At 45.7% G+C, this 288,358-nt stretch overlaps 2 protein-coding genes across 3 annotated transcripts; both read left to right on the plus strand.

The window, feature by feature from the left end:
- The first annotated feature begins 65,856 nt into the window (after positions 1-65,856).
- Positions 65,857-194,876, plus strand: LOC115127045 (cAMP and cAMP-inhibited cGMP 3',5'-cyclic phosphodiesterase 10A-like). The gene is made up of 22 exons (XM_065002334.1): positions 65,857-66,594; positions 68,154-68,280; positions 96,232-96,269; positions 114,161-114,272; positions 119,561-119,610; positions 122,563-122,703; positions 123,569-123,730; positions 124,785-124,835; positions 126,821-126,879; positions 137,416-137,467; positions 147,599-147,741; positions 149,174-149,266; positions 155,959-156,145; positions 172,757-172,899; positions 174,737-174,820; positions 179,804-179,954; positions 183,164-183,319; positions 189,077-189,249; positions 191,341-191,452; positions 192,844-192,924; positions 193,181-193,269; positions 193,566-194,876. The coding sequence occupies exons 1-22, from the start codon at positions 65,857-65,859 to the stop codon at positions 193,954-193,956; spliced, it is 3,333 nt and encodes a 1,110-aa protein (XP_064858406.1). The 3' UTR covers positions 193,957-194,876.
- A 39,935-nt stretch (positions 194,877-234,811) lies between these two features.
- LOC115124316 (uncharacterized) lies at positions 234,812-259,400 on the plus strand. Of its 2 annotated transcripts, none has more exons than XM_065002698.1 (4): positions 234,812-236,787; positions 244,179-244,267; positions 244,661-244,826; positions 256,203-259,400. In XM_065002698.1, the coding sequence occupies exons 1-4, from the start codon at positions 234,849-234,851 to the stop codon at positions 256,319-256,321; spliced, it is 2,313 nt and encodes a 770-aa protein (XP_064858770.1). In that variant the 5' UTR covers positions 234,812-234,848; the 3' UTR covers positions 256,322-259,400. The 2 variants fall into 2 exon arrangements, with proteins under 2 accessions (XP_064858770.1, XP_064858771.1); XM_065002699.1 differs by having other exon boundaries at positions 244,179-244,255.
- The last annotated feature ends 28,958 nt before the right edge of the window (positions 259,401-288,358 follow it).

Genomic DNA, 288,358 nt, shown 5'->3' on the forward strand with positions numbered 1-288,358 from the left:
TACACTATCACCTGTTAGTTAGAGACAGGGTTGTTTGTCTCTACATATCACCTGTTAGTTAGAGACAGGGTTGTTTGTCTCTACATATCACCTGTTAGTTAGAGACAGGGTTGTTTGTCTCTTCATATCACCTGTTAGTTAGAGACAGGGTTGTTTGTCTCTTCATATCACCTGTTAGTTAGAGACAGGGTTGTTTGTCTCTACATATCACCTGTTAGTTAGAGACAGGGTTGTTTGTCTCTACACTAGTCACCTGTTAGTTAGAGACAGGGTTGTTTGTCTCTACACTAGTCACCTGTTAGTTAGAGACAGGGTTGTTTGTCTCTTCATATCACCTGTTAGTTAGAGACAGGGTTGTTTGTCTCTACATATCACCTGTTAGTTAGAGACAGGGTTGTTTGTCTCTACACTAGTCACCTGTTAGTTAGAGACAGGGTTGTTTGTCTCTACACTAGTCACCTGTTAGTTAGAGACAGGGTTGTTTGTCTCTACACTAGTCACCTGTTAGTTAGAGACAGGGTTGTTTGTCTCTACACTAGTCACCTGTTAGTTAGAGACAGGGTTGTTTGTCTCTACACTAGTCACCTGTTAGTTAGAGACAGGGTTGTTTGTCTCTGTCACCTGTTAGTTAGAGACAGGGTTGTTTGTCTCTACATATCACCTGTTAGTTAGAGACAGGGTTGTTTGTCTCTACATATCACCTGTTAGTTAGAGACAGGGTTGTTTGTCTCTACACTAGTCACCTGTTAGTTAGAGACAGGGTTGTTTGTCTCTACATATCACCTGTTAGTTAGAGACAGGGTTGTTTGTCTCTACACTAGTCACCTGTTAGTTAGAGACAGGGTTGTTTGTCTCTTCATATCACCTGTTAGTTAGAGACAGGGTTGTTTGTCTCTACACTAGTCACCTGTTAGTTAGAGACAGGGTTGTTTGTCTCTACACTAGTCACCTGTTAGTTAGAGACAGGGTTGTTTGTCTCTACATATCACCTGTTAGTTAGAGACAGGGTTGTTTGTCTCTACACTAGTCACCTGTTAGTTAGAGACAGGGTTGTTTGTCTCTTCATATCACCTGTTAGTTAGAGACAGGGTTGTTTGTCTCTGCACTAGTCACCTGTTAGTTAGAGACAGGGTTGTTTGTCTCTACATATCACCTGTTAGTTAGAGACAGGGTTGTTTGTCTCTTCATATCACCTGTTAGTTAGAGACAGGGTTGTTTGTCTCTACACTAGTCACCTGTTAGTTAGAGACAGGGTTGTTTGTCTCTACACTAGTCACCTGTTAGTTAGAGACAGGGTTGTTTGTCTCTACACTAGTCACCTGTTAGTTAGAGACAGGGTTGTTTGTCTCTTCACTATCACCTGTTAGTTAGAGACAGGGTTGTTTGTCTCTACATATCACCTGTTAGTTAGAGACAGGGTTGTTTGTCTCTACATATCACCTGTTAGTTAGAGACAGGGTTGTTTGTCTCTTCATATCACCTGTTAGTTAGAGACAGGGTTGTTTGTCTCTACATATCACCTGTTAGTTAGAGACAGGGTTGTTTGTCTCTACATATCACCTGTTAGTTAGAGACAGGGTTGTTTGTCTCTACACTAGTCACCTGTTAGTTAGAGACAGGGTTGTTTGTCTCTTCATATCACCTGTTAGTTAGAGACAGGGTTGTTTGTCTCTACATATCACCTGTTAGTTAGAGACAGGGTTGTTTGTCTCTACACTAGTCACCTGTTAGTTAGAGACAGGGTTGTTTGTCTCTTCATATCACCTGTTAGTTAGAGACAGGGTTGTTTGTCTCTACACTAGTCACCTGTTAGTTAGAGACAGGGTTGTTTGTCTCTACATATCACCTGTTAGTTAGAGACAGGGTTGTTTGTCTCTACATATCACCTGTTAGTTAGAGACAGGGTTGTTTGTCTCTTCATATCACCTGTTAGTTAGAGACAGGGTTGTTTGTCTCTACACTAGTCACCTGTTAGTTAGAGACAGGGTTGTTTGTCTCTACACTAGTCACCTGTTAGTTAGAGACAGGGTTGTTTGTCTCTACACTAGTCACCTGTTAGTTAGAGACAGGGTTGTTTGTCTCTTCATATCACCTGTTAGTTAGAGACAGGGTTGTTTGTCTCTACACTAGTCACCTGTTAGTTAGAGACAGGGTTGTTTGTCTCTACATATCACCTGTTAGTTAGAGACAGGGTTGTTTGTCTCTTCATATCACCTGTTAGTTAGAGACAGGGTTGTTTGTCTCTACACTAGTCACCTGTTAGTTAGAGACAGGGTTGTTTGTCTCTACATAGTTAGAGACCTCTACATATCACCTGTTAGTTAGAGACAGGGTTGTTTGTCTCTACATATCACCTGTTAGTTAGAGACAGGGTTGTTTGTCTCTACATATCACCTGTTAGTTAGAGACAGGGTTGTTTGTCTCTACATATCACCTGTTAGTTAGAGACAGGGTTGTTTGTCTCTACACTAGTCACCTGTTAGTTAGAGACAGGGTTGTTTGTCTCTACACTAGTCACCTGTTAGTTAGAGACAGGGTTGTTTGTCTCTACACTAGTCACCTGTTAGTTAGAGACAGGGTTGTTTGTCTCTTCATATCACCTGTTAGTTAGAGACAGGGTTGTTTGTCTCTACACTAGTCACCTGTTAGTTAGAGACAGGGTTGTTTGTCTCTACACTAGTCACCTGTTAGTTAGAGACAGGGTTGTTTGTCTCTACACTAGTCACCTGTTAGTTAGAGACAGGGTTGTTTGTCTCTTCATATCACCTGTTAGTTAGAGACAGGGTTGTTTGTCTCTACACTAGTCACCTGTTAGTTAGAGACAGGGTTGTTTGTCTCTACACTAGTCACCTGTTAGTTAGAGACAGGGTTGTTTGTCTCTACACTAGTCACCTGTTAGTTAGAGACAGGGTTGTTTGTCTCTACATATCACCTGTTAGTTAGAGACAGGGTTGTTTGTCTCTACACTAGTCACCTGTTAGTTAGAGACAGGGTTGTTTGTCTCTTCACTAGTCACCTGTTAGTTAGAGACAGGGTTGTTTGTCTCTACATATCACCTGTTAGTTAGAGACAGGGTTGTTTGTCTCTTCATATCACCTGTTAGTTAGAGACAGGGTTGTTTGTCTCTACACTAGTCACCTGTTAGTTAGAGACAGGGTTGTTTGTCTCTACACTAGTCACCTGTTAGTTAGAGACAGGGTTGTTTGTCTCTTCATATCACCTGTTAGTTAGAGACAGGGTTGTTTGTCTCTGCACTAGTCACCTGTTAGTTAGAGACAGGGTTGTTTGTCTCTACATATCACCTGTTAGTTAGAGACAGGGTTGTTTGTCTCTACACTAGTCACCTGTTAGTTAGAGACAGGGTTGTTTGTCTCTACATATCACCTGTTAGTTAGAGACAGGGTTGTTTGTCTCTACACTAGTCACCTGTTAGTTAGAGACAGGGTTGTTTGTCTCTACACTAGTCACCTGTTAGTTAGAGACAGGGTTGTTTGTCTCTTCATATCACCTGTTAGTTAGAGACAGGGTTGTTTGTCTCTACACTAGTCACCTGTTAGTTAGAGACAGGGTTGTTTGTCTCTACACTAGTCACCTGTTAGTTAGAGACAGGGTTGTTTGTCTCTACATATCACCTGTTAGTTAGAGACAGGGTTGTTTGTCTCTTCATATCACCTGTTAGTTAGAGACAGGGTTGTTTGTCTCTACACTAGTCACCTGTTAGTTAGAGACAGGGTTGTTTGTCTCTACACTAGTCACCTGTTAGTTAGAGACAGGGTTGTTTGTCTCTACACTAGTCACCTGTTAGTTAGAGACAGGGTTGTTTGTCTCTACATATCACCTGTTAGTTAGAGACAGGGTTGTTTGTCTCTACATATCACCTGTTAGTTAGAGACAGGGTTGTTTGTCTCTACATATCACCTGTTAGTTAGAGACAGGGTTGTTTGTCTCTTCATATCACCTGTTAGTTAGAGACAGGGTTGTTTGTCTCTACACTAGTCACCTGTTAGTTAGAGACAGGGTTGTTTGTCTCTACACTAGTCACCTGTTAGTTAGAGACAGGGTTGTTTGTCTCTACACTAGTCACCTGTTAGTTAGAGACAGGGTTGTTTGTCTCTTCATATCACCTGTTAGTTAGAGACAGGGTTGTTTGTCTCTACACTAGTCACCTGTTAGTTAGAGACAGGGTTGTTTGTCTCTACACTAGTCACCTGTTAGTTAGAGACAGGGTTGTTTGTCTCTTCATATCACCTGTTAGTTAGAGACAGGGTTGTTTGTCTCTACACTAGTCACCTGTTAGTTAGAGACAGGGTTGTTTGTCTCTACATATCACCTGTTAGTTAGAGACAGGGTTGTTTGTCTCTACACTAGTCACCTGTTAGTTAGAGACAGGGTTGTTTGTCTCTACATATCACCTGTTAGTTAGAGACAGGGTTGTTTGTCTCTACACTAGTCACCTGTTAGTTAGAGACAGGGTTGTTTGTCTCTACACTAGTCACCTCTTCATATCACCTGTTAGTTAGAGACAGGGTTGTTTGTCTCTACACTAGTCACCTGTTAGTTAGAGACAGGGTTGTTTGTCTCTACACTAGTCACCTGTTAGTTAGAGACAGGGTTGTTTGTCTCTACACTATCACCTGTTAGTTAGAGACAGGGTTGTTTGTCTCTTCATATCACCTGTTAGTTAGAGACAGGGTTGTTTGTCTCTACACTAGTCACCTGTTAGTTAGAGACAGGGTTGTTTGTCTCTTCATATCACCTGTTAGTTAGAGACAGGGTTGTTTGTCTCTACACTAGTCACCTGTTAGTTAGAGACAGGGTTGTTTGTCTCTACACTATCACCTGTTAGTTAGAGACAGGGTTGTTTGTCTCTACACTAGTCACCTGTTAGTTAGAGACAGGGTTGTTTGTCTCTACATATCACCTGTTAGTTAGAGACAGGGTTGTTTGTCTCTACATATCACCTGTTAGTTAGAGACAGGGTTGTTTGTCTCTACACTAGTCACCTGTTAGTTAGAGACAGGGTTGTTTGTCTCTTCATATCACCTGTTAGTTAGAGACAGGGTTGTTTGTCTCTACACTATCACCTGTTAGTTAGAGACAGGGTTGTTTGTCTCTACACTAGTCACCTGTTAGTTAGAGACAGGGTTGTTTGTCTCTACACTAGTCACCTGTTAGTTAGAGACAGGGTTGTTTGTCTCTAGTCACCTGTTAGTTAGAGACAGGGTTGTTTGTCTCTTCATATCACCTGTTAGTTAGAGACAGGGTTGTTTGTCTCTACACTAGTCACCTGTTAGTTAGAGACAGGGTTGTTTGTCTCTACACTAGTCACCTGTTAGTTAGAGACAGGGTTGTTTGTCTCTACATATCACCTGTTAGTTAGAGACAGGGTTGTTTGTCTCTTCACTAGTCACCTGTTAGTTAGAGACAGGGTTGTTTGTCTCTACACTAGTCACCTGTTAGTTAGAGACAGGGTTGTTTGTCTCTACATATCACCTGTTAGTTAGAGACAGGGTTGTTTGTCTCTACATATCACCTGTTAGTTAGAGACAGGGTTGTTTGTCTCTACACTAGTCACCTGTTAGTTAGAGACAGGGTTGTTTGTCTCTACACTAGTCACCTGTTAGTTAGAGACAGGGTTGTTTGTCTCTACACTAATCACCTGTTAGTTAGAGACAGGGTTGTTTGTCTCTGCACTAGTCACCTGTTAGTTAGAGACAGGGTTGTTTGTCTCTACATATCACCTGTTAGTTAGAGACAGGGTTGTTTGTCTCTGCACTAGTCACCTGTTAGTTAGAGACAGGGTTGTTTGTCTCTACATATCACCTGTTAGTTAGAGACAGGGTTGTTTGTCTCTACATATCACCTGTTAGTTAGAGACAGGGTTGTTTGTCTCTACATATCACCTGTTAGTTAGAGACAGGGTTGTTTGTCTCTACACTAGTCACCTGTTAGTTAGAGACAGGGTTGTTTGTCTCTACACTAGTCACCTGTTAGTTAGAGACAGGGTTGTTTGTCTCTTCATATCACCTGTTAGTTAGAGACAGGGTTGTTTGTCTCTACACTAGTCACCTGTTAGTTAGAGACAGGGTTGTTTGTCTCTACACTAGTCACCTGTTAGTTAGAGACAGGGTTGTTTGTCTCTACATATCACCTGTTAGTTAGAGACAGGGTTGTTTGTCTCTTCACACCTGTTAGTTTTGTTTGTCTCTACACTAGTCACCTGTTAGTTAGAGACAGGGTTGTTTGTCTCTACACTAGTCACCTGTTAGTTAGAGACAGGGTTGTTTGTCTCTACATATCACCTGTTAGTTAGAGACAGGGTTGTTTGTCTCTAGTTAGTTAGAGACAGGGTTGTTTGTCTCTACATATCACCTGTTAGTTAGAGACAGGGTTGTTTGTCTCTACACTATCACCTGTTAGTTAGAGACAGGGTTGTTTGTCTCTACACTAGTCACCTGTTAGTTAGAGACAGGGTTGTTTGTCTCTACACTAGTCACCTGTTAGTTAGAGACAGGGTTGTTTGTCTCTTCATATCACCTGTTAGTTAGAGACAGGGTTGTTTGTCTCTACACTAGTCACCTGTTAGTTAGAGACAGGGTTATTTGTCTCTACACTAGTCACCTGTTAGTTAGAGACAGGGTTGTTTGTCTCTACACTAGTCACCTGTTAGTTAGAGACAGGGTTGTTTGTCTCTTCACTAGTCACCTGTTAGTTAGAGACAGGGTTGTTTGTCTCTTCATATCACCTGTTAGTTAGAGACAGGGTTGTTTGTCTCTACACTAGTCACCTGTTAGTTAGAGACAGGGTTGTTTGTCTCTACACTATCACCTGTTAGTTAGAGACAGGGTTGTTTGTCTCTACACTAGTCACCTGTTAGTTAGAGACAGGGTTGTTTGTCTCTACATAGTCACCTGTTAGTTAGAGACAGGGTTGTTTGTCTCTTCACACCTGTTAGTTAGAGACAGGGTTGTTTGTCTCTTCATATCACCTGTTAGTTAGAGACAGGGTTGTTTGTCTCTACACTAGTCACCTGTTAGTTAGAGACAGGGTTGTTTGTCTCTACACTAGTCACCTGTTAGTTAGAGACAGGGTTGTTTGTCTCTACACTAGTCACCTGTTAGTTAGAGACAGGGTTGTTTGTCTCTACACTAGTCACCTGTTAGTTAGAGACAGGGTTGTTTGTCTCTTCATATCACCTGTTAGTTAGAGACAGGGTTGTTTGTCTCTACATATCACCTGTTAGTTAGAGACAGGGTTGTTTGTCTCTACATATCACCTGTTAGTTAGAGACAGGGTTGTTTGTCTCTACACTAGTCACCTGTTAGTTAGAGACAGGGTTGTTTGTCTCTTCATATCACCTGTTAGTTAGAGACAGGGTTGTTTGTCTCTACACTAGTCACCTGTTAGTTAGAGACAGGGTTGTTTGTCTCTACATATCACCTGTTAGTTAGAGACAGGGTTGTTTGTCTCTACACTAGTCACCTGTTAGTTAGAGACAGGGTTGTTTGTCTCTACACTATCACCTGTTAGTTAGAGACAGGGTTGTTTGTCTCTACACTAGTCACCTGTTAGTTAGAGACAGGGTTGTTTGTCTCTACATATCACCTGTTAGTTAGAGACAGGGTTGTTTGTCTCTACACTAGTCACCTGTTAGTTAGAGACAGGGTTGTTTGTCTCTACACTAGTCACCTGTTAGTTAGAGACAGGGTTGTTTGTCTCTTCATATCACCTGTTAGTTAGAGACAGGGTTGTTTGTCTCTACACTAGTCACCTGTTAGTTAGAGACAGGGTTGTTTGTCTCTACACTAGTCACCTGTTAGTTAGAGACAGGGTTGTTTGTCTCTACATATCACCTGTTAGTTAGAGACAGGGTTGTTTGTCTCTACACTAGTCACCTGTTAGTTAGAGACAGGGTTGTTTGTCTCTACACTAGTCACCTGTTAGTTAGAGACAGGGTTGTTTGTCTCTACACTAGTCACCTGTTAGTTAGAGACAGGGTTGTTTGTCTCTACACTAGTCACCTGTTAGTTAGAGACAGGGTTGTTTGTCTCTACACTAGTCACCTGTTAGTTAGAGACAGGGTTGTTTGTCTCTACATATCACCTGTTAGTTAGAGACAGGGTTGTTTGTCTCTACATATCACCTGTTAGTTAGAGACAGGGTTGTTTGTCTCTACATATCACCTGTTAGTTAGAGACAGGGTTGTTTGTCTCTACACTAGTCACCTGTTAGTTAGAGACAGGGTTGTTTGTCTCTACATATCACCTGTTAGTTAGAGACAGGGTTGTTTGTCTCTACACTAGTCACCTGTTAGTTAGAGACAGGGTTGTTTGTCTCTACACTATCACCTGTTAGTTAGAGACAGGGTTGTTTGTCTCTACACTAGTCACCTGTTAGTTAGAGACAGGGTTGTTTGTCTCTTCATATCACCTGTTAGTTAGAGACAGGGTTGTTTGTCTCTACACTAGTCACCTGTTAGTTAGAGACAGGGTTGTTTGTCTCTACACTAGTCACCTGTTAGTTAGAGACAGGGTTGTTTGTCTCTACACTAGTCACCTGTTAGTTAGAGACAGGGTTGTTTGTCTCTACACTAGTCACCTGTTAGTTAGAGACAGGGTTGTTTGTCTCTACACTAGTCACCTGTTAGTTAGAGACAGGGTTGTTTGTCTCTTCATATCACCTGTTAGTTAGAGACAGGGTTGTTTGTCTCTACATATCACCTGTTAGTTAGAGACAGGGTTGTTTGTCTCTACACTAGTCACCTGTTAGTTAGAGACAGGGTTGTTTGTCTCTACACTAGTCACCTGTTAGTTAGAGACAGGGTTGTTTGTCTCTTCATATCACCTGTTAGTTAGAGACAGGGTTGTTTGTCTCTGTAGTCACCTGTTAGTTAGAGACAGGGTTGTTTGTCTCTACACTAGTCACCTGTTAGTTAGAGACAGGGTTGTTTGTCTCTACACTAGTCACCTGTTAGTTAGAGACAGGGTTGTTTGTCTCTACACTATCACCTGTTAGTTAGAGACAGGGTTGTTTGTCTCTTCATATCACCTGTTAGTTAGAGACAGGGTTGTTTGTCTCTACACTAGTCACCTGTTAGTTAGAGACAGGGTTGTTTGTCTCTTCATATCACCTGTTAGTTAGAGACAGGGTTGTTTGTCTCTACACTAGTCACCTGTTAGTTAGAGACAGGGTTGTTTGTCTCTACACTAGTCACCTGTTAGTTAGAGACAGGGTTGTTTGTCTCTACACTAGTCACCTGTTAGTTAGAGACAGGGTTGTTTGTCTCTACACTAGTCACCTGTTAGTTAGAGACAGGGTTGTTTGTCTCTTCATATCACCTGTTAGTTAGAGACAGGGTTGTTTGTCTCTACACTAGTCACCTGTTAGTTAGAGACAGGGTTGTTTGTCTCTTCATATCACCTGTTAGTTAGAGACAGGGTTGTTTGTCTCTACACTAGTCACCTGTTAGTTAGAGACAGGGTTGTTTGTCTCTTCATAGTCACCTGTTAGTTAGAGACAGGGTTGTTTGTCTCTACATATCACCTGTTAGTTAGAGACAGGGTTGTTTGTCTCTACATATCACCTGTTAGTTAGAGACACCTTCATATCACCTGTTAGTTAGAGACAGGGTTGTTTGTCTCTACATATCACCTGTTAGTTAGAGACAGGGTTGTTTGTCTCTACATATCACCTGTTAGTTAGAGACAGGGTTGTTTGTCTCTACACTAGTCACCTGTTAGTTAGAGACAGGGTTGTTTGTCTCTACACTAGTCACCTGTTAGTTAGAGACAGGGTTGTTTGTCTCTACACTAGTCACCTGTTAGTTAGAGACAGGGTTGTTTGTCTCTACATATCACCTGTTAGTTAGAGACAGGGTTGTTTGTCTCTACATATCACCTGTTAGTTAGAGACAGGGTTGTTTGTCTCTACACTAATCACCTGTTAGTTAGAGACAGGGTTGTTTGTCTCTTCATATCACCTGTTAGTTAGAGACAGGGTTGTTTGTCTCTACACTAGTCACCTGTTAGTTAGAGACAGGGTTGTTTGTCTCTACATATCACCTGTTAGTTAGAGACAGGGTTGTTTGTCTCTACACTAGTCACCTGTTAGTTAGAGACAGGGTTGTTTGTCTCTACATATCACCTGTTAGTTAGAGACAGGGTTGTTTGTCTCTACACTAGTCACCTGTTAGTTAGAGACAGGGTTGTTTGTCTCTACACTAGTCACCTGTTAGTTAGAGACAGGGTTGTTTGTCTCTTCACTATCACCTGTTAGTTAGAGACAGGGTTGTTTGTCTCTACACTAGTCACCTGTTAGTTAGAGACAGGGTTGTTTGTCTCTACACTAGTCACCTGTTAGTTAGAGACAGGGTTGTTTGTCTCTACATATCACCTGTTAGTTAGAGACAGGGTTGTTTGTCTCTTCATATCACCTGTTAGTTAGAGACAGGGTTGTTTGTCTCTACACTAGTCACCTGTTAGTTAGAGACAGGGTTGTTTGTCTCTACACTAGTCACCTGTTAGTTAGAGACAGGGTTGTTTGTCTCTACATATCACCTGTTAGTTAGAGACAGGGTTGTTTGTCTCTACATATCACCTGTTAGTTAGAGACAGGGTTGTTTGTCTCTACATATCACCTGTTAGTTAGAGACAGGGTTGTTTGTCTCTACACTAATCACCTGTTAGTTAGAGACAGGGTTGTTTGTCTCTACACTAGTCACCTGTTAGTTAGAGACAGGGTTGTTTGTCTCTTCATATCACCTGTTAGTTAGAGACAGGGTTGTTTGTCTCTACACTAGTCACCTGTTAGTTAGAGACAGGGTTGTTTGTCTCTACACTAGTCACCTGTTAGTTAGAGACAGGGTTGTTTGTCTCTACATATCACCTGTTAGTTAGAGACAGGGTTGTTTGTCTCTACATATCACCTGTTAGTTAGAGACAGGGTTGTTTGTCTCTACATATCACCTGTTAGTTAGAGACAGGGTTGTTTGTCTCTACACTAGTCACCTGTTAGTTAGAGACAGGGTTGTTTGTCTCTTCATATCACCTGTTAGTTAGAGACAGGGTTGTTTGTCTCTACACTAGTCACCTGTTAGTTAGAGACAGGGTTGTTTGTCTCTACACTAGTCACCTGTTAGTTAGAGACAGGGTTGTTTGTCTCTACACTAGTCACCTGTTAGTTAGAGACAGGGTTGTTTGTCTCTACACTAGTCACCTGTTAGTTAGAGACAGGGTTGTTTGTCTCTACACTAGTCACCTGTTAGTTAGAGACAGGGTTGTTTGTCTCTTCATATCACCTGTTAGTTAGAGACAGGGTTGTTTGTCTCTTCATATCACCTGTTAGTTAGAGACAGGGTTGTTTGTCTCTACACTAGTCACCTGTTAGTTAGAGACAGGGTTGTTTGTCTCTACACTAGTCACCTGTTAGTTAGAGACAGGGTTGTTTGTCTCTACACTAGTCACCTGTTAGTTAGAGACAGGGTTGTTTGTCTCTTCACACTATCACCTGTTAGTTAGAGACAGGGTTGTTTGTCTCTACACTAGTCACCTGTTAGTTAGAGACAGGGTTGTTTGTCTCTACATATCACCTGTTAGTTAGAGACAGGGTTGTTTGTCTCTACACTAGTCACCTGTTAGTTAGAGACAGGGTTGTTTGTCTCTTCATATCACCTGTTAGTTAGAGACAGGGTTGTTTGTCTCTACACTAGTCACCTGTTAGTTAGAGACAGGGTTGTTTGTCTCTACATATCACCTGTTAGTTAGAGACAGGGTTGTTTGTCTCTTCATATCACCTGTTAGTTAGAGACAGGGTTGTTTGTCTCTACATATCACCTGTTAGTTAGAGACAGGGTTGTTTGTCTCTACATATCACCTGTTAGTTAGAGACAGGGTTGTTTGTCTCTACACTAGTCACCTGTTAGTTAGAGACAGGGTTGTTTGTCTCTACACTATCACCTGTTAGTTAGAGACAGGGTTGTTTGTCTCTACACTATCACCTGTTAGTTAGAGACAGGGTTGTTTGTCTCTACATATCACCTGTTAGTTAGAGACAGGGTTGTTTGTCTCTTCATATCACCTGTTAGTTAGAGACAGGGTTGTTTGTCTCTACACTAGTCACCTGTTAGTTAGAGACAGGGTTGTTTGTCTCTTCATATCACCTGTTAGTTAGAGACAGGGTTGTTTGTCTCTACACTAGTCACCTGTTAGTTAGAGACAGGGTTGTTTGTCTCTACATATCACCTGTTAGTTAGAGACAGGGTTGTTTGTCTCTTCATATCACCTGTTAGTTAGAGACAGGGTTGTTTGTCTCTACACTATCACCTGTTAGTTAGAGACAGGGTTGTTTGTTTGTCTCTTGTTTGTCTCTACACTAGTCACCTGTTAGTTAGAGACAGGGTTGTTTGTCTCTACATATCACCTGTTAGTTAGAGACAGGGTTGTTTGTCTCTACACTAGTCACCTGTTAGTTAGAGACAGGGTTGTTTGTCTCTACATATCACCTGTTAGTTAGAGACAGGGTTGTTTGTCTCTACACTAGTCACCTGTTAGTTAGAGACAGGGTTGTTTGTCTCTACACTAGTCACCTGTTAGTTAGAGACAGGGTTGTTTGTCTCTTCATATCACCTGTTAGTTAGAGACAGGGTTGTTTGTCTCTACACTCACCTGTTAGTTAGAGACAGGGTTGTTTGTCTCTACACTAGTCACCTGTTAGTTAGAGACAGGGTTGTTTGTCTCTACATATCACCTGTTAGTTAGAGACAGGGTTGTTTGTCTCTTCATATCACCTGTTAGTTAGAGACAGGGTTGTTTGTCTCTACACTAGTCACCTGTTAGTTAGAGACAGGGTTGTTTGTCTCTACACTAGTCACCTGTTAGTTAGAGACAGGGTTGTTTGTCTCTACATATCACCTGTTAGTTAGAGACAGGGTTGTTTGTCTCTACATATCACCTGTTAGTTAGAGACAGGGTTGTTTGTCTCTACATATCACCTGTTAGTTAGAGACAGGGTTGTTTGTCTCTACATATCACCTGTTAGTTAGAGACAGGGTTGTTTGTCTCTTCATATCACCTGTTAGTTAGAGACAGGGTTGTTTGTCTCTTCATATCACCTGTTAGTTAGAGACAGGGTTGTTTGTCTCTACACTAGTCACCTGTTAGTTAGAGACAGGGTTGTTTGTCTCTACACTAGTCACCTGTTAGTTAGAGACAGGGTTGTTTGTCTCTTCATATCACCTGTTAGTTAGAGACAGGGTTGTTTGTCTCTACACTAGTCACCTGTTAGTTAGAGACAGGGTTGTTTGTCTCTACACTAGTCACCTGTTAGTTAGAGACAGGGTTGTTTGTCTCTACACTAGTCACCTGTTAGTTAGAGACAGGGTTGTTTGTCTCTTCATATCACCTGTTAGTTAGAGACAGGGTTGTTTGTCTCTACACTAGTCACCTGTTAGTTAGAGACAGGGTTGTTTGTCTCTACACTAGTCACCTGTTAGTTAGAGACAGGGTTGTTTGTCTCTACATATCACCTGTTAGTTAGAGACAGGGTTGTTTGTCTCTTCATATCACCTGTTAGTTAGAGACAGGGTTGTTTGTCTCTGCACTAGTCACCTGTTAGTTAGAGACAGGGTTGTTTGTCTCTACACTAGTCACCTGTTAGTTAGAGACAGGGTTGTTTGTCTCTTCATATCACCTGTTAGTTAGAGACAGGGTTGTTTGTCTCTACACTAGTCACCTGTTAGTTAGAGACAGGGTTGTTTGTCTCTTCATATCACCTGTTAGTTAGAGACAGGGTTGTTTGTCTCTACACTAGTCACCTGTTAGTTAGAGACAGGGTTGTTTGTCTCTTCATATCACCTGTTAGTTAGAGACAGGGTTGTTTGTCTCTACATATCACCTGTTAGTTAGAGACAGGGTTGTTTGTCTCTACATATCACCTGTTAGTTAGAGACAGGGTTGTTTGTCTCTTCATATCACCTGTTAGTTAGAGACAGGGTTGTTTGTCTCTACACTAGTCACCTGTTAGTTAGAGACAGGGTTGTTTGTCTCTACATATCACCTGTTAGTTAGAGACAGGGTTGTTTGTCTCTACACTAGTCACCTGTTAGTTAGAGACAGGGTTGTTTGTCTCTACACTAGTCACCTGTTAGTTAGAGACAGGGTTGTTTGTCTCTACACTAGTCACCTGTTAGTTAGAGACAGGGTTGTTTGTCTCTTCATATCACCTGTTAGTTAGAGACAGGGTTGTTTGTCTCTTCACTAGTCACCTGTTAGTTAGAGACAGGGTTGTTTGTCTCTACACTAGTCACCTGTTAGTTAGAGACAGGGTTGTTTGTCTCTTCATATCACCTGTTAGTTAGAGACAGGGTTGTTTGTCTCTACACTAGTCACCTGTTAGTTAGAGACAGGGTTGTTTGTCTCTACATATCACCTGTTAGTTAGAGACAGGGTTGTTTGTCTCTTCATATCACCTGTTAGTTAGAGACAGGGTTGTTTGTCTCTACACTAATCACCTGTTAGTTAGAGACAGGGTTGTTTGTCTCTTCATATCACCTGTTAGTTAGAGACAGGGTTGTTTGTCTCTGCACTAGTCACCTGTTAGTTAGAGACAGGGTTGTTTGTCTCTACATATCACCTGTTAGTTAGAGACAGGGTTGTTTGTCTCTACACTAGTCACCTGTTAGTTAGAGACAGGGTTGTTTGTCTCTACATATCACCTGTTAGTTAGAGACAGGGTTGTTTGTCTCTACACTAGTCACCTGTTAGTTAGAGACAGGGTTGTTTGTCTCTACACTAGTCACCTGTTAGTTAGAGACAGGGTTGTTTGTCTCTTCATATCACCTGTTAGTTAGAGACAGGGTTGTTTGTCTCTACACTAGTCACCTGTTAGTTAGAGACAGGGTTGTTTGTCTCTACACTAGTCACCTGTTAGTTAGAGACAGGGTTGTTTGTCTCTACATATCACCTGTTAGTTAGAGACAGGGTTGTTTGTCTCTTCATATCACCTGTTAGTTAGAGACAGGGTTGTTTGTCTCTACACTAGTCACCTGTTAGTTAGAGACAGGGTTGTTTGTCTCTACACTAGTCACCTGTTAGTTAGAGACAGGGTTGTTTGTCTCTACATATCACCTGTTAGTTAGAGACAGGGTTGTTTGTCTCTACATATCACCTGTTAGTTAGAGACAGGGTTGTTTGTCTCTACATATCACCTGTTAGTTAGAGACAGGGTTGTTTGTCTCTACATATCACCTGTTAGTTAGAGACAGGGTTGTTTGTCTCTACATATCACCTGTTAGTTAGAGACAGGGTTGTTTGTCTCTTCATATCACCTGTTAGTTAGAGACAGGGTTGTTTGTCTCTACACTAGTCACCTGTTAGTTAGAGACAGGGTTGTTTGTCTCTACACTAGTCACCTGTTAGTTAGAGACAGGGTTGTTTGTCTCTACACTAGTCACCTGTTAGTTAGAGAGACAGGGTTGTTTGTCTCTTCATATCACCTGTTAGTTAGAGACAGGGTTGTTTGTCTCTACATATCACCTGTTAGTTAGAGACAGGGTTGTTTGTCTCTACATATCACCTGTTAGTTAGAGACAGGGTTGTTTGTCTCTACATATCACCTGTTAGTTAGAGACAGGGTTGTTTGTCTCTTCATATCACCTGTTAGTTAGAGACAGGGTTGTTTGTCTCTACACTATCACCTGTTAGTTAGAGACAGGGTTGTTTGTCTCTACACTATCACCTGTTAGTTAGAGACAGGGTTGTTTGTCTCTACACTAGTCACCTGTTAGTTAGAGACAGGGTTGTTTGTCTCTTCATATCACCTGTTAGTTAGAGACAGGGTTGTTTGTCTCTTCATATCACCTGTTAGTTAGAGACAGGGTTGTTTGTCTCTGCACTAGTCACCTGTTAGTTAGAGACAGGGTTGTTTGTCTCTTCATATCACCTGTTAGTTAGAGACAGGGTTGTTTGTCTCTTCATATCACCTGTTAGTTAGAGACAGGGTTGTTTGTCTCTACACTAGTCACCTGTTAGTTAGAGACAGGGTTGTTTGTCTCTTCATATCACCTGTTAGTTAGAGACAGGGTTGTTTGTCTCTACACTAGTCACCTGTTAGTTAGAGACAGGGTTGTTTGTCTCTACACTAGTCACCTGTTAGTTAGAGACAGGGTTGTTTGTCTCTACATATCACCTGTTAGTTAGAGACAGGGTTGTTTGTCTCTACACTAGTCACCTGTTAGTTAGAGACAGGGTTGTTTGTCTCTACACTAGTCACCTGTTAGTTAGAGACAGGGTTGTTTGTCTCTACACTAGTCACCTGTTAGTTAGAGACAGGGTTGTTTGTCTCTTCATATCACCTGTTAGTTAGAGACAGGGTTGTTTGTCTCTACACTAGTCACCTGTTAGTTAGAGACAGGGTTGTTTGTCTCTACACTAGTCACCTGTTAGTTAGAGACAGGGTTGTTTGTCTCTACACTAGTCACCTGTTAGTTAGAGACAGGGTTGTTTGTCTCTACACTAGTCACCTGTTAGTTAGAGACAGGGTTGTTTGTCTCCACTAGTCACCTGTTAGTTAGAGACAGGGTTGTTTGTCTCTTCATATCACCTGTTAGTTAGAGACAGGGTTGTTTGTCTCTTCATATCACCTGTTAGTTAGAGACAGGGTTGTTTGTCTCTACACTAGTCACCTGTTAGTTAGAGACAGGGTTGTTTGTCTCTACACTAGTCACCTGTTAGTTAGAGACAGGGTTGTTTGTCTCTACACTAGTCACCTGTTAGTTAGAGACAGGGTTGTTTGTCTCTTCATATCACCTGTTAGTTAGAGACAGGGTTGTTTGTCTCTACACTAGTCACCTGTTAGTTAGAGACAGGGTTGTTTGTCTCTACATATCACCTGTTAGTTAGAGACAGGGTTGTTTGTCTCTACACTAGTCACCTGTTAGTTAGAGACAGGGTTGTTTGTCTCTTCATATCACCTGTTAGTTAGAGACAGGGTTGTTTGTCTCTACATATCACCTGTTAGTTAGAGACAGGGTTGTTTGTCTCTACACTAGTCACCTGTTAGTTAGAGACAGGGTTGTTTGTCTCTTCATATCACCTGTTAGTTAGAGACAGGGTTGTTTGTCTCTTCATATCACCTGTTAGTTAGAGACAGGGTTGTTTGTCTCTACATATCACCTGTTAGTTAGAGACAGGGTTGTTTGTCTCTACACTAGTCACCTGTTAGTTAGAGACAGGGTTGTTTGTCTCTACACTAGTCACCTGTTAGTTAGAGACAGGGTTGTTTGTCTCTACACTAGTCACCTGTTAGTTAGAGACAGGGTTGTTTGTCTCTTCATATCACCTGTTAGTTAGAGACAGGGTTGTTTGTCTCTTCATATCACCTGTTAGTTAGAGACAGGGTTGTTTGTCTCTACACTAGTCACCTGTTAGTTAGAGACAGGGTTGTTTGTCTCTTCATATCACCTGTTAGTTAGAGACAGGGTTGTTTGTCTCTACACTAGTCACCTGTTAGTTAGAGACAGGGTTGTTTGTCTCTACATATCACCTGTTAGTTAGAGACAGGGTTGTTTGTCTCTTCATATCACCTGTTAGTTAGAGACAGGGTTGTTTGTCTCTGCACTAGTCACCTGTTAGTTAGAGACAGGGTTGTTTGTCTCTACATATCACCTGTTAGTTAGAGACAGGGTTGTTTGTCTCTGCACTAGTCACCTGTTAGTTAGAGACAGTGTTGTTTGTCTCTACATATCACCTGTTAGTTAGAGACAGGGTTGTTTGTCTCTACACTAGTCACCTGTTAGTTAGAGACAGGGTTGTTTGTCTCTACACTAGTCACCTGTTAGTTAGAGACAGGGTTGTTTGTCTCTTCATATCACCTGTTAGTTAGAGACAGGGTTGTTTGTCTCTACACTAGTCACCTGTTAGTTAGAGACAGGGTTGTTTGTCTCTACACTAGTCACCTGTTAGTTAGAGACAGGGTTGTTTGTCTCTACATATCACCTGTTAGTTAGAGACAGGGCTGTTTGTCTCTTCATATCACCTGTTAGTTAGAGACAGGGTTGTTTGTCTCTACACTAGTCACCTGTTAGTTAGAGACAGGGTTGTTTGTCTCTACACTAGTCACCTGTTAGTTAGAGACAGGGTTGTTTGTCTCTACATATCACCTGTTAGTTAGAGACAGGGTTGTTTGTCTCTACATATCACCTGTTAGTTAGAGACAGGGTTGTTTGTCTCTACATATCACCTGTTAGTTAGAGACAGGGTTGTTTGTCTCTACATATCACCTGTTAGTTAGAGACAGGGTTGTTTGTCTCTACATATCACCTGTTAGTTAGAGACAGGGTTGTTTGTCTCTTCATATCACCTGTTAGTTAGAGACAGGGTTGTTTGTCTCTACACTAGTCACCTGTTAGTTAGAGACAGGGTTGTTTGTCTCTACACTAGTCACCTGTTAGTTAGAGACAGGGTTGTTTGTCTCTACACTAGTCACCTGTTAGTTAGAGACAGGGTTGTTTGTCTCTTCATATCACCTGTTAGTTAGAGACAGGGTTGTTTGTCTCTACATATCACCTGTTAGTTAGAGACAGGGTTGTTTGTCTCTACATATCACCTGTTAGTTAGAGACAGGGTTGTTTGTCTCTAGTTAGTTAGAGACAGGGTTGTTTGTCTCTTCATATCACCTGTTAGTTAGAGACAGGGTTGTTTGTCTCTACACTAGTCACCTGTTAGTTAGAGACAGGGTTGTTTGTCTCTACACTAATCACCTGTTAGTTAGAGACAGGGTTGTTTGTCTCTACACTAGTCACCTGTTAGTTAGAGACAGGGTTGTTTGTCTCTTCATATCACCTGTTAGTTAGAGACAGGGTTGTTTGTCTCTTCATATCACCTGTTAGTTAGAGACAGGGTTGTTTGTCTCTACATATCACCTGTTAGTTAGAGACAGGGTTGTTTGTCTCTACACTAGTCACCTGTTAGTTAGAGACAGGGTTGTTTGTCTCTACACTAGTCACCTGTTAGTTAGAGACAGGGTTGTTTGTCTCTACATATCACCTGTTAGTTAGAGACAGGGTTGTTTGTCTCTACATATCACCTGTTAGTTAGAGACAGGGTTGTTTGTCTCTTCATATCACCTGTTAGTTAGAGACAGGGTTGTTTGTCTCTTCATATCACCTGTTAGTTAGAGACAGGGTTGTTTGTCTCTGCACTAGTCACCTGTTAGTTAGAGACAGGGTTGTTTGTCTCTACACTAGTCACCTGTTAGTTAGAGACAGGGTTGTTTGTCTCTACACTAGTCACCTGTTAGTTAGAGACAGGGTTGTTTGTCTCTTCATATCACCTGTTAGTTAGAGACAGGGTTGTTTGTCTCTACACTAGTCACCTGTTAGTTAGAGACAGGGTTGTTTGTCTCTTCATATCACCTGTTAGTTAGAGACAGGGTTGTTTGTCTCTACACTAGTCACCTGTTAGTTAGAGACAGGGTTGTTTGTCTCTTCATATCACCTGTTAGTTAGAGACAGGGTTGTTTGTCTCTACATATCACCTGTTAGTTAGAGACAGGGTTGTTTGTCTCTACATATCACCTGTTAGTTAGAGACAGGGTTGTTTGTCTCTTCATATCACCTGTTAGTTAGAGACAGGGTTGTTTGTCTCTTCATATCACCTGTTAGTTAGAGACAGGGTTGTTTGTCTCTACATATCACCTGTTAGTTAGAGACAGGGTTGTTTGTCTCTACACTAGTCACCTGTTAGTTAGAGACAGGGTTGTTTGTCTCTACACTAGTCACCTGTTAGTTAGAGACAGGGTTGTTTGTCTCTACACTAATCACCTGTTAGTTAGAGACAGGGTTGTTTGTCTCTTCATATCACCTGTTAGTTAGAGACAGGGTTGTTTGTCTCTTCATATCACCTGTTAGTTAGAGACAGGGTTGTTTGTCTCTACACTAGTCACCTGTTAGTTAGAGACAGGGTTGTTTGTCTCTTCATATCACCTGTTAGTTAGAGACAGGGTTGTTTGTCTCTGCACTAGTCACCTGTTAGTTAGAGACAGGGTTGTTTGTCTCTACATATCACCTGTTAGTTAGAGACAGGGTTGTTTGTCTCTTCATATCACCTGTTAGTTAGAGACAGGGTTGTTTGTCTCTACACTAATCACCTGTTAGTTAGAGACAGGGTTGTTTGTCTCTACATATCACCTGTTAGTTAGAGACAGGGTTGTTTGTCTCTACATATCACCTGTTAGTTAGAGACAGGGTTGTTTGTCTCTACATATCACCTGTTAGTTAGAGACAGGGTTGTTTGTCTCTACATATCACCTGTTAGTTAGAGACAGGGTTGTTTGTCTCTACATATCACCTGTTAGTTAGAGACAGGGTTGTTTGTCTCTTCATATCACCTGTTAGTTAGAGACAGGGTTGTTTGTCTCTGCACTAGTCACCTGTTAGTTAGAGACAGGGTTGTTTGTCTCTACACTAGTCACCTGTTAGTTAGAGACAGGGTTGTTTGTCTCTACACTAGTCACCTGTTAGTTAGAGACAGGGTTGTTTGTCTCTTCATATCACCTGTTAGTTAGAGACAGGGTTGTTTGTCTCTACATATCACCTGTTAGTTAGAGACAGGGTTGTTTGTCTCTACATATCACCTGTTAGTTAGAGACAGGGTTGTTTGTCTCTACATATCACCTGTTAGTTAGAGACAGGGTTGTTTGTCTCTTCATATCACCTGTTAGTTAGAGACAGGGTTGTTTGTCTCTACATATCACCTGTTAGTTAGAGACAGGGTTGTTTGTCTCTACACTAGTCACCTGTTAGTTAGAGACAGGGTTGTTTGTCTCTACACTAGTCACCTGTTAGTTAGAGACAGGGTTGTTTGTCTCTTCATATCACCTGTTAGTTAGAGACAGGGTTGTTTGTCTCTTCATATCACCTGTTAGTTAGAGACAGGGTTGTTTGTCTCTGCACTAGTCACCTGTTAGTTAGAGACAGGGTTGTTTGTCTCTACACTAGTCACCTGTTAGTTAGAGACAGGGTTGTTTGTCTCTACACTAGTCACCTGTTAGTTAGAGACAGGGTTGTTTGTCTCTACATATCACCTGTTAGTTAGAGACAGGGTTGTTTGTCTCTACATATCACCTGTTAGTTAGAGACAGGGTTGTTTGTCTCTACACTAATCACCTGTTAGTTAGAGACAGGGTTGTTTGTCTCTTCATATCACCTGTTAGTTAGAGACAGGGTTGTTTGTCTCTACACTAGTCACCTGTTAGTTAGAGACAGGGTTGTTTGTCTCTACATATCACCTGTTAGTTAGAGACAGGGTTGTTTGTCTCTGCACTAGTCACCTGTTAGTTAGAGACAGTGTTGTTTGTCTCTACATATCACCTGTTAGTTAGAGACAGGGTTGTTTGTCTCTACACTAGTCACCTGTTAGTTAGAGACAGGGTTGTTTGTCTCTACACTAGTCACCTGTTAGTTAGAGACAGGGTTGTTTGTCTCTTCATATCACCTGTTAGTTAGAGACAGGGTTGTTTGTCTCTACACTAGTCACCTGTTAGTTAGAGACAGGGTTGTTTGTCTCTACATATCACCTGTTAGTTAGAGACAGGGTTGTTTGTCTCTTCATATCACCTGTTAGTTAGAGACAGGGTTGTTTGTCTCTACACTAGTCACCTGTTAGTTAGAGACAGGGTTGTTTGTCTCTACATATCACCTGTTAGTTAGAGACAGGGTTGTTTGTCTCTACATATCACCTGTTAGTTAGAGACAGGGTTGTTTGTCTCTACATATCACCTGTTAGTTAGAGACAGGGTTGTTTGTCTCTACATATCACCTGTTAGTTAGAGACAGGGTTGTTTGTCTCTACATATCACCTGTTAGTTAGAGACAGGGTTGTTTGTCTCTTCATATCACCTGTTAGTTAGAGACAGGGTTGTTTGTCTCTACACTAGTCACCTGTTAGTTAGAGACAGGGTTGTTTGTCTCTTCATATCACCTGTTAGTTAGAGACAGGGTTGTTTGTCTCTACACTAGTCACCTGTTAGTTAGAGACAGGGTTGTTTGTCTCTACACTAATCACCTGTTAGTTAGAGACAGGGTTGTTTGTCTCTACACTAGTCACCTGTTAGTTAGAGACAGGGTTGTTTGTCTCTTCATATCACCTGTTAGTTAGAGACAGGGTTGTTTGTCTCTACACTAGTCACCTGTTAGTTAGAGACAGGGTTGTTTGTCTCTACACTAGTCACCTGTTAGTTAGAGACAGGGTTGTTTGTCTCTACATATCACCTGTTAGTTAGAGACAGGGTTGTTTGTCTCTACACTAGTCACCTGTTAGTTAGAGACAGGGTTGTTTGTCTCTACATATCACCTGTTAGTTAGAGACAGGGTTGTTTGTCTCTACACTAGTCACCTGTTAGTTAGAGACAGGGTTGTTTGTCTCTACATAGTCACCTGTTAGTTAGAGACAGGGTTGTTTGTCTCTACACTAGTCACCTGTTAGTTAGAGACAGGGTTGTTTGTCTCCTGTTACACTAGTCACCTGTTAGTTAGAGACAGGGTTGTTTGTCTCTACATATCACCTGTTAGTTAGAGACAGGGTTGTTTGTCTCTACACTAGTCACCTGTTAGTTAGAGACAGGGTTGTTTGTCTCTACACTAGTCACCTGTTAGTTAGAGACAGGGTTGTTTGTCTCTTCATATCACCTGTTAGTTAGAGACAGGGTTGTTTGTCTCTACACTAGTCACCTGTTAGTTAGAGACAGGGTTGTTTGTCTCTACACTAGTCACCTGTTAGTTAGAGACAGGGTTGTTTGTCTCTACACCTAGTTAGAGACAGGGTTGTTTGTCTCTGTTACCTGTTAGAGACAGGGTTGTTTGTCTCTACACTAGTCACCTGTTAGTTAGAGACAGGGTTGTTTGTCTCTTTTGTCATATCACCTGTTAGTTAGAGACAGGGTTGTTTGTCTCTACACTAGTCACCTGTTAGTTAGAGACAGGGTTGTTTGTCTCTTCACTAGTCACCTGTTAGTTAGAGACAGGGTTGTTTGTCTCTGCACTAGTCACCTGTTAGTTAGATACAGGGTTGTTTGTCTCTGTATTCACATCCTACAGTAACAGGGTAATAAAATACAGTAACAGGGTAATAAAATACAGTAACAGGGTAATAAAATACAGTAACAGGGTAATAAAATACAGTAACAGGGTAATAAAATACAGTAACAGGGTAATAAAATACAGTAACAGGGTAATAATAAAAATCACATATTTTAATATAAATGGTTTTGTTTAATGCTTTGTTTGGCTTTTGTAGGTAGATTTATCCAATCAAAGTGTATTTGTGCTGTATGTACAGGTACAATGAAATACTCTGCTTATTGTCAAAAGGTATCCTTTTACTGATTCCATGAGTGTGGTGTGATGTTGATCAGGGATGAAGGACTCCACCCAAACCATCTAGGAGCCTGAACCCTCTCGTTATATTTACATGCTGCCAAGCCCCGGGAATACCTCCCATCCTTCTCGAAGCGTTGTCGTCGTACTATTGTCTATAGAGAGCTGCTCGTGGTAATCTTGTACCCGTTCGATTGAATAGATCTGCGCTTGTTAGCTCAAAAAGAGAAGCCCACTGTGGTCTGCTTCACCCTGAACTATTAGTGGAAATGTGAATTCCATATTCTTTAATAGCTTTTGGGCTGTTGCACTATACCAACCACAGCCCATGTTAGTCAGTTTATAACATTCCATCATTAGTTACTCTGAGAGTTCCTCATACTGGACATTGGCTGCAGCCTCAGGCCCTAATGGTGTTAACCTTGGAAAAGTCATTCACATTTCTACTCCTTCCTCTGTTACAAATAAGTATAGACCAAATGGGACAGTTCTATGCAATTTTTTAAATATTTATTTTACCTTTATTTAAGTAGGCAAGTCAGTTAAGAACAAATTCTTATTTTCAATGACGGCCTAGGAACAGTGGGTTAACTGCCTGTTCAGGGGCAGAACGACAGATTTGTTCCTTGTCAGCTCAGGGATTTGAACTTGCAACCTTTCTGTTACTAGTCCAACACTCTAACCACTAGGCTACCCTGCCGATAGCCATACCAACTATATCAAATATCAACCATGAGACAGGGCCTGCAAGCGCCGCCTATTGAACATAGCTTGTTTGATGTTGGAGACTCCGCGTGTGACTTACAATTCGTAAAGGACTTTGGGTTTTGATGCATCCGAACATTAGGAGGGTACTTCCTGAACTGGATCAAGATCTGGTATTGACTGAAACGTGGATCTCTGGGGACTCTGATATTAATATTGAAGGTTATAACGTGTTCAGAGTTGACAGACAGGGCAGAGGTGATGGAGGGGTCATTCTTATAAAAAAAGAAAATAATGTATCTTTACTGGAATCCATTTCCCTTGCTAACATTTTAAGCTACTATCTTTAACCTTTTGTCTGGGGAAATATGTCTCCATAACTTATAGGGGGGTCGTTACCGTCCTCCTTCGGCTAATCTTTGTGCATTTAGGAGTTAACTAGTTTGTTGTCCTCTTTTGTTAAATCAGAAGTTATTATCTTGGGTGACTTCAATTATGATTGGAGAAACGCAGGCTTCAGACAATCTAAAAGATGTGTAATGATCTAAACCCAACCCAGATGGTGACTAAAACCTAAACGGCCCAACCCTATAGATCCTTCAAAGTCCAACTCTGACTGATCTCATTCTAACGAATACACCAGAGAAATATGTTCCTACTGGGGTCTTCTCCTAAGATATTAGTGACCGTTACCCAGTTGTTTGTGTTAGAGATATGAAAATACAAAAACAAATCTAAGCCTTGTGTCATCACAACGAGGAACTTTAAAAACTTCAGTTTACACAATCTATATTTTTAGTGATCTTGATTGTATTTCAGCGTTCCTTGTACTTGATTCAGCTTTGAGCCTCTTTGTAGATGTCTTCAATATTATTGTAGATAGTCATGCTCCCTTTATATAGAATGGAGGGTTAAATGTAGATTGAATGCCTGGTACACGCCGCAATTATCAGAAGTCATTCATAAAAGAGATTATGCTTGGGTCAAGGCCAGGATGTAACGGTTTTCTAGGTGTGAAGGAGAGTCGGACCAAAATGCAGCGTGTAGATTGCGATCCATGTTTAATAAACAAACGTAAAACACGAATCAATTATAAACACTACAAAACAAAGAACGTAATGAACGTAACGAAAACCGAAACAGCCTAAACTTGTGTAAACTAACACAGAGACAGGAACAAGGACACTAAGGACAATCACTCACAAAACCCAACACAAAACAGGCTACCTAAATATGGTTCCCAATCAGAGACAATGACTAACACCTGCCTCTGATTGAGAACCAGATCAGGCCAAAGATAGAAATAAACAAACCAGACACACAACATAGAATGCCCACCCAGCTCACGTCCTGACCAACACTAAAACAGGGAAAATACATATGAACGATGGTCAGACCGTGACAGAACCCCCCCAAGGTGCGGACTCCGAACGCACAACCTAAACCTATAGGGGAGGGTCTGGGTGGGCATCTGTCCGCGGTGGCGGCTCTGGCGTTGGACGTGGACCCCACTCCATAATTGTCTTAGTCCACCTCCTTAGCGTCCCTTGAGTGGCGACCCTCGCCGCTATCCTTGGCCTAGGAAACCTAACAACGGGCCCCACTGGACTGAGGGGCAGCTCCGGACTGAGGTAGCTCGGGACTGAGGGGTAGCTCGGGACTGAGGGGAAGCTCGGGACTGAGGGGAAGCTCGGGACTGAGAGGAAGCTCGGGACTGAGAGGAAGCTCAGGAGTGAGAGGAAGCTCAGGAGTGAGAGGAAGCTCCGGCAGGTTGATTGATCTAGCAGATCCTGGCTGGCTGGTGGTTCTGGCAGATCCTGGCAGACTGGTGGATCCCGGCAGACTGGCGGATCCTGGCTGACTGGCAGTTCTGGCAGATCCTGGCTGACTGGCGGATCCTGGCAGACTGGTGGATCCTGGTAGACTGGCGGATCCTGGCTGACTGGCGGATCTAACTGATCCTGGCAGACTGGCGGCACTTGCGGCGCTGGGCAGACTGGCGGCGCTGGGCAGACTGGCGGCACTGGCGGCGCTGGGCAGACTGACGGCACTGGCGGCGCTGGGCAGACTGACGGCACTGGCGGCGCTGGGCAGACTGGCGGCACTGGCGGCGCTGGGCAGACTGGCGGCACTGGCGGCGCTGGGCAGACTGACGGCACTGGCGGCGCTGGGCAGACTGACGGCACTGGAAGAGTCTGGTTGACTGGCAGATCTGGAAGAGTCTGGTTGACTGGCAGATCTGGAAGAGTCTGGTTGACTGGCAGATCTGGAAGAGTCTGGCTGACTGGCAGATCTGGAAGAGTCTGGTTGACTGGCAGATCTGGAAGAGTCTGGCTGACTGGCAGATCTGGAAGAGTCTGGCTGACTGGCGGATCCTGGCAGACTGACGGATCTGGCTGCTCCATGCTGACTGGCGGCTCTGGCTGCTCCACGCTGACTGGCGGCTCTGGCTGCTCCACGCTGACTGGCGGCTCTGGCTGCTCCATATAGGCTGACAGCTCTGGCGGCTTCTTACAGACTGGCAGCTCTGGCGGCTCCGTGCAGACTGGCAGGTCCTTGCAGACTGGCAGCTCCTTACAGACTGACAGCTCCTTGCAGACTGACAGCTCCGTCCAGACTGGCAGCTCCGTGCAGACTGGCAGCTCCGTGCAGACTGGCAGTTCCTTGCAGACTTGCAGCTCCATGCAGACTGGAAGCTTCATGCAGACTGGCAGCTCTGGCTGCTTCATGCAGACTGACAGCTCTGGCTGCTCCATGCAGGCTGGCAGCTCTGGCTGCTACGTGCAGACTGGCAGCTCCTTGCAGACTGGCAGCTCCTTGCAGACTTGCAGCTCCTTGCAGACTGGCAGCTCCTTGCAGACTGACAGCTCTGGCTGCTTCATGCAGACTGACAGCTCTGGCTGCTCCATGCAGACTGGCAGCTTCATGCTGACTGGCAGCTCTGGCTGCTTCATGCAGACTGACAGCTGTGGCTGCTCCATGCAGGCTGGCAGCTCTGGCTGCTTCATGCAGACTGGCAGCTCTGGCTGCTTCATGCAGACTGGCAGCTCTGGCTGCTTCATGCAGACTGGCAGCTCTGGCTGCTTCATGCAGACTGACAGCTCTGGCTGCTCCATGCAGACTGACAGCTCTGGCTGCGCTGAACAGGCAGGAGACTCCAGCAGCGCTGTAGATGAGGAAAGCTCTGACAGCGCTAGATAGGCGGGAGACTCCGGCTGCGCTGGAGATGAGGAAAGCTCTGACAGTGCTAGATAGGTGGGAGACTCCGGCTGCGCTGGAGATGAGGAAAGCTCTGACAGCGCTAGATAGGCGGGAGACTCCGGCTGCGCTGGAGATGAGGAAAGCTCTGACAGCGCTAGATAGGCGGGAGACTCCGGCAACGCTGGAGAGGCGAGGCGCACTGTAGGCCTGATGCGTGGTGCTGGCACTGGTGGTACTGGACCGAGAACACGCACAGGAAGCCTGGTGCGGGGAGCTGCCACCGGAGGGCTGGTGCGTGAAGGTGGTACTGGATAGACCGGACCGTGCAGGCGCACTGGAGCTCTTGAGCACCGAGCCTGCCCAACCTTACCTGGCTCGATGCCCACTCTAGCCCGGCCGATACGAGGAGCTGGAATATACCGCACCGGGCTATGCACCCGCACTGGGGACACCGTGCGCACCACTGCATAACACGGTGCCTGCCCGGTCTCTCCAGCCCCCCGGTAAGCACAGGGAGTTTGCGCAGGTCTCCTACCTGGCGTAGCCCTACTCCCTGTGATCCCCCACCCCAATAAATTTTTGGAGCTGACTCTCGGGCTTCCTTGCCAACCGTGTTCCCTCATATCGCCGGCTCCTCTCTCCGGCTGCCTCTGCTCTCCTCGCTGCCTCCACCTGTTCCCATGGAAGGCGATCCCTTCCCGCCAGGATCTCCTCCCATGTGTAGCAACCCTTGCCATCCAATATATCGTCCCATGTCCAATCCTCATTGCGCCGCTGTTGCTGCCTTTGTTCCTTCTCCTGTGGCTCCTGCCTGTTGACACGCTGCTTGGTCCTGTTGTGGTGGGTGATTCTGTAACGGTTTTCTAGGTGTGAAGGAGAGTCGGACCAAAATGCAGCGTGTAGATTGCGATCCATGTTTAATAAACAAACGTAAAACACGAATCAATTATAAACACTACAAAACAAAGAACGTAATGAACGTAACGAAAACCGAAACAGCCTAAACTTGTGTAAACTAACACAGAGACAGGAACAAGGACACTAAGGACAATCACCCACAAAACCCAACACAAAACAGGCTACCTAAATATGGTTCCCAATCAGAGACAATGACTAACACCTGCCTCTGATTGAGAACCATATCAGGCCAAACATAGAAATAGACAAACCAGACACACAACATAGAATGCCCACCCAGCTCACGTCCTGACCAACACTAAAACAGGGAAAATACATACGAACGATGGTCAGACGGTGACACAGGAACACAGGCTTAAGCCTGGACTGGCAAGTTTTTTATTAAGCAATTTAGGAATCAAAATAAAATAAATAATCTAAATCTAATTGTTATGTTACTGCTCTTTCCGGATTGTAATGAAAACACTGTTAAATTTATGGAAATCTGTCAAATCCCTGAATGGTTCTACTTCCTCTTCTCTGCCACAACAAATGAATTCAGACACTGGCCTCATTACAGGAGAAAATGCATTGATATATATATATAGATAGATATAATATCATTGATGCATTTAATCACCATTTTATTTCAGCAGGCTCTCTCTTTGAAAACCTTTAAGCCTATTCATAATGATACTGGGCTGGATGCTGATAGGGGGAAAACCTTTAAGCCTATTCATAATGATACTGGGCTGGATGCTGATAGGGGGGGAAAACCTTTAAGCCTATTCATAATGATACTGGGCTGGATGCTGATAGGAGGGGGAAAACCTTTAAGCCTATTCATAATGATACTGGGCTGGATGCTGATAGGGGGAAAACCTTTAAGCCTATTCATAATGATACTGGGCTGGATGATAGGGGGAACCTTTAAGCCTATTCATAATGATACTGGGCTGGATGCTGATAGGGGGAAAACCTTAAGCCTATTCATAATGATACTGGGCTGGATGCTGATAGGGGGAAACCTTTAAGCCTATTCATAATGATACTGGGCTGGATGCTGATAGGGGGAAAACCTTTAAGCCTATTCAAATGATACCTGGATGCTGATAGGGGGAAACCTATTTCATAATGATACTGGGCTGGGCTGATAGGGGGAAAACCTGCCTATTCATAATGATACTGGGCTGGATGCTGAAGGGGGAAAAACCTTTAAGCCTATTCATAATGATACTGGGCTGGATGCTGATAGGGGGGGAAAACCTTTAAGCCTATTCATAATGATACTGGGCTGGATGCTGATAGGGGGGGAAAACCTTTAAGCCTATTCATAATGATACTGGGCTGGATGCTGATAGGGGGGGAAAACCTTTAAGCCTATTCATAATGATACTGGGCTGGATGCTGATAGGGGGGGGGGGGGGGTTACTGAATGATCAGAGGAAGGATAGTCAAAGCTTTCCTTTTAGGCTATTTAGAGAAAAATAAGTCCTGGATGCTTTGCTAGCAGTATACAACAGGAAATCCATAGGGACGACCAATTGGATCCCGGTCTGCTTATGCAGCACCCATCATTGTTGTCTCAATAACCACCATTTTACAGTCAGATTATATAGCTATATAACCACCATTTTACAGTCAGATTATATAGCTATATAACCACCATTTTACAGTCAGATTATATAGCTATATAACCACCATTTTACAGTCAGATTATATAGCTATATAACCACCATTTTACAGTCAGATTATATAGCTATATAACCACCATTTTACAGTCAGATTATATAGCTATATAACCACCATTTTACAGTCATATTATATAGCTATATAACCACCATTTTACAGTCAGATTATATAGCTATATAACCACCATTTTACAGTCAGATTATATAGCTATATAACCACCATTTTACAGTCAGATTATATAGCTATGCAGGAAGAGGACTGGCCAGCCCTCATAGCCTGTATTTATATAGCCCTTCGTACATCAGCTGATATCTCAAAGTGCTGTACAGAAACCCAGCCTAAAACCCCCAAACAGCAAGCAATGCAGGTGTTGAAGCACGTTGGCTAGGAAAAAACTCCATAGAAAGGCCAGAACCTAGGAAGAAACCTAGAGAGGAACCAGGCTATGTGGGGTGGCCAGTCCTCTTCTGGCTGTGCCGGGTGGAGATTATAACAGAACATGGCCAAGATGTTCAAATGTTCATAAATGACCAGCATGGTCAAATAATAATAATCACAGTAGTTGCCGAGGGTGCAGCAAGTCAGCACCTCAGGAGTAAATGTCAGTTGGCTTTTCATAGCCGATCATTAAGAGTATCTCTACCACTCCTGCTGTCTCTAGAGTATTGAAAACAGCAGGTCTGGGACAGGTAGCACGTCCGGTGAACAGGTCAGGATTCCATAGCCACAGGCAGAACAGTTGAAACTGGAGCAGCAGCATGGCCAGGTGGACTGGGGACAGCAAGGAGTCATCATGCCAGGTAGTCCTGAGGCATGGTCCTAGGGCTCAGGTCCTCCAGGAGAGAGAAAGAAAGAGAGAACGAGAGAATTAGAGAGAGCATACTTAAATTCACACAGGACACTGGATAGGACAGGAGAAGTACTCCAAATATAACAAACTGACCCTAGCCTCCCGACACATAAACTATTGCAGCATAAATACTGGAGGCTGAGACAGGAGGGGTCAGGAGACACTGTGGCCCCATCCGATGATACCCCCAGACAGGGCCAAACTGGAAGGCTGTAACCCAACCCACTTTGCCAAAGCACAGCCCCCACACCACTAGACGGATATCTTCAACCACCAACTTACCATCCTGAGACAAGGCCGAGCCCACAAAGATCTCCGCCACGGCACAACCCAAAGGGGGGACGCCAACCCAGACAGGAAGATCACATCAGTGACTCAACCCACTCAAGTGACGCACCCCTCCTAGGGACGGCATGAAAGAGCACCTGTAAGCCAGTGACTCAGCCCCTGTAATAGGGTTAGAGGCAGAGAATCCCAGTGGAGAGAGGGGAACCGACCAGGCAGAGACAGCAAGGGCGGTTCGTTGCTCCAGGGCCTTTCCGTTCACCTTCACACTCCTGGTTCAGACTACACTCAATCATATGACCCACTGAAGAGATGAGTCTTCAGAAAAGACTTAAAGGTTGAGACAGAGTCTGCGTCTCTCACATGGATAGGCAGACCATTCCATAAAAATGGAGCTCTATAGGAGAAAGCCCTGCCTCCAGCTGTTTGCATAGAAATTCTAGGGACAATTAGGAGGCCTGTGTCTTGTGACCGTAGCGTACATGTAGGTATGTATGGCAGGACCAAATCAGAGAGATAGGTAGGAGCAAGCCCATGTAATGCTTTGTAGGTTAGCAGTAAAACCTTGAAATCAGCCCTTGCCTTAACAGGAAGCCAGTGTAGGGAGGCTAGCACTGGAGTAATATGATCAAATTATTTTGTTCTAGTCAGGATTCTAGCAGCCGTATTTAGCACTAACTGAATTTTATTTTGTGATTTATCCAGGTAGCCGGAAAGTAGAGCATTGCAGTAGTCTAACCTAGAAGTAACAAAAGCATGGATTCTTTTTTCTGCATAATTTTTGGACAGAAAGTTTCTGATTTTTGCAATGTTACGTAGATGGAAAAAAGCTGTCCTTGAAACAGTCTTGATATTTTCGTTAAAAGAGAGATCAGGTTCCAGAGTAACGCCGAGGTCCTTCACAGTTTTATTTGAGACGACTGTACAACCATTAAGATTAGTTGTCAGATTCAACAGAAGATCTCTTTGTTTCTTGGGACCTAGAACAAGCATATTTGTTTTGTCCGAGTTTAAAAGTAGGACGTTTGCAGCCATCCACTTCCTTATGTCTGAAACACAGGCTTCTAGCGAGGGCAATTTTGGGGCTTCACCATGTTTCATTGAATTGTACAGCTGTGTGTCATCCGCATAGCAGTGAAAGTTAACATTACGTTTTCGAATGACATCACCAAGCGGTAAAATATATAGTGAAAACAATAGTGGTCCTAAAACGGAACCTTGAGGAACACCGAAATGTACAGTTGATTTTGTCAGGATTTGGCCAGGGTTGTTCCGGTTTTTGGTCACTAGATGCCCCCATTGTGCCTTTTGACCATTATTATTTGCACCTGTGCCTCGTTTCCCCTGATTGTATTTAAACCCTTTGTTTTCCTCAGTCCTTTGCTCTGTGTTTGTATGTTAGCACCCAGCCCTAGTACTCTGTGTACTCTTGTTGATCCCGGTGGACTCTCTTGTGGAATTCTGTTTTTTGTTCTTGTTTGTTTGTTTTTGAGTATTTTTTTAGGCTTTTTGTGCTATACCTTCCACCTTGTGGATTTACCTTTTTGTCTTGGAGGATTACCTTTGTTCTTGTGGAATTCCTTTTGAGGTTGTGGAGTTACATGTTTTCCTGAAGAACTTCATTTTTTACTTCATTAAATACATCGTCTCAAGTACTGCTGTGTCTGCCTCATCTTCTGGGTTCTGCCAACTATTCGTGGCTCAGTTGGTTAAGTGACTGTTTCTCACTCCGGAGACCCGGGTTCGTAACCGGGTCCTGACAGAAACACAGAGCCAAAAAATGAACCCAGAGGCAGCCAGTTCCCAGGACCTTGTTGCCAGGCTGTTCCACCACCAGGAGACTGTCCAACGCCACGAAGCTGCCCTGGTTCAGCAAGAGGCCTTAATGGCTAGACATTCTCATCTTCTGTCGGAGATGCTGACTTCCATAAAGCAGATATCTGATCGACTTACCTCGGCAACAGTTCCCGTCCCAGTACCTCAGATTCACATACCCATGGCAGTTAACCCTCTGGCTGAACCTCGTCTTCCACCTCCCCAACGGTTCTCAGGTGATCCAAGTGCTTGTAAAGGGTTTCTCACCCAATATTCTCTCTCCTTCGAGCTGCAACCCTCGTCGTTCCCCACCGACCGGTCTAAGATCGCATATATCATCACCCTGCTGTCGGAAAAAGCCCTGGCCTGGGCTACTGCTGTGTGGGATGCCCATAGTTCCTGCTGTGCCAGCTACTCTGCCTTTGCTGAGGAATTCAAACGAGTGTTTCAAGGCCCAAGCAGTGGTCCTGACTCAGCCAAACAGCTCCTGACTCTCCACCAAGGTCAGCGCAGCGTGACGGACTATGCCATCCAGTTCCGCACGGTGGCAGCAGCGAGTGGCTGGAACAACGAGGCGCTCACTGTGTGCTTTCTGAAAGGCCTTTCCGACACTATCCAAGATGAACTGGCCACTCGGGAACCACCGGACAATCTCGAGTCCCTGATCAAGTTGGCCTCACGCATTGACCAGCGTCTGAGAGAGAGAGAACTCAACCGTAGACCTCTAGCCCCTATCAGTCCCAGCTCCGAGTCCCCACCTTTATCCTCGCTGGCTCCACCGGAACCCATGCAGATTGGACGCATCTCCCAGGCTGAGAGAGACCGCCGGATGAGGGAGCGACGCTGTCTATATTGCGGCAAACCGGGCCATTTCCGTTCCACGTGTCCCGGGCTCCAGGGAAACGCTCTGTCCCGTACAGACCGGGGGAACTGTAACGGGAAACATAACCTCCTCCCATCCGTCCAACTCCCGTCTGCTCATTCCAGTCACCCTTTCCTGGGACAACCACAAGCTTCACCTTCAAGCCTTGGTAGACTCTGGAGCCGCAGGTAACTTCATGGATGGTGTCTGGGCGAAGGAGAATGGCGTTCCCTCTGAACCTCTAAGTGACCCCATGAGGGTTACTACATTGGATGGAAGCCCTTTGGGATCTGGACTTGTCACTCATGTCACTACCTCCTTGCGACTTTCAGTTTCACAACACAAGGAATTGATGAACTTTCATTTGATCTCCTGTTCCGAGTTCCCTCTCGTCCTTGGATACCCCTGGCTTCACAGCCATAACCCTCACATCGACTGGTCTGTGGGCACTATCAAGCAGTGGGGTCCTACGTGCCAAGCTACATGTATTTTCCCGAATTCCCGAGTTCTACTCCCGAGTCTTTAGAATCCATCGACCTGACCCGAGTTCCCGAGTGTTACCATGACCTCAAACTGGTATTTAGCAAACAGAGGGCCACCATGCTACCACCCCATAGACCTTATGATTGCCCCATCGAACTGTTTCCGGGCACTTGCCCCCAGGGGTCGGATCTTTTCCCTATCTCCACCCGAACGAGCTGCTATGGATACCTACATCAAGGACGCTCTGGAAGCAGGCCTCATGCGTCCATCCACCTCCCCGGCGGGAGCAGGGTTTTTCTTTGTGGCCAAGAAAGACGGTGGATTACGTCCTTGCATCGACTACCGGGGACTCAATGCCATAACCGTCCGTAACCGTTACCCGCTACCCCTTATGGCCACAGCCTTCGAGCTGCTCCAGGAAGCAGTTGTTTTCACTAAGCTTGACCTGCAGAACGCATACCATCTTGTGCGGATCAGACCTGGTGACGAGTGGAAGACCGCGTTCAACACGCCTACTGGTCACTATGAATACTTGGTGATGCCCTTCGGCCTGACCAACGCCCCAGCGGTGTTCCAAGCGCTCATAAACGATGTGCTTAGGGATATGCTTAACATATTTGTGTTTGTTTACTTGGATGACATCCTCATCTTTTCGAGCTCTCTTCAAGAACACACAAAGCATGTCAGACAAGTACTCAAACGCCTCCTAGACAGCCATCTGTACGTTAAGCCGGAAAAATGTGAATTCCATTCATCCCGAGTACAATTCCTGGGATTTGTAGTGGAACCCGGTCGAGTCCAAATGGACCCCAGGAAGGTAGGGGCGGTAGCGGATTGGCCCACCCCAAATCCGTTAAGGAAGTTCAGCGTTTCCTGGGCTTCACAAACTTTTACCGCAAGTTCATCAAGAACTTCAGCTTGGTGGCAGCCCCTCTCTCAGCTTTAACCAAGGGTGGCAATGCAAGGTTTTTGTGGGGAAGAGAAGCTGAGACGGCCTTCCAAGGACTCAAGCAGCGCGTCCTCTCTGCTCCCATCCTGATACTACCGACTACGGATGAACCGTTTGTGGTGGAGGTAGACGCCTCAGAGGTTGGTGTTGGAGCTGTCCTGTCTCAGAGGGGTGAAGACAAGAAGCTTCATCCGTGCGCTTTCTTCTCACACCGGCTTACCCCGGCTGAGAGGAACTACGATGTGGGGATCGTGAACTCCTAGCGGTTAAGATGGCATTGAAGGAATGGAGACACTGGCTCGAGGGGGCTTCTCACCCGTTTCAAGTGCTTACGGACCACAAAAATCTGGAGTATATCCAGCAGGCGAAGCGGTTGAACTCTAGACAAGCTAGATGGTCTCTTTTCTTCAATCGATTCCAGTTTATCCTCACCTATCGGCCCGGGTCGAAGAATCTCAAACCGGATGCCCTGTCCCGAGTCTACGCTCCTGCCATTCGAGATGACACGGACATGCCTGTCCTTCCTGCTGCTAAGATCGTGGCTCCGATTTCGTGGCAAGTTGAGGATACCGTGAGACGAGCTCAAGCTATCGAACCGGACCCGAAAGGGGGTCCTGCCAATCGGTTGTTTGTCCCCAAGGCAGTGAGGACTCAGGTCCTTCTGTGGGGGCACTCCTCTCGCCTCACCTGTCACCCGGGCGTAGGTCGCACCTTGGAGTTCATCCAGCGTAAGTTCTGGTGGCCTACCATAAGAGAAGACGTTGCCTCTTTCGTCAATGCCTGCCCCGTGTGCTGCCAGGGCAAATCTTCTCACCTCCGCCCTCAAGGACTCCTTCACCCTTTACCTATTCCCCACAGACCCTGGTCCCATATCTCGTTGGACTTTATTACTGGCCTTCCTCCATCCCATGGCAATACTACTATCCTAGTCATAATCGACAGGTTTTCAAAGGCGGCCAGGTTCGTCCCTCTGACTAAGTTACCTTCTGCCAAGGAGACGGCTGAGTTGGTAATTAATCATGTGTTCCGAGTCTTCGGCATTCCTCAAGATATGGTTTCTGACAGAGGTCCCCAGTTCGCCTCAAGGTTTTGGAAGGCCTTCTGCCAACTCATGGGTGCTTCTGCCAGTCTATCTTCAGGGTACCATCCGGAGTCCAACGGCCAAACAGAGAGGATGAATCAAGAGCTGGAAGCCACCCTCCGATGTATGACTCGTAACAACCCGTCCACATGGTCGTCCTTCATTGTTTGGGCCGAATACGCGCACAACACCTTGCGCTCCTCCTCCACTGGTATGTCCCCGCACGAGTGTCAGTTTGGCTATGCCCCTCCATTGTTCCCGGACCAGGAGGCAGAAGTCAGAGTGCCTTCAGCCTTGAAGTTCGTCAGACGCTGTCGGCTTATGTGGAGGAAGACCCGTCTTAATCTTATGCGTTCCTCACAGAGGTACCAACAACAAGCCAACAGACGTCGCCGTCCCGGGCCTACCCTGCGCCCGGCCAGAGAGTCTGGCTCTCCACAAGAGACTTACCACTACGGGTGGAGTCTCGCAAGCTGTCCCAAAAATACATCGGTCCCTTTAAGGTTGCCAGGAGAGTTAACCCAGTTTCTTATCGCCTACACTTACCCAGATCCCTTAAGATTAATCCCACATTTCACATTTCCTTATTAAAACCTGTTGTTTTTTCCCCTTGTCCCGGCAGACAGACCTCCCCCTCCGCCTCGTGTCATTGGAGGCCAGCCGGCTTATACCGTCCATCGGATACTGGATTCCCGCCGGGTGCAGCGGTCCTGGCAGTATCTGGTGGACTGGGAAGGCTACGGTCCCGAGGAGCGCTCCTGGGTTCCTGCCAAAGACATACTGGACCCTGACCTCATTCGTCAGTTCAGGGCTCTCCACCCTGAGAGAGCTGGTAGGAACGTCAGGAGCCGTTCCTAGGGGGGGGATTCTGTCAGGATTTGGCCAGGGTTGTTCCGGTTTTTGGTCACTAGATGCCCCCATTGTGCCTTTTGACCTTTTGTTTTCCCTTGATCCCCATTATTATTTGCACCTGTGCCTCGTTTCCCCTGATTGTATTTAAACCCTTTGTTTTCCTCAGTCCTTTGCTCTGTGTTTGTATGTTAGCACCCAGCCCTAGTACTCTGTGTACTCTTGTTGATCCCGGTGGACTCTCTTGTGGAATTCTGTTTTTTGTTCTTGTTTGTTTGTTTTTGAGTATTTTTTGAGGCTTTTTGTGCTATACCTTCCACCTTGTGGATTTACCTTTTTGTCTTGGAGGATTACCTTTGTTCTTGTGGAATTCCTTTTGAAGTTGTGGAGTTACATGTTTTCCTGAAGAACTTCATTTTTACTTCATTAAATACATCGTCTCAAGTACTGCTGTGTCTGCCTCATCTTCTGGGTTCTGCCAACTATTCGTGGCTCAGTTGGTTAAGTGACTGTTTCTCACCCGGAGACCCGGGTTCGTAACCGGGTCCTGACAGAAACACAGAGCCAAAAATGAACCCAGAGGCAGCCAGTTCCCAGGACCTTGTTGCCAGGCTGTTCCACCACCAGGAGACTGTCCAACGCCACGAAGCTGCCCTGGTTCAGCAAGAGGCCTTAATGGCTAGACATTCTCATCTTCTGTCGGAGATGCTGACTTCCATAAAGCAGATATCTGATCGACTTACCTCGGCAACAGTTCCCGTCCCAGTACCTCAGATTCACGTACCCATGGCAGTTAACCCTCTGGCTGAACCTCGTCTTCCACCTCCCCAACGGTTCTCAGGTGATCCAAGTGCTTGTAAAGGGTTTCTCACCCAATGTTCTCTCTCCTTCGAGCTGCAACCCTCGTCGTTCCCCACCGACCGGTCTAAGATCGCATATATCATCACCCTGCTGTCGGAAAAAGCCCTGGCCTGGGCTACTGCTGTGTGGGATGCCCATAGTTCCTGCTGTGCCAGCTACTCTGCCTTTGCTGAGGAATTCAAACGAGTGTTTCAAGGCCCAAGCAGTGGTCCTGACTCAGCCAAACAGCTCCTGACTCTCCACCAAGGTCGGCGCAGCGTGACGGACTATGCCATCCAGTTCCGCACGGTGGCAGCAGCGAGTGGCTGGAACAACGAGGCGCTCACTGTGTGCTTTCTGAAAGGCCTTTCCGACACTATCCAAGATGAACTGGCCACTCGGGAACCACCGGACAATCTCGAGTCCCTGATCAAGTTGGCCTCACGCATTGACCAGCGTCTGAGAGAGAGAGAACTCAACCGTAGACCTCTAGCCCCTATCAGTCCCAGCTCCGAGTCCCCACCTTTATCCTCGCTGGCTCCACCGGAACCCATGCAGATTGGACGCATCTCCCAGGCTGAGAGAGACCGCCGGATGAGGGAGCGACGCTGTCTATATTGTGGCAAACCGGGCCATTTCCGTTCCACGTGTCCCGGGCTCCAGGGAAACGCTCTGTCCCGTACAGACCGGGGGGAACTGTAACGGGAAACATAACCTCCTCCCATCCGTCCAACTCCCGTCTGCTCATTCCAGTCACCCTTTCCTGGGACAACCACAAGCTTCACCTTCAAGCCTTGGTAGACTCTGGAGCCGCAGGTAACTTCATGGATGGTGTCTGGGCGAAGGAGAATGGCGTTCCCTCTGAACCTCTAAGTAACCCCATGAGGGTTACTACATTGGATGGAAGCCCTTTGGGATCTGGACTTGTCACTCATGTCACTACCTCCTTGCGACTTTCAGTTTCACAACACAAGGAATTGATGAACTTTCATTTGATCTCCTGTTCCGAGTTCCCTCTCGTCCTTGGATACCCCTGGCTTCACAGCCATAACCCTCACATCGACTGGTCTGTGGGCACTATCAAGCAGTGGGGTCCTACGTGCCAAGCTACATGTATTTTCCCGAATTCCCGAGTTCTACTCCCGAGTCTTTAGAATCCATCGACCTGACCCGAGTTCCCGAGTGTTACCATGACCTCAAACTGGTATTTAGCAAACAGAGGGCCACCATGCTACCACCCCATAGACCTTATGATTGCCCCATCGAACTGTTTCCGGGCACTTGCCCCCAGGGGTCGGATCTTTTCCCTATCTCCACCCGAACGAGCTGCTATGGATACCTACATCAAGGACGCTCTGGAAGCAGGCCTCATGCGTCCATCCACCTCCCGGCGGGGGAGCAGGGTTTTTCTTTGTGGCCAAGAAAGACGGTGGATTACGTCCTTGCATCGACTACCGGGGACTCAATGCCATAACCGTCCGTAACCGTTACCCGCTACCCCTTATGGCCACAGCCTTCGAGCTGCTCCAGGAAGCAGTTGTTTTCACTAAGCTTGACCTGCGGAACGCATACCATCTTGTGCGGATCAGACCTGGTGACGAGTGGAAGACCGCGTTCAACACGCCTACTGGTCACTATGAATACTTGGTGATGCCCTTCGGCCTGACCAACGCCCCAGCGGTGTTCCAAGCGCTCATAAACGATGTGCTTAGGGATATGCTTAACATATTTGTGTTTGTTTACTTGGATGACATCCTCATCTTTTCGAGCTCTCTTCAAGAACACACAAAGCATGTCAGACAAGTACTCAAACGCCTCCTAGACAGCCATCTGTACGTTAAGCCGGAAAAATGTGAATTCCATTCATCCCGAGTACAATTCCTGGGATTTGTAGTGGAACCCGGTCGAGTCCAAATGGACCCCAGGAAGGTAGGGGCGGTAGCGGATTGGCCCACCCCAAATCCGTTAAGGAAGTTCAGCGTTTCCTGGGCTTCACAAACTTTTACCGCAAGTTCATCAAGAACTTCAGCTTGGTGGCAGCCCCTCTCTCAGCTTTAACCAAGGGTGGCAATGCAAGGTTTTTGTGGGGAAGAGAAGCTGAGACGGCCTTCCAAGGACTCAAGCAGCGCGTCCTCTCTGCTCCCATCCTGATACTACCGACTACGGATGAACCGTTTGTGGTGGAGGTAGACGCCTCAGAGGTTGGTGTTGGAGCTGTCCTGTCTCAGAGGGGTGAAGACAAGAAGCTTCATCCGTGCGCTTTCTTCTCACACCGGCTTACCCCGGCTGAGAGGAACTACGATGTGGGGATCGTGAACTCCTAGCGGTTAAGATGGCATTGAAGGAATGGAGACACTGGCTCGAGGGGGCTTCTCACCCGTTTCAAGTGCTTACGGACCACAAAAATCTGGAGTATATCCAGCAGGCGAAGCGGTTGAACTCTAGACAAGCTAGATGGTCTCTTTTCTTCAATCGATTCCAGTTTATCCTCACCTATCGGCCCGGGTCGAAGAATCTCAAACCGGATGCCCTGTCCCGAGTCTACGCTCCTGCCATTCGAGATGACACGGACATGCCTGTCCTTCCTGCTGCTAAGATCGTGGCTCCGATTTCGTGGCAAGTTGAGGATACCGTGAGACGAGCTCAAGCTATCGAACCGGACCCGAAAGGGGGTCCTGCCAATCGGTTGTTTGTCCCCAAGGCAGTGAGGACTCAGGTCCTTCTGTGGGGGCACTCCTCTCGCCTCACCTGTCACCCGGGCGTAGGTCGCACCTTGGAGTTCATCCAGCGTAAGTTCTGGTGGCCTACCATAAGAGAAGACGTTGCCTCTTTCGTCAATGCCTGCCCCGTGTGCTGCCAGGGCAAATCTTCTCACCTCCGCCCTCAAGGACTCCTTCACCCTTTACCTATTCCCCACAGACCCTGGTCCCATATCTCGTTGGACTTTATTACTGGCCTTCCTCCATCCCATGGCAATACTACTATCCTAGTCATAATCGACAGGTTTTCAAAGGCGGCCAGGTTCGTCCCTCTGACTAAGTTACCTTCTGCCAAGGAGACGGCTGAGTTGGTAATTAATCATGTGTTCCGAGTCTTCGGCATTCCTCAAGATATGGTTTCTGACAGAGGTCCCCAGTTCGCCTCAAGGTTTTGGAAGGCCTTCTGCCAACTCATGGGTGCTTCTGCCAGTCTATCTTCAGGGTACCATCCGGAGTCCAACGGCCAAACAGAGAGGATGAATCAAGAGCTGGAAGCCACCCTCCGATGTATGACTCGTAACAACCCGTCCACATGGTCGTCCTTCATTGTTTGGGCCGAATACGCGCACAACACCTTGCGCTCCTCCTCCACTGGTATGTCCCCGCACGAGTGTCAGTTTGGCTATGCCCCTCCATTGTTCCCGGACCAGGAGGCAGAAGTCAGAGTGCCTTCAGCCTTGAAGTTCGTCAGACGCTGTCGGCTTATGTGGAGGAAGACCCGTCTTAATCTTATGCGTTCCTCACAGAGGTACCAACAACAAGCCAACAGACGTCGCCGTCCCGGGCCTACCCTGCGCCCGGCCAGAGAGTCTGGCTCTCCACAAGAGACTTACCACTACGGGTGGAGTCTCGCAAGCTGTCCCAAAAATACATCGGTCCCTTTAAGGTTGCCAGGAGAGTTAACCCAGTTTCTTATCGCCTACACTTACCCAGATCCCTTAAGATTAATCCCACATTTCACATTTCCTTATTAAAACCTGTTGTTTTTCTCCCCTTGTCCCGGCAGACAGACCTCCCCCTCCGCCTCGTGTCATTGGAGGCCAGCCGGCTTATACCGTCCATCGGATACTGGATTCCCGCCGGGTGCAGCGGTCCTGGCAGTATCTGGTGGACTGGGAAGGCTACGGTCCCGAGGAGCGCTCCTGGGTTCCTGCCAAAGACATACTGGACCCTGACCTCATTCGTCAGTTCAGGGCTCTCCACCCTGAGAGAGCTGGTAGGAACGTCAGGAGCCGTTCCTAGGGGGGGGATTCTGTCAGGATTTGGCCAGGGTTGTTCCGGTTTTTGGTCACTAGATGCCCCCATTGTGCCTTTTGACCTTTTGTTTTCCCTTGATCCCCATTATTATTTGCACCTGTGCCTCGTTTCCCCTGATTGTATTTAAACCCTTTGTTTTCCTCAGTCCTTTGCTCTGTGTTTGTATGTTAGCACCCAGCCCTAGTACTCTGTGTACTCTTGTTGATCCCGGTGGACTCTCTTGTGGAATTCTGTTTTTTGTTCTTGTTTGTTTGTTTTTGAGTATTTTTTTAGGCTTTTTGTGCTATACCTTCCACCTTGTGGATTTACCTTTTTGTCTTGGAGGATTACCTTTGTTCTTGTGGAATTCCTTTTGAAGTTGTGGAGTTACATGTTTTCCTGAAGAACTTCATTTTTTACTTCATTAAATACATCGTCTCAAGTACTGCTGTGTCTGCCTCATCTTCTGGGTTCTGCCAACTATTCGTGGCTCAGTTGGTTAAGTGACTGTTTCTCACTCCGGAGACCCGGGTTCGTAACCGGGTCCTGACAGATTTGTCAGAGGATAAACCATTCACAGAGACAAACTGATATATTTCCGGCAGATAAGATCTAAACCAGGCCAGAACTTGTCCATGTAGACAGACCAATTTGGGTTTCCAATCTCTCCAAAAGAATGTGGTGATCGATGGTATCAAAAGCAGCACTAAGGTCTAGGAGCACGAGGACAGATGCAGTCTGACACCATTAAAAGGTCATTTACCACCTTCACAAGTGCAGTCTCAGTACTATGATGGGGTCTAAAACCAGACTGAAGCACTTCGTATACATTGTTTTTCTTCAGGAAGGCAGTGAGTTGCTGTGCAACAGCTTTTTCTAGAGGCCGATAGTTTTTAAAATATTTTCTGGGTAACGGTTTGGCTTTTTCAAGAGAGGCTTTATTACTGCCACTTTTAGTGATTTTGGTACACATCTGGTGGATAGAGAGCCGTTTATTATGTTCAACATAGGAGGGCCAAGAACAGGAAGCAGCTCTTTCAGTAGTTTAGTTGGAATAGGGTCCAGTATGCAGCTTGAAGGTTTAGAGGCCATGATTATTTTCATCATTGTGTCAAGAGATATTGTACTAAAACACTTGAGTGTCTCTCTTGATCCTAGGTCCTGGCAGAGTTGTGCAGACTCAGGACAACTGAGCTTTGAAGGAATACGCAGATTTAAAGAGGAGTCCGTAATTTGCTTTCTAATAATCATGATCTTTTCCTCAAAGAAGTTTAGTTCAGGCTTGGTCCTGTTTGTGGGTGAGTCCCAGAAAGAGGGCCAATTATCTACAAATTATATATTTTGGGAGGGGCAAAAAACAGTTTTCAACCAGTGATTGAGTTGTGAGACTCTGCTGTAGAGCTCATCACTCCCCCTAACTGGGCCAGAGACAATTACTCGATGCCGACACATCATTCTAGCTGATTTACACGCTGAAGCTATGTTGCACTTGGTGACCTCTGACTGTTTCATCGTAACATCGTTGGTGCCGACGTGGATAACAGTATCTCTATACTCTCTACACTCACCAGTTTTAGCTTTAGCCAGCACCATCTTCAGATTAGCCTTAACGTCGGTAGCCCTGCCCCCTGGTAAACAGTGTATGATCGCTAGATGATTCGTTTTAAGTCTAAGACTGCGGGTAATGGAGTCGCCAATGACTAGGGTTTCAATTGGTCAGAGCTAATGGTGGGAAGCTGTCACGTTCTGACCCTAGTTATTGTGTTAATTGTTTGTTTTAGTTGGTCAGGACGTGAGTTGGGTGGGCATTCTATGTTTTGTGTTTCTAGGTTGGTTTTCTGTGTTCGGCCTAGTATGGTTCTCAATCAGAGGCAGGTGTCGTTAGTTGTCTCTGATTGAGAATCATACTTAGGTAGCCTGTTTGTTTGTGGGTGATTGTTTCCGTGTCTGTCTTACACCACACGGTACTGTTTTCGGTTTTCGTTATTCACGGTACGTTTGTTGTTTTGTATAGAGTGTTCAGTTTATGTGTTTAATAAACAACCATGGACACTTACCACGCTGCATATTGGTCCTCCGGTCCTTCTCGCCTCTCCTCTTCAGACGAAGAGGAGGAAAACCATTACAGAAGCTTCAGCGTCTCAGACCCCGTAACGGTTGGAGGAGAGACCAGAGAAGACTCGGCCTCTGACTCCAACTTGCTGCTTAATGGGGAGAACCGGTTGAAAGTTTCTGTCGGCTGAATGAGCGACACCGGTTGAGCATTCCTACAGCATTTCCCTCCAGAAGCCATGAGAAAGTTGTCCGGCTGCAGGGACCGTGCCAGGGGATTTATACTACTATCTGTACTTACTGGTGGCACAGACGCTGTTTCATCCTTTCCTACACTGAAATTACCCTTGCCTAACGATTGCGTCCGAAGCTGGGCTTGCAGCACAGCTATCTTCACCGTAAGGAGATCGTTCTCCTGTACAGTGAGTGCAATTAGAAGGCATCATGTTAATGTTTCTACTTAGCTTCGGCTGGTGGAGGTCCTGACGAACCATGTCCAGAAAAAGCGTCCGGAGTGAAGAAGTTGAATGAAAAAAAAGTTGAGTGAGGGAAAAACTATAAATATAAACGGTAATTAAAAAGTAAAAACCGTAAAGTTGTCAGGTAGCAAAGTAACATGTAAACAAGTCTAATGGAAATGGCGTCTGAAAAAAGAGGAGAGGATGAGAGGAAAGGGAGAAATTCATTCCTCACTAAATATCATCATTAGATTGCTGATCAGATGCTATTTAAAGATTGAAGAGTGAAGGCCACAAATCCAATCACAATTATTTGTATTTATTTTATTTTAACTAGGCAAGTCATTTAAGAACAAATGATTATTTACAACGACGTCCTACCCCGGCCAAACCATAACGGCACTGGACCAAATATGCGCCTCCCAATCACGGCCGCTTGTGATACAGCCTGGAATCAAACCAGGGTCTGTAGTGACGCCACTAGCACTGAGATGCAGTGCCTTAGACCGCTGCGCCACTCGGGAGCCCCTATTTAAATGTACACCTCAATACACTTTACATAAACAATTATAATTGGAGTGCTGATCTAGGATCAGTCCATACGATCTCATTCATTATGATCTAGGATCTGTCCATATAGTCTCATTCATTATGATCTAGGATCTGTCCATATTATCTCATTCATTATGATCTAGGATCTGTCCATATAGTCTCATTCATTATGATCTAGGATCTGTCCATATTATCTCATTCATTATGATCTAGGATCTGTCCATATAGTCTCATTCATTATGATCTAGGATCTGTCCATATTATCTCATTCATTATGATCTAGGATCTGTCCATATAGTCTCATTCATTATGATCTAGGATCTGTCCATATAGTCTTATTCATTATGATCTAGGATCTGTCCATATAGTCTCATTCATTATGATCTAGGATCTGTCCATACGATCTCATTCATTATGATCTAGGATCTGTCCATATAGTCTCATTCATTATGATCTAGGATCTGTCCATATTATCTCATTCATTATGATCTAGGATCTGTCCATATAGTCTCATTCATTATGATCTAGGATCAGTCCATACGATCTCATTCATTATGATCTAGGATCTGTCCATATAGTCTCATTCATTATGATCTAGGATCTGTCCATATTATCTCATTCATTATGATCTAGGATCTGTCCATATTATCTCATTCATTATGATCTAGGATCTGTCCATATTATCTCATTCATTATGATCTAGGATCTGTCCATATAGTCTCATTCATTATGATCTAAAAGGCGAATCTGATCCTGGATCAGCATTGCATTTTTTGTATTAGATTTGTTCTACTCTGAGACTATGAGTATGGGTTTGATTACCTCCAGCTGTTCTCCATTGAGAGAATGTTGGTGACGTCAGCAAGTCTGTAATCCAGGCCAATACACACACACACACACACACACACACACACACACACACACACACACACACACACACACACACACACACACACACACTCCCCGGGAAAACAAGTAGGTCATTGTGTCCTCCTCCTTGTTGTGGTGCATTCTGGGAAGTGTAGTCAGGTAGAACAGGGAGTTGATCAGAGGATGCAGGGTCAGGGCTGGTTATTATGCTTGTCGGAGTGATGATGTAGTTCTGTCTCTCTCTCTGTCCCTGTCTGTTTCTCTCTGTCTGTTTCTCTCTGTCTCTCTCTCTCTGTCCCTCTCTGTCTCTCTCTGTCTGTTTCTCTCTGTCTCTCTCTCTCTGTCCCTCTCTGTCTCTCTCTGTCTGTTTCTCTCTGTCTCTCTCTGTCTGTCTGAGTGATGCTGTAGTTCTGTCTCTCTCTCTGTCCCTCTCTGTTTATAGCTGGGGTCTTTAGGGCCACAGAGCTGGCTGCCTGGAATATGAATCACACTCTTTGTGTGTGTGTTTGTGTGCAGGGCTCTAAAATAACATTTTTCATTGGTAGTACTGGTAGTCCCCAATTTTTTTTTAAATTTAGGAGCACCACATTACATTTAGGAGCACCACATTAAATTTAGGAGCACCACATTAAACTTAGGAGCACCACATTACATTTAGGAGCACCACATTAAACTTAGGAGCACCACATTAAATTTAGGAGCACCACATTAAAATTAGGAGCACCACATTAAAATTAGGAGCACCACATTAAACTTAGGAGCACCACATTAAAATTAGGAGCACCACATTAAACTTAGGAGCACCACATCAAACTTAGGAGCACCACATTAAACTTAGGAGCACCGCATTAAACTTAGGAGCACCACATTAAACTTAGGAGCACCACATTAAACTTAGGAGCACCACATCAAACTTAGGAGCACCACATTAAACTTAGGAGCACCACATTAAACTTAGAGGGAGGAGAGGTTTTCCCTATTTGCACAGTGCTCCTAAAATAAAACTCATGGTCTCACAGCTAAATATTTTGCTGCATATGTCTGTTAGACTGGTACCCACTAGGTAGACTGGTAGACTGGTACCCACTAGGTAGACTGGTAGACTGGTAGACTGGTAGACTGGTACCCACTAGGTAGACTGGTAGACTGGTAGACTGGTAGACTGGTAGACTGGTACCCACTAGGTAGACTGGTAGACTGGTAGACTAGTACCCACTAGGTAGACTGGTAGACTGGTAGACTGGTAGACTGGTACCCACTAGGTAGACTGGTAGACTGGTAGACTGGTAGACTGGTACCCACTAGGTAGACTGGTAGACTGGTAGACTGGTACCCACTAGGTAGACTGGTAGACTGGTACCCACTAGGTAGACGGGTAGACTGGTAGACTGGTAGACTGGTAGACTAGTACCCACTAGGTAGACTGGTAGACTGGTAGACTGGTAGACTGGTACCCACTAGGTAGACTGATAGACTGGTAGACTGGTACCCACTAGGTAGAATGGTAGACTGGTAGACTGGTAGACTGGTACCCACTAGGTAGACTGGTAGACTGGTAGATTGGTAGACTGGTAGACTGGTAGACTGGTAGACGTAGACTGGTAGACTAGTACCCACTAGGTAGACTGGTAGACTGGTAGACTGGTAGACTAGTACCCACTAGGTAGACTGGTAGACTGGTAGACTGGTACCCACTAGGTAGACTGGTAGACTGGTAGACTGGTACCCACTAGGTAGACTGGTAGACTGGTAGACTGGTACCCACTAGGTAGACTGGTAGACTGGTAGATTGGTAGACTGGTAGACTGGTAGACTGGTAGACTGGTAGACTAGTACCCACTAGGTAGACTGGTAGACTGGTAGACTGGTAGACTGGTACCCACTAGGTAGACTGGTAGACTGGTAGACTGGTACCCACTAGGTAGACTGGTAGACTGGTAGACTGGTAGACTGGTACCCACTAGGTAGACTGGTAGACTGGTAGACTGGTAGACTAGTACCCACTAGGTAGACTGGTAGACTGGTAGACTGGTAGACTGGTAGATTGGTAGACTGGTAGACTGGTAGACTGGTAGACTAGTACCCACTAGGTAGACTGGTAGACTGGTAGACTGGTAGACTGGTAGACTAGTACCCACTAGGTAGACTGGTAGACTGGTAGACTGGTAGACTGGTAGACTGGTAGACTAGTACCCACTAGGTAGACTGGTAGACTGGTAGACTGGTAGACTGGTACCCACTAGGTAGACTGGTAGACTGGTAGACTGGTAGACTGGTACCCACTAGGTAGACTGGTAGACTGGTAGACTGGTAGACTGGTACCCACTAGGTAGACTGGTAGACTGGTAGACTGGTAGACTGGTACCCACTAGGTAGACTGGTAGACTGGTAGACTGGTAGACTGGTACCCACTAGGTAGACTGGTAGACTGGTAGACTGGTAGACTGGTACCCACTAGGTAGACTGGTAGACTGGTACCCACTAGGTAGACGGGTAGACTGGTACCCACTAGGTAGACTGGTAGACTGGTAGACTGGTAGACTGGTACCCACTAGGTAGACTGGTAGACTGGTAGACTGGTAGACTAGTACCCACTAGGTAGACTGGTAGACTGGTAGACTGGTACCCACTAGGTAGACTGGTAGACTGGTAGACTGGTACCCACTAGGTAGACTGGTAGACTGGTAGACTGGTACCCACTAGGTAGACTGGTAGACTGGTAGACTGGTAGACTGGTACCCACTTGGTAGACTGGTAGACTGGTAGACTGGTGGACTAGTACCCACTAGGTAGACTGGTAGACTGGTAGACTGGTAGACTGGTACCCACTAGGTAGACTGGTAGACTGGTAGACTGGTACCCACTAGGTAGACTGGTAGACTGGTAGACTGGTAGACTGGTACCCACTAGGTAGACTGGTAGACTGGTAGACTGGTAGACTAGTACCCACTAGGTAGACTGGTAGACTGGTAGACTGGTAGATTGGTAGACTCGTAGACTGGTAGACTGGTAGACTAGTACCCACTAGGTAGACTGGTAGACTGGTAGACTGGTAGATTGGTAGACTGGTAGACTGGTAGACTGGTAGACTAGTACCCACTAGGTAGACTGGTAGACTGGTAGACTGGTAGACTAGTAGACTGGTACCCACTAGGTAGACTGGTAGACTGGTACCCACTAGGTAGACTGGTAGACTGGTAGACTGGTAGACTGGTACCCACTAGGTAGACTGGTAGACTGGTAGACTAGTACCCACTAGGTAGACTGGTAGACTGGTAGACTGGTAGACTGGTACCCACTAGGTAGACTGGTAGACTGGTAGACTGGTACCCACTAGGTAGACTGGTAGACTGGTAGACTGGTAGACTGGTACCCACTAGGTAGACTGGTAGACTGGTAGACTGGTACCCACTAGGTAGACTGGTAGACTGGTAGACTGGTAGACTGGTACCCACTAGGTAGACTGGTAGACTGGTAGACTGGTACCCACTAGGTAGACTGGTAGACTGGTACCCACTAGGTATACTGGTAGACTGGTAGACTGGTAGACTGGTACCCACTAGGTTGACTGGTAGACTGGTACCCACTAGGTAGACTGGTAGACTGGTACCCACTAGGTAGACTGGTACCCACTAGGTAGACTGGTAGACTGGTACCCACTAGGTAGACTGGTACCCACTAGGTAGACTGGTAGACTGGTAACCACTAGGTAGACTGGTAGACTGGTAGACTGGTACCCACTAGGTAGACTGGTAGACTGGTAGACTGGTAGATTGGTAGACTGGTACCCACTAGGTAGACTGGTAGACTGGTAGACTGGTAGACTGGTACCCACTAGGTAGACTGGTACCCACTAGGTAGACTGGTACCCACTAGGTAGACTGGTAGACTGGTACCCACTAGGTAGACTGGTACCCACTAGGTAGACTGGTAGACTGGTACCCACTAGGTAGACTGGTAGACTGGTAGACTGGTACCCACTAGGTAGACTGGTAGACTGGTAGACTGGTAGACTGGTACCCACTAGGTAGACTGGTAGACTGGTAACCACTAGGTAGACTGGTAGACTGGTAGACTGGTACCCACTAGGTAGACTGGTAGACTGGTAGACTGGTAGATTGGTAGACTGGTACCCACTAGGTAGACTGGTAGACTGGTAGACTGGTAGACTGGTACCCACTAGGTAGACTGGTACCCACTAGGTAGACTGGTACCCACTAGGTAGACTGGTAGACTGGTACCCACTAGGTAGACTGGTAGACTGGTACCCACTAGGTAGACTGGTAGACTGGTAGACTGGTACCCACTAGGTAGACTGGTAGACTGGTAGACTGGTACCCACTAGGTAGACTGGTAGACTGGTAGACTGGTACCCACTAGGTAGACTGGTAGACTGGTACCCACTATGTAGACTGGTAGATTGGTAGACTGGTTGACTGGTAGACTGGTACCCACTAGGTAGACTGGTAGACTGGTTGACTGGTAGACTGGTAGATTGGTAGACTGGTAGACTGGTAGACTGGTTGACTGGTAGACTTGTAGACTGGTAGACTTGTAGACTGATAGATTGGTAGGCTGGTAGACTGGTAGACGTAGACTGGTAGACTAGTACCCACTAGGTAGACTGGTAGACTGGTAGACTAGTACCCACTAGGTAGACTGGTAGACTGGTAGACTGGTACCCACTAGGTAGACTGGTAGACTGGTAGACTGGTACCCACTAGGTAGACTGGTAGACTGGTAGACTGGTAGACTGGTAGACTGGTACCCACTAGGTAGACTGGTAGATTGGTAGACTGGTAGACTGGTAGACTGGTAGACTGGTAGACTAGTACCCACTAGGTAGACTGGTAGACTGGTAGACTGGTAGACTGGTACCCACTAGGTAGACTGGTAGACTGGTAGACTGGTACCCACTAGGTAGACTGGTAGACTGGTAGACTGGTAGACTGGTACCCACTAGGTAGACTGGTAGACTGGTAGACTAGTACCCACTAGGTAGACTGGTAGACTGGTAGACTGGTAGATTGGTAGACTGGTAGACTGGTAGACTAGTACCCACTAGGTAGACTGGTAGACTGGTAGATTGGTAGACTGGTAGACTGGTAGACTGGTAGACTAGTACCCACTAGGTAGACTGGTAGACTGGTAGACTGGTACCCACTAGGTAGACTGGTAGACTGTTAGACTGGTACCCACTAGGTAGACTGGTAGACTGGTAGACTGGTACCCACTAGGTAGACTGGTAGACTGGTAGACTAGTACCCACTAGGTAGACTGGTAGACTGGTAGACTGGTACCCACTAGGTAGACTGGTAGACTGGTAGACTGGTAGACTGGTACCCACTAGGTAGACTGGTAGACTGGTAGACTGGTAGACTGGTACCCACTAGGTAGACTGGTAGACTGGTAGACTGGTACCCACTAGGTAGACTGGTAGACTGGTAGACTGGTAGACTGGTACCCACTAGGTAGACTGGTAGACTGGTAGACTGGTAGACTGGTACCCACTAGGTAGACTGGTAGACTGGTACCCACTAGGTAGACGGGTAGACTGGTAGACTGGTAGACTGGTAGACTAGTACCCACTAGGTAGACTGGTAGACTGGTAGACTGGTAGACTAGTACCCACTAGGTAGACTGGTAGACTGGTAGACTGGTACCCACTAGGTAGACTGGTAGACTGGTAGACTGGTACCCACTAGGTAGACTGGTAGACTGGTAGACTGGTACCCACTAGGTAGACTGGTAGACTGGTAGATTGGTAGACTGGTAGACTGGTAGACTGGTAGACGTAGACTGGTAGACTAGTACCCACTAGGTAGATTGGTAGACTGGTAGACTGGTAGACTAGTACCCACTAGGTAGACTGGTAGACTGGTAGACTGGTACCCACTAGGTAGACTGGTAGACTGGTAGACTGGTACCCACTAGGTAGACTGGTAGACTGGTAGACTGGTAGACTGGTAGACTGGTACCCACTAGGTAGACTGGTAGACTGCTAGACTGGTAGACTGGTAGATTGGTAGACTAGTACCCACTAGGTAGACTGGTAGACTGGTAGACTGGTAGACTGGTACCCACTAGGTAGACTGGTAGACTGGTAGACTGGTACCCACTAGGTAGACTGGTAGACTGGTAGACTGGTAGACTGGTACCCACTAGGTAGACTGGTAGACTGGTAGACTGGTAGACTAGTACCCACTAGGTAGACTGGTAGACTGGTAGACTGGTAGATTGGTAGACTGGTAGACTGGTAGACTGGTAGACTAGTACCCACTAGGTAGACTGGTAGACTGGTAGACTGGTAGACTGGTAGACTGGTAGACTAGCTAGTACCACTAGGTAGACTGGTAGACTGGTAGACTGGTACCCACTAGGTAGACTGGTAGACTGGTAGACTGGTACCCACTAGGTAGACTGGTAGACTGGTAGACTGGTAGACTGGTAGACTGGTACCCACTAGGTAGACTGGTAGACTGGTAGACTGGTAGACTAGTACCCACTAGGTAGACTGGTAGACTGGTAGACTGGTAGACTGGTACCCACTAGGTAGACTGGTAGACTGGTAGACTGGTAGACTGGTACCCACTAGGTAGACTGGTAGACTGGTAGACTGGTAGACTGGTACCCACTAGGTAGACTGGTAGACTGGTAGACTGGTAGACTGGTACCCACTAGGTAGACTGGTAGACTGGTAGACTGGTACCCACTAGGTAGACTGGTAGACTGGTACCCACTAGGTAGACTGGTAGACTGGTACCCACTAGGTAGACTGGTAGACTGGTAGACTGGTAGACTGGTACCCACTAGGTAGACTGGTAGACTGGTACCCACTAGGTAGACTGGTAGACTGGTACCCACTAGGTAGACTGGTACCCACTAGGTAGACTGGTAGACTGGTACCCACTAGGTAGACTGGTAGACTGGTAGACTGGTACCCACTAGGTAGACTGGTAGACTGGTAGACTGGTAGACTGGTAGACTAGTACCCACTAGGTAGACTGGTAGACTGGTAGACTGGTACCCACTAGGTAGACTGGTAGACTGGTAGACTGGTACCCACTAGGTAGACTGGTAGACTGGTAGACTGGTACCCACTAGGTAGACTGGTAGACTGGTAGACTGGTAGACTGGTACCCACTTGGTAGACTGGTAGACTGGTAGACTGGTGGACTAGTACCCACTAGGTAGACTGGTAGACTGGTAGACTGGTACCCACTAGGTAGACTGGTAGACTGGTAGACTGGTACCCACTAGGTAGACTGGTAGACTGGTAGACTGGTAGACTGGTACCCACTAGGTAGACTGGTAGACTGGTAGACTGGTAGACTAGTACCCACTAGGTAGACTGGTAGACTGGTAGACTGGTAGACTGGTAGATTGGTAGACTGTAGATTGGTAGACTGGTAGACTGGTAGACTGGTAGACTAGTACCCACTAGGTAGACTGGTAGACTGGTAGACTGGTAGATTGGTAGACTGGTAGACTGGTAGACTGGTAGACTAGTACCCACTAGGTAGACTGGTAGATTGGTAGACTGGTAGACTAGTAGACTGGTACCCACTAGGTAGACTGGTAGACTGGTAGACTGGGTACCCACTAGGTAGACTGGTAGACTGGTAGACTGGTAGACTGGTACCCACTAGGTAGACTGGTAGACTGGTAGACTAGTACCCACTAGGTAGACTGGTAGACTGGTAGACTGGTACCCACTAGGTAGACTGGTAGACTGGTAGACTGGTACCCACTAGGTAGACTGGTAGACTGGTAGACTGGTAGACTGGTACCCACTAGGTAGACTGGTAGACTGGTAGACTGGTAGACTGGTACCCACTAGGTAGACTGGTAGACTGGTAGACTGGTAGACTGGTACCCACTAGGTAGACTGGTAGACTGGTACCCACTAGGTATACTGGTAGACTGGTAGACTGGTAGACTGGTACCCACTAGGTTGACTGGTAGACTGGTACCCACTAGGTAGACTGGTAGACTGGTACCCACTAGGTAGACTGGTAGACTGGTAGACTGGTAGACTGGTAGACTGGTACCCACTAGGTAGACTGGTAGACTGGTAGACTGGTAGACTGGTAGACTGGTACCCACTAGGTAGACTGGTAGACTGCTAGACTGGTAGACTGGTAGATTGGTAGACTAGTACCCACTAGGTAGACTGGTAGACTGGTAGACTGGTAGACTGGTACCCACTAGGTAGACTGGTAGACTGGTAGACTGGTACCCACTAGGTAGACTGGTAGACTGGTAGACTGGTAGACTGGTACCCACTAGGTAGACTGGTAGACTGGTAGACTGGTAGACTAGTACCCACTAGGTAGACTGGTAGACTGGTAGACTGGTAGATTGGTAGACTGGTAGACTGGTAGACTGGTAGACTAGTACCCACTAGGTAGACTGGTAGACTGGTAGACTGGTAGACTGGTAGACTGGTAGACTAGTACCCACTAGGTAGACTGGTAGACTGGTAGACTGGTACCCACTAGGTAGACTGGTAGACTGGTAGACTGGTACCCACTAGGTAGACTGGTAGACTGGTAGACTGGTAGACTGGTAGACTGGTACCCACTAGGTAGACTGGTAGACTGGTAGACTGGTAGACTAGTACCCACTAGGTAGACTGGTAGACTGGTAGACTGGTAGACTGGTACCCACTAGGTAGACTGGTAGACTGGTAGACTGGTAGACTGGTACCCACTAGGTAGACTGGTAGACTGGTAGACTGGTAGACTGGTACCCACTAGGTAGACTGGTAGACTGGTAGACTGGTAGACTGGTACCCACTAGGTAGACTGGTAGACTGGTAGACTGGTACCCACTAGGTAGACTGGTAGACTGGTACCCACTAGGTAGACTGGTAGACTGGTACCCACTAGGTAGACTGGTAGACTGGTAGACTGGTACCCACTAGGTAGACTGGTAGACTGGTACCCACTAGGTAGACTGGTAGACTGGTACCCACTAGGTAGACTGGTACCCACTAGGTAGACTGGTAGACTGGTACCCACTAGGTAGACTGGTAGACTGGTAGACTGGTACCCACTAGGTAGACTGGTAGACTGGTAGACTGGTAGACTGGTAGACTAGTACCCACTAGGTAGACTGGTAGACTGGTAGACTGGTACCCACTAGGTAGACTGGTAGACTGGTAGACTGGTACCCACTAGGTAGACTGGTAGACTGGTAGACTGGTACCCACTAGGTAGACTGGTAGACTGGTAGACTGGTAGACTGGTACCCACTTGGTAGACTGGTAGACTGGTAGACTGGTGGACTAGTACCCACTAGGTAGACTGGTAGACTGGTAGACTGGTACCCACTAGGTAGACTGGTAGACTGGTAGACTGGTACCCACTAGGTAGACTGGTAGACTGGTAGACTGGTAGACTGGTACCCACTAGGTAGACTGGTAGACTGGTAGACTGGTAGACTAGTACCCACTAGGTAGACTGGTAGACTGGTAGACTGGTAGACTGGTAGATTGGTAGACTCGTAGATTGGTAGACTCGTAGACTGGTAGACTGGTAGACTAGTACCCACTAGGTAGACTGGTAGACTGGTAGACTGGTAGATTGGTAGACTGGTAGACTGGTAGACTGGTAGACTAGTACCCACTAGGTAGACTGGTAGATTGGTAGACTGGTAGACTAGTAGACTGGTACCCACTAGGTAGACTGGTAGACTGGTAGACTGGTACCCACTAGGTAGACTGGTAGACTGGTAGACTGGTAGACTGGTACCCACTAGGTAGACTGGTAGACTGGTAGACTAGTACCCACTAGGTAGACTGGTAGACTGGTAGACTGGTACCCACTAGGTAGACTGGTAGACTGGTAGACTGGTACCCACTAGGTAGACTGGTAGACTGGTAGACTGGTAGACTGGTACCCACTAGGTAGACTGGTAGACTGGTAGACTGGTAGACTGGTACCCACTAGGTAGACTGGTAGACTGGTAGACTGGTAGACTGGTACCCACTAGGTAGACTGGTAGACTGGTACCCACTAGGTATACTGGTAGACTGGTAGACTGGTAGACTGGTACCCACTAGGTTGACTGGTAGACTGGTACCCACTAGGTAGACTGGTAGACTGGTACCCACTAGGTAGACTGGTACCCACTAGGTAGACTGGTAGACTGGTACCCACTAGGTAGACTGGTACCCACTAGGTAGACTGGTAGACTGGTAACCACTAGGTAGACTGGTAGACTGGTAGACTGGTACCCACTAGGTAGACTGGTAGACTGGTAGACTGGTAGACCCACTGGTAGACTGGTGGTACTGGTACCACTAGGTAGACTGGTAGACTGGTAGACTGGTAGACTGGTACCCACTAGGTAGACTGGTACCCACTAGGTAGACTGGTAGACTGGTACCCACTAGGTAGACTGGTAGACTGGTAGACTGGTACCCACTGGTAGACTAGGTAGACTGGTAGACTGGTAGACTGGTACCCACTAGGTAGACTGGTAGACTGGTAGGTAGACTGGTAGACTGGTACCCACTAGGTAGACTGGTAGACTGGTAACCACTGGTAGACTGGTAGACTGGTACCCACTAGGTAGACTGGTAGACTGGTAGACTGGTAGACTAGGTAGACTGGTACCCACTAGGTAGACTGGTAGACTGGTAGACTGGTAGACTGGTACCCACTAGGTAGACTGGTACCCACTAGGTAGACTGGTAGACTGGTACCCACTAGGTAGACTGGTAGACTGGTAGACTGGTACCCACTAGGTAGACTGGTAGACTGGTAGACTGGTACCCACTAGGTAGACTGGTAGACTGGTACCCACTAGGTAGACTGGTAGACTGGTAGACTGGTACCCACTAGGTAGACTGGTAGACTGGTACCCACTGGTAGACTGGTAGATTGGTAGACTGGTTGACTGGTAGACTGGTACCCAGACTAGGTAGACTGGTAGACTGGTACCCACTGGGTAGACTGGTAGACTTGGTAGACTGGTAGACTGGTAGACTGGTAGACTGAGGGTAGACTGGTAGACTGGTAGACTGGTAGACTGGTAGACTGGTAGACTGGTAGACTGGTAGACTGGTACCACTAGGTAGACTGGTAGACTGGTAACCACTAGGTAGACTGGTAGACTGGTAGACTGGTACCCACTGGTAGACTGGTAGACTGGTAGACTGGTAGACTGGTAGACTGGTACCCACTAGGTAGACTGGTAGACTGGTAGACTGGTACCCACTAGGTAGACTGGGTAGACTGGTAGACTGGTAGACTGGTACCACTAGGTAGAGACTGGTAGACTGGTAGACTGGTACTAGGTAGACTGGTACCCACTAGGTAGACTGGTAGACTGGTACCCACTAGGTAGACTGGTAGACTGGTAGACTGGTACCCACTAGGTAGACTGGTAGACTGGTAGACTGGTAGACTGGTACCCTGGGTAGACTGGTAGACTGGTAGACTGGTACCCACTAGGTAGACTGGTAGACTGGTACCCACTAGGTAGACTGGTAGACTGGTACCCACTAGGTAGACTGTAGACTGGTAGACTGGTAGACTGGTAGATTGGTAGACTGGTAGACTGGTACCCACTAGGTAGACTGGTAGACTGGTAGACTGGTACCCACTAGGTAGACTGGTAGACTGGTAGACTGGTAGACTGGTAGACTGGTAGACTGGTACCCACTAGGTAGACTGGTAGACTGGTACCCACTAGGTAGACTGGTAGACTGGTACCCACTAGGTAGACTGGTAGACTGGTACCCACTAGGTAGACTGGTAGACTGGTAGACTGTTAGACTGGTACCCACTAGGTAGACTGGTAGACTGGTAGACTGTTAGACTGGTAGACTAGGTAGACTGGTAGACTGGTAGACTGGTACCCACTAGGTAGACTGGTAGACTGGTAGACTGGTACCCACTAGGTAGACTGGTAGACTGGTAGACTGGTACCCACTAGGTAGACTGGTAGACTGGTAGACTGGTACCCACTAGGTAGACTGGTAGACTGGTACCCACTAGGTAGACTGGTAGACTGGTAGACTGGTAGACTGGTACCCACTAGGTAGACTGGTAGACTGGTACCCACTAGGTAGACTGGTAGACTGGTAGACTGGTACCCACTAGGTAGACTGGTAGACTGGTAGACTGGTAGACTGGTACCCACTAGGTAGACTGGTAGACTGGTAGACTAGGTAGACTGGTAGACTGGTAGACTGGTACCCACTAGGTAGACTGGTAGACTGGTAGACTGGTACCCACTAGGTAGACTGGTAGACTGGTAGACTGGTACCCACTAGGTAGACTGGTAGACTGGTAGACTATGTAGACTGGTAGACTGGTAGACTGGTTGACTGGTAGACTGGTACCCACTAGGTAGACTGGTAGACTGGTTGACTGGTAGACTGGTAGATTGGTAGACTGGTAGACTGGTAGACTGGTTGACTGGTAGACTGATAGATTGGTAGGCTGGTAAACTGGTAGACTGGTAGACTGATACCCACTAGGTAGACTGGTAGATTGGTAATTGGTAGACTTGTGGATTGGTAGACTGGTAGACTGGTAAACTAGTAGACTGGTAGACTGGTAGACTGGTAGGCAGTTAGATTGGTAGACTGGTAGATTGGTAGACTTGTAGACTGGTAGACTGGTACCCACTAGGTAGACTGGTAGACTGGTACCCACTAGGTAGACTGGTAGACTGGTACCCACTAGGTAGACTGGTAGACTTGTAGACTGGTAGACTGGTAGGCTGGTAAACTGGTAGGCTGGTAGACTGGTAAACTGGTAGGCTGGTAGATTGGTAGACTGGTTGACTGGTAGACTGGTAGACTGGTATGCTGGTAGACTGGTAAACTTGTAGACTGGTAGACTGGTAGACTGGTATGCTGGTAGACTGGTAACTGGTAGGCTGGTAGACTGGTAGACTGGTAGGCAGTTAGATTGGTAGACTGGTAGACTGGTAGACTGGTACCCACTAGGTAGACTGGTAGACTGGTAGACTGGTATGCTGGTAGACTGGTACCCACTAGGTAGACTGGTAGACTGGTAGACTGGTAAACTTGTAGACTGGTAGACTGGTAGGCTGGTAGACTGGTAGACTGGTAGATTGGTAGGCTGGTAGACTGGTAGACAGGCAGACTGGTAAACTTGTAGACTGGTAGATTGGTAGGCTGGTAAACTGGTAGGCTGATAGACTTGTAGACTGGTAGTTTGGTAGACTTGTAGACTGGTACCCACTAGGTAGACTGGTAGACTAGTACCCACTAGGTAGACTGGTAGACCGGTAGACTGGTACCCACTAGGTAGACTGGTAGACTGGTACCCACTAGGTAGACTGGTAGACTGGTAGACTGGTACCCACTAGGCAGACTGGTAGACTGGTACCCACTAGGTAGACTGGTAGACTGGCAGACTGGTAGACTGGTACCCACTAGGTAGACTGGTAGACTAGTACCCACTAGGTAGACTGGTAGACCGGTAGACTGGTACCCACTAGGTAGACTGGTAGACTGGTACCCACTAGGTAGACTGGTAGACTGGTAGACTGGTACCCACTAGGCAGACTGGTAGACTGGTACCCACTAGGTAGACTGGTAGACTGGCAGACTGGTAGACTGGTAGACTGGTACCCACTAGGTAGACTGGCAGACTGGTAGACTGGTAGACTGGTACCCACTAGGTAGACTGGTAGACTGGCAGACTGGTAGACTGGTAGACTGGTACCCACTAGGCAGACTGGTAGACTGGTACCCACTAGGTAGACTGGTAGACTGGTAGACTGGCAGACTGGTAGACTGGTACCCACTAGGTAGGCTGGTAGACTGGTAGACTGGTAGACTGGCAGACTGGTAGACTGGTAGACTGGTACCCACTAGGTAGACTGGTAGACTGGTAGACTGGCAGACTGGTAGACTGGTACCCACTAGGTAGACTGGTAGACTGGCAGACTGGTAGACTGGTACCCACTAGGTAGACTGGTAGACTGGTAGACTGGCAGACTGGTAGACTGGTAGACTGGTAGACTGGTAGACTGGTACCCACTAGGTAGACTGGTAGACTGGTAGACTGGTAGACTGGTACCCACTAGGTAGACTGGTAGACTGGTAGACTGGTAGACTGGTACCCACTAGGTAGACTGGTAGACTGGTAGACTGGTAGACTGGTACCCACTAGGCAGCTGATGTTGTTGTTTATCATCTCTATGTGGATGCCGGCAGCACGCACAGACAGACAGACAGACAATGATGTGCTTGTGAAGCAGAACAGAATCCCCTACTGTCATAAGGGCCCTGTATTATCTACTGCAGGGCCTCCATCAGAAAGGATTCAGGAGTCAGGCTGACCACAGCCACGTGGGTCGGCACAAACACACTCAGAGACACATACACACTCAGAGACACAAACACACTCAGAGACACATACACACTCAGAGACACACTCAGAGACACAAACACACTCAGAGACACTTACACACTCAGAGACACAAACACACTCAGAGACACATACACACTCAGAGACACACTCAGAGACACAAACACACTCAGAGACACTTACACACTCAGAGACACAAACACACTCAGAGACACAAACACACTCAGAGACACATACACACTCAGAGACACAAACACACTCAGAGACACAAACACACTCAGAGACACAAACACACTCAGAGACACATACACACTCAGAGACACATACACACTCAGAGACACATACACACTCAGAGACACTTAACCATCCTGTGTGTGTGTGTGTGTGTGTGTGTGTGTGTGTGTGTGTGTGTGTGTGTGTGTGTGTGTGTGCGGAGTCAGCGTTGCACCTCTTTTCCAACCGCCTTATGAAAAAAATAAACCCTCTGAGCTCACAGAAAAGAAAAAACAATGCCTCTCCAAATTGTTGTGACTACCGGGACCTACCATTTAACCAACACCCATCTATTGTTGTGACTACCGGGACCTACCATTTAACCAACACCCATCTATTATTGTGACTACCGGGACCTACCATTTAACCAACACCCATCTATTGTTGTGACTACCGGGACCTACCATTTAACCAACACCCATCTATTATTGTGATTACCGGGACCTACCATTTAACCAACACCCATCTATTATTGTGACTACCGGGACCTACCATTTAACCAACACCCATCTATTGTTGTGACTACCGGGACCTACCATTTAACCAACACCCATCTATTATTGTGATTACCGGGACCTACCATTTAACCAACACCCATCTATTATTGTGACTACCGGGACCTACCATTTAACCAACACCCATCTATTGTTGTGACTACCGGGACCTACCATTTAACCAACACCCATCTATTATTGTGACTACCGGGACCTACCATTTAACCAACACCCATCTATTGTTGTGACTACCGGGACCTACCATTTAACCAACACCCATCTATTGTTGTGACTACCGGGACCTACCATTTAACCAACACCCATCTATTATTGTGACTACCGGGACCTACCATTTAACCAACACCCATCTATTGTTGTGACTACCGGGACCTACCATTTAACCAACACCCATCTATTGTTGTGACTACCGGGACCTACCATTTAACCAACACCCATCTATTATTGTGACTACCGGGACCTACCATTTAACCAACACCCATCTATTATTGTGATTACCGGGACCTACCATTTAACCAACACCCATCTATTGTTGTGACTACCGGGACCTACCATTTAACCAACACCCATCTATTGTTGTGACTACCGGGACCTACCATTTAACCAACACCCATCTATTGTTGTGACTACCGGGACCTACCATTTAACCAACACCCATCTATTGTTGTGACTACCGGGACCTACCATTTAACCAACACCCATCTATTATTGTGACTACCGGGACCTACCATTTAACCAACACCCATCTATTGTTGTGACTACCGGGACCTACCATTTAACCAACACCCATCTATTATTGTGACTACCGGGACCTACCATTTAACCAACACCCATCTATTGTTGTGACTACCGGGACCTACCATTTAACCAACACCCATCTATTGTTGTGACTACCGGGACCTACCATTTAACCAACACCCATCTATTGTTGTGACTACCGGGACCTACCATTTAACCAACACCCATCTATTGTTGTGACTACCGGGACCTACCATTTAACCAACACCCATCTATTATTGTGACTACCGGGACCTACCATTTAACCAACACCCATCTATTATTGTGACTACCGGGACCTACCATTTAACCAACACCCATCTATTGTTGTGACTACCGGGACCTACCATTTAACCAACACCCATCTATTATTGTGACTACCGGGACCTACCATTTAACCAACACCCATCTATTGTTGTGACTACCGGGACCTACCATTTAACCAACACCCATCTATTATTGTGACTACCGGGACCTACCATTTAACCAACACCCATCTATTGTTGTGACTACCGGGACCTACCATTTAACCAACACCCATCTATTGTTGTGACTACCGGGACCTACCATTTAACCAACACCCATCTATTGTTGTGACTACCGGGACCTACCATTTAACCAACACCCATCTATTGTTGTGACTACCGGGACCTACCATTTAACCAACACCCATCTATTGTTGTGACTACCGGGACCTACCATTTAACCAACACCCATCTATTGTTGTGACTACCGGGACCTACCATTTAACCAACACCCATCTATTGTTGTGACTACCGGGACCTACCATTTAACCAACACCCATCTATTGTTGTGACTACCGGGACCTACCATTTAACCAACACCCATCTATTGTTGTGACTACCGGGACCTACCATTTAACCAACACCCATCTATTATTGTGATTACCGGGACCTACCATTTAACCAACACCCATCTATTATTGTGACTACCGGGACCTACCATTTAACCAACACCCATCTATTATTGTGACTACCGGGACCTACCATTTAACCAACACCCATCTATTGTTGTGACTACCGGGACCTACCATTTAACCAACACCCATCTATTGTTGTGACTACCGGGACCTACCATTTAACCAACACCCATCTATTATTGTGACTACGGGACCTACCATTTAACCAACACCCATCTATTGTTGTGACTACCGGGACCTACCATTTAACCAACACCCATCTATTGTTGTGACTACCGGGACCTACCATTTAACCAACACCCATCTATTGTTGTGACTACCGGGACCTACCATTTAACCAACACCCATCTATTGTTGTGACTACCGGGACCTACCATTTAACCAACACCCATCTATTGTTGTGACTACCGGGACCTACCATTTAACCAACACCCATCTATTGTTGTGACTACCGGGACCTACCATTTAACCAACACCCATCTATTATTGTGACTACCGGGACCTACCATTTAACCAACACCCATCTATTGTTGTGACTACCGGGACCTACCATTTAACCAACACCCATCTATTGTTGTGACTACCGGGACCTACCATTTAACCAACACCCATCTATTATTGTGATTACCGGGACCTACCATTTAACCAACACCCATCTATTGTTGTGACTACCGGGACCTACCATTTAACCAACACCCATCTATTATTGTGACTACCGGAACCTACCATTTAACCAACACCCATCTATTATTGTGACTACCGGGACCTACCATTTAACCAACACCCATCTATTGTTGTGACTACCGGGACCTACCATTTAACCAACACCCATCTATTATTGTGACTACCGGGACCTACCATTTAACCAACACCCATCTATTATTGTGACTACCGGGACCTACCATTTAACCAACACCCATCTATTATTGTGACACTCTAAATATGTCAGGAGTCAGACAGGGAGCCTAAGAAGAAACAAACATTAATTATTTAGGCTATTTAAATGATTTGAAGGCGTATAGCCTACAAATACATTTTTATAATAATAAATAGATAAACATTTGTGAAGCATTTGCGAGTCAGACACACTAGGCTGGCAGGGACATTAAGCGCTCAGCATTTGCGAGTCAGACACACTAGGCTGGCAGGGACATTAAGCGCTCAGCATTTGCGAGTCAGACACACTAGGCTGGCAGGGACATTAAGCGCTCAGCATTTGCGAGTCAGACACACTAGGCTGGCAGGGACATTAAGCGCTCAGCATTTTAACAACATTTAGTTGTATTACATTATTATAATCTATAAATTGCACATATAGGCTTTGACTTACATAAAAGGAATTAAAAATGAAAGGAAAAAAGCCTTATTATGCTCAGTCTACGGTGCCTTTGAATTCATGTTCAGAAACACGAGTTTTGTCAGAGACTGTAGACTCATGTGATGGGGCCTGGGGAGCAGGCTCTGTCTCTTCAGACTCATGTGATGGGGCCTGGGGAGCAGGCTCTGTGTCTTCAGACTCATGTGATGGGGCCTGTCTCTTCAGACTCATGTGATGGGGCCTGGAGAGCAGGCTCTGTGTCTTCAGACTCATGTGATGGGGCCTGGAGAACAGGCTCTGTGTCTTCAGACTCATGTGATGGGGCCTGGGGAGCAGGCTCTGTGTCTTCAGACTCATGTGATGGGGCCTGTCTCTTCAGACTCATGTGATGGGGCCTGGGGAGCAGGCTCTGTGTCTTCAGACTCATGTGATGGGGCCTGTGGAGCAGGTTCTGTGATGGGGCCTGGGGAGCAGGCTCTGTCTCTTCAGACTCATGTGATGGGGCCTGGGGAGCAGGCGCTGTCTCTTCAGACTCATGTGATGGGGCCTGGAGAACAGGCTCTGTCTCTTCAGACTCATGTGATGGGGCCTGGGGAGCAGGCTCTGTCTCTTCAGACTCATGTGATGGGGCCTGGAGAACAGGCTCTGTCTCTTCAGACTCATGTGATGGGGCCTGTCTCTTCAGACTCATGTGATGGGGTCTGTCTCTTCAGACTCATGTGATGGGGCCTGGGGAGCAGGCTCTGTCTCTTCAGACTCATGTGATGGGGCCTGGGGAGCAGGCTCTGTGTCTTCAGACTCATGTGATGGGGCCTGTGGAGCAGGTTCTGTGATGGGGCCTGGGGAGCAGGCTCTGTGTCTTCAGACTCATGTGATGGGGCCTGGGGAGCAGGCTCTGTCTCTTCAGACTCATGTGATGGGGCCTGGGGAGCAGGCTCTGTCTCTTCAGACTCATGTGATGGGGCCTGGAGAACAGGCTCTGTCTCTTCAGACTCATGTGATGGGGCCTGTCTCTTCAGACTCATGTGATGGGGCCTGGGGAGCAGGCTCTGTGTCTTCAGACTCATGTGATGGGGCCTGTGGAGCAGGTTCTGTGATGGGGCCTGGGGAGCAGGCTCTGTGTCTTCAGTCTCATGTGATGGGGCCTGTGGAGCAGGCTCTGTCTCTTCAGACTCATGTGATGGGGCCTGGGGAGCAGGCTCTGTCTCTTCAGACTCATGTGATGGGGCCTGGGGAGCAGGCTCTGTGTCTTCAGACTCATGTGATGGGGCCTGGAGAGCAGGCTCTGTCTCTTCGGACTCATGTGATGGGGCCTGGGGAGCAGGCTAGCAGTGGAGAATGACTGGGGATGCTAAACACCCTTTGGGCCACTATTGTCAGGCTGGGCAGGATGCAAGATGTGAGGTAAAATAACCTTACCAAAACGGAAAGCTCATTGAAAGGCCTATTGGGCCAAAATCAATTTTTGGCCTATTGTATAGATAATAGAACTAAAATGAACAAAACTTTTAAGAGATCTGATTTTTAGTTTATAAATACTTTGCTACAATGACACACTTAAAACTAGCTACTACCTCATTCATTTGTGTTAGCATGTGCGCATAGTAAGTATCCCATCATGCTTTCAGGATACGCGTCTATTCAGACGATGATTCTTTAGTTGTGGACACTACGTCACTCCCTCTTTTGCTCTTGGTCCTCCTCATATTTTTTTTGTAATTCACCTTGATTTAGCACCTATGTGTTTCATCAGTTTCTTTATGAAAATATTTAGCACACTTTGACGACAGTAGCTAAAGCCAGGAGCTAAAGCCAAGAGCTAAAGCCAGGAGCTAAAGCCAGGAGCTAAAACAGCACAGAAGTAGACTATAAATGCAAGCTGAGCCGGGCGGATGGAGTCAGTGCTGCCGGAGCGAAATTGGAGCTGGCGAGAAGGCCGAGGCTCCAGGGAAACTCGCTCCACAGTCCAGTCAAATTGGAGCTGGCGAGAAGGCCGAGGCTCCAGGGAAACTCGCTCCACAGTCCAGTCAAATTGGAGCTGGCGAGAAGGCCGAGGCTCCAGGGAAACTCGCTCCACAGTCCAGTCAAATTGGAGCTGGCGAGAAGGCCGAGGCTCCAGGGAAACTCGCTCCACAGTCCAGTCAAATTGGAGCTGGCGAGAAGGCCGAGGCTCCAGGGAAACTCGCTCCACAGTCCAGTCAAATTGGAGCTGGCGAGAAGGCCGAGGCCCCAGGGAAACTCGCTCCACAGTCCAGTCAAATGGAGCTGGCGAGAAGGCCGAGGCCCCAGGGAAACTCGCTCCACAGTCCAGTCAAATTGGAGCTGGCGAGAAGGCCGAGGCTCCAGGGAAACTCGCTCCACAGTCCAGTCAAATTGGAGCTGGCGAGAAGGCCGAGGCTCCAGGGAAACTCGCTCCACAGTCCAGTCAAATTGGAGCTGGCGAGAAGGCCGAGGCCCCAGGGAAACTCGCTCCACAGTCCAGTCAAATTGGAGCTGGCGAGAAGGCCGAGGCTCCAGGGAAACTCGCTCCACAGTCCAGTCAAATTGGAGCTGGCGAGAAGGCCGAGGCTCCAGGGAAACTCGCTCCACAGTCCAGTCAAATTGGAGCTGGCGAGAAGGCCGAGGCTCCAGGGAAACTCGCTCCACAGTCCAGTCAAATTGGAGCTGGCGAGAAGGCCGAGGCTCCAGGGAAACTCGCTCCACAGTCCAGTCAAATTGGGCTCGCTCTGCTCACATAATCTGGTGTGTGGGTAGGGCGGTATACAGATGTTCATACCGTTTCTATACCATACCGGGGTACATGGTATTACCAGAAATGCACACAAGGGGCACTATTTACAAAACGTTATATATATATATATACAGTTGAAGTCTGAAGTTTACATACACTTAGGTTGGAGTCATTAAAACTTGTTTTTCAACCACTCCACAAATTTCTTGATTACAAACTATAGTTTTGGCAAGTCAGTTAGGACATCTACTTTGTGCATGACACAAGTCATTTTTCCGACAATTGTTTACAGACAGATTATTTCACCTATAATTCACTGTATCACAATTCCAGTGGGTCAGAAGTTTACATACACTACATTGACTGTGCCTTTAAAAAGCTTGGAAAATTCCAGAATATTATGTCATGGCTTTAGAAGCTTCTGATAGGCTAATTGACATCATTTGAGTCAATTGGAGGTGTACCTGTGGATGTATTTCAAGGACTACCTTCAAACTCAGTGCCTCTTTGCTTGACATCATGAGGAAATCAAAAGAAATCAGCCAAGACCTCAGAAAAATAATTGTAGACCTCCACAAATCTGGTTTATCCGTGGCAGCAATTTCCAAACGCCTGAAGGTACCGCGTTCGTCTGTACCAACAATAGTACCAACAATAGTACGCAAGTATAAACACCATGGGACCACACAAAATGGCTTAAGGACAACAAAATCAAGGTATTGGAGTGGCCATCACAAAGCTCTGACCTCAAATCCTATAGAAAACTTGTGGGCAGAACTGAAAAAGCGTGTGCGAGCAAGGAGGCCTACAAACCTGACTCAGGTACACCAGCTCTGTCAGGAGGAATGGGCCAAAATTCTCCCAAAGTATTGTGGGAAGTTTGTGGAAGGCTACCCAAAACGTTTGACCCAAGTTAAACAATTTAAAGGCAATGCTACCAAATACTAATTGAGTGTATGTAAACTTCTGACCCAAATAAAAGCTTAAATAAATCATTCTCTCTACTAATTATTCTGACATTTCACATTCTTAAAATAAAGTGGTGATCCTAACTGACCTAAAACAGGGAATTTTTACTAGGATTAAATGTCAGGAATTGTGAAAGACCTGAGTTTAAATGTATTTGGCTGAGGTGTATGTAAACATCCGACTTACAAAAGTATTCATCCCCCTTAGCGGTTTTCCTGTTTTGTTGCATTACAACAATTTAAATATATTTTTATTTTTATTTTATGTAATAAATATAATAACTTATTATATATTATTTATAATAATAACTTGTTTAGAAAAAAATAAAATAAATGGAAAAGTGTATATATTCACCCCCTTCGCTATGAAGCTCGTAAATAATATCTGGTGCAACCAATTACCTTCAGAAGTCACATAATAAGTTAAATAAAGTCCACCTGTGTGCAATCTAAGTGTCACATGATCTCAGTATGTATACACCTGTTCTGAAATGCCCCAGAGTCTGCACCACCACCAAGCAAACGGCACCATGAAGACCAAGGAGCTCTCCAAACAGGTCATGGACCAAGTTGTGGAGAAGTACAGATCAGGGTTGGGTTATAAAAAAATAAATATCTGAAACAAACATTAAATCCATTCTTAAAACATGGAAGGAATATAGCACCACAACAAACCTGCCAAGAGAGAGCCGCCCACCAAAACTCACGGACCAGTCACGGAGGGCATTAATCAGAGAGGCAACAAAGAGGCCAAAGATAACCCTGAAGGAGCTGCAAAGCTCCACAGTGGAGATGGTAGTATCTGTCCATAGGACCACTTTAACCTCTTACCTCTACCTGGGACGCTTGCGTCCCAACTAGAGCTCTGGAAATGCAAATGCGCTACGCTAAATGCTAATAGTATTAGTTAAAACTCAAAAGTTCATTAAAATACACATGCAGGGTATCAAATTAAAGCTACACTCGTTGTGAATCCAGGCAACAAGTCAGATTTTTAAAATGCTTTTCGGCGACAGCATGAGAAGCTATTATCTGATAGCATGCACCAATACACTACAACAGAAAAGCACAGCAGGGGACGTAAACAAAATAATTAGCATTTCGGCGTTACACAAACCGCACAATAAAATAGAAAACAGTCATTACCTTTCACCATCTTCTTTGTTGGCACTCCTAGATGTCCCATAAACACTATTGGGTCTTTATTTCGATTAAATTGGGCCATATAAAGCCAAGATATCGTTATATGTAGACTGTGTGATAAACAAAAAAAACAGCGATTTCACAACGTAACGTCATTTTTTAAAATTCAAAAAGTAGACGATAAACTTTCACAAAACACTTCGAAATACGTTTGTAATGCTACTTTAGGTATTAGTAAACGTTAATAAGCGATAAAAATCATCCGTAGGCGAGGTACATTCATTAGCTGTCGTCTTGGAAAAAATTTCAGGAGAGAGCTCTTCCGGAATGATCTGGGCGGAGACCGGAGGTACGTCGTGCCCCTCTTTCGGTTCAACCAAGAATCAAAGAGGAAATTCACAAGATACTCGACTGCATGGGGATGCTGTGGGAGTTGAATGCTCGGTCTTATCTAATTCGGCTCACTGTTAACTATTGCTGGAAGTGGCGCAAGGATATTTATTTCCATTTTCTGTGATCAGGTTTTCCTGCGCTTTCCGATGTAACGCACGTTATGTAATAGCCACAGTCGTGATTTAACCAGTTTTAAAAACGTCCGAGGGTTTCCTATACACACATTTTAACCATATGAACGTACTATATTCCTGGCATGAGTAGCAGGGCGCTGAAATGTTGCGCGATTTTTAACAAAATGTTCAAAAAAGTAGAGGGTAGGAGCAACTAGTTAAACCGTACACTCCACATTGCTGGGCTTTACAGAAGAGGGGCCAGAAAAAAGCCAATCCTTCAAGAAAAAATAAGCAAACACATTTGGTGTTCGCCAAATAGCATGTGGGAGACTCCCCAAACATATGGAAGAAGGTGGGGGGGCGCCAACCTGGACAGGAAGATCACGTCAGTGACTCAACCCACTCAAGTGACGCACCCCTCCTAGGGACGGCATGGAAGAGCACCAGTAAGCCAGTGACTCAGCCCCTGTAATAGGGTTAGAGGCAGAGAATCCCAGTGGAGAGAGGGGAACCGGCCAGGCAGAGACTACACTCAATCATATGACAAACTGAAGAGATGATTCTTCAATACAGACTTAAATGTTGAGACCGAGTCTGCGTCTCTCACATGGATAGGCAGACCATTCCATAAAAATTAAGCTCTATAGGAGAAAGCCCTGCTTCCTGCTGTTTGCTTAGAAATTCTAGGGTCAGTAAGGAGGCCTGCGTCTTGTGACCATAGCGTACATGTAGGTATGTATGGCAGGACCAAATCGGAAAGATAGGTAGGAGCAAGCCCATGTAATCAGCCCTTACCTTAACAGGAAGCCAGTGTAGGGAGGCTGGCACTGGAGTAATATGATCAAATTTTTTGGTTCTAGTCAGGATTCTAGCAGCCGTGTTTAACCTGTTGCGACGAGCAATCCCGGATCCGGGATCGTAATTATAGCCTCAAGCTCATTACCATAACTATTCATGAAAATCGCAAATGAAATGAAATAAATATATTGGCTCTCAAGCTTAGCCTTTTGTTAACAACACTGTCATCTCAGATTTTCAAAATATGCTTTTCAACCATAGCAAAACAAGCATTTGTGTAAGAGTATTGATAGCTAGCATAGCATTAAGCCTAGCATTCAGCAGGCAAAAGTTTCACAAAAACAAGAAAAGCATTCAAATAAAATAATTTACCTTTGAAGAACTTCGGATGTTTTCAATGAGGAGACTCTCAGTTAGATAGCAAATGTTCAGTTTTTCCAAAAAGATTATTTGTGTAGGAGAAATCGCTCCGTTTTGTTCATCACGTTTGGCTGAGAAAACCCCCCGAAAATTCAGCCATTAAAACGCGAACTTTTTTCCAAATTAACTCCATAATATCGACAGAAACATGGCAAACGTTGTTTAGAATCAATCCTCAAGGTGTTTTTCACATATCTATTCGATGATAAGTCATTCGTGGCAGTTTGGTTTCTCCTCTGAATCACATGGAAAAATACATGCAGCTGGAGATTACGCACCAATTTCGACGGAGGACACCAGGTCGGACACCTGGTAAATGTAGTCTCTTATGGTCAATCTTCCAATGATATGCCTACAAATACGTCACAATGCTGCAGACACCTTGGGGAAACGACAGAAAGTGTAGGCTCGTTCCTGACGCATTCACAGCCATATAAGGAGACATTGGAACACAGCGCCTCAAAAATCTGGCTCACTTCCTGTTTGAAGTTTCATCTTGGTTTCGCCTGTAGCATTAGTTCTGTGGCACTCACAGACAATATCTTTGCAGTTTTGGAAACGTCAGTGTTTTATTTCCAAAGCTGTCAATTACATGCATAGTCGAGCATCTTTTCGTGACAAAATATCTTGTTTAAAACGGGAACGTTTTTCATCCAAAAATGAAATACTGCCCCCAGAGGTTCAAGAGGTTAACACTAACTGAAGTTTATTTAGTGCTTTATCCGGGTAGCCGGAAAGTAGAGCATTGCAGTAGTCTAACCTAGAAGTGACAAAAGCATGGATACATTTTTCTGCGTCATTTTTGGACAGAAAGTTTCTGATTTTTGCAATATTACGTAGATGGAAAAAAGCTGTCCTTTGAAACAGCCTTGATATGTTCTTCAAAAGAGAGATCAGGTTCCAGAGTAACACTGAAGTCCTTCACAGTTTTATTTGAGACAACTGTACAACCATCAATATTAATTGTCAGATTCAACAGAAGATCTCTTTGTTTCTTGGGACCTAGAACAAGCATCTCTGTTTTGTCCGAGTTTAAAAGTAGAACGTTTGCAGCCATCCACTTCCTTGTGTCTGAAACACAGGCTTCTAGCTAGGGCAATTTTGGGGTTTCACCGTGTTTCATTGAAATGTACAACTGTGTGTCGTCTGCATAGCAGTGAAAGTTAACATTATGTTTCCAAATGACATCACCAAGAGGTAAAATATATAGCGAAAACAATAGTGGTCCTAAAACGGAGCCTTGAGGAACACCGAAATGTACATTTGATTTGTCAGAGGACAAACCATCCACAGAGACAAACTGATATCTTTCCGACAGATAAGATCTAAACCAGGCCAAACTTGTCCGTGTAGACCAATTTGGGTTTCCAATCTCTCCAAAAGAAAGTGCTGATCGATGGCATCAAAAGCAGCACTAAGGTCTAGGAGCATGAGGACAGATGCAGAGCCTCGGTCTGACGCCATTAAAAGGTCATTTTCCAACTTCACAAGTGCAGTCTCAGTGCTATGATGGGGTCTAAAACCAGACTGAATCATTTCGTATACATTTTTTGTCTTCAGGAAGGCAGTGAGTTGCAGTGCCAAAGCTTTTTCAAACATTTTTGAGAGGGAGTGATGAGTGATTCGATATAGACCGATAGTTTTTTATATTTTCTCGGTTAAGGTTTGGCTTTTTCAAGAGAAGCTTTATTACTGCCAGTTTTAGTGAGTTTGGTACACATCCGGTGGATAGAGAGCCGTTTATTATGTTCAACATAGGAGGGACAAGCACAGGAAGCAGCTCTTTCAGTAGTTTAGTTGGAATAGGGTCCAGTATGCAGCTTGAAGGTTTAGAGGCCATGATTATTTTCATCAATGTGTCAAGAGATATAGTACTAAAACACTGGAGTGTCTCCCTTGATCCTAGGTCCTGGCAGAGTTGTGCAGACTCAGGACAACTGAGCTTTGGAGGAATACGCAGATTTAAAGAGGAGTCCGTAATTTGCTTTCTAATGATCATGATCTTTTCCTCAGATTTACATCTGTTGGTAACAGATTCCTAAAAAAAAGAATAGGGGCATAGATCAAACCAGTCAGTATCTGGTGTGGATCAGAAAACCAGTCAGTATCTGGTGTGGATCAGAAAACCAGTCAGTATCTGGTGTGGATCAGAAAACCAGTCAGTATCTGGTGTGGATCAGAAAACCAGTCAGTATCTGGTGTGGATCAGAAAACCAGTCAGTATCTGGTGTGGATCAGAAAACCAGTCAGTATCTGGTGTGGATCAGAAAACCAGTCAGTATCTGGTGTGGATCAGAAAACCAGTCAGTATCTGTGACCACCATTTGCCTCATGCAGTGCAACACATCTTCTTCACATAGAGTTTATCAGGCTGTTCATTGTTGTCTTCAAAGGCTGTTCGAAGTTGCTGGATATTGGCGGGAACTGGATCTTGTCACGGTATCTCTGTGCATTCAAATTGCCTTCGCAAAAATGCAATTGTGTTCTGCCAACGTCATAACCCCACCGCCACCATGTAACACTCTGTTCACAACGTTGGCGTCGGCAAACCGCTCGCCCACACAACGCACTACATTTTACATTTACATTTAAGTCATTTAGCAGACGCTCTTATCCAGAGCGACTTACAAATTGGTGCATTCACCTTATGACATCCAGTGGAGCAGCCACTTTACAATAGTGCATCTAAATCTTTTAAGGGGAGGGGGGGTGAAAAGGATTACTTTATCCTATCCTAGGTATTCCTTAAAGAGGTGGGGTTTCAGGTGTCTCCGGAAGGTGGTGATTGACTCCGCTGTCCTGGCGTCGTGAGGGAGTTTGTTCCACCATTGGGGGGCCAGAGCAGCGAACAGTTTTGACTGGGCTGAGCGGGAACTGTACTTCCTCAGTGGTAGGGAGGCGAGCAGGCCAGAGGTGGATGAACGCAGTGCCCTTGTTTGGGTGTAGGGCCTGATCAGAGCCTGGAGGTACTGAGGTGCCGTTCCCCTCACAGCTCCGTAGGCAAGCACCATGGTCTTGTAGCGGATGCGAGCTTCAACTGGAAGCCAGTGGAGAGAGCGGAGGAGCGGGGTGACGTGAGAGAACTTGGGAAGGTTGAACACCAGACGGGCTGCGGTGTTCTGGATGAGTTGTAGGGGTTTAATGGCACAGGCAGGGAGCCCAGCCAACAGCGAGTTGCAGTAATCCAGACGGGAGATGACAAGTGCCTGGATTAGGACCTGCGCCGCTTCCTGTGTGAGGCAGGGTCGTACTCTGCGGATGTTGTAGAGCATGAACCTACAGGAACGGGCCACCGCCTTGATGTTAGTTGAGAACGACAGGGTGTTGTCCAGGACCACGCCAAGGTTCTTAGCGCTCTGGGAGGAGGACACAGTGGAGTTGTCAACCGTGATGGCGAGATCATGGAACGGGCAGTCCTTCCCGGGAGGAAGAGCAGCTCCGTCTTGCCGAGGTTCAGCTTGAGGTGGTGATCCGTCATCCACACTGATATGTCTGCCAGACATGCAGAGATGCGATTCGCCACCTGGTCATCAGAAGGGGGAAAGGAGAAGATTAATTGTGTGTCGTCTGCATAGCAATGATAGGAGAGACCATGTGAGGTTATGACAGAGCCAAGTGACTTGGTGTATAGCGAGAATAGGAGAGGGCCTAGAACAGAGCCCTGGGGACACCAGTGGTGAGAGCACGTGGTGAGGAGACGGATTCTCGCCACGCCACCTGGTAGGAGCGACCTGTCAGGTAGGACGCAATCAAGCGTGGGCCGCGCCGGAGATGCCCAACTCGGAGAGGGTGGAGAGGAGGATCTGATGGTTCACAGTATCGAAGGCAGCCGATAGGTCTAGAAGGATGAGAGCAGAGGAGAGAGAGTTAGCTTTAGCAGTGCGGAGCGTCTCCGTGATACAGAGAAGAGCAGTCTCAGTTGAATGACTAGTCTTGAAACCTGACTGATTTGGATCAAGAAGGTCATTCTGAGAGAGATAGCGGGAGAGCTGGCCAAGGACGGCACGTTCAAGGGTTTTGGAGAGAAAAGAAAGAAGGGATACTGGTCTGTAGTTGTTGACATCGGAGGGATCGAGTGTAGGTTTTTTCAGAAGGGGTGCAACTCTCGCTCTCTTGAAGACGGAAGGGACGTAGCCAGCGGTCAGGGATGAGTTGATGAGCGAGGTGAGGTAAGGGAGAAGGTCTCCGGAAATGGTCTGGAGAAGAGAGGAGGGGATAGGGTCAAGCGGGCAGGTTGTTGGGCGGCCGGCCGTCACAAGACGCGAGATTTCATCTGGAGAGAGAGGGGAGAAAGAGGTCAGAGCACAGGGTAGGGCAGTGTGAGCAGAACCAGCGGTGTCGTTTGACTTAGCAAACTGACTACACTTGGTCTGCGGTTGTGAGGCAGGTTGGATGTACTGCCAAATTCTCTAAAACGATGTTGGAGGCAGCTTATGGTAGAGAAAGTAACATTCAATTCTCTGTTAACAGCTCTGGTGGACATTCCTGCACTCAGCATGACAATTGCTCGCTCCCTCAAAACCTTGAGACATATGTTGTGTGATAAAACTGCACGTTTTAGAGTTTCCTTTTTATTGTGTGAGAAAATTGCTCATTTTAGAGTGGCCTTTTTCTGTCCCCAGCACAAGGTGCCCCTGTGTAATGATCTTGCTGTTTAATCAGCTTCTTGATATGCCACACCTGTCAGGTGGATGGATTATCTTGGCAAGAAGAAATGCTCACTAACAGGGATGTAAACAAATTTGAGATATACATTTGAGAGATAAAAGCTTTTTGTGCAGATGGAACATTTGTGGTATCTTCAAAGTAGCCATCTTCACCTGGAATGCTTTTCCAACAGTCTTGACTTTTATGTCTTAAAGTATTGATGGACTGTCGTTTCTCTTTCCTTATTTGAGCTGTTCTTGCCATAATATATATTTAACCAAATAGGGCTATCTTCTGTATACCGACCCTTCCTTGTCCCTTCCTTGTCACAACACAACTGATCGGCACAAATGAACTTTTAGGGAGGCACACCTGTAAATTTAAATGCATTCCAGGTGACTACATCATGAAGCTGTTTGAGAGAATGTGAAGAGTGTGCAAAGCTGTCATCAAGGCAAAGGGTGGCTATTTGAAGAATCTCAAATATAAAATATACTTTTTTTGGTTACTACATGATTCCACATGTGTTATTTCATAGTTTTGATGTCTTCACTATTATTCTACAATGTAGAAAATAGTTAAGATAAAGAAAAACCCTTCAATGCGTAGTTGTGTCCAAACTTTTGACAGGTACTGTGTATATATAGATATAGATATATTATAAACTCAGCAAAAAAAGATACGTCCCTTTTTCAGGACCCTGTCTTTCAAAGATAAAATCGTACAAATCCAAATAACTTCACAGATCTTCATTGTAAAGGGTTTAAACACTGTTTCCCATGCTTGTTGTGGAACGGCCGTTAAGACACTAGCAGCTTACAGACGGTAGGCAATTAAGGTCACAGTTATGAAAACTTAGGACACTAAAGATGCCTTTCTACTGACTCTGAAAAACACAGAAAGAAAGATGCCCAGGGTTCCTGAGCATCTGCATGAACGTGCCTTAGGCATGCTGCAAGGAGGCATGAGGACTGCAGATGTGGCCAGGGCAATAAATTGCAATGTCCGTACTGTGAGATGCCTAAGACAGCACTACAGGGAGACAGGACGGACAGCTGATCATCCTCGCAGTGGCAGATCACGTGTAACAGCACCTGCACAGGATCGGTACATCTGAACATCACACCTGCAGGACAGGTACAGGATGGCAACAACAACTGCCCGAGTTACACCAGGAACGCACAATCCCTCCATCAGTGCTCAGACTGGCCGCAATAGGCTGAGAGAGGCTGGACTGAGGGCTTGTAGGACTGTTGTAAGGCAGGTACTCACCAGACATCACAGGTAACAACGTCGCCTATGGGCACAAACCCACCGTCGCTGGACCAGAAAGGACTGGGAAAAAGTGTTGGATCAGAGGGTGAGGGCTAGGGCCATTCCCCACAGAAATGTCCAGGACCTTGCAGGTGCCTTGGTGGAAGAGTGGGACAACATCTCACAGCAAGAACTGGCAACTCTGGTGCAGTCCATGAGGTGGAGATGCACTGCAGTGCTTAATGCAGCTGGTGGCCACACCAGATACTGACTGTTACTTTTGATTTTGACCCCCCCTTTGTTCAGGCACACATTCTTCCATTTCTGTTAGTCACATGTTTGTGGAACTTGTTCAGTTTATGTCTCAGTTGTTGAATCTTGTTATATTCATACAAATATTTACAAATGTCAAGTTTGCTGAAATTAAATGCAGTTGACAGTGAGAGGACGTTTCTTTTTTTTGCTGAGTTAATATATATATTTTTTAAGTGGTATTCAAAATCATACCATCTATATTATTCTAAATACCATGATATATTAACGGTATATCACCCAAGTGTAAACAGTATATGGCCCAAGTGTAAACGGTATATGCCCCAAGATTAACCGGTATATGCCCCAAGATTAACCGGTATATGCCCCAAGATTAACCGGTATATGCCCCAAGATTAACCGGTATATGGCCACGCAAAGGAATATGAAATTTGTGTAGTTTTGTATGTCTAGGGTTTTTTCTAGTCTAGGTGTTTATATGCCTAGATTGGTTCTCAGTCAGAGGTTTATCTGTTTATCGATGTCTCTGATTGGGGACCATATTTAGGTAGCCATATTCCTTGGTTATTTTGTGGGTTGTTATTCTGCACTAGCCATATTGCTTCACGTTTTGTTAGTTTTGTTCAGTGTTCGTTCTTCTATTAAAATAAGTATGTTCGCTTACCACGCTGCACCTTGGTCTCCTCTTTATGAGGAGTATAATATGTATATATAATACAATATGGCCCAAGATTAACCGGTATATCATCCAAGCTTAGTGTGTGGTGTCTCTCTAGATTTATTTTATTTATTTTTTTACCTTTATTTAACTAGGCAAGTCAGTTTAAGAACAAATTCTTATTTTCAATGACGGCCTAGGAACAGTGGGTTAACTGCATTGTTCAGGGGCAGAACGGCAGATTTGTACCTTGTCAGCTCGGGGGCTTGAACTTGCAACCTACCTTCCGGTTCCTAGTCCAACGTTGTAACCACTAGGCTACCCTGCCGATAGAGAGGCCTGGCATGTATTATGCACTGTAGGGCCAGCTGACGGCTTTTCTCACTGTGAAAACACACACACACACACACACACTTTGCTGGCTGTGAAAAGGCTCTCTCTCTGTGTGTGTGTGTGACAGAGAGTTTTGTTGATGTTGCGCAGTGTTTTGTCCCAATCATCCACTACAGTGCATTATCACATGGCCCACTGAATGCACTGTGTGTGTGTGTGTGTGTGTGTGTGTGTGTGTGTGTGTGTGTGTGTGTGTGTGTGTGTGTGTGTGTGTGTAGTACATTGAGTACAGCTAGATTGGCCTGGGGTTACCAGACAGGCATTTTAAGGTGAAATCGCACAGTAAACACAGTGCATTCAAAACGTATTCAGACCCCTAGATTTTGTTACGTTACCTTAAACTAAAATGTATTAAATTGTTTTTTTCCCTTATCAATCTTCACACCATACCTCATAATGACAAAAGCAAAAACAGCTTTTTTTGTAATTTTAGCAAATTAATGAAAACAAAAAACACACTTACATAAGAATTCAAACCCTTTTACTCAGTACTTTGTTGAAGCACCTTTGGCAGCGATTACAGCTTTGAGTCTTCTTGGGTATGACGCTACAAGCTTGGCAACACCTGTATTTGGGGAGTTTCTCCCATTCTTCTCTGCAGATCCTCTCAAGCTCTGTCAGGTGGGATGGGGAGCGTCGCTGCACAGCTATTTTCAGGTCTCTCCAGAGAGTGACCACATAGATCTTTGGGTAGCAATGTCTTTTGTGTCTCCCTTTTTTCTATAGCCAGTTGGTGGTCGCTGAGCGTCTATTTGGTCAGGATCTGTCTCTGTTATGTATCTCTGACAGAGTAGAGATATTCTGCTAATTTGTATTCTCTTTTGAGGGCCAATATTTTGTGTTTTTGTTTCATTTTCCCAATTTGTCAAATAGGATGTTTTCATTTCTGTAAAAAAAAAAAATGTGATTGATTTCTTATCATTATATCATGTTTGGATAATAGTGTTGGTTCGTGTTTTTTCATGTTTTTAACAGCTGACATAAGGGACTCTTTTCAGGGTTCAGCTCTTGTGTTTCCAGTGCTTTGAATTGTAAGGATAGTTTTTCGGGGCTTAGTTTCAAATGGTGTCAACATTTTACTGTCCTGTTTTCTTTATATGTACAATTAAAGGGAATGTTCTGAGTTCCACTCTGCGCGCATTATGTGGTACTTTCTGTTGGATATATTGGATATAACTGCAGAATTCTGTTTGTAGATTGTCTATTAGGATTCTCCCAATGCTTATAATCGTAATTGCAGGTTAGAGCCCAAACCTCACTTCCATAGAGTGCAATTGGTAAAATTACACTATTGAATATATTGCACCAGATGTGGATAGGAATATTTCGTTTTGTCTTTTTATGGATGAAAATACTTTTGTGAGCTATTTATTTTAGTGCATTCACCGCCAGATCAAATCTACTGGTTGTTAATCCCAGATACCTGTTGCTTTGATTCATTGCCTATTTTGGGGGGGGGAATAATAACTTTGGTTTTCTGAAGGTTGAGGTTGATTTCCCCGTTGATGCTGTATTCTAAAGAATGTTAACTTGTTCCTGTAGACCTAGATCTGTTGGGGACAGTAGGTCATCTGGCTAGACCTAGATCTGTTGGGGACAAGGTCCTCTGGGTAGACCTAGATCTGTTGGGGACAGTAGGTCATCTGGGTAGACCTAGATCTGTTGGGGACAAGGTCATCTGGGTAGACCTAGATCTGTTGGGGACAGTAGGTCATCTGGGTAGACCTAGATCTGTTGGGGACAAGGTCATCTGGGTAGACCTAGATCTGTTGGGGACAGTAGGTCATCTGGGTAGACCTAGATCTGTTGGGGACAGTAGGTCAGGTCATCTGATCTGTTGGTGACAGTAGGTCATCTGGGTAGACCTTGATCTGTTGGGGACAGTAGGGACAAGGTCATCTGGGTAGACCTTGATCTGTTGTGGACAGTAGGTCCTCTGGGTAGAGCAGGACTCTGATCTCCTCATCAGTCCAGGGCCTGCAGATCGGTCCAACAACACTACTAGTTTGTTGATGTAGACCTTGAACAGGGTTGGACTTAAACTGCACCCTTGTCTCACCCCTCGCCCTTGTACAAAAGAAAACATCTTATTTTATTGTTCAGTTTAATACTACATGTGTTGTTTGAGTAAATTTAATTTAAGATGTCTCATACTATGCCCCCAACAAGCTTTGGAGGGTTTGGTAATATAATCCATCATGTCATGTGGAATCAAAAGCATTCTTAAAATCAACAAAACATGCATATACCTTTCCTTGTGTTACTGGTGACACATTTTCCCCAAATATATTTCTCTAACATATTATTCGTTATTAGGGTCTAATTTGTCACCTTTTATGTGGGTTATGAGCCCCTGGTTCCAAATATCAGGGAAGCAGCAGTTCTCCTAAACCAGGTTGAGTAGTTTTACTATGGCATCCTGCAGGAGTGTTTCAAAGCATTTCATTATTGATGCTGTAGATGTTGATGCCACAGGCCTTTCCAGGTTTAAGGTTTTGTATTTTCTTTGAAAGTTCCGTCATGTGGGTGTTGAAAAGGGAGCTGACTTTTTCTGTAATATATATTTTTGTTTAATGTAAGGTTTCTCTCTCTAAGCGTTGTGGGCCTCACTCTCTCTCAAAACACTGTGGGCCTCACTCTCTCTCAAAACACTGTGGGCCTCACTCTCTCTCAAAACACTGTGGGCCTCACTCTCTCTCAAAACACTCTCTCTCTCTCTCAAAACACTGTGGGCCTTTTTGTCTCTCTCTCTCTCTCTCTCTCTCTCTCTCTCTGTGGGCTCTTTCTCTCTCTCTCTCTCTCTCTCTCTCTCTCTCTCTCTCTCTCTCTCTCTCTCTCTCTCTCTCTCTCACTCTCTCTCAAAACACTGTGGGCCTTTTTTTTTTCTCTCTCTCTCTCTCTCTCAAAACACTGTGGGCCTTTTCTCTCTCTCCCTCTCCCTCCCTCTCTCTCTCTCTCTCTCTCACTCTCTCTCAAAACACTGTGGGCCTTTTTTTTTTCTCTCTCTCTCTCTCACTCTCTCTCAAAACACTGTGGGCCTTTTTTTCTCTCTCTCTCTCTCTCTCTCTCTCTCTCTCTCTCTCTCTCTCTCTCAAAACACTGTGGGCCTTTTCTCTCTCTCCCTCTCCCTCCCTCTCTCTCTCTCTCTCTCTCTCTCTCAAAACACTGTGGGCCTTTTCTCTCTCTCCCTCTCCCTCCCTCTCTCTCTCTCTCTCTCTCTCTCAAAACACTGTGGGCCTTTTCTCTCTCTCCCTCTCCCTCCCTCTCTCTCTCTCTCTCTCTCTCTCTCTCAAAACACCGTGGGCCTCTCTTAATTCAATGGGCTTCATTGGCATGGGATACATACAGTATGTTCACATTGCCAATAAAGCTAGTGACCAGTAAACATTACACTCACAGAAGTTCCAAAGGAATAGAGACATTTAAAATGTCATATTATGTCTATATACAGTGTTGTAATGATGTGCAAATAGTTAAAGTACAAAAGGGAAAATAAATAAGCATACATATGGGTTGTATTTACAATGGTGTTTGTTCTTCACTGGTTACCCTTTTCTTGTGGCAACAAGTCACAAATCTTGTTGCTGTGATGACACACTGTTGTATCAAAATTTTATTTGTTTTTTTCTAATTCTTTGTGGGCCTGTGAAATCTGAGGGAAATATGTGTCTCTAATATGGTCATACATTGGGCAGGAGGTTAGGAAGTGCAGCTCAGTTTCCACCTCATTTTGTGGGCAGTGTGCAAATAGCCTGTCTTCTCTTGAGAGCCAGGTCTGCCTATGGCAGCCTCTCTCATTAGCAAGGCTATGCTCACTGAGTCTGTACATAGTCAAAGCTTTCCTTAAGTTTGGGTCAGTCACAGTGGTCAGGTATTCTAGTTTGCTCAGTTTGTTTGGTTAATTCTTTCCCATGTGTCGAGTAATAATATTTTTGTTTTCTTGTGATTGGTCTAATTGTGTTGCTGTCCTAGAGGTCTGTGGGGTCTGTTCGTGTTTGTGAACAGAGCCTCAGGACCATAAAGGACAATGGGTTCTATAACTGATTCAAGTATTTTTAGCCAGATCCTAATTGGTATGTTGAATTTTATGTTCCTTTTCATTGCATCGTCTCAGATCGTTCACGGCTTTGTGGAAGCTACCTGTGGCGCTGATGTTTAGGCTGAGGTATGTATAGTTTTTTGTGTGCTCTAGGTCAACGGATTCCAGATTATATTTTGTATCCGTGGTCATGGCAACTGGACCTTTTTTGGAACACAAATATTTTTGTGTTACTGAGATTTACTGTCAGGGCCCAGGTCTGACAGAATCTGTGCAGAAGATCTAGGTACTGCTGTAGGCCCTCCTTGGTTGGTGACAGAAGCACCAGATCATCAGCAAACAGTAGACATTTGACTTCAGATTCTAGTAGGGTGAGGCCGGGTGCTGCAGACTTTTCTAGTGCCCTCGCCAATTCATTGATATATATGTTGAAGAGGGTGGGGCTTAAGTTGCACCCCTGACTCACCCCACGACCCTGTGGAAATAAATTTGTGTGTTACTTTGCCAATTTTAACCACATACTTGTTGTTTGTCTACATGGATTTTATAATGTTGTATGTTTTTACCCCCAACACCACTTTCCATCAATTTGTATAGCAGACCCTCATGCCAAATTGAGTCGAAAGCTTTTTTTTATTTTTTTATCAACAAAGCATGAGAAGACTTTGCCTTTGTTTTGGTTTGTTTGGTTGTCAATTAGGATGTGCAGGGTGAATACATGGTCTGTTGTACGGTAATTTGGTAAAAAGACAATTTGACATTTGCTCAGTACATTGTTTTCATTGAGGAAATGTACGAGTCTGCTGTTAATAATAATGCAGAGGATTTTCCCAAGGTTGCTGTTGATGCATATCCCACGGTAGTTATTGGGGTCAAATTTGTCTCCACTTTTGTGGATTTGAGTGATCAGTCCTTGGTTCCAAATATTGGGGAAGATGCCAGAGAAAAGCATTATGTTAAAGAGTTTTAGCCAATTGGAATTTGTTGTCTGTATATTTGATCATTTCATTAAGGATACCATCATTTATTGTTCAGAAATCTTTGTTCGCTGGACTTTATCCTGCTAACTGTTCCAAATGTCCCAACTGAATTTGGTAAAAGGGCTTATATGTCCTCTGCTCCATTGTCTTGGAACACCTTACAAAATACTTTTAAACTGGAAGAACTTGTCCCGATTGGTATTTTTAAATCACTGATGAAGGATTTTGAGGCTGATTCCCTGACCTGTCAATGTTTTTAATTTGCTGTTTTATACTCTCTTTTATACTCTTGTGAATTCAATGGTTTTTACTGGATTACTTGTAGTTTTTCATGTTGTCTGTCTGTAATTATTTGTAATGACTTGTAATGACTTGGGGCTGCCTATCTTGGCCAGGACGCTCTTGAAAATGAGATTTTAAATCTCAATGGTTAAATAAAGGTTAAAAATATATCATAATAAAACACCGCATGCCTTTTTGGGTGGTCTGGTTTTTGTGGTCTGTATATTTGATCATTTCATTGAGGGTTGGAGGGTTTGTATTTTGTCCTGTAACTCATTCAATGTAATTGGAGAATCCAGTGGGTTCTGGTCGTCTTTAATAGTTGATTCTAAGATTTGTATTTGATCCTGTGTATGTTTTTGCTGTTTGTTCTTTGTTATAGAACCAAAAAGATTGGAGAAGTGGTTTACCCATACATCTCCATTTTGGATAGATAATTCTGTGTTTGTCTATGGATTCTTCAATTACATTGAGCTGATTTCTGACATGCTGTTCCTTCCTTTTTCCGTAGTGTATTTCTGTATTGTTTTAGTGATTCACCATAGTGAAGGCACCATGGCCTCTTTCTGTCTATCTCAGAACACTGTGGGCCCCCCTCTCTCTCTCTCTCTCTCTCTCTCTCTCTCTCTCTCTCTCTCTCTCGCTCTCTCGCTCTCTCTCTCTCTCTCTCTCTCTCTCTCACTCTCAGAGCACCGTGGGCCTCTCTCTCTCTCTCTCTCTCTCTCTCTCTCTCTCTCACTCTCTCTCTCTCCCAGAGCACCGTGGACCTCTCTCTCTCTCTCTCTCTCTTTCTCTCACAGCACTGTGGGCCTCTCTCTGTCTCTCTATGTCTCTCAGAGCACTGTGGGCCTCTATCTGTCTCTCTCAGAGCACCGTGGGCCTCTCTCTCTCTGTCTCTCTATCTGTCTCTCTCAGAGCACCGTGGGCCTCTCTCTCTCTCTCTCTCTCTCTCTCTCTCTCGGTGCATGCTGGGTGTTTTTGGAGTTTGAGTGTTTGGTGTGGAAAGCTCTATCCTAACTAACTTTCTTGATTCTTTTCTTTACATGTTATTTTCTATGGTGGAGGGTTAATGCAATATTTGTTTTTAGCGGTATCCAAAGTTTTTTTTTTCAAAGTTAGGGTGGAAGAGGACAGAGTAACTTTCCGGGGGGGTGGAAGGTGTAGTGTGCGCAATGGCTTCTCAGCCTAGCGCGGACGAGACGCTGTCGATACAGCATGGATTCAGGTGTGTTCCTGAGAACGGAGTTAAGGTGGAGGAGGTTCTGCTCGCGGTCGGTGAACAGGTAGGAGCTGAGTTTATACATTCTGCTTCTAGAATGAACAAAGCTGTGGTTGTGTTCATGAAAAGGGCAAATTTGGTCGGTAGGCTAATTGCTAGCGGAATATTTGTAAGAGATGTGTTGGTGTCAATTTCACCTCTCTCTACCCCTTCAACAAGAGTTGTAGTGGCAAATTTGCCTCCGTTTATTACGGACGATCAAATTAGGAAAGAGCTGAGTCGTTTTGGTAAGTTTGCTAGCGGTTTCCGTGTACTGTCAGCAGGTTTTCAGGCAGATGCCGTTAAGCACGTTGTTTCGTTCAGGAGGCAAGTGTTTATGTTTCTGAACAATAATGAGCAACAGCTAAATGTGCATTTCAAAGTGAGGCATGGGGAGGGGCTCTATGCAGGTTTTGCCAGCACAGATAGTCTACGGTGTTTTGAATGTGGGGATTTGGGGCACAAGAGCTTTGCGTGCCCACATAAAGGCCATAGACGGAGTGAGGGTGCAAGTGGGGGAAATCGAGGTCAAAATGCAGGGGGTAAGGAGATGCAGACAGCAGAGGCTGGGCCTAGTCAGTCTAGAGATGGTGGTGTAGATGAGGCTGGGGCTAGTCAGGCTAGAGATGGTGGAGAAGCAGAGGCTGGGTCTAGTCAGGCTAGAGATGGTGGGGTAGCTGAGGCTGGGCCTAGACATGCTATGGAGGGTGGTGCAGATGATGCTGGGCCTAGTCATGCTATGGAGGGTGGTGTAGCTGAGGCTGGCCCTAGTCATGCTATGGAGGGTGGTGTAGCTGAGGCTGGCCCTAGTCATGCTATAGAGGGTGGTGCAGATGATACTGCGTCTAGTCAGGTTATTCTAGTGGATGAGGAGAGTATAGTGGGGAAGTGTAAGAGATTAGGGGGAGGAGGAGGGTGTCAAGAGGAAAAGGAAAAAGGATGTGGATAAAGGTACCATGGAAATGTTGCCTGTTGCTGTGGGTGAGGCCCTAAACAGAGAGAAAGGGCAGGTGGTCAGGGTGGGAGATAGAGAAGAGGAGGAAAGTGAGTCTGAGGAAGAGGATGAGGAGTTATTTTTTCAGACTCCTCTTCAATTGGCCCGGAGCTGACAGCGAGTCAACCAGAGGGGTCTAAGTACACGTTGAGAGAACTGACAAGGTTCCTGAATGAGACTAAGGGGAAAAAAGTTAATCTTGAGACTTTTTTCCTGATCCTAGAAAGTTTGTAAGATCAGTACAACATGCTATGAGAAATGAGGGGCATGGTGTCCTCTCACCCAGGAAACGGTTTAGGTTGAGGAAGTGGGTCACAATAGTGCGTAAAGGTTTACCTTCAGACACTGTTTAAATGTTTAATTTCTTACTGACACTGGGGCTTTTTGAGCTTTGCTATTGGTCTATTTCTCTGCTGGCTTTTCTCCCACTTCTTATGGAGACTCTTCGGGTAGGCTCGCTCAATATAAATGGCGCCAGAGATGCGGGAAAGAGGAGTGTGTTGGGTGAATATGTAAAACAAAAAAAAGTACAGGTGTTGTTTCTGCAGGAGACTCATAGTGATGTGGTGAATGAAGTTGATTGGGGGCTCTGGTGGAAAGGGGCAAGTGTGTTGAGCCATGGGACAAATCTTAGTGCAGGGGTGGCAGTCCTTTTTGCACCGGGTCTGGCTGTAAAAATTTGCTCCTCAAAGGAGGTGTGTAGGGGTAGGTTGCTTGTTGTTAAAGCAGAAATTAACAACATGGTTTTTGTCTTTATAAATGTGTATGCGCCTAACACAGGGAGAGAAAGAGGGGTTCTATTTGGGAGTCTTAGACAGGAACTCTCACAAGTAGCGCCTGAGGAGACGCTGGTGATCGGAGGTGACTGGAACTGTACAATGGATTTTACAAAAGACAGAAATGGGGAAGAGCCTCATTCAGTGTCAGTGGGAGTGTTAAGGGACATCTTTAATCAGTTTGACCTAGTGGATGTTTGGAGAACTAAACATCCAAACACAAGACAGTATACGTGGGTGAAGGTTTTTGGGGCTAGGGTGAGTGCAGCTCGACTTGATCGTTTTTACATGTCCAGGAATCAGAGCAATAGGCTGCTGGGTGCTACCATTCTCCCAGTGGGGTTTTCGGATCACCACATAACCATGGCTCGGCTGTCTATTTCACCAGGGCCCCGGCAGGCATCTTATTGGAAGTTCAATGTAAAGCTCTTACAAGATGCCACCTTTTGCTCAGGTTTCCAGACTTTTTGGGAAAGATGGGGGCAGCGAAGAGAGGAGTATGAGTCTCTGAGTCAATGGTGGGATGTGGGGAAAGTGCAAATTCGGCTTTTCTGTCAACAGTACACAGCTCTCTCATCCTCAGAGGCTAGGAGAGTATTGGGGGAACTAGAGCGGTGTATTAGTGAGATGGAGGTAGAGATGGTGGGGCAAGGCAATGTAGGCCTCCAGGCTAACTTAGCCGACTACGTAGGGACCTGGGCAGTTTTTTCCAGGTTAAAGCAAAGGGAGCACTTGTAAGAGCTAGGTTCTCCATGCTCAAGGAGATGGATGCTCCCAGCTCCTTCTTCTTTGGTTTGGAAAGACAGAGCAGTGAAGCCAAGGGTATGCATTGTCTACGGCTGTCTGATGGGAGGGTGACCTCTGTGGTGGGGGAGATGCGGGAGCGGACTGTGGAGTTTTATACTGAATTGTATAGGGCAGAAATGTGTGATCCTATGTGTGCTCAGGTCTTGTTCGAAGGACTCCCTAAGCTCTCTCGGGCACAGAGGGATGAAATGGACATTCCTCTGTTGTCACATGAACTGGCAGAGGCAGTAACCCAGATGTCCCCGGTCGTGCACCCGGGGTCGATGGACTTCCAGTGGAATTTTACAAAAAATTCTGGGGAACAATTGGACAGGATTTCTTTTGCGTGTTGCGTGAATGCGTCGGGGTAGGAGAGTTGCCGATGAGCTGCCGTCAGGCGCTCTGACTCTCCTGCCCAAAAAAGGGGACTTGTGTGAACTTAAGAACTGGAGGCCTGTGGCATTACTCTGTGCGGACTACAAGATTTTTGCCAAGGTCCTCTCTAACAGACTGAAGTCCCATCTGGACTCTATAATACACAAGGACCAGACATATTGTGTACCGGGACGCTCAATCACGGACAACTTGTTCTTGATTAGGGACATGTTGGACTTGTCGAGAGGTTCTAATGTGAACTTTGGACTGGTCTCTTTAGATCAAGAGAAGGCTTTTGATAGAGTGGATCATGAGTATCTGTTTAATGTGATGTCTGTGTTTGGGTTTGGGAAGAGTTTTGTGACCTGTGTGAAGCTGTTGTATGCTGGGGCGTCATGTATGGTTAAGGTGGGAGGGGGCTCAGTAGGCCAGTCTGGGTGAGACGGGGGATTAGACAAGGATGCCCTCTATCTGGGCAGCTGTACACACTAGCCATTGAGCCTTTTTTAGGACTGCTACGCAGGAGACTGCGGGGAGTGTGCTGGACAGGCATGGATGTGGTGACAGGAATAGCAGTCTCAGCATATGCAGATGATGTTTCTGTGATGGTCAGGGATGGGCAAGATATGCAGGAACTAGAGACCAGTCTGAAGGTGTACGAGGGAGCTTCATCAGCTAAGGTAAACTGGGGAAAGAGCAAAGCTCTGTTATGTGGGGCATGGGGGATAGGGCTCCTCCTCTGCTTCCAGGGGTTTGCAGTGGGGTTGTGAAGGGCTTAAAGTGTTGGGGGTGTACCTGGGCTCGGAGAGGTGGGTCAGCAAGAACTGGGAGGGGCTGTCACAGGCAGTGGTGTCAAGACTGGCCAGGTGGAGGTGGCTCCTGTCCCAAGTGTCATATAGAGGGAGGGTGCTGATAATCAACAACCTGGTGGCATCTTCCTTGTGGCATAAACTGGCTGTCCTCAACCCCCCCGCCGGTCTGCTTGCAGACCTGCAACGCAAGCTGGTGGATTTCTTTTGGTCGGGACATCACTGGCTGAAGGCAGCAGTTTTGTACATGACCGTACACGAAGGAGGACAGGGCCTGGTGGAACTGGAGAGCAGGATGGCTGCTTTCCGACTAAAGGCGGTGCAGAGACTGCTGTACCACACTGATGTTGGCTGGAGGAACCAGCATGCGCGCTGCTGAGGAGAGCTGGCGGATTAGGGTTGGACCGGCAGCTGTTCCTCATGAAGCTGGAGAGGCTGAGTACAGCAGGTCTCTCAGAGTTTTACTCTGCGGTGCTGAGGGCCTGGCAGCTGCTAAGACCCACACGAGAAGGGGGTGTGGAGCCTGGGCAGTGGGTGTGGGAGGAGCCTATCTTCCACAACCCAGCCATCCCTTTGAGATCGGTTCAGTCGGCCAACCTGCAGAGGCAACTGATGGCAGGGGGTTTACAAAGGCTGGGTGACCTGAGACTGCTGGGAGAGGAGGGGTGGAAAACCCCGGAGGTCTTGGCGCAACAAACAGGAATAACGTCTCTTAGGCTGCTGGAGAGATTCCTGGAGGAGGTCCAGGAGGCACTGTCTGAGCCGGTAAGGGGGTGTTTGAGAGGCCAAAGGGAGAGGGGCCACCAATGTTCCCGCCACTGCAAGTGACGGCAGAGACTGGAGACTGGCAAGGGGGTCTGGAGGACTTGTTAGATTTTAACACTCCGAGCCTGGGGGAGTTTGAGGGGGTGGGAGGTAAAGCCCTCTACAACCTCTGTGTTAAGGTTAGGAGCATTAGAAGCCTAACAGGAGTGAAGGCACATCAGTGGCAGGGGGTATGTGGGGCGGAGAGTATGGTGGGTTTTAGATGGAGGGCGCTCTACAAACCCCCAGTACCAAAGAGGTCAGGGGACCTCCAGTGGAGGGTTCTTCATGGAGCCCTGGCCACTAACAGCTGGTTGGCACGGGTTGATCCGGGAATTGGGCAGGGGTGTCCTTTCTGTCAAATGAAAGAAACTGTAATTCATGTGTTTTCTGTGTGCACCAGGTTAATGCCATTAATGTCTCTGTTGGAATGTCTGTGTGACAGGTTGGGGGTGGTTTTGCTGTTGGGATGTTTATAATGGGATACAGGTATTCGAGTAAGGAGAAAGAAAAATGCGTTTTGTTGAATTTTCTGTTTGCTCAGGCAAAGTTAGCTATTTGGCTAACAAGGAGGAACAGGGTCAAAGGTGGGGGATAACAGACCCTTTACTACTGTTTAATGGGATGGTCTCTGCGCGCCTTAGGGTTGAGTTTGAGTTCTATAAAATGATCAAATGTGTGGAGATGTTTGAGGAGATATGGTGTGTTGGGGGGGCTGTCTGTATTGCTGGGGAAGATGTTTTGGATATACGGTTGTAGGAGAGGTTTTTTGTGTATGGTGATTTGTACAGGATATATTTTTATTTTTTTATTTTAGGAGTGGGGGGGTGAGTTTTAAATGAATTGAGAATGTTTCAATAAAGAAAGACCAAAAGTCAAAGTCTCTCTCTCTCCCCCTCTCTCTCTCTCTCTCTCTGTCTCTCTCAGAGCACTGTTGGCCTCTCACTGTCTCTCTCAGAGCACCGTGGGCCTCTCTCTGTCTCTCTCTCTCTATCTGTCTCTCTCAGAGCACCGTGGGCCTCTCTCTCTCTGTCTCTCTCAGAGCACCGTGGGCCTCTCTCTGTCTCTCTCTCTCTATCTGTCTCTCTCAGAGCACCGTGGGCCTCTCGCTCTCTCTCTCTCTCTCTCTCTCTCTCCCTCTCTCTCTCTCTCTCTCTCTCCCTCTCTCTCTCTCTCTGTCTCTCTCAGAGCACCGTGGGCCTCTCTCTCTCTCTCTCTCTCTCTCTCTCTCTCTGTCTCTCTCAGAGCACTGTGGGCCTCTCACTGTCTCTTAATATATGTTACTATCAGAGGGGCTACTGGACTATGTCTCTGTGACAGTGTTAATGCTGACTGACCAATGAGGAAGCTTGTTCATACTGACTAACTGTATGTGTGGTATTTATTTCCTTTAAAGTGTCACGATGCAACAGTCATTAATCCGCAGGCCTGTATGTGTTGTTATTAGAGGATCTTCAGGGAGGGTGTGTGGTAGTATGGAATATTAGAGGATAGGAGGAGGGAGGGTCTGTGGTAGTATGGAATATTAGAGGATAGGAGGAGGGAGGGTGTGTGGTAGTATGGAATATTAGAGGATAGGAGGAGGGAGGGTGTGTGGTAGGATGTAGTATTAGAGGATAGGAGGAGGGAGGGTGTGTGGTAGTATGGAGTATTAGAGGATAGGAGGAGGGAGGGTCTGTGGTAGTATGGAATATTAGAGGATAGGAGGAGGGAGGGTGTGTGGTAGTATGGAATATTAGAGGATAGGAGGAGGGAGGGTGTGTGGTAGTATGGAGTATTAGAGGATAGGAGGAGGGAGGGTGTGTGGTAGTATGTGTGTGTGGTAGTATGTATGTGGTAGTATGCAGTATGTGTGTGTGTGTGTGTGTGGTAGTATGTGTGTGTGTGTGTGTGGTAGTATGCAGTATGTGTGTGTGTGTGTGTGTGGTAGTGTGTGTGTGTGGTAGTATGCAGTATGTGTGTGTGTGTGTGGTAGTATGTGTGTGTGTGTGTGGTAGTATGCAGTATGTGTGTGTGTGTGTGTGGTAGTATGCAGTATGTGTGTGTGTGGTAGTATGCAGTATGTGTGTGTGTGTGTGTGTGGTAGTATGTGTGTGTGTGTGGTAGTATGCAGTATGTGTGTGTGTGGTAGTATGTGTGTGGTAGTATGTGTGTGGTAGTATGCAGTATGTGTGTGTGTGTGTGTGTGTGTGTGTGTGTGTGTGTGTGTGTGCGTGTGGTAGTATGCAGTATGTGTGTGTGTGTGTGTGTGTGTGTGTGTGTGTGTGTGTGTGTGTGTGTGTGTGTGTGTGTGTGTGTGTGTGTGTGTGTGTGTGTGTGTGTGTGTGTGTGTGTGTGGTAGTATGTGTGTATTTACAACTGCGACCTGGCCAAGATAAAGCATAGCAGTGTGAACAGACAACACAGAGTTACACAGGAGTAAACAATTAACAAGTCAATAACACAGTAGAAAAAAGAACAAAAAGAGTCTATATACATTGTGTGCAAAAGGCATGAGGAGGTAGGCGAATAATTACAATTTAGCAGATTAACACTGGAGTGATAAATGATCAATTGGGCATGTGCAGGTAGAGATATTGGTGTGCAAAAGAGCAGAAAAGTAAATAAATAAAAACAGAATGGGGATGAGGTAGGTAAATTGGGTGGCTATTTACCGATGGCCAAATGAGGTGTTGGCTTTAGGGATGATCAGTGAGATACACCTGCTGGAGCGCGTGCTACTGGTGGGTTTTGCCATCGTGACCAGTGAACTGAGATAAGGCAGAGCTTTACCTAGCATGGACTTGTAGATGGGTTGGGCCTTTACAAGTATGTGTGTATGGTAGTATGCAGTATGTATGTGTGTGTGTGTGTGGTAGTATGCAGTATGTGTGTGTGTGTGTGTGTGTGTGTGGTAGTATGCAGTATGTGTGTGTGTGTGTGTGTGTGCGGTAGTATGCAGTATGTGTGGTAGTATGCAGTATGTGTGTGTGTGTGTGGTAGTATGCATTATGTGTGTGTGTGTGGTAGTATGCAGTATGTGTGTGTGTGTGGTAGTATGCAGTATGTGTGTGGTAGTATGCAGTATGTGTGTGTGTGTGGTAGTATGCAGTATGTGTGTGGTAGTATGCAGTATGTGTGTGTGTGGTAGTATGCAGTATGTGTGTGTGTGTGTGGTAGTATGCAGGATGTGTGTGTGTGTGTGGTAGTATGCAGGATGTGTGTGGTAGTATGCAGTATGTGTGTGGTAGTATGCAGTATGTGTGTGTGTGGTAGTATGCAGTATGTGTGTGTGTGTGTGGTAGTATGCAGGATGTGTGTGGTAGTATGCAGTATGTGTGTGGTATCATATAGTAAGTTTACAGTTGTAATTCAGTCTTGGTCTGCTGTTGGGGTTGGGCCTATAGCAGTATACCTTACCCTAACCTTAACCCTAACCCCTAACCCTAACCCTTAACCCTAACCTAAACCTAACTGTGACCCTTAACCGTAAATCTAACCCTAAACCTAACCTTAAGCTTAACCCTAACCTTAACCCTTTACCCAAAACCTAACCACTAACCCTAAACCTAACCGTAACCGTAACCCTAACCTTAACCCATAAGCCTAACCCATAACCCAAAGCCTAAACCTAACCACTAACCCCTTACCCTAATTCTAACACTAACCCTAATTGTAAATACAACCCTAAAGCTTTTGTAAAACGTCACCACGAGGGAGTATTTTCCTTGTTCTATGGTTTTAGGTCCCACCCCCCCACACACACACATACGTTGGGGTTGGGCCTATAGCATTGTGCTTCTGCATTGACGTCATTGTGAGGACTTACTGCTGTGCTTCAGTCTAAAATAGCTCCCTGGGCTAGGTTTGGAAAGCCAGTGCTCTCTGAAGGAATGTTTAAAACAACAAACACACGACAGCTCTGTCTTCCTTCGGGACAATTACAGCCCCCTTCACATGTTACAAATGCTGCTTTCACATAGGACTTATGGTATTTTGGCTGTAAAAATTATTTAAAAAAAAAAAAAATCATAAATAATTATCAAATTGTTATTGGTTTAGACACATACATAAGAAGAAACAAAATACTAATAAAAATAACATACATAGAGTTTAATTAGGCTGATGTTAAAGGTTTGTGTAACCATGGCTGCGGCATGCAAATGAAATAATGAGTTATTTTGTTCAAAACACAGACAAGACACATCGACCCGATCAGTAGGGCTGTCCCCGACAAACAAACAAAATCTTGGTCGACCGAAAGTCATCTGTTCTTTCCACCAATCGTTTGGGTCTACATTTTTAAACTTGTTTTATCCATAGATAGATGCACCCCATGTGTTTTAATGAAATCAACTACTGTATATGTATTGAGCTTGTCTAATGCTTTAAGTCAAACGCCTCAAGAGGGTGTCAGAGATCTAGATAGCCAGAATTTTAAAAAAATTCAGCTGACCCAACTGTTCTCCTCCCGCTCCTGCTGGATTCTGACGTTACTCTCCTGAAGTTGCCCGGTAAAGATGCGACACGAGGAGTTGGCAACCTTTCTCATGTGGAATGCTAGTTTATCTTACAATTTCTACCAATCTGCATGCGGCATTTTCGTGAAACAGTTTAATTTAATTTATAATAATGTCGTCATATCTCAAAATCATTGTCATGTAGTTTGTAGTAATCAAAATTCTATCCAATTCTAAATGAAAATGATGCAAACTTAAAAACTAACTTCTATTGCCAATTATGTAAAAAAATAGGCTACATAAAGCTAGCAAATAAAAACATTGCAGCCTCCAATATCCTGATAAAAATAAATATCCTATAAATCACATTGGCCTGGCCTGTCTGCAACGAACTTGAAACATTGTATCAACTATTACCTTGGGTCCAGCCCAAAGGGTCCAACCCTGCTCTCAACCTTTGCCTCTCCCGAGTCTGTTGGGGAGTTGCAGCGATGAGACAAAAATCGGAACTACCAAATGGATAACACAAAATGGGAGGGGGACCAGATGCTTTTTTTGATCCATGTTTCATTCCAACTCCACTTTGTTAGGGAGCGTAGAGACTTATCTTCATCATGACACCCATTAATCCTATTTTCAAAAAGCATGTGTGTCTCAGGTTCATATTTCACAACTTCCTCCGCAGGCTTTTGAAGTTTCAATAACCACAGGACTACACTGCTACATGTTTCTGATCAGTGATTTAGGCTACATTATAGCACGCTACATGTTTCTGATCAGTGATTTAGGCTACATTATAGCACGCTACATGTTTCTGAACAGTGATTTAGGCTACATTATAGCACGCTACATGTTTCTGAACAGTGATTTAGGCTACATTATAGCATGCTAAATGTTTTTGATCGGGGATTTAGGCTACATTATAGCACGCTACATGTTTCTGAACAGTGATTTAGGCTACATTATAGCACGCTACATGTTTCTGAACAGTGATTTAGGCTACATTATAGCACGCTAAATGTTTTTGATCAGGGATTTAGGCTACATTATAGCATGCTAAATGTTTTTGATCGGGGATTTAGGATACATTATAGCACGCTACATGTTTCTGATCAGTGATAGTTGAACAAAGGAATAGATTAGCTATACCACCTCCACTTTTACCAGCCAGAAACCATTTAACCAAATAGCCTACACAGACAGAGATTGAGTGAAACTAAATGACATTGATTGATTATCAGACCAGACAGTGAATTCACAAACTGTTGGTCATAATAGTATCAATAATATAATAAATATGTATCAAAATGTCCATGAATTATTATTATTATTATTATTAATCCACGTAATAATTCACATTTACTGACTATTTTCCTGCTGTAGCAAACTGGCTCAAATTAAGGTCCCCCCCGTGCAGCTCAGTTGGTAAAGCATGGCGTTTGATACGCCAGCGTTGTGGGTATGCCAGAAATGTGACTAACAGAAATGGAATAATGTGTCCCTGAACAAAGGGGGGGTAAAAATCAAAAGTAACAGTCAGTATATGGTGTGGCCACCAGCTGCATTAAGTACTGCAGTGCATCTTCTCCTCATGGACTGCACCAGATTTGCCAGTTCTTGCTTTGAGATTTTACCCCCACTCTTCCACCGAGACACCTTCAAGTTCCTGGACATTTGTGGGGGGAATGGCCCTAGCCCTCACCCTCCAATCCAACAGGTCCCAGACAGTGGCAGAACACTGACATTCCTGTCTGCAGGAAATCACGCACAGAACGAGCAGTATGGCTGATGGCATTGTCATGCTGGAGGGTCACGTCAGGATGAGCCTGCAGGAAGGGTACCACATGAGGGAGGAGGATGTCTTCCCTGTAACTCACAGCGTTGAGATTGCCTGCAGTGACAACAAGCTCAGCCGATGATGCTGTGACACACTGCCCCAGTCCATGACTGACCCTCCACCTCCAAATCGATCCCGCTCCAGAGTACAGGCCTCGGTGTAACGCTCATTTCTTCAATGATAATCGCGAATCCGACCATCACCCCTGGTGAGACAAAACCGCAACTCGTCAGTAAAGAGCACTTTTTGCCAGTCCTGTCTGGTCTAGTGATGGTGGGTTTGTGCCCATAACCTACGTTGTTGCCGGTGATGTCTGGTGAGTAACTGCCTTACAACAGGTCTACCAGCCCTCAGTCCAGCCTCTCTCAGCCTATTGCGGACAGTCTGAGCACTGATGGAGGGATTGTGCGTTCCTGGTGTAACTCGGGCAGTTGTTGTTGCCATCCTGTACCTGTCCCGCAGGTGTGATGTTCGGATGTACCGATACTGTGCAGGTGTTGTTACACGTGGTCTGCCACTGTGAGGATGATCAGCTGTCCGTCCTGTCTCCCTGTAGCGCTGTCTTAGGCGTCTCACAGTACAGACATTGCAATTTATTGCCCTGGCCACATCTGCAGGCCTCATGCCTCCCTGCAGCATGCCTAAGGCACATTCACGCAGATGAGTAGTGACCCTGGGCATCTTTCTTTTGGTGTTTTTCATAGTCAGTAGAAAGGCCTCTTTAGTGTCCTAAGTATTCATAACTGTGACCTTAATTGCCTACCGTCTGTAAGCTGTTAGTGTCTTAACGACCGTTCCACAGGTGCATGTTCATTAATTGTTTATGGTTCATTGAACAAGCAGGGAAACAGTGTTTAAACCCTTTACAATGAAGATCTGTGAAGTTATTTGGATTTTTACGATTTTTCTTTGGTCCTGAAAAAAGGGATGTTTCTTTTTTTGCTGAGTTTTGTTGTAATGAGCACATGAATTCTGGGCCCATGTCTCCTAGCTAGTCTCCTTGTTTCCTTTGTCCTGTTTCCTTGTCTCCTTCTCCACTGCAGTGTAACAGCTTGTTTTATCTTCTTCTTTCAGACACGTCATCATCATCATCGGCTAAAGAAGGCAGCAGGGTAAGTGTTGCGTCCGTTTGTGTGTCGGTCTGTGAGTCTGTCTGTCTGTCTGTGTGTCGGTCTGTGTGTCGGTCTGTCTGTCTGTCTGTCTGTCTGTCTGTGTGTCGGTCTGTGTGTCGGTCTGTGTGTCGGTCTGTGTGTCGGTCTGTCTGTCTGTCTGTCTGTCTGTCTGTCTGTCTGTCTGTCTGTCTGTCAGTCTGTGTGTCGGTCTGTGTGTCGGTCTGTCTGTCTGTCTGTCTGTCTGTCTGTCTGTCTGTCTGTCTGTCTGTGTGTGTGTGTGTGTCTGTATGTCGGTCTGTGTGTCTGCGTCTGTCTGTCTGTGTCTGTCTGTCTGTCTGTCTGTCTGTCTGTCTGTCTTTGTGTGTGTCTGTATGTCGGTCTGTGTGTCTGCGTCTGTCTGTCTGTCTGTCTGTCTTTGTGTGTGTCTGTATGTCGGTCTGTGTGTCTGCGTCTGTCTGTCTGTCTGTCTGTCTGTCTGTCTGTCTGTCTGTCTGTGTGTGTGTGTGTGTCTGTCTATCTGTCTGTCTGTCTGTCTGTCTGTCTGTCTGTCTGTCTGTCTGTCTGTCTGTCTGTCTGTCTGTCTGTCTGTCTGTCTGTGTGTGTGTGTGTGTGTGTGTCTGTCTATCTGTCTGTCTGTCTGTCTGTCTGTCTGTCTGTCTGTCTGTCTGTCTGTCTGTCTGTCTGTCTGTCTGTCTGTCTGTCTGTCTGTCTGTCTGTGTCTCTACGTCTGTCTGCGTCTGTCTGTCTGTCTGTCTGTCTGTTTTAACTTTTTATGTAGCATCCAACCAGACTAATATCCATAAGGTATCCCCTACAAATGTGATCTCATCTTATTTCAAGTGCGTCGGTGCTATTTGAATAATAATCCTAATAATAATAATAATAATAATAATAATAATAATCCTAATAATAATAATAATAATAATAATAATAATAATAATAATAATAATAATAATAATAATAATAATAATAATAATAATAATAATAATAACGGGTTAAATGTTAAACCTGTGAAGAATTGAAATAGTTTTGATTACAGTTTTTCTCAGTCGCTTTGGTGCATTTTTAGCGTCATCTGTAACATGTGCAAAATAATAAGTGCATTTCTCAGAACTATTTGTACAAACTGCAATATACAATAGATGTGTTTCTAAAGCTAGTCAGTCACTAAAAGTCCTTAGTACATCTCTCAAAAGTAAATATTCATGCCAATGATCATGTCAGTGTCATCAGAATGATAAGTCACTGAGTCATTGTTCACGAACAAGGTCGTCAAAATGTTTAGGCATGTTGTCAATGTAACTGTGTACTTTGACAGTATTACCTGATGTAAACTTAGGCTACAGTTTGGATGACAGTTACTGTATTGAAAATGCACAAGGCTGCACTTCTATGGCATATATCAATTTCAACAGTACTATTTACATATTACTGTATGTGGGTTATTGATTGAAAGAGACTGGACAACCCAAAGGGGCACAAAGGGAAAAACAACTAAATTAGAAAGAAACACAGGAAACCACCCCTAAGGCACAACTTTGCCCGCAGCACTGTTGTGCTGTCTCTACACATCCAGACATTCCTGTCTGTCGGCCCACATATTCTCATCCACATCACACCGGATATTTTCCCTTCCAATGCAACGTGGAGAGAATCTTTTGGAAGGCCTTATCCATCCTCTGCAGGCGTCTACTGTGATGTCCTCACATGCTGCATCCATTGCAGCCAGCAGGGTCCTCTGTGTGTGTGGCTGACGATCGTACACCTTCCACCTCCATGCTGAAAATAACTCCTCAATTGGATTAAGGAATGGTGAATAAGGTGGGAGGAATTCTATGAGCGTCCTCGGGTGGGTCACATACCATTGCCTTATGTTTGATCGATGGAAACTCACATTATCACAAATTACCACATACAAATCCTCTCTAAGCAGACCCCTCTTATCATCAGGGATGAGAGCCCTGTAGAGAGTCTCTAAAAAGTTGAGTAGATGCTGGGTGTTGTATGGCCCTATAAGGTGGATATGGGTTAGGACACCATGCTCCGAAATAGCAGCACACATGGTGATATTTCCTCCCCGTTGGCCTGGCAAATCCACAGTAGCTCTGTTGTGACCGATGATATTCCGACCCCGCCTTCTGCATTTGGTCAGGTTGAAGACAGCCTCATCCACGTATACAAAGTTGTGAGAGGGTTCACTTGATTCCAACTCCATTATACGCTATATCCCAGAACACACAGTTGAATTTGTTTTGGTAAGGAAGAGTGACATAAAATGTACATATATTGTATGTTCCTTCCACAGCAATGGAAATGTGTGCAGTTTATGCTTACTGTACTATGTATCACTATAAAATGTTGCTGTAAAGTAGTTACATAGATATATTTTTTACCTGTACATACTGGTACCGTAGCTCCTTAACTCTGTCCTCATTCCTTTGGAATGGTACACGGTACAGCTGTTTCATACTCATCTGGTTTCTATGCAGCAACCTGTCGATGGTTGAGATGCTAACCGTATGGATGTTTTCAAAGACATCGTTGTCCTCTATAATGGTCCTTTGTATTTCCCTGAGTCTCATGGCATTGTTTACTCGGACCATGGTGCAAATAGCCTCCTCCTGTTTAGGTGTGAAAAGTCGTACTCTGCCACCGGTCCTATGTGGGGAAATGCAGTGATGCATTGCACACTTTCACATAGACAAAAACTATGCGAACACACATGTTACTGTAAAACATACAGGTGGGTGCATGTAAGGTGCAGTATGTATCTGTATAGAGTATATTTCTGTATGCTGTGAAATACAAGTGGACTACTGTAATATGAAGCATTGTAGGAAGTATACAGTATACTGCTTATATACAGTAACAGTGCAGTGTACATTGGTGGACATACCTGTTCTCTCTTCGAAACGTTTGAACTATTGAGGACACGGTTGATCTCCCAATATTCGGCTGCACCCTTCAACCCGTCTCAGCCATTGTAAGGCCATGATTGACAACATGGTCTACAATAGTGGCCCTTATGTCATCAGATATGCGCCTATGTCCTCTTCTGCCTCTTCCTCTGTGTTGCCTTCCACCACGCATCCTTGCTCCTCTTCTTCCTCCTCTTGGCTGTTGACCCTGTTCGTTTCCTGGTCCATCCATTATTGGAAAATTGCAACTCTGTGTTGTAGTCTGTCTATATATGCTTGCCAATTGATTCTTCATGAGATGCACCTTTGAGCAATTTAGACAACTGGTTGATTGTTGGTTGAACTAACACTTTACATTCCTTCATGAGTGAGGGTCAATTTCACCTGCACGATTCATCAATTCATGTTTTTGTACAAAAGGTCTAATAGAAATGTGTAAAACTATGCTTGACAGTTTATGACAAGTAGTTCAACAATTTGGCATGTAATGGCTTATGCAAGGAACGAATGCCTAGATGTTTTGAGGGGTAAGACTATTCAACAGAGAACCATCTACTATATTTTGATCAACATGACATGAGCAATTGATAATGTGGAAAAAAAGCTGACACTTGTACATTATCAATTGCAATTTGTTCAAAAGGAATAAGAAATTGCTTTAATGATGTGCACAAGTGACTAGATGATTTGGAATTTGTACAAGTAGTATCAAGAATTGCACTTTTGATCTAAGAAATGCACCAAAGCGACTGAGAAAAACTGTAAGACATGACTCCTTATTGTAATATATCATAAAACGTTGCTTTCTGTTTTGGGGAATTTATTTATAAAGAAATACAGTCTGAGATGATAAAACATTGATTGAAAGGAACACACTCAATATGGTCTGGAACGCAAAAAAAATACACTCAGTTTGGTAAGAACTGTTGTTGATGAGAGAGAGAGAGGGAGAGAGAGAGAGAGAGAGAGGGAGAGAGAGAGACAGAGAGAGAGAGAGAGAGAGAGACAGAGAGAGAGAGAGAGAGGGAGAGAGAGAGAGAGAGAGAGAGGGAGAGAGAGATCGAGAGAGAGACAGAGAGACAGAGAGAGAGGGAGAGAGAGAGAGAGAGAGAGACAGAGAGACAGAGAGAGAGGGAGAGAGAGAGAGAGAGAGAGAGAGGGAGAGAGACAGAGACAGAGATAGAGAGAGGGAGAGAGAGAGAGAGAGAGAGAGAGAGAGAGAGAGAGAGAGAGAGAGACAGAGAGAGAGACAGAGACAGAGAGAGAGGGAGAGAGAGAGACAGAGACAGACAGAGAGAGAGAGAGACAGAGACAGAGACAGAGAGAGAGAGAGAGAGATCAAGCCACCAAGTGCTAATGGACAGCACTAAGAGATCACTGACGGTGTATAGGACGGTGTGTGTGTGTGTGTGTGTGTGTGTGTGTGTGTGTGTGTGTGTGTGTGTGTGTGTGTGTGTGTGTGTGTGTGTGTGTGTGTGTGTGTGTGTGTGTGTGTGTGACAGTTAGCAGGATGAGGGAGGGAAGGAGGACAGGGAATAGAGAAAAAGGGAGAGAGATATTCTTCAACAAATACATCAATGAATTGGCGAGGGCACTAGAACAGTCTGCAGCACCCGGCCTCACCCTACTAGAATCTGAAGTCATGTGTCTACTGTTTGCCGATGATCTGGTGCTTCTGTCACCAACCAAGGAAGGCCTACAGCAGCACCTAGATTTTCAGGACAGATTCTGTCAGACCTGGGCCCTGACAGACCTGGGCCCTGACAGTAAATCTCAGTAAGACCAAAATAATGGTGTTCCAAAAAAGGTCCAGTTGCCATGACCACTAATACAAATTCTATTTAGACACCGTTGCCCGAGAGAAAAAAACTATACATAATGCATTCAGAAAGTAAGCGTCAGTATAGAGACAAAGTAGAATCTCAATTCAACGGCTCAGACACAAGAGGTATGTGGCAGGGTCTACAGTCAATCACGGATTACAATAAGAAAACCATCCCCGTCACGGACCAGGATGTCTTGCTCCCAGACAGACTAAATAACCCTTTTGCCCGCTTTGAGGATAATACAGTGCCACTGACGCGGCCTGCAACGAAAACATGCGGTCTCTCCTTCACTGCAGCCGAGGTGAGTAAGACATTTAAACGTGTTAACCCTCGCAAGGCTGCAGGCCCAGACGGCATCCCCAGCCGCGCCCTCAGAGCATGCGCAGACCAGCTGGCTGGTGTGTTTACGGATATTTCCAACAATCCCTATCCCAGTCTGCTGTTCCCACATGCTTCAAGAGGGCCACCATTGTTCCTGTTCCCAAGAAAGCTAAGGTAACTGAGCTAAACGACTACCGCCCCGTAGCACTCACTTCCGTCATCATGAAGTGCTTTGAGAGACTAGTCAAGGACCATATCACCTCCACCCTACCTGACACCCTAGACCCACTCCAATTTGCTTACCGCACAAATAGGTCCACAGACGATGCAGTCTCAACCACACTGCACACTGCCCTAACCCATCTGGACAAGAGGAATACCTATGTGAGAATGCTGTTCATCGACTACATCTCGGCATTTAACACCATAGTACCCTCCAAGCTCGTCATCAAGTTCGAGACCCTGGGTCTCGACCCCGCCCAGTCCTTAGGTGCCTTTTGGCAAACTCTAAGCAGGCTGTCATGTGCATTTTACTGAGGAGTGGCTTCCGTCTGGCCCCTACCATAAATGCCTGATTGTTGGAGTGGTGCAGAGATGGTTGTCCTTCTGGAAAATTCTCCCATCTCCACAGAGGAACTCTGGAGCTCTGTCAGAGTGACCATCGAGTTCTTGGTCACCTCCCTTCCTGACCTAGGCCCTTCTCCCCTGATTTCTCCGTCCGCCAGCTCTAGGAAGAGTCTTGGTGGTTACAAACTTCTACCATTTAGGAATGGTGGAGGCCACTGTGTTCTTGGGGACCTTCAATGCTGCAGAAATGTTTTGGTACCCTTCCCCAGATCTGTGCATCGACACAATGCTGTCTCTGAGCTCTATGGACAATTCCCTCGACATTACATTTACATTTACATTTAAGTCATTTAGCAGACGCTCTTATCCAGAGCGACTTACAAATTGGACATGGCTTGGTTTTTGCTCTGTTATGCACTTTCAACTGTGGTACCTTATATAGACAGGAGTGTGCCTTACCAAATCACGTCCAATCAATTGAATATACCACAGGTGGACTCCAAGTTGGATAAACATCTCAAGGATGATCAATGGAAACAGGATGCACCTGAGCTCAATTTCGATTCTCATTGCAAAGTGTCTGAATACTTCTGTAAATAAGGTATTTCTGTTTATTATTCTTAATAACTGCAAAAAAAACAGTTTTTTTTCTTAGGGTCGTGTGTAGATTGATGAGGACATTTTTTTATTTAATCCATTTTAGAATAAGGCTGTAACGTAACAAAATGTGGAAAAAGTCAAAGGGTCTGAATACATTCCTAATGCACTGTAAGCGGTACCGGAGCACCAAGTCTAGGTCCAAGAAGCTTCTAAACAGTTTCTACCACTGTTGCCCTAGAGCACACCAAAAGCTATACATACCTTGGCCTAAACATCAGCGCCACAGGTAACTTCCACAAAGCTGTGAACGATCTGAGAGACAAGGCAAGAAGGGCATTCTACGCCATCAAAAGGAACATCAAATCAACATACCAGTTAGGATCTGGCAAAAAATACTTGAACCAGTCATAGAACCCTTTGCCCTTTATGGTTGTGAGGTCTGGGGTCCTGCTCACCAACCTAGAAGCATTCTGCATTTTGCATTCTGCCAAAATATCCTCTATGTACAACGTAAAACACCAAAAGAGAATTAGGCCGATATTCGCCAATGATCAACATCCAGAAAAGCGACGTTCAATTCTACAACCACCTAAAAGGAAATGATTCCCAAACCTTCTATAACTAAGCCATCACCTACAGAGAGATGAACCTGGAGAAGAGTCCCCTAAGTAAGCTGGTGCTGGGGCTCTGTTAACAAACACAAACACACCCTACAGAGCCCCAGGACAGCAACACAATTAGACCCAACCAAATCATGAGAAAACAAAAAGATAATTACTTGACTCTTTGGAAAGAATTAACAAAAAACAGAGCAAACTAGAATGCTATTTGGCCCTAAACAGAGAGTACACAGCGGCAGAATACCTGACCACTGTGACTGATCCAAACTTAAGGAAAGCTTTGACTATGTACAGACTCAGTGAGCATTGCCTTGCTATTGAGAAAGGCCGCCGTAGGCAGACATGGCTCTCAAGAGAAGACAGGTTATGTGCTCACAACAAAATAACCTCCTGCCAATTTTGCATGACCATATTAGAGACACATATTTCCCTCAGATTACACAGACCCACAAAGAATTTGAGAACAAATCCAATTTTGATAAACTCCCATATCTACTGGGTGGAATTCCACAGTGTGCCATCACAGCAGCAAGATGTGTGACCTGTTGCCACTAGAAAGGGGCAGTGAAGTGAAGAACAAACACCATTGTAAATACAACGCATATTTATGCTTATTTATTTTCCCTTTTGTACTTGAGCTATTTGCACATCATTACGACACTCTATATATACATAATATAATAATAATAATATATATATATAATATGACATTCGAAAAGTCTTTATTCCTTTGGAACTTCTGTGAGTGTAACGTTTACTGTTAATTTCTTATTGATATTTCACTGTTGTTTATGTTCTATCTCACTTCTTTTTTTATGTTTGAAAATGTCTCCCAATATGACATCACAATACCCGATAATGACATCACAATACCCGATAATGACATCACAATAAAGCCTTTTGTATTGAATTGAATTGATATTTTGAATGCTAAGTTATTAAGGCTACCAACCTTAACTAGGAGAGACAACGGCTCCAACTTCAATTTGCAGCGAGGTGTGAAGTGAGATGTATGAGCCCAACAATGGCAGTAGAGTTTCACAGCCGCCCCCACCCAAATGCAGAGGTCTCTTTGGCCTCAGAGGTCATAGGTACAGTACCCCTTGGATGTAATTTTTTTTTTTTTATATAAATGACAAGGCACAGGAAGTACAAAACGAAGCTCCTCGTGGACAATCTAGAGATACTTTCTTGCTGACTGCTGCACATATGCAACTTAATCTTCCTCATAGACTATCCCCTGATACAGTGCTATATTAACCAGACCATCCCCTGATACAGTGCTATATTAACCAGACCATCCCCTGTTAGTGTTATATTAACCAGACCATCCCCTGATACAGTGCTATATTAACCAGACCATCCCCTGGTACAGTGCTATATTAACCAGACCATCCCCTGTTAGTGTTATATTAACCAGACCATCCCCTGGTACAGTGCTATATTAACCAGACCATCCCCTGTTAGTGTTATATTAACCAGACCATCCCCTGGTACAGTGCTATATTAACCAGACCATCCCCTGGTACAGTGCTATATTAACCAGACCATCCCCTATTACAGTGCTATATTAACCAGACTGCCCCCTGCTATATTAACCAGACCATCCCCTGGCACAGTGCTATATTAACCAGACCATCCCCTGTTAGTGTTATATTAACCAGACCATCCCCTGGCACAGTGCTATATTAACCAGACCATCCCCTGGTACAGTGCTATATTAACCAGACCATCCCCTGTTAGTGTTATATTAACCAGACCATCCCCTGATACAGTGCTATATTAACCAGACCATCCCCTGGCACAGTGCTATATTAACCAGACCATCCCCTGCTATATTAACCAGACCATCCCCTGGTACAGTGCTATATTAACCAGACCATCCCCTGGTACAGTGCTATATTAACCAGACCATCCCCTGCTATATTAACCAGACCATCCCCTGGTACAGTGCTATATTAACCAGACCATCCCCTGGTACAGTGCTATATTAACCAGACCATCCCCTGGTACAGTGCTGTATTAACCAGACCATCCCCTGGTACAGTGCTATATTAACCAGACCATCCCCTGCTATATTAACCAGACCATCCCCTGACACAGTGTTATATTAACCAGACCATCCCCTGGTACAGTGTTATATTAACCAGACCATCCCCTGGTACAGTGCTATATTAACCAGACCATCCCCTGCTATATTAACCAGACCATCCCCTGGTACAGTGCTATATTAACCAGACCATCCTCTGGCACAGTGCTATATTAACCAGACCATCCCCTGGCATGGCACAGTGCTATATTAACCAGACCATCCCCTGTTATATTAACCAGACCATCCCCTGGTACAGTGCTATATTAACCAGACCATCCCCTGGTACAGTGCTATATTAACCAGACCATCCCCTGGTACAGTGCTATATTAACCAGACCATCCCCTGGTACAGTGCTATATTAACCAGACCATCCCCTGGCATGGCACAGTGCTATATTAACCAGACCATCCCCTGGCACAGTGCTATATTAACCAGACCATCCCCTGGCATGGCACAGTGCTATATTAACCAGACCATCCCCTGGCATGACACAGTGCTATATTAACCAGACCATCCCCTGGCACAGTGCTATATTAACCAGACCATCCCCTGGCACAGTGCTATATTAACCAGACCATCCCCTGGCACAGTGCTATATTAACCAGACCATCCCCTGGTACAGTGCTATATTAACCAGACCATCCCCTGGTACAGTGTTATATTAACCAGACCATCCCCTGGTACAGTGTTATATTAACCAGACCATCCCCTGGTACAGTGCTATATTAACCAGACTATCCCCTGGCACAGTGCTATATTAACCAGACCATCCCCTGGTACAGTGCTATATTAACCAGACCATCCCCTGGTACAGTGTTATATTAACCAGACCATCCCCTGGCACAGTGCTATATTAACCAGACCATCCCCTGGCACAGTGTTATATTAACCAGACCATCCCCTGGCACAGTGCTATATTAACCAGACCATCCCCTGGCACAGTGTTATATTAACCAGACCATCCCCTGGCACAGTGCTATATTAACCAGACCATCCCCTGGTACAGTGCTATATTAACCAGACCATCCCCTGGTACAGTGCTATATTAACCAGACCATCCCCTGTTAGTGTTATATTAACCAGACCATCCCCTGTTAGTGTTATATTAACCAGACCATCCCCTGGTACAGTGCTATATTAACCAGACCATCCCCTGGCATGGCACAGTGCTATATTAACCAGACCATCCCCTGGCATGGCACAGTGCTATATTAACCAGACCATCCCCTGGTACAGTGCTATATTAACCAGACCATCCCCTGGTACAGTGCTATATTAACCATCCCCTGACACAGTGCTATATTAACCAGACCATCCCCTGACACAGTGCTATATTAACCAGACCATCCCCTGGCACAGTGCTATATTAACCAGACCATCCCCTGGCACAGTGTTATATTAACCAGACCATCCCCTGTTAGTGTTATATTAACCAGACCATCCCCTGGCACAGTGCTATATTAACCAGACCATCCCCTGGTACAGTGCTATATTAACCAGACCATCCCCTGACACAGTGCTATATTAACCAGACCATCCCCTGGCACAGTGCTATATTAACCAGACCATCCCCTGGTACAGTACTATATTAACCAGACCATCCCCTGGTACAGTACTATATTAACCAGACCATCCCCTGGTACAGTGCTATATTAACCAGACCATCCCCTATTACAGTGCTATATTAACCAGACCATCCCCTGGTACAGTGCTATATTAACCAGACCATCCCCTGGTACAGTGCTATATTAACCATCCCCTGACACAGTGCTATATTAACCAGACCATCCCCTGACACAGTGCTATATTAACCAGACCATCCCCTGGCACAGTGCTATATTAACCAGACCATCCCCTGGCACAGTGTTATATTAACCAGACCATCCCCTGGTACAGTGTTATATTAACCAGACCATCCCCTGGCACAGTGCTATATTAACCAGACCATCCCCTGGCACAGTGCTATATTAACCAGACCATCCCCTGGCACAGTGCTATATTAACCAGACCATCCCCTGTTAGTGTTATATTAACCAGACCATCCCCTGGTACAGTGCTATATTAACCAGACCATCCCCTGACACAGTGCTATATTAACCAGACCATCCCCTGGTACAGTGCTATATTAACCAGACCATCCCCTGGCACAGTGCTATATTAACCAGACCATCCCCTGGCATGGCACAGTGCTATATTAACCAGACCATCCCCTGGCATGGCACAGTGCTATATTAACCAGACCATCCCCTGGTACAGTGCTATATTAACCAGACCATCCCCTGGCATGACACAGTGCTATATTAACCAGACCATCCCCTGGCACAGTGCTATATTAACCAGACATACATTTAAGTCATTTAGCAGACGCTCTTATCCAGAGCGACTTACAAATTGGTGCTTTCACCTTATGACATCCAGTGGAACAGCCACTTTACAATAGTGCATCTAGGTCTTTTAAGGGGGGGAGGGGGAGAAGACCATCCCCTGGTACAGTGCTATATTAACCAGACCATCCCCTGGTACAGTGCTATATTAACCAGACCATCCCCTGGCATGGCACAGTGCTATATTAACCAGACCATCCCCTGGCACAGTGCTATATTAACCAGACCATCCCCTGGCACAGTGCTATATTAACCAGACCATCCCCTGGCGTGGCACAGTGCTATATTAACCAGACCATCCCCTGGCGTGGCACAGTGCTATATTAACCAGACCATCCCCTGGCATGACACAGTGCTATATTAACCAGACCATCCCCTGGCACAGTGCTATATTAACCAGACCATCCCCTGGCGTGGCACAGTGCTATATTAACCAGACCATCCCCTGGTACAGTGCTATATTAACCAGACCATCCCCTGGTACAGTGCTATATTAACCAGACCATCCCCTGGTACAGTGCTATATTAACCAGACCATCCCCTGGCATGGCACAGTGCTATATTAACCAGACCATCCCCTGGCACAGTGCTATATTAACCATCCCCTGACACAGTGCTATATTAACCAGACCATCCCCTGACACAGTGCTATATTAACCAGACCATCCCCTGGTACAGTGCTATATTAACCAGACCATCCCCTGGTACAGTGCTATATTAACCAGACCATCCCCTGGTACAGTGCTATATTAACCAGACCATCCCCTGGTACAGTGCTATATTAACCAGACCATCCCCTGGTACAGTGCTATATTAACCAGACCATCCCCTGGTACAGTGCTATATTAACCAGACCATCCCCTGGCACAGTGCTATATTAGCAGACCATCCCCTGGTACAGTGCTATATTAACCAGACCATCCCCTGGCACAGTGCTATATTAACCAGACCATCCCCTATTACAGTGCTATATTAACCAGACCATCCCCTGGTACAGTGCTATATTAACCAGACCATCCCCTGGTACAGTGCTATATTAACCAGACCATCCCCTGGCACAGTGCTATATTAACCAGACCATCCCCTGGTACAGTGCTATATTAACCAGACCATCCCCTGGCACAGTGCTATATTAACCAGACCATCCCCTATTACAGTGCACTGTTCCTAGACCGTCATTGAAAATAAGAATGTGTTCTTAACTGACTTGCCTGGTTAAATAAAGGTAAAAAAAAAAAATTTAAACAACTGTTCAGCTGAATGAAAGAGGGGGCTCTCTCCTGGTGACGACTCCCCCAGCCAGAGGGTGTCAGACCAGATCCATAAACAGCCCCACAGACGAGCAACCCCAAGCAGAGGGTCACCCAGGTGGAGCTCGAACAACAGGTCACCTTACTCCAGTCAACAGACCCAGACAACAGTCCAGCACAACAACACCCCCTCAACCAGACCCAGACAACAGTCCATCACCACAACACCCCCTGATCCAGACCCAGACAACAGTCCATCACAACAACACCCCCTCAACCAGACCCAGACAACAGTCCAGCACAACAACACCCCCTCAACCAGACCCAGACAACAGTCCAGCACAACAACACCCCCTCAACCAGACCCAGACAACAGTCCAGCACAACAACACCCCCTCAACCAGACCCATACAACAGTCCATCACAACAACACCCCCTCAATCAGACCCAGAGAGCTGGATGAGGAGAGAGACGTGCTTGCACTCTGGACTCTTGTAAAGACAGCATCAACAGGAAAAAGAGGAGGAGCAGAAGGAGACCCAGTGGCAGGAGAAGATGAGAGCACTTGAAGTTGCCAAAGAGAACAACCCATGAGAGATCTGGCCACCCCAGCAGAGAAGCTAGCAGAACAACCCTAGACTCTGACCACAGCCTCAACATCACAGCAGAACAGATCATTGAAGACCCATCAACCCAGGAGACACCACCCACTCCTAGAACCCATCCTGTCAAGCCCCTCCCACACACACTGAAGACCCATCAACCCAGGAGACACCACCCCCTCCTAGAACCCATCCTGTCAAGCCCCTCCCACACACACTGAAGACACAAAAAATCCACAGATTGTACTTCTTATGTACTCAAACAGGAAACAGGAAATAGATACAACAAAATACATTGTTCCCCAAACACACAGTGTCTAAACTCTGGTTTGTTTGGGCACCAAGACCTGCTATCTGAGGACCAACTAGGGTCACACAGACACATAAGAATTCACACAGAAACAAATGACCTGAGGGCAAAGCAGGGAAGTGTGGCCACAACACTCAAGGAAGTGACTGATAAAGCTTCTTCCACTTTCCCCGACTCACGAGTGGGGAAATGTCTACCCTGATTCCACAAAAATATTTCCACCCTGCTACGACACAGCGGGTAAACGTTTCCCTTGACTGTGTCTCAAAACCTAATGTCTACCTGGCCCACAACTCCACCCTGGAATTGGACAGCCTTTATGACCAGGTCCACCTCCACAAGCCCGCAGTCCCCACCTTCGCCCCTAAAAGACATCACCCTCAACCGCATCCCCAACACATTGCACAGGAGCAACAGAGCAACGGACACACAGCCCAGACCTGCGCGACCTGCGGGACATACACCTAACCTGGATGTGACACCATTCCCTCCCCCATATGCCGCCCTAGACACAACTATGACAAAACAACCAACATCACAACTCCTGCAGCTCAGTCTGTACATAGTCAATGGTAGACTTCAAGAGGACTCCAAAAGTAGGTACAGCTCATCCCTTTGCAGCAGTACTGAAGACTACTTTAAAAAAAATGTAACCTTTATTCAAAAAGTCGGTTAAGAACAAATTCTAATTTACAATGATGGCCTACCCCGGCAAAACCTTGACGACGCTGGACCAATTGTGCGACGCCCTATGCTAGTCCCAATCACACCCAGATGTGATGCAGCCTGGATTAAAACCAGGGACTGTAGTGACACCTCTTGCACTGAGATGCAGTGTCTTAGACCGCTGCGCCACCCAGGAAGCCACAGACCTAAACCCAGAGTCTCTCAGAGCATTCACAGTCAGCCCACTGACACCCTTATCAAACCATAGCCAAATCACAGCCTTCTTGAACAGAGCAATACCCAACCATGAGGAATCAAAGCCCAACAAACTGCATGCTATTAAGAAATGCTATAGATGGAAGGAAGATTGTGTAGAAAGCTACCAAAGAACAATTGGCCCAAAAAAACAAATCCAATCCCTCCTTAGACAACTCCCTGGACAAAATGTTCCCCTTCAATAGTGAAGGTGTAGCAGTAGAAAGCCTTGGACATTATATCATATCAGCTAACATATCATATGTATACAATTAAATAAATCAAGTAGAGGGCACACCCTTATTGACAAACAAACAAAACAAAACAAAAACAAAGTATCATACGACAGACCACGTATACACCCGGCACACCCTTATTGACAAACAAACAAAACAAAACAAAACAAAGTCTTCTCATGGTTTGTTGATATAGAAAAAATAGGCTTTTGACTCAATTTAGCACGAGGGCCTGCTGTATAAACTGATGGAAAGGTTTTTTTTTAGGAGGGGGCCTACGATGTTATAAAATAAATGTACGCCAACATATGTGTTCAAAATTGGCAATAAACACACAGATTTCTTCCCTCGGGGCCGGGGAGTGATACAGGGATGCAGCTTGAGCCCCGCCCTCTTCAAGATTTATATTAATGACTAGAATAGCAACTAGATTCTGAAATCAAATGTCTACTTTTTGCAGATTATCTGGTGCTTCTGTCCCAATTCAAGGCAATGCTACACCAGCACCTTGATCTTCTGTACAGATTCTGTCAGACTTGGGCTCAGTAAGAAAAAAATAATTGTGTTCCAAAAAAGGTACAGATGCCAGGACACTGTTGCCCTAGAGCACACATAGAGTTACACATACCTCAGCCTAAACATCAGCACCTCAGGTAACTTCCACAAGGCTGTGAACAATCTGAGAAACAAGACAAAAAAAAGGCTTGCTACGCAATCAAAATGAACATAAAATTTTACATCCCAATTAGGATCTGGCAAAAAGATACTCAGTTATAGAACCCATTGCCTTTTATGGTTGTGAGGTTTGGGGTCCACTCACCAACCAAGAATTCCCAAGAATGGGACAAACACCAAAGTGTGACTCTGCATGCAGAATTCTGCAAAAAAGATCCTCATCATACAAAGAAAACCCCCAAATAATGCATGCAGAGCAAAATTAGGACCCACTAATGATCGAAATCCAGAGAAATAGTTGTTAAATTCCACAACAACCTAAAGGAAAGCCCAAACCTTCCATCAGCCCTAACCTGTAATGACATGAACCTACAAAAAGAGTCCCCTCAGCCAGCTGGTTCTGGCTCTTTGTTCACAAATACAAACAGCACACAGAGCCCCAAGGACAACAACACAATTAGAGCCAAACCAATTTTGAGAACGCAAAAATAGAACTATTTGACACACTGGAAAAAATCAACCAAGAAACTGAGCAAATTTAAATTCTACCTTGCGCCTTAACAGAGCGTACATAGTAGCAGAATACGTCAGGTACTGTGAGTGACCCAAAACTAAGAAAAGCCTTGACTATTTACAGCCGTAGGCAGATCTGGCTCTCAAGAGAAGACAGGATATGACCCACAACATGAGGTGGAAACTGAGCTGCACTTCCTAAACCCCTGCCAAAATGTATGACCATATTAGAGACACATATTTTGCTCAAATTACCCACAAAGAATTCAAACAAAATGTTGACAAACTCCCGTATCTGTTAGTCGGAACACAGCAGCCGCAAAATGTGTCACCTGAAAAGGTCAACCAGTGGGTCAGAAACACCAATGTAAATATACTTACCTGTCTATTTATGTCCCCTCGTCGTTCATACATTCTACTAGTTGCACATTGTCACAACACTGTACATAGCTGATGTAAACAGTTTAAATGTTACACTACATTTACTGCTAATAATATAGGAATTTAAAAATTCTCTGTAATGATTGTGTCTGATTGTCTTTTGTCAATGTAAACACGGATAGAGGATAGAAAGAAAGGAAGTGAGAGAATCAACCTGTTCTGACCACACACAGGTCTGACAGAATCTGTCCTGAAAATCTAGGTGCTGCTGTAGGCCTTCCTTGGTTGGTGACAGAAGCACCAGATCATCGGCAAACAGTAGACATTTGACTTCAGATTCTAGTAGGGTGAGGCCGGGTGCTGCAGACTGTTCTAGTGCCCTCGCCAATTCGTTGATATATTTGTTGAAGAATATCTCTCTCCCTTTTTCTCTATTCCCTGTCCTCCTTCCCTCCCTCATCCTGCTAACTGTCACACACACACACACACACACACACACACACACACACACACACACACACACACACACACCGTCCTATATACGTCAGTGATTTCTTAGTGCTGTCCATTAGCACTTGGTGGCTTGATCTCTCTCTCTCTCTCTCTCTCTCTCTCTCTCTCTCTCTCTCTCTCTCTCTCTATCTGTTCTCTCTGGCCCTGTGAAGGAGAGAGGGAGGCCTGGGCCTGTTATGTAACACTGTATAGAGATGTACGGCTGCTCCTCATTCAGCTGGGCAGTCAGGCGAGAGAGATGGAGAGATAGAGGTGGAGAGGAAGAAATGGAGAGAGGGAGCAAGGGAGAGAGAGATGGAGGGAGGGAGGGAGATGGAGGGAGGGAGAGAGGGAGGGAGGGAGGGAGGTAGAGGGACTGCTGTGTTCCAGTTTCAACTGTTCTGCCTTATTATTATTCGACCATGCTGGTCATTTATGAACATTTGAACATCTTGGCCATGTTCTATAATAATCTCCACCCGGCACAGCCAGAAGAGGACTGGCCACCCCACATAGCCTGGTTCCTCTCTAGGTTTCTTCCTAGGTTTTGGCCTTTCTAGGGAGGTTTTCTAGCCACCGTGCTTCTACACCTGCATTGCTTGCTGTTTGGGGTTTTAGGCTGGGTTTCTGTACAGCACTTTGAGATATCAGCTGATGTACGAAGGGCTATATAAATAAATTTGATTTGATTTGATTTTAGAGGGAGAGAGGTGGAGAAAGAGATGGAGAGAGATAGAGGGAGAGAGGTGGAGAGAGGGAGTGTTTTAATCAGGGCTGAGTGAGGACTGATGATGCATTTTAATGAAGCAATACATTAATTAATTAATTTGATTCAATGGAACCTAGGAATCCCTGGAAAACAGCAGCAATTGTTGCTGATTGGACTCTACTAGCTAAAGGAATGAATGAATTTGATTCAATGGAACCTAGGAATCCCTGGAAAACAGCAGCAATTGTTGCTGATTGGACTCTACTAGCTAAAGGAATGAATGAATTTGATTCAATGGAACCTAGGAATCCCTGGAAAACAGCAGCAATTGTTAATTAATAATGAAGGGGAAAATCTCAATTAATTATATTGAAAAATCGAATGCAAATGTTCACAGTTAGATTACAATCACAGTCAACTTGTGCAGTCGGCAGTTTCATGGTATGTATAACGTTTGTGTCTCTGCTGTCTAGCAGTACCAGGACAGTAACATGCAGAAGTTGGTGCATGACCTCACCAGTTGTCTGGAACAGCGTCTGGACACTAAGCTGCTTCTCTATGACCTGTGTACCATCATCAAAACAGGTGGGTAACACACACACACACACACACACACACACACACACATACATACATACATACATACATACATACATACATACATACACATACACATACACATACACATACACATACACACACACACATACACACACACACACACACACACACACACACACACACACACACACATACACACTTACACACACACACACACATACAGTGAAGTCGGAAGTCTACATCGTTTTTCAACCACTCCACAAATGTCTTGTTAATAAACTATGATTTTGGCAAGTCGGTTAGGACATCTACCTTGTGCATGACACAATTTTTCCAACCATTGTTTACAGACAGATTATTTCACTTATATTTCACTTAATCACAATTCCAGTGGGTCAGAAGTTTACATACACTAAGTTGACTGTGCCTTTAAACAGCTTGGAAAATTTCAGAAAATGATGTCATGGCTTTAGAAGCTTCTGATAGGCTAATTGACATCATTTGAGTCAATTGGAGGTGTACCTGTGGATGTATTTCAAGGCCTACCTTCAAACTCGGTGTCTCTTTGCTTGACATCATGGGAAAATCAAAAGAAATCAGCCAAGATCTCAGAAAAAATATTGTAGACCTCCACAAGTCAGGTTCACCCTTGGGAGCAATTTCCATCACGTTCATCTGTACAAACAATAGTACGCAAGTATAAACACCATGGGACCAAGCAGCCATCATACCGCTCAGGAAGGAGACGCGTTCTGTCTCCTAGAGATGAACATACTTTGGTGCGAAAAGTGCAAATCAATTCCAGAACAACAGCAAAGGACCTTGTGAAGATGCTGGAGGAAACGGGTACAAAAGTATCTTTATCCACAGTAAAACGAGTCCTATATCGACAAAACCTGAAGAAGCCACTGCTCTAAAACCACCATAAAAAGCCAGACTACAGTTTGAAACTGCACATGGGGACAAAGATCATACTTGTTGGAGAAATGTCCTCTGGTCTGATGAAACAAAAATAGAACTGTTTGGCCATAATGACCATCATTATGTTTGGAGGAAAAAGGGTGAGGCTTGCAAGCTGAAGAACACCATCCCAACCGTGAAGCATGGGGGTGGCAGCATCATGTTGTGGGGGTGCTTGGCTGCAGGAGGGACTCTTGCACTTCACAAAATAGATGGCATCATGAGGGAGGAAAATTATGTGGATATATTGAAGCAACATATCAAGACATCAGTCAGGAAGTTAAAGCTTGGTCACAAATGGGTCTTCCAAATGAACAATGACCCCAAGCATACTTCCAAAGTTGTGGCAAAATGGCTTAAAGTCAACGTATTGGAGTGGCCATCACAAAGCCCTGACCTCAATCCTGTAGAAAATGTGTTGGCAGAAATGAAAAGTTTTGTGTGAGCAAGGAGGCCTACAAACCTGCTTCAGTTACACCAGCTCTGTCAGGAGGAATGGGCCAAAATTCACTCAACTTATTGTGGGAAGCTTGTGGAAGGCTACCCGAAACATTTGACCCCAAGTTAAACAATTTAAAGGCAATGCTACCAAATACTAATTGACTGTATGTAAACTTCTCACCCACTGGGAATGTGATGAAAGAAATAAAAGCTGAAATAAATCATTCTCTCTACTATTATTCTGACATTTCACATTCTTAAAATAAAGTGGTGATCCTAACTGACCTAAAACAGGGAATTTTTACGAGGATTAAGTGTCAGGAATTGTGAAAAACTGACTTTAAATATATTTGGCTAAGGTGTATGTAAACTTCATTCACACACACACCTACATTCACACATAGCACACGCACACTCACTCACTCACTCACTCACTCACTCACTCACTCACTCACTCACTCACTCACTCACTCACTCACTCACTCACTCACTCACCACAACACACACACATATTCACACATAGCACATGCACACTCACTCACTCACTCACTCACTCACTCACTCACTCACTCACTCACTCATAACACACACACATATTCACACATAGCACATGCACACTCACTCACTCACTCACTCACTCACTCACTCACTCACTCACTCACTCACTCACTCACTCACTCACTCACTCATAACACACACACATATTCACACATAGCACATGCACACTCACTCACTCACTCACTCACTCACTCACTCACTCACTCACTCACTCACTCACTCACTCACTCACTCACTCACTCACTCACTCACTCACTCACTCACTCACACATAACAGACATAAAACACACACACACACACCGGGTGGGTAAACCCGTCGTTGTAGCTAGCAGGGTAATCTGCCTTATCATATCCTCGCTTCACTACTTCATGACATCTCATACTGAAGACAGTTTCAGCCTGGTCCCAGATCTGGTCGTTATCTTGCCAACTCCAATGGTCCATTTTTGGTCACATTTGTTATGACAACAACCTTAGGTGTTCGCCATACAGCACAAACAGATCTGGGACCAGGGTGACACTAACCATACCATAGAAATACAATGTATAGAACTGGGACCAGGCTGACACTAACCATAGAAATACAATGTATAGAACTGGGACCATGCTGACACTAACCATAGAAATACAATGTATAGAACTGGGACCAGGCTGACACTAACCATAGAAATACAATGTATAGTACTGGGACCAGGCTGACACTAACCATACCATAGAAATACAATGTATAGAACTGGGACCAGGGTGACACTAACCATACCATAGAAATACAATGTATAGAACTGGGACCAGGCTGACACTAACCATAGAAATACAATGTATAGAACTGGGACCAGGCTGACACTAACCATACCATAGAAATACAATGTATAGAACTGCGACCAGGCTGACACTAACCATAGAAATACAATGTATAGACACTAACCATACCATAGAAAGACAATGCATAGAACGGGCGTCCCCTTTCAAGTCAATGATGGTAAAATGGGTGGACTGGCGGCCATTACGTGTGTACCCCCAGTAAGATGACAAAGGTTAAGACAACGGGATTCTAATATCCCATAATATTTTGCAACGGCGCTGGTCCCAGATTTGTGACGACGTTGTCTCAGTCTGTATGTTTTCGACCTAAAGCAGGAAGTAAAAGGAGGAAGCCTAGCCTACCCGGTTAAGAGAGTGTTAGGCCAGTAACCTAAAAGTTTGCTTGTTCAAATTCCCGAGCTGAAATTCCTTTCCGAACTGTAATATCTTATGTTTCACCGAGTCGTGGTTGAACGACAACATTAAGAACATACAGCTGGCGGGTTATACACTCTATCAGCAGGACAGAACAGCAGCCTCTGGTAAGACACGGGGCGGGGGCCTATGTTATACACTCTATCAGCAGGACAGAACAGCAGCCTCTGGTAAGACACGGGGCGGGGGCCTATGTTATACACTCTATCAGCAGGACAGCAGCCTCTGGTAAGACACGGGGCGGGGGCCTATGTTATACACTCTATCAGCAGGACAGAACAGCATCCTCTGGTAAGACACGGGGCGGGGGCCTATGTTATACACTCTATCAGCAGGACAGAACAGCAGCCTCTGGTAAGACACGGGGCGGGGGCCTATGTTATACACTCTATCAGCAGGACAGAACAGCAGCCTCTGGTAAGACACGGGGCGGGGCCTATGTTATACACTCTATCAGCAGGACAGAACAGCAGCCTCTGGTATGACACGGGGCGGGGGCCTATGTTATACACTCTATCAGCAGGACAGAACAGCAGCCTCTGGTAAGACACGGGGCGGGGGCCTATGTTATACACTCTATCAGCAGAACAGAACAGCAGCCTCTGGTAAGACACGGGGCGGGGGCCTATGTTATACACTCTATCAGCAGGACAGAACAGCAGCCTCTGGTAAGACACGGGGCGGGGGCCTATGTTATACACTCTATCAGCAGGACAGAAAGAACAGCAGCCTCTGGACAGACAGGGGGCGGGGGCCTATGTTATACACTCTATCAGCAGGACAGAACAGCAGCCTCTGGACAGACAGGGGGCGGGGGCCTGTGCATTTATGTAAACAACAGCTGGTGCATGATATCTAAGGAAGTTTTGAGGTTTTGCTCACCTGAGGTAGAGTATCTCATGATAAGCTGTAGACCACACTATCTACCAAGAGAGTTTTCATCAGTATTATTCGTAGTAGTCTACATACCACCACAGACCAATGCTGGCACTGAGATCGCGTTCAATGAGCTGTATAAGGCCATAAGCAAACAGGAAACCGCTCATCCAGAGGCGGCGCTCCTAGTGGCCGGGGACTTTAATGCAGGGAAACATAAATCAGTCTTACCTCATTTCTATCAGCATGTTAAATGTGCAACCAGAGGGGAAAACATTCTATTCCACCTTTACTCCACACACAGAGACGCTAACAAAGCTCTCCCTCGTACTCCATTTGGCAAATCTGACCATAATTCTATCCTCCTGATTCCTGCTTACAAGCAAAAATTAAAGCAGGAAGCAGCAGTGACTCGGAACAATAAAAAAGTGGTCAGATGAAGCAGATGCTAAGCTACAGGACTGTTTTGCTAGAACAGACTGGAATATGTTCCGGGATTATTCTGATGGCATTGAGGAGTACACCACATCAGTCACTGGCTTCATCAATAAGTGCATCGAGGACGTTGTCCCCACAGTAACTGTACGTACATACCCCAACCAGAAGCCTTGGATTACAGGCAACATCCGCACTGAGCTAAAGGGTAGATCTTCCGCTTTCAAGGAGTTCGGGACTATAACCCCGATGCTTATAAGAAATAGAAGCTGTTTTTCAGTCTGTCATTTTTGGTCACATTTTACAGCATCCGTAGGAGTTGGCTAGACAAACAGATCTGGGACCAGGCTAAGCTGACACTAACCATACTGTATATTATTAACAGCCTGCCCCCATAGCTAGCCATTCAATACATCCCCATACCATTTGGTCTGGTTGATGACCCATATTCCACATAGCTTAGAAGTCTCCTGGGACCACGGTGCATCATGATGCTGTGTCTACTGTGTCCAGTGACCCTGTCTGTGGCAGAGCTATGTGTGTGTGTGTGTGTGTGTGTGTGTGCTGGTAGAAGACTGTGACATTGCCGCAGTGCCCTGATGAGGCGTGGGAGGATTGGATGTGACAGGCTGTGCACTGCTCTGCGCTCCACCACGTAGCACACACACACACACACACACACACACACACACACACACACACACACACTAACACACACTAACACACACACACAGCAGATACTGTACACCACACCATCTGTGGAACTACAGATGGTAACTTTTCTCTTATCTCTTGTCTTTAATCAGCCACGAAAGCAGATGGATTTGCCCTTTATTTCATGGGAGAATGTAACAATGTAAGTAAACAATATATTCTGGCGAGGAGCACAGATCAACTACTCTGAGCTCCACTGATCTAGTCTAGTGAGCGATGAGTGTTAAAGCCACAATCCTTAATTAATGAACAATTAACAATGTACTATATACAGCGCCTTGCAAAAGTATTCATCCCCCTTGGCGTTTTTCCTATTTTGTTGCATTACAACCTGTAATTTAAATATATTTTTATTTGGATTTCATGTAATGGACATACACAAAATAGTCCAAATTGTTGAAGTAAAATGAAAAGTGGTGCATGTATATGTATTCACCCCCTTCGCTATGAAGCTCCTAAATAAGATCTGATGAAAATAATTACCTTCAGAAGTCACATAATAAGTTAAATAAAGTCCACCTGTGTGCAATCTAAGTGTCACATGATCTGTCACATGATCTCAGTATCACCTGTTCTGAAAGGCCCCAGAGTCTGCAACACCACCAAGCAAACGGCACCATGAAGACCAAGGAGCTCTCCAAACAGGTCAGGGACCAAGTTGTGGAGAAGTACAGATCAGGGTTGGGTTATAAAAAAATATCTGAAACTTTGAACATCCCACGGAGCACCATTAAATCCATTATTAAAAATGGAAAGAATATGGCACCACATCAAACCTGCCGAGAGAGGGCCACACACCAAAACTCACTAACCAAGCAAGGAGGGCATTATTCAGAGAGGCAACAAAGAGACCAAAGATAACCCTGAAGGAGCTGCAAAGCTCCACAGCGGAGATTGGAGTACCTGTCCATACCCGGACCACTTTAAGACGTACACTACACAGAGCTAGGCTTTACGGAAGAGTGGCCAGAAAAGAAAAAAATAATAATTGTGTTTGCCAAAAGGCATATCGGAAACTCCTCAAACATATGGAAGAAGGTACTCTGGTCAGATGAGACGAAAATGTAGCTTTTTGGCCATCGAGGAAAACGCTATGTCTGGCGCAAACCCAACACCTCTCATCACCCCGAGAACACCATCCCCACAGTGAAGCATGTTGGTGGCAGCATCATGCTGTGGGCATGTTTTTCATCGGCAGGGACTGGGTAACTGGTCAGAATTGAAGGAATGATAAATGACGCTAATTACAGGGAAATTATTGAGGGAAACCTGTTTCAGTCTTCCAACGATTTGAGACTGGGACAGAGGTTCACCTTCCAGCAGGACAATGACCCTTAGCATACTGCTAAAGCAACACTCGACTGGTTTAAGGGGAAACTTTTAAATGTCTTGGAATGGCCTAGTCAAAGCCCAGACCTCAATCCAATTGAGAATCTGTGGTATGACTTAAAGATTGCTGTACACCAGCAGAACCCATCCAACTTGAAGGAGCTGGAGCAGTTTTGCCTTGAAGAATGGGTACAAATCCCAGTGGCTAGATGTGCCAAGTTTATAGAGACATACCCCAAGAGACTTGCAGCTGTAATTGCTGCAAAAGGTGGCTCTACAAAGTATTGACTTTGGGGGGGTGAATAGTTATGCATGCAGTTTCCATTTTTTTAGTCTTATTTCTTGTTAGGTTTCACAATAAAAAACATATTTTGCATCTTCAAAGTGGTTGTTGTGTAAATCAAATGATTTAAACCTCCCAAAAAATCTATTATAATTCCAGGTTGTAAGGCAACACAATAGGAAAAATGCCAAGGGGGGTGAATACTTTCGCAAGTCACTGTATCCTCAATAATAAATGTGTGTACATCATTAATTGAAATGAAAATATAGCAGATTGCACCTTTTAAGTGAGTCATTGAGTGTATCCCGTATCTCATCTCAGAGTTTGTGTTAGTTATTCTGTTAATGACCAACATGATGTAGTGTATAGAAAGCGGTTGAGTGTCTCTCTGGTCCTTCCTGATTGAGTGTGTCCCATGTTCATCTCTCTCTCTCTCTGGTCCTTCCTGATTGAGTGTGTCCCATGTTCATCTCTCTCTCTCTCTGGTCCTTCCTGATTGAGTGTGTCCCATGTTCATCTCTCTCTCTCTGGTCCTTCCTGATTGAGTGTGTCCCATGTTCATCTCTCTCTCTCTCTGGTCCTTCCTGATTGAGTGTGTCCATGTTCATCTCTCTCTCTCTGGTCCTTCCTGATTGAGTGTGTCCCATGTTAATCTCTCTCTCTCTCTCTCTGGTCCTTCCTGATTGAGTGTGTCCCATGTTCATCTCTCTCTCTCTGGTCCTTCCTGATTGAGTGTGTCCATGTTCATCTCTCTCTCTCTGGTCCTTCCTGATTGAGTGTGTCCATGTTCATCTCTCTCTCTCTGGTCCTTCCTGATTGAGTGTGTCCATGTTCATCTCTCTCTCTGGTCCTTCCTGATTGAGTGTGTCCATGTTCATCTCTCTCTCTCTGGTCCTTCCTGATTGAGTGTGTCCAGGTCCTTCCTGATTGAGTGTGTCCATGTTCATCTCTCTCTCTCTGGTCCTTCCTGATTGAGTGTGTCCCATGTTCATCTCTCTCTCTCTGGTCCTTCCTGATTGAGTGTGTCCATGTTCATCTCTCTCTCTGGTCCTTCCTGATTGAGTGTGTCCATGTTCATCTCTCTCTCTCTGGTCCTTCCTGATTGAGTGTGTCCATGTTCATCTCTCTCTCTCTCTGGTCCTTCCTGATTGAGTGTGTCCATGTTCATCTCTCTCTCTCTCTGGTCCTTCCTGATTGAGTGTGTCCATGTTCATCTCTCTCTCTGGTCCTTCCTGATTGAGTGTGTCCCATGTTCATCTCTCTCTCTCTGGTCCTTCCTGATTGAGTGTGTCCATGTTCATCTCTCTCTCTGGTCCTTCCTGATTGAGTGTGTCCATGTTCATCTCTCTCTCTCTGGTCCTTCCTGATTGAGTGTGTCCAGGTCCTTCCTGATTGAGTGTGTCCATGTTCATCTCTCTCTCTCTGGTCCTTCCTGATTGAGTGTGTCCCATGTTCATCTCTCTCTCTCTGGTCTCTCGTCAGAGTGTGTGTTTGTTTAAACCAACGGTGGCTGAGGACGGTCCTCCCACCCTCATCCCAGCTGGCCCGGTCACGTTTGGGACCACCATCGCCACACACGTGGCCACAACACGCCAAACTCTGCTAGTAAAGGACATCACAGGGGTGAGATTCAACATATTATAAATATAACCCTAACCCAAACATCCTAACCCAAACACCCTAACCCAAAACACTGCTAGTAGAGGATATCACAGGGGTGAGATTCAACATATTATAAATATAACCCGAACCCAAAACCCGAACCCAAGACCCGAAATGCTTTGACCTCATAACCCCTGACGTCTGTGTGTGCAGGATATTTAGGGATTCAAACTCATGTTCACTCTGTCCTTTACCTTCTCATCCTCACCACCCTTTAACACCTCTGTCCTTTACCTTCTCATCCTCACCACCCTTTAACCTTTGAACCTTGACCTGTAGATTCTAATCTCTCTCTCTCTCTCTCTCTCTCTCTCTCTCTCTCTCTCTCTCTCTCTCTCTCTCTGCTCTGTGTGTCTCTCTGTGTCTCTCTCTCTCTCTGTGTCTCTCTCTCTCTCTCTCTCTCTCTCTCTCTGTCCCTCTCTCTCTCTCTCTCTCTCTCTCTCTCTCTCTCTCTCTCTGTCTCTCTCTCTGTCTCTCTCTCTCTCTCTCTCTCTCTCTGTCTCTCTCTCTGTCTCTCTCTCTCTCTCTCTGTCTCTCTCTCTCTCTCTCTCTCTCTGTGTCTCTCTCTGTCTCTCTCTCTCTCTCTCTCTCTGTCTCTCTCTCTCTCTCTCTCTGTCTCTCTCTCTCTGTCTCTCTCTCTCTCTCTCTCTCTCTCTCTCTCTCTCTCTCTCTCTCTCTCTCTCTCTCTCTCTCTCTCTCTCTCTGTGTCTCTCTCTGTCTCTCTCTCTGTCTCTCTCTCTCTCTCTGTCTCTCTCTGTCTCTCTCTGTCTCTCTGTCTCTCTCTCTCTGTCTCTCTCTGTCTCTCTCTCTCTCTCTCTCTCTCTAGGACCAGCGTTTCCCAGAAGGCACAGGTCAGGACTCAGACTCAGGGATTCATGTTCATTCTGTCCTGTGCCTCCCCATTCTCACGGCCATCGGTGACCTCATAGCTATCCTGGAGCTGCATCGGCACTGGGGCAACGAGCCCTTCAATACCAGCAACCAGGAGGTACATGCGCGCATGAACACACACGTACAGACACACTAACACGAACACACACACACACACACCAAACCTGTCTGTGTAAACAGAGCGTATGACTGTCGAGGGCAATTTCTTCCTGTAAAGGATATAGGAGGTCATAAAGAAAGAAGCAGGGAGCCCCTTAGGATCAGACCGAGGTTTTTGTAAGGTAGCCTAGTGGTTAGAAAGTTGAGCCAGTAACCAAAAGGTTGCTGGTTCGAATCCCTGAGCCGACGAGGTAAAAATCTGTCGTTCTGCCCCCGAGCAAGGCTGTTGACACACAGTTCCCTGGGTGCTGAAGACGTGGATGTCGATTAAGGCATCCCCCCCCTGCACCTCTCTGATTCAGAGGTTAAATACAGAAGACACATTTCAGTTGAATGCATTCAGTTGTACAACTGACTAGGTATCCCCCCTTTCCATTAGTTCATAAGGAGAGCAGCAGTTAGTCCCTGAAGATTCTGCTATTCGCTCCTAATGAGCCAATCAGAGACGTGTATAGATGGCAGGCACTGAGGGGTTTTAAGTAGTTAGTGGGACAAGTCGGTTGTAATAATAACGTTATAAGAACGTCAACGTTGTGTTGACGTCTTTTCAACCAGTTTTGCCTACTGGGATATTACGTTGCAGGCATTATTCAGAGAGGGCTTTAGATAAACACGCAGGATGAGGAAACGCTGAGAATACTAATTATATGATGAACGTTACGCATATTCATGTGATAGTTTGCTTTATGTGTATATTAATAAATAAACTGTCAAATTTAAAAACATATTACCCTTTTTTTTCTTTATTTCTTTTACTTGACTGTAATCATTTTTTACTTCTAGAACTTTGTACTTTTAATTTTATTATTATTATTATTGTAAAAAAAAACAGCTAAATGTTGACGATGCTATGTGTTTTTAATCTATCTTCCCAGGGGACTACAGATGAAAACTAACCGGCTGGCTAAATCTGGCACATTTACAGAACTGTTCATTGATGTGTATTGTCCCTTTTCAAATAAATACATTAAAATGATTTTCTTTTTTTTAAGGTTGCGACAGCGTGTTTAGCATGGGCATCTGTAGCTATTCACCAAGTACAGGTCAGCATTGGATTATTGAATGTGGTTTTTTTTTCAGTTAAAAAAAATGTTTCCGTATGTCTCAGGTGTATTTGGTTACAAATGCTTTAAAACACTCTTGATAAATGCTTTAAAACACTGTTGATAAATGCTTTAAAACACACTCTTGATAAATGCTTTAAAACACACTCTTGATAAATGCTTTAAAACACTCTTGATAAATGCTTTAAAACACACTCTTGATAAATGCTTGATAACACACTCTTGATAAATGCTTTAAAACACACTGTTGATAAATGCTTGATAACACACTGTTGATAAATGCTTGATAACACACTCTTGATAAATGCTTTAAAACACACTCTTGATAAATGCTTGATAACACACTCTTGATAAATGCTTGATAACACACTGTTGATAAATGCTTTAAAACACACTCTTGATAAATGCTTGATAAGTAGCACGTGGTCATTGGGATAGAGTTGTGTCTGCTGTGAACATGATAACCTACTGTTGTGTTTCAATACTTCATTGGCTCAAATAACGCTCATAGTACAATTGCACATGTACGTTTGTCCGGGGTCTCATGATGGTGTTTGTGTGAAGCAGAACTCCCCTGTGACTGGGTAGGTCTCAGTCTAATCAACCCTAAAGCCTTTTTACACTTGACCCCCCAAGGGCCGTCATTATGGCGTGTAAAGAGCCTTGTGGTTTGTACCTACGTGAAAGGTACAGTGTCCCAAAGCATCCTGGGTCACAGTGGGTTTCTCTCACGTTTCTGTCCGTTCACAAATACACCATTTTGTTACAGCAGTCTGCACTGATTTAAGGCAACGGTCTCTCTCTCTCTCTCTCTCTCTCTCTCTCTCTCTCTCTCTCTCCCGCTCTGTCTCTCTCTCCCGCTCTCTCTCTCTCCCGCTCTCTCTCTCTCCCGCTCTCTCTCACCCGCTCTCTCTCTCTCCCGCTCTGTCTCTCTCTCCCGCTCTGTCTCTCTCTCCCGCTCTGTCTCTCTCTCGCGCTCTCTCTCTCTCCCGCTCTGTCTCTCTCTCCCCTCTCTCTCTCTCTCCCGCTCTCTCTCTCTCCCGCTCTGTCTCTCTCTCCCGCTCTGTCTCTCTCTCGCGCTCTCTCTCTCTCCCGCTCTGTCTCTCTCTCCCGCTCTGTCTCTCTCTCTCCCGCTCTCTCTCTCTCCCGCTCTCTCTCCCGCTCTCTCTCTCTCTCCCGCTCTGTCTCTCTCTCCTCTCTCTCCTCTCTCTCCCGCTGTCTCTCTCCTCTCTCTCCCGCTCTGTCTCTCTCTCCCTCTCTCTCTCTCCCGCTCTCTCTCTCTCTGTCTCTCCCCGCTCTGTCTCTCTCCCGCTCTCTCTCTCTCCCGCTCTGTCTCTCTCCCGCTCTGTCTCTCTCTCCGCTCTCTCTCTCTCTCCCTCTCTCTCTCCCGCTCTCTCTCTCTCTCTCCGCTCTGTCTCTCCCGCTCTGTCTCTCTCTCCCGCTCTCTCTCTGTCTCTCTCTCCCGCTCTGTCTCTCTCCCCGCTCTCTCTCTCTCTCCCCTCTGTCTCTCCCGTCTGTCTCTCTCCCCGCTCTCTCTCTGTCTCTCTCCCGCTCTGTCTCTCCCGCTCTCTCTCTCTCCCGCTCTGTCTCTCCCCCGCTCTCTCCCGCTCTGTCTCTCTCTCCCGCTCTGTCTCTCCCGCTCTCTCTCTCTCTCCCGCTCTCTCTCTCCCGCTCTGTCTCTCTCTCCCGCTCTCTCTCTCTCTCTCTCTCCCGCTCTCTCTCCCGCTCTGTCTCTCTCTCCCGCTCTCTCTCTCTCTCTCCCGCTCTGTCTTTCTCCCGCTCTCTCTCTCTCCTGCTCTCTCTCTCCCGCTCTGTCTCTCCCTCTTTCTCTCCCCCACCCCCCTCTCGCTCACGCTGTAATCCTGCTGTTGACACTTAAACAAAGTGCTAACTAACTGTTAGCATGCCATCGTTGACGTTAGTTTGAAAGCTGAACATCTGACGTGTTGTTTTTGTACCCCCAGGTGTGCAGAGGCCTAGCCAAACAGACGGAGCTCAATGACTTCCTGCTAGAAGTGTCAAAGTAAGGTTGTCTCAATGACTTCCTGCTAGAGGTGTCAAAGTAAGGTTGTCTCAATGACTTCCTGCTAGAGGTGTCAAAGTAAGGTTCTCTCAATGACTTCCTGCTAGAGGTGTCAAAGTAAGGTTGTCTCAATGACTTTCTACTAGAGGTGTCAAAGTAAGGTTGTCTCAATGACTTTCTACTAGAGGTGTCAAAGTAAGGTTGTCTCAATGACTTCCTGCTAGAGGTGTCAAAGTAAGGTTGTCTCAATGACTTCCTGCTAGAGGTGTCAAAGTAAGGTTGTCTCAATGACTTCCTGCTAGAAGTGTCAAAGTAAAGGTTGTCTCAATGACTTCCTGCTAGAGGTGTCAAAGTAAGGTTGTCTCAATGACTTTTAATTCATTTAGAAATGTGACACTTCTGTCTTGTAGCACATATACTAATGTCGGATTTTAACTTGATCACTCTTTTTGTCAAGGAGAATTTTCCTGGGGGGGGGGTTGACTAGGTTTTAACTCCACCCCTGTTCCTGGAGAGATACCGTCCTGTAGGTTTTAACTCCAACCCTGTTCCTGGAGAAATACCGTCCTGTAGGTTTTAACTCCAACCCTGTTCCTGGAGAGATACACTCCTGTAGGTTTTAACTCCATCCCTGTTCCTGGAGAGAGACCATCCTGTAGGTTTTATCTCCAACCCTGTTCCTGGAGAGATACACTCCTGTAGGTTTTAACTCCATCCCTGTTCCTGGAGAGAGACCCTCCTGTAGGTTTTAACTCCAACCCTGTTCCTGGAGAGATACCCTCCTGTAGGTTTTAACACCATCCCTGATCCTGGAGAGATACCCACCTGTAGGTTTTAACTCCATCCCTGTTCCTGGAGAGATACCCTCCTGTAGGTTTTAACTCCATCCCTGAGAAGAACTGAAACAGAAGAACTGAAACATTTGGATGTGAACGTCTGGGTCAGTTGACAGCCTCATTCATCTATTTCAGTAGTTCTAGTCCACTGACTGGCCTATTAAATCACTGTCTTGCACAAATCAATGAACCGTCATCCAGCTTCATGGATCGAAAGAGGCGCGTAATTCCAGTGCATATAATAGGCCGACTGTATAATAGGCCGTCCAATCACAGGTAGACCAACAATCCTATATTTAAGATTAATACACCCACTAGCCCTGATGCTTTTGTCAAGCGCTGTCGGGACCACCATTAAGTGCTGTCTGGTCCACCATTAAGCGCTGTCGGGACCATCATTAAGCGCTGTCGGGACCACCATTAAGTGCTGTCGGGACCACCATTAAGCGCTGTCGGGACAACCATTAAGCGCTGTCGGGACCACCATAAAGTGCTGTCGGGACCACCATTAAGCGCTGTCGGGACCACCATTAAGCGCTGTCGGGACCACCATTAAGTGCTGTCGGGACCACCATTAAGCACTGTCGGGACAACCATTAAGCGCTGTCGGGACCACCATAAAGTGCTGTTGGGACCACCATTAAGCGCTGTCGGGACCACCATTGTTATCGTTTATTTAACGAGGCAAGTCAGTTAAGAACAAAGTCTTATTTACAATGAAGGCCAACACGGGCCCAACCCGGACGACGCCGGGCCAATTGTGAGCTGCCTTATGGGACTCCCAATCACAGCCAGTTGTGATACATCCTGGATTCGAACCGGGGTGTCTGTAGTGACAGCCTCAAGCACTGAGATGCAGTGCCTTAGACCGCTGCGCCACTCTGGAGCTATTGGACAGGTATAAATTGTAAAAAATAAATTGCTGTTTGGGTCATGGGGTGGGGGCGTTCCAATGAGTTGGGTCATTTGGTGGGGGCGTTCCAATGAGTTGGGTCATGGGGTGGGGCGTTCCAATGAGTTGGGTCATGGGGTGGGGGCGTTCCAATGAGTTGGGTCATGGGGTGGGGCGTACCAATGAGTTGGGTCATGGGGTGGGGCGTTCCAATGAGTTGGGTCATGGGGTGGGGGCGTTCCAATGAGTTGGGTCTTGGGGTGGGGGCGTTCCAATGAGTTGGGTCATGGGGTGGGGGCGTTCCAATGAGTTGGGTCATGGGGTGGGGGCGTTCAATGAGTTGGGTCATGGGGTGGGGGCGTTCCAATGAGTTGGGTCATGGGGTGGGGGCGTTCCAATGAGTTGGGTCATGGGGTGGGGCGTACCAATGAGTTGGGTCATGGGGTGGGGGCGTTCCAATGAGTTGGGTCATGGGGTGGGGGCGTTCCAATGAGTTGGGTCTTGGGGTGGGGGCGTTCCAATGAGTTGGGTCATGGGGTGGGGGCGTTCCAATGAGTTGGGTCATGGGGTGGGGGCGTTCCAATGAGTTGGGTCATGGGGTGGGGCGTTCCAATGAGTTGGGTCATGGGGTGGGGGCGTTCCATTTACATTACATTTAAGTCATTTAGCAGACGCTCTTATCCAGAGCGACTTACAAATTGGTGCATTCACCTTATGACATCCAGTGGAACAGTAGTGCATCTAAATATTTTAAGGGGAGGGGGTGAGAGGGATTACTTTATCCTATCCTAGGTATTCCTTAAAGAGGTGGGGTTTCAGGTGTCTCCGGAAGGTGGTGATTGACTCCGCTGTCCTGGCGTCGTGAGGGAGTTTGTTCCACCATTGGGGGGCCAGAGCAGCGAACAGTTTTGACTGGGCTGAGCGGGAACTGTACTTCCTCAGTGGTAGGGAGGCGAGCAGGCCAGAGGTGGATGAACGCAGTGCCCTTGTTTGGGTGTAGGGCCTGATCAGAGCCTGGAGGTACTGAGGTGCCGTTCCCCTCACAGCTCCGTAGGCAAGCACCATGGTCTTGTAGCGGATGCGAGCTTCAACTGGAAGCCAGTGGAGGGAGCGGAGGAGCGGGGTGACGTGAGAGAACTTGGGAAGGTTGAACACCAGACGGGCTGCGGCGTTCTGGATGAGTTGTAGGGGTTTAATGGCACAGGCAGGGAGCCCAGCCAACAGCGAGTTGCAGTAATCCAGACGGGAGATGACAAGTGCCTGGATTAGGACCTGCGCCGCTTCCTGTGTGAGGCAGGGTCGTACTCTGCGGATGTTGTAGAGCATGAACCTACAGGAACGGGCCACCGCCTTGATGTTAGTTGAGAACGACAGGGTGTTGTCCAGGATCACGCCAAGGTTCTTAGCGCTCTGGGAGGAGGACACAATGGAGTTGTCAACCGTGATGGCGAGATCATGGAACGGGCAGTCCTTCCCGGGAGGAAGAGCAGCTCCGTCTTGCCGAGGTTCAGCTTGAGGTGGTGATCCGTCATCCACACGGATATGTCTGCCAGACATGCAGAGATGCGATTCGCCACCTGGTCATCAGAAGGGGGAAAGGAGAAGATTAATTGTGTGTCGTCTGCATAGCAATGATAGGAGAGACCATGTGAGGTTATGACAGAGCCAAGTGACTTGGTGTATAGCGAGAATAGGAGAGGGCCTAGAACAGAGCCCTGGGGACACCAGTGGTGAGAGCACGTGGTGTGGAGACGGATTCTCGCCACGCCACCTGGTAGGAGCGACCTGTCAGGTAGGACGCAATCCAAGCGTGGGCCGCGCCGGAGATGCCCAACTCGGAGAGGGTGGAGAGGAGGATCTGATGGTTCACAGTATCGAAGGCAGCCGATAGGTCTAGAAGGATGAGAGCAGAGGAGAGAGAGTTAGCTTTAGCAGTGCGGAGCGCCTCCGTGATACAGAGAAGAGCAGTCTCAGTTGAATGACTAGTCTTGAAACCTGACTGATTTGGATCAAGAAGGTCATTCTGAGAGAGATAGCGGGAGAGCTGGCCAAGGACGGCACGTTCAAGAGTTTTGGAGAGAAAAGAAAGAAGGGATACTGGTCTGTAGTTGTTGACATCGGAGGGATCGAGTGTAGGTTTTTCAGAAGGGGTGCAACTCTCGCTCTCTTGAAGACGGAGGGGACGTAGCCAGCGGTCAGGGATGAGTTGATGAGCGAGGTGAGGTAAGGGAGAAGGTCTCCGGAAATGGTCTGGAGAAGAGAGGAGGGGATAGGGTCAAGCGGGCAGGTTGTTGGGCGGCCGGCCGTCACAAGACGCGAGATTTCATCTGGAGAGAGAGGGGAGAAAGAGGTCAGAGCACAGGGTAGGGCAGTGTGAGCAGAACCAGCGGTGTCGTTTGACTTAGCAAACGAGGATCGGATGTCGTCGACCTTCTTTTCAAAATGGTTGACGAAGTCATCTGCAGAGAGGGAGGAGGGGTGGAGGGGGAGGAGGATTCAGGAGGGAGGAGAAGGTTGCAAAGAGCTTCCTAGGGTTAGAGGCAGATGCTTGGAATTTAGAGTGGTAGAAAGTGGCTTTAGCAGCAGAGAGAGAAGAGGAAAATGTAGAGAGGAGGGAGTGAAAAGATGTCAGGTCCGCAGGGAGGCGAGTTTTCCTCCATTTCCGCTCGGCTGCCCGGAGCCCTGTTCTGTGAGCTCGCAATGAGTCGTCGAGCCACGGAGCGGGAGGGGAGGACCGAGCCGGCCTGGAGGATAGGGGACATAGAGAGTCAAAGGATGCAGAAAGGGAGGAGAGGAGGGTTGAGGAGGCAGAATCAGGAGATAGGTTGGAGAAGGTTTGAGCAGAGGGAAGAGATGATAGGATGGAAGAGGAGAGAGTAGCGGGGGAGAGAGAGCGAAGGTTGGGACGGCGCGATACCATCCGAGTAGGGGCAGTGTGGGAAGTGTTGGATGAGAGCGAGAGGGAAAAGGATACAAGGTAGTGGTCGGAGACTTGGAGGGGAGTTGCAACGAGGTTAGTGGAAGAACAGCATCTAGTAAAGATGAGGTCGAGCGTATTTCCTGCCTTGTGAGTAGGGGGGAAGGTGAGAGGGTGAGGTCAAAAGAGGAGAGGAGTGGAAAGAAGGAGGCAGAGAGGAATGAGTCAAAGGTAGGCGTGGGGAGGTTAAAGTCGCCCAGAACTGTGAGAGGTGAGCCGTCCTCAGGAAAGGAGCTTATCAAGGCATCAAGCTCATTGATGAACTCTCCGAGGGAACCTGGAGGGCGATAAATGATAAGGATGTTAAGCTTGAAAGGGCTGGTAACTGTGACAGCATGGAATTCAAAGGAGGCGATAGACAGATGGGTAAGGGGAGAAAGAGAGAATGACCACTTGGGAGAGATGAGGATCCCGGTGCCACCACCCCGCTGACCAGAAGCTCTCGGGGTGTGCGAGAACACGTGGGCAGACGAAGAGAGAGCAGTAGGAGTAGCAGTGTTGTCTGTGGTGATCCATGTTTCCGTCAGTGCCAAGAAGTCGAGGGACTGGAGGGAGACATAGGCTGAGATGAACTCTGCCTTGTTGGCCGCAGATCGGCAGTTCCAGAGGCTACCGGAGACCTGGAACTCCACGTGGGTCGTGCGCGCTGGGACCACCAGATTAGGGTGGCCGCGGCCACGCGGTGTGGAGCGTTTGTATGGTCTGTGCAGAGAGGAGAGAACAGGGATAGACAGACACATAGTTGACAGGCTACACAAGAGGCTACGCTAATGCAAAGGAGATTGGAATGACAAGTGGACTACACGTCTCGAGTGTTCAGGAAGTTAAGCTTACGTAGCAAGAATCTTATTGACTAAAATGATTCAAATGATACAGTACTGCTGAAGTAGGCTAGCTGGCAGAGGCTGCGTTGTTGACTATGTAGGCTAGCTGGCATTGGCTGCGTTGTTGACACTACACTAATCAAGTCGTTCCGTTAAGTGTAATAGTTTCTACTGTGCTGCTATTCGGGGCTAGCTGGCTAGCTAGCAGTGTTGATTACGTTACGTTGCGTTAAAAGAACGACAATAGCTGGCTAGCTAACCTAGGAAATCGCTCTAGACTACACAATGAGTTGGGTCATGGGGTGGGGGCGTTCCAATGAGTTGGGTCATGGGGTGGGGGCGTTCCAATGAGTTGCGTCATGGGGTGGGGGCGTTCCAATGAGTTGGGTCATGGGGTGGGGGCGTTCCAATGAGTTGGGTCATGGGGTGGGGGCGTTCCAATGAGTTGGGTCATGGGGTGGGGGCGTTCCAATGAGTTGGGTCATGGAGTGGGGGCGTTCCAATGAGTTGGGTCATGGGGTGGGGGCGTTCCAATGAGTTGGGTCATGGGGTGGGGGCGTTCCAATGAGTTGGGTCATGGGGTGGGGGCGTTCCAATGAGTTGGGTCTTGGGGTGGGGGCGTTCCAATGAGTTGGGTCATGGGGTGGGGGCGTTCCAATGAGTTGGGTCATGGGGTGGGGGCGTTCCAATGAGTTGGGTCATGGGGTGGGGGCGTTCCAATGAGTTGGGTCATGGGGTGGGGGCGTTCCAATGAGTTGCGTCATGGGGTGGGGGCGTTCCAATGAGTTGGGTCATGGGGTGGGGGCGTTCCAGTGAGTTGGGTCATGGGGTGGGGGCGTTCCAATGAGTTGGGTCATGGGGTGGGGGCGTTCCAATGAGTTGCGTCATGGGGTGGGGGCGTTCCAATGAGTTGGGTCATGGGGTGGGGGCGTTCCAATGAGTTGGGTCATGGGGTGGGGGCGTTCCAATGAGTTGGGTCATGGGGTGGAGCGTTCCAATGAGTTGGGTCATGGAGTGGGGGCGTTCAATGAGTTGGGTCATAGGGTGGGGGCGTAGAAAATGAGTTGGGACTTGGGGTGGGGGCGTTCCAATGAGTTGGGTCTTGGGGTGGGGCGTTCCAATGAGTTGGGTCATGGGGTGGGGGCGTTCCAATGAGTTGGGTCATGGGGTGGGGGCGTTCCAATGAGTTGGATCATGGAGTGGGGGCGTTCAATGAGTTGGGTCATAGGGTGGGGGCGTAGAAAATGAGTTGGGTCTTGGGGTGGGGGCGTTCCAATGAGTTGGGTCATGGGGTGGGGGCGTTCCAATGAGTTGGGTCATGGGGTTCCAATGAGTTGGGTCATGGGGTGGGGGCGTTCCAATGAGTTGGGTCATGGGGTGGGGGCGTTCCAATGAGTTGGGTCATGGGGTGGGGGCGTTCCAATGAGTTGGGTCATGGGGTGGGGGCGTTCGAGTTCGTCAAATGAGTTGGGTCATGGGGTGGGGGCGTTCAATGAGTTGGGTCATGGGGTGGGGGCGTTCCAATGAGTTGGGTCATGGGGTGGGGCGTTCCAATGAGTTGGGTCATGGGGTGGGGCGTTCCAATGAGTTGGGTCATGGGGTGGGGGCGTTCCAATGAGTTGGGTCATGGGGTGGGGGCGTTCCAATGAGTTGGGTCATGGGGTGGGGGCGTTCCAATGAGTTGGGTCATGGGGTGGGGGCGTTCCAATGAGTTGGGTCATGGGGGGTGGGGGCGTTCCAATGAGTTGGGTCATGGGGTGGGGGCGTTCCAATGAGTTGGGTCATGGGGTGGGGGCGTTCCAATGAGTTGGGTCATGGGGTGGGGGCGTTCCAATGAGTTGGGTACGGGCCAGTTGGAATCCAATCTGTAGTATTTATACCCAGCTTAAGGTACAATGTAGGTACGGTATTGTTTTGTATAGCCGACAAACACCGCTTCCAGCTGCTCCCTGGATATTTTATATTCATTCAAATCCTCCCGCTTGAGGATTATTTTCCTCCTGCGATAAAATTAAGATTCTTTGTCTGTACGTAAATAACAACCTTATCAATCACCTATACCCTTATCAATCACCTATACCCTTATCAATCACCTATACCCTTATCAATCATCTATACCCTTATCAATCACCTATACCCTTATCAATCATCTATACCCTTATCAATCACCTATACCCTTATCAATCATCTATACCCTTATCAATCATCTATACCCTTATCAATCACCTATACCCTTATCAATCACCTATACCCTTATCAATCACCTATCAATCACCTATACCCTTATCAATCATCATTACCCTTATCAATCATCTATACCCTTATCAATCATCTATACCCTTATCAATCACCTATACCCTTATCAATCATCTATACCCTTATCAATCATACCCTTATCAATCATCTATACCCTTATCAATCATCTATACCCTTATCAATCATCATTACCCTTATCAATCATACCCTTATCAATCATCTATACCCTTATCAATCATCTATACCCTTATCAATCATACCCTTATCAATCATCTATACCCTTATCAATCATCATTACCCTTATCAATCATCTATACCCTTATCAATCATCTATACCCTTATCAATCATCTATACCCTTATCAATCATCTATACCCTTATCAATCATCATTACCCTTATCAATCATCTATACCCTTATCAATCATCTATACCCTTATCAATCACCTATACCCTTATCAATCATCTATACCCTTATCAATCATCTATACCCTTATCAATCATACCCTTATCAATCATCTATACCCTTATCAATCATCTATACCCTTATCAATCATCATTACCCTTATCAATCATACCCTTATCAATCATCTATACCCTTATCAATCATCTATACCCTTATCAATCATCATTACCCTTATCAATCATACCCTTATCAATCACCTATACCCTTATCAATCATCATTACCCTTATCAATCATCTATACCCTTATCAATCATCTATACCCTTATCAATCATCATTACCCTTATCAATCATACCCTTATCAATCATCTATACCCTTATCAATCATCATTACCCTTATCAATCATCTATACCCTTATCAATCATCTATACCCTTATCAATCATCTCTACCCTTATCAATCTATCAATCATCTATACCCTTATCAATCATCTATACCCTTATCAATCATCTATACACTTATCAATCATCTATACCCTTATCAATCATCATTACCCTTATCAATCATCTATACCCTTATCAATCATCTATACCCTTATCAATCATCTATACCCTTATCAATCATCATTATCAATCATCATTACCCTTATCAATCATCATTACCCTTATCAATCATCATTACCCTTATCAATCATCTATACCCTTATCAATCATCTATACCCTTATCAATCATCTATACCCTTATCAATCATCATTACCCTTATCAATCATCATTACCCTTATCAATCATCTATACCCTTATCAATCATCTATACCCTTATCAATCATCATTACCCTTATCAATCATCATTACCCTTATCAATCATCTATACCCTTATCAATCATCTATACCCTTATCAATCATCTATACCCTTATCAATCATCTATACCCTTATCAATCATACCCTTATCAATCATCTATACCCTTATCAATCATCTATACCCTTATCAATCATCTATACCCTTATCAATCATCTATACCCTTATCAATCATCATTACCCTTATCAATCATCTATACCCTTATCAATCATCTATACCCTTATCAATCATCTATACCCTTATCAATCATCATTACCCTTATCAATCATACCCTTATCAATCATCTATACCCTTATCAATCATCATTACCCTTATCAATCATCTATACCCTTATCAATCATCTATACCCTTATCAATCATCATTACCCTTATCATTCATCATAACCTTATCAATCATCATTACCCTTATCAATCATCTATACCCTTATCAATCATCTATACCCTTATCAATCATCAATACCCTTATCAATCATACCCTTATCAATCATCATTACCCTTATCAATCATCTATACCCTTATCAATCATACCCTTATCAATCATCTATACCCTTATCAATCATCTATACCCTTATCAATCATACCCTTATCAATCATCATTACCCTTATCAATCATCTATACCCTTATCAATCATCATTACCCTTATCAATCATCTATACCCTTATCAATCATCTATACCCTTATCAATCATCATTACCCTTATCAATCATCTATACCCTTATCAATCATACCCTTATCAATCATCATTACCCTTATCAATCATCTATACCCTTATCAATCATCATTACCCTTATCAATCATCTATACCCTTATCAATCATCTATACCCTTATCAATCATCTATACCCTTATCAATCATTATACCCTTATCAATCATCATTACCCTTATCAATCATACCCTTATCAATCATCTATACCCTTATCAATCACCTATACCCTTATCAATCACCTATAGCCTTATCAATCATCTCTACCCTTATCAATCATCTCTACCCTTATCAATCATACCCTTATCAATCATCATTACCCTTATCAATATTCATTACCGTTATCAATCATCTATACCCTTATCAATCATCATTACCCTTATCAATCATCTATGCCCTTATCAATCATCATTACCCTTATCAATCATCAATACCCTTATCAATCATCTATACCCTTATCAATCATCATTACCCTTATCAATCATCATTACCCTTATCAATCATTATACCCTTATCAATCATCATTACCCTTATCAATCATCTATACCCTTATCAATCATCTATACCCTTATCAATCATCTATACCCTTATCAATCATCATTACCCTTATCAATCATCATTACCCTTATCAATCATTATACCCTTATCAATCATCATTACCCTTATCAATCATCATTACCCTTATCAATCATTATACCCTTATCAATCATCTATACCCTTATCAATCATCTATACCCTTATCAATCATCATTACCCTTAGTTTATCATTCTCTCTCTTTCTCCAACAGAACGTACTTTGACAACATTGTGGCAATAGATTCTCTACTTGAACACATAATGGTACGTGTTTGTTTGTTTGTTTGTTTGTTTGTTTATTTGTTTGTTTGTCTATTTCGTATTTAGTCTATTTTGTGTTTTTCTATTTGTTTGTGATGCCTGCTATTTCAAGGGAAGGGACCTCTTCAAGGGACTACCACTTCCAAGTCCATGATGGTTGTCTAGAATGTGTATGAGGACCACCGTGTTGTGGTGACATACTGTACTGCGTACTGTGTATTGTATTGTCATGTACCACTGGTGTCGCCTCAATTCATATGTCTCACATCCTGTTTTTGATTGTTTTTTTTTTACCTGACAATTTATGTAACTTCAACTTGTATAGCCTTGCTAACGTGTACTGTTTAAAAGACCTTTCTGAATGGATTTATGATTACGCCGAACCCTGGAGCGAATCAGGTAACACTTTACAATAATGTTCCATTTGTAAATGGTTTATAACGGTAATTATTGTTAATTATTATTATTATTGTAATTATGTTATTAACGGTTATTTTAGCATTTCTAAATGCAAAATAAAGGTAAAATAAATAAAATTATAAACCATTTTAATATATGGGTTATGATAAATAGGTCAAACTAGTTCGCTAGTCAGTCAGTTGCTTGCCAAATAGTGAGCCACTATTTACCTCCAGCTATTAAGCATTAATATATGCACTTACAAATGCGTATAATATTGAACACTTAAATGCATAGTTAAACAATTGTTATTTTCTCACTTTTGGGTGTGATGAATTGCTCTGTACCAGACGCAGAAATGGTTTGTTTTTCAGACCAGTTTTCAGACCAACTCCCATGATGCCCCACGTTTGAAACCCAGATGATGCATTGGTACACTTATTTATTCCAGGAATAAAGGCCTCATCTGAAGATCTCAAGTCATATTATTGGTTTGGTTCGCTGGTTCCGGGAAGTTTTGCTGAATGATTTAGCAGGCTGCTCAGCTAGCTAAGTAGCTAGCTAGCTAATGTTAGCTAACACCTCTGTCCTAGTTAGCTAGTAAACTTTAGCTAGCTAGCATTAGGTAAAACCTCAAATGTATTTTTTTTTAATAGAAATTCTGCTATACAATTTAGCACAAGATACTCTTCAGTGTAAGAAGAAGCAAGTGCAGGGAGTGAACATTTAATGATATATCTGGACATGGGACAGGACAAGACAGCATCTGAACATAACACACAACGTTAATGCTGACACAGGGAACAAACGGGGGAGCAGACAGTTATAGACGGGGCAATCAACAAAGGGAAGGAGTCCAGATGAGTCCAATGAGCGCTGCTGCGCGTAATGATGGTGACAGATGTGAGTAATGAAGGGCAGCCTGGCGCACTTGGGCGCCAGACAGGGTGAGTGGGAGCAGGCGTGACACTTTGGCATGAAATAGTTAGCTAGCTAAGCAAAACATGTTTGCTGGCTCGTTAGGTTCGCTAGCTAGCTGGCAAACTTTAGCTGCCAGCTAGCTAGTTAATATCGACATGACAGAATTTCCATGCAAGTTGTTTAGCTAGCTTTTTTGGATTAGCACGCTAGCTAGCTAGTTATCTAACTTTTGAACTGAGCTAGTTATCTAACTTTTTTGTCTCTAACTAGGTAGCTGGTAAGTTAGCTAGTTAGCCTCCTTTGTCAGCACACTAGTGGTTCCAATTTTAAGACTAACACACACACGCTAGCTAACTACCTAGGGTATTATTTTGATAAATAGCTAACCCCTTTAATTAATCTGTGGTAGCTAGCTATTATTGTTATTATTAGCTAGCAGTGGATAACATGACTAGCTAAACCTAAATGGTATAGATAATGGTGATAGTATAGTTTTGTATAGCTAGAGTGTATATGCTACGTTGTCAACAATTCCTCTTCTCTCCCACAGATTGCCGTACAGTCTCAGACTCCATGATGGGAAAACGCTTAACAAGAAAAGAAACATGATAACCCTATGTTATATTGTAAATAGTTAATCAGTTGTCAAATTCTATTCTGACTTGTAATATATATTAAAAAGGGGAGAAAGATAACCCCCTCTGAATTAGCTAGGCTACTCACTATACCAATGATAGGCTACAGATTTGAGTCACTGCAATTAACATGCTTTCCCCAATGTATCCTTACGTTACATTACATTTTATCCATATTATGTATTACATGTTTTATGAGATTATACGCTGTTATAAATGGTTGCAACTCATTAATAAATGTCCAGAAAGTTTCCAGTTATTTTTTTAGAAGTTATAAATATTAGTAGGCCTAACTCGTTAATAAAATGGTCATCTGTTATACATGTTGGTAACCCAACAACTCAGTTATGAATATTTATAGGACTGTCACTTTAAAATAAGGTTATACATGTTGGTAACCCAACAACTCAGTTATAAATATTTATAGGACTGTCACTTTAAAATAAGGTTATACATGTTGGTAACCCAACAACTCAGTTATGAATATTTATAGGACTGTCACTTTAAAATAAGGTTATACATGTTGGTAACCCAACAACTCAGTTATGAATATTTATAGGACTGTCACTTTAAAATAAGGTTATACATGTTGGTAACCCAACAACTCAGTTATAAATATTTATAGGACTGTCACTTTAAAATAAGGTTATACATGTTGGTAACCCAACAACTCAGTTATGAATATTTATAGGACTGTCACTTTAAAATAAGGTTATACATGTTGGTAACCCAACAACTCAGTTATGAATATTTATAGGACTGTCACTTTAAAATAAGGTTATACATGTTGGTAACCCAACAACTCAGTTATGAATATTTATAGGACTGTCACTTTAAAATAAGGTTATACATGTTGGTAACCCAACAACTCAGTTATGAATATTTATAGGACTGTCACTTTAAAATAAGGTTATACATGTTGGTAACCCAACAACTCAGTTATGAATATTTATAGGACTGTCACTTTAAAATAAGGTTATACATGTTGGTAACCCAACAACTCAGTTATAAATATTTATAGGACTGTCACTTTAAAATAAGGTTATACATGTTGGTAACCCAACAACTCAGTTATGAATATTTATAGGACTGTCACTTTAAAATAAGGTTATACATGTTGGTAACCCAACAACTCAGTTATGAATATTTATAGGACTGTCACTTTAAAATAAGGTTATACATGTTGGTAACCCAACAACTCAGTTATGAATATTTATAGGACTGTCACTTTAAAATAAGGTTATACATGTTGGTAACCCAACAACTCAGTTATGAATATTTATAGGACTGTCACTTTAAAATAAGGTTATACATGTTGGTAACCCAACAACTCAGTTATGAATATTTATAGGACTGTCACTTTAAAATAAGGTTATACATGTTGGTAACCCAACAACTCAGTTATGAATATTTATAGGACTGTCACTTTAAAATAAGGTTATACATGTTGGTAACCCAACAACTCAGTTATGAATATTTATAGGACTGTCACTTTAAAATAAGGTTATACATGTTGGTAACCCAACAACTCAGTTATGAATATTTATAGGACTGTCACTTTAAAATAAGGTTATACATGTTGGTAACCCAACAACTCAGTTATGAATATTTATAGGACTGTCACTTTAAAATAAGGTTATACATGTTGGTAACCCAACAACTCAGTTATGAATATTTATAGGACTGTCACTTTAAAATAAGGTTATACATGTTGGTAACCCAACAACTCAGTTATGAATATTTATAGGACTGTCACTTTAAAATAAGGTTATACATGTTGGTAACCCAACAACTCAGTTATGAATATTTATAGGACTGTCACTTTAAAATAAGGTTATACATGTTGGTAACCCAACAACTCAGTTATAAATATTTATAGGACTGTCGCTTTAAAATAAGCTATACTTTTAGAAGTTATAAGTGTAGGTAAATCATTTATAGATTATTTGAGAGTTCACTCGGAGTATAGACATACTTATAGGCAGTGTTGGGTTCACATCGCTGCATTCATAAGAGCAGATCCAACTCTATATTAATAAAAAATGTTCATGCAATGAATGTTGGTGGTTATGAAGATCGAAACGTTCAACGTTGTGAGAGGATACCTCCTCCACTGTTACACCAACCAATGGTATTACTGTTACCATGAGAGGATACCTCCTCCACTGTTACATCAACCAATGGTATTACAGTTACCATGAGAGGATACCTCCTCCACTGTTACATCAACCAATGGTATTACAGTTACCATGAGAGGATACCTCCTCCACTGTTACATCAACCAATGGTATTACAGTTACCATGAGAGGATACCTCCTCCACTGTTACACCAACCAATGGTATTACAGTTACCATGAGAGGATACCTCCTCCACTGTTACACCAACCAATGGTATTACAGTTACCATGAGAGGATACCTCCTCCACTGTTACACCAACCAATGGTATTACAGTTACCATGAGAGGATACCTCCTCCACTGTTACACCAACCAATGGTATTACAGTTACCATGAGAGGATACCTCCTCCACTGTTACACCAACCAATGGTATTACAGTTACCATGAGAGGATACCTCCTCCACTGTTACATCAACCAATGGTATTACAGTTACCATGAGAGGATACCTCCTCCACTGTTACATCAACCAATGGTATTACAGTTACCATGAGAGGATACCTCCTCCACTGTTACATCAACCAATGGTATTACAGTTACCATGAGAGGATACCTCCTCCACTGTTACGCCAACCAATGGTATTACAGTTACCATGAGAGCATACCTCCTCCAATGTTACATCAACCAATGGTATTACAGTTACCATGAGAGGATACCTCCTCCACTGTTACGCCAACCAATGGTATTACAGTTACCATGAGAGCATACCTCCTCCACTGTTACACCAACCAATGGTATTACAGTTACCATGAGAGGATACCTCCTCCACTGTTACACCAACCAATGGTATTACAGTTACCATGAGAGGATACCTCCACTGTTACACCAACCAATGGTATTACAGTTACCATGAGAGGATACCTCCACTGTTACGCCAACCAATGGTATTACTGTTACCATAAGAGGATACCTCCTCCACTGTTACACCAACCAATGGTATTACAGTTACCATGAGAGGATACCTCCTCCACTGTTACACCAACCAATGGTATTACAGTTACCATGAGAGGATACCTCCTCCACTGTTACACCAACCAATGGTATTACAGTTACCATGAGAGGATACCTCCTCCACTGTTACATCAACCAATGGTATTACAGTTACCATGAGAGCATACCTCCTCCACTGTTACACCAACCAATGGTATTACAGTTACCATGAGAGGATACCTCCTCCACTGTTACATCAACCAATGGTATTACAGTTACCATGAGAGGATACCTCCTCCACTGTTACACCAACCAATGGTATTACAGTTACCATGAGAGGATACCTCCTCCACTGTTACACCAACCAATGGTATTACAGTTACCATGAGAGGATACCTCCTCCACTGTTACACCAACCAATGGTATTACAGTTACCATGAGAGGATACCTCCTCCACTGTTACACCAACCAATGGTATTACAGTTACCATGAGAGGATACCTCCTCCACTGTTACACCAACCAATGGTATTACAGTTACCATGAGAGGATACCTCCTCCACTGTTACATCAACCAATGGTATTACAGTTACCATGAGAGGATACCTCCTCCACTGTTACATCAACCAATGGTATTACAGTTACCATGAGAGGATACCTCCTCCACTGTTACACCAACCAATGGTATTACAGTTACCATGAGAGGATACCTCCTCCACTGTTACACCAACCAATGGTATTACAGTTACCATGAGAGGATACCTCCTCCACTGTTACGCCAACCAATGGTATTACAGTTACCATGAGAGCATACGTCCTCCACTGTTACACCAACCAATGGTATTACAGTTACCATGAGAGGATACCTCCTCCACTGTTACACCAACCAATGGTATTACAGTTACCATGAGAGGATACCTCCACTGTTACACCAACCAATGGTATTACAGTTACCATGAGAGGATACCTCCACTGTTACGCCAACCAATGGTATTACTGTTACCATAAGAGGATACCTCCTCCACTGTTACACCAACCAATGGTATTACAGTTACCATGAGAGGATACCTCCTCCACTGTTACACCAACCAATGGTATTACAGTTACCATGAGAGGATACCTCCTCCACTGTTACACCAACCAATGGTATTACAGTTACCATGAGAGGATACCTCCTCCACTGTTACATCAACCAATGGTATTACAGTTACCATGAGAGCATACCTCCTCCACTGTTACACCAACCAATGGTATTACAGTTACCATGAGAGGATACCTCCTCCACTGTTACATCAACCAATGGTATTACAGTTACCATGAGAGGATACCTCCTCCACTGTTACACCAACCAATGGCATTACAGTTACCATGAGAGGATACCTCCTCCACTGTTACACCAACCAATGGTATTACAGTTACCATGAGAGGATACCTCCTCCACTGTTACACCAACCAATGGTATTACAGTTACCATGAGAGGATACCTCCTCCACTGTTACACCAACCAATGGTATTACAGTTACCATGAGAGGATACCTCCTCCACTGTTACATCAACCAATGGTATTACAGTTACCATGAGAGGATACCTCCTCCACTGTTACATCAACCAATGGTATTACAGTTACCATGAGAGGATACCTCCTCCACTGTTACATCAACCAATGGTATTACAGTTACCATGAGAGGATACCTCCTCCACTGTTACATCAACCAATGGTATTACATTTACATTTACATTTAAGTCATTTAGCAGACGTATCCAGTTACCATGAGAGGATACCTCCTCCACTGTTACATCAACCAATGGTATTACAGTTACCATGAGAGGATACCTCCTCCACTGTTACGCCAACCAATGGTATTACAGTTACCATGAGAGCATACCTCCTCCAATGTTACATCAACCAATGGTATTACAGTTACCATGAGAGGATACCTCCTCCACTGTTACGCCAACCAATGGTATTACAGTTACCATGAGAGCATACCTCCTCCACTGTTACACCAACCAATGGTATTACAGTTACCATGAGAGGATACCTCCTCCACTGTTACACCAACCAATGGTATTACAGTTACCATGAGAGGATACCTCGACTGTTACACCAACCAATGGTATTACAGTTACCATGAGAGGATACCTACACTGTTACGCCAACCAATGGTATTACAGTTACCATGAGAGGATACCTCCACTGTTACACCAACCAATGGTATTACAGTTACCATAAGAGGATACCTCCTCCACTGTTACATCAACCAATGGTATTACAGTTACCATGAGAGGATACCTCCTCCACTGTTACACCAACCAATGGTATTACAGTTACCATGAGAGGATACCTCCTCCACTGTTACACCAACCAATGGTATTACAGTTACCATGAGAGGATACCTCCTCCACTGTTACATCAACCAATGGTATTACAGTTACCATGAGAGGATACCTCCTCCACTGTTACATCAACCAATGGTATTACAGTTACCATGAGAGGATACCTCCTCCACTGTTACATCAACCAATGGTATTACAGTTACCATGAGAGGATACCTCCTCCACTGTTACATCAACGAATGGTATTACAGTTACCATGAGAGGATACCTCCTCCACTGTTACATCAACCAATGGTATTACAGTTACCATGAGAGGATACCTCCTCCACTGTTACGCCAACCAATGGTATTACAGTTACCATGAGAGCATACCTCCTCCAATGTTACATCAACCAATGGTATTACAGTTACCATGAGAGGATACCTCCTCCACTGTTACGCCAACCAATGGTATTACAGTTACCATGAGAGCATACCTCCTCCACTGTTACACCAACCAATGGTATTACAGTTACCATGAGAGGATACCTCCTCCACTGTTACACCAACCAATGGTATTACAGTTACCATGAGAGGATACCTCCACTGTTACACCAACCAATGCTATTACAGTTACCATGAGAGGATACCTCCACTGTTACGCCAACCAATGGTATTACTGTTACCATAAGAGGATACCTCCTCCACTGTTACATCAACCAATGGTATTACAGTTACCATGAGAGGATACCTCCTCCACTGTTACACCAACCAATGGTATTACAGTTACCATGAGAGGATACCTCCACTGTTACGCCAACCAATGGTATTACTGTTACCATGAGAGGATACCTCCTCCACTGTTACATCAACCAATGGTATTACTGTTACCATGAGAGGATACCTCCTCCACTGTTACATCAACCAATGGTATTACAGTTACCATGAGAGGATACCTCCTCCACTGTTACACCAACCAATGGTATTACAGTTACCATGAGAGGATACCTCCTCCACTGTTACACCAACCAATGGTATTACAGTTACCATGAGAGGATACCTCCTCCACTGTTACACCAACCAATGGTATTACAGTTACCATGAGAGGATACCTCCTCCACTGTTACATCAACCAATGGTATTACAGTTACCATGAGAGGATACCTCCTCCACTGTTACACCAACCAATGGTATTACAGTTACCATGAGAGGATACCTCCTCCACTGTTACACCAACCAATGGTATTACAGTTACCATGAGAGGATACCTCCTCCACTGTTACACCAACCAATGGTATTACAGTTACCATGAGAGGATACCTCCTACACTGTTACACCAACCAATGGTATTACAGTTACCATGAGAGGATACCTCCTCCACTGTTACACCAACCAATGGTATTACAGTTACCATGAGAGGATACCTCCTCCACTGTTATGCCAACCAATGGTATTACTGTTACTTCCCTCTCCTACCTGCCTCCCTTCCCTCTCTTTCAGTTACTGGCCCAATGCTCTAACCACTAGACTACCTGCCTCCCTTCCCTCTCTTTCAGTTACTGGCCCAATGCTTTAACCACTAGACTACCTTCCTCCCTTCCCTCTCTTTCAGTTACTGGCCCAACCCTCTAACCACTAGGCTACCTGCCTCCCTTCGCTCTCTTTCAGTTACTGGCCCAATGCTCTAACCACTAGACAACCTGCCTCCCCTTTCTTTCAGTTACTGGCCCAATGCTCTAACCACTAGACTACATGCCTCCCTTCCCTCTCTTTCAGTTACTGGCCCAAAGCTCTAACCACTAGACTACCTGCCTCCCTTCCCTCTCTTTCAGTTACTGGCCCAATGCTCTAACCACTAGACTACCTGCCTCCCTTCCCTCTCTTTCAGTTACTGGCCCAACCCTCTAACCACTAGACTACCTGCCTCCCTTCCCCCTCTTTCAGTTACTGGCCCAATGCTCTAACCACTAGACTACCTGCCTCCCTTCCCTCTCTTTCAGTTACTGGCCCAATGCTCTAACCACTAGACTACCTGCCCCCCTTCCCTCTCTTTCAGTTACTGGCCCAATGCTCTAACCACTAGACTACCTGCCTCCCTTCCCTCTCTTTCAGTTACTGGCCCAACCCTCTAACCACTAGGCTACCTGCCTCCCTTCCCTCTCTTTCAGTTACTGGCCCAACCCTCTAACCACTAGGCTACCTGCCTCCCTATTAAATAATTGTTAATAATGTAATTATAGCCCGTTTAAGAAACCCTTAACAAATGGAACCTTATTGTAAAGCGCTACAGTGAATCCTAACTTCCCCTTTAAGAAACCCTTAACAAATGGAACCTTATTGTAAAGCGCCACCGTGAATCCTAACTTCCCCTTTAAGAAACCCTTAACAAATGGAACCTTATTGTAAAGCGTTACCGTGAATCCTAACTTCCCCTTTAAGAAACCCTTACAATAAGGTTCCATTTTTTAAAGGCGCTACCGTGAATCCTAACTTCCCCTTTAAGAAACCGTTAACAAATGGAACCTTATTGTAAAGGCGCTACCGTGAATCCTAACTTCCCCTTTAAGAAACCCTTAACAAATGGAACCTTATTGTAAAGTGCCAAGGTGAATCCTAACTTCCCCTTTAAGTCAAAATGTTCATTTAGTCATATGGGTTGATATCAATGGTAAGAGAAGTTATGATTCGCTCCCTGTCTATGTGACCATGTCTTTCTGCGTAGCGTACTGACGCGGTTTATCATGGCGTTGTGTTTCAGATATATGCAAAAAACCTGGTGAATGCGGACAGATGTGCCCTGTTCCAGGTGGACCACAATAACAAAGAACTGTACTCAGACCTGTTCGACATCGGGGAGGAGAACGAGGGCAAACCTGTCTTCAGGAAAACCAAAGAGATTAGGTAAGGGTCCTGATCCATTCTTTTACTGCTTATCTGAGTGATTCTCTGAAGGGTTGACTAGTGATCATGTGAATGATTCTCTGACGGGTTATATTGGATTGACTAGTGATCATGTGAATGATTCTCTGACGGGTTATATTGGATTGACTAGTGATCATGTGAATGATTCTCTGACGGGTTACATTGAATTGACAAGTGATCATGTGAACAATTCTCTGACGGGTTATATTGGATTGACTAGTGATCATGTGGACAACTGTGATCATGGTGAATGATTCTCTGGTGGGTTATATTGAATTGACTAGTGATCATCTGAACGATTCTCTGGTGGGTTATATTGATTTTATTAGTGATCATCTGAACGATTCTCTGGTGGGTTATATTGATTTGACTAGTGATCATTTGGACAACTGTGATTATGAGAACGATTCTCTGATGGGTTATGTTGAATTGACAAGGGATCATGTGAACAATTCTCTGGTGACAGCAGCTGAGCAGTTGTAACCATAGAACTAGAATCCCTAGAACAAAGAAACTGGAATCCTAGAACAAGGGAACTACGATCCTAGAACAGGGAAACTAGAATCCTAGAACAGGGAAACTAGAATCCTAGAACAGGGGAACTAGAATCCTAGAACAGGGGAACTAGAATCCTAGAACAGGGGAACTAGAATCCTAGAACAGGGGAACTAGAATCCTAGAACAGGGGAACTAGAATCCTAGAACAGGGGAACTATGAATCCTAGAACAGGGGAACTATAAATCCTAGAACAGGGGAACTATAAATCCTAGAACAGGGGAACTATGAATCCTAGAACAGGGGAACTAGAAATCCTAGAACAGGGGAACTATGAATCCTAGAACAGGGGAACTATAAATCCTAGAACAGGGGAACTATGAATCCTAGAACAGGGGAACTATAAATCCTAGAACAGGGGAACTATGAATCCTAGAACAGGGGAACTATAAATCCTAGAACAGGGGAACTATGAATCCTAGAACAGGGGAACTATAAATCCTAGAACAGGGGAACTATGAATCCTAGAACAGGGGAACTATGAATCCTAGAACAGGGGAACTAGAAATCCTAGAACAGGGGAACTCGAATCCTAGAACAGGGGAACTCGAATCCTAGAACAGGGGAACTCGAATCCTAGAACAGGGGAACTATAAATCCTAGAACAGGGAAACTATAAATCATAGAAGAGGGAAAATAGAATTGTGGAACAGGAAAATTAGAATCCTAGAACAGGGAAACTAGAATCTTAGAACAGGGGAACTAGAATCTTAGAACAGGGGAACTAGAATCCTAAAACAGGGAAACTAGAATCTTAAAACAGGGAAGTAGAATTCTTAGAACAGAAATGTCCATTCACCAAGTCTATTTGTATGGTTGTAACCTCCAGCGCTCTTCTGTCCTCTCCTCATCCAGGTTTTCTATAGAGAAAGGTATAGCGGGCCAAGTGGCACGGACGGGGGAGGTCCTTAACATCCCAGACGCCTATGCAGACCCACGCTTTAATAGGTGAAACGTTTATTTTACCCTGGCTGAGTCTGAACTGACATCCTATCCTTGGGTCGCATGTTTCGTCACAACATTGTTTTGAACGTTCGTTTTAGGACTGATGCCCCATCTGAGCATCCCACTCAATGCGGTCTCTATAGGTGGTGATGAAGATGTATTCTAAAGTGCACTACTGTGGCTTGGAGACATGATGACATTTCAAAAGGAGGCAAATAATTAGCAGGACAAGCTTTTATGATTTAACAAATCAATAATATTTAACTATGCAAGACAGTTAAGAACAAATTTTTATTTACAATGACGGCCTACCACGGCCAAACCCAGACGACGCTGGGCCTATTGTGCGATGCCCTATGGGACTCCCAATGACGGCCTCCCCTACCACGGCCTCCCCTACCACGGCCAAACCCAGACGACGCTGGGCCTATTGTGCGACGCCCTATGGGACTCCCAATCATGGCCGGTTGTGATACAGCCTGGAATCGAACCAGGGTCTGTAGTGACGCCTCTACCACTGAGATGCAGTACCTTAGACCGCTGCGCCACTGCGGTCTAAGGCACCTCTAACACTTTAGATGCAGTATAACATTAGCTGGCTAGCTACGATCTGAAGGGAGAGCACCAACATTTTAGCTAGCTAACGTTAACATTGTTAGCTATTTCTGACTAACTTTGCTAGCTCATGGCAACATTACCATCTCTCCAAAGTAAAATGTATGACTTCATAATGATAGCAATGTTGTTGTTTTTTTACAAATTATTTGTCTATTTCAATAATGCCATCATATTTCAAGGCCACTAAACTGTAATTTCGACGAAACAGTCATTAGCCAACGTTCATAAATCATCAGCGGGATGATGATCAATATCATATCAATCAATCAATATGCTGCGGCATCGGCAGGACGTTGACAACAACGGCAACGATGTGACGGAGGTGCAAACCCGTGAATATTGTGCACTACTTTTGAGTAGATCAATATGGGCCCTGGTCAAAAGGAGTGCACTATATAGTGGATAAGGTGCCGTCTACTTTATGTGTGTTGTTTTATTAGACCTGATTAACCCTCAGAGCAGACCTGGGTTAACTAGAGAGTCATTTCCATTAGACCTGATTAACCCTCAGAGCAGACCTGGGTTAACTAGAGAGTCATTTCCATTAGACCTGATTAACCCTCAGAGCAGACCTGGGTTAACTAGAGAGTCATTTCCATTAGACCTGATTAACCCTCAGAGCAGACCTGGGTTAACTAGAGAGTCATTTCCATTAGACCTGATTAACCCTCAGAGCAGACCTGGGTTAACTAGAGAGTCATTTCCATTAGACCTGATTAACCCTCAGAGCAGACCTGGGTTAACTAGAGAGTCATTTCCATTAGACCTGATTAACCCTCAGAGCAGACCTGGGTTAACTAGAGAGTCATTTCCATTAGACCTAATTAACCCTCAGAGCAGAACTGGGTTAACTAGAGAGTCATTTCCATTAGACCTGATTAACCCTCAGAGCAGACCTGGGTTAACTAGAGAGTCATTTCCATTAGACCTGATTAACCCTCAGAGCAGACCTGGGTTAACTAGAGAGTAATTTCCATTAGACCTGATTAACCCTCAGAGCAGACCTGGGTTAACTAGAGAGTCATTTCCATTAGACCTGATTAACCCTTAGAGCAGACCTGGGTTAACTAGAGAGTCATTTCCATTAGACCTGATTAACCCTCAGGGCAGAACTGGGTTAACTAGAGAGTCATTTCCATTAGACCTGATTAACCCTCAGAGCAGACCTGGGTTAACTAGAGAGTCATTTCCATTAGACCTGATTAACCCTCAGAGCAGAACTGGGTTAACTAGAGAGTCATTTCCATTAGACCTGATTAACCCTCAGAGCAGAACTGGGTTAACTAGAGAGTCATTTCCATTAGACCTGATTAACCCTCAGAGCAGAACTGGGTTAACTAGAGAGTCATTTCCATTAGACCTGATTAACCCTCAGAGCAGAACTGGGTTAACTAGAGAGTCATTTCCATTAGACCTGATTAACCCTCAGGGCAGAACTGGGTTAACTAGAGAGTCATTTCCATTAGACCTGATTAACCCTCAGGGCAGACCTGGGTTAACTAGAGAGTCATTTCCATTAGACCTGATTAACCCTCAGAGCAGAACTGGGTTAACTAGAGAGTCATTTCCATTAGACCTGATTAACCCTCAGAGCAGACCTGGGTTAACTAGAGTCATTTCCATTAGACCTGATTAACCCTCAGAGCAGAACTGGGTTAACTAGAGAGTCATTTCCATTAGACCTGATTAACCCTCAGAGCAGAACTGGGTTAACTAGAGAGTCATTTCCATTAGACCTGATTAACCCTCAGAGCAGACCTGGGTTAACTAGAGAGTCATTTCCATTAGACCTGATTAACCCTCAGAGCAGAACTGGGTTAACTAGAGAGTCATTTCCATTAGACCTGATTAACCCTCAGAGCAGAACTGGGTTAACTAGAGAGTCATTTCCATTAGACCTGATTAACCCTCAGAGCAGAACTGGGTTAACTAGAGAGTCATTTCCATTAGACCTGATTAACCCTCAGAGCAGAACTGGGTTAACTAGAGAGTCATTTCCATTAGACCTGATTAACCCTCAGGGCAGAACTGGGTTAACTAGAGAGTCATTTCCATTAGACCTGATTAACCCTCAGAGCAGAACTGGGTTAACTAGAGAGTAATTTCCATTAGACCTGATTAACCCTCAGAGCAGACCTGGGTTAACTAGAGTCATTTCCATTAGACCTGATTAACCCTCAGAGCAGACCTGGGTTAACTAGAGAGTCATTTCCATTAGACCTGATTAACCCTCAGAGCAGACCTGGGTTAACTAGAGAGTCATTTCCATTAGACCTGATTAACCCTCAGAGCAGACCTGGGTTAACTAGAGAGTCATTTCCATTAGACCTGATTAACCCTCAGAGCAGAACTGGGTTAACTAGAGAGTCATTTCCATTAGACCTGATTAACCCTCAGAGCAGACCTGGGATAACTAGAGAGTCATTTCCATTAGACCTGATTAACCCTCAGAGCAGAACTGGGTTAACTAGAGAGTCATTTCCATTAGACCTGATTAACCCTCAGAGCAGACCTGGGATAACTAGAGAGTCATTTTCTGAGTCAGCAAACACAATAGATCTGAATGTGTTTAATTAACCCTCAGAGCAGACCTGGGATAACTAGAGAGTCATTTCCTGAGTCAGCAAACACAATAGACCTGTTTAACCCTCAGAGCAGACCTGGGATAACTAGAGAGTCATTTCCTGAGTCAGCAAACACAATAGACCTGAATGTGATTAACCCTCAGAGCAGACCTGGGATAACTAGAGAGTCATTTCCTGAGTCAGCAAACACAATAGACCTGTTTAACCCTCAGAGCAGACCTGGGATAACTAGAGAGTCATTTCCTGAGTCAGCAAACACAATAGACCTGAATGTTATTAACCTTCAGAGCAGACCTGGGATAACTAGTGTCATTTCCATTAGACCTGATTAACCCTCAGAGCAGACCTGGGTTAACTAGAGAGTCATTTCCATTAGACCTGATTAACCCTCAGAGCAGACCTGGGTTAACTAGAGAGTCATTTCCATTAGACCTGATTAACCCTCAGAGCAGACCTGGGTTAACTAGAGAGTCATTTCCATTAGACCTGATTAACCCTCAGAGCAGAACTGGGTTAACTAGAGAGTCATTTCCATTAGACCTGATTAACCCTCAGAGCAGACCTGGGATAACTAGAGAGTCATTTCCATTAGACCTGATTAACCCTCAGAGCAGAACTGGGTTAACTAGAGAGTCATTTCCATTAGACCTGATTAACCCTCAGAGCAGACCTGGGATAACTAGAGAGTCATTTTCTGAGTCAGCAAACACAATAGATCTGAATGTGTTTAATTAACCCTCAGAGCAGACCTGGGATAACTAGAGAGTCATTTCCTGAGTCAGCAAACACAATAGACCTGTTTAACCCTCAGAGCAGACCTGGGATAACTAGAGAGTCATTTCCTGAGTCAGCAAACACAATAGACCTGAATGTGATTAACCCTCAGAGCAGACCTGGGATAACTAGAGAGTCATTTCCTGAGTCAGCAAACACAATAGACCTGAATGTGATTAACCCTCAGAGCAGACCTGGGATAACTAGAGAGTCATTTCCTGAGTCAGCAAACACAATAGACCTGAATGTGATTACTTAACCCTCAGAGCAGACCTGGGATAACTAGAGAGTTATTTCCTGAGTCAGCAAACACAATAGACCTGAATGTGTTTAATTAACCCTCAGAGCAGACCAAGGGATAACTAGAGAGTCATTTCCTGAGTCAGCAAACACAATAGACCTGAATGTGTTTAATTAACCCTCAGAGCAGACCTGGGATAACTAGAGTGTCATTTCCTGAGTCAGCAAACACAATAGACCTGAATGTGTTTATTTAACCCTCAGTTTAATTAACCCTCAGAGCAGACCTGGGATAACTAGAGTTTTAACTACGCTTTGTGGAAAGTATCTATTTTTACAAATATTTACTTTGGAGGCGACTACAACTATTTGGATACAGGCCCCCCCCCCCCCCCAAAAAATACTACTTTTTAAAACAATACAGACCCCCCCCCCCCCCCCCCCCCCCCCCCAAAAAAATACTACTTTTTAAAACTATTTGAATACAGATCTGAGAAAGCACCTTATTTTCTTTAACTATTGGATTGGCTGCCTTCAACTAATAGCAGAGCTTCATCTGGAACTGCATGATGAAGATAGAAATAGAATGACTAGAGCACACACAATCTCCTATACTATTCCCATCAATCTGACGGTCATATTTTAATCTACACAATACATTTCTATCTGAACATTGTGTAAATGTCCATTCTCCTGAATAGACAAGGTGTACATAATCAAAGCCAAACCAATTTACCAATGATATTTTACACAGATACAGTGGCCTTGCAAAAGTATTCAGACCCCTTGGATTTCTTCGCACTTTATTGTGTTACACAATGGGATTCAAATTAATTTAATTGTCTTTTTTTGTCAACAATATACACAAATTACTCCTTAATGTCAAAGCGGAAGAAAATGTTTATTTCTTTTTTATTAATACAAAATAAATTACAAAAATATAGTCGTTAAATATTCAACTCCCTGAGTCAATACATGTTACAAGCCCCTTTTGTGGCATTGATTACAACTGTGGGTATTCTTGGGTAAGTCTATAAAAGCTTTCCACACCTGGATTGTGCAGTATTTTCTTTTCATAATTCTTCAAGCTCTGGTTGTTGATCATTGCTAGACAGACATTTTCAGGTCTTGCCATAGATTTTCAAGCAGATTTAAGTCAAAAATGTAACTTGGCCACTCAAGAACATTCACTGTCTTCTTGGTAAGCAACAGTGTATGTTTGGTCTTGTGTTGTAGGTTATTGTCCTAGTGAAAGGTGAATTCCTCTCCCAGTCTTGTGTAAAGCAGACTGAAGTAGGTTTTCCTCTCGGGTTTTGCCTGTGCTTAGCTCCATCCCGTTTCTTTTTATCCTGAAAAACTCCCCAGTATCTGCCGGTGACAAGCATACCCCATAACATGATGCAGCCACCACCTTGCTTGAAAATAAGGAGGCAGTTACTTAGTGATGTGTTTGATTTTCCCCAAACAAAAGGCTTTGCATTTAGGCCAAAAAGTGTATTCCTTTGCTGTGATTTGTTGTTGTTGCAGTATTACTTTAGTGCCTTGTTGTAAACAAGATGCATGTTTGGGAATATTTTTATTCTGTATTTTTTAATACTTCTTTTCACTCTATCATTTAGGTCATTATTGTGGAGTCACTACAATGTTGTTGATCCATCCTCAGTTTTCTCCCATCACAGCCATTGAACTCTGTAGCTGGTTTAAAATCACCAATGGCCTCATAGTTAAATAAAGGTTAAATGTAAAACAAATGTTTCATTCCTGTCCTGCCGCTCAGTTCAGAAGGACGACTGTATCTTTGATGTGTCTGGGTGGTTTAACACATAATCCACAGCATATTTATTAACATGACCATGCTTAAATAGATATTCAATGTCTGGTTTGTTATTGTTACCCATCTACCAATCACAGCCCTTCTTTGAGGCTTTTTGACCAGCTCCCTGGTCTTTGTAGTTGAATCTGTGCTTGAAATTCAAGTGCTTGACTGAGGAACCTTACAGTTGTTGTATGTATGGGGGACAGAGGAAGGGTTGGTCATGAGATTGTCATTTATTATCTAATTTGTTAAGCCACATTTGACTCCTGAACTAATCTAGGCTTGAAATAGGTCTAAATAAATGGGCTGAACATTTATGCAACGAGTATATTTTACTAATAAAAAATAAATAAAAAAAATAACTTTGACGTTACATAGTATTTTGTGTAGATTGTTGACCAAAAATTACAATTTACATCCATTTTAATCCCACTTTGTAACACAATAAAATGTGAATGAATCCAAGGGGTCTGAATACTTTTGGTCCTGTTATAACAACTGTAATAATCTTTCAACTCTTTAAAAAAATTGTTTTTTTTTCACCATAATTTATTTCAAATAAATCAAAATGAATGCTGTGATACATTTTAAAGGGCACGTAAAACGGTCCAATTTTCTAATTGAGTGTGATGTTATTCTTAACACTTCCTTTCCCTTCACAGAGAGGTGGACCTCTATACGGGATACACCACGCGGAACATCCTATGCATGCCCATCGTTTCCAGGGGGACCGTAATAGGGGTCGTACAGATGGTTAACAAGCTGAGTGGAAGTGCCTTCACCAAAACAGACGAGAACAACTTCAAGATGTTCGCCGTCTTCTGTGCTCTAGCCTTACACTGTGCCAATGTGAGTGTTCTGTGCCCTAGCCTTACACTGTGCCAACGTGAGTCTTCTGTGCCCTAGCCTTACACTGTGCCAACGTGAGTCTTCTGTGCTCTAGCCTTACACTGTGCCAACGTGAGTGTTCTGTGCCCTAGCCTTACACTGTGCCAACGTGAGTCTTCTGTGCCCTAGCTTTACACTGTGCCAACGTGAGTCTTCTGTGCCCTAGCCTTACACTGTGCCAACGTGAGTCTTCTGTGCCCTAGCCTTACACTGTGCCAACGTGAGTGTTCTGTGCTCTAGCCTTACACTGTGCCAACGTGAGTGTTCTGTGCTCTAGCCTTACACTGTGCCAACGTGAGTGTTCTGTGCTCTAGCCTTACACTGTGCCAACGTGAGTGTTCTGTGCTCTAGCCTTACACTGTGCCAACGTGAGTCTTCTGTGCTCTAGCCTTACACTGTGCCAACGTGAGTGTTCTGTGCCCTAGCCTTACACTGTGCCAACGTGAGTGTTCTGTGCCCTAGCCTTACACTGTGCCAACGTGAGTGTTCTGTGCCCTAGCCTTACACTGTGCCAACGTGAGTGTTCTGTGCTCTAGCCTGTGCCAACGTGAGTGTTCTGTGCTCTAGCCTTACACTGTGCCAACGTGAGTGTTCTGTGCCCTAGCCTTACACTGTGCCAACGTGAGTGTTCTGTGCTCTAGCCTTACACTGTGCCAACGTGAGTGTTCTGTGCCCTAGCCTTACACTGTGCCAATGTGAGTGTTCTGTGCTCTAGCCTTACACTGTGCCAACGTGAGTGTTCTGTGCTCTAGCCTTACACTGTGCCAATGTGAGTGTTCTGTGCTCTAGCCTTACACTGTGCCAATGTGAGTGTTCTGTGCTCTAGCCTTACACTGTGCCAATGTGAGTGTTCTGTGCTCTAGCCTTACACTGTGCCAACGTGAGTGTTCTGTGCTCTAGCCTTACACTGTGCCAACGTGAGTGTTCTGTGCTCTAGCCTTACACTGTGCCAACGTGAGTGTTCTGTGCTCTAGCCTTACACTGTGCCAACGTGAGTGTTCTGTGCCCTAGCCTTACACTGTGCCAACGTGAGTGTTCTGTGCCCTAGCCTTACACTGTGCCAACGTGAGTGTTCTGTGCTCTAGCCTTACACTGTGCCAACGTGAGTGTTCTGTGCCTAGCCTTACACTGTGCCAACGTGAGTGTTCTGTGCTCTAGCCTTACACTGTGCCAACGTGAGTGTTCTGTGCTCTAGCCTTACACTGTGCCAACGTGAGTGTTCTGTGCCCTAGCCTTACACTGTGCCAACGTGAGTGTTCTGTGCTCTAGCCTTACACTGTGCCAACGTGAGTGTTCTGTGCTCTAGCCTTACACTGTGCCAATGTGAGTGTTCTGTGCTCTAGCCTTACACTGTGCCACTGTGCTCTAGCCTTACACTGTGCCAATCTGAGTGTTCTGTGCTCTAGCCTTACACTGTGCCAACGTGAGTGTTCTGTGCTCTAGCCTTACACTGTGCCAACGTGAGTGTTCTGTGCTCTAGCCTTACACTGTGCCAACGTGAGTGTTCTGTGCCCTAGCCTTACACTGTGCCAACGTGAGCCTTGCACTGTGCCAACGTGAGTGTTCTGTGCCCTAGCCTTACACTGTGCCAACGTGAGCCTTACACTGTGTGAGTGTTCTGTGCTCTAGCCTTACACTGTGCCAACGTGAGTGTTCTGTGCTCTAGCCTTACACTGTGCCAACGTGAGTGTTCTGTGCTCTAGCCTTACACTGTGCCAACGTGAGTGTTCTGTGCTCTAGCCTTACACTGTGCCAATGTGAGTGTTCTGTGCTCTAGCCTTACACTGTGCCAACGTGAGTGTTCTGTGCTCTAGCCTTACACTGTGCCAATGTGAGTGTTCTGTGCTCTAGCCTTACACTGTGCCAACGTGAGTGTTCTGTGCTCTAGCCTGTGCCACACTGTGCCAACGTGAGTGTTCTGTGCCCTAGCCTTACACTGTGCCAACGTGAGTGTTCTGTGCTCTAGCCTTACACTGTGCCAACGTGAGTGTTCTGTGCTCTAGCCTTACACTGTGCCAACGTGAGTGTTCTGTGCTCTAGCCTTACACTGTGCCAACGTGAGTGTTCTGTGCTCTAGTGCCAATTGAGTGTTCTGTGCTCTACCTGTGCCAATGTGAGTGTTCTGTGCTCTAGCCTTACACTGTGCCAACGTGAGTGTTCTGTGCTCTAGCCTTACACTGTGCCAATGTGAGTGTTCTGTGCTCTAGCCTTACACTGTGCCAATGTGAGTGTTCTGTGCCCTAGCCTTACACTGTGCCAATGTGAGTGTTCTGTGCCCTAGCCTTACACTGTGCCAACGTGAGTGTTCTGTGCTCTAGCCTTACACTGTGCCAACGTGAGTGTTCTGTGCTCTAGCCTTACACTGTGCCAACGTGAGTGTTCTGTGCTCTAGCCTTACACTGTGCCAACGTGAGTGTTCTGTGCCCTAGCCTTACACTGTGCCAACGTGAGTGTTCTGTGCCCTAGCCTTACACTGTGCCAACGTGAGTGTTCTGTGCTCTAGCCTTACACTGTGCCAACGTGAGTGTTCTGTGCTCTAGCCTTACACTGTGCCAACGTGAGTGTTCTGTGCCCTAGCCTTACACTGTGCCAACGTGAGTGTTCTGTGCTCCTAGCCTTACACTGTGCCAACGTGAGTGTTCTGTGCCCTAGCCTTACACTGTGCCAACGTGAGTGTTCTGTGCTCTAGCCTTACACTGTGCCAACGTGAGTGTTCTGTGCTCTAGCCTTACACTGTGCCAACGTGAGTGTTCTGTGCTCTAGCCTTACACTGTGCCAACGTGAGTGTTCTGTGCCCTAGCCTTACACTGTGCCAACGTGAGTGTTCTGTGCTCTAGCCTTACACTGTGCCAACGTGAGTGTTCTGTGCTCTAGCCTTACACTGTGCCAACGTGAGTGTTCTGTGCCCTTAGCCTTACACTGTGCCAACGTGAGTGTTCTGTGCTCTAGCCTTACACTGTGCCAACGTCACTGTGCTCTAGTGTTCCAACGTGAGTGTTCTGTGCTCTAGCCTTACACTGTGCCAACGTGAGTGTTCTGTGCCCTAGCCTTACACTGTGCCAACGTGAGTGTTCTGTGCTCTAGCCTTACACTGTGCCAACGTGAGTGTTCTGTGCTCTAGCCTTACACTGTGCCAACGTCAGTGTTCTGTGCCCTAGCCTTACACTGTGCCAACGTGAGTGTTCTGTGCTCTAGCCTTACACTGTGCCAATGTGAGTGTTCTGTGCCCTAGCCTTACACTGTGCCAATGTGAGTGTTCTGTGCTCTAGCCTTACACTGTGCCAACGTGAGTGTTCTGTGCTCTAGCCTTACACTGTGCCAACGTGAGTGTTCTGTGCCCTAGCCAGTGTTCTGTGCTCTAGCCAGTGTTCTGTGCTCTAGCCAGTGTTCTGTGCTCTAGCCTTACACTGTGCCAACGTGAGTGTTCTGTGCCCTAGCCAGTGTTCTGTGCTCTAGCCAGTGTTCTGTGCTCTAGCCTTACACTGTGCCAACGTGAGTGTTCTGTGCCCTAGCCAGTGTTCTGTGCTCTAGCCAGTGTTCTGTGCTCTAGCCAGTGTTCTGTGCTCTAGCCAGTGTTCTGTGCTCTAGCCAGTGTTCTGTGCCCTAGCCAGTGTTCTGTGCCCTAGCCTTACACTGTGCCAACGTGAGTGTTCTGTGCCCTAGCCTTACACTGTGCCAACGTGAGTGTTCTGTGCCCTAGCCTTACACTGTGCCAACGTGAGTGTTCTGTGCCCTAGCCAGTGTTCTGTGCTCTAGCCAGTGTTCTGTGCTCTAGCCAGTGTTCTGTGCTCTAGCCAGTGTTCTGTGCTCTAGCCAGTGTTCTGTGCCCTAGCCAGTGTTCTGTGCCCTAGCCAGTGTTCTGTGCTCTAGCCAGTGTTCTGTGCTCTAGCCAGTGTTCTGTGCCTAGCCAGTGTTCTGTGCCTAGCCAGTGTTCTGTGCCTAGCCAGTGTTCTGTGCTCTAGCCTTACACTGTGAGTGTTCTGTGCCCTAGCCAGTGTTCTGTGCTCTAGCCTTACACTGTGAGTGTTCTGTGCCCTAGCCAGTGTTCTGTGCTCTAGCCTTACACTGTGAGTGTTCTGTGCCCTAGCCAGTGTTCTGTGCTCTAGCCTTACACTGTGAGTGTTCTGTGCCCTAGCCAGTGTTCTGTGCTCTAGCCTTACACTGTGAGTGTTCTGTGCCTAGCCAGTGTTCTGTGCTCTAGCCTTACACTGTGAGTGTTCTGTGCCCTAGCCAGTGTTCTGTGCTCTAGCCTTACACTGTGAGTGTTCTGTGCCCTAGCCAGTGTTCTGTGCTCTAGCCTTACACTGTGAGTGTTCTGTGCCCTAGCCAGTGTTCTGTGCTCTAGCCTTACACTGTGAGTGTTCTGTGCCCTAGCCAGTGTTCTGTGCTCTAGCCAGTGTTCTGTGCTCTAGCCAGTGTTCTGTGCTCTAGCCTTACACTGTGCCAACGTGAGTGTTCTGTGCCCTAGCCAGTGTTCTGTGCTCTAGCCAGTGTTCTGTGCTCTAGCCTTACACTGTGCCAACGTGAGTGTTCTGTGCCCTAGCCAGTGTTCTGTGCTCTAGCCAGTGTTCTGTGCTCTAGCCAGTGTTCTGTGCTCTAGCCAGTGTTCTGTGCCCTAGCCAGTGTTCTGTGCCCTAGCCTTACACTGTGCCAACGTGAGTGTTCTGTGCCCTAGCCTTACACTGTGCCAACGTGAGTGTTCTGTGCCCTAGCCTTACACTGTGCCAACGTGAGTGTTCTGTGCCCTAGCCAGTGTTCTGTGCTCTAGCCAGTGTTCTGTGCTCTAGCCAGTGTTCTGTGCTCTAGCCAGTGTTCTGTGCTCTAGCCAGTGTTCTGTGCCCTAGCCAGTGTTCTGTGCCCTAGCCAGTGTTCTGTGCTCTAGCCAGTGTTCTGTGCTCTAGCCAGTGTTCTGTGCCCTAGCCAGTGTTCTGTGCCCTAGCCAGTGTTCTGTGCCCTAGCCAGTGTTCTGTGCTCTAGCCTTACACTGTGAGTGTTCTGTGCCCTAGCCAGTGTTCTGTGCTCTAGCCTTACACTGTGAGTGTTCTGTGCCCTAGCCAGTGTTCTGTGCTCTAGCCTTACACTGTGAGTGTTCTGTGCCCTAGCCAGTGTTCTGTGCTCTAGCCTTACACTGTGAGTGTTCTGTGCCCTAGCCAGTGTTCTGTGCTCTAGCCTTACACTGTGAGTGTTCTGTGCCCTAGCCAGTGTTCTGTGCTCTAGCCTTACACTGTGAGTGTTCTGTGCCCTAGCCAGTGTTCTGTGCTCTAGCCTTACACTGTGAGTGTTCTGTGCCCTAGCCAGTGTTCTGTGCTCTAGCCTTACACTGTGAGTGTTCTGTGCCCTAGCCAGTGTTCTGTGCTCTAGCCTTACACTGTGAGTGTTCTGTGCCCTAGCCAGTGTTCTGTGCTCTAGCCTTACACTGTGAGTGTTCTGTGCCCTAGCCAGTGTTCTGTGCTCTAGCCTTACACTGTGAGTGTTCTGTGCCCTAGCCAGTGTTCTGTGCTCTAGCCTTACACTGTGAGTGTTCTGTGCCCTAGCCTTACACTGTGAGTGTTCTGTGCCCTAGCCTTACACTGTGAGTGTTCTGTGCCCTAGCCTTACACTGTGAGTGTTCTGTGCTCTAGCCTTACACTGTGAGTGTTCTGTGCTCTAGCCTTACACTGTGAGTGTTCTGTGCCCTAGCCTTACACTGTGCCAACGTCAGTGTTCTGTCTCTTTTAATATATATATTTTTTAAATCAAAATGTATTTTATTTTGTGTCTGAAAGAAAAACAAGCCACTTACACGACATTCAGGATACAGTATACAAATCATCGGAGAGTTTCTCTTTCCATTAAAATCAGCGATTCTCAACTCTGTACTACACGGTTAACCGACACCATTTATCAATATTAGACAAAGTAAAAACTTGGAAGAGATGTGGAAAATCATGACTAAAGCTGAACTATTTAGCTCTGTTGGGACCAGCACCTGACATGTCTTTTAAGCTGTGTGTCCCTGAGACGTTGTTAAACCTCTGGGGTAGGACAGCCAGGCTGTAGCCACACTGACACCAGACCTCTGGGGTAGGACAGCCAGGCTGTAGCCACACTGACACCAGACCTCTGGGGTAGGACAGCCAGGCTGTAGCCACACTGACACCAGACCTCTGGGGTAGGACAGCCAGGCTGTAGCCACACTGACACCAAACCTGTGGGGTAGGACAGCCAGGCTGTAGCCACACTGACACCAGACCTCTGGGGTAGGACAGCCAGGCTGTAGCCACACTGACACCAGACCTCTGGGGTAGGACAGCCAGGCTGTAGCCACACTGACACCAGACCTCTGGGGTAGGACAGCCAGGCTGTAGCCACACTGACACCAGACCTCTGGGGTAGGACAGCCAGGCTGTAGCCACACTGACACCAGACCTCTGGGGTAGGACAGCCAGGCTGTAGCCACACTGACACCAGACCTCTGGGGTAGGACAGCCAGGCTGTAGCCACACTGACACCAACCCTCTGGGGTAGGACAGCCAGGCTGTAGCCACACTGACACCAGACCTCTGGGGTAGGACAGCCAGGCTGTAGCCACACTGACACCAAACCTGTGGGGTAGGACAGCCAGGCTGTAGCCACACTGACGCCAAACCTGTGGGGTAGGACAGCCAGGCTGTAGCCATACTGACGCCAAACCTCTGGGGTAGGACAGCCAGGCTGTAGCCACACTGACGCCAGACCTCTGGGGTAGGACAGCCAGGCTGTAGCCACACTGACACCAGACCTCTGGGGTAGGACAGCCAGGCTGTAGCCACACTGACAACAAACCTGTGGGGTAGGACAGCCAGGATGTAGCCACACTGACGCCAAACCTGTGGGGTAGGACAGCCAGGCTGTAGCCATACTGACGCCAAACCTCTGGGTTTAGGACAGCCAGGCTGTAGCCACACTGACGCCAGACCTCTGGGGTAGGACAGCCAGGCTGTAGCCACACTGACACCAGACCTCTGGGGTAGGACAGCCAGGCTGTAGCCACACTGACGCCAAACCTGTGGGGTAGGACAGCCAGGCTGTAGCCACACTGACACCAAACCTCTGGGGTAGGAGAGCCAGGCTGTAGCCACACTGACACCAAACCTCTGGGGTAGGACAGCCAGGCTGTAGCCACACTGACGCCAGACCTCTGGGGTAGGACAGCCAGGCTGTAGCCACACTGACACCAGACCTCTGGGGTAGGACAGCCAGGCTGTAGCCACACTGACGCCAAACCTGTGAGGTAGGACAGCCAGGCTGTAGCCACACTGACGCCAAACCTGTGGGGTAGGACAGCCAGGCTGTAGCCACACTGACACCAGACCTCTGGGGTAGGACAGCCAGGCTGTAGCCACACTGACGCCAGACCTCTGGGATAGGACAGCCAGGCTGTAGCCACACTGAACCCAGACCTCTGGGGTAGGACAGCCAGGCTGTAGCCACACTGAAGCCAAACCTCTGGGGTAGGACAGCCAGGCTGTAGCCACACTGACACCAGACCTCTGGGGTAGGACAGCCAGGCTGTAGCCACACTGAAGCCAGACCTCTGGGGTAGGACAGCCAGGCTGTAGCCACACTGAATCCCAACCTGTGGGGTAGGACAGCCAGGCTGTAGCCACACTGACACCAGACCTCTGGGGTAGGACAGCCAGGCTGTAGCCACACTGACAACAAACCTGTGGGGTAGGACAGCCAGGCTGTAGCCACACTGACGCCAAACCTGTGGGGTAGGACAGCCAGGCTGTAGCCATACTGACGCCAAACCTCTGGGTTTAGGACAGCCAGGCTGTAGCCACACTGACGCCAGACCTCTGGGGTAGGACAGCCAGGCTGTAGCCACACTGACACCAGACCTCTGGGGTAGGACAGCCAGGCTGTAGCCACACTGACGCCAAACCTGTGGGGTAGGACAGCCAGGCTGTAGCCACACTGACACCAAACCTCTGGGGTAGGAGAGCCAGGCTGTAGCCACACTGACACCAAACCTCTGGGGTAGGACAGCCAGGCTGTAGCCACACTGACGCCAGACCTCTGGGGTAGGACAGCCAGGCTGTAGCCACACTGACACCAGACCTCTGGGGTAGGACAGCCAGGCTGTAGCCACACTGACACCAAACCTGTGAGGTAGGACAGCCAGGCTGTAGCCACACTGACGCCAAACCTGTGGGGTAGGACAGCCAGGCTGTAGCCACACTGACACCAGACCTCTGGGGTAGGACAGCCAGGCTGTAGCCACACTGACGCCAGACCTCTGGGATAGGACAGCCAGGCTGTAGCCACACTGAAGCCAGACCTCTGGGGTAGGACAGCCAGGCTGTAGCCACACTGACACCAGACCTCTGGGGTAGGACAGCCAGGCTGTAGCCACACTGAAGCCAAACCTCTGGGGTAGGACAGCCAGGCTGTAGCCACACTGACACCAGACCTCTGGGGTAGGACAGCCAGGCTGTAGCCACACTGAAGCCAGACCTCTGGGGTAGGACAGCCAGGCTGTAGCCACACTGAATCCCAACCTGTGGGGTAGGACAGCCAGGCTGTAGCCACACTGAAGCCAAACCTCTGGGGTAGGACAGCCAGGCTGTAGCCACACTGAAGCCAGACCTCTGGGGTAGGACAGCCAGGCTGTAGCCACACTGAAGCCAAACCTCTGGGGTAGGACAGCCAGGCTGTAGCCACACTGACACCAGACCTCTGGGGTAGGACTGCCAGGCTGTAGCCACACTGAAGCCAGACCTCTGGGGTAGGACAGCCAGGCTGTAGCCACACTGAATCCCAACCTGTGGGGTAGGACAGCCAGGCTGTAGCCACACTGAAGCTAAACCTCTGGGGTAGGACAGCCAGGCTGTAGCCACACTGAAGCCAAACCTCTGGGGTAGGACAGCCAGGCTGTAGCCACACTGACACCAGACCTCTGGGGTAGGACAGCCAGGCTGTAGCCACACTGACGCCAAACCTCTGGGGTAGGACAGCCAGGCTGTAGCCACACTGACACCAGACCTCTGGGGTAGGACAGCCAGGCTGTAGCCACACTGACACCAGACCTCTGGGGTAGGACAGCCAGGCTGTAGCCACACTGACACCAGACCTGTGGGGTAGGACAGCCAGGCTGTAGCCACACTGACGCCAAACCTGTGGGGTAGGACAGCCAGGCTGTAGCCACACTGACGCCAGACCTCTGGGGTAGGACAGCCAGGCTGTAGCCACACTGAAGCCAGACCTCTGGGGTAGGACAGCCAGGCTGTAGCCACACTGACACCAGACCTCTGGGGTAGGACAGCCAGGCTGTAGCCACACTGACAACAAACCTGTGGGGTAGGACAGCCAGGCTGTAGCCACACTGACGCCAGACCTCTGGGGTAGGACAGCCAGGCTGTAGCCACACTGACACCAGACCTCTGGGGTAGGACAGCCAGGCTGTAGCCACACTGACACCAAACCTGTGAGGTAGGACAGCCAGGCTGTAGCCACACTGACGCCAAACCTGTGGGGTAGGACAGCCAGGCTGTAGCCACACTGACACCAGACCTCTGGGGTAGGACAGCCAGGCTGTAGCCACACTGACGCCAGACCTCTGGGATAGGACAGCCAGGCTGTAGCCACACTGAACCCAGACCTCTGGGGTAGGACAGCCAGGCTGTAGCCACACTGACACCAGGCCTCTGGGGTAGGACAGCCAGGCTGTAGCCACACTGAAGCCAAACCTCTGGGGTAGGACAGCCAGGCTGTAGCCACACTGACACCAGACCTCTGGGGTAGGACAGCCAGGCTGTAGCCACACTGAAGCCAGACCTCTGGGGTAGGACAGCCAGGCTGTAGCCACACTGAATCCCAACCTGTGGGGTAGGACAGCCAGGCTGTAGCCACACTGACACCAGACCTCTGGGGTAGGACAGCCAGGCTGTAGCCACACTGACAACAAACCTGTGGGGTAGGACAGCCAGGCTGTAGCCACACTGACGCCAAACCTGTGGGGTAGGACAGCCAGGCTGTAGCCATACTGACGCCAAACCTCTGGGTTTAGGACAGCCAGGCTGTAGCCACACTGACGCCAGACCTCTGGGGTAGGACAGCCAGGCTGTAGCCACACTGACACCAGACCTCTGGGGTAGGACAGCCAGGCTGTAGCCACACTGACGCCAAACCTGTGGGGTAGGACAGCCAGGCTGTAGCCACACTGACACCAAACCTCTGGGGTAGGAGAGCCAGGCTGTAGCCACACTGACACCAAACCTCTGGGGTAGGACAGCCAGGCTGTAGCCACACTGACGCCAGACCTCTGGGGTAGGACAGCCAGGCTGTAGCCACACTGACACCAGACCTCTGGGGTAGGACAGCCAGGCTGTAGCCACACTGACACCAAACCTGTGAGGTAGGACAGCCAGGCTGTAGCCACACTGACGCCAAACCTGTGGGGTAGGACAGCCAGGCTGTAGCCACACTGACACCAGACCTCTGGGGTAGGACAGCCAGGCTGTAGCCACACTGACGCCAGACCTCTGGGATAGGACAGCCAGGCTGTAGCCACACTGAAGCCAGACCTCTGGGGTAGGACAGCCAGGCTGTAGCCACACTGACACCAGACCTGTGGGGTAGGACAGCCAGGCTGTAGCCACACTGAAGCCAAACCTCTGGGGTAGGACAGCCAGGCTGTAGCCACACTGACACCAGACCTCTGGGGTAGGACAGCCAGGCTGTAGCCACACTGAAGCCAGACCTCTGGGGTAGGACAGCCAGGCTGTAGCCACACTGAATCCCAACCTGTGGGGTAGGACAGCCAGGCTGTAGCCACACTGAAGCCAAACCTCTGGGGTAGGACAGCCAGGCTGTAGCCACACTGAAGCCAGACCTCTGGGGTAGGACAGCCAGGCTGTAGCCACACTGAAGCCAAACCTCTGGGGTAGGACAGCCAGGCTGTAGCCACACTGAAGCCAAACCTCTGGGGTAGGACAGCCAGGCTGTAGCCACACTGAAGCCAAACCTCTGGGGTAGGACAGCCAGGCTGTAGCCACACTGAAGCCAAACCTCTGGGGTAGGACAGCCAGGCTGTAGCCACACTGACACCAGACCTCTGGGGTAGGACAGCCAGGCTGTAGCCACACTGACGCCAAACCTCTGGGGTAGGACAGCCAGGCTGTAGCCACACTGACACCAGACCTCTGGGGTAGGACAGCCAGGCTGTAGCCACACTGACACCAGACCTCTGGGGTAGGACAGCCAGGCTGTAGCCACACTGACACCAGACCTGTGGGGTAGGACAGCCAGGCTGTAGCCACACTGACGCCAAACCTGTGGGGTAGGACAGCCAGGCTGTAGCCACACTGACGCCAGACCTCTGGGGTAGGACAGCCAGGCTGTAGCCACACTGAAGCCAGACCTCTGGGGTAGGACAGCCAGGCTGTAGCCACACTGACACCAGACCTCTGGGGTAGGACAGCCAGGCTGTAGCCACACTGACAACAAACCTGTGGGGTAGGACAGCCAGGCTGTAGCCACACTGACGCCAAACCTGTGGGGTAGGACAGCCAGGCTGTAGCCATACTGACGCCAAACCTCTGGGTTTAGGACAGCCAGGCTGTAGCCACACTGACGCCAGACCTCTGGGGTAGGACAGCCAGGCTGTAGCCACACTGACACCAGACCTCTGGGGTAGGACAGCCAGGCTGTAGCCACACTGACGCCAAACCTGTGGGGTAGGACAGCCAGGCTGTAGCCACACTGACACCAAACCTCTGGGGTAGGAGAGCCAGGCTGTAGCCACACTGACACCAAACCTCTGGGGTAGGACAGCCAGGCTGTAGCCACACTGACGCCAGACCTCTGGGGTAGGACAGCCAGGCTGTAGCCACACTGACACCAGACCTCTGGGGTAGGACAGCCAGGCTGTAGCCACACTGACACCAAACCTGTGAGGTAGGACAGCCAGGCTGTAGCCACACTGACGCCAAACCTGTGGGGTAGGACAGCCAGGCTGTAGCCACACTGACACCAGACCTCTGGGGTAGGACAGCCAGGCTGTAGCCACACTGACGCCAGACCTCTGGGATAGGACAGCCAGGCTGTAGCCACACTGAAGCCAGACCTCTGGGGTAGGACAGCCAGGCTGTAGCCACACTGACACCAGACCTCTGGGGTAGGACAGCCAGGCTGTAGCCACACTGAAGCCAAACCTCTGGGGTAGGACAGCCAGGCTGTAGCCACACTGACACCAGACCTCTGGGGTAGGACAGCCAGGCTGTAGCCACACTGAAGCCAGACCTCTGGGGTAGGACAGCCAGGCTGTAGCCACACTGAATCCCAACCTGTGGGGTAGGACAGCCAGGCTGTAGCCACACTGAAGCCAAACCTCTGGGGTAGGACAGCCAGGCTGTAGCCACACTGAAGCCAGACCTCTGGGGTAGGACAGCCAGGCTGTAGCCACACTGAAGCCAAACCTCTGGGGTAGGACAGCCAGGCTGTAGCCACACTGACACCAGACCTCTGGGGTAGGACTGCCAGGCTGTAGCCACACTGAAGCCAGACCTCTGGGGTAGGACAGCCAGGCTGTAGCCACACTGAATCCCAACCTGTGGGGTAGGACAGCCAGGCTGTAGCCACACTGAAGCCAAACCTCTGGGGTAGGACAGCCAGGCTGTAGCCACACTGAAGCCAAACCTCTGGGGTAGGACAGCCAGGCTGTAGCCACACTGACACCAGACCTCTGGGGTAGGACAGCCAGGCTGTAGCCACACTGACACCAGACCTGTGGGGTAGGACAGCCAGGCTGTAGCCACACTGACGCCAGACCTCTGGGGTAGGACAGCCAGGCTGTAGCCACACTGAAGCCAGACCTCTGGGGTAGGACAGCCAGGCTGTAGCCACACTGACACCAGACCTCTGGGGTAGGACAGCCAGGCTGTAGCCACACTGAAGCCAAACCTCTGGGGTAGGACAGCCAGGCTGTAGCCACACTGAAGCCAGACCTCTGGGGTAGGACAGCCAGGCTGTAGCCACACTGACGCCAGACCTCTGGGGTAGGACAGCCAGGCTGTAGCCACACTGAAGCCAGACCTCTGGGGTAGGACAGCCAGGCTGTAGCCACACTGACACCAGACCTCTGGGGTAGGACAGCCAGGCTGTAGCCACACTGAAGCCAAACCTCTGGGGTAGGACAGCCAGGCTGTAGCCACACTGAAGCCAGACCTCTGGGGTAGGACAGCCAGGCTGTAGCCACACTGAAGCCAAACCTCTGGGGTAGGACAGCCAGGCTGTAGCCACACTGACACCAGACCTCTGGGGTAGGACAGCCAGGCTGTAGCCACACTGAAGCCAGACCTCTGGGGTAGGACAGCCAGGCTGTAGCCACACTGAATCCCAACCTGTGGGGTAGGACAGCCAGGCTGTAGCCACACTGAAGCCAAACCTCTGGGGTAGGACAGCCAGGCTGTAGCCACACTGAAGCCAGACCTCTGGGGTAGGACAGCCAGGCTGTAGCCACACTGAAGCCAAACCTCTGGGGTAGGACAGCCAGGCTGTAGCCACACTGACACCAGACCTCTGGGGTAGGACTGCCAGGCTGTATCCACACTGAAGCCAGACCTCTGGGGTAGGACAGCCAGGCTGTAGCCACACTGAATCCCAACCTGTGGGGTAGGACAGCCAGGCTGTAGCCACACTGAAGCCAAACCTCTGGGGTAGGACAGCCAGGCTGTAGCCACACTGAAGCCAAACCTCTGGGGTAGGACAGCCAGGCTGTAGCCACACTGAAGCCAAACCTCTGGGGTAGGACAGCCAGGCTGTAGCCACACTGACACCAGACCTCTGGGGTAGGACAGCCAGGCTGTAGCCACACTGACGCCAAACCTCTGGGGTAGGACAGCCAGGCTGTAGCCACACTGACACCAGACCTCTGGGGTAGGACAGCCAGGCTGTAGCCACACTGACACCAGACCTCTGGGGTAGGACAGCCAGGCTGTAGCCACACTGACACCAGACCTGTGGGGTAGGACAGCCAGGCTGTAGCCACACTGACGCCAAACCTGTGGGGTAGGACAGCCAGGCTGTAGCCACACTGACGCCAGACCTCTGGGGTAGGACAGCCAGGCTGTAGCCACACTGAAGCCAGACCTCTGGGGTAGGACAGCCAGGCTGTAGCCACACTGACACCAGACCTCTGGGGTAGGACAGCCAGGCTGTAGCCACACTGAAGCCAAACCTCTGGGGTAGGACAGCCAGGCTGTAGCCACACTGAAGCCAGACCTCTGGGGTAGGACAGCCAGGCTGTAGCCACACTGACGCCAGACCTCTGGGGTAGGGACAGCCAGGCTGTAGCCACACTGAAGCCAGACCTCTGGGGTAGGACAGCCAGGCTGTAGCCACACTGACACCAGACCTCTGGGGTAGGACAGCCAGGCTGTAGCCACACTGAAGCCAAACCTCTGGGGTAGGACAGCCAGGCTGTAGCCACACTGAAGCCAGACCTCTGGGGTAGGACAGCCAGGCTGTAGCCACACTGAAGCCAAACCTCTGGGGTAGGACAGCCAGGCTGTAGCCACACTGACACCAGACCTCTGGGGTAGGACAGCCAGGCTGTAGCCACACTGAAGCCAGACCTCTGGGGTAGGACAGCCAGGCTGTAGCCACACTGAATCCCAACCTGTGGGGTAGGACAGCCAGGCTGTAGCCACACTGAAGCCAAACCTCTGGGGTAGGACAGCCAGGCTGTAGCCACACTGACACCAGACCTCTGGGGTAGGACAGCCAGGCTGTAGCCACACTGAAGCCAAACCTCTGGGGTAGGACAGCCAGGCTGTAGCCACACTGAAGCCAAACCTCTGGGGTAGGACAGCCAGGCTGTAGCCACACTGAAGCCAAACCTCTGGGGTAGGACAGCCAGGCTGTAGCCACACTGACACCAGACCTCTGGGGTAGGACAGCCAGGCTGTAGCCACACTGACGCCAAACCTCTGGGGTAGGACAGCCAGGCTGTAGCCACACTGACGCCAGACCTCTGGGGTAGGACAGCCAGGCTGTAGCCACACTGACGCCAAACCTCTGGGGTAGGACAGCCAGGCTGTAGCCACACTGAAGCCAAACCTCTGGGGTAGGACAGCCAGGCTGTAGCCACACTGACACCAGACCTCTGGGGATGGACAGCCAGGCTGTAGCCACACTGACGCCAAACCTCTGGGGTAGGACAGCCAGGCTGTAGCCACACTGACGCCAGACCTCTGGGGTAGGACAGCCAGGCTGTAGCCACACTGAAGCCAAAACTCTGGGGTAGGACAGCCAGGCTGTAGCCACACTGACACCAGACCTCTGGGGATGGACAGCCAGGCTGTAGCCACACTGACGCCAAACCTCTGGGGTAGGACAGCCAGGCTGTAGCCACACTGACGCCAGACCCCCACACCTTCCCTCCATAACAGATAAATCAGAGTTCCAGACAGCCAAAGTTACTTACCTAAAGGTACACACACACACACACACACACACACACACACACACACGCACACACACACACACACACACACACACACACACACACACACACACACACACACACACACACACACACACACACACACACACACACACACAACGAGAGAGAGGAGGAGAGAGGAGAGAGAGTGTGATTGACAGGATTAATTAAAAGAGAGAGAGAGAGAAGGAGAGGGTCTGCTGGGTCTCTGTGGGTCATTAGACGTGTTTGGAACGGGCAAGTTGAGACCCTCCCCCACGTTTGAGGAGAGAGACAAAGGAGAGGAGAGAGGAGAGAGACTGAGGGGAGGATGAGGACAGGGGGAAAAGGAGAGGAGAGAGACTGAGGGGAGGATGAGGACAGGGGGAAAAGGAGAGGAGAGAGACTGAGGGGAGGATGAGGACAGGGGGAAAAGGAGAGGAGAGAGACTGAGGGGAGGATGAGGACAGGGGGAAAAGGAGAGGAGAGAGACTGAGGGGAGGATGAGGACAGGGGGAAAAGGAGAGGAGAGAGACTGAGGGGAGGATGAGGACAGGGGGAAATGAGAGGAGAGAGACTGAGGGGAGGATGAGGACAGGGTGAAAAGGAGAGGAGAGAGACTGGGGGAGGATGAGGACAGGGGGAAAAGGAGAGGAGAGAGACTGAGGGGAGGATGAGGACAGGGGGAAAAGGAGAGGAGAGAGACTGAGGGGAGGATGAGGACAGGGTGAAAAGGAGAGGAGAGAGACTGGGGGGAGGATGAGGACAGGGGGAAAAGGAGAGGAGAGAGACTGAGGGGAGGATGAGGACAGGGTGAAAAGGAGAGGAGAGAGACTGGGGGGAGGATGAGGACAGGGGAAAAATGAGAGGAGAGAGACTGAGGGGAGGATGAGGATAGGGTGAAAAGGAGAAGAGAAAGAGAGTAGAGACTGAGGGGAGGATGAGGACAGGGGGAAAAGGAGAGGAGAGAGACTGAGGAGAGGATGAGGACAGGGGGAAAAGTAGAGGAGAGAGAGTCTTTGGTGCCAAGGACAGGGGAACGATATGGTCTGTCTCACGGTCTGTTCGCATGTTCTCATCTGTCTGTCTTTCTCTGTCTGCTTGTCTGTCTCTGTCTGTCTGTCCAGATGTACCACCGGATCAGGCACTCTGAGTGTATCTACAGGGTAACCATGGAGAACTTGTCCTACCACAGTATCTGTACTTCAGAGGAGTGGAAGAGCCTCACGAAGCTGGACCTTCCTACGCCCCTATACAAAGAGATAGAACTGTGAGTGTCCTAACCATAAGGCCCCTATACAAAGAGATAGAACTGTGAGTGTCCTAACCATAAGGCCCCTATACAAAGAGATAGAACTGTGAGTGTCCTAACCATAAGGCCCCTATACAAAGAGATAGAACTGTGAGTGTCCTAACCATAAGGCCCCTATACAGACAGACAGACAGACAGACAGACAGACAGACAGACAGACAGACAGACAGACAGACAGACAGACAGACAGACAGACAGACAGACAGACAGACAGACAGACAGACAGACAGACAGACAGACAGACAGACAGACAGACAGACAGACAGGAGAGAATGGTCAGAGCAGGAAGGGTGTGTGTGTGTGTGTGTGTGTGTGTTCGTGTGTGTGTGTGTGAGTTTCAGCCCTGCAAGATCTACAGCTATAGTCTGCATCTATCTCTTTCTCCCACATAAACACACACACACAAATGCATGCATGCACACACTCACACACACACACCCTGTTACACCACACACACACTCACACACACACTCTCTCTCACACACACACACCCTGTTACACCACACACACTCACACTCTCTCTCTCACACACACACTCTCTCTCACACACACACCCTGTTACACCACACACACACACTCTCTCACACACACACACACCCTGTTACACCACACACACACACTCTCTCACACACACACCCTGTTACACCACACACTGCAGCCGATGATAATCTAAGATGCTCCCTCTTTCTCTCCCTCCTCTCTCTCTCTACCCCCTACCCCCTCTCCCCCTACCCTTTCTCTCTCCTCTCCCCCCTACCCCCTCTCCCTCCTACCCTCTCTTCCTCCTCTCTCTCCTACCCTCTCTCCCTCCTACCCTCATCTCCCTCTACCCTCTGTCCCTCGTACCCTCTCTCCCTCCTCTACCCCCTCTCTCCTACCCTCTCTCCCTCCTCTCCCTCCTACCCTGCCTCTCCCTCCTACCCTCTTTCCCTCCTACCCTCTCTCCCTCCTCTCCCTCCTACCCTCCCTCTCCCTTCTACCCTCTCTCCCTCCTCTCCCTCCTACCCTCTCTTCATCCTCTCTCCTACCGTCTCTCCCCCTACCCTCTCTCCCCCTACCCTGTCTCTCCCCCTACCCTGTCTCTCCCCCCTACCCTGTCTCTCCCTCCTACCCTCTCTCCCCTGTCTCCCTCCTACCCTGTCTCTCACTCCTACCCTGTCTCTCCCTCCTACCCTCTCTCCCTCCTACCCTCTCTCCCCCTACCCTGTCTCTCCCTCCTACCCTCTCTCCCTCCCTACCCTCTCCCTCCTACCCTGTCTCTCCCCCTACCCTGTCTCTCCCCCTACCCTGTCTCTCCCCCTACCCTGTCTCTCCCCCCCTACCCTGTCTCTCCCCCTACCCTCTCTCCCTCCTACCCTCTCTCCCTCCTACCCTGTCTCCCTCCTACCCTGTCTCTCACTCCTACCCTGTCTCTCCCCCTACCCTGTCTCTCCCTCCTACCCTGTCTCTCACTCCTACCCTGTCTCTCCCTCCTACCCTCCTACCCTCTCTCCCCCTACCCTGTCTCTCCCTCCTACCCTCTCTCCCTCCTACCCTGTCTCTCCCCCCCTACCCTCTCTCCCCCTACCCTGTCTCTCCCTCCTACCCTGTCTCTCCCCCTACCCTCTCTCCCTCCTACCCTCTCTCCCTCCTACCCTGTCTCTCCCTCCTACCCTGTCTCTCCCCCTACCCTGTCTCTCCCTCCTACCCTGTCTCTCCCCCCTACCCTGTCTCCCTCCTACCCTGTCTCCCTCCTACCCTGTCTCTCCCTCCTACCCTGTCTCTCCCTCCTACCCTCTCTCCCTCCCTTCTCCAGGTTTCATTTTGACATTAGTCAGTTTGAGGAGCTGTGGCCGGCTGTCTTTGTTTACATGGTCCACAACTCATGTGGAGAGACCAGGTACGTATGTATGTCCTCTGGGACATTTACAGCTTCTTGTCATCAGGGAAATGAACTTAGTCAAATATACCCATATATTCTACAAGATAAATTAACTTAGCCAAATATACACATACAACTGCTTGAAATGTTTAGATTTGATAGGGAAGCTGAGAGGTCGAATATTCTGTAGATGTTCTACTGCCATGTTTACACCTTCACTATTACAGTGGAACGTTTTGTCCAGGAAGTTGTCTAAAAGGGATTGAATCTGTTGTTGCCTAATTGTTTGGTAGGTTTCCACACTACTTTCCTTCCATCTATAGCATTTCTTAATATTATTTGATGCCTCATGATTGAGTATTGCTCTGTTCAGGTAGACTGTGATTTTGCTGTGGTCTGATAGGGGTGTCAGTGGGCTGACTGTGAACGCTCTGAGAGTCTCTGGGTTGAGGTCAGTGATAAAGTAGTCTACAGTACTACTGCCAAGAGATGAGCTATAGATGTACCTACCATAGGAGTCCCCTCGAAGCCTACCATTGACTATGTACCCTACCCAGTGTGCGACAGAGCTGTAGGTGAACCTACCATAGGAGTCCCCTCGAAGCCTACCATTGACTATGTACATACCCAGCGTGCTACAGAGCTGTAGGTGAACCTACCATAGGAGTCTCCTCGAAGCCTACCATTGACTATGTACCCTACCCAGCGTGCGACAGAGCTGTAGGTGAACCTACCATAGGAGTCTCCTCGAAGCCTACCATTGACTATGTACCCTACCCAGCGTGCGACAGAGCTGTAGGTGAACCTACCATAGGAGTCTCCTCAAAGCCTACCATTGACTATGTACCCTACCCAGCGTGCGACAGAGCTGTAGGTGAACCTACCATAGGAGTCTCCTCGAAGCCTACCATTGACTATGTACCCTACCCAGCGTGCGACAGACCTGTAGGTGAACCTACCATAGGAGTCTCCTCGAAGCCTACCATTGACTATGTACATACCCAGCGTGCGACAGAGCTGCAGGAGTTGTGACCCATTTTTGTTTTTTGTTTTCTCATAGTTGTGTCTAGGGGGCGGGAATGCTGTCACCTCCAGTAGGATTGATTCACTACAATCAGATTGAATGCATCAGTCTGTCTCATGGTCTTTTCAAAGCCTTCCATTGACTACGTACATACCCAGCTACAGGAGTTGTGGCCCGTATTTGTTGATTATGTTGTCGTAGTTGTTGTCTAGGGGGCATATGTGGGAGGGAATGCTGTCACCTCTAGGTAGGTGTTTGTCCCCCTGTGTGCTGAGGGTGGCAGGTTCTTTTCCAGTTCTGGCATTTAGGTCGCCACAGACTAGTACATGTCCCTGGGCCTGGAAATGGTTGATTTCCCCTTCTAGGATGGAGAAGCTGTCATCTTTAAAGTATGGAGATTCTATTGGAGGGATATAGGTAGCACAAGTGAGGACATTTTTCTCTGTTAAGATCATTTCCTTATTAATTTCTAGCCAGATGTAAAATGTTCCTGTTTTGACAAGTTTAATAGAGTGGGTTAGGTCTGAGGATAGGGGACGAATGACTGGAACGAATTGCAAAAATCACTGAAGTTGGAGACTTATACCTCCCTCACTAACTTTAAGCATCAGCTGTCTGAGCAGCTTACCGATCGCTGTAGCTGTACATAGTCAATCTGTAAATAGCCCACACAATCTACCTACCTCATCCCCATATTGTTTTTATTTACTTTTCTGCACTTTTGTACACCAGTATCACTACTTGCACGTCATCATCTGCACATCTATCACTCCAGTGTTCATTTGCTAAATTTGTAATTACTTCGCTACTATGGCCTGTCGTGTCTTTGGCATCATTTAACTGAAGACTTATTTTTATCAAATAAATTCTCTGTATTATTACGTGATTAAACTAACTAAATCATGTAAATGTAATTAACTAGGACGTCGGGGGACCAAGGAAAATATTCAGATTACAAAGTTATAATTTTCCTAATATAACTCTTCAGATATTTTAATATCTGATCAATTAGTCTTCTAATTATAATTAATTATTCTTTACCTCACGTTAGTCTCATTCCAAACGTCGTAAATTGTTGGTTATCTGCACGAACCCAGTCTTCACTATGAGTCATCCATACATTAATTGTCTTAAATAATTGATTTACTAACTAAATAATAAGAGAAATGCATAAACAAACAAACAGACAGTAGATATAGTTACAAGGAACCGATAGCGTAGTTTCCCTTGTGGGATAAACTGGTATCGCGGCTTGGTGGACAAAAGGGAAATGGGGGTCGACTGAGAAAGGCGGGAATCACGCATGTGAGTCACTACAGAGTTGATAATTATAACAATTGAAATGCTAATCCTTTGCACATGAACACTCACTCAATCGCTCAGTGTGTCGTCGTGATCTCGGTTGGAATCGTCCGTCTTTCTGTTGGAGAGTTCATCTGATCGTCTCTCGTGGTTAGAATGGATTCTTCAGAGTCCCATTTCAGAAATGTTCTTGTAGATGTTTGTCCGCCCTCTCTCTGCCGTGGTTAGAATGGATAGTTCAGAGTAACATTCAGAAATGTTCTTGTTTGATAGATGTTTCGGCGGTTGTTGGTCTTCGCGTTCAATGGTACAGAATTCCTAGCTGCAGACTAGTAATTAGTATCAAAGATTTTTTTTCTTATTCTGTCGGTATCGATAGTCTCAGAGTTTAACCACGTGGTATGGTTAAAAGATTCAACAATGTACTCAACAGTCTCAACTGTCTCTACTCAACAGTCTCTACTCAAACATTAGCCCTCTCTGTGAGGTACTGGTCTCTACTCAAACCTTAGCCCTCTGTGAGGTACTGGTCTCTACTCAAACCTTAGCCCTCTCTGTGAGGTACTGGTCTCTACTCAAACCTTAGCCCTCTGTGAGGTACTGGTCTCTACTCAAACCTTAGCCCTCTGTGAGGTACTGGTCTCTACTCAAACCTTAGCCCTCTGTGAGGTACTGGTCTCTACTCAAACCTTAGCCCTCTGTGAGGTACTGGTCTCTACTCAAACCTTAGCCCTCTGTGAGGTACTGGTCTCTACTCAAACCTTAGCCCTCTGTGAGGTACTGGTCTCTACTCAAACCTTAGCCCTCTGTGAGGTACTGGTCTCTACTCAAACCTTGGCCCTCTCGTAATTGAGGTAAGCTTATCTTGTCCAGGTCGCAGTTGTAAATGAGAACTTGTTCTCAACTGGCCTAGAGGCTTAAATAAAGGTTAAATACAACATTTTAAAAATGAAAAAAAGTCTGGGTTAGGTCTGCTCTTCCCTGTTTCACACCTGGTAGTGGATGGGACTACCAGCACTCTGTAACCTAGAGGGCAACCAGTGGGTCTGCTCTTCCCTGTTTCACACCTGGTAGTGGATGGGACTACCAGCACTCTGTAACCTAGAGGGCAACCAGTGGGTCCATCTCCTCTATACCACCCACCTGGTAGTGTGGTGGATGGGACTACCAGCTCTCTGTAACCTAGAGGGCAACCAGTGGGTCCATCTCCTCTATAGCACCCACCTGGTAGTGTGGTGGATGGGACTACCAGCACTCTGTAACCTAGAGGGCAACCAGTGGGTCCATCTCCTCTATACCACCCACCTGGTAATGTGGTGGATGGGACTACCAGCACTCTGTAACCTAGAGGGCAACCAGTGGGTCCATCTCCTCTATACCACCCACCTGGTAGTGTGGTGGATGGGACTAACAGCTGTCTGTAACCTAGAGGGCAACCAGTGGGTCCGTCTCCTCTATACCAGGTTTCTTGTAGGATGCAATGTCTGTATTTAATTACTTTGATAAAGTCTGGGTTCCTGCTCTTTAGACCAAAGCTCAGATGACCTCAGACCCTCTTTCTCTCTCCCCTCCCCATCCTCTCCCTACCTCTCCCCCACTCCTCTCTCTCTTTCTCTTCCGCTCTCTTTCTCCTCCCCTCCCTGTTTAGAATCAGTTGATGACATCCATGCTTTCACTTGTCTCATGTTTTGGTCTAACCATGTTGCTGTCTCTCTCTCTCTACCTCTCCCCATCCTCTCCCTACCTCTCTCCCATCCCCTCTCTCTCTCTACTATCCTCTCTCTCTCTCTCCCCCATCCCCTCTCTCTCTCTCCTATCCTCTCCCTACCTCTCCCCCATCCTCTATCTCTCTCTCCTATCCTCTCCCTACCTCTCCCCATCCTCTATCTCTCTCTCTCTCTCCTATCCCCTCTCTCTCTCTCTCTCCTATCCTCTATCACTCTCCCCTATCCTCTCTCTCTCATCCCTATCCTCTCCTTCCTCTCCCCCGATCCTCTATCTCTCTCCCTATCCTCTCTCTCTCACCCCTATCCTCTCCCTTCCTCTATCTTTCTCCCCATCCTATCCCTATCTCTCTCCCCATCCACTCTCTCTCTCCCCTATCCTCTCTCTCTCACCCCTATCCTCCCCTTCCTCTCCCCTATCCTCTATCTCTCCCAACATCCCCTATCTCTCTCCCCTATCCTCTATCTCTCTCCCACTATCCTCTCTCTCCCCCATCCTCTCTCTCTCTCCCATCCTCTCTCTCTCCCCCATCCTCTCTCTCACCCCTATCCTCTCCTTTCCTCTCCCCTATCCTCTATCTCTCTCCCACTATCCTCTCTCCCCCATCCTCTCTCTCTCTCCCATCCTCTCTCTCTCCCCCATCCTCTCTCTCACCCCTATCCTCTCCCTTCCTCTCCCCTATCCCTCTCTCTCCCCCATCCTCTCTCTCTCCTATCCTCTCCCTACCTCTCCCCTATCCTCTCTCTCTCTCCCCATCCTCTCCCTACCTCTCCCCCATCCTCTCTCTCTCCTCACCCCATCCTCTCTCTCTCTCCCTATCCTATCCTATCCCTACCCCTCCCCCTATCTCTCTCCCCATCCTCTCTCTCACCCCTATCCTCTCCCTACCTCTCCCCCAATCCTCTCTCTTTCTCTCTCCTCTCTCTCTCTCTCCCCCCCCCTCCTTCTAGTTTTGAGCTGGAGAAGTTGTGCAGGTTCACAATGTCTGTGAGGAAGAATTATCGGCGTGTTCCCTACCATAACTGGAAACATGCGGTGAACGTGGCTCACTGTATGTACGCCATACTGCAGAAGACCACCGGCATCTTCACTGAAATAGAGGTATGTCTCTCTCTCTCTCTGTCTGTCTGTCTGTCTGTCTGTGTGTCTGTCTGTCTGTCTGTCTGTCTGTCTGTCTGTCTGTCTGCCCGCCTGTCTCTCTGCCCACCTGTTTGTCTCTGTTTTGTCTCCCCGCCTGCCTGTCTGTCCATCCGTCCGTCTCTGTCTGTCTGTCTGTCTGTCTGTCTGTCTGTCTGTCTGTCTGTCTGTCTGTCTGCCCGCCTGTCTGTCTGCCCGCCTGTTTGTCTCTCTGTTTTGTCTTCCCGCCTGCCTGTCTGTCCGTCCGTCCGTCCGTCCGTCTCTGTCTGTCTACAAATATTTAATTTTCATGAAATCACAAGTGCAATATACCAAAACACAGTTTAGCTTGTTGTTAATCCACCTGCATGTCAGATTTCAAAAAAGCTTTATGGTGAAAGCAAACCAAGCGTTTATGTAAGGTCTCTCAGCAGACAAAACATTACAAACAGCAAAGTAGATTGGTCACGAAAGTCAGTGAGTGTTTTCTATCCTATCTGCCAATTATATGCATATTCTAGCTTCTGGGCCTGAGAAATAGGCAGTTTACTTTAGGCATGTTTTTCATCCAAACATTAAAATACTGCCCCCTAGCCTAAAGAGGTTTTAAAGAACGTCAGTTTATATCCAGAATTGAGATGGAATTCACCCTGTGTAGAATCAGTTGATGACAATCCATGCGTAATTGCTTTCACTTTTCTCATGATCTGGTTGGGTCTAATCATGTTGTTGCCTTTCCTCTCTCTCTCCCCCCTATCCTCTCTCTCTCTCTCTCTCTCTCCCCTATCCTCTCTCTCTCCCCTATCCTCTCTCTCCCTCCCCTATCCTCTCTCTCTCCCCCTATCCTCTCTCTCTCTCCCACTATCCTCTCTCTCCCTCCCTATCCTCTCTCTCTCCCACTATCCTCTCTCTCTCTCCCTATCCTCTCTCTCTCTCTCTCCCCTATCCTCTCTCTCTCCCCTATCATCTCTCTCTCTCCCACTATCCTCTCTCTCTCCCCCTATCCTCTCTCTCTCCATCTCTCTCCTCCCTCCCTCCATCTCTCTCTCTCTCTCGCTCTCTCTCTTCCCATACACTCGCTCTCCCCCCATTCTCTCTTTCTCCCTAACCTCTCTCCTCATCCTCTCTCTCCCAATCCTCTCTCTCCCCCTCCCATCCTCTCTCTCTCCCCATCCTCTCTCTCTCCCCCATCTCTCTCTCTCTCCCACTATCCTCTCTCTCTCCACTATCCTCTCTCTCTCTTCCACTATCCTCTCTCTCTCCCCCTATCCTCTCTCTCTCCATCTCTCTCCCTCCTCCCTCCATCTCGCTCTCTCTCTCTCTCTCTCTATCTTCCCATACACTCGCTCTCCCCATTCTCTCTCCCCCATTCTCTCTACTCTCTCTCTATCTTCCCATACACTCGCTCTCCCCATTCTCTCTTTCTCCCTAACCTCTCTCCTCATCCTCTCTCTCCCAATCCTCTCTCTCTCCTCCCATCCTCTCTCTCTCCCCATCCTCTCTTTCTCTCCCTATCATCTCTCTCCCCCTATCCTATCTCTCTCTCCCCATCCTCTCTCTCTCTCCCCCTTTCCTCTCACCCTCTGTCTTTCTCCTATCCTATCTATCTATCTATCTATCTCTCTCCCTATCCTCTCTCCCTATCCTCTCTCTCTCCCCTATCTTCTCTCTCCTCCCGTATCCCCCTATCTTCTCTCTCTCCCCCTATCCTCTCCCTCTCTCTCTCTCCCCTATCCTCTCTCTCCCCATCCTCTCTCTCCCCTATCCTCTCTCTCTCGCTCTCTCTCTCCCCATCCTCTCTCTCTCCCCACTTTCCTCTCTCTCTCTCTCTCCCCTATCCTCTCTCTACCCTATCCTCTTTCTCTCCCTCCCCTATCCTCTCTCTCTCTCCCCTATCCTCTCCCCCTCTCTCTCCCCTATCCTCTCTCTCTCCCCTATCCTCCCTCTCTCTCCCACTATCCTCTCTCTCTCTCCCCCTATCCTCTCTCTCTCTCCCACTATCCTCTCTCTCTCCCCCTATCCTCTCTCTCTCCATCCCTCTCTCTTTCTCTCTCTCCATCTCTCTCTCTCTCCTCCATCTCTCTCTCTCTCTCTCTCTCTCTTCCCATACACTCTCTCTCCCATACACTCGCTCTCCCCATTCTCTCTTTCTCCCCTAACCTCTCTCCCCATCCTCTCTCTCCCAATCCTCTCTCTCTCCCTCCCATCCTCTCTCTCTCCATCCCTCTCTCTTTCTCTCTCTCCATCTCTCTCTCTCCCTCCCTCTTCCCATACACTCTCTCTCCCATACACTCGCTCTCCCCCATTCTCTCTTTCTCCCCTAACCTCTCTCCCCATCCTCTCTCTCCCAATCCTCTCTCTCTCCCTCCCATCCTCTCTCTCTCCCCATCCTCTCTTTCTCTCCCTATCATCTCTCTCCCCCTATCCTATCTCTCTCTCCCCATCCTCTCTCTCTCTCCCCCTTTCCTCTCATCCTCTGTCTTTCTCCTATCCTATCTATCTCTCTCTCTCTCTCTCCCTATCCTCTCTCCCTATCCTCTATCTCTCCCCCTATCTTCTCTCTCCTCCCGTATCCCCCTATCTTCTCTCTCTCTCCCCTATCCTCTCCCTCTCTCTCTCCCCTATCCTCTCTCTCCCCGTCCTCTCTCTCCCCTATCCTCTCTCTCTCGCTCTCTCTCCCCATCCTCTCTCTCTCTCCCCTATCCTCTCTCTCTCCCACTTTCCTCTCTCTCTCCCCCTATCCTCTCTCACTCCCCCTATCCTCTCTCTCTCCCCCTATCCTCTCTCGCTCTCCCTATCCTCTCTCTCTCCCCCTATCCTCTCTCTCTCCCTATCCTCTCTCTCTCCCCTATCCTCTCTCTCTCCCTATCCTCTCTCCCACTATCCTCTCTCTCTCTCCCCCTATCCTCTCTCTCCCCTATCCTCTGTCTCTCTACCCTATCCTCTCTCTCCCCCTATCCTCTCTCACTCCCTCGATCCTCTCTCTCTCCCCCTATCCTCTCTCTCCCCTATCTCTCTCCCCCTATGCTCTCTCTGCCCCTATCCTCTCTCTCTCTCTCCCCTATCCTCGCTCTCTCTCCCCCTATCCTCTGTCTCTCCCTATCCTCTCTCTCTCTCCCCCTATGCTCTCTCTGCCCCTATCCTCTCTGTCTCTTCCCCTATCCTCTCTCCCCCATTCGCTCCCCCATCAACAGAAGAAGGGTCTGCTGATAGCCTGTCTATGTCATGATCTGGACCATCGAGGATACAGTAACACCTACCTGCAGAAGTTTGACCATCCTCTAGCTGCCCTGTACAGCACATCTACAATGGAGCAGCACCACTTCTCCCAGACTGTATCCATCCTCCAGGTAGGACTACCACTTCTCCCAGACTGTATCCATCCACCAGGTAGGACTACCACTTCTCCCAGACTGTATCCATCCACCAGGTAGGACTACCACTTCTCCCAGACTGTATCCATCCACCAGGTAGGACTACCACTTCTCCCAGACTGTATCCATCCACCAGGTAGGACTACCACTTCTCCCAGACTGTATCCATCCACCAGGTAGGAATACCACTTCTCCCAGACTGTATCCATCCACCAGGTAGGACTACCACATCTCCCAGACTGTATCCATCCACCAGGTAGGACTACCACTTCTCCCAGACTGTATCCATCCACCAGGTAGGAATACCACTTCTCCCAGACTGTCTCCATCCACCAGGTAGGACTACCACTTCTCCCAGACTGTATCCATCCACCAGGTAGGACTACCACTTCTCCCAGACTGTATCCATCCACCAGGTAGGACTACCACTTCTCCCAGACTGTATCCATCCACCAGGTAGGACTACCACTTCTCCCAGACTGTATCCATCCACCAGGTAGGACTACCACTTCTCCCAGACTGTATCCATCCACCAGGTAGGACTACCACTTCTCCCAGACTGTATCCATCCACCAGGTAGGAATACCACTTCTCCCAGACTGTATCCATCCACCAGGTAGGACTACCACTTCTCCCTGACTGTATCCATCCACCAGGTAGGACTACCACTTCTCCCAGACTGTATCCATCCACCAGGTAGGACTACCACTTCTCCCAGACTGTATCCATCCACCAGGTAGGACTACCACTTCTCCCAGACTGTATCCATCCACCAGGTAGGACTACCACTTCTCCCAGACTGTATCCATCCACCAGGTAGGACTACCACTTCTCCCAGACTGTATCCATCCACCAGGTAGGACTACCACTTCTCCCAGACTGTATCCATCCACCAGGTAGGACTACCACTTCTCCCAGACTGTATCCATCCACCAGGTAGGACTACCACTTCTCCCAGACTGTATCCATCCACCAGGTAGGACTACCACACACAGAGCGTGCGTTCACAGTGCATTTTTGCAGTGTACAATCAACACTCAAAGAGTTCATTTTACACACTACCTCAGATCACAAATGGTCCCACTCTACAGAGTGTAAAACATACTCTGATTATAATGTTACATTTGAGTGTTAATGGAACACTCTGTAATGTAACAGATTAACACTGTTACAGTAAGTCATTTTGGGTGTTAATGGAACACTCTGTAATGTAACAGATTAACACTGTTACAGTAAGTCATTTTGAGTGTTAATGGAACACTCTGTAATGTAACAGATTAACACTGTTACAGTAAGTCATTTTGAGTGTTAATGGAACACTCTGTAATGTAACAGATTAACACTGTTACAGTAAGTCATTTTGGGTGTTAATGGAACACTCTGTAATGTAACAGATTAACACTGTTACAGTAAGTCATTTTGAGTGTTAATGGAACACTCTGTAATGTAACAGATTAACACTGTTACAGTAAGTCATTTTGGGTGTTAATGGAACACTCTGTAATGTAACAGATTAACACTGTTACAGTAAGTCATTTTGAGTGTTAATGGAACACTCTGTAATGTAACAGATTAACACTGTTACAGTAAGTCATTTTGAGTGTTAATGGAACACTCTGTAATGTAACAGATTAACACTGTTACAGTCAGTCATTTTGAGTGTTAATGGAACACTCTGTAATGTAACAGATTAACACTGTTACAGTAAGTCATTTTGACTGTTAATGGAACACTCTGTAATGTAACAGATTAACACTGTTACAGTCAGTCATTTAGGGTGTTGTTATAACACTGTATGGTTTAAAGCCTCATTTGCATATTTCCCATTGTGCATTTTCTTTTTGATTGAATTGTAGAGTTACTTTTTTTCACCTTTATTTAATTAACCAGGTAGGCCAGTTGAGAACACCTTTATTTAACCAGGTAGGCTAGTTGAGAACACCTTTATTTAACCAGGTAGACAAGTTGAGAACAAGTTCTCATTTACAACTGCGACCTGGCCAAGATAAAGCAAAGCAGTTTGACACAAACAACAACACAGAGTTACACATGGAGTAAAACAAACATACAGTCAATAATACAGTAGAAACAAGTCTATAGACGATGTGAGCAAATGAGGTGAGATAAAGGGGGCGAATGTTATCTTTAAAATTGTACTTTATGACAATACATTACATTCAGTACCAGTCAAAAGTACAGTTTTTACTATTTTCTACATCATAATAGTGAAGACGTTAAAACTATGAAATGACGCATATCATGTAGAATTATTTAGTGACCAAAAAAGTGTTAAACAAATCTAAATATATTTTAAATTTGAGATTCTTCAAAGTAGAAGAATCCCTTTGACTTGATGACAGCTTTGCACACACTTGCCATTCTCTCAACCAGCTTCACCTGGAATGCTTTTCCAACAGTCTTGAAGGAGTTACCACATATGGTGAGCGCTTGCTGGCTGCTGTTCCTTCACTCTGCAGTTTAACTCATCCCAAACCATCTCAATTGGGTTGAAGTCGGGTGACTGTAGAGGCCAGGTCATCTGATGAAGCAGTCCATCACTCTCCTTCTTGGTCAAATAGCCCTTACACAGCCGGGAGGTGTGTTGGATGATTGTCCTGTTGAAAAACAAATGATAGTCTCACTAAGCGCAAAACAGATGGGATGGTGTATCGCTGCAGAATACTGTGGTAGCCATGCTGGTTAAGTGTGCCTTAAATTCTAAATAAATCACAGTGTCCCCAGCAAAGCAACCCCACACCTCCTCCCGCAAGCTTTACGTTGTAAACCACACATGCAGAGATCATCCATTCACCTACTCTGCATCTCACAAAGACACAGCAAATTTGGACTCCAGACCAAAAGACAGATTTCCACTGGTCTAATGTCCATTGCTCGTGTATATTGGCCCAAGCAAGTCTCTTCTTCTTATTGGTGTCCTTTAGTAGTGGTTTCTTTGCAGCAATTCGACCACGAAGGCCTGATTCACTGGGTATCCTCTGAACAGTTGATGTTGAGATGTGTCTGTTACTTGAACTCTGTGAAGCATTTATTTGGGCTGCAATCTGAGGCTGGTAACTTTAATGAACTTATCCTCTGCAGCAGAGGTATCTCTGGGTCTTCCATTCCTGTGGCGGTCCTCATGAGAGCCAGTTTCATCACAGCGCTTGATGGTTTCTGTGACTGCACTTGAAGAAACTTTTAAAGTTCTTGAAATGTTCCATATGGACATCATGTCTTAAAGTAATGATGGACTGTCAATTCTCTTTGGTTATAGGGCTATCTTGCCGGGAAAATGCTAATGATTGGCGTGGCTGTTTTACTCTACCTATCGACCTATATCTACTCTGTAAATAATAACTTTGGTTGTTAACAGTTCTTCTACACCATTGAGTGTTAATTTCACTATTACTGAATCAACACTACAATGTTACACAGAAAAATCATCACACACACACACACACACACTATAGCTGCCCTATACAGCAGTGTGTGTGTGTGTGTTATACCACACACTGTTATACCACACACTCACACAAACACACACACCTTGTTATTAACCTGTTTCACATCCCAATTCAAATCTTTATCATTGGAAGATGATGATCATGTACCTTGAATCATTGTCCTCCCAAATGTCAGGGTTGGGGTCAATTCCAATTAAGTAATTTGAATTGAAAACTTAAAAAGTGGGAAATAAATAGCTTATTAAGTTTATTGAGAAATTGAAAATAGATAGCCTTTAAATTAGAATATCAATGTACTTCTTATATTGACCCCAGCCCTGAGAAGTATTCCTAACTAACCCCCAATGTTAAAGTCCCTGAAGTATTCCTAAAGTCCCTGAAGTATTCCTAAAGTCCCTGAAGTATTCCTAACTTACCCCCAACGTTAAAGTCCCTGAAGTATTCCTAGCTACCCCCAACGTTAAAGTCCCTGAAGTATTCCTAGCTACCCCCAATGTTAAAGTCCCTGAAGTATTCCTAACTACCCCCAACGTTAAAGTCCCTGAAGTATTCCTAGCTAACCCCCAACGTTAATGTCCCTGAAGTATTCCTAAAGTCCCTGAAGTATTCCTAGCTACCCCCAATGTTAAAGTCCCTGAAGTATTCCTAACTACCCCCAACGTTAAAGTCCCTGAAGTATTCCTAGCTAACCCCCAACGTTAATGTCCCTGAAGTATTCCTAAAGTCCCTGAAGTATTCCTAGCTACCCCCAACGTTAAAGTCCCTGAAGTATTCCTAAAGTCCCTGAAGTATTCCTAGCTACCCCCAACGTTAAAGTCCCTGAAGTATTCCTAAAGTCCCTGAAGTATTCCTAACTACCCCCAATGTTAAAGTCCCTGAAGTATTCCTAACTACCCCCAATGTTAAAGTCCCTGAAGTATTCTTAGCTACCCCCAACGTTAAAGTCCCTGAAGTATTCCTAAAGTCCCTGAAGTATCCCTAACTACCCCCAATGTTAAAGTCCCTGAAGTATTCCTAGCTACCCCCAACGTTAAAGTCCCTGAAGTATTCCTAAAGTCCCTGAAGTATTCCTAACTACCCCCAATGTTAAAGTCCCATGAAGTATTCCTAACTACCCCCAATGTTAAAGTCCCTGAAGTATTCCTAACTACCCCCAATGTTAAAGTCCCTGAAGTATTCCTAGCTACCCCCAACGTTAAAGTCCCTGAAGTATTCCTAAAGTCCCTGAAGTATTCCTAACTACCCCCAATGTTAAAGTCCCATGAAGTATTCCTAACTACCCCCAACGTTAAAGTCCCTGAAGTATTCCTAAAGTCCCTGAAGTATTCCTAACTACCCCCAATGTTAAAGTCCCATGAAGTATTCCTAACTACCCCCAATGTTAAAGTCCCTGAAGTATTCCTAGCTACCCCCAACGTTAAAGTCCCTGAAGTATTCCTAGCTACCCCCAACGTTAAAGTCCCTGAAGTATTCCTAAAGTCCCTGAAGTATTCCTAGCTACCCCCAACGTTAAAGTCCCTGAAGTATTCCTAGCTACCCCCAATGTTAAAGTCCCTGAAGTATTCCTAACTAACCCCCAACGTTAAAGTCCCTGAAGTATTCCTAGCTACCCCCAACGTTAAAGTCCCTGAAGTATTCCTAAAGTCCCTGAAGTATTCCTAACTACCCCCAATGTTAAAGTCCCTGAAGTATTCCTAACTACCCCCAATGTTAAAGTCCCTGAAGTATTCCTAGCTACCCCCAACGTTAAAGTCCCTGAAGTATTCCTAGCTACCCCCAACGTTAAAGTCCCTGAAGTATTCCTAAAGTCCCTGAAGTATTCCTAACTACCCCCAATGTTAAAGTCCCATGAAGTATTCCTAACTACCCCCAATGTTAAAGTCCCTGAAGTATTCCTAACTACCCCCAATGTTAAAGTCCCTGAAGTATTCCTAACTACCCCCAATGTTAAAGTCCCTGAAGTATTCCTAGCTACCCCCAACGTTAAAGTCCCTGAAGTATTCCTAGCTACCCCCAACGTTAAAGTCCCTGAAGTATTCCTAAAGTCCCTGAAGTATTCCTAACTACCCCCAATGTTAAAGTCCCATGAAGTATTCCTAGCTACCCCCAACGTTAAAGTCCCTGAAGTATCCCTAGCTAACCCCAAACGTTAAACGACCTACTTCTCCGCCTCAGGTCGTACCCTCTGGCTATCCCTCCTAAGCATAGCTGAGCCGAACGCCTCATGAGCAGAGCTTTTGCTTTTTATTGATCTCTTTGTTTCCCATAGCTGGAAGGGCACAATATTTTCTCCAACCTGACTTCCATTGAGTACGAGCAAGTTCTAGAGGTCATCCACAAGGCCATCATCGCTACAGATCTGGCGCTCTACTTCGGCAACCGCAAACAGCTAGCTGAACTACTGAGCACTGGAGCTCTGGACCTGGACAACCACCAACACAGGTCAGAGGTCACACACACACACACACACACACATACACTGGACCACAACAACCACCAACACAGGTTAGTGGTCACACACACACACACACACACACACAGACACACACACACACACACACACACACACACACACAGGACCGCAACAACCACCAACACAGGTCAGTGGTCACAACACACACACACACACACACTGGACCGCAACAACCACCGGCACATGTCACAGGTTAAATAAGAGCTCTCACACTAAGTAGCTGAACTGAACCAAGCCAAATCAGACCAAGCTTACTGAGCTACCATGGTTACACATCCACTATAGTTACTGGAACCGTGCTGAACAGGTCAACGTAAAGAGAGAAAAAAAAACTATTTTATCACACAGTGTTTTGGGTCAGCATCACTGTGTTTTGGGTCAGCATCACTGTGTTTTGGGTCAGCATCATGGTGGTTTGGGTCAGCATCACTGTGGTTTTGGGTCAGCATCACGGTGGTTTGGGTCAGCATCACGGTGGTTAGGGTCAGCAGCACGATGGTTTGGGTCAGCATCATGGTGGTTTGGGTCAGCATCATGGTGGTTTGTGTCAGCATCACGGTGGTTTGGGTCAGCATCACTGTTGTTTGGGTCAGCAGCACTGTGGTTTGGGTCAGCATCACGGTGGTTTGGGTCAGCATCACGGTGGTTTGGGTCAGCATCACTGTGGTTTGGGTCAGCATCACGGTGGTTTGGGTCAGCATCACTGTGGTTTGGGTCAGCAGCACGATGGTTTGGGTCAGCATCACGGTGGTTTGGGTCAGCATCATGGTGGTTTGGGTCAGCATCACGGTGGTTTGGGTCAGCATCACTGTGGTTTGGGTCAGCATCACTGTGGTTTGGGTCAGCATCACAGTGGTTTGGGTCAGCATCACGGTGGTTTGGGTCAGCATCACGGTGGTTTGGGTCAGCAGCATGGTGTTTTGGGTCAGCATCACTGTGGTTTTGGGTCAGCAGCACTGTGGTTTGGGTCAGCATCATGGTGGTTTGGGTCAGCATCACTGTAGTTTGTGTCAGCATCACTGTGTTTTAGGTCAGCATCACGGTGGTTTGGGTCAGCATCACGGTGGTTTGGGTCAGCATCACAGTGGCTTGGGTCAGCATCACGGTGGTTTGGGTCAGCATCACGGTGGTTAGGGTCAGCATCACGGTGGTTAGGGTCAGCATCACGGTGGTTTGGGTCAGCATCACGGTGGTTTGGGTCAGCATGACATCAGTTAGAAAAGACTAATCAAATCAGGGGACAACTACACTCATTCTCATGCATCTGGAAATACAGTGCATTAGGTAAGTATTCAGACCCCTTGACTTTTTCCACATTTTGTTACATTACAGCCTTATTCTAAAATTAAATAGCTTTTTTTCCTCATCAATCTACACACAATACCCCATAATGACATCACAATACCCCATAATGACATCACAATAACCCATAATGACATCACAATACCCCTTAATGACATCACAATAACCCATAATGACATCACAATACCCCATAATGACATCACAATACCCCATAATAACAAAGCAAAAACTGTTTTTTAGACATTTTTGCAAACGTTAAAAAAATAAATGAATGAAATATTACATTTACATAAGTATTCAGACCCTTTACTCAGTACTTTGTTGAAGCACCTTTGACAGCGATTACAGCCTTGAGTCTTCTTGGGTATGACACTACAAGCTTGGCACACCTGTATTTTGGGAGGTTCTCTCTTCTCTGCAGATCCTCTCAAGCTCTGCCAGGTTGGATGGGGAGTGTCGCTGCACAGCTATTTTCAGGTCTCTCCAAAGATTTTCAATCAGGTTCAAGTCTTGGCTCTGGCTGGGCCACTCAAGGACATTCAGAGACTTTTCCCAAAGCCACTCCTGCGTTGTCCTGGCTGTGTGCTTAGGGTCGTGTGTAGATTGATGAGGGATTTTTATTTATTTAATCCATTTTAGAATAAGGCTGTAACGTAACAAAATGTGGGAAAAAGTCAAGGGGTCTGAATACATTCGGAATGCGCTGTAGATATAAATAAATCATAAATAAATAAAAACAAATACTTCTCTTTCCCCAGGGACCGTGTGATTGGTCTGATGATGACAGCATGTGACCTGTGTTCCGTTACCAAGCTGTGGCCAATCACGCGACTCACAGCCAATGATATCTACGCTGAGTTCTGGGCTGAGGTACAGTAGTATAACTCACCACACTCAACCACCTAAAGGGTTCTTTGTTTGTCCCCAAAAGAGAACCTTTTTAGGTTCCAGGTAGAACACTTTGATGGTGAAAGGGTTCCACGTAGATATCCTATGGGGACAATTGAAGAACCCTTTGTAGTTCTAGATAGCACCTTATTTTCTGAGTGTACTACAATACTACTGTTGTAAAGAGTTCATCAATTCATTAATAACGAATGAATTATGAATGAATTATTAATGAATGAATGGGCTTTGAATGAATGGGTTATTAATGAATGAATTATGAATGAATGGGTTATTAATGAATGAATTATGAATGAATGGGTTATTAATGAATGAATTATGAATGAATGAATGAATGAATGGGTTATTAATGAATGAATTATGAATGAATGAATGAATGAATGAATGGGTTATGAATGAATGGGTTATGAATGAATGGGTTATTAATGAATGGGTTATGAATGAATGGGTTATCAGTGAATGGGCTTTGAATGAATGGGTTATGAATGAATGGGTTATGAATGAATGGGTTATGAATGAATGGGTTATTAATGAATGGGTTATTAATGAATGGGTTATGAATGAATGGGCTTTGAATGAATGGGTTATTAATGAATGGGTTATTAATGAATGGGTTAGGAATGAATGGGTTATGAATGAATGGGTTATTAATGAATGGGTTATTAATGAATGGGTTATTAATGAATTGGTTATGAATGAATTGGTTATGAATGAATTGGTTATGAATGAATGGATTTTGAATTAATTATGAATGAATGGGTTATGGATGAATGGGTTATGAATGGATTATGAATGAATGGGTTATGAATGGATTATGAATGAATGGGTTATGGATGAATGGGTTATGGATGAATGGGTTATGGATGAATGGGTTATGAATGAATGGGTTAAATAATGAATGGGATATGAATGAATGGGTAATGACAAAGGAATGACTCATAGTTCTCAAAAGATCATCAGGTGTCACTGTTTTCCATCCTACCTCTTCTATCTTCCTCCTCTCTTCCTCTCGTCCTCTCCTCTCTCTTCTCTCTTCCTCTCTTCCTCTCACCTCCTCTCCTCTCGTCCTCTCCTCTCTCTTCCTCTCACCTCCTCTCCTCCTCTCCTCTCCCTTGTCTCTTCCTCTCTTCCTCTCTCCTCTCTAATAACTATTCTCTCCCTTCTCTCTTCCTCCTCTCTTCCTCTCGTCCTCTCCTCTCCCTCTATTCTCTTCCATTCCTCTTCGTTTCCTCCACTTCTTCCTCTCCTTCTCTTTTCTTCTCCTCTTGTTCTTCCCTTATTCTGCTTCCTCCTCCTCTCCTTTTCCTCTCCTCTCTCTTCTCCTCCTCTCCTCCTCCTCCTCCTCTTTTCTACAGGGGGATGAGATGAAGAAGATAGGTATACAGCCCATCCCTATGATGGACAGAGATAAGAAGGAAGAGGTTCCTCAGGGGCAGGTAAGAACTACACACACACACACTAAGAACATTACCTAGGCTGCGTCTCATTCTGGCAGGATGTGCCCCTTGTTCCCGCCCCTTTACTGACCTGAGACAGGTGTAGGTGGAAACAACAGCTCCACTCCACGTAGTTTACATCATGTTGCTTTTCCCATCCAGTCCCATCAGATCTGTGGACTTTTTTTTAGGTCGTTGTCGGAAGACATTGTTGTTCTTAACCAACCACATGCATTCTCCTTGTCTGTTTCTGTAGGTGGGGTTCTACAATGCTGTTGCGCTCCCATGTTATACAACCTTATCTGAGCTCTTCCCCCCTTCTGGCCCTCTTCTACAAGCCTGCAAGTGAGTAACATACAATACACCAACCACACAGACTATATATTACATAGACTACTTACCATATATTACATAGACTACTTACCATATATTACATAGACTACACACACCATATACTACATAGACTACACACACCATATACTACATAGACTACACACACCATATACTACATAGACTACACACACCATATATTACATAGACTACACACACCATATACTACATAGACTACACACACACACACACACACACACACACTGTCTTCCTACTGGCCTTTTGATCCTAGTATGATTATTTTTCCACAGGGAGAACCTTGGCCAGTGGGAGAAGATAGTGAATGGAGAGGAGGAGGACAGTGGAGTGAGAGGAGTGTGGGCTCCGTCAGAGCCTGTTGACCCCAGGGTAGAGCCTGTTGACCCCAGGGCAGAGCCTGTTGACCCCAGGGCAGAGCCTGTTGACCCCAGGGCAGAGCCTGTTGACCCCAGGGCAGAGCCTGTTGACCCCAGGGCAGAGCCGGTTGACCCCAGGGCAGAGCCTGTTGACCCCAGGGTAGAGCCTGTTGACCCCAGGGTAGAGCCTGTTGACCCCAGGGTAGAGCCTGTTGACCCCATGGTAGAGCCTGTTGACCCCATTGTAGAGCCCAGCATAGAGGAACCCTCTAACCCTGACTCAGGCCCTGTGAAGGTGGACAACTGACTAGTAGTGAAGCCACTGCTCGCCCTCACTACCACGCAAGTCAATACGCCCCCCTCACTACCACACGCCCTCACTACCACACGCCCTCACAATGTCCCCTGCCAGCAGGTGTGTGTACTTCCTGTCTGGACTTCCTGTGTCAGCGACTCAATTCCTTCTGCAACAGGAAGGGGCGGGAAACATGCGTAGGGACGAGGGAAGATGATTGGTGGATTTACTGACAAGGGGATTATTTTCAGAAACACACAGTTACCTCATTGGGTGAGGGAGGAGAGGAGGTAACACAGACGTTGTCACCACTCCCATAGACATGGACGGAGGACCGCAGGGGTGTGTTCATTAGGTACCAAACGCAAACAAACTGCCCCGAAACAGGGAGAGACTACCTGGACCGGTCCAATAAGAAACAGTTGTTTTTTACGATTTCCGTTGCAAAATGTTTTGCACTGATGAATACAGCCGAGTGGGGATTCGGCACCAATCACCTGATCCACCAACCACCTGATCCACCAACCACCTGATCCACCAGTCACCTGATCCACCAATCACCTGATCCACCAACCACCTGATCCACCAACCACCCGATCCATCAGTCACCGGATCGACCAGTCACCGGATCGACCAGTCACCTGATCCACCAACCACCTGATCCACCAACCACCTGATCCACCAACCACCCGATCCATCAGTCACCGGATCGACCAGTCACCTGATCCACCAACCACCTGACCCACCAACCACCTGATCCACCATTCACCTGATCCACCAACCACCTGATCCACCAACCACCTGATCCACCAACCACCTGATCCACCAACCACCTGATCCACCAGTCACCTGATCCACCAGTCACCGGATCCACCAACCACCTGATCCATCAGTCACCTGATCCACCAACCACCTGATCCACCAACCACCTGATCCACCAACCACCTGATCCACCAACCACCTGATCCACCAACCACCTGATCCACCAACCACCTGATCCACCATTCACCTGATCCACCAACCACCTGATCCACCAACCACCTGATCCACCAACCACCTGATCGACCAGTCACCTGATCCACCAGTCACCGGATCCACCAACCACCTGATCCATCAGTCACCTGATCCACCAACCACCTGATCCACCAACCACCTGATCCACCAACCACCTGATCCACCAACCACCTGATCCACCAGTCACCTGATCCACCAATCACCTGATCCACCAACCACCTGATCCACCAACCACCTGATCCACCAACCACCTGATCCACCAGTCACCTGATCCACCAGTCACCTGATCCACCAGTCACTTGGGAACCAGTCACCTGATCCACTCCACTTCTTGGGAACCAGTCCAGATCTTTCTGAATAGATCTGTATGTCTGCGTTTTTGTTTGTTTTGATTTGATTTTAATGTTAATCCAATGTTATTGTTTATTTTGGCTGGTTTGTTTTATGTTCTGGATATGCAGAGGCCTTAGTCTTTACACTCTAAACCTTTATATTAAAAGGCTAGAGGTGAAATGTGGACTGTTTTGTTTATTGGTTCTGACTTTATGAAACGGTATCTCCTAAAGCACTACTTTTGACAAGGGCCCAACATAACTAATATAAATTCCTCATAACTTCTGGACAAATTATCCCCCTGTAGGACCTGGTCAAAGATAGTGCACTCTGGAGGATATATTTTGTTTGTTTGCTTGCTGTGGTAGACTGACTGACTTATCCCATGCCAAACTACTTGGAAGGAGGTTGTTGGTTCTAAAAAAAGAGAGAGACAGAAAGAATGTTTATCATGTTGTCGAAAAGAAGCCTCTAGAATGTCTTCTAGAATGGTTTTTGTCACTTTGAGCAAAAAAAAATAATGTTTTTGGAGTACTTGAATGAAGACATACAGAACATACATATTATTCTATTCAGAGATGGCAAAACAGAGCAGAAATCCCCTCACGGCGTCTTATTATCAAAGCACAGACAGACTAAATGTGACCCAGCGGGGCTGAGTTAGATAATGTTAACACTTAGCTGGCCGTGTCACATGAAAGTCACAATGTTCCATGCAGAATTGGCCCCTAGACCTGGGTTCAAACAACATTTAAAATAATTTAAAATACTTTATCTGGGCTTGATTGAGCTTGCCTGGCATAATGGAATAAATTGAGGAGTTGCGAGTTTAAACCCCGCCCATCTATGCAGACTAAAGCAATCACTAAAAGTATTTGAAAGATTTCAAATCGTCTTTGAACCCAGGTCTGCACCCCACAGAACACAGAACTTTGGGCAATCAGTCTAGGTTCTAGAACACAGAACCATGGGCAATCAGTCTTTTAGGTTCTAGAACACAGAACTTTGGGCAATCAGTCTTTTAGGTTCTAGAACACAGAACCATGGGCAATCAGTCTTTAGGTTCTAGAACACAGAGCCATGGGCAATCAGTCTTTAGGTTCTAGAACACAGAGCCATGGGCAATCAGTCTTTAGGTTCTAGAACACAGAACCATGGGCAATCAGTCTTTTAGGTTCTAGAACACAGAGCCATGGGCAATCAGTCTTTAGGTTCTAGAACACAGAGCCATGGGCAATCAGTTTTAGTCTGTTTTTAGGCTTTCCTTGTAGCCTGGTCCCAGATCTGTTTGCACTATCTTACCAACTAGAACAGCTCCTGAGTCAAGTCCAATGGCTGTTCTCTGCACAGAGTTCTTAACACACAGGAGGAGCAGGACAGACACACATTGATACAGTATTTATAAAAATCGATTGATAGCCAGAACATTGTCAAGATGGCCGACATAAGGAGTGCGATCTTTCTTTTCATTGCTTTACCCATTATGCCATTCACATACAAGTATCATTTTGTGAAAAATAGTATATACCTCAATAACCTGAGATCGACAGTAATGTTCTTTGATATTTCCCTGACTATTTCCTGTTTTATTCATAAAGCCGTTGAGATACATTAAATTAATATGATTTAATATTATTTAATATTTAATATGATTTACCCCAGTGGATAAAATGTCAAGATGCAATCTTTTTTTTCTCACTTTTTTTGCAAAGTTGTTTGCAATTCTCTGCAATTCAAACTGTTTTTGTGAAGAGCTGAGGGATGGGGCTGTAGAAATGAAACCACTCTCAATATAAGCAAAGACAGCTATATATGCAAGGGACTGACCACCCATGATATCAAAAGGATAGTATTAGCCATGTTTTGAGGCTATACAGTAAGATAAGCTAAAATGTTGGTTCTGATAAGGGTACTTACAGTTGAACTAAGCTCATGAGCCATTTACAAGTAATATTCGTAAAGGATCAATGCATATACAGCTTCGGAAAGTATTCTACTATTCCCCTTAACTTTTTCCACATTTTGATACGTTACAGCCTTATTCTAAAATGTCTTAAATTAATTAAAGCAAATCGTCAGCAATCGACACACAATAGTCTATAATGAAAACTAAAAACTTTTATTTTTAAACATTTTTGAAAATGTATCATTAATAAAAAACAGATACCTTATAATAATATAAGTATTCAGACCCTTTGCTATGAGACTCAAAATTGAGCTCAGGTGCATCCTGTTTCCATTGATCATCCTTGAGATGTTTATACAACTTGATTGGAGTCCACTTGGTGGTAAATTAAATTGATTGGACATGATGTGGAAAGGCACAAACCTGTCTATACTGTAAGATCCCACAGTTGACAGTGCATGTCAGAATAAAAACCAAGCCATGAGGGACATGATTGTGTCAAGGCACATATCTGGGGAAGGGTGCCAAAACATTTCTGCAGCATTGAAGGTTCCCAAGAACACAGTGGCCTCCATCGTTCTTAAATGGAAGAATTTTGGAACCACCAAGTCTCTTCCTAGAGCTGGCGGCCCGGCCAAACTGAGCAATCGGGGGAGAAGGGCCTTGGTCAGGGAGGTGCCCAAGAACCCGATGGTCACTCTGACAGAGCTCTATAGTTCCTCTGTGGAGATGGGAGAACCTTCCAGAAGCACAACCATCTCTGCAGCACTCCACCAATCAGGACTTTATAGTAGAGTGGCCAGACGGAAGCCACTCCTCAGTAAAATACACATAATAGCCCACTTGGAGTTTGCCAAAGGCACCTAAAGACTCTCAGACCATAAGAAACAAGATTCTTTGGTCTGATGAAACCAAAATTGAAGTCTTTGGCCTGAATGCCAAGCATCACTTCTGGAGGAAACCAGGCACCATCCCTACGGTGAAGCATGGTGGTGGCAGATCCTAGTCGGGGTTGAAGGAAAGCTGAACGGAGCAAAGTACAGAGAGATCCTTGATGAAAACCTGCTCCAGAACCTGATCGAACATCTCTGGAGAGATCTGATCAGCAACGTTCCCCATCCAACCTGACAGAGCTTGAGAGGTTCTGCAGAGAAGAATGGGAGAAACTCTCCAAATACAGGTGTGCCAAGCTTGTAGTGTCATATCCAAGAAGACTCAAGGCTGTAATCGCTTTTAACATTGCACTGAGTAAAGGTTCTGAATACTTATGTAAATGTGATATTTCATTTTTCTATATATTTAAATTAGCAACAAAAAAAATGGGTCATTATGGGGTATTGTGTGTAGATTGATGAGGGGAAAAAACAATTTTATACATTTTAGAATAAGGTTGTAACATAACAAAATGTGGAAAAAGTCAAGCGGTCTGAATAATGTCTGAATGCACTGCATATCAATATTTTAAATGTCCAAAAATGGATGTATCAATTACAGATTGCGCCTTTAAAAACATAATTGGCTGGCTACTTGATCACAAATGGTAATTGACCATTAAATATTGAGGGGATGATTTGAAGCAAAATAGGTGCATTACCACCGCCATCACTACTACCATCACTACTACTACCATCACTACTACCACCATCACTACTACCATCACTACTACTACCATCAATACTACCATCACTACTACCGCCATCACTACTACCATCACTACTACTACCATCACTACTACCACCATCACTACTACCATCACTACTACTACCATCACTACCACCGCCATCACTACTACCATCACTACTACTACCATCACTACTACCATCACTACTACCACCATCACTACTACCATCACTACTACTACCATCAATACTACCATCACTACTACCATCACTACTACTACCATCACTACTACCATCACTACTACTACCATCAATACTACCGCCATCACTACTACCATCACTACTACTACCATCAATACTACCATCACTACTACCGCCATCACTACTACCATCACTACTACTACCATCAATACTACCATCACTACTACCGCCATCACTACTACCATCACTACTACTACCATCAATACTACCATCACTACTACCGCCATCACTACTACCATCACTACTACTACCATCAATACTACCATCACTACTACCATCACTACTACTACCATCAATACTACCATCACTACTACCGCCATCACTACTACCATCACTACTACCATCACTACTACTACCATCAATACTACCATCACTACTACCATCACTACTACTACCATCAATACTACCATCACTACTACCATCACTACTACTACCATCACTACTACCATCACTACTACTACCATCAATACTACCATCACTACTACCGCCATCACTACTACCACCATCACTACTACCATCACTACTACTACCATCAATACTACTACCATCAATACTACTACCATCAATACTACCATCACTACTACCATCACTACTACTACCATCAATACTACTACCATCAATACTACTACCATCACTACTGCCATCACTACTACCATCAATACTACCATCACTACTACCACCATCACTACTACCATCACTACTACCATCAATACTACCACCATCACTACTACCATCACTACTACTACCATCAATACTACCATCACTACTACCACCATCACTACTACCATCACTACTACCATCAATACTACCACCATCACTACTACCATCACTACTACCATCACTACTGCCATCACTACTACCATCACTACTACTACCATCAATACTACCATCACTACTACCACCATCACTACTACCATCACTACTACCATCAATACTACCACCATCACTACTACCATCACTACTACCATCACTACTACCATCACTACTACCATCACTACTACCATCACTACCACCATCACTACTACCATCACTACTACCATCATCACTACCACCATCACTACCACCATCACTACTACCATCACTACTACCATCATCACTACTACCATCACTACTACCATCACCACTACTACCATCACTACCACCATCACTACCACCACTACCACCATCACTACCACCATCACTACCATCACTACTACCATCACTACCATCACTACTACCATCATCATTACTACCATTTATACCATCACTACCATCACTACTACCACCATCACTACCATCACTACCACCAGTACCACCACCATCACTACCATCACTACTACCATCACTACTACCATCACTACCATCACTACCACCATCACTACTACCACCATCACTACTACCACCATCACTACCACCATCACTACCACCAGTACCACCACCATCACTACCATCACTACTACCATCACTACTACCATCACTACCACCATCTCTACTACCATCACTACTACCATCACCACCACCATCACTACTACCATCACTACCACCATCACTACCACCATCACTACCACCATCACTACCACCATCACTACCATCACTACCACCATCACTACCACCATCACTACCACCATCACTACCATCACTACCACCATCACTACTACCACCATCACTACCACCATCACTACCACCATCACTACCACCATCACTACCACCATCACTACTACCACCATCACTACCACCACTACCACCATCACTACCATCACTACCACCATCACTACCACCATCACTACCATAATCACTACCACCACCAGTACTACCACCACTACTACCACCATCACTACTACCACCACTACTACCACCATCACTACCATCATTGCCACCACCAGTACTACCATCATCACCACCATCACTACCATCATTACCACCACCATCACTACTACCATCATCACCACCACCATCACTACTACCATCATCACTACCACCATCACTACCATCATTGCCACCACCAGTACTACCATCATCACCACCATCACTACCATCATTACCACCACCATCACTACCATCATCACTACCATCACCATCACTACCATCATCACTACCATCACCATCACTACCATCATCACTACCATCATTACCACCATCATCACCACCATCACCATCACTACCATCATCACTACCATCATCACTACTACCACTACCACTACCATCATCACTACTACCACCATCACTACCATCATCACTCCTACCACCACCACTACCACCATCACTACTACCACCATCACTACTACCACCATCACTACCACCATCACTACTACCACTACCACTACCATCATCACTACTACCACCATCACTACCATCATCACTACTACCACTACCACTACCATCATCACTACTACCACCATCACTACCACCATCACTACTACCATCACTACTACCACCATCACTACTACCACCATCACTACTACCACCATCACTACTACCACCACTACTACCACAATTACTACTACCACCACTACTACCACCATCACTACTACCACCACTACTACCACCATCACTACTACCATAATCACTACCACCACTACTACCACCATCACTACTACCACCACTACTACCACCATCACTACCATCATTGCCACCACCAGTACTACCATCATCACCACCATCACTTCCATCATTACCACCACCATCACTACTACCATCATCACCACCACCATCACTACTACCATCATCACTACCACCATCACTACCATCATTGCCACCACCAGTACTACCATCATCACCACCATCACTACCATCATTACCACCACCATCACTACCATCATCACTACCATCACCATCACTACCATCATCACTACCATCACCATCACTACCATCATCACTACCATCATTACCACCATCATCACCACCATCACCATCACTACCACCATCACTACCATCATCACTACTACCACCACCACTACCATCATCACTACTACCATCATCACTACCATCATCACTACTACCACCACCACTACCATCATCACTACCATCATCACTACCACCATCATCACTACCATCATCACTACCATAATCACTACCATAATCACTACCATAATCACTACCATCATCACTACTACCACCACCACTACCATCATCACTACTACCACCATCACTACTACCACCACCACCACCATCACTACCACCATCACTACCATCATCACTACTACCACCACCACTACCATCATCACTACTACCACCATCACTACTACCACCACCACCACCATCACTACCACCATCACTACCACCATCACTACCACCATCACTACCATCATCACTACTACCATCACCACCATCATCACTACCATCATCACTACCATCATCACTACCATCATCACTACTACCATCACTACCATCATCACTACTACCATCACTACCATCATCACTACTACCATCACTACTACCATCATCACTACTACCATCACTACTACCATCACTACCATCATCACTACTACCATCACTACTACCATCATCACTATTACCATCACTACTACCATCATCACTACCATCATCACTACCATCATCACTACCACCACCACCACCATCATCACTACCATCATCACTACCATCATCACTACCATCATCACTACCATCATCACTACCATCATCACTACCATCATCACTACTACCACCACCACCACCATCATCACTACCATCATCACCACCACCACCACTACCATCATCACTACCATCATCACTACCATCATCACTACTACCATCACTACCATCATCACTACTACCACCACTACCATCATCACTACCATCATCACTACCATCATCACTACTACCACCACTACCATCATCACTACCATCATCACTACCATCATCACTACTACCATCACTACCATCATCACTACCATCATCACTACCATCATCACTACCATCATCACTACCATCATCATCACTACCATCATCACTACCACCATCACTACCATCATCACTACCATCATCACTACTACCACCATCACTACCATCATCACTACTACCATCACTACCATCATCACTACCATCACCACTACCATCATCACTACCATCATCACTACTACCACCACCACGACCATCATCACTACCATCATCACTACCATCATCACTACTACCACCACTACCATCATCACTACCATCATCACTACTACCATCACTACCATCATCACTACTACCACCACCACTACCATCATCACTACTACCATCATCACTACTACCACCACTACTACCATCATCATCTCACTACCATTACCACTACCACTACTACCACCACCACCACCATCATCACTACTACCATCATCACTACCATCATCACTACCATCATCACTACTACCATCACTACCATCATCACTACCATCATCACTACTACCATCACTACCACCACCACCACCATCATCACTACCATCATCACTACTACCACCATCACTACTACCATCATCACTACTACCACCACTACTACCATCATCACTACTACCATCACTACCACCATCACTACTACCATCACTACCACCATCACTACCACCATCACTACTACCATCACTACTACCACCACTCCATCATCACTACTACCACCATCACTACACCATCATCACTACCATCACTACCACTCACTACCATCATCACTACCATCATCACTACTACACATCACTACCATCATCACTACCACCATCACTACTACCACCACCACTACCATCACTACCACCACATCACTACCATCATCACTACCATCACTACCATCATCACTACTACCACCACCACCATCACTACCACCACCACTACTCACCATCATCACTACTACCATCATCACTACTACCATCATCACTACCACCACCACTACCATCATCACTACCCACCATCACTACCATCATCACATCACTACCATCATCACTACCACCACCACTCACTACCATCATCACCACCATCATCACTACCATCACTACACCATCACTACCACCATCATCACTACCATCATCACTACCATCACTACCATCACTACCATCACTACCATCATCACTACCATCATCACTACTACCACCACCATCATCACTACCATCATCACTACCCACCACTACCATCATCACCATCATCACTACTACCACCACTACCATCATCACTACCATCATCACCATCATCACCCATCATCACTACTACCATCATCACTACCATCATCACTACCATCATCACTACTACCATCACTACCATCATCACTACCATCATCACTACCATCATCACTACATCATCACTACCATCATCACTACTACCATCATCACTACCACCATCACTACCATCATCACTACCATCACTACCATCATCACTACTACCACCATCACTACCATCATCACTACTACCATCACTACCATCATCACTACCATCACCTACCATCATCACTACCATCATCACTACCACCACCATCACTACCATCATCACTACCATCATCACTACCATCATCACTACTACCATCATCATCACTACCATCATCACTACTACCATCACTACCATCATCACTACCCACCACTACCATCATCACTACTACCATCATCACTACTACCACCACTACTACCATCATCACTACTACCATCACTACCATTAACACTAGCATCATCACTACCACCACCACCACCATCATCACTACTACCATCATCACTACCATCATCACTACCATCATCACTACTACCACCACTACCATCATCACTACTACCATCATCATCACTACCATCATCACTACTACCACCATCACTACTACCATCATCACTACTACCACCACTACTACCATCATCACTACTACCATCACTACCACCATCACTACTACCATCACTACCACCATCATCACTACCATCATCACTACCATCACTACCATCATCACTACCATCACCCATCATCACTACCATCATCACTACCATCATCACTACCATCATCACTACTACCACCACTACCATCATCACTACCATCATCACTACTACCACCACTACCATCATCACTACCATCATCACTACTACCACCACTACCATCATCACTACCATCATCACTACTACCACCACTACCATCATCACTACCATCATCACTACCACCATCACTACCATCACTACCACCACCACCACCATCACCACTACCATCATCACTACTACCACCATCACTACTCACCACCACCACCACCACTACCATCATCATCATCATCACTACTACCATCATCACTACCATCATCACTACTACCACCACCACTACCATCATCACTACCATCATCACTACCATCATCACTACTCACCACCACCATCATCACTCATCATCTACTACCACATCACTACCATCATCACATCACTACCATCACTACCATCACTACCATCATCACTACTACCATCATCACTACCATCATCACTACCACCATCACTACCATCATCACTACCATCATCACTACCATCATCACTACCCATCATCACTACCATCATCACTACTACTACCACATCACTACACCACCTACCATCATCATCACTACCACCATCACTACCATCATCACTACCATCATCTACTACCATCATCACTACCATCACCACTACACCATCACTACTACCACCACACTACCACACCATCATCACTACCACCACCACTACCATCCATCATCATCACTACCATCATCACTACTACCACCACCACCATCACTACTACCATCACCACTACCATCACCATCACTACCATCATCACTACCACCACCACTACCATCATCACTACCATCATCACTACTCATCCATCATCACTACTACATCACTACCATCACTACCATCACTACCATCATCACTACACCACCATCACTACCATCATCACCATCATCACTACCATCATCACTACCATCATCACTACCATCATCACTACTACCACTACCATCATCACTACCATCATCACTACTACATCATCCACCACCATCATCACTACCATCATCACTACTACCATCATCACTACCATCATCACTACCATCATCACTACCACCACCACCATCATCACTACCATCATCACTACTACCACCACTACCATCATCACTACCATCATCACTACCATCATCCACCACTACCATCATCACTACCATCATCACTACCATCATCACACCACATCATCATCACTACCATCATCACTACTACCACCATCACTACCATCACACTACTACACCATCATCACCACCATCACCACTACCATCATCACTACCACATCACTACCATCATCACTCACCATCATCCTACCATCACCCATCATCACCACTACCACCACTACCATCATCACTACCATCATCACTACTACCACCACACTACCATCATCCACTACTACATCATCCTACCACCACACTACCATCATCACTACCATCATCACTACCACTATCATCACACCATCACACTACTACACCACCACCACTACCACCACCATCATCACTACTACCATCACCACTCACTACCATCATCACTACCATCATCACTACCATCATCACTACCACCACCATCATCACCATCACTACTACCATCATCACTACCATCATCACTACTACCATCATCCACTACCATCATCACTACCATCATCACTACCATCATCACTACTCACTACACCATCATCACTACCATCATCACCATCACTACCATCATCAACCATCACTACCATCATCCATCATCTACTACCACCACTACCATCATCACCATCATCACTACTACCACCACCATCATCACTACCATCATCACTACTACCACCACTCATCATCACTACCATCATCACTACCACCACTACCATCATCACTACCATCATCACTACTACCATCATCATCACTACCATCATCACTACCATCATCACTCACCACTACCACCTACTACCATCACACCACCACCACTACCACCATCATCACTACCATCATCACTACCATCATCACTCATCACCCTACCACATCACCACCATCACACTACCATCATCACACCATCACCATCACTACCATCATCAACACTACCATCATCACCACCATCATCCATCATCACTACCATCACACACTACCATCATCACTACCATCATCCATCCACTACTCATCCATCATCACTACCATCATCACCATCATCACTACATCATCACTACCATCATCACCACCATCATCACTACCATCATCACTACTACCATCCATCATCACTACCATCATCACTACCATCATCACTACTACCATCACTACCATCATCACTACCATCATCACTACCATCATCACTACTACCACCACTACCATCATCACTACCATCATCACACCATCACTACCACCACATCACTACTACCATCATCACCACCACCACCATCATCACTACCATCATCACTACCATCATCACTACTACCACCACCACCATACCATCATCACTACCATCATCTATCATCACCACTACCACCACCACTACCATCATCACTACCATCATCACTCATCATCACTACCATCATCACTACTACCACCATCACTACCATCATCACTCACCATCATCACTACCATCACCACCATCACTACATCCACTCACCATACCATCATCACTACCATCATCACTACTACACCACTACCATCATCACTACCATCATCACTACCATCACTACCACCACCACCATCATCACTACCATCATCACTACTACCACCATCACTACCATCATCACTACCATCATCACTACCATCATCACCACCATCATCACTACCATCATCACTACTACCACCATCATCTACCCATCATCACTACCATCATCACTACTACACCACTACATCATCACTACATCATCACTCATCATCACTACCACCACCATCATCACTACCATCATCACTACTACACATCACTACCATCATCACTACCATCATCACCACCATCATCACTACCACCACCATCACTATTACCATCACTACCATCATCACTACTACCACCATCACTACTACCATCACTATCATCATCACTACTACCACCACCACTACCATCATCACTACTACCACCACTACTACCATCATCACTACTACCATCACTACCATTATCACTACCATCATCACTACCACCACCACCACCATCATCACTACTACCATCATCACTACTACCATCACTACCATCATCACTACCATCATCACTACCATCATCACTACTACCATCACTACCACCACCACCACCATCATCACTACCATCATCACTACTACCACCATCACTACTACCATCATCACTACTACCACCACTACTACCATCATCACTACTACCATCACTACCATCATCACTACCATCATCACTACCATCATCACTACTACCATCACTACCACCATCACTACTACCATCACTACCATCATCACTACCACCATCACTACTACCATCACTACCACCATCACTACTACCACCACTACCATCATCACTACTACCACCATCACTACTACCATCATCACTACTACCATCATCACTACCATCACTACCACCATCACTACCATCATCACTACCATCATCACTACCATCATCACTACTACCATCACTACCATCATCACTACCATCATCACTACTACCACCACCACTACCATCACTACCACCACCACTACTACCATCATCACTACCATCATCACTACCATCACTACCATCATCACTACTACCACCACCACCATCACTACCACCACCACTACCATCACTACCATCATCACTACTACCATCATCACTACTACCACCACCACTACCATCACTACCACCACCACTACCATCATCACTACTACCACCATCACTACCATCATCACTACCATCATCACTACCATCATTACCATCATCACTACTACCACCACCACCACCATCACTACCATCATCACTACCACCATCATCACTACCATCACTACCATCATCACTACCACCATCATCACTACCATCATCACTACCATCACTACCATCATCACTACCATCATCACTACCATCATCACTACTACCACCACTACCATCATCACTACCATCATCACTACCACCATCATCACTACCATCACTACCATCATCACTACCACCATCACTACCATCATCACTACCATCACTACCACCACCACCACCACCATCATCACTACTACCACCATCACTACTACCACCACCACCACTACCATCATCACTACCATCATCACTACTACCATCATCACTACCATCATCACTACTACCACCACCACCACTACCATCATCCCTACTACCACCACCACTACCATCATCACTACCATCATCACTACTACCATCATCACTACCATCATCACTACTACCACCACTACCATCATCACTACCATCATCACTAGCATCATCACTACCATCATCACTACTACCACCACTACCATCATCACTACCATCATCACTACTACCACCATCACTACTACCACCACCACCACCACTACCATCATCACTACCACCACCACTACCATCATCACTACCATCATCACTACTACCACCACCACCATCACTACTACCATCACCACTACCACTCCCACCATCACTACTACCATCATCACCACTACCACCACCACCACTACCATCATCACTACCATCATCACTACCATCATCACTACTACCACCACCACCATCACTACTACCATCACCACTACCACTCCCACCATCACTACTACCATCACCATCACTACTACCATCACCACCACCACCATCACTACCACCATCACCACCACTATCACTACTACCACCACCACTACCATCACCACCATCACTACTACCATCACCACCACCATCACTACTACCACCACCACCACTACTACCACCACCACCATCACTACTACCACCACCACCACCACTACCACCACCACTACTACCACCACCACCATCACTACTACCACCACCACTACCACCACCACTACTACCATCACTACTAAAGTTATCTAGCTAGCTAGCAGCTCAGTTTGCCTACAAAGTGGCCTACTGTAGCCAGCAAGCTAGCTGGCTAATAATAACTGCCTCTGTTTTTTGGGGGTCCTTACAAAAACAAAATTATGTGTAATATTCAGAATATTTTTGGTGGTAGCAAAGTGCAGCCAGCAGCCGTGTGGACAAATGAAGAAAAGTATGTTTGTCACCAGAGTGGTTTAAAACACGTTGAGACGTTAGACTTCACCAACATAATCCACTTTAAAAATGGTATTAAATACAAAATTGCAGACTGTCGACCACACTTGATAAATTGAAAACGAGCACTTGAAACCAGCATAGGCACCAACTACCGTGACGGAAAACAGTGGCGCACATGAAACACAGCACCCATTCTACGGGACTGTGGGGGTGAGGGTTGATGAAGAGTATCATCCAATCAAAATCTTGCCACTGGGAGCCAGCAACCTATTTAAACTGTTTATGCAAAACAAAATTCTCCTGATCTTCGAGGGAGGCGCGATAACAAAATGATTATGGAGGTATGGCAACTCTACATCAAGTGTCCTCAATTGGACACTGATTTACTTGATTCTGGGCAGCTTTTAGCAGTGCAGAAATGTCCATTTTTCTATGGCCATATCACTTTCACGCTCATAAATCTGGTGGTTTAGTTCCCATTTTAGGCTGAGTCCCAATTGTTGTCACAGCGGAAGATTTTACAGTAATTGAATCAGAATGACAGCAGCATACTGTCATTTTATTTTATAGAAATGCCACCTTCAAGTTATATACAGTACCCGTCAAAAGGTTTGGACACACCTACTCATTCAAGGGGTTTTCTTTATTTGTACTATTTACTACATTGTAGAATAATAGTGACGACATCAAAACTATGAAATAACTCATATGGAATCATGTAGTAACCAAAAAAGTGTTAAACAAATCAAAATATATTTTTATTTGAGATTCTTCAAAGTAGCCACCCTTTGCCTTGATGACAGCTTTGCACACTGTTGGCATTCTCTCAACCAGCTTCATGAGGAATTCTTTTCCAACAGTCTTGAAGGAGTTCCCACATATGCTGAGCGCTTGTTGGCTGCTTTTCCTTCAATCTGCAGTCCAATTCATCCCAAACCATCTCAATTAGGTTGAGGTCTGGTGATTGTGGAGGCCAGGTCATCTGATGCAGCACTCCATCACTCTCTTTCTTGGTCAAATAGCCTGGAGATGTGTTGGGTCATTGTCCTGTTAAAAGAACAAATGATAGTCCCACTAAGCACTAAACAGATGGGATGGTGTATTGCTGTAGAATGCTGTGGTAGCCATGCTGGTTAAATATGCCTTGAATTCTAAATAAATCAGTGTAACCAGCAAAGCACCCCCACACCATCACACCACCTCCTCCATGCTTCACGGTGGGAACCACACATGCGGAGATAATCCATTCACCTACTCCGCGTCTCAAACTGAGGTGCAGTTAACTCTAATGATCTTATCCTCTGCAGCAGAGGTATCTCTGGGTCTTCCTTTCCTTTGGCGGTTCTCATGAGAGCCAGTTTCATCATAACGCTTGATGGTTTTTGCGACTGCACTTGAAGAAACTTTCAAAGTTCTTGAAATGTTCCACATTGACTGACTTTCATGTTTTAAAGTAATGATTGACTGTCGTTTCTCTTTGCTTATTTGAGCTGTTCTTGCCATAACATGGACTTGGTCTTTTACCAAATAGGGCTATCTTCTGTATACCACCCCTACCTTTTGTCACATCACAACTGATTGGCTCAAACACATTAAGAAGGAATGAAATTCCATACATTCACTTTTAACAAGGCACACCTGTTAATTGAAATGCATTCCAGGTGACTACCTCATGAAGCTGGTTGAGAGAATGCCAAGAGTGTGCACAGCTATCATCAAGGCAAAGGGTGGCTACTTTGAAGAATCTCAAATATAAAATATATGTTGATTTGTTTAACCATTTTTTTGGTTACTACATGATTCCATATGTGTTATTTCATAGTTTTGATGTCTTCACTATTATTCTACAATGTAGTGCAAATAAAAAAAAAACTTTAATGAGTAGGTGTGTCTAAACTGTTGACTGTATGTTTTATTTTATTTTTACGGCAACTTTAGGCAAAGTGCAGAAATGGATTCTTGCCGATCTCCATTATGTCCACAAACCAGGTGCCACAGCAGGAACTTTAGGTAGCTAGCAACCAAGAGATTTTAAGTTTAAATCCTTAATGCGGTTCAGTCCCAAGTAATGAATTTAGCTGTAAACATACAGTAACTAGTTGTAGATTTCCCTTATTTTAAAAAATACAGTAACTAGTTGTAGATTTGCCTTATTGTCACCTCAACTACATTTACATTTACATTTAAGTCATTTAGCAGACGCTCTTATCCAGAGCGACTTACAAATTGGTGCGTTCACCTTAAGACATCCAGTGGAACTAGACAGAAACCTCTAAGAACGTCCTAAAACCGTCCGTGGGGACATCCCTGGAACAAACTGGGAAATAGACAAAAACCTGGAGTGATGATAATCCTGATCCACCAGTCACCTGATCCACCAGTCACCTCATCCACCAGTCACCTAATCCACCAACCACAACTGGACCATGACTGTTAATCCTGATCCACCAGTCACCTGATCCACCAACCACAACTGGACCATGACTGTTAATCCTGATCCGCCAGTCACCTGATCCACCAGTCACCTAATCCACCAACCACGACTGGACCATGACTGTTAATCCTGATCCACCAGTCACTTGATCCACCAGTCACCTGATCCACCAGTCACCTAATCCACCAACCACGACTGGACCATGACTGTTAATCCTGATCCACCAGTCACCTGATCCACCAGTCACCTGATCCACCAACCACAACTGGACCATGACTGTTAATCCTGATCCGCCAGTCACCTGATCCACCAGTCACCTAATCCACCAACCACGACTGGACCATGACTGTTAATCCTGATCCACCAGTCACTTGATCCACCAGTCACCTGATCCACCAGTCACCTAATCCACCAACCACGACTGGACCATGACTGTTAATCCTGATCCACCAGTCACCTGATCCACCAACCACGACTGGACCATGACTGTTAATCCTGATCCACCAGTCACCTGATCCACCAGTCACCTGATCCACCAACCACGACTGGACCATGACTGTTAATCCTGATCCACCAGTCACCTGATCCACCAGTCACCTAATCCACCAACCACGACTGGACCATGACTGTTAATCCTGATCCACCAGTCACCTGATCCACCAACCACGACTGGACCATGACTGTTAATCCTGATCCACCAGTCACCTGATCCACCAGTCACCTAATCCACCAACCACGACTGGACCATGACTGTTAATCCTGATCCACCAGTCACCTGATCCACCAGTCACCTAATCCGCCAGTCACCTGATCCACCAGTCACCTAATCCGCCAGTCACCTAATCCGCCAGTCACCTGATCCGCCAGTCACCTGATCCACCAGTCACCTGATCCACCAGTCACCTGATCCACCAACCACCTAATCCACCAACCACGACTGGACCATGACTGTTAATCCTGATCCACCAGTCACCTGATCCACCAGTCACCTAATCCACCAACCACCTAATCCACCAACCACGACTGGACCATGACTGTTAATCCTGATCCAGCAGTCACCTGATCCACCAGTCACCTAATCCGCCAGTCACCTGATCCGCCAGTCACCTAATCCGCCAGTCACCTGATCCGCCAGTCACCTGATCCACCAGTCACCTGATCCACCAGTCACCTGATCCACCAACCACCTAATCCACCAACCACGACTGGACCATGACTGTTAAAAGGTCATGAACAGTCAAAATCATGTTTCTCTTGAAATGTGATGATATTTGAAGGAAACCAGATCAAAGTATGAAAAACTGACTGACTCTTCTACATTGATAAAGTTTGATCATAAAGTTACTGTTTCCCCTCAAGTCAAACACTTGGATTCACTATTAAGAGGACAAGGTGACATCACGTTAACTCTCATTTGAATACACCAATGGTAACATGATATTCTCTTACCTCATTTAAATAAGTAGAGCCTTGTAACCAACGTCGGAGAAGGCGTGTTTGCAAAGGGGCGTGGTTTATATAGCTAGGCAGCTACTCTACTGTGTCAGCAAATATAATTAAACGTTTACCCTAAAAAATGGGGGGGGTCGTTCAAAACTTAGACGCAGTTGTCAGGGCAACACATCCGTCAGAGCTGCTGTGAACCGCATCATAAGGGACATGCCACCCTTTGCCTTGATGACAGCTTTGCACACTCTTGGCATTCTCTCAACCAGCTTCATGAGGTAGTCACCTGGAATGCAATTCAATTAACAGGTGTGCCTTGTTAAAAGTGAATGTATGGAATTTAATTTATATAAAAACCAAAATTATATCATTGATGTAGTTTTGAAATTAGTTTGAGATGATTTGACTGCAACACTGGTCACTGCGTCCAAGTGGCTTTACGTTGAGCTGTCAGTCAAGACGAGCTCCCCGCCCACTCAGCTTGTCTTTTAAAACTTCCTGGGAGTTAGTCGTGAGAGAAAAAGGTACTTTTCAAAATGACTGTTCAGGACCTTTAAACTCAAATAACTTAAATTATGCCTTTCACAGTAAAATATTCTAAATTACATTTGACACCTGCGTTTTGACGTGCTCAAATGTTGTCACGTGTAGTGTCATGGTATCACGTGTTGCAATTTTGCAGCTCCATGTTGTCGCATTTATTTCACATGTATTTAACATGAGATCATGCTTTCACATGTGATCACGTGTAGTTGCATGTTATCACGTGTTGCTTCACATGTTATCACATTAACTTCACGTAGAATCACAGTGATCACGTGTTCTGTAAGGAACTTTTTGACTCTGTTGGGCTGAGATGAGGGCAATTTGACTCTGTTGAGCTAAGATTAGGGCAATTTGACTCTGTTGGGCTGAGATGAGGGCAATTTGATTCTGTTGGGCTGAGATGAAGGCAATTTGACTCTGTTGGGCTGAGATTAGGGCAATTTGACTCTGTTGAGCTGAGATGAGGGCAATTTGACTCTGTTGGGCTGAGATGAGGGCAATTTGACTCTGTTGGGCTGAGATGAGGGCAATTTAACTGTTGAGCTGAGATGGGGGCAATTTGACTGTTGAGCTGAGGTGAGGGTCATTTGACTGTTGAGCTGAGATGAGGGCAATTTGACTGTTGAGCTGAGATGAGGGCAATTTGATTGTTGAGCTGAGATGAGGGCAATTTGATTGTTGACCTGAGATGAGGGCAATTTGGCTGTTGCGCTGAGATGAGGGCAATTTGACTGTTGAGCTGAGATGAGGGCAATTTGACTGTTGAGCTGAGGTGAGGACAATTTGACTGTTGAGCTGAGGTGAGGGAAATTTGACTGTTGAGCTGAGATGAGGGCAATTTGACTGTTGAGCTGAGATGAGGGCAATTTAATTGTTGAGCTGAGATGAGGATAATTTGACTGTTGAGCTGAGATGAGGGCAATTTGACTGTTGAGCTGAGATGAGGGCAATTTGATTGTTGAGCTGAGATGGGGGCAATTTGACTGTTGAGCTGAGGTGAGGGCAATTTGCCTGTTGAGCTGAGATGAGGGCAATTTGACTGTTGAGCTGAGATGAGGGCAATTTGACTGTTGAGCTGAGGTGAGGGCAATTTGACTGTTGAGCTGAGGTGAGGGCAATTTGACTGTTGAGCTGAGATGAGGGCAATTTGACTGTTGAGCTGAGATGGGGGCAGTAGAAGGGAGGCCCCTAAATGTCAGGTAATCCAAGAAAGAAAACCAGCGGAGGTCAGCACTATGTGTCCAGTCAGTTGCCACTGTTCTGTATCTCCTCTATGTACATCTTCCAGAAACCCTGAAATACCTGCTAACGTACTTATGGAAAGACTAGTACTACTGTTGACCCAAAGCTGTGACTGAATGTACATTGTAATGAATGTTATTACGATGATTCCAGGCGGTCTATATATCCTGATCCCAGATCTGTTCCCCCGGCTATGCTGTCTTACCTACTCACACCAGCACAAACAGATCTGGGACCAGGCTATGTGCAATAGCGGTAAGACACCCATCAACTACAGAAACCCGCCGCGGTTATAGCCTGAGTGCCAGTCTGTGCCAGTCTTTTTTGTGTGTGTGCTATCATTCCAACTCCTGGTCACTCGTTGTCATGTGACAATGAGTAGTGGAGTTGATAAGAGCTACAACAAAAAAACACAACAAAAACTGATCTGGAACCAGGCTAGCTGCGTTACCTTTCAGAACTGCTTCCAGTACCTTTCAACCAAGAAGATCCACACCAGTAGACCTAAACTGTCCATTTGAATTCCAGTCCAGTTTAAGAAGCAAACTGAAATGTCAATTCCAATTGTCCAATTGTCTTCAATGCTATTCAAATAGAAACATTTGGGAATTGGAATTTGGTTTACATTCTGAATTGACTGCAATTGCATTTGGAATTGACCCCAGGCCTGTTATTTATCTGATTTTACATTTACACAGTAATACGTGTAGAATGATAATGATTTTACGCAGTAATACGTGTATAATGATAATGATTTCACACAGTAATATGTGTATAATGATAATGATAATGATTTCACACAGTAATATGTGTAGAATGATAATGATAATGATTTTACACAGTAATATGTGTAGAATGATAATGATAATGATTTCACACAGTAATATGTGTATAATGATAATGATAATGATTTTACACAGTAATATGTGTAGAATGATAATGATAATGATTTCACACAGTAATATGTGTATAATGATAATGATAATGATTTTACACAGTAATATGTGTATAATGATAATGATTTTACACAGTAATATGTGTATAATGATAATGATTTTACGCAGTAATACGTGTAGAATGATAATGATTTCATACAGTAATATGTGTATAATGATAATGATTTTACACAGTAATATGTGTATAATGATAATGATTTCATACAGTAATATGTGTATAATGATAATGATTTTACACAGTAATATGTGTATAATGATAATGATTTTACGCAGTAATACGTGTATAATGATAATGATTTTATACAGTAATATGTGTATAATGATAATGATTTTATAATGATAATGATTTTACGCAGTAATACGTGTATAATGATTTTACGCAGTAATACGTGTATGGATTTTACACAGAATGATAATGATTTACATTTATAATGATAATGATAATGATTTTACACAGTAATATGTGTATAATGATAATGATTTCATACAGTAATATGTGTATAATGATGATAATGCATACATGCTAGAATTAAATTAGGAACAAATCCACTGTATGCTTTATATGGTGCTAACTTACAACGGCACTTTCTGAGTCTGTGTACACGTGTCTGTGTGTGTGTGTGAGCATGTGTGTGTGTGAGCATGTGTGTGTGTGAGCATGTGTGTGTGTGTGAGCATGTGTGTGTGTGTGAGCATGTGTGTGTGTGTGAGCATGTGTGTGAGCATGTGTGTGTGAGCATGTGTGTGTGTGAGCATGTGTGTGTGTGTGAGCATGTGTGTGTGTGTGAGCATGTGTGTGTGTGTGTGAGCATGTGTGTGTGTGTGTGAGCATGTGTGAGCATGTGTGTGTGTGAGCATGTGTGTGTGTGTGTGTGAGCATGTGTGTGTGTGAGCATGTGTGTGTGTGTGTGAGCATGTGTGTGTGTGAGCATGTGTGCATGAAAGTGTGTTTTGAGCTTTTGACTGCCCCCCACCCCACACTCCCTCTCTCACTCCCTCCCTCCCTCCCTCCCTCCCTCCCACACTCCCTCTCTCCTCCTCCCTCCCTCCCTCCTCTCTCCTCCCTCCCTCCCCCTCCCTCCCTCCCTCCCCACCCTCCCTCTCTCCCTCCCTCCCTCCCACCCTCCCTCCCTCCCTCCCTCCCTCCCTCCCTCCTTCCCACCCTCCCTCACTCCCACACTCCCTCCCTCCCACACTCCCTCCCTCCCACCCTCCCTCTCTCCCTCACTCCCTCCCTCCCTCCCACACTCCCTCTCTCCCACACTCCCTCCCACCCTCCCTCTCTCCCTCACTCCCTCCACCCCCATTTTTTGTAAGTTGGTGAGGCCTCACTACACTGCACTGTGACTCCTTGCTTCCCAGCACCATCATCTACCCTCGCCTGTGTCCCAAATGACACCCTATCCCATAGGACTCTGGTTTAAAGTAGTGCACTATATAGGGTCCCATAGGACTCTGGTTTAAAGTAGTGCACTATATAGGGTCCCATATGACTCTGGTCTAATGTAGTGCACTATATAGGGTCCCATAGGACTCTGGTCTAAAGTAGTGCACTATGTAGGGTCCCATAGGACTCTGGTCTAAAGTAGTGCACTATGTAGGGTGCCATAGGGCTCTGGTCAAATGTAGGGCACTATGTAGGGAATAGTGTTCCATTTGGGATACATTCTATTTCTGTTCAGTTTCTTTTTTTTTAATCAACATTATTATCAATGTTATTATATTATTATTGCTATTGTTATTATGACTGTTATTTTTCTTAGAGTTAAACATTTCAACTCATTTATATATTTTTATACGAATAAATTGTTTTAAATGTCGGGCCTTTTTGGTTTTGTACCTCGTGAACACGAAGAGAAGCAGAATGGTCTTAGACGTGTTATAACTGTTATACGAATGGTCTTAGACGTGTTATAACTGTTATACGAATGGTCTTAGACGTGTTATAACTGTGATACGAATGGTCTTAGACGTGTTATAACTGTTATACGAATGGTCTTAGACGTGTTATAACTGTGATACGAATGGTCTTAGACGTGTTATAACTGTTATACGAATGGTCTTAGACGTGTTATAACTGTGATACGAATGGTCTTAGACGTGTTATAACTGTTATACGAATGGTCTTAGACGTGTTATAACTGTTATACGAATGGTCTTAGACGTGTTATAACTGTTATACGAATGGTCTTAGACGTGTTATAACTGTTATACGAATGGTCTTAGACGTGTTATAACTGTGATACGAATGGTCTTAGACGTGTTATAACTGTTATACGAATGGTCTTAGACGTGTTATAACTGTTATACGAATGGTCTTAGATGTGTTATAACTGTTATACGAATGGTCTTAGATGTGTTATAACTGTTATACGAATGGTCTTAGACGTGTTATAACTGTTATACGAATGGTCTTAGACGTGTTATAACTGTGATACGAATGGTCTTAGACGTGTTATAACTGTTATACGAACGGTCTTAGACGTGTTATAACTGTGATACGAATGGTCTTAGACGTGTTATAACTGTTATACGAATGGTCTTAGATGTGTTATAACTGTTATACGAATGGTCTTAGATGTGTTATAACTGTTATACGAATGGTCTTAGATGTGTTATAACTGTTATACGAATGGTCTTAGATGTGGTATAACTGTTATACGAATGGTCTTAGACGTGGTATAACTGTTATACGAATGGTCTTAGACGTGTTATAACTGTTATACGAATGGTCTTAGATGTGTTATAACTGTTATACGAATGGTCTTAGATATGTTATAACTGTTATACGAATGGTCTTAGACGTGGTATAACGGAGGAATGTCTCAGCTGTAAATGTAAGAGAGTATTAATGATGAGTTTTATAAAATATTCCTGAAAACACTCATGTATTCTACCCGTGTGAGCTGCCATGACTGTTTCACAGTGTTTCGACACGGTATGTCTGTTTTAGCTACTAAAAGCATAACAGAATGGGGTTCACAGGATAACAGAATGGGGTTCACAGGATAACAGAATGGGGTTCACAGGATAACAGAATGGGGTTCACAGGATAACAGAATGGGGTTCACAGGACAACAGAATGGGGTTCACAGGATAACAGAATGGGGTTCACAGGATAACAGAATGAGGTTCACAGGATAACATAATGGGGATGATAGAATGGGGTTCACAGGATGATAGAATGGGGTTCACAGGATGACAGAATGGGGTTCACAGGATAACAGAATGGGGTTCACAGGATAATAGAATGGGGTTCACAGGATAACAGAATGGGGTTCACAGGACGACAGAATGGGGTTCACAGGATAACAGAATGGGGTTCACAGGATAACAGAATGGGGTTCACAGGATAACAGAATGGGGTTCACAGGATAACAGAATGGGGTTCACAGGATAACAGAATGGGGTTCACAGGATGACAGAATGAGGTTCACAGGACGACAGAATGGGGTTCACAGGATAACAGAATGGGGATGATAGAATGGGGTTCACAGGATAACAGAATGGGGATGATAGAATGGGGTTCACCGGATCAAGTTGGATGACAAAGCGAGCACTCAATCACAGGAATTATCTTAATGTGCAATCAGTGAAAGTATTAAGATGTGTATCTCTCAATACCGCAAGTGAAGTTTAGTCTAGTGCTGTAGGTTGGTTGTCGTTCTCAAGGACATTTCATTGAGTCTCTATACCCAATCTGGAGTCAATCTGATTTATGGTTCATTAGAAAAATACTTTAAAAGTATTTTTAGCATTAGCGTACAATAACGTGCATCTATAGGTACAGTACGTTCATACCTTAAGGGAAGATTTCGGCAGTAGCTGTATGGTTAGTGAGAAAGTCCATATTGCAAATGTACGGTCCCTTACTAGACGTCCGAAATCGTTTGTAAAATTCGCGGACGGCGTCGGGCCGAGCGGCAGGGCCGGACCTACCAGGAAGTCATCAAATGAACTTTGTCGGACATTCGGTTTCCGTTTTACAAAAATAATAAGATTTAGGTCATTTTTCCGCCGTCCCGGAAATTCCCACAAGAGGGCATAAGCAATCATATTGCTATTGGACAAAACATCACGATTCACGACGGGGCCTTATCTCGAAAACTGAAAATATTTAGAAGCCGAAACTCGGTGAGCAATAGGGGCGGCAAAATGGGCAGTTGGCCCCGAACAAGATGGCGTCTAGGCCTCAACGGTTTTTGAGTTATGGCCATTTATCTGGGATTAAAGGTCCAAAATGAAAATAGAGAAATTATTTTTCCACTTCACGTCAAAGTCAAGGAGCCTCCAGTGTCAATAAAAAAAGAACCAGCCATTTATCTATCGTCATTTAAGAGAAATCGTACAACGACACCTTGGTGATGTTCACGGATAGGTGTTTTTTTTTTCAACGGTTACAGATCCAGTTGCAGGGTGTTCTTACGAATCTTTTTAAAGTGTGCTGCGGAGCTCTGCGAGATTTCTGTGATTTTCTATGATTTTCCGAAATAACACACACTCACTAAACCCTCCGTAAATAACTCAGTTCTTAACGTAAAGACTTCAAACTCAGGATTCTGTAAAGGCATACCCAAATCATGATATGAGTTTATTTATAGCTTCCTGTGCCAACCGGAAGTGCCTTAAATGGTGTCACAGTGGCAGTTTCCAAGGGTTAAAAAGGTCAGATCTTTTCAAAACTTCATATGTGTGATTAGGCAACCCCATAAACTGTAAGTCAGTCATTTCTCCCAACAGATGTCAAAGAAAAGCTCTCTCTCACACACACACACACAGAAACACACACACAGCAAGGATGGAGTGACAAAGTGCGGTGCTTAAAGACACACAAAGCCTAAAAAGTGGGTTTGGTGTCAATTGGTATCAGTTTGGTGTCAGAATGACATCTAATTGACTGATGGACACTGACTTGCTAGTTGACTTTTGTACATTAGCAATATGTTTAAACGGAGAGGGACCATCACCAAAATGGCATTCTGAAATCAACACAAAAAATGGCATCACCATAGTCTCCAGACTGTGCCGAGTTCAACGAGACGCCCCGCTTGACCGTAGCTCGCTCTGAGTGCAGTGACCTTGAAAAAAAGCAGAACCAAAATGAAGCCTGGCCCTCAATGTCATTTGCTTTTGGGTGACAGTGAGAGAACCGTTAGGGTGAGAAGCACAATTTGACCTCAGGTACGTTCCTAAGGTCCTCCCGATCCGTGCAAGCCTAACCTTGACCGTGTAGCATTAACCCTTAATAGGTAAAAGAAGGTGTTTACTTCAAAGACTTTGCATTGACTTCTCTCCCCATAGGAATACATTGCCTGCAGCTCTAAATTCAACCTGAAGCCTATGTGGGTTATGAATGCCTTATGAACCTGTCTTCTATGACAGTCCATCAGACCACTATGAGGTCTACCTGTGCCAATTCTAAGCTTCCTGAAGCAACCGGAAGTGGTTGAAATCACCTTATCAGTGTTGATCCATACACTGCCTGCAGTTTGATAGACATAGTGCTTTCAACCCTGTGTAGATCAGTCAATTCTTAACTTAAAGACTTAAAACTCAGGATTCTGTAAGTGGCTATGTCAATCAAGACATGTGTTTACTTATAGCTTCCTGTGCCAACCGGAAGTGCCTTTAATTGGGTCACACTGTCTGTTTTGAAGGGTTAAAAAAGTCACATCTTTCCAAAACTTCATATGTGTGACTAGGTAAACCTCATGAACTGTAAATCAGTAATTTCTCCCAACAGATGTCAAAGAAAAGCTGTAACACACACACACAGCAAGGATAGAGTTAAAAAGTGCGGTGCTCAAAGACACAGAGAGCAGGGAATGGCATAAACATAATCTCTAGGCCGTGCCGAGTTCAACGAGATATCCCGCTTGACCGTAGCTCGCTCGGTCTGAGCGCAGCGACCATGAGAAAAGTAGGCCCAAAATTAAGCCTGCCCCACCACGTCATTTGCTTTTGGGTGACAGTGAGAGAACCTTTAGGGTGAGAAGCACAATTCGACCTCAGGTATGTTCCTAAGATCCTTCCGATCCGTGCAAGCCTAACGTTGACCGTGTGGCATTAACCCTTAATAGTTCAAAGAAGGTGTTTACTTCAAAGAGTTTGCATTGACTTCTCTCCCCATAGGAATACATTGCCTGCACCCCTAAATTCAACCTGAAGTCTATATGGGTTATGAATGCCGTATGAATCTGTCTTTGGTAACAGTCCATCAGGCCAGTATGAGGTCTACCTGTGTTGATTCTAAGCTTCCTGGACCAACCGGAAGTGGTTAAAATCACCCTAAAAGTGTTTTTCCATTACCTGCCTGCAGTTTGATAGACATAGTGCATTCAACCCTGTGTAAATCAGTCAATTCTTAACGTAAGGACTTAAAACTCAGGATTCTGTAAAAGCATACCCCAGTGAGGATATGTGTTGACTTATAGCTTCCTGTGCCAACCGGAAGTGCCTTAATTGGTGTCTCAGGGGCTGTTTCGAGGGGTTAAAAAAGTCAGATCTGTCCAAAACTTCATATGTGTGTTTAGGCAACCCCCATGAACTGTAAATCAGTCATTTTTCCCATAAAATTTCAAAGGAAAACTAAATCACACAGACACACAACTTGGAAGGAGGGACGTATTGGGGACAGACAGTGCCTCCAATAGTTAGCTTTGTTCGAGATAAAAAAGAACCGTCAGACCTAGAGTTCCGAAACTTTAGAAACCTGTTCTAGACCTCAGGTCAATAGTGCGTGGTGAGTTACGTGGCTCTAGGCGGTTCTCGGACCGAGAAACAGCTTCGTACATTTGCAATGACTTCAATTCATTTTGCCCATTACGAAAATGGCGACATTTAGAAATGTCTCAGAGACACAAGACTAGGTGCATTGCGACCGTCTCGGCCCATATAGACAGACCCCAACGTTTCTGTCCGATAGCTCATTCAAGGACCCCGTAGCAAGTCATGGAAAAAAGTGGATTTTCAGCACCAATTAGGGTTTTGCTCGGACACCAAATGACCGATCGAGCCGAAACTTGGGATTCGGGGTCGCCTCAGCTAGGCCTACACGTAACATAAGAAATGGATCCGCAGCTAGAACGTAACTACGTGTTTTATGTTTTTTTTATGATTTGAACACAAGGCGTTGTGAATTTTGGGCCAGCTCTGAAGTATGTGATAGTTGGCTACTAAACGAGTTGGAAAAAGTGGGTTTAGTGTCAGTTTGTATCAGTTTGTTGTCAGAATGATATCTAATTGACTGATGGACGGTGACTTGCTGGTGACTCTTGTCCATTTGCAATATGTTTAAACAGTGAGGTACCATCACCAAAAGTGACATTCTGAAATCAACCCTAACGAGCCATTGAGATGAACCAGAATCACTGCCCAGCCATCCCGAGTTCATCGGGCCAGTCAATTTCACATTCCTGCAGGGTTTTTATAGCATGACAAATTCGTGATGGTACCTGCCCATTGAACCATATTGCAAATGCACAGTGACTTTGCAAAAGTGAGAAAACATAAACAAATGGACATGATGAAATCAACACAACGAGTGATGCAAAGGAACAACTATCACTGCCCGGCCATCCTGTGTTCCCATAGCGGACATTAATATCAGAATGACCGGTAAATGCATTCACAACCATATTTTTATTTTTGGGTTACCAGGTGCCTATTTTCAATCACCAGTTGCACAACAATGCGTATCCATCAGAATATTTTAAACAGTCCATAAAGCACTCAGGACTGCCCCCATAGATAGAGGGCCGTAGTAGGGTACTCCCATAACGGGCATGGACAATAGGAGTCCCGGTAAATGCATTTACAACCATATTTTTATTTTTGGGTTACCAGTTGCACAACAATGCACGTGCATTTGCAATATGATTCTATAGTGAAAAAACATCACCAAATGGACATGATGAAATCAACACAACGAGTGATGGAAAGGTACAACTATCACTGCTCGGCCATCCTGTGTTCATCAGGCCAGTCAATTTTGCATTTTTGAGCATGTCAAATTTCATATGGTAAATGCCCATTGAAACATATTGCAAATGCACGTGCATTTGCAATATGATTCTATAGTGAAAAAAACATCACCAAATGGACATGATGAAATCAACACAACGAGTGATGGAAAGGAACAACTATCACTGCCCGGCCATCCCGAGTTCATCAGGCCAGTCAATTTTGCATTTCTGCAGGATTTTTGAGCATGTCAAATTTCTTATGGCATTTGGCCCCCCAAAAAATTCCTTATGCACAAGTAAAAAAATAAATGAAATAAATTATGATAATAAAATATGACTAAAGTATGTTGATACAGTTCTTATACGTGTGTAATTGACACAAAATTCGAAAGAATTTCGAAAAACGGTCCAGAAAGCACTTTTTTAAGGGTGTGTGAAGTTTTTGACAAAATTTTGACATTTTTGACTTTTGACTTTTGACTTCCTATGAAATCATATTGAAAATGGACAAAACATATTCCTTACGCGCATGTAAAAAAATAAAATAAAATTATGATAATAAAATTGGACAAAAGTATATTCATACAGTTCTTACACATGTGTAATTGACAAAAAAAATCGAAAGAATTTCGAAAAACGGTCCAGGAAGCACTTTTTTAAGGGGTGATAAGTTTTTTACAAAAATTTCATTTTTTCAAAATTTTGCTTTTGGACGTTGACTTGGGTTACATATCCAATATGAAAAACCACGGTGGAGCGGATTCGCCACCTGTTGAATTTTTAAAGTGTTACAACTGGCAATTGCCATATGGCATTTGCAATACACTTTGCATGAATCAACGCCGAATTGGGTGGTATTGGACAATGTGTATATGGTTTGTCCGATGCCAATGACTTGCCATTCATTTTTGTCCAATACAGGGGGGTATTCCCTTACATATTTGAATGCAGCAACAATTGTTTCTCAAATTAAATAATTATTTATTGCAGGGATCCCAACTGTCGGCCAGCATGCCGAATTGGGCCTGCGGTTGGTTTTATTTGTCCCTCCCTCCCAAAAAATATATTTGGCAAAAAAAAAATATATATATTATATTATTATTATTATTAAAAAAATTGTATTTTAGACCCTTTTTCTGCCAAATTTCATCGTTGCAACTTCCCAATGGGCTCGGGAGGCGAAGGTTGAGTAATGCGTCCTCTGAAACATGACCTGCCAAACCGTGCTTTTTAACACCGGCTCGCTTAACCCGGAAGCAAGCCACTCCAATGTGTCGGAGGAAACACCGTTCACCTGACGACCGAGGTCAGCCTGCAGGTGCCTGGCCCACCACAAGGAGTCGCTAGAGCGCGATGAGCCAAGTAAAGACCCTCCCCCCCGGCCAAACCCTCCCCTAACCCGGACGACGCTGGGCTAAATGTGCGCCGCCCTACGGGACTTCCGATCACGGCCTGTTGTGACACAGCCTGGGATCGAACCCAGGTCTGATCCATTTAAGCTAACAAAGGGTACGGTAGGCCTAAGCATTTAGCCATTATCTTTAACAAAAGCCACAGTAGTAGTCGCATACCCTCAAATACAACCTCAATTCGCATACCCTCAAATACAACCTCAATTCGCATACCCTCAAATACAACCTCAATTCGCATACCCTCAAATACAACCTCAATTCGCATACCCTCAAATACAACCTCAAGTCGCATACCCTCAAATACAACCTCAATTCGCATACCCTCAAATACAACCTCACAACAAGCCCTTCACTGACAATTAGATATTTAAGGAGTGGCTGGTGACTGAAGGAATTGGCAGACTAAATCTATGGATATTACTTCTGTCTGTCAAACAGGAAGGCCTACCTCTTATTTCTTGAACAGGAAGAAGTAAGAACCAACACAAAGCCCTCTTGTTGTTAGTAGCCTAAAGTAAAATAAAAAATGAAGACTGTTTAATTAATTAATTAGGCCTTCTCGAATTTGCTAACTTTCAGCACCCATAGTGATGTAAGTTATGGAAATTATTTGAATATGACTTATTGTCAATAACTGATAAATAGCTTCATTAATGGGCAATAAAACATCTATATGTTTTATTAAATATAGCAGTAGCAAGCATATCTCCGTTCCTCCTTCTCATCTCCCTCTCAATCTGAACAGGACATTGGTATAGCCTATAGTCAAGGCGATGGATCATATGATTGAGACCACACTAGGCCCACTTGATATTGCACGCCCAGCAGAGAATCAGGGATGAGGGGCAGCATTGGGGCATATATAATAAGCAACTCATTTTTCAAACACCGGGCGTAATGGCATTTAATCGTTTACAAATTTACATGACCATCCCCTCAACTGAATACAAAAAAAAAATACTAAACCCTCCCCTTGACTGAAATTGAAAAAGCATGACCCTCTCCCATTTTCCTCCAGGTAACAATTGTGTCAGTTTCGACCGCTCCCTAAGGTCAATGAATAGAATATGTGCAAGTTATAGGCTAGATATCCTGGCAATATTGACTTTTACATGCTAGTCATTTTTGCAGAAAGATTGCAATCATCTTAAAGAGGTGTTCACAATAACCCATAATGACATCACAATAGCCCATAATGACATCACAATAGCCCATAATGACATCACAATACCCCATAATGACATCACAATAGCACATAATGACATCACAATAGCCCATAATGACATCACAATACCCCATAATGACTAAGAGAAAACTGGAGTTTGCTAAAAAGGCACCTAAGAGACTCTCAAACCATGAGAAACAAGATTCTCTGGTCTGATGAAATCAAGATTGAACCCTTTAGCCTGAATGCCAAGCGTCACGTCTGGAGGAAACCTGGCACCATCCCTACGGTGAAACATGGTGGTGGCAGCATCATGCTGTCATCATGCTGTTTTTCAGCGGCAGGGACTGGGAGTCGAGAGAAAGATGAAAGCATCGCGCCGACAGAAACAAACATCTTTCTGGTAAGAAGAGGGGCGGGGGCGTATGCTTTATGGTTAACGTGACGTGGTGTGGCCACAACAACATACAGGAACTCAAGTCCTTCTGTTCACCAGATTTAGAATTCCTCACAATCAAATGTCGACCGCATTATCTACCAAGGGAATTCTCTTCGATTATAATCACAGCCGTATATATTCCCCCCCAAGCAGACACATCGATGGCTCTGAACGACCTGTCTGTTCAACGCTGGTCCGACCAATCTGATTCCACACTCCAAGACTGCTTCCATCACGTGGACTGGGATATGTTCCGTATTGCGTCAGACGACAACATTGACGAACACGAATACGCTGATTCGGTGAGCGAGTTCAATAGAACGTGCGTTGAAGATGTCGTTCCCACAGCAACGATTAAAACATTCCCAAACCAGAAACCGTGGATTGATGGCAGCATTCGCGTGAAACTGAAAGCACGAACCACTGCTTTTAATCAGGGCAAGGTGACTGGAAACATGACCGAATACAAACAGTGTAACTATTCCCTCTGCAAGGCAATCAAACAAGCTAAGAGTCAGTATAGAGACAAAGTAGAATCTCAATTCAACGGCTCAGACACAAGAGGTATGTGGCAGGGTCTACAGTCAATCACGGATTACAAAAAGAAAACCAGCCCAGTCACGGACCAGGATGTCTTGCTCCCAGGCAGACTAAATAACTTTTTTGCCCGCTTTGAGGACAATACAGTGCCACTGACACGGCCCGCAACTAAAACATGCGGACTCTCCTTCACTGCAGCCGACGTGAGGAAAACATTTAAACGTGTCAACCCTCGCAAGGCTGCAGGCCCAGACGGCATCACCAGCCGCGCCCTCAGAGCATGCGCAGACCAGCTGGCTGGTGTGTTTACGGACATATTCAATCAATCCTTATCCCAGTCTGTTGGTCCCACATGCTTCAAGAGGGCCACCATTGTTCCTGTTCCCAAGAAAGCTAAGGTAACTGAGCTAAACGACTACCGCCCGTAGCACTCACTTCCGTCATCATGAAGTGCTTTGAGAGACTAGTCAAGGACCATATCACCTCCACCCTACCTGACACCCTAGACCCACTCCAATTTGCTTAACGCCCAAATAGGTCCACAGACGATGCAATCTCAACCACACTGCACACTGCCCTAACCCATCTGGACAAGAGGAATACCTATGTGAGAATGCTGTTCATCGACTACAGCTCGGCATTTAACACCATAGTGCCCTCCTAGCTCGTCATCAAGCTCGAGACCCTGGGTCTCGACCCCGCCCTGTGCAACTGGGTACTGGACTTCCTGACGGGCCGCCCCCAGGTGGTGAGGGTAGGCAACAACATCTCCACCCCGCTGATCCTCAACACTGGGGCCCCACAAGGGTGCGTTCTGAGCCCTCTCCTGTACTCCCTGTTCACCCACGACTGCGTGGCCACGCACGCCTCCAACTCAATCATCAAGTTTGCGGACGACACAACAGTGGTAGGCTTGATTACCAACAACGACGAGACGGCCTACAGGGAGGAGGTGAGGCCCCTCGGAGTGTGGTGTCAGGAAAATAACCTCACACTCAACGTCAACAAAACTAAGGAGATTATTGTGGACTTCAGGAAACAGCAGAGGGAGCACCCCCCTATTCACGTCGATGGAACAGTAGTGGAGAGGGTAGTAAGTTTTAAGTTCCTCGGCGTACACATCACAGACAAACTGAATTGGTCCACCCACACTGACAGCATCGTGAAGAAGGCGCAGCAGCGCCTCTTCAACCTCAGGAGGCTGAAGAAATTCGGCTTGTCACCAAAAGCACTCACAAACTTCTACAGATGCACAATCGAGAGCATCCTGTCGTGCTGTATCACCGCCTGGTACGGCAACTGCTCCGCCCACAACCGTAAGGCTCTCCAGAGGGTAGTGAGGTCTGCGCAACGCATCACCGGGGGCAAACTACCTGCCCTCCAGGACACCTACACCACCCGATGTCACAGGAAGGCCATAAAGATCATCGAGGAAAACAACCACCCGAGCCACTGCCTGTTCACCCCGCTATCATCCAGAAGGCGAGGTCAGTACAGGTGCATCAAAGCTGGGACCGAGAGACTGAAAAACAGCTTCTATCTCAAGGCCATCAGACTGTTAAACAGCCACCACTAACATTGAGTGGCTGCTGCCAACACACTGACTCAACTCCAGCCACTTTAATAATGGGAGTTGATGGGAAATGATGTCAAATATACCACTAGCCACTTTAAACAATGCTACCTAATATAATGTTTACTTACCCTACATTATTCATCTCATATGTATACGTATATACTGTACTCTATATCATCTACTGCATCCTTATGTAATACATGTATCACTAGCCACTTTAAACAATGCTACCTAATATAATGTTTACATACCCTACATTATTCATCTCATATGTATACGTATATACTGCACTCAATACCATCTACTGTATCTTGCCTATGCCGTTCTGTACCATCACTCATTCATATATCTTTATGTACATATTCTTTATCCCTTTACACTTGTGTCTATAAGGTAGTAGTTTTGGAATTAGATTACTTATTGGTTATTACTGCATTGTCGGAACTAGAAGCACAAGCATTTCGCTACACTCGCACTAACATCTGCTAACCATGTGTATGTGACAAATACATTTGATTTGATTTGATTTGAACGGAGCAAAGTACAGAGAGATCCTTGATGAAAACCTGCTCCAGAGCGCTCAGGACCTCAGACTGGGGTGAAGGTTCACCTTCCAACAGGACAACGACCTTAAGCACACAGCCAAGACAACGCAGGAGTGGCTTTGGGAGAAGTCTCTGAATATCCTTGAGTGTCCCAGCCAGAGCCCGGACTTGAACTCGATCGAACATCTCTGGAGAGACCTGAAAATAGCTGTGCAGCAACACTCCCCATCCAACCTGACAGAGCTGGAGAGGCTCTGCAGAGAAGAATGGGAGAAGCTCCCCAAATACAGGTGTGCCAAGCTTGTAGTGTCATACCCAAGACTGAAGGCTGTAATCGCTGCCAAAGGTGCTTCAACAAAGTCCTGAGTAAAGGGTCTGAATACTGATGTAAATGGCTTATTTCATTTATTTATTTTTTTGTTGCAAAAATGTAAAAAAAAAAACAGTTTTTGCTTTGTCATTATGGGGTATTGTGATGTCATTATGGGGTATTGTGATGTCATTATGGGGTATTGTGTGTAGATTGATGTGGAGGGAAAAAAAAGAATCCTTTTTTAGAATTAGGCTGTAACGTAACAAAATGTGGAAACAGCCAAATGGTGTGAATAATATTGGAATGCCCTGCTACCTGTTGCTGTCTTGGCCTGTATTCACAGAGCGTCTCAGTATAGGAGGTGATAATCTTATTCATTACGATCCTACTCTAAAGACGCTTTGTGGATACGGCCCAGGTATCTCAAAGACCTTTATTGTCTCTACTGAGACTATCTTGGTTAAATAAATACATTTTTTTAAATGTTCTAAATGATTAGCAGAGCCAGTCTCTCACTGTTGTTCAGTGATCTGGTTCAATTCATATGGAGGTGTTGGGACAAAATATGGACATATATTTTATATATATACACCCTACAACACAACACAAAGTAAATGAGTCGTTTTTGGAACAGTGCTGCCTTTTGTCCACTAGGGTGTGCTCTCTGACAAGTTTATCTGAAGACCACTACTACACATTTTTATATTTATTTAACTAAGTCAGTTTAAGAACAAATTCTTATTTATAATGACGGCCTACCCGGGCGACGCAGGGCCAATCGCGAGCCTCCCTTTGGGACTCCCAATCACGGTGGGATGTGATGCAGCCTGGATTTGAACCAGGGATTAGAACCAGGGATTTGAACCAGGGACTGTAGTAGTGATCCAAGATGCACGTCATCACTCTAAATCATTGTTATTCAATCTGACATTTGAATTCCTCTGATGGTAACAGAAGTACAACGACATTAGTTACACCAGCAACAACCACACATTAAAATGTAACGTAGCCCGTCCAAGAGTCAATTATGCTGTATGACATAATTGAAATATCTTATTTGACTAATCCGAATATTTACCAGTGTTGTGATAATAAAGATATAATTGAGGCTTTTGTTAAATATGGTGAGGATTATAATATAAGCAACCAGAAGTCCAAATATGGATTGAGGCACATTAAAGGCCCAGAGCAGTCAAAATTCAGTCTTTTCCTGTGTTTTAGATCATATGATGAAACTAACACTGTAAAATTGTGAAAACATTTGATCAGTGTTATTTCCTGATAGCTGCTGGTTGAAAATGCAGTCTACATAGGACTTTCCATGGCGATGTCAACATGGTTAAGAGACCAATAAGAAAGAGAGTTCCAAACCTCTCTCGGCCAATAACAGCTAGTTTTCGGTTATCCCCTCCTCACTCAGACCACTCCCAGACAGTCCCAGCTAAGATCTTGTTTGAGAAGTCGTTTTTTTTGTATCTACTTTTACCAATTTAAATAGAAATCAATTACAATAATGTACTTTGTTACCCAGAAATGATTTGATATTTATATACAAAATGGCTGCCTTGAATTTATCCTTTTAATATATAAAGTAGATCCCCCTTCCTTGGCTCCCACCATAGTCTGTCTTCCAGAACTGACCTGTCCACGTCACCACACTTATCATTACCTGCAACCTACTACTGTACACAACACACACACACCCAGACTTTACCCTCCCATATAATATCTTTCTCCACAGGAGCAGCATCTTGATATACTGTACTGTTGTCAAAGGTTTGCTATCTGACGTTCTGTCACCAAGGAAGCACAGAGCTGCTTGTAGATGGTGGGAATTACATATCATTAAATAATACATACGGGGAATAGAAAGTATATATACTACATACTATACTATATACTATATACTATACCATACTATATACTATATACTATACCATACTATATACTATATACTATACTATACCCTATACTATACTACATACTATACTATATACTATATACTATACCATACTATATACTATACTATACCCTATACTACATACTATACTATACCCTATACTATACTACATACTATACTATATACTATATACTATACTATACCCTATACTATACTACATACTATACTATATACTATATACTATACCATACTATATACTATATACTATACTATACCCTATACTACATACTATACTATACCCTATACTATACTACATACTATACTATATACTATATACTATACCATACTATATACTATATACTATACTATACCCTATACTACATACTATACTATACCCTATACTATACTACATACTATACTATATACTATATACTATACCATACTATATACTATATACTATACTATACCCTATACTACATACTATACTATACCCTATACTATACTACATACTATACTATACTATACACTATACTATACTGTACTATATACTATACTATATACTATACTCCACTATATACTATACTATACTGTATACTATACTATATACTATAATATACTCTACTATATACTATGTACTATACTATACTATATAGTATACTATACCATATACTGTGCTATACAATACTATAGTATACTATACGATACTATACTATATATTGTATACTATACTATATACTATACTATATACTATAATATATACTATACTATACTATATACTAAGTATATATAATACAGAATAAAACACGTTTGCAGAATGGCTGAAACCAAATGCAGCGAAGGACTGTGTCTTAAACATAGAAAACAGTTTACCAAACCATTTAGAAACCCCTTCCTGATAGCGAGTTGCCCTCAGGACAGTCCCAATTCGTCAGTGTCGAAAGCGTTCCACAGGGGATGCTGGCCCATGTTGACTCCAATGTTTCCCACAGTTGTGCCAAATTGGCAGGAAGTCCTTTGGGTTTGTGGACCATTCTTGATACACACAGGAAACTGTTGAATGTGAAAATCCCAGCAGCATTTCAGTTCTGGACACAAACCGGTGCGTCTGGTACCTACTACCGTACCTCGTTCAACGACACTTCAGTATGTTGTCTTGCCCATTTACCATCTGAATGGCACACGACCCACGTCTCCATTGTCTCAGGGCTTAAAAATCCTTCTTTAACCCAGTCTCCTCCCCTTCATCTACACTGATTGAAGTGGATTTAACAAGTGACATCAATAAGGGATCATAGCTTTCACCTGGAATCACCTGATCAGTCTGTGTCATGGGAAAGAGCAGGTGTTCCTAATGTTTTGTCCACTCTGTGTACAATCTAGTCATTCTACCTCTATGTTCTCAGAGACGTTATGATTAGCTGCTCAGCTGATCTGAGATCACAAATGTGATTTTTAGCACTGATGAAGCTAAACGTGTGAATCTTAATTAGTTCCCTCTGATGAAGTTTAAGTGATGGGATTACTGGGATTAGATTAATTCAATATTTTTTAGGAGATGGAGCGAGCACTTGGTGAGAGGAGAGAGGTTTCCCAGCAGAGGAGAAGAGAGGACGTAACAGAGACAAGAGCTATGGTGAGAGGAGAGAGGTTTCCCAGCAGAGGAGAAGAGAGGATGTAACAGAGACAAGAGCTATGGTGAGCATGAACGTTCTCTCTCAACGGGAGATAACACGACTAACATGAAAAAAGGTGATATGCACATCCCAAACTTGCTGGGTAATAATATACTGTAGATAAAGAATAAAAAAGACCTGGAAAAACCATGGTGTCTAGGCTATGCAGTTATGCAGGACAGCCCACAATTCCAGCCCACTACAGTCTGTCCAGGCAGGCCTTTCCTTATCAACAGACCTTTGAACCCGGTGTCGATACTCCGTGCCTCGCTGTCTCCCTGGCCTAGTCAGCAGCCAAAGTCCTCTCTGCCTCTTACACAGCCTCAGTCAGTACTCTGAGTCTATTGATCCTAAGTGCCTCTCGTTCTCACACCTTGTCAACAACAGGCGCCCTGGTCCTCTCCTGTCCAGCTGTCCCAGACCTCCAGCGGAGTGTGGACGTCTTTCTCTGCCTACCAACACCCCCACCTCCTCCCCTTCTGCTTCGACTCCGTCTGCCTGGATCCAAATGTGGATGTCTTCCTCTTAGACCTACCCGTCTAGACCTCCCCCCGTGCTGTGACTTCCTCTCTGTCTGTCTCGCCACCATGCTGCCGCGCACCTCAGCCTTCCTCCTGCTCTCTCTCTGCCTCTCCTGGGGGATGTCTGCTTCTCTGGTCAGGAACATCACTCCTGAAGAGGAAGTCCCAGAAGCAGAAACCATGTTCGGGGATGACACCGTTGCTGCTGCTACCGAGGGTGATACCGTGGGTGATACCGTGGGTGATACCGTGGGGGCAGATAGCCTGGTTGTTGATGATACGCCTACTGCTGTAGATATCAGGGTGGAGGGTGATACCGTGGGGGTAGATAGCCTGGTTGTTGATGATACGCCTACTGCTGTAGATATCAGGGTGGAGGGTGATACCGTGGGGGCAGATAGCCTGGTTGTTGATGATACGCCTACTGCTGTAGATATCAGGGTGGAGGGTGATACCGTGGGGGTAGATAGCCTGGTTGTTGATGATACGCCTACTGCTGTAGATATCAGGGTGGAGGGTGATACCGTGGGGGTAGATAGCCTGGTTATTGATGATACGCCTACTGCTGTAGATATCAGGGTGGAGGGTGATACCGTGGGTGATACCGTGCGGGTAGATAGCCTGGTTGTTGATGATACGCCTACTGCTGTAGATATCAGGGTGGAGGGTGATACCGTGGGTGATACCGTGCGGGTAGATAGCCTGGTTGTTGATGATACGCCTACTGCTGTAGATATCAGGGTGGAGGGTGATACCGTGGGGGTAGATAGCCTGGTTGTTGATGATACGCCTACTGCTGTAGATATCAGGGTGGAGGGTGATACCGTGGGGGTAGATAGCCTGGTTGTTGATGATACGCCTACTGCTGTAGATATCAGGGTGGAGGGTGATACCGTGGGGGTAGATAGCCTGGTTGTTGATGATACGCCTACTGCTGTAGATATCAGGGTGGAGGGTGATACCGTGGGTGATACCGTGCGGGTAGATAGCCTGGTTGTTGATGATACACCTACTGCTGTAGATATCAGGGTGGAGGGTGATACCGTGGGGGTAGATAGCCTGGTTGTTGATGATACCCCTACTGCTGTAGATATCAGGGTGGAGGGTGATACCGTGGGGGTAGATAGCCTGGTTGTTGATGATACGCCTACTGCTGTAGATATCAGGGTGGAGGGTGATACCGTGGGGGTAGATAGCCTGGTTGTTGATGATACGCCTACTGCTGTAGATATCAGGGTGGAGGGTGATACCGTGGGGGTAGATAGCCTGGTTGTTGATGATACACCTACTGCTGTAGATATCAGGGTGGAGGGTGATACCGTGGGGGTAGATAGCCTGGTTGTTGATGATATGCCTGCAGTGGAGGAACCTGTAGAAGACACCCCAGTGGCCGAAGACCTGGTGGCCGACAAGCCTGTTGCAGATACCGTTGTAGCTGGGGCATTTGTAGTCAAGGAACCAGTTGCGGACTCCCCTGTTGCTGATGCTCCGCTAGTAAACGCCCCTGTCATGGCAGATGAAGTCCCAGACACAGAGGCCCTCATGGCGGACATGCCAGTGGTGAAAGACCCTGCTTACATGGATCCGGAGACCCTTGTTAAAGAGGCCCTGATAACAGAAGCCATGATTAAAGAGTTGTCTGCCCAGGTGGAGAAGGAAGACCTCGCTAAAGAGACTGAGATTCAGGACGCCATCTTGAAAGATTTGGCTGACCAGGAGGCACTAGAAAAAGCGACAGAGGCCATTGAAGAGGCAGCAGAGACAGAGGCAGAGGCAGAAGCAGAGGCAGAGGCAGAAGCAGAGGCAGAGGCAGAGGCAGAGGCAGAAGCTCCAGCGGAGGATACAGCCAGCCCTGTGGTACCTGTCGTCGAAGCCCAGGAAGAGGACTCTGACTGGGGCTTGGTTTCCATCAAAGAGAGCCTCCAGGCAGCCAATGGATACTTTGACTCCCTGGTGGAATTGATGGGGGGACGCAACGGATTGTGTCAGTACAAATGCAAATACGGTAAGGATGGGACAGGAGTTGTGTGTGTCTATCAGTGATTACAGTAACATCTCAGTATGACTCCATGGTGTTGCCATGTCAAGCCTGGCTATAGACACCTAGGGCTCGATTCAATCCGTATTTGCGGAAGTTCAGGGCTATAGCACATTCTAGATTTAAAGATCATGTCCGATTGAGCCGACATGTGCAGCCTTTACAGTCTCCGCGAAAGCGACGACATTAAACTGAAATGCAGCTATACCACTGAGCTTCCACGATGTGGACTGAATCGAGCTCTGCACGTAACAGAACCTAGATACTGAGTGTTATCCTGAACGTAACAGAACCTAGATACTGAGTGTTATCCTGAACGTAACAGAACCTAGATACTGAGTGTTATCCTGAATGTAACAGAACCTAGATACTGAGTGTTATCCTGAATGTAACAGAACCTAGATACTGAGTGTTATCCTGAATGTAACAGAACCTAGATACTGAGTGTTATCCTTGTAGAGAAGCCAACTTGATTTGTTGAAGAACAGATCACACTGTACCCATTTAGGATCTTACACAAACACCATCGGTTAGGTCAGGGCTCTACGATCCTGTTCCTGGAGAGATACCGTCCTGTAGGTTTACATCAGGGCTCTCCAACCCTGTTCCTGGAGAGATACCGTCCTGTAGGTTTTAAATCCAACCCTGTTCCTGGAGAGGTACCCTCCTGTAGGTTTACATCAAGGCTCTCCAACCCTGTTCCTGGAGAGGTACCCTCCTGTAGGTTTATATCAGGGCTCTCCAACCCTGTTCCTGGAGAGGTACCTTCCTGTAGGTTTATATCAGGGCTCTCCAACCCTGTTCCTGGAGAGGTACCCTCCTGTAGGTTTTAACTCCAACCCTGTTCCTGGAGAGGTACCTTCCTGTAGGTTTATATCAGGGCTCTCCAACCCTGTTCCTGGAGAGGTACCTTCCTGTAGGTTTATATCAGGGCTCTCCAACCCTGTTCCTGGAGAGGTACCCTCCTGTAGGTTTTAACTCCAACCCTGTTCCTGGAGTGGTATCCTCCTGTAGGTTTATATCAGGGCTCTCCAACCCTGTTCCTGGAGAGATACCGTCCTGTAGGTTTACATCAAGGCTCTCCAACCCTGTTCCTGGAGAGATACCTTCCTGTAGGTTTATATCAGGGCTCTCCAACCCTGTTCCTGGAGAGATACCGTCCTGTAGGTTTTTATCTTCAACCCTGTTCCTGGAGAGGTACCCTCCTGTAGGTTTACATCAGGGCTCTCCAACCCTGTTCCTGGAGAGATACCATCCTGTAGGTTTACATCAAGGCTCTCCAACCCTGTTCCTGGAGAGATACCGTCCTGTAGGTTTTAACTCCAACCCTGTTCCTGGAGAGATACCGTCCTGTAGGTTTTAAATCCAACCCTGTTCCTGGAGAGATACCATCCTGTAGGTTTACATCAGGGCTCTCCAAACCTGTTCCTGGAGTGGTATCCTCCTGTAGGTTTACATCAGGGCTCTCCAACCCTGTTCCTGGAGAGGTACCCTCCTGTAGGTTTACATCAGGGCTCTCCAACCCTGTTCCTGGAAAAATACCCTCCTGTAGGTTTACATCAGGGCTCTCCAACCCTGTTCCTGGGAAGATACCCTCCTGTAGGTATATATAAGGGCTCTCCAACCCTGTTCCTGGAAAGATACCCTCCTGTAGGTTTACATCAGGGCCCTCCAACCCTGTTCCTGGAGAGATACCATCCTGTAGGTTTTTAACTCCAACCCTGTTCCTGGAGAGATACCATCCTGTAGGTTTTAACTCCAACCCTGTTCCTGTAGAGATACCATCCTGTAGGTTTTAACTCCAACCCTGTTCCTGGAGAGATACCATCCTGTAGGTTTTAACTCCAACCCTGTTCCTGTAGAGATACCATCCTGTAGGTTTTAACTCCAACCCTGTTCCTGGAGAGATACCGTCCTGTAGGTTTTAACTCCAACCCTGTTCCTGTAGAGATACCATCCTGTAGGTTTTTAACTCCAACCCTGTTCCTGTAGAGATACCATCCTGTAGGTTTTTAACTCCAACCCTGTTCCTGTAGAGATACCCTCCTGTAGGTTTTAACTCCAACCCTGTTCCTGTAGAGATACCCTCCTGTAGGTTTTAACTCCAACCCTGTTCCTGGAGAGATACCGTCCTGTAGATTTTCACTCCAACCCTGTTCCTGGAGAGATACCGTCCTGTAGATTTTCACTCCAACCCTGTTCCTGGAGAGATACCGTCCTGTAGGTTTTTAACTCCAACCTTAATCTAGTCACCTGATTCTAATAATTAGCTGGTTGAGAAACTGAACCAGGTTAATTACAACTGGGGTCAGTGTTAACATAACATTATATAGTCTCAGTGATATAGATCAACCTAAGATACAGTACAAATAGATCATAGTTATTACAATATGGCTTACAGGGTACATTCCAATATATACACCAGCATACCACAGTGAAGCTATGTCCACACTAGGTTACCACAGTGAAGGTATATCCACACTAGGTTACCACAGTGAATGTATATCCACACCAGCATACCACAGTGAAGGTATGTCCACACTAGCATACCACAGTGAAGGTATATCCACACTAGGTTACCACAGTGAAGGTATATCCACACTAGGTTACCACAGTGAAGGTATATCCACACTAGGTTACCACAGTGAATGTATATCCACACCAGCATACCACAGTGAAGGTATGTCCACACTAGCATACCACAGTGAAGGTATATCCACACTAGGTTACCACAGTGAAGGTATATCCACACCAGGTTACCACAGTGAAGGTATATCCACACTAGCATACCACTGTGAAGGTATATCCACACTAGCATACCCCAGTGAAGGTATATCCACACCAGAATACCCCAGTGAAGGTATATCCACACCAGCATACCCCAGTGAAGGTATATCCACACTAGGTTACCACAGTGAAGGTATATCCACACTAGCATACCCCAGTGAAGGTATATCCACACCAGCATACCCCAGTGAAGGTATATCCACACCAGCATACCCCAGTGAATGTATATCCACATCAGCATACCCCAGTGAAGGTATATCCACACTAGGTTACCACAGTGAATGTATATCCACACCAGCATACCCCAGTGAAGGTATATCCACACTAGGTTACCACAGTGAAGGTATATCCACACTAGGTTACCACAGTGAAGGTATATCCACACTAGGTTACCACAGTGAAGGTATATCCACACTAGGTTACCACAGTGAATGTATATCCACACCAGCATACCACAGTGAAGGTATGTCCACACTAGCATACCACAGTGAAGGTATATCCACACTAGCATACCACAGTGAAGGTATATCCACACTAGGTTACCAGAGTGAAGGTATATCCACACTAGGTTACCACAGCGAATGTATATCCACACCAGCATACCACAGTGAAGGTATGTCCACACTAGCATACCACAGTGAAGGTATATCCACACCAGCATACCCCAGTGAAGGTATATCCACACTAGGTTACCACAGTGAAGGTATATCCACACTAGGTTACCACAGTGAAGGTATATCCACACTAGGTTACCACAGTGAAGGTATATCCACACTAGCATACCACAGTGAAGGTATATCCACACCAGAATACCCCAGTGAAGGTATATCCACACTAGGTTACCACAGTGAATGTATATCCACACCAGCATACCCCAGTGAAGGTATATCCACACTAGGTTACCACAGTGAAGGTATATCCACACTAGGTTACCACAGTGAAGGTATATCACACTAGGTTACCACAGTGAAGGTATATCCACACTAGGTTACCACAGTGAATGTATATCCACACCAGCATACCACAGTGAAGGTATGTCCACACTAGCATACCACAGTGAAGGTATATCCACACTAGCATACCACAGTGAAGGTATATCCACACTAGGTTACCAGAGTGAAGGTATATCCACACTAGGTTACCACAGCGAATGTATATCCACACCAGCATACCACAGTGAAGGTATGTCCACACTAGCATACCACAGTGAAGGTATATCCACACCAGCATACCCCAGTGAAGGTATATCCACACTAGGTTACCACAGTGAAGGTATATCCACACTAGGTTACCACAGTGAATGTATATCCACACCACCATACCACAGTGAAGATATGTCCACACTAGCATACCACAGTGAAGGTATATCCACACTAGCATACCACAGTGAAGGTATATCCACACTAGGTTACCAGAGTGAAGGTATATCCACACTAGGTTACCACAGCGAATGTATATCCACACCAGCATACCACAGTGAAGGTATGTCCACACTAGCATACCACAGTGAAGGTATATCCACACCAGCATACCCCAGTGAAGGTATATCCACACTAGGTTACCACAGTGAAGGTATGTCCACACTAGGTTACCACAGTGAAGGTATATCAAATCAAATCAAATCAAATTTATTTATATAGCCATTCGTACACCAGCTGATATCTCAAAGTGCTGTACAGAAACCCAGCCTAAAACCCCAAACAGCAAGCAATGTAGGTGTAGAAGCACGGTGGCTAGGAAAAACTCCCTAGAAAGGCCAAAACCTAGGAAGAAACCTAGACAGAAACCAGGCTATGTGGGGTGGCCAGCCCTCTTCTGGCTGTGCCGGGTGGAGATTATAACAGAACATGGCCAAGATGTTCAAATGTTCATAAATGACCAGCATGGTCGAATAATAATAATGCAGAACAGTTGAAACTGGACCAGCAGCACAGTCAGGTGGAAGTTGAAACTGGAGCAGCAGCATGGCCAGGTGGACTGGGGACAGCAAGGAGTCATCATGTCAGGTAGTCCTGGGGCATGGTCCTAGGGCTCAGGTCCTCCGAGAGAGAGAAAGAAAGAGAGAAGGAGAGAATTAGAGAATGCACACTTGGATTCACACAGGACACCGAATAGGACAGGAGAAGTACTCCAGATATAACAAACTGACCCCAGCCCCCCGACACAAACTACTGCAGCATAAATACTGGAGGCTGAGACAGGAGGGGTCAGGAGACACTGTGGCCCCATCCGAGGACACCCCCGGACAGGGCCAAACAGGAAGGATATAACCCCACCCACTTTGCCAAAGCACAGCCCCAACACCACTAGAGGGATATCTTCAACCACCAACTTACCATCCTGAGACAAGGCTGAGTATAGCCCACAAAGATCTCCGCCACGGCACAACCCAAGGGGGGGGGGGCGCCAACCCAGACAGGATGACCACAACAGTGAATCAACCCACTCAGGTGACGCACCCCCTCCAGGGACGGCATGAGAGAGCCCCAGTAAGCCAGTGACTCAGCCCCTGTAATAGGGTTAGAGGCAGAGAATCCCAGTGGAAAGAGGGGAACCGGCCAGGCAGAGACAGCAAGGGCGGTTCGTTGCTCCAGAGCCTTTCCGTTCACCTTCACACTCCTGGGCCAGACTACACTCAATCATATGACCCACTGAAGAGATGAGTCTTCAGTAAAGACTTAAAGGTTGAGACCGAGTTTGCGTCTCTGACATGGGTAGGCAGACCGTTCCATAAAAATGGAGCTCTATAGGAGAAAGCTCTGCCTCCAGCTGTTTGCTTAGAAATTCTAGGGACAATTAGGAGGCCTGCGTCTTGTGACCGTAGCGTACGTGTAGGTATGTACGGCAGGACCAAATCAGAGAGATAGGTAGGAGCAAGCCCATGTAATGCTTTGTAGGTTAGCAGTAAAACCTTGAAATCAGCCCTTGCTTTGACAGGAAGCCAGTGTAGAGAGGCTAGCACTGGAGTAATATGATCAAATTTTTTGGTTCCAGTCAGGATTCTAGCAGCCGTATTTAGCACTAACTGAAGTTTATTTAGTGCTTTATCCGGGTAGCCGGAAAATAGAGCATTGCAGTAGTCTAACCTAGAAGTGACAAAAGCATGGATTCATTTTTCTGCATCATTTTTGGACAGAATGTTTCTGATTTTTGCAATGTTACGTAGATGGAAAAAAGCTGTCCTCGAAATGGTCTTGATATGTTCTTCAAAAGAGAGATCAGGGTCCAGAGTAACGCCGAGGTCCACACCAGCATATCCACACCAGCATACCACAGTGAATGTATATTCACACTAGCATACCCCAGTGAAGGTATATCCACACCAGCATACCCCAGTGAAGGTATATCCACACCAGCATACCCCAGTGAAGGTATATCCACACTAGCATACCACAGTGAAGGTATATCCACACTAGCATACCCCAGTGAAGGTATATCCACACTAGCATACCACAGTGAAGGTATATCCACACTAGCATACCCCAGTGAAGGTATATCCACACTAGCATACCACAGTGAAGGTATATCCACACTAGCATACCCCAGTGAAGGTATATCCACACTAGCATACCACAGTGAAGGTATATCCACACTGCGTCATTCTAAGTATGTGCTACATTCCAGTATCCACATTAGCCCACTATATCGCTCCATACTTAGTACAGTAGTATCATATGATTGCATGGACACTGGAACAGCGAAAACCTATGGATCTATACAGGAGCCACTCCGAGTTCCCTGTCATGTTCTATATAAACAGTGGGGCAAAAAAGTATTTAGTCAGCCACCAATTGTGCAAGTTCTCCCACTTAAAAAGATGAGAGAGGCCTGTAATTTTCATCATAGGTACACTTCAACTATGACAGACAAAATGAGAAAAGAAATCCAGAAAATCTCATTGTAGGATTTTTAATGAATTTATTTGCAAATTATGATGGAAAATAACTATTTGGTCAATAACAAAAGTTTATCTCAATACTTTGTTAAATACCCTTTGTTGGCAATGACAGAGGTCAAACGTTTTCTGTAAGTCTTCACAAGGTTTTCACACACTGTTGCTGGTATTTTGGCCCATTCCTCCATGCAGATCTCCTCTAGAGCAGTGATGTTTTGGGGCTGTTGCTGGGCAACACAGACTTTCAACTCCCTCCAAAGATTGTCTATGGGGTTGAGATCTGGAGACTGGCTAGGCCTTTATGGTTCCAGGTAGAACCCTTTATGGTTCCAGGTGTTCCAGGGAGAACCCCTTTGGGTTCCATGTGCATTGGAACCCTCTGTGGAAGGGGTCCTACATGAAACCCAAAGGGGTTCTACCTGGAACCATAAAGGGTTCTACCTGGAACCATAAAGGGTTCTACCTGGAACCATAAAGGGTTCTCCAAAGGGCAGAAAAAACATGTTAGGTTCTAGATAGCACCTTTTTTTTCAGTTTCGGTTCTTGTCAATAAACTTCACAATAGGGTGTTGAATGTTCAATTTGTGCTGATTGATAACAACCTATTAATCAATCTGTGTCAACTTACATAATTAACTGTAAATGGAAATTAGAGTTGTTCACCTTTCCTTCTCAGGTAAGACACCTGTGCATCGCATTGGTTATGTGACCCCAGAGCCCAATGGTTGCAGCTCCGACCTCCTAGGATTCCAGGTACCAGATAGTGTATGTTTTAACTATCGCTAACTGTAGACAGTGTATGACACTGTACTAATACCCGACACCTAAACCGCAGACTGTTTTCTCATACAATACATACTATACTTAAAGGGCCCTTATATAGCCCCCTCTGTGGAAAGGGTTCTACACGGAACCCAAAAGGGTTCTACATGGAAGTCAAAAGGGTTCTACCTGGAACCAAACGAGTTCTACATGGAACTCAAAAGGGTTCTACCTGGAACCAAATAGTGTTTTTCAAAGCGTTCTCCTATTGGGACAGCTGAAGTCATTTTAGGTTCTAGAAAGCACCTTTGTTTTGTGTGAGTGTATATAAATCCGATGTTATGTTAACTTATAACCTGTATATCTTTCTGTATTTTTGTTATTGTCCCAACACAGTTTGACATGGGCATCCCAGCCATGACTCAGTGCTGTAACCAGCTGGACAGTTGCTATGACACCTGCGGCTCCGACAAAAACCGCTGTGACTCCAAGTACCGCTTGTGTCTCCACGCTATTTGCTCTGACCTGAAGAAGAGCCTGGGGCTTGTGTCAAAGGTCAAAGGTGAGATAGCTACTGAATTATACTCTGTTACACTTGACCGTAGACGCAGTGCTTCGTTTGAGCCGGATCCTACCACAGCTTCTTAAAACCTCTTGTGACTAGGGGGCAGAATTTTCATTTTTGGAAAAATAACGTTCCCAAAGTAAACGGGATATTTTGTCAAGACAAGATGCTAGAATATGCATATAATTGACAGCTTAGGATAGAAAACACTCTAAAGTTTCCAAAACTGTAAAAATATTGTCTGTGAGTATAACAGAACTGATATTGCAGGCGAAAGCCTGAGAAAAATCCAATCCGGAAGTGACTCATCTTTTGAAAGCCCTGCGTTCCAATGCGTCCCCATTGAGCAGTGAATGGGCTATCAACCAGATTCCTTTTTCTCCGTATTCCCCAAGGTGTCTACAGCATTGTGACGTAGTTTTCCGTTGATGATTACGCTCCCGGACCCGGGATGGGTTGTTACAACAGGTTTTAACAACAACAACTAAATGACCTAGCTGTGGATTGTGTGTATGCCAATACCCAGGCATAGTCTACGGTCGGGAACGTGCCGCTAATCTGTCAATGAACAGTATGCAGACAAAAAAAAACAGGCGTTTCGCAACATTTCAAATACAACTGCGGGAAAACACAGGTTGGAAACCGAATGGCTTCTGCTGAAAAGAGAAGAGTCAAATCTGTCTGCTATAGGTCGAATCTGTCTGCTATAGGTCGAATCTGTCTGCTATATGTCGAATCTGTCTGCTATAGGTTGAATCTGTCTGCTCTAGGTCAAATCTGTCTGCTATTGGTCGAATCTGTCTGCTATAGTTCGAATCTGTCTGCTATAGGTCCAATCTGTCTGCTATAGGTCGAATCTGTCTGCTATAGGTCAAATCTGCCTGCTACTGGTCGAATCTGTCTGCTATAGGTCGAATCTGTCTGCTATAGGTCGAATCTGTCTGCTATTGGTCGAATCTGTCTGCTATAGGTCGAATCTGTCTGCTATAGGTCGAATCTGTCTGCTATAGGTCAAATCTGTCTGCTATTGGTCGAATCTGTCTGCTATAGGTCGAATATGTCTGCTATAGGTCGAATCTGTCTGCTATAGGTCAAATCTGTCTGCTATAGGTCGAATCTGTCTGCTATAGGTCGAATCTGTCTGCTATAGGTCGAATCTGTCTGCTATAGGCTAACAAAATATTTCACAAAGTAAAACAAGAGTGAGAGTTTGGCAAGAACATGCCGGCGAGTGAGCTGCGGATAATTATTTTTTAGGACTATAATTTCCTCCTCATATACCGTAGCCTACAATATGTGTCTCCACACACCTTGGCCTAGGTAGGCTATTGATGGATTCAAGACAAGGTGGTTTTTATGTATCTCAGATTCTCCGTTTGTCATAGTAGCCTGTCATTTTGATCATATGTGCAGTATTTTTTTCCCCCTTATATTCTGCCAAAGCCTCCAGTCATGTAAAATGATGTAGAATTGCATGAAATACGTTTATAAAGTGTCAAAATTTTCCCGGAGCTAATAAAATGTTCCCCATGTGCGAGTGCCTCTACTCTACTGCTCTATGCCACTCCCCAAATGCGATGATAATGCAGGGATGCTTTATTATAATGGTGAGTTGATGGTTTATTATAATGGTGAGTTGATGGTTTATTATAATGGTGAGTTGATGGTTTATTATAAAGGTGAGTTGATGGTTTATTATAAAGGTGAGTTGATGGTTTATTATAAAGGTGAGTTGATGGTTTATTATAAAGGTGAGTTGATGGTTTATTATAAAGGTGAGTTGATGGTTTATTATAAAGGTGAGTTGATGGTTTATTATAAAGGTGAGTTGATGGTTTATTATAAAGGTGAGTTGATGGTTTATTATAAAGGTGAGTTGATGGTTTATTATAAAGGTGAGTTGATGGTTTATTATAAAGGTGAGTTGATGGTTTATTATAAAGGTGAGTTGATGGTTTATTATAAAGGGTGAGTTGATGGTTTATTATAAAGGTAGTTGAATTATAAAGGTGAGTTGATGGTTTATTATAAAGGTGAGTTGATGGTTTATTATAAAGGTGAGTTGATGGTTTATTATAAAGGTGAGTTGATGGTTTATTATAAAGGTGAGTTGATGGTTTATTATAAAGGTGAGTTGATGGTTTATTATAAAGGTGAGTTGATGGTTTATTATAAAGGTGAGTTGATGGTTTATTATAAAGGTGAGTTGATGGTTTATTATAAAGGTGAGTTGATGGTTTATTATAAAGGTGAGTTGATGGTTTATTATAAAGGTGAGTTGATGGTTTATTATAAAGGTGAGTTGATGGTTTATTATAAAGGTGAGTTGATGGTTTATTATAAAGGTGAGTTGATGGTTTATTATAAAGGTGAGTTGATGGTTTATTATAAAGGTGAGTTGATGGTTTGATTATTATAAAGGTGAGTTGATGGTTTATTATAATGGTGAGTTGATGGTTTATTATAAAGGTGAGTTGATGGTTTATTCGTACATTCTGGTACCTCAGACCTCCCCAGGTCACCACCCTCTCCCCAGGTCACCCCCCTCTCCCCAGGTCACCCCCCTCTCCCCAGGTCACCCCTCTCTCCCCAGGTCACCCCCTCTCCCCAGGTCACCCCCTCTCCCCAGGTCACCCCTCTCTCCCCAGGTCACCCCCTCTCCCCAGGTCACCCCCTCTCCCCAGGTCACTCCTCTCTCCCCAAGTCACCCCCTCTCCCCAGGTCACCCCCTCTCCCCAGGTCACCCCTCTCTCCCCAGGTCACCCCCTCTCCCCAGGTCACCCCCTCTCCCCAGGTCACCCCTCTCTCCCCAGGTCACCCCCCTCTCGCGCTCACTTTTTGTTCTGGCTCCTCCCGATTTACAAATTAAGCCCTGCATAGGTTGTTATGCTCTTTTGACTTGTTATAAGCTTGTATGAACCTTTATAATGTCTTGTAATGAAGCATAACAAAATATTGTAAAGGTAAGACGACAGGAGTAGGCTCAGACTCCACTCTCCCCTTCCTGTCCTCTTTGTAGCTAACTAGGACAGTATAACTCTTCACCTGTCCTGTCCTCTATGTAGCTAACTAAGACAGTATAAGTGTCTTCCACTCTCCCCTCTACTGTCCTCTATGTAGCTAACTAGGACAGTATAACTCCCCACCTGTCCTGTTCTCTATGTAGCTAACTAGGACAGTATAACTCTCCACCTGTCCTCTTTGTAGCTAACTAGGACAGTATAACTCTGCACCTGTCCTCTATGTAGCTAACTAGGACAGTATAACTTCTCACCTGTCCTGTTCTCTATGTAGCTAACTAGGACAGTATAACATTATTTCACTGAGACACCCTTGTCGATGTTATTTCCAGTTTAATTCAGTTAAAACAGAAAGTACACTGACATTTAATAATTGGAATGTATGTTGACTTCCTGTCCAACCATATTTCAACATCAACCTGTAATTCTGCGACAAGTCATGTATATTTTAATATTTCCGAAATACGTTCAGTACCAGTCGAAAGTTTGGACACACCTACTCATTCAAGGGTATTTTTATTTTTTTTACTGTTTTCTACATTGTAGAATAATAGTGGACATCAAAACCATGAAATAACACATATGGAAAAATATGTTTTAGATTCTTCAAAGTAGCCTGTGAGTCGTTGGGATTTTACCAACAGTGCTGTTGACACATATTCCACGGTAGTTATTGGGGTCAAATTCCACTTTTGTGGATTGGGGTTATCATTCAGAGCTGAGGATGATGTTAAAGAGTTTAAGTATAGCCAATTGGAATTTGTGGTCTGTATAATTGGATCATTTCTTGACGGATACCATCAACACCACAGGTCTTTATGGGTTGGAGGGTTTGTATTTTGTCCTGTAGTTCACTCAATGTAATTGGAAAATCCAGTGGGTTCTGGTCGTCTTTAAAAAACGTCTTAAGGATCGGCGTCCCGTTAGCGGAACAACTTCTGGTGATACTGGAGGGCGCGCAATTCAAATAAATAGTCATAAATATTATGGATATTAAACATTTAGGTACATATAAGTGTCTTATATCTGCTGAAAGCTTACATTCTCGTTAATCTGACTGTACTGTCTGATTTATGGTAGGCTGTACAGCGAAAACATGCCATGTGATTGGTTGAGGACGGCGCCCCACATCAACATATTTTTCAACCGGCACATACATTCATATATAACTTACTTTTTGAAAATCTTCCTCTGATTTGTCATCCAAAGGGTCCCAGCTATAACATGTAGTGTCGTTTTGTTAGATAAAATCCTTCTTTATATCCCAAAAAGTCAGTTTAGTTGGCGCCATCGATTTGAGTAATCCACTCGTTCAACATGCAGAGAAAGGAATCCAAAAAGCTACCCCTAAACTTTGTTACAACAAGTCAAAATACATTTGTATTTACTCCTCAGATACCCTAAAATGTCATCAAACTATAATATTTCTATCAGATAGAAGTATGTTCAATAGGAAACCAATTTTAGCAGGTGCGTGATGTCTTCATGGCACGCGCAAACACACATTTCCAAGACTGTGTCCTACTACTAAAACTGATATTTCTCATTTGTTTTTGAAGTTAAAAGCCTGAAACATTGAACACTGCTGACACCCTGTGGAGTTGCATCCAGGGAGCTCATTTTCAATATGACCTATCTCTTGCATTTCTAAGTGGATGGTCTCTCTCAAAAAAAGAAATTCTGGTTGGTTTTCCATTGGATTTTCTCCAACCATATCTATTGTGTTATAGTCTCCTACATTATTTTAACATTTCTACAAACTTAAAACTGTTTTCTTTCCAATGTTACCAATTATATGCAGATCCTGGCTTCTGGGCCTGAGCTACAGGCAGTTTACTTTGGGCACATCATTCAGACAGGAAGTGGAGAAAAAATGAGAAAAAAGGGGCCTATCCCTTAATAGTTGATTCTAAGATTTATTTTTGATCATGTATATGCTTTTACAGTTCTTCTTTGTTATCGAGCCAAAACGATTAGAGAAGTGGTTTATCCATCTCCTATTTGGATAGATAACTAGGGTGGCAGGGTAGCCTGGTGGTTAGAGTGGTGGACTAGTAACCGGAAGGTTGCAAGTTCAAATCCCTGAGCTGAATCACTAAAACAATACACTACAAACATTCTGCCCCTGAACAGGCAGTTAAGAACAAATCCTAGGCCATCATTGAAAATAAGAATTTGTTCTTAACTGCCTGTTCAGGGGCAGAATGACAGATTTGTACCTTGTCAGCTTGGGGATCTGAACTGGCAACCTTTCAAAACAATACACTACGGGAACAGCAAGTCAGTTAAGAACAAATTCTTATTTGTTCCTAGGCTGTCATTGAAAATAAGAATTTGTTCTTAACTGACTTGCCTAGTTAAATAAAGGTAAAAAATAAACTCTTTGTGTTGTTGTTTGTTTAGTGTGTGTCTTATTTTTTCCCAGAAGTGGTTAGAATCGATGACATTGAGCTGATTTCTGATGTGCTGTTCCATCTTTTCCCGTAGTGTATTGTGTAGTGTATTTCTGTATTGTTTTAGTGATTCACCATAGTGAAGGCGTAGACTCAGGTTTTCTGGGTCTCTATGTTGTTGGGGTTTTGTATTCTTCATCAAACCATTTATCATTGTTGTTCACTTTCTTAGGTTGTCTGCTTTAAATATTTAGATTGGAAGCTGAAAGGTCAAATATACTGTAAGGCTTTCTACTGCCAAGTGGGCTGACTGTGAACGCTCTGAGAGACTCTGGGTTGAGGTCAGTGGGCTGACTGTGAACGCTCTGAGAGACTCTGGGTTGAGGTCAGTGGGCTGACTGTGAACGCTCTGAGAGACTCTGGGTTGAGGTCAGTGGGCTGACTGTGAATGCTCTGAGAGACTCTGGGTTGAGGTCAGTGGGCTGACTGTGAACGCTCTGAGAGACTCTGGGTTGAGGTCAGTGGGCTGACTGTGAACGCTCTGAGAGACTCTGAGGTCAGTGGGCTGACTGTGAACGCTCTGAGAGACTCTGGGTTGAGGTCAGTGGGCTGACTGTGAACGCTCTGAGAGACTCTGGGTTGAGGTCAGTGGGCTGACTGTGAACGCTCTGAGAGACTCTGGGTTGAGGTCAGTGGGCTGACTGTGAATGCTCTGAGAGACTCTGGGTTGAGAGACTCTGGGTCAGTGGGCTGACTGTGAACGCTCTGAGAGACTCTGGGTTGAGGTCAGTGGGCTGACTGTGAACGCTGGAGGTCTGGGCTGACTGTGAACGCTCTGAGAGACTCTGGGTTGAGGTCAGTGGGCTGACTGTGAACGCTCTGAGAGACTCTGGGTTGAGGTCAGTGGGCTGACTGTGAACGCTCTGAGAGACTCTGGGTTGAGGTCAGTGGGCTGACTGTGAACGCTCTGAGAGACTCTGGGTTGAGGTCAGTGGGCTGACTGTGAATGCTCTGAGAGACTCTGGGTTGAGGTCAGTGGGCTGACTGTGAATGCTCTGAGAGACTCTGGGTTGAGGTCAGTGATAAAGTAGTCTACAGTACTACTGCTAAGAGATGAGCTATAGGTGTACCTACCATAGGAGTCCCCTCGACGCCTACCATTGGCTGTGTACAGACCCAGCATGCGACAGAGCTATAGGTGTACCTACCATAGGAGTCCCCTCGAAGCCTACCATTGGCTGTGTACAGACCCAGCGGGCGACAGAGCTATAGGTGTACCTACCATAGGAGTCCCCTCGAAGCCTACCATTGGCTGTGTACAGACCCAGCGTGCGACAGATCTGCAGGAGTTGTGACCCGTTTTTTGTTGGTTATGTTGTCGTAGTTGTGCCTAGGGGGGAGTTGTTGTTTGTTATGTTGTCATAGTTGTGCCTATGGGGGGGCATATGGGGGAGGGAATGCTGTCACCTCCAGGTAGGTGTTTGTCCCCCTGTGTGCTGAAGGTGTCAGGTTCTTGTCCAGTTCTAGCATTTAGGTTGCCACAAACTAGTACATGTCCCTGGGCCTGAATATGGTTGATCTCCCGGTCTAGGATGGAGAAGCTGTTAAAGTAGGGGGATATAGATATAGGTGGCCATTTTTCTCTGTTGAGATTATTTCCTTACTCATTTCTAGTCAGGGTAAAGGCTGCTCAAGTTCAGGGTGGAGTGGGTGGGCCAGGTAGACATTAGGTTTTGAGGCACAGTCCCGGGAAATGCTTGGATTCACCCGCTGTATTGTGACAGAATGATAGTCTTTTGGTGGTAGCAGGGTGGAGGTAACCACTTGTGCGTTGGGGAAAGTGGAAGAAGCTGTTTCAATCAATCTCTTGAGTGCTGTTGCCAGCCTTTCCTGCTGGGCCCTCAGATCATTTGTGCCCATGTGAATGATGATGTGGCTGGGGGTCCCTAGTCTGTCCTCTGACAACAGCTCCAGGATATGCCTAGTGTTTGTCCTCTGACAACAGCTCCAGGATATGCCTAGTCTGTCCTCTGACAACAGCTCCAGGAAATGCCTAGTCTGTCCTCTGACAACAGCTCCAGGATATGCCTAGTGTCTGTTCTCTGACAACAGCTCCAGGATATGCCTAGTGTCTGTTCTCTGACAACAGCTCCAGGACATGCCTAGTGTTTGTCCTCTGACAACAGCTCCAGGACGTGCCTAGTGTTTGTCCTCTGACAACAGCTCCAGGATATGCCTAGTGTTTGTCCTCTGACAACAGCTCCAGGATATGCCTAGTGTTTGTCCTCTGACAACAGCTCCAGGATATGCCTAGTATCTGTTCTCTGACATCAGCTCCAGGATATGCCTAGTGTTTGTCCTCTGACAACAGCTCCAGGATATGCCTAGTGTTTGGGCACCAGAGTTTAGCCACTGTGTTTAGGCACTGTGTTTGCTCTTTGCATGTGCATGCAAAGAGCAAACAACAAGCTGCACAAGAACTCACTACTGTAATGGTCCAGGTTACAAAGTGGATCAGTGACTCGTGTTTGCATCTCAATGTGAAAAAAACTGTTTGCATGTTCTTCACAAAGAGGGCAACAGATGCTACTGAGCCAGATGTCTATGTGTCAGGGGAGAAGCTCCAGGTGGTATCCGATTTTAAGTACCTTGGCATCATACTTGATTCCAACCTCTCTTTTAAAAAGCATGTGAAAAAGGTAATTCAAATAACTAAATTTAATCTAGCTAATTTCCGATTTATACGAAATTGTTTGACTACAGAGGTAGCAAAACTGTACTTCAAATCTATGATACTCCCCCTCTTAACATACTGCTTGACTAGTTGGGCCCAAACTTGCTGTACAACATTAAAACCTATTCAGTCTGTCTACAAACAGGCTCTCAAAGTGCTTGATAGGAAGCCCAATAGCCATCATCATTGTCACATCCTTAGAAAGCATGAGCTCTTGAGTTGGGAAAATCTTGTGCAATACACCGACGCATGTCTTGTATTCAAGATCCTTAATGGCCTGGCTCCCCCTCCACTCAATATTTTTGTTAAACAGAAAACCCAGACATATGGCAGCAGATCCACAAGGTCTGCCATGAGAGGTGACTGTATAGTTCCCCTAAGGAAAAGCACCTTTAGTAAATCTGCATTCTCTGTGAGAGCTTCCCATGTCTGGAATACACTGCCATCAGACACACATAACTGCACCACATATCACACTTTCACAAAATGCTTGAAGACCTGGCTGAAGGTCAATCAGATTTGTGAACATGGTCCCTAGCTGTGTGTTGCCGCTTTCCATGTTGTCTGTTGTCTGTAGCTTGTGAGGTGTGGAAACACTTTGTTGCTTTTATGAATTGTGTCTTGCTGCTTTTTGTTCTATGTTGCTCTGTCTGTATGCTATGTCTTGCTTGTCCTATGTTGCTATGTCTTGCTTGTTCTATGGCGCTATTGTCTATATTGTAATTGTTTTTAATAACCTGCCCAGGGACTGCGGTTGAAAATTAGCCGGCTGGCTAAAACCGGCACTTTTACTGAAACGTTGATTAATGTGCACTGTCCCTGTAAAAATAAAATGAACTAAAAAAAAAAAAAAAAAGTTTAGGCAAAAGTTTAGTTTAGGTCTGTTAGGAGGGGTGGGGTCTGTTAGGAGGGGTGGGGTCTGTTAGGAGGGGGTGGGGTCTGTTAGGAGGGGTGGGGTCTGTTAGGAGGGGGTGGGGTCTGTTAGGAGGGGTGGGGTCTGTTAGGAGGGGTGGGGTCTGTTAGGAGGGGTGGGGTCTGTTAGGAGGGGTGGGGTCTGTTAGGAGGGCTGGGGTCTGTTAGGAGGGGTGGGGTCTGTTAGGAGGGGTGGGGTCTGTTAGGAGGGGTGGGGTCTGTTAGGAGGGGTGGGGTCTGTTAGGAGGGGTGGGGTCTGTTAGGAGGGGGGGTCTGGGGAGGGTGGGGTCTGTTAGGAGGGGGGTGGGGTCTGTTAGGAGGGGTGGGGTCTGTTAGGAGGGGGTGGGGTCTGTTAGGAGGGGGTGGGGTCTGTTAGGAGGGGGTGGGGTCTGTTAGGAGGGGGTGGGGTCTGTTAGGGAGGGTGGGGTCTGTTAGGAGGGGTGGGGTCTGTTAGGAGGGGTGGGGTCTGTTAGGAGGGGGTGGGGTCTGTTAGGAGGGGTGGGGTCTGTTAGGAGGGTGGGGTCTGTTAGGAGGGGGTGGGGTCTGTTAGGAGGGGTGGGGTCTGTTAGGAGGGGGTGGGGTCTGTTAGGAGGGGGTGGGGTCTGTTAGGAGGGGTGGGGTCTGTTAGGAGGGGGTGGGGTCTGTTAGGAGGGGTGGGGTCTGTTAGGAGGGGTGGGGTCTGTTAGGAGGGGGTGGGGTCTGTTAGGAGGGGGGGTCTGTTAGGAGGGGTGGGGTCTGTTAGGAGGGGGTGGGGTCTGTTAGGAGGGGTGGGGTCTGTTAGGAGGGGGTGGGGTCTGTTAGGAGGGGGTGGGGTCTGTTAGGAGGGGTGGGGTCTGTTAGGAGGGGTGGGGTCTGTTAGGAGGGGTGGGGTCTGTTAGGAGGGGTGGGGTCTGTTAGGAGGGGTGGAGTCTGTTAGGAGGGGTGTGGTCTGTTAGCCTGGTCCTCTACAGCTCGTCCCTGTAGAGGACCAGGTAGAGGTCTGTTAGGAGGGGTGGGGTTTGTTAGGAGGTGGTGGAGTCTGTTAGGAGGGGCTGGGGTCTGTTAGGAGGGGTGGGGTCTGTTAGGAGGGGTGGGGTCTGTTAGGAGGGGCTGGGGTCTGTTAGGAGGGGGTAGGGTCTGTTAGGAGGGGTGGGGTCTGTTGGGTTGGTGGGTCCTGTGTTGTCTGTCACATTGTGGTGTTAAGGTTGTGGTCTGGGTCTGAGGTGGGCTGTTGGGAGGGGTGGGGTCTGTTAGGAAGGGGTGGGGTCTGTTAGGAGGGGGTGGGGTCTGTTGGGTTGGTGGGTCCTGTGTTGTCTGTCCCATTGTGGTGTTGAGGCTGTGGTCCGGGTTTGAGGTGGGCTGTTCTGCTGGCTTGTCTGGGGGAGAGTCCTGCTCTCTGTCACACCTCAGCTTTCTGACCTCGTCCTTCACTGCTGTTAGCTGTTCCATGTGTTCCTCTCCCTCCCCCTATCAATTTTTTTCTTTATATTCCTTGGAAGTAAGAATCCATTCAGGTAATTTAGTCCAAAAGGTTTTAGGTAAGCGAGTCTTAAGGAATTTAGATTTGCAGGTTTTAATTTTGAGGTTAGTATCCTGTATAACTCCTTGCGAAAATAATCCAAGTTTATCTACATTTACTCTCTCTCTCTGTCTCTGTCTCTCTCTCTCTCTGTCTCTCTCTCTCTCTCTCTCTCTCTCTCTCTCTCTCTCCTCCCTCCCTCCCTCCCCCCACCCTCCCTCCCTCCCTCAACCCTAACCCTCTGTCTCCCCCCCCCACCCTCCCTCCCTCCCTCAACCCTAACCCTCTCTCTCTCTCTCCCTCCCTCCCCCCCCCCTCCCTCCCTCCCTCCCTCAACCCTAACCCTCTCTCTCTCCCTCCCTCCCTCCCTCCCCCCTCCCTCCCTCCCTCAACCCTAACCCTCTGTCTCTCTCTCTCTCTCCCCCCACCCACCCTCCCTCCCTCCCTCCCTCAACCCTAACCCTCTCTCTCTCTCCCTCCCTCCCCCCACCCTCCCTCCCTCCCTCCCTCAACCCTAACCCTCTCTCTCTCTCCCTCCCCCCCCACCCTCCCTCAACCCTAACCCTCTCTCCCCCCCCCCTCCCTCCCTCCCTCCGTCAACCCTAACCCTCTCCCCCCCCCACCCTCCCTCCCTCAACCCTAACCCTCTCCCTCCCTCCCTCTCTCCCTCCCTCCCTCCCCCCCCACCCACCCTCCCTCCCTCCCTCCCTCAACCCCTAACCCTCTGTCTCTCTCTCTCCCTCCCTCCCTCTCCCCCCCCCACCCTCCCTCCCTCCCTCAACCCTAACCCTCTGTCTCTCTCTCTCCCCCTCCCAGCCTGTGAGACCGTAGCAGATACTCTGTACAACACAGTGTGGACACTGGGCTGCAGATCCTTCATGAACAGCCAGAGGGAAGCATGTTACTGTGAGGGAGAGGAGAGGGACGAGCTGTAGAGGACCAGGCTGGGACACTACACCTCCCAGCCCTAGACCAACCTGGGACACAACACTACCCAGCACTAGACCAACCTGGGACACTACACTACCCAGCACTAGACCAACGTGGGACACTACACTACTCAACACGAGAGAAAGCTAGGAGGAGAGGGACGAGCTGTAGAGGACCAGGCTGGGACGCTACACAACACCTCCCAGCACTAGACCAACCTGGGACACTACACAACTCAACACGAGAGAAAGCTGGGAGGAGCGGGACGAGCTGTAGAGGACCAGGCTGGGACACTACACTACACTACCCAGCACTACACAACACTACCCAGCACTAGACCAACCTGGGACACTACACTACCCAGCACTAGACCAACCTGGGACACTACACTACCCAGCACTAGACCAACCTGGGACACTACACTACCCAGCACTAGACCAACCTGGGACACTACACTACACTACCCAGAATTAGACCAACCTGGGACACTACACTACACAGCACTAGACCAACCTGGGACACTACACTACACTACCCAGCACTAGATAAACCTTGGACACTACACTACCCAGCACTAGACCAAGCTGGGACACTACACTACCCAGCACTAGACCAACCTGGGACACTACACTACCCAGAATTAGACCAACCTGGGACACTACACTACCCAGCACTAGACCAACCTGGGACACTACACTACACTACCCAGCACTAGACCAACCTGGGACACTACACTACACTACCCAGCACTAGATAAACCATTTTCAACCTCTGTCATATCATGGATTCAGAGTGATCAATCTAATAGAACACAAAGGGGTTTCTTTAATGGAAGCTTCTCTAATGTCAATCGTGTAAAATGTGGTGTACCGCAGGGCAGCTCTCTAGGCCCTCTACTCTTTTCTATTTTTTTTATTTTTACTAATCAATCAAATGTATTTATGAAGCCCTTTTTACATCAACAGATGTCACAAAGTGCTATACAGAAACCCAGACTAAATGACCGACCACGAGTTTTAAGTAAAGCATGTGTGTCTATGTATGCTGATGATTCAACATTATACATGTCAGCAACCACGGCCAATGAAATTACAGCAACACTTAACAAAGAGTTGCAGTCAGTTTTAGAATGGGTGGCCAGTAATACATTAGTCCTGAGTATCTCTACAACTAAAAGCATTGTATTTGGTACAAATGATTCCCTAAGTTCAAAACCTCAGCTGAGTCTGATAATGAATCATTTGGCTGTTGAGCAAGATGAGGAGACTAAATTACTTGGCATTACCTTGGATTGTAAACTGTCATGGTCAAAACCTATTCATTCAATGGTTGTGAAGATGGGGAAAGGTCAGTCCTTGATTTAAGCCTAGATTCAGTCAGATCAATTGTTAACCAACGATAGCAGACACATGCATAGCGGCTGTTTTGGCGGTATCTGAGGTGGAACTGCATTGGAGCCATGAAAATCGGTGAGCAGCTGCACATGCAATCATTGTCATGAAGCAACACCCGCCTCACTAGAAGCCACACCCTCCCCACTAGAAGCCACACCCTCCCTACTCGAAGCCACACCCTCCCCTCTCGAAGCCACACCCTCCCCACTAGAAGCCACACCTCCCTACTCGAAGCCACACCCTCCCCTCTCGAAGCCACACCCTCCCCACTAGAAGCCACACCCGCCTCACTAGAAGCCACACCCTCCCCACTAGAAGCCACACCCTCCCTACTCGAAGCCACACCCTCCCCTCTCGAAGCCACACCCTCCCCACTAGAAGCCACACCCTCCCTACTCGAAGCCACACCCTCCCCTCTCGAAGCCACACCCTCCCCACTAGAAGCCACACCCGCCTCACTAGAAGCCACACCCTCCCCACTAGAAGCCACACCCTCCCTACTCGAAGCCACACCCTCCCCTCTCGAAGCCACACCCTCCCCACTAGAAGCCACACCCTCCCTACTCAAGCCACACCCTCCCCTCTCGAAGCCACACCCTCCCCACTAGAAGCCACACCCTCCCTACTCGAAGCCACACCCTCCCCTCTCGAAGCCACACCCTCCCCACTAGAAGCCACACCCGCCTCACTAGAAGCCACACCCTCCCCACTAGAAGCCACACCCTCCCTACTCGAAGCCACACCCTCCCCTCTCAAGCCACACCCTCCCCAGTAGAAGCCACACCCGCCTCACTAGAAGCCACACCCTCCCCACTAGAAGCCACACCCTCCCTACTCGAAGCCACACCCTCCCCTCTCGAAGCCACACCCTCCCACTAGAAGCCACACCCTCCCTACTCGAAGCCACACCCTCCCCTCTCGAAGCCACACCCTCCCCACTAGAAGCCACACCCGCCTCACTAGAAGCCACACCCTCCCCACTAGAAGCCACACCCGCCTCACTAGAAGCCACACCCTCCCCACTAGACGCCACACCCTCCCTACTCGAAGCCACACCCTCCCTACTCGAAGCCACACCCTCCCCTCTCGAAGCCACACCCCCATTTAGAATGTGTATGCTACGTAGAAATAATTACGCATTAAACAAAATAATAAGGATTTCTATTATCAAGGTGTAGATTAAATATCACATTGTTCCCACTTGTTAACAAATCTGCATGGGATTTCGGTTAATGCAACTCCATGCAGCCAATGGCAATGTCCGCTTTAGTTATAATGCCGGGAGCCACTTGTGGATTTAACAGCTCAGTTCCACCTCGGACACCATCAAAATAACCGTTATGGAAAATGTTGAGTAGAGCCCAAAGAGGTGTTGAATCTACCAAATTGTTTGCTGTACTCAACTTACACACAGCTCTGACACACACACTTATCACACCAGACATGCCACCAGGGGTCTTTTCACAGTCCCCAAATCCCCAATGAATTCAAGAAAACGTACAGTATTATATAGAGCCATGATTGGAAATGGAAATCCTTTTCATCTCAGATTGCTCAGGTGAACAGCAAACCTTTAAGAAACGCAATGCCTGTCCCCTATTTAACCTAAATATGTGTATGTACTGATAGATGCCACTGAATTTATATGTATTATATGAACATGTAAAATGATAAATGCAGGACTAGAATACTTGCTCTCTCTGTGTTTTTTTTTTCCTCAGTATTGAGTCAGTACAGAACATTTTAGTTATATTTTTCTTGTTTTAAATGTATGTAGTTCTGTCCTTGAGCTGTTCTTGTCTATTAATGTTCTGTATTATGTCATGTTTCATGTGACCCCAGGAAGAGTAGTTGCTGCTTTTGCAACAGCCAATGGGGATCCTAATAAAATACCAACAGCCAATGGGGATCCTAATAAAATACCAACAGCCAATGGGGATCCTAATAAAATACCAACAGCCAATGGGGATCCTAATAAAATACCAACAGCCAATGGGGATCCTAATAAAATACCAACAGCCAATGGGGATCCTAATAAAATACCAACAGCCAATGGGGATCCTAATAAAATACCAACAGCCAATGGGATCCTAATAAAATACCAACAGCCAATGGGGATCCTAATAAAATACCAACAGCCAATGGGGATCCTAATAAAATACCAACAGCCAATGGGGATCCTAATAAAATACCAACAGCCAATGGGGATCCTAATAAAATACCAACAGCCAATGGGGATCCTAATAAAATACCAACAGCCAATGGGGATTCTAATAAAATACCAACAGCCAATGGGGATCCTAATAAACAAACATAAACAAATAGTTTGTGGTTAATATATAAAAGGTTTATTTAAAATATAAACAGTACGTAATATCATGTCACTCTAAATGTGTTTAACTACTACCTATTTCTCTTGCTCTTAGATATCTATATCAATTTAACTTTCAAATATAGGTTCAGGAAAAGACTATGACCATTCATATATATATAATTGTGTTGTTATTTAATTAACATACCTGAAACAAAATGTTGATTGGCTGATTCTACAGTATGATGTTAACCTTGATTCTTTCAGTCCTAATAATTTACAGCGATGTTATTTGGCTTCCTAATGTTGTTAATGATTGGCCTGCTATTCTATATGCTGTTAATGATTGTTTCTGCATATGTTGATTGTGAAAACAATGATTGGCTGATTCTACAGTATGAAATGATTGGCTGATTCTACAGTATGATCGTATGAATGATTGGCTGATTCTACAGTATGATGTTAATGATTGGCCCTTCTACAGTATGATGTTAATGATTGGCTGATTCTATGTATGATGTTAATGATTGCCTGATTCTACAGTATGCTGTTAATGATTGGCATGATTCACACACATTAGATTTTTTTGTTGTTAATGATTGGCTGATTCTACAGTATGATGTTAATGATTGGCTGATTCTACAGTATGCTGTTAATGATTGGCTGATTCTACAGTATGCTGTTAATGATTGGCTGATTCTACAGTATGCTGTTAATGATTGGCTGATTCTACAGTATGCTGTTAATGATTGTATGATGTTAATGATTCTGATTCTAGTATGATGTTAATGATTGGCTGATTCTACAGTATGCTGTTAATGATTGGCTGATTCTACAGTATGCTGTTAATGATTGGCTGATTCTACAGTATGATGTTAATGATTGGTTGATTCTACAGTATGCTGTTAATGATTGGCTGATTCTACAGTATGATGTTAATGATTGGCTGATTCTACAGTATGTTGTTAATGATTGGCTGATTCTACAGTATGTTGTTAATGATTGGCTGATTCTACAGTATGTTGCTAATCATTGGCTGATTCTACAGTATGATGTTAATGATTGGCTGATTCTACAGTATGATGTTAATGATTGGCTGATTCTACAGTATGATGTTAATGATTGGCTGATTCTACAGTATGTTGTTAATGATTGGCTGATTCTACAGTATGATGTTAATGATTGGCTGATTCTACAGTATGATGTTAATGATTGGCTGATTCTACAGTATGATGTTAATGATTGGCTGATTCTACAGTATGCTGTTAATGATTGGCTGATTAATGATTGGCTGATTCTACAGTATGTTGTTAATGATTGGCTGATTCTACAGTATGTTGTTAATGATTGGCTGATTCTACAGTATGTTGTTAATGATTGGCTGATTCTACAGTATGTTGTTAATGATTGGCTGATTCTACAGTATGTTGTTAATGATTGGCTGATTCTACAGTATGACCATTGGCTGATTCTACAGTATGTGTTAATGATTGGCTGATTCTACAGTATGTTGTGATTGGCTGATTCTACAGTATGTTGTTAATGATTGGCTGATTCTACAGTATGTTGTTAATCATTGGCTGATCTCTTGTCAACTCATTATGAAATTAGCCATCCAGTCATGACCATTCCCTGGGTGCCAGTCTGTATTGCCAGTTATACATGTGATTTATTAGCCTGGGTGCCAGTCTGTATAGCCAGTTATACATGTGATTTATTAGCCTGGGTGCCAGTCTGTTTCTGGTCTAGCCATCCAGTCATGACCATTCCCTGGGTGCCAGTCTGTATAGCCAGTTATACATGTGATTTATTAGCCTGGGTGCCAGTCTGTATAGCCAGTTATACATGTGATTTATTAGCCTGGGTGCCAGTCTGTTTCTGGTCTAGCCAGCCAGTCATGACCATTCCCTAAGGAGTTGACAAATAGAGCAAGAACAGATGGGATCCAGGCTAGCGCTCCATTTGTTGGTAGTGTAAATGACACTGTGTTTGTTATTAATCTCTCTCTTATATCCATATACTTACACACCAGTACATTGACGTGAAATATGAACTATAAACCACTTTCATAAATATACGTGAATCTGTAAGCAAGTCATCAGGCGTGACAAAATGCCTCCTGCAACACTCGCTGACCTACTCCTGAATCAATCGTCTTGAGGTACGAGTGACACGGTGAAAACTGCAGCACTCGACTCCTCAAACGATTTCTAATAGAACTGCCAATCACTTTAACGGTGAGCAGATTGTGCTGGAGGGCAAATCGGCTCAAATATAGAAATGTGTCCTAAAGGGATCCCTATTCCCTATGGGTCCTGTTCTAATGTAGTGCACTATATATAGGGAATAGGGTGCCATAGGGCTCTGGTCTAATGTAGTGCAATATATAGGGAATAGGGCTCTGGTCTAAAGTAGTGCACTATATAGGGAATAGGGCCCTGGTCTAATGTAGTGCACTATATATAGGGATTAGGGTGCCATAGGGCTCTGGTCTAATGTAGTGCAATATATAGGGAATAGGGCTCTGGTCTAAAATAGTGCACTATATAGGGAATAGGGCTCTGGTCTAAAGTAGTGCACTATATAGGGAATAGGGCCCTGGTCTAATGTAGTGCACTATATATAGGGATTAGGGTGCCATAGGGCTCTGGTCTAAAGTAGTGCACTATATAGGGAATAGGGCTCTGGTCTAAAGTAGTGCACTATACAGGGAATAGGGCCCTGGTCTAATGTAGTGCACTATACAGGGAATATGGCCCTGGTCTAAAGTAGTGTACTATATAGGGAATAGGGCTCCATAGGGCTCTGGTCTAATGTAGTGCACTATATAGGGAATAGGTGCCCTAGGGCTCTGGTCTAAAGTAGTGCCCTATATAGGGAATAGGGTGCCATAGGGCTCTGGTCTAAAGTAGTGCACTATATAGGGAATAGGGTGCCATAGGGCCCTGGTCTAAAGTAGTGCACTATATAGGGAATAGGGTACCATAGGGCTCTGGTCTAAAGTAGTGCACTATATAGGGAATAGGGCTCTGGTCTAAAGTAGTGCACTATATAGGGAATAGGGCTCTGGTCTAAAGTAGTGCACTATATAGGGAATAGGGTGCCATAGGGCCCTGGTCTAATGTAGTGCACTATATAGGGAATAGGGTGCCATAGGGCTCTAGTCTAAAGTAGTGCACTATATAGGGAATAGAGCCCTGGTCTAATGTAGTGCACTATATAGGGATAGGGTGCCATAGGGCTCTAGTCTAAAGTAGTGCACTATATAGGGAATAGGGCTCTGGTCTAAAGTAGTGCACTATATAGGGAATAGGGCTCTGGTCTAAAGTAGTGCACTATATAGGGAATAGGGCTCTGGTCTAAAGTAGTGCACTATATAGGGAATAGGGCTCTGGTCTAATGTAGTGCACTATATAGGGAATAGGGTGCCATAGGGCTCTGGTCTAAAGTAGTGCACTATATAGGGAATAGGGCTCTGGTCTAAAGTAGTGCACTATATAGGGAATAGGGCTCTGGTCTAATGTAGTGCACTATATAGGGAATAGGGCTCTGGTCTAATGTAGTGCACTATATAGGGAATAGGGCTCTGGTCTAATGTAGTGCACTATATAGGGAATAGGGCTCTGGTCTAATGTAGTGCACTATATAGGGAATAGGGCTCTGGTCTAATGTAGTGCACTATATAGGGAATAGGGCTCTGGTATAATGTAGTGCACTATATAGGGAATAGGGCTCTGGTCTAAAGTAGTGCACTATATAGGGAATAGGGCTCTGGTCTAATGTAGTGCACTATATAGGGAATAGGGTGCCATAGGGTCTCTGGTCTAAAGTAGTGCACTATATAGGGAATAGGGCTCTGGTCTAAAGTAGTGCACTATATAGGGAATAGGGCTCTGGTCTAATGTAGTGCACTATATAGGGAATAGGGTGCCATAGGGCTCTGGTCTAAAGTACTGCACTATATAGGGAATAGGGCTCTGGTCTAAAGTAGTGCACTATATAGGGAATAGGGCTCTGGTCTAATGTAGTGCACTATATAGGGAATAGGGCTCTGGTCTAATGTAGTGCACTATATAGGGAATAGGGCTCTGGTATAATGTAGTGCACTATATAGGGAATAGGGCTCTGGTCTAAAGTAGTGCACTATATAGGGAATAGGGCTCTGGTCTAAAGTAGTGCACTATATAGGGAATAGGGCTCTGGTCTAAAGTAGTGCACTGTATAGGGAATAGGGTGCTAAATGGAATGTAACCCTATGTAAACGTGGATGTACAGTCAGGTCCAGAAGTATTGGCACCCATGACAAAGATGAGCAACAAATACTAACTATACTGTTTACAAAATGTGGAACAAGTCAAGAGGTCTGAAAACCTTCTGATTGTAGCTGAGTGTTGGCATTATTTGAACTATACAGTCATTTTATCCTCTCATCTTTATAAAAGGTGTCAATAATTATGGACATGGAATTTACCAGATTCTAGTCAACCACAACACTGTGAGACAGGGCTCTGGTCAACAGTAGTGTACTATATAGGGCTCTGGTCAACAGTAGTGTACTATATAGGGCTCTGGTCAACAGTAGTGTACTATATAGGGCTCTGGTCAACAGTAGTGTACTATATAGGGCTCTGGTCAACAGTAGTGTACTATATAGGGCTCTGGTCAACAGTAGTGCATTATATAGGGCTCTGGTCAACAGTAGTGTACTATATAGGGCTCTGGCCAACAGTAGTGCACTATATAGGGCTCTGGTCAACAGTAGTGCACTATATAGGGCTCTGGTCAACAGTAGTGTATTATATAGGGCTCTGGTCAACAGTAGTGTATTATATAGGACTCTGGTCGACGCTAGTGCACTATATAGGGCTCTGGTCAACAGTAACATTATATAGGGCTCTGGTCAACAGTAGTGTACTATATATCCTCTCTAACCCCTCTAACCTCTCTAACTCTATATCCTCTCTAACTCTATATCCTCTCTAACCTCTCTAACTCTATATCCTCTCTAACTCTATATCCTCTCTAACCTCTCTAACTCTATATCCTCTCTAACCCCTCTAACTCTATATCCTCTCTAACTCTATATCCTCTAACTCTATATCCTCTCTAACTCTATATCCTCTCTAACTCTATATCCTCTCTAACCCATCTAACCTCTCTAACTCTATATCCTCTCCAACCTCTCTAACTCTATATCCTCTCTAACTCTATATCCTCTCTAACCACCCTAACTCTGTATCCTCTCTAACCTCTCTAACTCTATATCCTCTCTAACCCCTCTAACTCTATATCCTCTCCAACCTCTCTAACTCTATATCCTCTCTAACTCTATATCCTCTCTAACCCATCTAACCTCTCTAACTCTATATCCTCTCCAACCTCTCTAACTCTATATCCTCTCTAACTCTATATCCTCTCTAACCTCTCTAACTCTATATCCTCTCTAACCCCTCTAACTCTATATCCTCTCCAACCTCTCTAACTCTATATCCTCTCTAACTATATATCCTCTCTAACCTCTCTAACTCTATATCCTCTCTAACCCCTCTAACTCTACATCCTCTCTAACCCCTCTAACTCTATATCCTCTCTAACTCTATATCCTCTCTAACCTCTCTAACTCTATATCCTCTCCAACCTCTCTAACTCTATATCCTCTCTAACTCTATATCCTCTCTAACCTCTCTAACTCTATATCCTCTCTAACCTCTCTAACTCTATATCCTCTCTAACTCTATATCCTCTCTAACCCATCTAACCTCTCTAACTCTATATCCTCTCCAACCTCTCTAACTCTATATCCTCTCTAACTCTATATCCTCTCTAACCTCTCTAACTCTATATCCTCTCTAACCCCCCTAACTCTGTATCCTCTCTAACCTCTCTAACTCTATATCCTCTCTAACCCCTCTAACTCTATATCCTCTCCAACCTCTCTAACTCTATATCCTCTCTAACTCTATATCCTCTCTAACCTCTCTAACTCTATATCCTCTCTAACTCTATATCCTCTCTAACTCTATATCCTCTCTAACCCATCTAACCTCTCTAACTCTATATCCTCTCCAACCTCTCTAACTCTATATCCTCTCTAACTCTATATCCTCTCTAACCACCCTAACTCTGTATCCTCTCTAACCTCTCTAACTCTATATCCTCTCTAACCCCTCTAACTCTATATCCTCTCCAACCTCTCTAACTCTATATCCTCTCTAACCTCTATATCCTCTCTAACCCATCTAACCTCTCTAACTCTATATCCTCTCTAACCTCTCTAACTCTATATCCTCTCTCTAACTCTATATCCTCTCTAACCTCTCTAACTCTATATCCTCTCTAACCCCTCTAACTCTATATCCTCTCCAACCTCTCTAACTCTATATCCTCTCTAACTCTATATCCTCTCTAACCTCTCTAACTCTATATCCTCTATATCCTCTCTAACCTCTCTAACTCTATATCCTCTCTAACTCTATATCCTCTCTAACCTCTCTAACTCTATATCCTCTCTAACCTCTCTAACTCTATATCCTCTCTAACTCTATATCCTCTAACTCTAACCCATCTAACCTCTCTAACTCTATATCCTCTCTAACCTCTACCTCTCTAACTCTATATCATCTCTAACTCTATATCCTCTCCAACCTCTCTAACTCTATATCTTCTCTAACCTCTCTAACTCTACATCCTATCTAACCTCTCTAACTCTACATCCTCTCTAACTCTATATCCTCTCTAACCCCTCTAACTCTATATCCTCTCCAACCTCTCTAACTCTATATCCTCTCTAACTCTATATCATCTCCAACCTCTCTAACTCTATATCCTCTCTAATCTCTCTAACTCTATATCATCTCCAACCTCTCTAACTCTATATCCTCTCTAACCTCTCTAACTCTATATCCTCTCTAACCTCTCTAACTCTATATCCTCTCTAACTCTATATATTCTCTAACCCATCTAACTCTATATCCTCTCCAACCTCTCTAACTCTATATCCTCTCTAACTCTATATCCTCTCTAACCTCTCTAACTCTATATCCTCTCTAACCTCTCTAACTCTATATCCTCTCTAACCCCTCTAACTCTATATCCTCTCTAACCTCTCTAACTCTATATCCTCTCTAACCCCTCTAACTCTATATCCTCTCTAACCCCTCTAACTCTATATCCTCTCTAACCCCTCTAACTCTATATCCTCTCTAACTCTATATCCTCTCTAACCTCTCTAACTCTATATCCTCTCTAACCTCTCTAACTCTATATCCTCTCTAACCGCTCTAACTCTATATCCTCTCTAACCTCTCTAACTCTATATCTTCTCTAACCTCTCTAACTCTATATCCTCTCCAACCTCTCTAACTCTATATCTTCTCTAACCTCTCTAACTCTACATCCTATCTAACCTCTCTAACTCTACATCCTCTCTAACTCTATATCCTCTCTAACCCCTCTAACTCTATATCCTCTCCAACCTCTCTAACTCTATATCCTCTCTAACTCTATATCATCTCCAACCTCTCTAACTCTATATCCTCTCTAATCTCTCTAACTCTATATCATCTCCAACCTCTCTAACTCTATATCCTCTCTAACCTCTCTAACTCTATATCCTCTCTAACTCTATATATTCTCTAACCCATCTAACTCTATATCCTCTCCAACCTCTCTAACTCTATATCCTCTCTAACTCTATATCCTCTCTTACCTCTCTAACTCTATATCCTCTCTAACCTCTCTAACTCTATATCCTCTCTAACCCCTCTAACTCTATATCCTCTCTAAACCCTCTAACTCTATATCCTCTCTAACCCCACTAACTCTCTATCCTCTCTAACCTCTCTAACTCTATATCCTCTCTAACCCCTCTAACTCTATATCCTCTCTAACCCCTCTAACTCTATATCCTCTCTAACTCTATATCCTCTCTAACCTCTCTAACTCTATATCCTCTCTAACCTCTCTAACTCTATATCCTCTCTAACCCCTCTAACTCTATATCCTCTCTAACCTCTCTAACTCTATATCCTCTCTAACCCCTCTAACTCTATATCCTCTCTAACCCCTCTAACTCTCTATCCTCTCTAACCCCTCTAACTCTATATCCTCTCTAACCCCTCTAACTCTATATCCTCTCTAACCCCTCTAACTCTATATCAAATCAAATGTATTTATAAAGCCCTTCGTACATCAGCTGATATCTCAAAGTGCTGTACAGAAACCCAGCCTAAAACCCCAAACAGCAAGCAATGCAGGTGTAGAAGAACGGTGGCTAGGAAAAACTCCCTAGAAAGGCCAAAACCTAGGAAGAAACCTCGAGAGGAACCAGGCTATGAGGGGTGGCCAGTCCCCTTCTGGCTGTGCCGGGTGGAGTTTATAACAGAACATGGCCAAGATGTTCAAATGTTTATAAATGACCAGCATGGTCGAATAATAATAAGGCAGAACAGTTGAAACTGGAGCAGCAGCACGGCCAGGTGGACTGGGGACAGCAAGGAGTCATCATGTCAGGTAGTCCTGGGGCATGGTCCTAGGGCTCAGGTCCTCCGAGAGAGAAAGAAAGAGAGAGAGAGAATTAGAGAGAGCATACTTAAATTCACACAGGACACCGAATAGGACAGGAGAAGTACTCCAGATATAACAAACTGACCCTAGCCCCCCGACACAAACTACTACAGCACATATACTGGAGGCTGAGACAGGAGGGGTCAGGAGACACTGTGGCCCCATCCGAGGACACCCCCGGAGAGGGCCAAACAGGAAGGATATAACCCCACCCACTTTGCCAAAGCACAGCCCCCACACCCCTAGAGGGATATCTTCAACCACCAACTTACCATCCAGAGACAAGGCTGAGTATAGCCCACAAAGATCTCCGCCACGGCACAACCCAAGGGGGGCGCCAACCCAGACAGGATGACCACATCAGTGAATCAACCCACTCAGGTGACGCACCCCTTCCAGGGATGGTATGAGAGAGCACCAGTAAGCCAGTGACTCAGCCCCTGTATTAGGGTTAGAGGCAGAGAATCCCAGTGGAAAGAGGGGAACCGGCCAGGCAGAGACAGCAAGGGCGGTTCGTTGCTCCAGAGCCTTTCCGTTCACCTTCACACTCCTGGTTCAGACTACACTCAATCATATGACCCACTATATCCTATCTAACTCTATATCATATATAACTCTATATCCTATCTAACTCTATATCCTATCTAACTCTATATCCCCCCAACTCTCTAACTCTATATCCTCTCTAACCTCTCTAACTCTATATCCTCTCCAACCTCTCTAACTCTGTATCCTCTCTAACCTCTCTAACTCTGTATCCTCTCTAACCTCTCTAACTCTATATCCTCTCTAACCCCTCTAACTCTATATCCTCTCTAACCTCTCTAACTCTACATCCTCTCTAACCCCTCTAACTCTATATCCTCTCCAACCTCTCTAACTCTCTATCCTCTCTAACCCCTCTAACTCTACATCCTCTCTAAGCTCTCTAACTCTATATCCTCTCTAACTCTATATCCTCTCTAACTCTATATCCTCTCTAATCTCTCTAACTCTATATCCTCTCTAACCTCTCTAACTCTATATCTTCTCTAACCTCTCTAACTCTATATCCTCTCTAACTCTATATCTTCTCTAACTCTATAACCTCTCTAACTCTATATCCTCTCTAACTCTATATCCTCTCCAACCTCTCTAACTCTATATCCTCTCTAACTCTATATCATCTCCAACCTCTCTAACTCTATATCCTCTCTAACCTCTCTAACTCTATATCATCTCCAACCTCTCTAACTGTATATCCTCTCTAACCTCTCTAACTCTACATCCTCTCTAACTCTATATCCTCTCTAACCTCTCTAACTCTATATCCTCTCTAACCCCTCTAACTCTACATCCTCTCTAACCCCTCTAACTCTACATCCTCTCTAACCCCTCTAACTCTACATCCTCTCTAACCTCTCTAACTCTATATCCTCTCTAACTCTATATCCTCTCCAACCTCTCTAACTCTCTATCCTCTCTAACTCTAACTCTATCCTCTCTAACTCTATATCCTCTCCAACCTCTCTAACTCTGTATCCTCTCTAACCTCTCTAACTCTATATCCTCTCTAACCCCTCTAACTCTATATCCTCTCTAACCTCTCTAACTCTATATCTTCTCTAACCTCTCTAACTCTACATCCTAACCTCTCTAACAACTCTAACTCTATATCCTCTCTAACCCTCTAACTCTATATCCTCTCTAACCTCTCTAACTCTATATCCTCTCTAACTCTATATCCTCTCTAACCTCTCTAACTCTACATCCTCTCCAACAACTCTAACTCGATATCCTCTCTAACCCCTCTAACTCTATATCCTCTCTAACCTCTCTAACTCTATATCCTCTCTAACCTCTCTAACTCTATATCTTCTCTAACCTCTCTAACTCTATATCCTCTCTAACCCCTCTAACTCTATATCCTCTCTAACCTCTCTAACTCTATATCCTCTCTAACTCTATATCCTCTCTAACCTCTCTAACTCTATATCCTCTCTAACTCTACATCCTCTCTAACCCCTCTAACTCTACATCCTCTCTAACCCCTCTAACTCTACATCCTCTCTAACCTCTCTAACTCTATATCCTCTCTAACTCTATATCCTCTCCAACCTCTCTAACTCTCTATCCTCTCTAACTCTATATCCTCTCTAACTCTATATCCTCTCCAACCTCTCTAACTCTGTATCCTCTCTAACCTCTCTAACTCTATATCCTCTCTAACCCCTCTAACTCTATATCCTCTCTAACCTCTCTAACTCTATATCTTCTCTAACCTCTCTAACTCTACATCCTCTCCAACAACTCTAACTCGATATCCTCTCTAACCCCTCTAACTCTATATCCTCTCTAACCTCTCTAACTCTATATCCTCTCTAACTCTATATCCTCTCTAACCTCTCTAACTCTACATCCTCTCCAACAACTCTAACTCGATATCCTCTCTAACCCCTCTAACTCTATATCCTCTCTAACCTCTCTAACTCTATATCCTCTCTAACTCTATATCCTCTCTAACCTCTCTAACTCTATATCTTCTCTAACCTCTCTAACTCTATATATCCTCTCTAACCTCTACCTCTGTTACTATATCCTCTCTAACTCTATGATCGGCCTTGCCACTCCACTGTCCAGTCCATCTATGTGTGTGTGTGTGTGTGTGTGTGTGTGTGTGTGTGTGTGTGTGTGTGTGTGTGTGTGTGTGTGTGTGTGTGTGTTTTTCCATCTAACTATATCCTCTCTAACCTCTCTAACTCTATATCCTCTTTAACTAACTCTATATCCTCTCTAACCTCTCTAACTCTATATCCTCTCTAACTCTACATCCTCTCTAACCCCTCTAACTCTACATCCTCTCTAACCCCTACCTCTGTTACCTCTCTAACCCCTCTAACCTCTACCTCTGTTACCTCTAACCTCTCTAACCCCTCTAACCTCTACCTCTGTTACCTCTATCCTCTCTAACCCCTCTAACCTCTACCTCTGTTACCTCTAACCTCTCTAACCCCTCTAACCTCTACCTCTGTTACCTCTAACCTCTCTAACCCCTCTAACCCTTCCTAACTTCTCTAACCTCTACCTCTGTTACCTCTCTAACTCTATATATCCTCTCTAACCTCTACCTCTGTTACCTCTCTAACTCTATATATCCTCTCTAACTTCTCTAACCTCTACCTCTGTTACCTCTCTAACTCTATATATCCTCTCTAACTTCTCTAACCTCTACCTCTGTTACCCCTCTATCCTCTCTAACCTCTACCCCTCTAACCTCTCTAACTCTATATATCCTCTCTAACCTCTACCTCTGTTACCCCTCTAACCTCTCTAACCTCTACCTCTGTTATCTCTCTAACTCTATATATCCTCTCTAACCTCTACCTCTGTTACCCCTCTATCCTCTCTAACCCCTACCTCTGTTACCTCTCTAACTCTATATATCCTCTCTAACCTCTACCTCTGTTACCTCTCTAACTCTATATATCCTCTCTAACCTCTACCTCTGTTACCTCTCTAACTCTATATATCCTCTCTAACCTCTACCTCTGTTACCTCTCTAACTCTATATATCCTCTCTAACCTCTACCTCTGTTACCTCTCTAACTCTATATATCCTCTCTAACCTCTACCTCTGTTACCTCTCTAACTCTATATATCCTCTCTAACCTCTACCTCTGTTACCTCTCTAACTCTATATATCCTCTCTAACCTCCTCTACCTCTGTTACCTCCGTCTAACTCTATATATCCTCTCTAACCTCTACCTCTGTTACCTCTCTAACTCTATATATCCTCTCTAACCTCTACCTCTGTTACCTCTCTAACTCTATATATCCTCTCTAACCTCTACCTCTGTTACCTCTCTAACTCTATATATCCTCTCTAACCTCTACCTCTGTTACCTCTCTAACTCTATATATCCTCTCTAACCTCTACCTCTGTTACCTCTCTAACTCTATATATCCTCTCTAACCTCTACCCCTCTATCCTCTCTAACTCTATATATCCTCTCCAACACACAACCACGTTGTTTGTTATTTTAGTAGATTGATGTCACCACAGCCATCATTCTCTATGATCGGCCTTGCCACTCCACTGTCCAGTCCATCTAGCCATGTGTGTGTGTGTGTGTGTGTGTGTGTGTGTGTGTGTGTGTGTGTGTGTGTGTGTGTGTGTGTGTTTTCCATCTGGTGTGAGTGTGTGCGTGTATGTGTTTGTTTGTCCATCTGGTGGGTGTGTGTGTGTGTTTGTTTGTCCATCTGGTGTGTGTGTGTGTGTGTGTGTGTTTGTCCATCTGGTGTGTGTGTGTGTGTGTGTGTGTGTGTGTGTGTGTGTGTGTGTGTGTGTGTGTGTGTGTGTGTGTGTGTGTGTGTGTGTGTGTGTGTAAATATATATATTTTTAACGTAGTTGCGTCAATATATGTACAAACGGAGTACGCATTAGAGAAGTGGCCTCCGTCTCACATACTACAACCCTCCGTCTCACATACTACGACCCTCCGTCTCACATACTACAACCCTCCGTCTCACATACTACGACCCTCCGTCTCACACACTACGACCCTCCGTCTCACATACTACGACCCTCCGTCTCACATACTACGACCCTCCGTCTCACATACTACGACCCTCCGTCTCACATACTACGACCCTCCGTCTCACATACTACGACCCTCCGTCTCACATACTACGACCCTCCGTCTCACATACTAAGATTCTCCCGTAGCTTAACTCTGAACACTCTCACACACTCCACGATTCCAATCTCCGTCTCACGACCCTCCGTCTCACATACTACAACCCTCCGTCTCACATACTACAACCCTCCGTCTCACGACCCTCCGTCTCACACACTACAACCCTCCGTCTCACATACTACGACCCTCCGTCTCACGACCCTCCGTCTCACACACTACGACCCTCCGTCTCACACACTACGACCCTCCATTTCACAACCCTCCGTCTCACACACTACGACCCTCCGTCTCACATACTACAACCCTCCGTCTCACATACTACAACCCTCCGTCTCACACATTACGACCCTCCGTCTCACACACTACGACCCTCCGTCTCACAACCCTCCGTCTCACACACTACGACCCTCCGTCTCACATACTACAACCCTCCGTCTCACACACTACGACCCTCCGTCTCACACATTACGACCCGCCGTCTCACACACTACGACCCCCTTCTCACATACTACAACCCTCCCTCTCACATACTACAACCCTCCGTCTCACACACTACGACCCTCCGTCTCACATTCTACGACCCCCTTCTCACATACTACAACCCTCCGTCTAACACACTACGACCCTCCGTCTCACGACCCTCCGTCTCACACACTACGACCCTTCGTCTCACATACTACGACCCTCCGTCTCACATACTACGACCCTCCGTCTCACACACTACGACCCTCCGTCTCACACACTACGACCCTCCGTCTTACATACTACGACCCTCCGTCTCACATACTACGACCCTCCGTCTCACGACCCTTCGTCTCACATACTACGACCCTCCGTCTCACATACTACGACCCTCCGTCTCACACACTACGACCCTCCGTCTCACACACTACGACCCTCCGTCTCACATACTATGACCCTCCGTCTCACGACCCTCCGTCTCACACACTACGACCCTCCGTCTCACAACCCTCCGTCTCACATACTACAACCCTCCGTCTCGCACACTACAACCCTCCGTCTCACACACTACGACCCTCCGTCTCACAACCCTCCGTCTCACACACTACAACCCTCCGTCTCACATACTACAACCCTCCGTCTCGCATACTACAACCCTCCGTCTCACGACCCTCCGTCTCACACACTACAACCCTCCATCTCACATGTGCCCTCCGTCTCGCATACTACAACCCTTCGTCTCGCCCTACAACCCTCCGTCTCACACACTGACAACCCTCCGTCTACGACCCTCCGTCTCACATACTACGACCCTCCGTCTCGCATACTACAACCCTCCGTCTCACACACTACAACCCCCTCCGTCTACGACCCTCCGTCTCACATACTACGACCCTCCGTCTGCATACTACAACCCTCCGTCTCAACACTACAACCCTCCGTCTCTTTTCCTCCGTCTCACATACGTACGTCCCTCCGTCTCCCGCGCTATCTCTCTCAGAATGACTACCAACCTCCGTTTAACACACTATTCCCTCCGTCTCACATACTATGACCCTCCGTCTCACTAACTCCTTCCTCTGCTCTCTCACATACTACATCAGATCCTCCTCTCCACCCTCCCTCCGTCTCACATACACGACCCTCCGTCTCACACTCGACCCTCCGTCTCACACACTACGACCCTCCGTCTCACATACTATGACCCTCCGTCTCACGACCCTCCGTCTCACACACTGGTGACCCTCCGTCTCACAACCCTCCGTCTCACATACTACAACCACTTGGCTCTGTCACAACCTCACATGGTCCTCCTCTCACACTGCAGACCTCCGTCTCACAACCCTCCCCCTCTCACACCAGGTGGCAACCCTCTGCGTCTCACATACTACAACCCTCCGTCTCGCATACTACAACCCTCCGTCTCGGGAAGGACCCTCCGTCTCACACACTACAACCCTCCATCTCCCAGACTAAGAACCCTCCGTCTCGCATACTACAACCCCTTCGTCTCGCATAACATACAGGCGGTGGCCCGTCTCACATGCTCTACAACCCTCCGTCTACGACCCTCCTCTCACATACTCCAGGCACCATCTCCGTCTGGATTACTGCATACTACAACCCTCCTGTCCATCACACACTACAACCCTCCGTCTCGACCCTCCGTCTCACATACTACGACCCTCCGTCTCGCATACTACAACCCTCCGTCTAACACACTACGACCCTCCGTCTCACATACTGTGACGACCCCTCAGTCTCAGGCATACTACAGGCCCTCCGTCTCAAACAAGGACCCTCCGTCTCATCCACCTCTGGCCTGCTCGCCTCCCACAGGAAGTACTTCAGCCCTCAAAACTGTCTCTCTGGCCCCCAATGGTGGAACAAACTCCCTCACACGCCAGGACCCTCCGTCAATCACCACCCTCCGTCTCACATACTACAACCCCACCTCTTTAAGGAATCCTAGGATAGCACACTACACCCCTCCCCTGTCTCACATGCACTACTGTTCCACTGGAGTCTCACAATGCCCAATTTGTCTCACTCTGGATAACCCTCCGTCTCAAATGTAAATGTAAATGTAACCCTCCGTCTCGCATACTACAACCCTCCGTCTCACGACCCTCCGTCTCACACACTACAACCCTCCATCTCACATACTACAACCCTCCGTCTCGCATACTACAACCCTTCGTCTCGCATACTACAACCCTCCGTCTCACACACTACAACTCTCCGTCTACGACCCTCCGTCTCACATACTACGACCCTCCGTCTCGCATACTACAACCCTCCGTCTCACACACTACAACCCTCCGTCTACGACCCTCCGTCTCACATACTACGACCCTCCGTCTCGCATACTACAACCCTCCGTCTAACACACTACGACCCTCCGTCTCACATACTATGACCCTCCGTCTCACATACTACGACCCTCCGTTTCACGACCCTCCGTCTAACACACTACGACCCTCCGTTTCACGACCCTCCGTTTCACACACTACGACCCTCCGTTTCACATAATACGACCCTCCGTCTCACATAATACGACCCTCCGTCTCACACACTACAACCCTCGGTTTCACATAATACGACCCTCCGTCTCAGATCCTACGACCCTCCGTCTCACACACTACAACCCTCCTGTGTTGGTCTGTCTCTGTGTGTGAGGTGGTAGAGCCTCCTATAGACGTCTTGTCTGTATATATAGATGAGGGTTTGGTGTGTCGGTCTGTCTCTGTGTGTGAGGTGGCAGAGCCTCCTATAGACGTCTTGTCTGTATATATAGATGAGGGTTTGGTGTGTCGGTCTGTCAATGTGTGTGAGGTGGTAGAGCCTCCTATAGACGTCTTGTCTGTATATATAGATGAGGGTTTGGTGTGTCGGTCTGTCTCTGTGTGTGAGGTGGCAGAGCCTCCTATAGACGCCTTGTCTGTATATATAGATGAGGGTTTGGTGTGAGCAGGAGTTTGTCTCACCTTGACCTGATTGGTTCCAGACAAGACACCCCCCCCACCACCACGCATCCACACAAACCCCCCTTTCCTCTGTCACTCGTCCTCTCATACCCTCAACTTCTCATCCCTTTCTTCTCAGGACCTCTTCTCCTCCCTTCTCTCCTCTAATTTATCCCCTCGTTCATTCTCTCTCTCCACAGGACACAGTATTGCTGTTGATCAGAAACGGAACACAGAATACTCGTGCCTCTCTCCATGGCAACTGTGTCCATCTGCTCTGATAATGTGTAATAATTACATCTCCCTCCATCTTTCTCTCTCCGTCCTCTTTATTATACCCCGAGCCGTCTATCAATCCATATCACATTCATTTGCCTTTCGTTCTCATCCTTAAAGTTCTTTATCCTTCCATTTTTTTTAAAAGGCCCGGAAAAGACGGAACAATGATCTATTCAGGAACAGCATTTAGTGGAGACAGTGTGATGTATCTGTGTGCTGTCTCTCTCTCTCTCTCTCTCTCTCTCTCTCTCTCTCTGAACCATGTCTCTCTCTCTCTCTCTCTCTCTCTCTGAACCATGTCTCTCTCTCTCTCTCTGAACCATGTCTCTCTCTCTCTCTGAACCATGTCTCTCTCTCTCTCTCTCTCTCTCTCTCTCTCTCTGAACCATGTCTCTCTCTCTCTCTGAACCATCTCTCTCTCTCTCTCTCTCTCTCTGAACCGTGTCTCTCTCTCTCTCTCTGAACCATGTCTCTCTCTCTCTCTCTCTCTGAACCATGTCTCTCTCTCTCTCTGAACCATGTCTCTCTCTCTCTCTCTCTCTGAACCGTGTCTCTCTCTCTCTCTCTCTCTGAACCATGTCTCTCTCTCTCTCTGAACCATGTCTCTCTCTCTCTCTCTCTCTCTGAACCATGTCTCTCTCTCTCTCCCTGAACCATGTCTCTCTCTCTCTCTCTCTCTCTGAACCATGTCTCTCTCTCTCTCTCTCTCTCTGAACCATGTCTCTCTCTCTCTCTCTCTCTCTCTCTCTCTGAACCATGTCTCTCTCTCTCTCTCTCTGAACCATGTCTCTCTCTCTCTCTCTCTGAACCATGTCTCTCTCTCTCTCTCTCTCTCTCTGAACCATGTCTCTCTCTCTCTGGACCAGGCAAACAGACCAAAGGGTTAGGTTGATCCAGGATCTTATAGAAGGCCTTTTAATGAGTCCCAATTCTCTACCTTAGAAGTGTGTACTTGTTGACTCCATACCATGGAATGGACAGGTGTAAGAAACATGGAGGAGTGAAGGAAGAGCACACTTGAGGAAGAAAAGTTGAGAATATCTCTTCTCTTCTGCTGAATAACATCCATGTTTGTGCTGTGTCGCTGGGAAGTAGTTCTAGAAGCTTACAGTCGGTCCTTCATTAAGGACACGTCCTATTCTCTACCCCTCTAACAGTAAGGATACATCCTATTCTCTACCCCTCTAACAGTAAGGATACATCCTATTCTCTACCCCTCTTACAGTAAGGACACATCCTATTCTCTACCCCTCTTACAGTAAGGATACTTCCTGTTCTCTACCCCTCTTACAGTAAGGACACTGTACCCCATGTGCACTTGTTCACTCCACCTCATACATTTAAAAGTATTGGATTGGTGCAAGTAAGGCTGGAGTTACCACATTACCTTTACCCCAGTCCATTACCTTAACACCAGTCCATTACCTTAATGCCAGTCCATTACCTTAATGCCAGTCCATTACCTTTACCCAGTCCATTACCTTTACCCAGTCCATTACCTTAACCCAGTCCATTACCTTAACCCCAGTCCATTACCTTTACCACAACCCATTACCTTTACCCCAATCCATTACCTTTACCCCAGCACATTACCTTTACCCAGTCCATTACCTTAACCCAATCCATTACCTTAACCCCAGTCCATTACCTTTACCCCAGTCCATTACCTTTACCCAGTCCATTGCCTTTACCTTTACCCCAACCCATTACCTTTACCCCAATCCATTACCTTTACCCCATTACCTTTACCCAGTCCATTACCTTAACCCAGTCCATTACCTTTACCCCAGTCCATTACCTTTACCCAGTCCATTGCCTTTACCTTTACCCCAGTCCATTACCTTTACCCCAATCCATTACCTTTACCCCAGTCCATTACCTTTACCCCATTAACTTTACCCCAGTCCATTACCTTAACCCCAGTCCGTTACCTTAACCCAGTCCATTACCTTTACCCCAGTCCTTGTCCTTAACTCAATCCATTACCTTTACCCCAGTCCATTACCTTAACCCCAGTCCGTTACCTTAACCCAGTCCATTACCTTAACCCCAGTCCTTGTCCTTAACTCAATCCATTACCTTTACCCCAGTCCATTACCTTTACCCCAGTCCATTACCTTTACCCCATTACCTTTACCCCAGTCCGTTACCTTAACCCAGTCCATTACCTTAACCCCAGTCCGTTACCTTAACCCAGCCCATTAACTTTACCCCAGTCCATTACCTTTACCCCAGTCCATTACCTTTACCCCATTACCTTTACCCCAGTCCGTTACCTTAACCCAGTCCATTACCTTAACCCCAGTCCGTTACCTTAACCCAGCCCATTAACTTTACCCCAGTCCATTACCTTAACCCCAGTCCGTTACCTTAACCCAGTCCATTACCTTTACCCCAGTCCATTACCTTTACCTCAGTCCATGTTGCTTACCTTCCGAGCGGTTTAGAGGATGAATAATAAGACCCCAGGGTCTGTGGGGTTATAATAAGAGCCCAGGGTCGGTGGTGTTAAAATAAGACCCCAGGGTCAGTGGTGTTAAAATAAGACCCCAGGGTCAGTGGTGTTATAATAAGACCATCAGTGGTTACCCAGGGTTTTATAAGACCCCAGTCCATTATAATAAGAGCCTCAGTGGTACCCCAGGGTCAGTCCATGTGGTGTTATAATAAGAGCCCAGGTCAGTGGTGTTATAATAAGACCCCAGGGTCTGTGGTTTAGAGGGTCATGAATAATAAGACCCCAGGGTCAGTGGTGTTATAATAAGACCCCAGGGTCTGTGGGGTTATAATAAGAGCCCAGGGTCGGTGGTGTTAAAATAAGACCCCAGGGTCAGTGGTGTTAAAATAAGACCCCAGGGTCAGTGGTGTTATAATAAGAGCCCAGGGTCAGTGGTGTTATAATAAGACCCCAGGGTCAGTGGTGTTATAATAAGAGCCCAGGGTCAGTGGTGTTATAATAAGAGCCCAGGGTCAGTGGTGTTATAATAAGACCCCAGGGTCAGGTGTTATAATAAGACCCCAGGGTCAGTGGTGTTATAATAAGAGCCCAGGGTCAGTGGTGTTATAATAAGAGCCCAGGGTCAGTGGTGTTATAATAAGACCCCAGGGTCAGTGGTGTTATAATAAGAGCCCAGGGTCAGTGGTAATAAGACCCCAGGGTCAGTGGTGTTATAATAAGAGCCCAGGGTCAGTGGTGTTATAATAAGAGCCCAGGGTCAGTGGTGTTATAATAAGACCTCAGGGTCAGTGGTGTTATAATAAGAGCCCAGGGTCAGTGGTTTTATAATAAGAGCCCAGGGTCAGTGGTGTTATAATAAGACCTCAGGGTCAGTGGTGTTATAATAAGAGCCCAGGGTCAGTGGTGTTATAATAAGAGCCCAGGGTCAGTGGTTATAATAAGACCCCAGGGTCAGTGGTTATAATAAGACCCCAGGGTCAGTGGTGTTATAATAAGACCCCAGGGTCAGTGGGGTTATAATAAGACCCCAGGGTCAGTGGTGTTAAAATAAGACCTCTCTCCATCTCTTCTCTCTATCCATCTTTCCATCCATCTCTCCTCTTTATCCATCTCTCCTCTCTATCCATCTCTCCTCTCTATCCATCTCTCCTCTATTCATCTCTCCTCTCTATCCATCTCTCCTCTCTATCCATCTCTCCTCTATCCATCTCTCCTCTCTATCCATCTCTCCTCTATCCATCTCTACTCTCCATCCATCTCTCCTCTTTATCCACCCAACTCTCCTCTCCATCCATCTCTCAGAAAGAGACATACCGGGCCAGATAGAGTCATACCTGGCCAGACAGAGAATTACCGGGCCAGACAGAGACATACCTGGCCAGACAGAGACATACCGGGCTAGACTGAGACATACCGGGCTAGACCGGGCCAGACAGAGACATACCGGGCCAGACAGAGACATACCAGGCTAGACTGAGACATACCGGGCTAGACCGGGCCAGACTGAGACATACCGGGCTAGACCGGGCCAGACAGAGACATACCGGGCCAGACAGAGACATACCGGGCCAGACTGATACATACCGGGCTAGACCGGGCCAGACAGAGCCATACCAGGCCAGACAGAGACATACAGGGCCAGACAGAGACATACCGGGCCAGACAGAGAGATACCGGGCCAGACAGAGACATACCAGGCCAGACAGAGTCATACAGGGCCAGACAGAGACATACCGGGCCAGACAGAGACATACCGGGCCAGACAGAGACATACAGGGCCAGACAGAGACATACCGGGCCAGACTGAGACATACCGGGCAAGACTGAGACATACCGGGCTAGACCAGGCCAGACAGAGACATACAGGGCCAGACAGAGACATACCGGACCAGACAGAGACATACCAGGCTAGACTGAGACATACCGGGCTAGACCGGGCCAGACTGAGACATACCGGGCTAGACCGGGCCAGACAGAGACATACCGAGACAGAGACATACCGGGCCAGACAGAGACATACCAGGCCAGACAGAGACATACAGGGCCAGACAGAGACATACCGGGCCAGACAGAGACATACAGGGCCAGACAGAGAGAGATACCGGGCCAGACAGAGACATACCAGGCCAGACAGAGTCATACAGGGCCAGACAGAGACATACCGGGCCAGACTGAGACATACCGGGCAAGACTGAGACATACCGGGCTAGACCAGGCCAGACAGAGACATACAGGGCCAGACAGAGACATACCGGGCCAGACAGAGACATACAGAAAGGCCCGACAGACAGAAGTCAGGCTCATGTCAGAAGTCCAGCTGATACAGTGAGGACAGGAGACCCAGGTCAAGGATGTGCTGTTTAAAACTGGTAGTTAACCAGTTATGACAGACCTAAATCCACCACTACACTACAGCATCGTGCACAACAAAGGTTTGATGGGGGACCTACTTCAAAGAGGCATAACACATGAATCATCCGCACACGATGCTTTCAGAAGCAGTACAGAACAACTGCAAAATACTGTAAAGTGTTTTACTCGAAAGTCTACTATGATACTGGGGGATCTCTTTTCTCCAATAGAAAACCAACGAGCAACGGACAAACGCTTTCCAAAAAAAGGATTTTATTGATAACTGAATTACATCTCTTTTATACATATCTCAAATTATACATGATTTTTTTTTTTACACTTTACTGGTTTTTGTTTGTTTGTTGTTGCCAACATTACAACATCTGATGTCAACAGATTTTTAAATATTTATTTTTTACAACGGAAATAAAAAAAATAAATAGGTCCGAATGAATGGAGAAACAAATTAAATCATTTAAATTATGACATTCTCACTCACTCCTCTTTTAGGCAGGATAAAAACTCAAAAGCAACAATTCACACGTTACAAAACAGAATAAATGTGACTGGGGCGAATGACAAATAGATCAGGCAAAGATGAACAGAGTTTTAAAAGAAGGAGGAGGAGTGGCATGGTGTTGTGTATCCACCTGTCCTGGGTCGTGTTCATCAGGTACCAAACGGTTGAAAAACGGACCCTCTGCCCAATAAGAAACGTTCATTTTTGCTCTCCGTTTCACGTTTTCAGTTGCATGCCTTGATGAACACGACCCTCGACTGTTGTTACATCTCAGAACACTAGGGGAGACAGGGGGGAGAAAAAGGAGGGAGGAGAGGGGAGACAGGGGGAGAAAAAGGAGGGAGGAGAGGGGGAGACAGGGGGAAAAGGAGGGAGGAGAGGGGGAGACAGGGGGAGAAAAAGGAGGGAGGAGAGGGGGAGGAGAGGGGGAGAAAAAGGAGGGAGGAGAGGGGGGAGGAGGGGGGGAGAAAAAGGAGGGAGGAGAGGGGGAGGAGAGGGGGAGAAAAAGGAGGGAGGAGAGGGGGAGAAAAGGAGGGAGGAGAGGGGAGGAGAGGGGGAGAAAAAGGAGGGAGGAGAGGGGGAGACAGGGGGAGAAAAAGGAGGGAGGAGAGGGGGAGACAGGGGGAGAAAAAGGAGGGAGGAGAGGGGGAGGAGAGGGGGAGAAAAAGGAGGGAGGAGAGGGGGAGACAGGGGGAGAAAAAGGAGGGAGGAGAGGGGGAGGAGAGGGGAGAAAAAGGAGGGAGGAGAGGGGGAGGAGAGGGGGAGAATAAGGAGGGAGGAGAGGGGGAGAAAAAGGAGGGAGGAGAGGGGGAGACATGGGGGAGAAAAATGAGGGAGGAGAGGGGGAGACAGGGGGGAGAAAAGGAGGGATGGAGGAGAAGGGAGGAGAGGGGTGTAGTGGGTTGGCTGGGTTGGAGTCAGATTTGGCAGATTCTAGCAACAGAGAGATAAGCTCTGTCTCATTACAACTAGGAATCTCTACTACTTCACTATTTTAAACTATCTTCGCAATATTTGTTTGAATTAAATCCTCTTATTTTTATTTATTTTGGACATAATTTCTCATGTAAACATTACATTCATGCAACAGCCGCTTTATAATAATGTTCCTATATTTGATATATTTTGTTTTATTTAAACGAACAAAGGAGAGATAAAGGAAAACACAGTTAAAGGAGGATGATAAGATGACCCCTAAGGACAGGAAGTGAGGATGGTATGATGACCCCTAAGGACAGGAAGTGAGGATGGTATGATGACCCCTAAGGACAGGAAGTGAGGATGGTATGATGACCCCTAAGGACAGGAGGTGAGGATGGTAAGATGACCCCTAAGGACAGGAAGTGAGGATGGTATGATGACCCCTAAGGACAGGAAGTGAGGATGGTATGATGACCCCTAAGGACAGGAAGTGAGGATGGTATGATGACCCCTAAGGACAGGAGGTGAGGATGGTAAGATGACCCCTAAGGACAGGAAGTGAGGATGGTATGATGACCCCTAAGGACAGGAAGTGAGGATAGTATGATGACCCCTAAGGACAGGAGGTGAGGATGGTATGATGACCCCTAAGGACAGGAAGTGAGGATGGTATGATGACCCCTAAGGACAGGAAGTGAGGATGGTATGATGACCCCTAAGGACAGGAAGTGAGGATGGTATTATGACCCCTAAGGACAGGAAGTGAGGATGATAAGATGACCCCTAAGGACAGGAAGTGAGGATGATAAGATGACCCCTAAGGACAGGAAGTGAGGATGGTATGATGACCCCTAAGGACAGGAAGTGAGGATGGTATGATGATCCCTAAGGACAGGAAGTGAGGGATGAAAAAGAGGAGAGGATTCCCTGATGTATGTAGGTGTGTGTGATCCCAACTCCAAAGTGTGTGTGTGATCCCAACTCCAAAGTGTATGTGTGATCCCAACTCCAAAGTGTATGTGTGATCCCAACTCCAAAGTGTGTGTGTGATCCCAACTCCAAAGTGTGTGTGTGATCCCAACTCCAAAGTGTGTGTGTGTGTTCCCAACTCCAAAGCGTGTGTGTGTGTTTCCAGCTCCAAAGTGTGTGTGTGTGTGTGTGTGTGTGTGTGTGTGTGTGAGAGTGTTCCCAGCTCCTGTGTGTGCAGCCAGATCCCCCAGATTGACAACAGAAGTGGACATCTGTCCTGTCCTGAGGACGTTGGGAAATACATTCTAAGTAGTCTTGTATTATGCTACAGTGATGTGGACTGAGGTGGCGGATGGGTGGAATCCTATGACTCTGGATCCGAAGGATGTGAGTTCAGGCCCAGTGGTTTCTGTTTTACCGGCAAACCTTAAAAAGGTGCTACGCTATAGGATAAAAAAATAAATATATAATTTCAGCAGAAAACGTTCATAACATATCTGCAGTAACAGCGGGACTAATCAACAGACTAATCATGAATAGAAACTATAGTGACAGACTGGGCCTCCAGACTAATCATGAATAGAAACTATAGTGACAGACTGGGCCTCCAGACTAATCATGAATAGAAACTATAGTGATGGGACAGTCTGGACCGCCAGACTAATCATGAATAGAAACTATAGTGATGGGACAGACTGGGCCGCCAGACTAATCATGAATAGAAACTATAGTGACAGACTGGACCACCAGACTAATCATGAATAGAAACTATAGTGATGGGACAGTCTGGACCGCCAGACTAATCATGAATAGAAACTATAGCGACGGGACAGACTGGACCTCCAGACTAATCATGAATAGAAACTATAGTGACGGGACAGACTGGGCCGCCAGACTAATCATGAATAGAAACTATAGCGACAGGACAGACTAGGCCGCCAGACTAATCATGAATAGAAACTATAGTGATGGGACAGACTGGACCTCCAGACTAATCATGAATAGAAACTATAGTGACAGACTGGACCACCAGACTAATCATGAATAGAAACTATAGTGATGGGACAGACTGGACCTCCAGACTAATCATGAATAGAAACTATAGTGACGGGACAGTCTGGACCGCCAGACTAATCATGAATAGAAACTATAGTGATGGGACAGACTGGACCACCAGACTAATCATGAATAGAAACTATAGTGATGGGACAGACTGGACCACCAGACTAATCATGAATAGAAACTATAGTGACAGACTGGACAGTCTGGACCGCCAGACTAATCATGAATAGAAACTATAGTGATGGGACAGACTGGACCTCCAGACTAATCATGAATAGAAACTATAGTGATGGGACAGACTGGACCTCCAGACTAATCATGAATAGAAACTATAGTGATCTGACAGTCTGGACCTCCAGACTAATCATGAATAGAAACTATAGTGATGGGACAGTCTGGACCGCCAGACTAATCATGAATAGAAACTATAGTGACGGGACAGACTGGACCTCCAGACTAATCATGAATAGAAACTATAGTGACGGGACAGACTGGGCCGCCAGACTAATCATGAATAGAAACTATAGCGACGGGACAGACTGGACCGCCAGACTAATCATGAATAGAAACTATAGCGATGGGACAGACTGGGCCGCCAGACTAATCATGAATAGAAACTATAGTGATGGGACAGTCTGGACCGCCAGACTAATCATGAATAGAAACTATAGCGACGGGACAGACTGGACCTCCAGACTAATCATGAATAGAAACTATAGTGACGGGACAGACTGGGCCGCCAGACTAATCATGAATAGAAACTATAGCGACGGGACAGACTGGGCCGCCAGACTAATCATGAATAGAAACTATAGTGATGGGACAGACTGGACCTCCAGACTAATCATGAATAGAAACTATAGTGACAGACTGGACCACCAGACTAATCATGAATAGAAACTATAGTGATGGGACAGACTGGACCTCCAGACTAATCATGAATAGAAACTATAGTGACGGGACAGTCTGGACCGCCAGACTAATCATGAATAGAAACTATAGTGATGGGACAGACTGGACCACCAGACTAATCATGAATAGAAACTATAGTGATGGGACAGACTGGACCACCAGACTAATCATGAATAGAAACTATAGTGACAGACTGGACAGTCTGGACCGCCAGACTAATCATGAATAGAAACTATAGTGATGGGACAGACTGGACCTCCAGACTAATCATGAATAGAAACTATAGTGATGGGACAGACTGGACCTCCAGACTAATCATGAATAGAAACTATAGTGATGGGACAGTCTGGACCTCCAGACTAATCATGAATAGAAACTATAGTGATGGGACAGTCTGGACCGCCAGACTAATCATGAATAGAAACTATAGTGACGGGACAGACTGGACCTCCAGACTAATCATGAATAGAAACTATAGTGACGGGACAGACTGGGCCGCCAGACTAATCATGAATAGAAACTATAGCGACGGGACAGACTGGACCGCCAGACTAATCATGAATAGAAACTATAGTGATGGGACAGACTGGGCCGCCAGACTAATCATGAATAGAAACTATAGTGATGGGACAGTCTGGACCGCCAGACTAATCATGAATAGAAACTATAGCGACGGGACAGACTGGACCTCCAGACTAATCATGAATAGAAACTATAGTGACGGGACAGACTGGGCCGCCAGACTAATCATGAATAGAAACTATAGCGACGGGACAGACTGGGCCGCCAGACTAATCATGAATAGAAACTATAGTGATGGGACAGACTGGACCTCCAGACTAATCATGAATAGAAACTATAGTGACAGACTGGACCACCAGACTAATCATGAATAGAAACTATAGTGATGGGACAGACTGGACCTCCAGACTAATCATGAATAGAAACTATAGTGACGGGACAGTCTGGACCGCCAGACTAATCATGAATAGAAACTATAGTGATGGGACAGACTGGACCACCAGACTAATCATGAATAGAAACTATAGTGATGGGACAGACTGGACCACCAGACTAATCATGAATAGAAACTATAGTGACAGACTGGACAGTCTGGACCGCCAGACTAATCATGAATAGAAACTATAGTGATGGGACAGACTGGACCTCCAGACTAATCATGAATAGAAACTATAGTGATGGGACAGTCTGGACCTCCAGACTAATCATGAATAGAAACTATAGTGATGGGACAGTCTGGACCGCCAGACTAATCATGAATAGAAACTATAGTGACGGGACAGACTGGGCCGCCAGACTAATCATGAATAGAAACTATAGCGACGGGACAGACTGGGCCGCCAGACTAATCATGAATAGAAACTATAGTGATGGGACAGACTGGACCTCCAGACTAATCATGAATAGAAACTATAGTGACAGACTGGACCACCAGACTAATCATGAATAGAAACTATAGTGATGGGACAGACTGGACCTCCAGACTAATCATGAATAGAAACTATAGTGACAGACTGGACAGTCTGGACCGCCAGACTAATCATGAATAGAAACTATAGTGATGGGACAGACTGGACCGCCAGACTAATCATGAATAGAAACTATAGTGATGGGACAGACTGGACCACCAGACTAATCATGAATAGAAACTATAGTGATGGGACAGACTGGACCACCAGACTAATCATGAATAGAAACTATAGTGACAGACTGGACCACCAGACTAATCATGAATAGAAACTATAGTGATGGGACAGACTGGACCTCCAGACTAATCATGAATAGAAACTATAGTGACGGGACAGTCTGGACCGCCAGACTAATCATGAATAGAAACTATAGTGATGGGACAGACTGGACCACCAGACTAATCATGAATAGAAACTATAGTGATGGGACAGACTGGACCACCAGACTAATCATGAATAGAAACTATAGTGACAGACTGGACAGTCTGGACCGCCAGACTAATCATGAATAGAAACTATAGTGATGGGACAGACTGGACCTCCAGACTAATCATGAATAGAAACTATAGTGATGGGACAGACTGGACCTCCAGACTAATCATGAATAGAAACTATAGTGATGGGACAGTCTGGACCTCCAGACTAATCATGAATAGAAACTATAGTGATGGGACAGTCTGGACCGCCAGACTAATCATGAATA

The sequence above is a fragment of the Oncorhynchus nerka genome, linkage group LG16 (assembly GCF_034236695.1).
Source record: "Oncorhynchus nerka isolate Pitt River linkage group LG16, Oner_Uvic_2.0, whole genome shotgun sequence".
NCBI lineage: Eukaryota > Metazoa > Chordata > Actinopteri > Salmoniformes > Salmonidae > Oncorhynchus > Oncorhynchus nerka.

Excerpts from the sequence above, each read along its gene's own strand:
- LOC115127045 (XM_065002334.1), top strand. The coding sequence starts at position 65,857 with ATGCAAGCTGAGCCGGGCGGATGGAGTCAGTGCTGCCGGAGCGAAATT. Across the intron at positions 156,146-172,756 it reads TAGCCTTACACTGTGCCAAT|ATGTACCACCGGATCAGGCA; the intron begins GTGAGTGTTCTG and ends CTGTCTGTCCAG. Across the intron at positions 189,250-191,340 it reads CTGGACAACCACCAACACAG|GGACCGTGTGATTGGTCTGA; the intron begins GTCAGAGGTCAC and ends CTCTTTCCCCAG.
- LOC115124316 (XM_065002698.1), top strand. The coding sequence starts at position 234,849 with ATGCTGCCGCGCACCTCAGCCTTCCTCCTGCTCTCTCTCTGCCTCTCC. Across the intron at positions 236,788-244,178 it reads TCAGTACAAATGCAAATACG|GTAAGACACCTGTGCATCGC; the intron begins GTAAGGATGGGA and ends TTTCCTTCTCAG. Across the intron at positions 244,827-256,202 it reads GCTTGTGTCAAAGGTCAAAG|CCTGTGAGACCGTAGCAGAT; the intron begins GTGAGATAGCTA and ends TCCCCCTCCCAG.